We start from the raw sequence: 288,358 nt of genomic DNA on the forward strand, positions 1-288,358 counted from the left end.
AAATCTGCTAATTATTTTTCCACCTTAGACTTAACAAGCGGGTATTGGCAAGTCCCTGTGGCTGAGAGAGATAAAGAAAAAACGGCATTCACCACACCAATGGGTTTAAGCGAATTTAATCGCATGCCGTTCGGACTCTGCAACGCATCCGGTACTTTCCAGCGACTGATGGAATGTTGCCTCGGACACAAGAACTTCGAGACCGTCCTCCTGTACCTAGATGATGTGATCGTCTACTCAAAGACTTACGAACAGCACTTAACAGACCTGGCAGAGGTGTTCGAAGCCTTATCCAAGTATGGTATGAAAATCAAACCATCCAAATGTCACCTTCTCAAGCCAAAAGTACAATACTTAGGGCACATCGTGAGTTCGGAGGGAGTAGCACCGGATCCCGAGAAAATAACTGCCATAAGGGATTGGCCAAGACCTACCAACGCAAAAGAAGTGAGGCAATTCTTGGGATTAGTGGGTTACTATCGTAAATTTATAAAAGGATTTACCAAATTGGCAGCGCCCTTGCAAGATACTTTGATAGGGCAGACGAAGAAACCTTCAAACCGAAACCCTCCTTTTCAGTGGAACGACGAAAGAGAAGACTCCTTTGAACAACTAAAGAAGGCACTAACCGGAGAAGAAGTTCTGGCGTACCCGGATTACCATCAACCTTTCATCCTCTACACCGATGCCAGTAATGTGGGATTGGGAGCGGTGCTGTCACAAAAGCAAGAAGGTCGGGAGAAAGTCATCGCCTTTGCAAGTAGAAAACTCCGGCCTACTGAAAGAAATTTTGAAAATTATAGTTCCTTCAAATTGGAGCTACTGGCAGTAGTTTGGGCTGTGACTGAACGTTTCAAACACTATTTGACCGGTGCAGAATTTATTGTCTATACTGACAACAATCCATTGACCCACCTAGACACGGCTAAATTAGGTGCGTCAGAACAGCGATGGATAGCCCGGTTATCTAATTACAACTTCGTGATCAAGTATCGAGCAGGTCGCAAGAATGGAAATGCCGATGCCCTATCCCGGATGCCACACTCGAGAGATGTAGAAGAAGAAACAGGGGAGCTTGAAGAAATTGAACTACCAGCCTTTCATCAGCCCAAGGCAAAACATCGTCAGTCAAATACCTATCAGAAACAACAAGAAGTGAATTTTAATCCGTTAGCACACCATAGATGGGCTGACACCCAAGATAGCAATCCGGCTGTGAAGATAGTGAAGGAACTATTGATTGAGCAAAGTGCATATCCCGATGAGGATGCCCCAGAAGAGACGCATCAACTCTGGAAAGAGAGAGGCAAAATGTTCCTGTATCAAGGGAAACTCTGTAGAAGATACACCAATCCGAAAACACATGAATTTGTCTGGCAGATTATCGTGCCTAAACAAGATGTGAGGATGGTCCTCGAGGCTTACCACAATGGTGCTGGTCACTTTGGTTGGAAAAAGCTAGAAGTACTTCTGAGAGAGAGATTTTACTGGGTCGGGATGAGAAAATCAATCGAACAGTGGTGTAGAAACTGTGGCCCGTGCAACCTCAGAAGGAACGATCAAAAGAGCCAAAGAGCACCACTGCAGCCCATAATCACCAAACAACCACTCGAACTGGTAGCCATGGACCACGTGAAGTTGACCGAGCCGGTCCGGTTACGTCTATGCCTTGACCATCGTGGACCATTATTCGCGCTTCTTGGTAGTAGTACCTGTAAAAGATCTGACTGCAAAAACGGCAGCCAAAGCGTTCCAAACGTACTTTTGTAGACCCCATGGATATCCGGAACAGGTTCTCACTGACCAGGGTACAGCCTTTGAATCAGAGATCTTCAGAGAATTCTGTAATATGTATGGTTGCAAAAAGATCCGGACGACGGCCTATCATCCGCAAACAAACGGCTTATGTGAGAAGATGAACCATATTGTGATAGACCTACTAAAGACTTTACCTGAAACGGAAAGGAATCAATGGCCAGAGAAATTGCCTGACTTGGTGGATCTGTATAATCATGTCCCGGTGAGCTCTACCAACTGCACCCCAGCTTATCTTATGCGTGCAAGACCCGGCCAATTACCAATCGATCTAGAAATGGGAATACTGAAACCAGACGCAGAAGTTCAAGACTCCAATTGGGATGTCGTACGGCAAAAGCAGTATCGCCAAGTGCAAGAGAGTGTGGAAAGAAGCCTCAAGCAAACCAGAGAAAGACAAGAGCGAACTTTCAACCAGAATGCTCTGGCAACTCCATTAAGACCGGGTGACCAAGTACTCAAGAGGAATCGTCGAACCAATAAACTGGATAATCAATGGGAAGCCATACCCTACAAAGTTTTACCAACAAGAATGGATAATCCTAAAATGTGTCTCATTAGCAAAAACGGAGGTTTAACATCTGTACTAGTGTCAAGAGACAATCTTAAATTATGTCCGGAAACGTTGAAAGAGCCAGAAGTTGTCCAGCCAGAATCAGAAGTTATTCAACCTATACAGGTTCAACCAGTAAAGGAAAAAGAGGAGGAAATGTATCACACCTGTATAGGAGACTTTCCCAAAACCTTACTAACATACCATGGTGCAGTAGTGGTTCCCATGGTGGCCTTTTATCCAACACCGAATCCAATATTAGAAGTCCCAAGACAGGAAAAGGCTGATCCCGTACTACAAGAGGTTCCAGGTCAGAAAGAACAGATTCCTGATCAGAGTGATCCCATTCACGGTGGACTTGCCAACCCCATAGTGGGGGAATTATCTTTAGCAGAGAGGGCAGATACTATATCGCAGTAGACAGTAGTACACCACATAAAGAGACACTGCTATTACGTAGATCCCAGCGTAGTACCCGGGGTCAATTACCGGCCAGGTATGCGGATTACCAACTATAAGACTATAGTCATTGTTATTGTTCTGTAACGTTTAAGCCCAGTACCTACAGAGACTTACCTGTATGAACTTCTTGCATATTCTTGAACTTTTTATCAGCCCGGAAACACTAAATCAAAGCTCCGGAAAGACTGCTTTGTGAACTTTGCTTCCTAGTGCCTTCAAGGATAGAACTGTATTAATGGACGCTATTTGAAGTGACTTTTTACAGAATTCCATTTTTTTTTTGTTTCTTTGAGTGGTTTTTGTAACTTTTCATTTTTAAGACTCTGTATATATCAATTGTTATTTCAAAATGTTATCGTCCCACAGTCCCGGAGTACTGTTCTTAACTAAGGGGGAATGTGGCGCCCCTAGGGGTATTTGCCACAAAAATAGTTATTGACACAAATAAATGTTAAAATAGCAAGACTGCACTACCATCTCCGGCCAGAAGGGGGAGCTCCAGAGATTCCCCTTGATCTATTCTGGTCTGAGAAAAAGATTGGCAGTTGGGTTGAGGAGCTGAAAGTGAGAGGTCGTATAACTGAGCTCCTAACAGCCCTATGACGGATTATAGGCCCGTAATACCGATAGTAAGAAAAGAGGAATAGAGAAAAAGGATATTGTGAGAACCGGGTAGCAATAACCTCTACCCAGAATAGGCGCAGAGACGGATACCGGATTCATGGCTATATTCATTATATATAATACAGCAACCGGAAAGAAGTGAGGTGATATCAGCTTCACCAGAGTAAGACGCAGCAACAGACACAGAGTTCAGCAGTACTCCCAGAGGGGGTAAGCCGACAAAAAGGGACTCGGGTTGTCCGTCGAACCAGAGCACAGAAAGGACAGATTGGGTCGGCAGCCAGTTCACAAACAGCAGCAGGACCATACAGAAACTGTGCATAATAAGAGGTGGAAATCCTGACAGGGTCAAAGTAATTCAGGGTTCTTATACAGACTCCGGTGACAGTATTGGTGGCAAATCCCTTTTTGTTGAAGTAAATTGGTTAAACGTTTCAACGCCTCAGTCTTTCATTTGGACAATAGCCATCGGTCCAGGATCGGGGCCATCACAGCTGAGAAGACCTGCTGCTGACCAAGTAAGTGTCTGTTCCTTCATGATATCCCTTACACTGTGCATCGCCTGAGGCCACAGCACCAGGTCAAGCCACTAGTGACATCCCCCTTAAGAGACGGACTTCATTGATCTGGTGCTGGGTACCTCGGTCTCCCGGGCGTCACACTATTATGAGAAGATGGTGAGATACATCATAAGAAAAATGTATACCTACGATGTGCTAATAGGAATATGGAATAGTACATCATGGAAATCAAATAGACAATGTACAACGCATGGAAAATTTTGGACACCCCTGGACAAAAACCATAATCCAGTTAACAATATGCAGCTACATTTATACTGATGGAATTTCAATTTTTTTAATCTATATGATCAAATGTCCATGTGGTAATCAGTATGTGGGTCGTACAGTACAATCATTACATATAATATTAAAGGGAACCTGTCACCCCCAAAATCGATGGTGAGGTAAGCTCACCATCATCAGGGGCTTATCTACAGCATTCTGTAATGCTGTAGATAAGCCCCTGATGTTACCTAAAAGAGGAGAAAAAGAGGTTAGATTATACTCACTCAGGGGCGGGTCCCGCTGCGGTCCGGTCAAATGGGTATCACAGGTCCGGTCCGGCACCTCCTATCTTTATTCCATGACGTCCTCTTCTGGTCTTCACGCCGCGGCTCAGGCGCAGGCGTACTTTGTCTGCCCTGTTGAGGGCAAAGCAAAGTACTGCAGTGCGCAGGCGCCGGAAAGGTCAGAGAGGCCCGGCGCCTGCGCACTGCAGTACTTTGCAAAAAAGGTGAACGGATGGACTCTACATGCCTGGTTCCCATCGTGAAGCATGGAGGAGAAGGTGTGATGGTGTGGGGGTGCTTTGATGGTGACACTGTTGGGGATTTATTCAAAATTGAAAGCATACTGAACATGTATGGCTACCACAGCATCTTGCAGCGGCATGCTATTCCATCCGGTTTGCGTTTAGTTGGACAATCATTTATTTTTCAACATGACGCGGACCCTAAACACACCTACAGGCTGTGTAAGGGCTATTTGATGGGGTGCTATGCCAGATGACGTGGCCTCCACAGTCACCAGACCCGAATCCAATAGAGATGGTTTGGGGTGAGCTGGACCACAGAGTGAAGGCAAAAGGGCCAACAAGTGCTAAGCATCTCTGGGAACTCCTTCAAGATTGTGGAAGACCATTTTTGGTGACTACCTCTTGAAGCTCATCAAGAGAATGCCAAGTGTGTGCAAAGCAGTCATCAAAGCAAAATGTGGCTACTTTGAAGAACCAAGAATATAAGACATATTTTCAGTTGTTTCTCACTTTTTTGTTAAGCATATAATTTTAACATGTAACATTCATAGTTTTGATGCCTTCAGTGTGAATGTACAATTTGCATAGTCATGAAAATACAGAAAAATCTTTAAATGACAAGGTGTGTCCACACTTTTGGTCTGTACTGTGTATATGTGTGTATATGTATATATATATATATATATATATATATATATATATATATATATATATATTAGCTTTTCTAGCAAGCAAGATAGCAGAAACTTCACTAGCAATTCTGAGAAAAACTAACACCAGCTCTGTCTTATTTAAAGCTTTGTTAAGAGCATGCATTCAAGGGCTGTCATTACTGTAGGAATTGCATCAATATTATAAACTAGATTGTGGCCCGATTCTAACGCATCGGGTATTCTAGAATATGCATTTCCCCGTAGTATATGGACAATGATGATTCCAGAATTCGCGGCAGACTGTGCCCGTCGCTGATTGGTCGAGGCAACCTTTATGACATCATCGTCGCCATGGCAACCATTATGACATCTACGTCGATACTGTGCCCGTCGCTGATTGGTCGAGGCGAATTCGCGGCAGACTGTGCTGACATTATGACATCATCGTCGCCATGCTGTGCCCGTCTCTGATTGGTCGAGGCCTGGCGGCGGCGACCAATCAGAGACGTGGGATTTCCAGGACAGACAGACAGACAGAAAGACAGACAGACAGAAAGACAGACAGACAGACAGACAGACGGAGAAACCCTTAGACAATTATATATATAGATGTTACAAGTAGAAAAGAACTGATATCAGTCAGCAATAAGTTTACATTTCTTTGAACATATGCAAAAACTATGTGAAGTATTAGGGACATTACTCCCTTTACTGAATGTATAGACAAAAAATTCAGTAAGGGATTTAAAAGTAGAATAGGTTACATTTGTAGTATAAAAGTAGAAGAAAACTCCTGACTAGAGATGGGCAAACCCGACCAGTAAAGTTCCAGGTCCGTACCGAACACCTAGTGTGTTCGTGCACAGACCCTGAGCATGGACTTTTCCAAGAAGTCCATGTCACTATTTGGGTTCAGCACACCAAATACTGGTGTCTGTGATCGGCGATAAGATCATTGCAACTGGTCAGAGAGCTGTGGTTCCCACACTGTCAGATGACAGCGTGAGACAGTAGCTGTGATGTTGTGAATTTGGTTTTTGGGCTCCCCCGGTGGTCGCTGGTGGTACTGGACTTGTGTGCTTCACTTTCTCTGTTCACCTGTTTCCATCAGGATGTGGGAGTATCCTATTTAGCCTTGCTGCTCAGTTATTCTAGTGCCGGCCATCAATGTAACCAGAGCCTTTCTGTTGCATGTTCCTGCTTCTAGACTACTATCAGCTAAGTCGGACTCTTAGTCCTAAGTTTGTTTGCATTTTTGTTCCAGTTCACAGTTATGTTATGTTTCTGTAGCTGGAAGCTCTTGTGGGCCGAAATTACCACTCCGGTGTCATGAGTTGACACATGAGTCTTAAAGTAATTTCTGGATGGTATTTTAATAGGGTTTTCAGCTGACCGTGAAGTTCCCTATTGTATCTTCTTACTATCTAGTAAGCGGACCTCGCTTTGCTGAACCTACCTTCATACTGCGTATGTCTTTTCCTCTGAACTCACCGTCAATATATGTGGGGGGCTTCTGTCTCCTTTTTGGGGGAATTTCCCTAGAGGTAAGCCAGGTCTGTTTTTTCCTCTATTAGGGTTAGTTAGTTCTCTGGCTGGCGCTGGGCGTCTAGGGATAAAACGTAGGTACGTCACCTGGCCACTGTTAGTTGTGTGGTAGGTTTAGCTCACGGTCAGCTCGAGATTCCATCACCCAAGAGCTAGTCTGTTATTTAAGTTCTCTGACGTTCCCTTGCCATTGGGAACCATGACACTGTGACCAGCGGTAAAAAGGTTACCTCATGTCACAGGCGGATGATGAGAGAGTACTGCTCCCATCAGCCTACCACTGATGTTGCTGATAACAGCAAGAGCAGGCACCACTGGTGGATGTATTCATCAGCAGGTGCCTGTGCTTTACATAGATTTTATCACAGGAGGGGTGTGGTCTCAAGACTTGGCATGCGTTAGCTAGACACACCAATGATAATGATAATGTCCTAGTGATAAAACAACAGCACACAGCCTATTAAGTGACATAGTTGAAATCTTTGTTTCAGCCCCTCTCCTGCTATCTTCATATTACATAGCAAAAGCCTGCTGGACAGACAAATTTTGATGGCATATATTGTTCCAGCTTATTGTGTTTTTTTTGTTTTGCAACTTGTTAAATAAAAGAAATAAGAAACAACTGCATATGTAGAGTTATTTTTGAGTCACTGTTCCAAGGGAATAATATGCAAACTAACTCACGTCAATCATGCAGTACTGTTTTGCCTCTGTAGACGGTGCTGTTCTGGTGTTTTTGACACTCATCAGTATAGAGTCTCAACCAGAGAGTACGGATCTCTGAAGCATCTAGGCATCTCATTTGCCATTAACTACCCTGATCTGTACTGAAAAAGGGAAAAATCCCCCAGAAAATGGTAATGTTTACTGACGGATCTCTGGTTTCTCTGATATAAATCACTTTTGCTGCACTTTCCTAGAAATGCATGGAAAAACTGCACCTGCTTAGCCAACAATTCACTGTCTGCCGACCGATGCTGGTACCTGCGCCTATCATATATTTATGGAATATCCTTTTGATATTTCATAGTTGTCTGAGATGAGAAATACATTTATGAAGTAATTGACTGTTATCCTTATCTGCAAATTCATTAAGGAAAAAAAAAATAATTTGCAAAGTCTGGTCAGATAAAGTGTTTCTCCTGGGCTTTCTGTGAGGGTATGACTCCACGATCAGGATGGCCGGCGGTATCGCCGCAGCGGCGAAGCCGCTCGGCGCTAAGCCCCGCCCCCTTAATGGGACGCGATCATGCCGGATGTGTTAACTCTTCACATCTGGGATGATCGCTCTGTCCCATAGGACCCTGTGATATGCCTTGCGGGGACGCTGCGTCCCCGCAAGGTGTACGGGCATGCTGCGATCTGAAAAGACGCGCAGCATGTCCGTAGTCGCAGGGCCGCCGCGTGCGGGTTTCCACGCATAGTGGAGATGGGATTTCATCAAATCCCCTCCACTATGCTGGAACATCTGGACGCTGCTTGTTTGACGCTGCAGCGCTGCGCAGCGTCAAACAAGCAGCGTTTCCTGAACGTGGAAACATACCCTAAGAGTCCTGGTAGCATTTAAACAGCTTTTTATATTCAAAATACTAAATCAATAATAGAATATTATAGAACTTAGAGATCAACAATTCCCGCTTTATACTAAGACACATCTGACAGATCCACTTAGGAGGATATGTCTGATCTCCTGACATATCTTTATTAGAAATTCAAATAATCTTCACAGAGTAGCAATTTTGCAGCGTCCTCTCTTATAACTCCATATTGCTCTATTCCTTGGATGTTCCTTGACATGTATGAATAAATTGGCACTGGGCGTTTCCGTTCCCCATGTGATTGGATGACTGTATGACCTCGGTACTCTAGAGTATGTATATGCAAATTAAAGATTCACGAGCAGGATAGAGCGACCCTTAATTATTCACAATGAAGTTTCGGCTCTCCTGGGCCTTCGTCTTCCACAGGCTTTGTAGTAAAATCTCGAGAATAGCAGAAGCCGTAAATGCTTGTGATGTCTGTGGCTGTGAAATAATTAAGTGTTGCTTTGTTCTTCTCTTGAATCATTGAATGATGTCTGTGACAGCAGTAAAATTCTTTAACTTGCATATGTGGAATGCCATGAATTTTTCTATCTTGTGAATTTTGAAACTTTTCAATCAGGCACCTCTCTTGTTGGACTAGTTACTACTTGAGATGAGCGGATATCTTTGGAAAACAATCGCCAAACATATATTCGGCATGAATATGGTACATTCGGAATCGTGATTGGTAACATGAGCATTTTTTTTTAAATCGGAAAAAGTCGGTAACATTCGGTAAAAGATAGAATAAAAGCCGGTAATTTATGTGCGGCGTTCAGTGAAATCACAGAATGAAAGGTTAGAATAGAAAAGATAGAATAGGTATATACACATACAGTAGAATACATATATATAGATGTCAGTGACACACACATATATATATGTATTTACATTACACAAATAGATTGAAGAAAAGCCGGTAATTCAGCAGCCGCGGTAGTGTAAAATCAGAGCATGAGCCGACAGGATAGAAGCGATGGATTACACACAATAAACACAAATAGAATAGGTAGATAAACAGATGTCTGTGACAAATACAATTAGTCCTGTGTGCAGCTTACTGTACATGTATATAATTAATAAAAGATTATTTTTCGAAAAATATGGCGTGGGCTCCATCGTAATTTTTGTAACTAGCAGAGGGAAAGTCAACGGCTGAGGGCTGATGTTTATAGCCTGGGAAAGGGGTAATACCCATGGAGCTTCCCAGGCTATTAATATCATCTCGAAGCTGGATAATTAGCCTTTATTGGCTATTAAAATGGGGGCCTCTAAAAAAATGACTTAGGGTCCCCCAATAATTAATAACCAGCAAAGGCTATGCAGACAGCAGTGGGCTAATAGTAATAGCCTAGGAAGGGTCCATGGATACTGCCATCCCAGACTAAAAACATCAGCTCCAGAAAAAGCGCATCTCTAAGATGTGCCAATTCTGGCACTTAACCTCGCTCTTCCCACTTGCCCTGTAGCAGTGGCAAGTGGGGTAATATTTGGGGGGTTGATGTCACTGTCAGGTGACATCAAGCCCCAAAGTTAGTAATGGAGAGGCATGAATAAGATGCACCCATGATTTGTGCTAAGTAAACTTGGACAATGCACTGGCCAATGGAATTCAATAGAGCTGGGGACTTGAAAAGCCTTTTAATATATTGCAGTCATCATATTATATGGCACTGTGTACTTACAATTGCTCATTTTGCCTTTCTACCCAGCTAATTCTTCTCTTTTCCATTAGGTCTATGACATCATGTAACTAAAAACTAACTTGCTGAATCCTAAGCTCTATGTGAAAACAGGAGATCAGTTTTCCCTCTATGAGTCATAAGTCACTGCAAAAGTCCCTGGTAAGGGGAAGGAGGGAGCAGCTGGGTTAGGAGGCATGCCGCCGAAATGCGCGTAGGGGCAGTGGCACCATCACCTGGGCATCGGTAAGTCATATTTACTTTCACTTTGACTTCTTACTCTTTGGGCAATATCAGTGTATTACTTAGGATTTGTGTTATATACCTATGGGCACGCTACATGATTCAATTGATTTGACATAACATGACGTACAAATAGTGTCTCTTTTTTGTATATTTAGATCTGCTACATTTCCCTGGTTATATGCTGTTTTGCATAATTAGTGTTATATTCATGTATTTGTAGTCTTGCCTGCCCTATGGTGGTGCTACTTTAACTGTTTGGATCATTTGCAAGCACCATTGGCTATTTTTTTAATATCTTTACATTTTTAATGTTATCAATAAAGCTTTTTCTATTTTTGTTCAATATACTCTTTTGTCTATATGTTTGTGGTAATTTAGAGTAGAACAGCTATTCTACATTATCCCATTTGGATGTGACAATTTTCTGAACGTCTCCTCCAGTATTTACTATGAGATTATTGCGTGTCCTTTTGCTGAGGGTACTAATTTGATTCTTGATGTTTTTAATAAAAATACCTTTATTAAACAGAAATGGTAATTGGTAGCACTACAACAAAAATGTGCCTGTACTAGGAATATAGGGTCAATAATAAACAAGGTAATAAAAACATATAGTAAAGGTAGGAACAGCAGACCAAAAACAGGGTAATAATAGTAAGTGCATATAAATTATAGTCACATAGGTAAAGCCTCAGATAACACCAAAAAACATGTCAGAAAAATGTGTAAAAAAGTTGTACAAAAAAATTGGGTAAAATATTTTTTTTGCAAAACAAAAAAAAAGAGATTCTTATATACCGTACATAATAAATACTGGTATAATCCCTACTGTCTGCACAGAAAAGAGAAAAAATATATAACTAAAAAATGATAAGCACCAGGGTGTATTCATACACACTAAAAACAGAGGTACAATAAGGAGTTAATAAGTGTGTGTTGGAAAAGAAAAGGGCAGGGTTATGCCAAAAAGTGACCCTGCAGCAGTACATAGAAAGAAACAATGCAGGGTATAATAAATACTTAGTGAGAGTACAGGCACAAAGTAAGTGCAAATATAGGGTAGTAAAGTGCTAAAGTGCAATAGCAGCAGCTGAAGGGAAATAAAAAGGGCTTATACCTTTAAGGTCCGCTGGTCCAAGTACAGACACCGACGCGCGTTTTGGAACTGAGTCCTTCATCATAAACATTATAGACAATTTTAAATATTCCTCAGCCGTATCATACAGATGGGATTGGCATTATCATGAGTTCAAAACATGAGATATAATGTGGATATGGCAGACAACAGTGAAAAACAGGAGCCAAGAAATGTGAAAAAACAGCTGATGTAAGTAGAGGTGTGTAAATAAAAAATAAATCTAAAAATAAAATGCTGTATTGTGTGAGATAAAGAACACCTGAACTGGGTGCTAATGAGCTCATGTAAATCTTTATGTGAAATATGATAATAAATTATTGTGCTAGTAGGTACATCGAGGAAGAAAAAATATAAGGAAAAATACCATAAGAAAAGAAAGTTGGTAGAAGAGGTCAAAGTCTATCAAAGTGGAATACACAGCGCTCAGCCACCCATATAGTGCGAATGGATGACAGTGATCAGTGCATCTATCTATGAAGATAAAAACCAGGTAAGTATATAATATGGTCATAAAGCCAAGTATACAAATAAAAAAAGACTGTCACTTGAAAACAGGAAGCTAGTGTGTACTGGTGCAAATTAAGGGTAGCCATCTTTATGCATAATAAAGTTGCACTCTGTAGTGCTATATCATGAAAACATGAAATAATTGAATTTGAATTGCATTACTGCTCTAGATAATAAGAAAAAATGGAGATAATAATAATAATAATAATAATTTTTATTTATATAGCGCCAACATATTCCGCAGCGCTTTACAAATTATAGAGGGGACTTGTACAGACAATAGACATTACAGCATAACAGAAATCACAGTTCAAAACAGATACCAGGAGGAATGAGGGCCCTGCTCGCAAGCTTACAATCTATGAGGAAAAGGGGAGACACGAGAGGTGGATGGTAACAATTGCTTTAGTTATTTGGACCAGCCATAGTGTAAGGCTCGGGTGTTCATGTAAAGCTGCATGAACCAGTTAACTGCCTAAGTATGTAGCAGTACAGACACAGAGTGCTATTAACTGCATAAAGTGTATGAGAACATGATGAGAGGAACCTGATTATGTTTTTTTTTTTTTTCGAATGGGCCACACAGGGATGGTTAGGTTAATGCGTTGAGGCGGTAGGCCAGTCTGAACAAATGAGTTTTTAGGGCACGCTTAAAACTGTGGGGATTGGGGATTAATCGTATTAACCTAGGTAGTGCATTCCAAAGAATCGGCGCAGCACGTGTAAAGTCTTGGAGACGGGAGTGGGAGGTTCTGATTATTGAGGATGCTAACCTGAGGTCATTAGCGGAGCAGAGGGCGGTAGGGTGGTAGACTGAGACCAGAGAGGAGATGTAGGGTGGTGCTGAGCCATGATGACAAGACACATAATTTGTCCAAGTCATGCGCTCCCAGCAGCAAATGACAGAGCGATCGCCGGTTGCTGGGAACCTATCTAATGTGAATCCTCTCTTAGGCTGGAGCCTATATTTATGGTTAGGTAGGTTCCCACTGCAATTAAAACCTCCACAGGCTGGTGGGTGACGTGCTTAATCAGGGAGCTTTTATACAAATATCAAAAGACTGACCGGCACATCCAAACAGAAAACCGGTGTGTACAGGTGCAAACTAAGAGTAGACATCTCCATATATAACCAACATATAAATTAGTACTCTGTAGTTCTATATCATGAAAACATAAAATATATGAAATACATTACTGCTCTAGATATTGAGAAAAAGTGGAGATGTTTAGCACACGCGTGAATTGGCAGATTAAACAGTTGATTATTTGAATTGAACCTGTGGCCGTATGCTCATGGTTATTTGGCATTTGGGCCCTTACATGCCCACCTTATCGTAAACTTCACCTTTTGGACCTCAATATGTATTTTAGAATTTTTTTATCTTGTACCAATAAATATTTTCATTTTAATTTATTTTTTGGCTGATTTTGAAGTGAATGTGATGGTGGCACACCTATAGAATGGGTGTTATTGTGCATGTGGTTTAGAATTTATACAATATAAATTAAAATGTTAATTTTCAATGTCAGTTTTTCTCGTTTTCTCTTGTACACAGTCTGTTACCATTTAAATAATTGTTTAAAGAATTTAGAAATGCAAGGAAGTATTTAATATAAATTAGTATAAAGATGAAACTATAAAACATTGAAGATGTAATTGTATTTTACATCTGTTTGATTACATTAAAAAATACAACGAAATGTTACGAGGGCTTCCTACTGAGAAGAAAGATGCTGTTTCAATAATGTATTGCATATATTTTATACATTTTCTTCTCTGTGGTAGAGTCAATGTTTACAAGAGAAGCAACATAAATAAAACGCTAAACTGTGTTTAAAGCCTACAACTTTATTGTCACGGCAATAACTTGCATGCGCTCTGCCTGGCCACAGATGGTATATTAAGCAATGCTGCCCTCCACACCTTTGCCCGAGCATAGGTTCCTGTCAGTCTCAGCAATCAGTCCTGTGTTATTTTATTTTCGTCTTACCTGTTACAGACCCGGCTCGTTTAACCATTCTGTTTGGCCTCTCCGCTGCAGACTTCGGCTTAGTATTCTGAACCCGTGCTGCCTGTCCTGACCCCGGATCATCTGACTATGCTTCTGTCTCGCCCCTCCTGTAACTTGTATGCCTGATCTGCTCTATGAGTCAGCTGCTGCATGTCCGGACAGTGTCCTGGAGTGGCACCCGGTCCAAGCCTATCCTTACCATCAGAGGTGCTAGTGAAGACCAGGAAGTCAGTTAGTCACTACCCTCCAGGGTAAACGCAGCCCGTGGCACAGTGACTCCACACTCACCAGTGTTACATTTTTTCACAATAATCTAGCATGTGTACATTTTAATAAAAACTCTGCCATAAACTGGGTGGCTATCAGCCTACCTATTGCAACTAAGAATGAGATTGTGGATTAAAGTGGGTTACTGAGGCTTGCAAAGGAGTAATTGTGGCAGAAATAATGATCATAGTGAATGACATAAGGTCATAGTCATAGAGTCTGACATGGTGCGTTGTGACTGGCATGAGGTTGTTCTATTTTAAGGCTGTTATGATAGACACATTGTCACCATCATGGTTATCAAAAAGACCTTGTTAGAGTGGATCAGGAGCAGATTATTACAGAAGTTTTACACTTTCAGAAAAGGGGACTTTTAACTCTGTAAAATTCCTAAAATAAAAAACTGATGCAGGTACTCACACTCTATGGATCCAGTATCGGCCCCCGGCTGCTGCTCAAGTCTTGCAGCTGAAATTTGGAAGCTCTCTTTCTTCAACAACAGGGTTCACACAAAGAACATAAAGCAAGCAAATCTTCCTTTGCTAACCGGATCAAGACCAGGAGAGTGTTGATTGCGGTCGCAGAGGGTGCGACTGCAACTGGGTCCGCCTACCTCAGCTGAATATGAGTCCTCAGGTGCAAATTCAGCTGAAATGTATTGCAGCGCCGGGACTCTCCTGCTCCCTGCACTGCAATGCACACCACCGGCCAATCAGAGGCCAGCAGCTAACATCGGCTTGGCAGGCATTGGTGTCTCATGGTAGTGAAGTCATGCGTCGCCATTGCAGGCATGCCGATGTCAGCTGCCATCCTCTGAGGGCCACATCCAGCTGAAGTAGGCAATGTGGCTGGCAGACAATGAAGAGGACAGTGCACATAGAGGGAGCAGAGGAAGGTGAGAAGAATGTTTTTTTTATGCAGAACCAGGATCATATATACCAGAAAGGGGCCCAGGATGGGGAACATATGTATATACCAGGAAGGGGGACACTTATACCTGGATGGGACCAGGATGAGAGACAAATATACCAGGATGGGGGACATATATACCAGGATGAGGACATACACACGTGGTCAAAATTGTTGGTACCCCTCGTTTAATGACAGAAAACCCCACAATGGTCACAGAAATATGATAAACATTTCAGACCTCTCCATTCTTTATAGATGGAAAAACTTGCAAAATCAGCAGTGTAACAAATACTTATTTTTCTCACTGAATATACCAAAATGGGGCCCAGGATTGTGGACATATATACCAGGAAGGTTCCCAGAATGAGGGACATATATACCAAGATGAGAGACATATATACCAGGATGGGGGACATTTACCAGGAAGGGGCCAAGGATGGACTGACATACACAGTGCCTTGTGGAAGTATTGTTTTTCCTTTTATTTAGGGTTTGCATCAGTTCATGTAAAGAACATGCCTACAATTGTGAACATTTGGTTTTCTTTTTTTGTGAAGCAAACAACAAATAGGACAAAATAACTGAAAACTTCAGTGTGCATAACTACTCACCCCCTAATGTCAGTACATTGTAGAGCCTCCTTTTGCTGCACTGCAACTACAGAAGCAAGCCACTTTGGATGAGTTTCTATGAACTTTCCACATCTTGCCACTGGGACTTTTGCCCATTTCTCAAGGCAAAACTGCTTCAGCTTCTTCAAGTTACATGGTTTCTTTTGTTGAACTGCAATCTTCAAGTCTGAGCACAGATTCTAAATTTTATTAAAGTCTGGGCTTTACTAGGCCAGTGCAAAACATTTAGGCTATGTGCACACGTTGCTTTTTTTCGCGTTTGTTCGAGGTGAAAACGCTTAAAAACGCTTAGAAAATGCATCCCATTATTTTTAATGGAATTCCGCATTGTTGTGCCCATGCTGCATTTTTTCCACAAAAAAAACGCATCGCGGAAAAAAAAGCATGTTCATTAATTTTGCATAATTTCGTCGATTTTGCCGCTATATAATTGTATCAGGACGCTCCGGAAAAAAACGCGATAAAAAAGAAAGAAAGACACGCAAAAAACATGAAAAAAAGTGAGCGGATTTCCTCCTAAAGGAGTCCAGATTTGCTCAGGAAAATTCTGCAAAAATTCTGCAACGTGTGCACATAGCCTTACAAAATTCTCCTTCAACCACTTGAGTGTTGATTTAGCAGTATGCGTTAGGTCATTGTCTTGTTGGAAGGTGAACCTTACTCTCCATCTCAAATCCCTTACAGAGTGAAAACTGAATCATGTTTTAGTTAAGAATATCCCTGTATTTCGCACCATCCATCTTACCCTTGACTCAGACCATTTTCCCTGTCCCTCCCTGCTGATGAAAAAGGTCCCCACAGTATACTGCTGCCACAATCATGTTTCACTGTGGGAATGGTGCTCTTGGGGTGATGAGCTGTGTTGGTTTGATGCAAGACATAGTGATTACCTTGGTGGCCATCTTGTCCTGCAAAAAAAAAGCCACCATACAGCTCCATCAGCGGAAAAATTAAAAGGTTATAGCTCTCAGAATAAAGGATGCAAAAATTATTATATTTTCTGTAAAATAGTTTTTATTGTGTAAAAGAGGCAAAAGATAAAAAAAAATATAAATGAGGTATTGCTATAATTGTACTGACCCAAAGAATAAAGCTGCCTTATCAATTTTACCACACAAGGAACAGCCAAAAAAAAAAAATTCATGAATTTCTGTTTTTTGTTAATTCTGCCTCCTAAAAATTGGAATAGGAAGCGATCAAAAAATGTCATATGCTCAAAAATGGTACCAATAAAAACGTTAACTCGTCCAGTAAAAAACCAAACCCTCACCTGACTCTGTCGGCCAAACTATGGAAATGATATAGCTCTCAAAATGTGTTGATACAAAAACTGTTGTTTTGCAATAAAAAGGATCTTTTAGTGTGTGACAGCAGCCAAACATAAAAAACCAATATAAATCTTGTATCGCTGTAATCGAACTGACCCAAAGAATAAAGTCGCCTAATCACTTATACCGCACGAGAAATGGCGTAAAAAATAAATAAAACCAATTCTTCACCTGCTGTTGATTTTTTCAATTCTGCCTCCCAAAGATCGCAGTAAAGCTCAGCGCACATTTAGCATGTGCTCTGCGCTGAGCGCTTGCATCGGAATTTCTGTGTAAATCTCTTAAATACGTGATTCAGATGGAACCTCTGGTGGAAGATTCCCTATAATGAGGCACATAGAGTGTGGTGTCTGTCTTTTTAGGATTGCATAAAAGTGCTGTTGGGCACAGTTTTTTGCAATTCTGAAAAGATGGACACAACTGAACAGAGGCAAGATGGAGTCTAAAGTAACTCTGCTGCCTCATTATAATGAATGGATCCCTCTGGGTTTCATCTGAAACAGGTCTGTCATGTCTTAACGAAAAGATAGGGAGCTCTGGAAAAGCAAAATGGCCCCTCACCCGCCAAAATAAATTCAGCAAATTTTCCGCTCTCAAATCCAAATGCCCCTTCCATTCTGAGCCCCACAGTGTACCTAAACCACATATTGCATCCACGTTTGGCATGTCTGAAGCATTGACAGCCCACTTAACGTACGGGTGCATGCCTCCAAAAGCACGGGCTGGGCAGAACGTACTGGTGACAATAGCGTACTAGTGACTACAGTGTAATGGTGCCTACAACGGCAAACATTCATTACTGCTTGTTTCTGGAAAATACCGATGGATGTAAAATCATTACTACATCTGTAGATAAATTCCCCAAGGGGGATAGTTTTCAAAATGGGGTCACTTGAGGGGGATTCTGCTCTTCTAGCAGTTAGGGGCTCTGTATGTGGAGTCCGCAAACTGTTCTAGGAACATCAGTGCTCCAGGAGGCAAATAGCGCTCCGTTCCTACTGAGTAGTGCTGTACAGCCACATATGGGGTATTGCCATGTTCAGTAGAAATTGTGGGACAAAATTTGGTACCATTTTTACCCACTTCTAGTGTGAAAATGTAAAATCTGGGGCTAAAACAAAATTTTGGTTCTAAAAATGTAGTTATTTTTTCATCACTGCCCAATGGTATAAAATTCTGTGACACACCCATAGTGTCAATATGATTGCTGCACCCCTAGATGAATTCATTAGAGGTGTAGTTTGTAAAATATGGTCACTTATAAGGGTTCTGCTGTTCTGGCACCTCATGGGTTCTCCCAGTAGGACATGGCACCTGCAAACCATAGCAGTAAAATCTGGCGCTCCTTGCCTTCTGAGCTTTGCACTGTGCCTGAAAAATATTTCCTGATTACATGTAGGGCATTGGCACACTCAGAAATTTTTTTATATTAGTTTGTTGTAAAAAAAAATCCTATTAGCCCTTCAAAAATTTAAAAACTTGAGACTAAAACAACATTTTAGTGATAAAAATGTAATTTATTCTTTATTCACTGCTGAGTGGTATAAAATTCTGTGAGGCACATGTGATGTCAATATGATCACTGAACCCATAGATTAATTCATTGGGGAGTGTAGTTTGTTAAATGAGTTCACATATAGGGGTTTCTGTTGCTCTGGCACCTCAGGGGCTCTGCCGATGTGACATAGCACCCTCAAACCATTCCAGCAAAACATAAACTCCAATATGGCACCTCTTCCCTTTTGAGCTTTGCACTGTGCCTCAAAAGTAGTATTCCCCAGCATATGGGGTATTGGCATAATTAGGAGAAATTGCACAACAAATTGTATGGTGCAATTTTTCCTGTTACCCTAATGTAAATGATAAATTTAAGGGCCACAATAATATTTTTTGGGGGAATGTTGTGTATCCGCTTTTTGGGCTCCCCTGGTGGTTGCTGGTGGTATTGGTGACTTGTTTGCACTTTGCTGCTTCTGTTCACCTGCTTCCATCAGCGTTTGGGAGTTTCCTATTTAGCCTTGCTCTCCAGTCATTTCCTTGCCGGTCATCATTGTAACCAGAGCCTTCGGTTGCATGTTCCTGCTACTAGTCTGCTGATCAGCTAAGTGGACTTTGTCCTTTTGTTTTGTATCTTTTGTCCAGTTTGCAGTTTTTGTAATTCTCTGTAGCTGGAAGCTCTTGCGGGCTGAAATTGCCACTCCTGTTTCATGAGTTGACACAGGAGTCTTAAAGTAATTTCAGGATGGTTTTTGAAAGGGTTTTTAGTTGACCGTGAAGTCCTCTTTTGTATCCTTCTGCTGTCTAGTAAGTGGACCTCTCTTTGCTAAATCTACTTTCATACTGTGTATGTCTTTTCCTCTTAATTCACCGTTATTACATGTGGGGGGCTGCTATCATCTTTTGGGGTATTTCCCTAGAGGTAAGCCAGGTCTGTTTCTTCCTCTACCAGGCGTAGTTAGTCCTCCGGCTGGCGCGTGGCATCTAGGAAGCCGTAGGTATGCTCCATGGCTACTATTAGTTGTGTGGTAGATTTAGCTCACGGTCAACTCGAGTTTCCATCACCCGAGAGCTCGTTCGTTATTTATATGTTTCTTACGTTCCCTTGCCATTGGGAACCATGACAGTATGACCGGCCTGTGTTAAACTTATTGGCAGAAGAAAGGAGTGAAAAAAGAAGTCTGTAAATTTATTTATTTTTTTTCCTTTTTCCCTATGCTTGCTCCATAGTTGGATCAGTTGTATTTCAGCTCTAATTACTGCCTTTGCCTTTCTCTCCTTATAATCCTTGAATGGCTCTGAGCTCACCTGTTTAAAGATGGATCCTCAGAGTTTGGCTGCAGGTTTAAATAATCTTGCTACGAAGGTTCAAAATTTACAAGATTTTGTTATGCATACTCCTATTTCTGAACCTAAAATCCCTACACCAGAGGTGTTTTTCGGAGATAGATCTCGGTTTCTGAATTTCAAATATAATTGTAAATTATTCCTTTCTCTCAGACCTCACTCCTCAGGAGATCCTGTCCAGCAGGTTAAGATTGTAATTTCTTTGCTGCGAGGTGACCCTCAAAATTGGGCATTTTCATTGGCACCAGGGGATCCTGCGTTGCTCAATGTGGATGCGTTTTTTCCTGGCTTTAGGGTTGCTTTATGAGGAACCTAATTTGGAGATTCAAGCTGAAAAAGCTTTGATAGCCCTATCTCAAGGGCAAGATGAAGCTGAGATATACTGCCAAAAATTTCGTAAATGGTCTGTGCTTACTCAGTGGAATGAGTGCGCCTTAGCGGCAAATTTCAGAGAGGGCCTTTTTGATGCCGTTAAAGATGTTATGGTCGGGTTCCCTGCGCCTACAGGTCTGAATGAGTCCATGACAATGGCAATTCAGATTGATCGGCGTTTGCGGGAGCGCAAACCCGTGCACCATTTGGCGGTATCTTCTGAAGAGACGCCAGAGAAAATGCAATGTGACAGAATTATGTCCAGAAGCGAGCGGCAGAATTATAGGCGTAAAAATGGGTTATGCTTCTATTGTGGTGATTCTGCTCATGTTATATCGGCATGCTCTAAACGTACTAGGAAGGTTGACAAGTCTATTTCAATTGGCACTTTACAGTCCAAATTTATTTTGTCTGTAACCTTGATTTGTTCATTATCAGTTATTACCGTGGATGCCTATGTGGACTCTGGCGCCGCTCTGAGTCTTATGGACTGGTCCTTTGCCAGGCGCTGTGGGTTTGATTTAGAGCCTCTGGAAGTCCCTATACCTCTGAAGGGTATTGATTCTACACTTTTGGCTTGTAATAAACCACAGTTCTGGACGCAAGTGACTATGCGTATGACTCCAGACCATCAGGAGGTGATTCGCTTCCTTGTGTTGTACAATTTACATGATGTTTTGGTGCTTGGATTACCATGGTTACAGTCTCATAACCCAGTCCTTGACTGGAAAGCTATGTCTGTGTTAAGTTGGGGATGTCGGGGGGCTCATGGGGACACTCCTTTGGTGTCCATTTCGTCATCTATTCCATCTGAGATTCCGGCATTTTTGTCTGATTATCGTGATATTTTTGAAGAGCCTAAAATTGGTTCACTCCCTCCTCACAGGGATTGTGATTGCGCCATAGATCTGATTCCTGGCAGTAAATTTCCAAAGGGTCGTTTGTTTAACCTATCTGTACCTAAACATGCTGCTATGCGCGAGTATATTAAGGAGTCCCTGGAAAAGGGACATATTCGTCCTTCTTCATCACCTTTAGGAGCCGGTTTTTTCTTTGTCTCTAAAAAGGATGGCTCTCTGAGGCCTTGTATTGATTATCGACTCCTGAATAAAATTACAGTCAAATATCAGTATCCGTTGCCTTTGCTGACTGATTTGTTTGCTCGCATAAGGGGGGCTAAGTGGTTCTCTAAGATTGATCTTCGTGGGGCGTATAATTTGGTGCGAATTAAGCAGGGGGATGAGTGGAAAAACGCATTTAATACGCCTGAGGGCCATTTTGAGTATTTGGTAATGCCTTTCGGCCTTTCTAATGCGCCTTCTGTCTTTCAGTCTTTAATGCATGATATTTTCCGTGAATATTTGGATAAATTTATGATAGTGTACTTGGATGATATTTTGATTTTTTCTGATGACTGGGAGTCTCATGTTCAGCAGGTCAGGAGGGTTTTTCAGGTTTTGCGGGAGAATTCTTTGTGTGTAAAGGGTTCAAAGTGTGTTTTTGGGGTTCAAAAAATTTCCTTTTTGGGGTACATTTTTTCCCCTTCTTCTATTGAGATGGACCCTGTCAAGGTTCGGGCTATTTACGACTGGACGCAGCCTACTTCTCTGAAGAGTCTCCAGAAATTCTTGGGCTTTGCTAATTTTTATCGTCGATTTATAGCTGGTTTTTCTGGCGTTGCTAAACCTCTGACGGATTTGACTAAAAGGGGTGCTGATGTTGCCAATTGGTCCCCTGCTGCCGTGGAGGCCTTTCGGGAGCTTAAGCGCCGCTTTTTGTCTGCCCCTGTGTTGCGCCAGCCTGATGTTTCTCTTCCCTTTCAGGTTGAGGTCGATGCTTCCGAGATCGGAGCGGGGGCGGTTTTGTCGCAGAAAAGTTCCGACTGCTCGGTGATGAGACCTTGTGCGTTCTTTTCGCGAAAATTTTCGGCCGCCGAGCGAAACTATGATGTTGGTAATCGGGAGCTTTTGGCCATGAAGTGGGCATTTGAGGAGTGGCGTCATTGGCTTGAGGGTGCCAAACATCAGGTGGTAGTTTTGACTGATCACAAGAATTTAATTTATTTGGAGTCTGCCAGGCGCCTGAATCCTAGACAGGCACGTTGGTCGTTGTTCTTTTCCCGGTTTAATTTTGTGGTCTCGTACTTACCGGGTTCTAGGAATGTGAAGGCAGATGCTCTTTCTAGGAGTTTTGAGCCTGACTCTCCTGGGAATTCTGAGCCTGCTGGTGTCCTTAAGGATGGAGTGGTTTTGTCTGCTGTCTCTCCAGATTTGCGACGTGCTTTGCAAGAATTTCAGGCGGATAGACCTGATCGTTGTCCGTCTGGTAGACTGTTTGTTCCTGACGAGTGGACCACTAGAGTCATCTCGGAAGTTCATTCTTCTACTCTGGCAGGTCATCCGGGAATTTTTGGCACCAGAGATTTGGTGGCTAGATCCTTCTGGTGGCCTTCCCTGTCTCGAGATGTGCGTGTTTTTGTGCAGTCTTGCGATGTGTGTGCTCGGGCCAAGCCTTGTTGTTCTAGGGCTAGTGGGTTGTTGTTGCCCTTGCCTATTCCGGAGAGGCCTTGGATGCACATCTCTATGGACTTTATCTCGGACCTCCCTGTTTCTCAGAAGATGTCTGTCATCTGGGTGGTGTGTGACCGTTTTTCTAAAATGGTTCATTTGGTACCATTGCCTAAGTTGCCTTCCTCATCTGAGTTGGTCCCTCTGTTTTTTCAAAATGTGGTTCGCTTGCATGGTATTCCGGAAAACATCGTTTCTGACAGGGGTACCCAGTTCGTGTCTAGATTTTGGCGGGCAGTCTGTGCCAGGTTGGGCATTGATTTGTCTTTTTCGTCTGCATTCCATCCTCAGACCAATGGCCAGACGGAACGAACTAATCAAACTTTGGAGACTTATTTGAGGTGTTTTGTGTCTGCGGATCAGGATGATTGGGGTGCCTTTCTGCCGTTGGCGGAGTTTGCTCTTAATAATCGGGCTAGTTCTGCCACTTTGGTTTCTCCTTTTTTTTGCAATTCGGGGTTTCATCCGCGTTTTTCATCTGGTCAGGTTGAATCTTCGGATTGTCCTGGAGTGGATGCGGTAGTGGATCGGTTGCATCAGATTTGGGGACAAGTGGTGGATAATTTGGAATTGTCCCAGGAGAGGACTCAGCAGTTTGCTAACCGCCGTCGTCGTGTTGGCTCCCACCTTCGTGTTGGGGACTTGGTGTGGTTGTCTTCCCGTTTTGTCCCTATGAGGGTTTCTTCTCCTAAATTTAAGCCTCGGTTCATCGGTCCTTATAGGATTTTGGAGATTCTTAACCCTGTCTCCTTTCGTTTGGACCTCCCGGCATCTTTCGCTATCCATAATGTGTTCCATCGGTCGCTGTTGCGGAGATATGAGGTACCGGTGGTTCCTTCTACTGAACCTCCTGCTCCTGTGCTGGTGGAGGGTGAATTGGAGTACGTGGTAGAAAAGATCTTGGACTCCCGTATTTCCAGACGGAGACTTCAATATCTGGTTAAATGGAAGGGCTATGGTCAGGAAGATAATTCTTGGGTAACTGCCTCTGATGTTCATGCCTCGGATTTGGTTCGTGCCTTTCATAGGGCTCATCCAGATCGCCCTGGCGGTTCTTGTGAGGGTTCGGTGCCCCCTCCTTAAGGGGAGGGTACTGTTGTGTATCCGCTTTTTGGGCTCCCCTGGTGGTTGCTGGTGGTATTGGTGACTTGTTTGCACTTTGCTGCTTCTGTTCACCTGCTTCCATCAGCATTTGGGAGTTTCCTATTTAGCCTTGCTCTCCAGTCATTTCCTTGCCGGTCATCATTGTAACCAGAGCCTTCGGTTGCATGTTCCTGCTACTAGTCTGCTGATCAGCTAAGTGGACTTTGTCCTTTTGTTTTGTATCTTTTGTCCAGTTTGCAGTTTTTGTAATTCTCTGTAGCTGGAAGCTCTTGCGGGCTGAAATTGCCACTCCTGTGTCATGAGTTGACACAGGAGTCTTAAAGTAATTTCAGGATGGTGTTTGGAAGGGTTTTTAGTTGACCGTGTAGTCCTCTTTTGTATCCTTCTGCTGTCTAGTAAGTGGACCTCTCTTTGCTAAATCTACTTTCATACTGTGTATGTCTTTTCCTCTTAATTCACCGTTATTACATGTGGGGGGCTGCTATCATCTTTTGGGGTATTTCCCTAGAGGTAAGCCAGGGCTGTTTCTTCCTCTACCAGGCGTAGTTAGTCCTCCGGCTGGCGCGTGGCATCTAGGAAGCCATAGGTATGCTCCCTGGCTACTATTAGTTGTGTGGTAGATTTAGCTCACGGTCAACTCGAGTTTCCATCACCCGAGAGCTCGTTCGTTATTTATATGTTTCTTACGTTCCCTTGCCATTGGGAACCATGACAGGGGAAGATGTGGTTTTTTAATTTTCACAGCTCAACGTTATAAGCTGCTATGAAGCACTTGTGTGTTCACGGTGCTCAGCATGCATCTAAATACATTCCTTGATGGGTTTAGTTTCCAAAATGGGGTCCATTTTGTGGGGTTTCCACTGTTTAGGCACATCAGGGGTTCTCCAAATGGGACGTGACCTTCGCTAATGATTCCAGGAAATTTTACATTCAAAAAGTCAATTGATTCTCCTTCCCTTCTGAGCCCTGCTGTCCACACAAACCCTTGTTGGCAAGCACAGCAGTCAGATGTTTTTTGTAGTTGATGATGAGGTTTGCGCACATATCAGGAGGTATTTTGGTCCAGTCCTCTTTGCAGATAATCTCTAAATCATTAAGATTTTGAGGCTGTCACTTGGTAACTCAGAGCTTCAACTCCCTCTGTAAGTTTTCTACTGGATTAAGGTCTGGAGACTCATCTCTGTTATGATCTGGTGGCCTAGGAGCAGCATGAGACGTACTCTGGAGAAGGTGGTACCTGTACTGACCGCAGACCCTGAACACCGCAACTAGAAGAAGCCGTGGAATGTACCTATCACTCCCTAGACATCTCGACACAGCCGGAGGACTAATTACCCCTAGAGATAGAAAAGGGAAAACTATCTTGCCTCAGAGAAAATCCCCAAAGGATAGACAGCCCCCCACAAATATTGACTGTGAGAGGAGAGGGAAATAACATACGCAGACTGAAATCAGAATTTAGCAAAGGAGGCCACTTCTAGCTAAATAGAAAGGATAGGACAGAGTACTATGCGGTCAGTATTAAAACACTAGAAAATATCCACCACAGAAATTACAAAATCTCCACATCTAACTAAAGACATGGAGAGTATATCTGCAGAGATACCAGCTTGGCTGAACAAATACTTATACAGACCAAGCTGGACAAGACAAAACATGGGAAATAACTTGAACGATCAGGCCCACAGCATGTGGACTGCAAAAAAGACAAAGCCAGAACTTATCTTTGTTGAAATGAACAGCAAGCAAGAGAGACCAGGCAGGGAAGTGAATCCTCCAGGAAACAATGGACAACTGGCACTAACTAAAGGGTCAAGCAAGACTAAATAGCCCAGTCAGAATTGCAATAAGTGGACACACCTGATGAATGCTGCGATCCAAAGACAGCAGCGCTACCACTTATAACCACCGGAGGGAGCCCAAGAGCAGAATTCACAACAGTACCCCCCCTTGAGGAGGGGTCACCGAACCCTCACCAGAGCCCCCAGGCCGATCAGGACGAGCCAAATGAAAGGCACGAACCAAATCGTCAGCATGAACATCGGACGCAACAACCCAAGAATTATCCTCCTGGCCATAACCCTTCCATTTGACAAGACACTGAAGCCTCCGCCTTGAAAAACGAGAATCCAAAATCTTCTCAACCACATACTCCAACTCCCCATCAACCAACACCGGGGCAGGAGGATCAACAGAGGGAACAACAGGCACCACATATTTCCGCAACAAAGATCTATGAAAAACATTATGGATGGAAAAAGAGGCTGGAAGGGCCAAACGAAAAGACACCGGATTGACAATCTCAGAAATCCTATAAGGACCAATAAACCGAGGCTTGAACTTAGGGGAAGAAACCTTCATAGGAACATGACGGGAAGACAACCAGACCAAATTCCCAACCCGAAGCCGGGAACCAACACACCGACGACGGTTAGCAAAACGCTGAGCCTCCTCCTGAGACAACACCAAATTGTCCACAACATGAGCCCAAATCTGCTGCAACCTGTCAGCCACAGAGTCCACCCCAGGATAATCAGAAGGCTCAACCTGCCCCGAAGAAAAACGAGGATGAAAACCAGAATTACAAAAGAAGGGTGAAACCAAGGTAGCAGAACTAGCCCGATTATTAAGGGCAAACTCGGCCAATGGCAAGAAAGCCATCCAATTGTCCTGATCAGCAGACACAAAGCATCTCAAATAAGTTTCCAAAGTCTGATTAGTTCGCTCGGTTTGGCCATTTGTCTGAGGATGAAACGCGGAAGAAAATGACAAATCAATGCCCAGCCTAGCACAAAAGGCTCGCCAAAACCTAGAAACAAACTGAGAACCTCTGTCGGACACAATTTTCTCCGGAATGCCATGCAAACGAACCACATGCTGAAAAAACAACGGAACCAAATCAGAAGAGGAGGGCAATTTAGGCAAAGGTACCAAATGAACCATCTTAGAAAACCGGTCACAAACCACCCAGATAACCGACATCCTCTGGGACACCGGAAGATCTGAAATAAAATCCATAGAAATATGCGTCCAAGGCCTCTCAGGGACCGGCAAAGGCAAAAGCAACCCACTAGCAAGGGAACAGCAAGGCTTGGCCCGCGCACAAGTCCCACAGGACTGCACAAAAGAACGCACATCCCGTGACAAAGAAGGCCACCAAAAGGACCTACCAACCAAATCTCTGGTACCAAAAATCCCAGAATGGCCAGCTAACACAGAACAATGAACCTCAGAAATCACTTTACTAGTCCATCTGTCAGGAACAAACAGTTTCCCCACTGGACAGCGATCAGGTTTATCAGCCTGAAACTCCTGAAGAGCCCATCGTAAATCAGGGGAGATGGCAGAAAGAATCACTACTTCCTTCAGAATGCCGACCGGCTCAAGGACCCCAGGAGAATCAGGCAAAAAGCTCCTAGAGAGGGCATCCGCCTTAACATTCTTAGAACCCGGAAGGTACGAGACCACAAGATCAAAACGGGAGAAAAACAGGGACCATCGGACCTGTCTAGGATTCAGTCGTTTGACAGACTCGAGGTAAATCAGATTCTTATGATCAGTCAAGACCACAATACGGTGCTTGGCCCCCTCAAGCCAATGACGCCATTCCTCAAATGCCCACTTCATAGCCAACAACAACTCACGATTGCCGACATCATAATTGCGTTCCGCAGGCGAAAACTTTCGAGAAAAAAAGGCACACGGTTTCAACAAGGAACCATCAGAATTCCTCTGAGACAAAACGGCCCCTGCCCCAATCTCAGAAGCGTCAACCTCAACCTGAAATGGAAGGGAGACATCCGGCTGACGCAACACAGGGGCAGAAGTAAATCGGCGTTTAAGCTCCTGAAAGGCAGAAACAGCCGCAGAGGACCAATTCGCCACATCAGCGCCCTTCTTCGTCAAATCGGTCAGGGGTTTAACCACACTGGAGAAGTTGGCAATGAAACGGCGATAAAAATTAGCAAAGCCCAAAAATTTCTGAAGGCTCTTCACAGAAGTGGGCTGGATCCAATCATGAATGGCCTGAACCTTAACTGGATCCATTTCTATAGATGAGGGAGAAAAAATGAAGCCCAAAAAAGAAACCTTCTGTATTCCAAAGAGGCACTTAGACCCCTTCACGAACAAAGCATTATCACAAAGGATCTGAAATACCATCCTGACTTTTTTCACATGAGACTCCCAATCATCTGAAAAAATCAAAATATCATCCAAATATACAATCATGAATTTATCAAGATAATTCCAAAATATATCATGCATGAAGGACTGAAACACAGATGGGGCATTAGAGAGCCCGAATGGCATCACAAGGTATTCAAAATGGCCTTCGGGCGTATTAAACACAGTTTTCCATTCGTCACCCTGCTTAATACGAACAAGATTATATGCCCCTCGAAGGTCAATCTTAGTAAACCAACTAGCCCCCTTAATCCTAGCAAACAAATCAGAAAGCAAAGGCAAAGGATATTGGAATTTGACCGTGATCTTATTCAAGAGGCGAAAATCAATACAGGGTCTCAAGGAGCCATCCTTCTTGGCAAAAAAAAAAAACCTGCTCCCAATGGTGAAGAAGATGGCCGAATATGCCCCTTCTCCAAAGATTCCTTAACATAACTCCGCATAGCGGCATGTTCTGGCACAGACAGGTTAAAAAGTCAGCCCTTAGGGAACTTACAACCTGGAATCAAGTCGATAGCACAATCACAGTCCCTATGCGGTGGAAGGGAACTGGACTTGGGCTCATCAAATACATCCTGGAAATCTGACAAAAACCCAGGAATTTCAGAAGAGGGGGAGGAGGTAATTGACATCAAAGGAACGTCACCATGAACCCCCTGACAACCCCAACTAGTCACAGACATAGATTTCCAATCTAATACCGGATTATGCACCTGTAACCATGGGAAACCCAGCACAATAGCATCATGCAAATTATGCAACACCAGAAAACGACAATCTTCCTGATGAGCTGGCGCCATACACATGGTCAGCTGTGTCCAAAACTGAGGTTTATTTTTAGCCAGCGGTGTAGCATCAATGCCCCTCAAAGGAATAGGACTCTGCAAAGGCTGCAAAGGGAACCCACAACGTCTGGCAAATTCTAAGTCCATTAAGTTTAAAGCGGCGCCTGAATCCACAAATGCCATGACTGAAAATGACGATAATGAGCAGATCAGGGTCACAGACAACAGAAATTTAGGTTGTACAGTACTGATGGTAACAGAACTAGTGATTCTCTTAGTACGCTTAGGGCAATCAGAAATAACATGAGCAGAATCGCCGCAGTAAAAACACAACCTATTCTGATGTTTGAATCCTTGTCTTTCAGCTCTAGACACAATCCTATCACACTGCATAGGCTCAGGACTCCGCTCGGAAGACAACGCCACAGCGCGCACAACTCTGCGCTTGCGCAAGCACCGATCAATCTGAATAGCCAGAGACATAGAATCACTCATACCAGCAGACGTGGGAAACCCCACCATAACATCTTTAACAGATTCCAAAAGACCCTTTCTGAAAATTGCAGCGAAGGCATCCTCATCCAATCTAGTCAGCACAGACCATTTTCTAAATTTCTGGCAATATAATTCTGCCGCTTCTTGACCCTGAGACAGGGCCAACAAGGTCTTCTCAGCATGATCCACAGAATTAGGTTCATCATACAATAACCCTAGCGCTTGAAAAAAGGTGTCTACATTAAGCAAAGCAGGATTTCCAGCTTCCAGAGAGAACGCCCAATCCTGAGGGTCACCGCGCAGCAGAGAGATGACTATTTTAACCTGCTGGATGGGATCACCAGAGGAACGGGGCTTCAGAGCTAAAAACAGTTTGCAGTTATTTTTAAAGCTCAAAAATTTGGACCTGTCCCCAAAAAACAAATCAGGAGTTGGAATTCTAGGCTCTAAAACCGAAGTCTGAACGATATAATCAGAAATACCCTGTACTCTAGCAGCAAGCTGGTCCACACGAGAAGCCAATCCCTGAACATCCATACCAGCGCCAAACTCCTGAACCACCCAGAGGTAAAGAGGAAAGAAAAGGCACAACAGACTACAGAAAAAAAATGGCTCAGCACTTTCCTTTCCTTCTTCTGAGATGCAATTAACTCATTGTTGGCCAGTTGTACTGTTATGATCTGGTGGCCTAGGAGCAGCATGAGACGTACTCAGGGGAAGGTGGTACCTGTACTGACCGCAGACCCTGAACACCGCAACTAGAAGAAGCCGTGGAATGTACCTATCACTCCCTAGACATCTCGACACAGCCGGAGGACTAATTACCCCTAGAGATAGAAAAGGGAAAACTATCTTGCCTCAGAGAAAATCCCCAAAGGATAGACAGCCCCCCACAAATATTGACTGTGAGAGGAGAGGGAAATAACATACGCAGACTGAAATCAGAATTTAGCAAAGGAGGCCACTTCTAGCTAAATAGAAAGGATAGGACAGAGTACTATGCGGTCAGTATTAAAACACTAGAAAATATCCACCACAGAAAATACAAAATCTCCACATCTAACTAAAGACATGGAGAGTATATCTGCATCTCCAGAGATACCAGCTTGGCTGAACAAATCCTTATACAGACCAAGCTGGACAAGACAAAACATGGAAAATAACTTGAATGATCAGGCCCACAGCATGTGGACTGCAAAAAAAACAAAGCCAGAACTTATCTTTGTTGAAATGAACAACACCTGATGAATGCTGCGATCCAAAGACAGCAGCGCTACCACTTATAACCACCGGAGGGAGCCCAAGAGCAGAATTCACAACACATCTCATCTCATACCCTGATGTACAGTAGTGCATGAGACTGTCAATGTCTCACTGGCTGTGCCTGTGAGAACCAGCTTATTGCTAGATCTCACAGGCCACTGTACCCTGGGGTCATCACATGACTGCAAGGTACTACGGTAACCATTGGGACCAGTGATTCTCATCGCGGGGTTCCGATGATTACAAAGTGGTCTTGTGACCACCTTGTACAAACTTAAATACCGCTGTCGAGACAACCGGTCGGATTCAATACAGCTGACACCCGAGGGAATCATCACTGCTCGGGGAAGCTATTCGTTTATTCCCGATCACCGTTTTAAAATGGTAATGAGGGAATAAGTGCCCTTAACGACCGTTGTTTTAATGCATATCAGTGGTCATTAAGGCATTAAATCTCTTTTTGGCCCACTTCACCTGAGCAAAACAAGCCGCCTAGTAATTCTGCACACCCTGATAAAGTATAATAATATTATTTTTCCTCATCCTCCAGCATTACAAAAATACACATCACCTGATCTGATTAACCCCTTCCTGACATCCGACGTACTATCCCGTCGAGGTGGGGTGGGCCCGTATGACCGCCGACGGGATAGTACGTCATACGCGATCAGCGGCGCTCACGGGGGGAGCGCCGCCGATCGCGGCCGGGTGTCAGCTGATTATCACAGCTGACATCCGGCACTATGTGCCAGGAGTGGTCACGGACCGCCCCCGGCACATTAACCCCCGGCACACCGCGATCAAACATGATCGCGATGTGCCGGCGGTGCAGGGAAGCATCGCGCAGGGAGGGGGCTCCCTGCGGGCTTCCCTGAGCCCCCCGCAGCAACGCGATGTGATCGCGTTGCTGCGAGGGTCTTACCTCCCTCCCTGCAGCTCCCAGACCCGGATCCAAGATGGCCGCGGATCCGGGTCCTGCAGGGAGGGAGGTGGCTTCACAGACGCCTGCTCAGAGCAGGCACTGTGAAGCAGCCTGCACTTTCCTCAGATCGGTGATCTGTCAGAGTGCTATGCAAACTGGCAGATCACCGATCTGTATTGTCCCCCCCTGGGGCAAAGTAAAAAAGTTAAAAAAAAATTTTTCAAATGTGTAAAAAAAAAAAAAAAAAAAAAAATTCCAAAATAATGAAAAAAAAAAAAAAATATTATTCCCATAAATACATTTCTTTATCTAAATAAAATAAAAAAAACAATAAAAGTACACATATTTAGTATCGCCGCGTCCGTAACGACCCAACCTATAAAACTGCCCCACTAGTTAACCCCTTCAGTAAACACCGTAAGAAAAAAAAAAAAAAAACGAGGCAAAAAACAACGCTTTATTACCATACCGCCGAACAAAAAGTGGAATAACACGCGATCAAAAAGACGGATATAAATAACCATGGTACCGCTGAAAACGTCATCTTGTCCCGCAAAAAACGAGCCGCCATACAGCATCATCAGCAAAAAAATAAAAAAGTTATAGTCCTGAGAATAAAGCGATACCAAAATAATTATTTTTTCTATAAAATAGTTTTTATCGTATAAAAGCGCCAAAACATAAAAAAATTATATAAATGAGATATCGCTGTAATCGTACTGACCCGACGAATAAAACTGCTTTATCAATTTTACCAAACGCGGAACGGTATAAACGCCTCTCCCAAAAGAAATTCATGAATAGCTGGTTTTTGGTCATTCTGCCTCACAAAAATCGGAATAAAAAGTGATCAAAAATGGTCACGTGTCCGAAAATGTTACCAATAAAAACGTCAACTCGTCCCACAAAAAACAAGACCTCACATGACTCTGTGGACCAAAATGTGGAAAAATTATAGGTCTCAAAATGTGGAGACGCAAAAACTTTTTTGCTATAAAAAGCGTCTTTTAGGCTGGTTTCACACTTGCGTTTTTATCTGCATGCGTTTTTTTAAAAAACGCATGTGTGAAAAAACGCATGTAAACGTGGTAAAACGCATGCGTTTTTAGACGCATGCGTTTTTATAGAAAAACACAAGAAAACAAACAAAAAAAAAAAACCCTACCCCTAACCCTACCCCTAACCTGAAATACGTGGCACTAAAATATACGTTTATATACGTATATAAGTGCCACGATATTTCAGTGGCCACGTATATAAGTGCCACGTATATAAGTGCCACGTATATAAGTGCCACGTATATAAGTGCCACGTACTTAAGTGCCACGTACTTAAGTGCCACGTACTTAAGTGCCACGTATTTACGTGCCACGTATTTACGTGCCACGTATTTAAGTGCCACGTACTTAAGTGCCACGTACTTAAGTGCCACGTATTTACGTGCCACGTATTTACGTGCCACGTATTTAAGTGCCACGTACTTAAGTGCCACGTACTTAAGTGCCACGTATTTACGTGCCACGATATTTCAGTGCCACGTATAACCACATAGTTATAGTATTTATAGTACGTGGCACTGAAATACGTGGCACTGAAATATCGTGGCACTGAAACACGTGGCACTGAAACACGTGGCACTGAAACACGTGGCACTTAAATACGTGGCACTTAAATATGTGGCACTTAAATACGTGGCACTTAAATACGTGGCACTTATGACTGTCAGAAAATGTTCATTAAACGGTTAGAGGTGAGGTTAGGGGTAGGGTTAGGGTTACCGTTGGGATTAGGGTTAGGGGTGTGTTTGGGTTAGGGTTTCAGGTAGAATTGGGGAGTTTCCACTGTTCAGGCACATCAGGGGCTCTCCAAACGTGACATGGCGTCCGATCTCAATTCCAGCCAATTCTGCGTTGAAAAAGTAAAACAGTGCTCCTTCCCTTCCGAGCTCTCCCGTGCGTCCAAAAAGGGGTTTACCCCAACATATGGGTTATCAGCGTACTCGGGACAAATTGAACAACAACTTCTGCGGTCCAAGTTCTCTTGTTATCCTTGGGAAAATAAAAATTTGGGGGGCTAAAAATCATTTTTGTGGGAAAAAAATATGTTTTATTTTCACGGCTCTGCGTTGTAAACTGTAGTGAAACACTTGGGGGTTCAAAGTTCTCACAACACATCTAGATAAGTTCCTTGGGAGGTCTAGTTTCCAATATGGGGTCACTTGTGGGGGGTTTGTACTGTTTGGGTACATCAGGGGCTCTGCAAATGCAACGTGACGCCTGCAGACCAATCCATTTAAGTCTGCATTCCAAATGGCGCTCCTTCCCTTCCGAGCTCTGTCATGTGCCCAAACAGTGGTTACCCCCCACATAGGGGGTATCAGCGTACTCAGGACAAATTGGACAACAACTTGTAGGGTCCAATTTATTCTGTTACCCTTGTAAAAATACAAAGCTGGGGGCTAAAAAATCATTTTTGTGAAAAAAAAAAGAATTTTTATTTTCACGGCTTTGCGTTACAAACTGTAGTGAAACACTTAGGGGTTCAAAGTTCTCACAACACATCTAGATAAGTTCCTTGGGAGGTCTAGTTTCCAATATGGGGTCACTTGTGGGGGGTTTGTACTGTTTGGGTACATCAGGGGCTCTGCAAATGCAACGTGACGCCTGCAGACCAATCCATTTAAGTCTGCATTCCAAATGGCGCTCCTTCTCTTCCGAGCTCTGTCATGTGCCCAAACAGTGGTTACCCCCCACATAGGGGGTATCAGCGTACTCAGGACAAATTGGACAACAACTTGTAGGGTCCAATTTATTCTGTTACCCTTGTAAAAATACAAAGCTGGGGGCTAAAAAATCATTTTTGTGAAAAAAAAAAGAATTTTTATTTTCACGGCTTTGCGTTACAAACTGTAGTGAAACACTTGGGGGTTCAAAGTTCTCACAACACATCTAGATAAGTTCCTTGGGAGGTCTAGTTTCCAATATGGGGTCACTTGTGGGGGGTTTGTACTGTTTGGGTACATCAGGGGCTCTGCAAATGCAACGTGACGCCTGCAGACCAATCCATTTAAGTCTGCATTCCAAATGGCGCTCCTTCCCTTCCGAGCTCTGTCATGTGCCCAAACAGTGGTTACCCCCCACATAGGGGGTATCAGCGTACTCAGGACAAATTGGACAACAACTTGTAGGGTCCAATTTATTCTGTTACCCTTGTAAAAATACAAAGCTGGGGGCTAAAAAATCATTTTTGTGAAAAAAAAAAGAATTTTTATTTTCACGGCTTTGCGTTACAAACTGTAGTGAAACACTTGGGGGTTCAAAGTTCTCACAACACATCTAGATAAGTTCCTTGGGAGGTCTAGTTTCCAATATGGGGTCACTTGTGGGGGGTTTGTACTGTTTGGGTACATCAGGGGCTCTGCAAATGCAACGTGACGCCTGCAGACCAATCCATTTAAGTCTGCATTCCAAATGGCGCTCCTTCCCTTCCGAGCTCTGTCATGCGCCCAAACAGTGGTTACCCCCCACATAGGGGGTATCAGCGTACTCAGGACAAATTGGACAACAACTTTTGGGGTCCAGTTTATTCTGTTACTCTTGTAAAAATACAAAAGCTGGGGGCTAAAAAATCATTTTTGTGAAAAAAAAAAAGAATTTTTATTTTCACGGCTCTGCGTTATAATCTGTAGTGAAACACTTGGGGGTGCAAAGCTCTCAAAACACATCTAGATAAGTTCCTTAGGGGGTCTAATTTCCAAAATGGTGTCATTTGTGGGGGGTTTCAATGTTTAGGCACATCAGGGGCTCTCCAAACGCAACATGGCGTCCCATCTCAATTCCAGTCAATTTTGCATTGAAAAGTCAAATGGCGCTCCTTCCCTTCCAAGCTCTGCCATGCGCCCAAACAGTGGTTTACCCCAACATATGGGGTATCTGCGTACTCAGGACAAATTGCACAACATTTTTTGGGGACCAATTTCTTCTCTTACCCTTGGGAAAATAAAAAATTGGGGGCGAAAAGATCATTTTTGTGAAAAAATATGATTTTTTATTTTTACGGCTCTGCATTATAAACTTCTGTGAAGCACTTGGTGGGTCAAAGTGCTCACCACACATCTAGATAAGTTCCTTAGGGGGTCTACTTTCCAAAATGGTGTCACTTGTAGGAGGTTTCAATGTTTAGGCACATCAGGGGCTCTCCAAACGCAACATGGCGTCCCATCTCAATTCCAGTCAATTTTGCATTGAAAAGTCAAATGGCGCTCCTTCACTTCCGAGCTCTGCCATGCGCCCAAACAGTGGTTTACCCCAACATATGGGGTATCTGCGTACTCAGGACAAATTGCACAACATTTTTTGGGGACCAATTTCTTCTCTTACCCTTGGGAAAATAAAAAATTGGGGGCGAAAAGATTTTTGTGAAAAAATATGATTTTTTATTTTTACGGCTCTGCATTATAAACTTCTGTGAAGCACTTGGTGGGTCAAAGTGCTCACCACACATCTAGATAAGTTCCTTAGGGGGTCTACTTTCCAAAATGGTGTCACTTGTAGGGGGTTTCAATGTTTAGGCACATCAGGGGCTCTCCAAACGCAACATGGCGTCCCATCTCAATTCCAGTCAATTTTGCATTGAAAAGTCAAATGGCGCTCCTTCCCTTCCAAGCTCTGCCATGCGCCCAAACAGTGGTTTACCCCAACATATGGGGTATCTGCGTACTCAGGACAAATTGCACAACATTTTTTGGGGACCAATTTCTTCTCTTACCCTTGGGAAAATAAAAAATTGGGGGCGAAAAGATCATTTTTGTGAAAAAATATGATTTTTTATTTTTACGGCTCTGCATTATAAACTTCTGTGAAGCACTTGGTGGGTCAAAGTGCTCACCACACATCTAGATAAGTTCCTTAGGGGGTCTACTTTCCAAAATGGTGTCACTTGTAGGGGGTTTCAATGTTTAGGCACATCAGGGGCTCTCCAAACGCAACATGGCGTCCCATCTCAATTCCAGTAAATTTTGCATTGAAAAGTCAAATGGCGCTCCTTCCCTTCCAAGCTCTGCCATGCGCCCAAACAATGGTTTACACCCACATATGGGGTATCAGCGTACTCAGGACAAATTGTACAACAACTTTTGCAGTCTATTTTCTCCTGTTACCCTTGGTAAAATAAAACAAATTGGAGCTGAAATAAATTTTGTGTGAAAAAAAATTAAATGTTCATTTTTATTTAAACATTCCAAAAATTCCTGTGAAACACCTGAAGGGTTAATAAACTTCTTGAGTGTGGTTTTGAGCACCTTGAGGGGTGCAGTTTTTAGAATGGTGTCACACTTGGGTATTTTCTATCATACAGACCCCTCAAAATGACTTCAAATGAGATGTGGTCCCTAAAAAAAAATGGTGTTGTAAAAATGAGAAATTTCTGGTCAACTTTTAACCCTTATAACTCCCTAACAAAAAAAAATTTTGGTTCCAAAATTGTGCTGATGTAAAGTAGACATGTGGGAAATGTTACTTATTAAGTATTTTGCGTGACATATGTCTGTGATTTAAGGGCATAAAAATTCAAAGTTGGAAAATTGCAAAATTTTCAAAATTTTCGCCAAATTTCCGTTTTTTTCACAAATAAACGCAAGTTATATCGAAGAAATTTTACCACTATCATGAAGTACAATATGTCACAAGAAAACAATGTCAGAATCGCCAAGATCCGTTGAAGCGTTCCAGAGTTATAACCTCCTAAAGGGACAGTGGTCAGAATTGTAAAAATTGGCCCGGTCATTAACGTGCAAACCACCCTTGGGGGTGAAGGGGTTAAAATCACTAAACTTTCAAGTTTATACAGCTTACAGTTGGAAAATATTTATAAAAATGATATGGTACAAATAATTGTGAAATAATTGTACACATACTATAGTGCAATAAGGAATATACTATTTGCATCTAAAAACTTCTGTGAATAGAATTTCCTTGATAAATTCTCATGATTTGCCAAATTTGAACCTCTTCAGATTTGGTTATCTCTAGTCATCTGAAAATGAACTATTTTTTATGTCAGGTTTTTGTTAGATTTTATATTTTTTCTTTCATCATTGGTAATGTTTTTTTTTTGTCTTATGTATAAAAGTTCTACCTGTTGTTGCAGTACTCCCTCTGATGATATTGATCCTGCTGAAAACTGTTCCTAAATGAACAGGAATTATGAAAGTTCAAGTGACTAGTATTAAAATTGCAAAATTACTAATTTATTTTTTAGTTCAGTTTCTTATAGTAGTAAGAAAAACATTCCCTTTTTTTCTTTTAAATACATTTAACATAAAAACTGCTTTTATGCAATAGGTCATTTTTTGTTGATACATTCCCTTTAAGCGGTTAAATACTGTATTTTCCTTATTTCACTTAGAATTCTGATACATACATCTCCAGCAGACTTATTCCTCATAGCATGTGTTGCTATATATGAACCATTTTAGAACTTGAGAATTTTCTTTCCTGTGAGATGCAATCACTCTTTCCACAATATCACATTTTGACGGTGATATATAAAAATAAGGTTATCCTGCAATGTGAGACATTGCTAACGAGAAGGATCTATATATAATTATATGATTCATCAACTCAAATTCATCTTGTCCAACTGTACAAGAAAAGCACCATAATAGATCTCCTTAATACTTTAGAGGGACGATAGAGTGTCTCTGGGCTTCAGTTATAGTGGGGGAAGTAAGTATCTGATCCCTTGCTGATTTTCTAAGTTTGCCCACTGACGTAGACATGAACAGTCTATAATTTTAAGGGTAGGTTAATTTTAACATTGAGAGATAGAAGATCAAAAATAAAATCCAGAAAATCACATTGTATAAATTATATACATTTATTTAGATGTTGCAGTGAGAAATAAGTATTTGATCCCTCTGGCAAACAAGACGTAATACTTGGTGGCAAAACCCTTGCTGGAAGCACAGCAGTCAGACGTTTTTTGTAGCTGATGACGAGGTTTGCGCACATGTCAGGAGGAATTTTGGTCCACTCCTCTTTGCAGATCATCTTCAAATCATTAAGAATTTGAGGCTGTTGCTTGGCAACTCGGAGCTTCAACTCCCTCCATAAGTTTTCTATTGGATTAAGGTGTGGAGACTGGCTAGGCCACTTCATGACCTTAATGTGCTTCTTTTTGAGCCACACCTTTGTTGCCTTGGCTGTATGTTTTGGGTCGTTGTCTTGCTGGAAGACACAGCCATGACCCATTTTGCATGTCCTGGTGGAGGGAAGGAGGTTGTAACTCAGAATTTTATTGTACATGGCTTCATCCATTTTCCCATTGATGCTGTGAAGTAGTTCTGTGCCCTTAGCAGAGAAACACCCCCAAAACATAATGTTTCCACCTCTATGCTTGACAGTAGGGACAGTGTTCTTTGTGTCACAGGCAGCATTTCTCTTCCTCCAAACACTGCGAGTTGAGTTTAATGCAAAAGACCTCAATTTTTGTCTTATCTGACCACAGCACCTTCTCCCAATCACTCACAGAATCATCCAGGTGTTCATTGGCAAACTTGATACTGGCCTGCACATGTGCCTTCTTGAGCATGGGGATCTTGCGGGCATTGCAGGATTTTAAACCTTTACGGCGTAATGTGTTACCAATTGTTTTCTTGGTGACTGTGGTCCCAGCTGTCTTGTGATCATTAACAAGTTCCCCCAGTGTAATTTTAGGCTGATCTATCACCTTCCTCGTGATCAAGGATACCACATGAGGTGAGATTTTGCATGGTGCCCTAGATCGATGTCGCTTGACAGTTATTTTGTATTTTTTTCATTTTCTTAGCATTGCAATAACAGTTGTCTCCTCACGCAGCGTCTTACTTATGGTTTTGTAGCCCATTTCAGCTTTGTGCAGTTCTATGATCTTGTCCCTGACATGGTTATAAAGCTCTTTGGTCTTGCCCATGTTGTAGAGGTTAGAGTCTCACTGATTAATTGAGTCTGTGGACAGGAGTCTATTATAAAGTTGACTATGTAATTAATGCAGGTAACGAGTTGATTAGGAACGTCTAACTGGTCTGTTTGGGCCAAAACTATTAATGGTTGGTAGGGGATCAAATACTTATTTCTCACTGAAAAAGGAAAATAAATTTATATAATTTATACAATATGATTTTCTGGATGTTATTTCTGATATTCTGTCTGTCAATGTTAAAATTAACCTACCCTTAAAATTATAGACTTTTCATGTCTTTGCCAGTGGGTAAACTTACAAAGTCAGCCAGTGATCAAATACTCATTTCTATATATATATATATATATATATATATATATATATATATATATATATATATATATATATATATATCTAATATATAATTGCCTAGAATACTACTTCCTGCAATTTGTGCCAACTTCCGTGGCTTTGTCCGGAGCTATTGTCCGGAGCTATTGTCCGGAGCTATTGTCCGGAGCTAATGTTCGTAGCTAATGTCCGGAGCTAATGTCCGGAGATAAGTGACGTCACCAGTGTCCTACACCCAGGCAGAGCACAGTGGCCCCAGGCAGAGCACAGGGGCCCCAGGCAGAACATGGGGCCCCAGGCAGAGCACAGGGGCCCCAGGCAGAGCACAGGGGCCCCAGGCAGCATATGGGGCCCCAGGCAGAGCACAGGGGCCCCAGGCAGCATATGGGGCCCCAGGCAGAGCACAGTGGCCCCAGGCAGAGCACACACCAAATCGGAGGCCGAGGGGCCCCGCCAACCAAATCGGAGGCCGAGGAGCCCCGCCCACCAAATCGAAGGCCGAGCGGCCCCGCCCACCAAAGCGGAGGCCGAGGGGCCCGGCCCCGCCCACCACATCGGAGGCCGAGGGGCCCCGCCCACCACATCGGAGGCCGAGGGGCCCCGCCCACCAAATCGGAGGCCGAAGGTCCCCGCCCACCAAATCGGAGGCCGAGGGTCCCCGCCCACCAAATCGGAGGCCGAGGGGCCCCACCAACCAAATAGGAGGCCGAGGGGCCCCGCCCACCAAATCGGAGGCCGAGGGTCTCTGCCCACCAAATCGGAGGCCGAGGGGCCCCGCCAACCAAATCGGAGGCCGAGGGGCCCCGCCCACCAAATCGGAGGCCGAGGGGCCCCGCCCACCAAATCGGAGGCCGAGGGTCCCCGCCCACAAAATCGGAGGCCGAGGGGCCCCGCTAACCAAATCGGAGGCCGAGGGGCCCCGCCCACCAAATCGGAGGCCGAGGGTCCCCGCCCACCAAATCGGAGGCCGAGAGTCCCCGCCCACCAAATCGGAGGATAAGGGGCCCCGCCAACCAAATCGGAGGCCGAGGGGCCCCGCCAACCAAATCGAAGGCCGAGGAGCCCCGCCCAACAAATCGAAGGCCGAGGGGCCCCGCCCACCAAATCGGAGGCCGGGGGTCCCCGCCCACCAAATCGGAGGCCGAGGTGCCCCGCCCACCACATCGGAGGCCGATGGGCCCCGCCCACCACATCGGAGGCCGATGGGCCCCACCCACCAAATCGGAGGCCGAGGGTCGCCGCCCACCAAATCGGAGGCCGAGGGTCCCCACCCACCAAATCGGAGGCCGAAGGTCCACACCAACCAAATCGGAGGCCGAGGGGCCCCGCCCAACAAATCGAAGGCCGAGGGTCCCCGCCCACCAAATCGGAGGCCGAGGGTCCCCGCCCACCAAATTGGAGGCCGAGGGTCCCCGCCCACCAAATTGGAGGCCGAGGGTCCCCGCCCACCAAATCGGAGGCCGAGGGTCCCCGCCCACCAAATCGGAGGCCGAGGGGCCCCGCCAACCAAATCGGAGGCCGAGGGGCCCCGCCCACCAAATCGGAGGCCGAGGGGCCCCACCAACCAAATCGGAGGCCGAGGAGCCCCGCCCACCAAATCGAAGGCCGAGCGGCCCCGCCCACCAAAGCGGAGGCAGAGGGACCCCGCCCACCAAATCGGAGGCCGTGGGGCCCCGCCAACCAAAGCGGAGGCCGAGGAGCCCCGCCCACCAAATCGAAGGCCGAGCGGCCCCGCCTACCAAAGTGGAGGCAGAGGGACCCCGCCCACCAAATCGGAGGCCGTGGGGCCCCGCCAACCAAAGCGGAGGCCGAGGGTCCCCGCCCACCAAATCGGAGGCAGAGGGACCCCGCCCACCAAATCGGAGGCTGAGGGGCCCCGCCCACCAAAGCGGAGGCCGAGGGTGCCCGCCCACCAAATCGGAGGTCGAGGGTCCCCGCCCACCAAATCGGAGGACGAGGGTCCCCGCCCACCAAATCGGAGGCCGGTCCCCGCCCACCAAATCGGAGGCCGAGGGTCCCCACCCACCAAATCGGTGGACGAGGGGCCCCACCAACCAAATCGGAGGCCGAGGAGCCCCGCCCACCAAAAGTAAGTGCGGCCCCAAAAGTAAGTGCGCCCCCGGGTGCAAAAGTAAGTGCGCCCCCGGGTGCAAAAGTAAGTGCGCCCCCGGGTGCAAAAGTAAGTGCGCCCCCGGGTGCAAAAGTAAGTGCGCCCCCGGGTGCAAAAGTAAGTGCGCCCCCGGGTGCAAAAGTAAGTGCGCCCCCGGGTGCAAAAGTAAGTGTGCCTCCGGGTGCAAAAGTAAGTGCGCCCCCGGGTGCAAAAGTAAGCGCACCCCCCAGTCCCGTGTGTGAAAAGTGCTGCTGTAATGCTGGTAGCGCTGTTCAAGCACCATGTATTTCCTTCAGGAAATGCCCATCTAATATATAATTGCCTAGAATACTACTTCCTGCAATTTGTGCCAACTTCCGTGGCTTTGTCCGGAGCTAATGTCCGGAGATAATGTCCGGAGCTAATGTCCGGAGATAATGTCCGGAGCTAATGTCCGGAGCTAATGTCCGGAGATAAGTGACGTCACCAGTGTCCTACACCCAGACAAAGCACAGGGGCCCCAGGCAGCATATGGGGCCCCAGGCAGAGCATAGTGGCCCCAGGCAGAGCACAGGGACCCCAGGCAGCATATGGGGCCCCAGGCAGAGCACAGTGGTCCCAGGCAGAGCACAGGGGCCCCAGGCAGCCTATGGGGCCCCAGGCAGAGCACAGTGGCCCCAGGCAGAGCACAGGGGCCCCAGGCAGCATATGGGGCCCCAGGCAGAGCACAGGGGCCCCAGGCAGCATATGGGGCCCCAGGCAGAGCACAGGGGCCCCAGGCAGAGCACAGGGGCCCCAGGCAGCATATGGGGCCCCAGGCAGAGCACAGGGGCCCCAGGCAGCATATGGGGCCCCAGGCAGAGCACAGTGGCCCCAGGCAGAGCATGGGGCCCCAGGCAGAGCACAGGGGCCCCAGGCAGAGCACAGGGGCCCCAGGCAGCATATGGGGCCCCAGGCAGAGCACAGGGGCCCCAGGCAGCATATGGGGCCCCAGGCAGAGCACAGTGGCCCCAGGCAGCATATGGGGCCCCAGGCAGAGCACAGTGGCCCCAGGCAGAGCACAGTGGTCCCAGGCAGAGCACAGGGGCCCCAGGAAGCTTATGGGGCCCCAGGCAAAGCACAGTGGCCCCAGGCAGAACATGGGGCCCCAGGCAGAGCACAGTGGCCCCAGGCAGAGCACAGGGGCCCCAGGCAGAACATGGGGCCCCAGGCAGAGCACAGGGGCCCCAGGCAGAGCACAGGGGCCCCAGGCAGAGCACAGGGGCCCCAGGCAGCATATGGGGCCCCAGGCAGAGCACAGGGGCCCCAGGCAGCATATGGGGCCCCAGGCAGAGCACAGTGGTCCCAGGCAGAGCACAGGGGCCCCAGGCAGCCTATGGGGCCCCAGGCAGAGCACAGTGGCCCCAGGTAGAACATGGGGCCCCAGGCAGAGCACAGGGGCCCCAGGCAGAGCACAGGGGCCCCAGGCAGCATATGGGGCCCCAGGCAGAGCACAGTGGTCCCAGGTAGAGCACAGGGGCCCCAGGCAGCCAATAGGGCCCCAGACAGAGCACAGGGGCCCCAGGCAGCATATGGGGCCCCAGGCAGAGCACAGGGGCCCCAGGCAGCATATGGGGCCCCAGGCAGAGCACAGTGGCCCCAGGCAGAGCACAGGGGCCCCAGGCAGAGCACAGGGGCCCCAGGCAGAACATGGGGCCCCAGGCAGAGCACAGGGGCCCCAGGCAGCATATGGGGCCCCAGGCAGAGCACAGGGGCCCCAGGCAGAACATGGGGCCCCAGGCAGAGCACAGTGGCCCCAGGCAGAGCACAGGGGCCCCAGGCAGAACATGGGGCCCCAGGCAGAGCACAGGGGCCCCAGGCAGCATATGGGGCCCCAGGCAGAGCACAGGGGCCCCAGGCAGCATATGGGGCCCCAGGCAGAGCACAGCGATATTTTGGACCACTGTGCGGTGTTTCTGACCCCCTGTGTGATGTCTGGGGCCCTGTTCTTAAGTATATTAAAGATTAAAGTAACGTATATTAAAGTATATTATAGATCAAATTTGACACGTTTATGAGCACCATTGAGTGATATACTCAAGAATGACATAATTTTTCAACATTTTATGGTTTCAAACTGTAAACACTCAGAGTTTTTTTTACTTCAACCAGAAAACCTTAACGGTTCATAAAAAACTTGACTGTTCAGGATATGATAAAAGTCATAGTATTCTGAATCTTTAACTTATAAAGATACCTTTACATGGGGTGATTATTGGTTCCAGAGAGGCTTTCGGCCGATAATCGTACACATGGCTGGTGACAGGACAATACAATATAAACGTTCAAAGGTAAACACTGATAACATTAATATCTAATATATAATTGCCTAGAATACTACTTCCGGCAATTTGTGCCAACTTCCGTGGCTTTGTCCGGAGATAATGTCCGGAGATAAGTGACGTCACCAGCGTCCTACACCCGCTCAGGGTGGACAAAGATATATGCCTTCGTGGTGCGCGGCACTTTTCTGATTGGTTGCCGCCTGCCGCGAGCGACCAATCAGAAATGTGCCGTACTGTCAAGAATTGTCAAGAGCTGGTGAGTGCAGCCATTTTTTGTTCTTTCTTACTATTATTTATTAATTGTATTATTCTTACATTTGAATAAATAAAGTATATATGGATTCTAGACTCCCGATACTTTAGAATTGGGCTGCCATCTAGTATATATATATATATATATATATATATATATATATATATATATACTGTATATACATATACATATGAACCAAAAAGGAGAGGATGTGGAAAACCACAAAATACAACCAAAAAGATCCAAAATTTATTTAATCAAGAAAAGAAAAACTTTATTGGGACAACATTAAGATTACATGGGGAACGTGTGCAAATACAAACAAAAAATGCAAAAAGTGCAAAAGAAGGCCATGACCTGGACTTTTCACATTAGCAATATACATATATATAGCAGCATGTTCTGCTTCAAGAAATGGTGTTGCGATCCAGAGTGCTATGTTAAATAAATAACACTATGGTATTGCGATATGCTAGAAGATACTACAATATTGACATGGCAATCTAAAGTGCTATAATGAATGATGCAGCAAAACTTAATAGCATATATCTGAGGCCTACGTCTGAGCAAGAACTACAATACAAATAGGTATAGCCATGATACCATAGTATTGCCCTAGCTTTCAATGAAGCAAGTTATCGGTAGGGAGTCCATATTGGACATAATTCAGATCACTAGCCCCTTGGCATTATCATTGTGGCCAGTGATGCCGCACATATATCAGCTTCAATCATATCCAGATTGGCAGAGTGCAATGTAATAAGGTTTAACTCAAGGGTGGCGACAACACATGTGAACGTCCAGGTCAGCACGTTTGCCCGACGTGCGTTTTGGAGGGTTACGCCTTCGTCAGGGATAGGTAAGTGGACACAGATGATGAGTTAAAAAGACCGCCGGACCGGAAGTGGGGATGACACGCACCGGAAAGTGATGCGTGCGTAGTCAAGACAACCCAGGATGCCAAGAGGCAGCGGCATCAAGCAGAGGGAGGTGGCCTGGCCAGTCACCTCCCCTACATAGATGCCAAAAACCATCAGGCTCCCCGGGGCAAGACTCGCAAGTGCACATAGCCACGCCATCACCTCCTATCCTCACATGTAAACTGATGGGAATTATAGTTCAAAACATGCAGATCACTTAAGTAATAGTATAAATTATGTACCGCACTATATAATGCCCAGGATATTATAAAACAGCAAACCATTAAAACATCACTACAAAATCCCACTTCATATATAGCCCCCATATATAGACATCATTGCATATAGAAGAAAACCTATATATACCATGACACATCACATGATTTGTGACATGTGATCTCATCAGAGCTAACCATACGTCCCATATATAAAGTCCAAGTGGAAATCATGGCATGCAGGTACACAAAACGCATATTCAATCAGAGTCCATAATACAGGCTCTATAAATATCGTAGGGTGTATCTTCAAATATAGATTCTTCCAAAGGCTGGCTCTTCTTTGCATGTTCTTATTAATGCATGTGGGTAAGAGGGGATCCAAAAAGACGGCCATAATCCAAATATGAATAGGAAAAGATCTAAAATGTATAAAAACCAAATTAAAAACAAAAAATAAAGTACCATCACACAGCTGCACGTAAATGCATCGCCTCCATAGCAAGCCGTGGATCACAGGAATGGCGCATAACTGATACTCTTGTTTAATCCATGAGGATGAACCATGTTTAAAGTCCATATACAGCGCGTTTCTAGCTGTGCCAACCGTTGCGAAATTTTACCGCTGCGAATTCCTACATTTAACTTATCGATTCCTTTCACTCGTAGGCCGGATATATGATCCTCCTTAGCGGCTGCCTGTATGCCTAAAACATGCTCCTTGTCTATAACCTTCCATTGTCTAGTGGTTAGGCCCACATATATTAGTGAACAGGGGCAAGAGTGTTGTGAATTCTGCTCTTGGGCTCCCTCCGGTGGTTGTTGGTGGTAGTGCAGTTGTCTTGGGGTTGTAATCCTGGGCAGGTGTTTCTGCTGATTGCAGCTCTATTAGGTATTTAGTTGTGCAGGATCCATGGGTCCTTGCCAGTTGTCCATTGTTCTTGGAGGGATTGCATCTCTCTCTGGTTCCTCATGCCCAGCTGCCAAATCAGCTAAGATAAGTGTCTGTTTTTTTTGTCTGTGTGCACACATGCAGTGTGCCTTGCAATTCAGTGCAATTCATGGTTGTTTTTGTCCAGCTTAGACTTTGTTTGGATTTTTCAGTCATGCTGGATTCTCAGGAGATGCAGAGATACTTTCTATGTCTTTAGTTAGATGTAGAATATTTGTATTATCTGCTGTGGATATTTTTAGGATTTTAATACTGACCGCTTAGAATTCTGTCCTATCCTTTTCTATTTAGCTAGAAGTGCCTCTTTTGCTAAATCCTGTTTTTCTGCCTGAGTGTGTCTTTCCTCTTATACTCACAGTCAATATTTGTGGGGGGCTGCCTATCCTTTAGGGTTCTGCTCTGAGGCAAGATAGAATTCCCATTTCCATCTATAGGGGTATTTAGTTCTCCGGCTGTGTCGAGGTGTCTAGGACGTGTTAGGTACATCCGACGGCTACTTCTAGTTGCGGTGTTAGTTTAGGGTTTGCAGTCAGTACAGGTACCACCTACTCCTGAGAAAGTCTCTCATGCGGCTCCAAGGTCACCGGATCATAACAGTACAACTGGCCAACAATGAGTTAAATGCATCTCAGAAGAAGGGAAGAAAGAGCCATTTTTTTTTCTGTAGCCTGCTTTGTCTTTTCTTCCCTCTTTTCCTCTGGGTGACTGAGGAGTCTTGTGCTAGCATGGATGTTCAGGGATTAGTTTCTCGTGTAGACCAGCTTGCTGTTAGGGTACAGGGTATTTCTGATTATATTGTTCAGACTCCGCTTTTAGAGCCTAGGATTCCTACTCCTGATTTGTTTTTTGGTAACAGGTCCAAATTTTTGAGTTTTAAAAACAATTGTAAACTGTTTTTTGCTCTGAAGCCTCGTTCCTCTGGTGATCCCATTCAGCAGGTTAAAATTGTCATATCCCTGCTGCATGGTGACCCTCAGGATTGGGCATTTTCCCTGGAATCTGGGAATCAGGCCTTGCTTAATGTAGATGCCTTTTTTCAGGCTCTAGGATTATTATATGATGAACCAAATTCTGTGGATCAAGCGGAGAAGACCTTGTTGGCCCTGTCTCGGGGTCAAGAAGTGGCAGAATTGTACTGTCAGAAATTTAGAAAATGGTCTGTGCTGACTAAATGGAATGAGGATGCTTTGGCGGCAATTTTCAGAAAGGGTCTTTCTGAATCTGTTAAAGATGTTATGGTGGAGTTTCCCACGCCTGTTGGTCTGAGTGATTCTATGTCTCTGGCCATTCAGATTGATCGGCGCTTGCGGGAGCGCAGAACTGTGCTCGCTGTGGCGATGTCCTCAGAGCAGATGCCTGAGCCTATGCAGTGTGATAGGATTCTGTCTAGAACGGAACAACAAGGATTCAGACGTCAGAATAGGTTGTGTTTTTATTGTGGCGATGCTTCTCATGTCATTTCAGTCTGCCCAAAGCGTACAAAGAGAATCGCTAGTTCAGTTACCATCGGAACTGTACAACCTAAACTTCTGATATCTGTGACCTTGATCTGCTCATTGTCGTCATTTTCTGTCATGGAGTTTGTGGATTCAGGCGCCGCTTTGAACTTAATGGACTTTGTATTTGCCAGGCGTTGTGGTTTACCCTTGCAGTCTTTGCAGAACCCTATTCCTTTAAGGGGCATTGATGCTACACCTTTGGCTAAAAATAAACCTCAGTTTTGGATACAGGTGACCATGTGCATGGCGCCAGCCCATCAGGAAGATTGTCGTTTTCTGGTGTTGCATAATTTGCATGATGCTATTGTGCTGGGGTTTCCATGGTTACAGGTACATAATCCGGTGTTGGATTGGAAATCTATGTCTGTGACTAGTTGGGGTTGTCAGGGGGTTCATGATGACGTTCCTCTGATGTCAATTTCCTCCTCCCCCTCTTCTGAAATTCCAGAGTATCTGTCAGATTTCCAGGATGTTTTCAATGAGCCCAAGTCCAGTTCCCTTCCACCGCATAGGGACTGTGATTGTGCTATTAAGGAAAAAGAAGCGTGTGCACTACTGGTAGGAAGGTGCTTAGGTAGGCTCCCACACCTTGATACAATAACGAAAAAAACCTAGCACTCAACTTGATGCTTAAAGTGAAGAATTTATTTGTAGTACCCAACAAACGTTTCGGTCCGTATATGGACCTTCATCAGTAACTACATGTGAAAACAACCAAAATAAACAAAATTACATAAACAAAGTATATACATAGCATAAGCAGAGAAAATCAATGGCATCTGTATAATAACAGGTCAAAAAGTACAGACGGAATGTATGCTGGAGAGAACCATGCAGAATAAAATGGCACATCACTGACAACATGAAAGTGATAGGGGGTGTAAGGCACGTACCGTACTATACTGAAGCTAGAAAAAAGAGACCGTAGTGTCTCAGGGCACCTATAACCGTGTCGCCTATAATTTATGAAAGGGAAAGTAAGGAACCTGCCTGCAGTGCAGTAACCAGGGAGTGTGCTGGTGTGGGCATACCTTAAAAGAGCGCTGGGCCGGTTAGGAGACTGAGGATAGAAGGGAGGAATGCGGTAAGATTACATACCAAGTGGTTATAGGGGTGAAGATGAGCCGTGCAGCAGGGTGGTTACCTGTGGAGGATATATCTTGAAGCGCCACGGACAGACGCGGAGTCCACCGCTAGTCTGTTCAGGGGACATGTAAGCCGCCATTAAATGTGCCAGGGGAGGGGCCAAATCGGCCGTTTTGGCCTATGGTCAGTGAGAGTCCGCAGGGCCGGAAGTGACATCACCGGACCATAGTGATGCTGTGCTGCCGGCGTGCAACTGTATAAACAGTGTGCACATGTGAAAAAAGCCGGCGGAAGTGACGCGTCTGTGTGTCGCGGTCCTCCGGAACATAGTAGCTTACAGATTGGTTCCACCTGCTAACAAACGGCGTTAGTGAATAGTCACAGTACAGCACGAATAGGCGGTGCCAATTTGACCATTATTCTTACCCGCAATTATTTTATGTTCCAGGATGATTTCTACCTACAGATCCGGGGCACCGCGATGGGCTCCAACGTAGCGCCCCCTTATGCTAATTGTTACATGGCCGACTTTGAGGAGAGTCAGATATACTCACACCCCCTTTTCTGTGGTAACGTACTCCTTTGGAGACGTTACATAGACGACGTCTTCTGCATATGGGGGGGCTCGTTGGACGCCCTCGCGTCCTTTTTTGACTGGCTAAACACAGCCTGGCCGGGGATCTCCTTTACCATGTCACATGATCCCACTCGGATCAACTTCCTGGACACTATGGTCATCCTTCAATCAGACGGCTCCATTTCCACTGACCTCTATACAAAAAGCACTGACCGTAACAGTCTGTTACACTTTACGAGCTTCCATCCCCCTGCCACTATGAGATCGGTACCGAAGTCCCAATTCCATCGGGTATCTAAAATTGTGTCTGACACAGATCTACGACCACTCCGTCTACAAGAGATGGTCACCAAATTCACCCAACGTGGCTACCCATCATCCGTTCTTCGACAAGCCGCCTCACCTTCGCCCTCTCGATCCAATAAAGCCTCCAATCGAGTCCCATTTATACATTCATACCATCCGTTTGCTTACATTCTACACAGGTCCATACGCCAAAATTGGCATTTATTGGCAAAGGCACATCCTCACGTTCCTGAATTTCAAAACCCATTCCTTCCGTGCTTCAAGCGTCCACCCAATCTGAAAGATTCCTTGGTAAGGGCGGACCTAGGATCTATTAAATCATCCCCACATCAACGGTTTTTACAAAACCCCCGTACAGGGACTTTCCCATGCCTCAATTGCGCACAGTGCCATAATGTCCTTAAAGGCTCCTCCTTCTACCATCCTCGTTCGGGCAAAACATTTCACATTCCAGATTACTTCACCTGCGCTTCAGCTTGGGTCATATATCTGATCAAATGCCCATGTGGACTCTTATACGTGGGGGAAACCACGCAATCAATACGCGATCGAGTTTCCAAGCACAAGTCCACAGTCCGCTGTAAACACCTTCTTCTACCCATTCCGTCACACTTCAACACCCAAGGCCACAATGTCTCACAGTTACGGTTCCAGGTAATCGAACACATCCCCCCCATGAGACGGGGTGGAGATAGGGTGGCCCGTCTAAAACGTAGGGAGGCATTCTGGATCCACACGTTGGAGACCCTTCACCCATTGGGCCTCAATAGGGACTATGACCTGGCGTCATTTCTGTGAGTATATACTCAGATAGTCTTTGCTTTTATATAATAATTTATTTTCTCTGATAAGTACATTTACACAACAGTCATACTGACTCCTCTGATGTAGCCCCTATGGCTCATTCAATTTTGTGGTGACATGCTCAGTTACTCCATTCCATTATAAGCGATCTAGGTCCCCATATGTGGATATCCAATGTATATCTAGCTTTTTTAATGATCTCATACCAGTTGTATCTGTTATCCCGCAATGTATGCATCCTTGCCATAGGGGGTTATTCATCATGACGATTTATATATATATATATATGTATTTGTGCCAGACGTAACTTTCTCTTTTTCATTATTAGAGCCGCCTGTATTGAGATCACTGTTATGCCTCTATCCACCGGCACAGTCACGGACCGCACTGGATAAAGTCTTCTACTTCCTAACATCCATACGGCTGAACACGGCGCAGAAAGATCACATTCACCACTGCTACCTTCCTCACTCACTGGATCCTTATTAGGCACCGCCCATTCATGCTGTACTGTGACTATTCACTAACGCCGTTTGTTAGCAGGTGGAACCAATCTGTAAGCTACTATGTTCCGGAGGACCGCGACACACAGACGCGTCACTTCCGCCGGCTTTTTTCACATGTGCACACTGTTTATACAGTTGCACGCCGGCAGCACAGCATCACTATGGTCCGGTGATGTCACTTCCGGCCCTGCGGACTCTCACTGACCATAGGCCAAAACGGCCGATTTGGCCCCTCCCCTGGCACATTTAATGGCGGCTTACATGTCCCCTGAACAGACTAGCGGTGGACTCCGCGTCTGTCCGTGGCGCTTCAAGATATATCCTCCACAGGTAACCACCCTGCTGCACGGCTCATCTTCACCCCTATAACCACTTGGTATGTAATCTTACCGCATTCCTCCCTTCTATCCTCAGTCTCCTAACCGGCCCAGTGCTCTTTTAAGGTATGCCCACACCAGCACACTCCCTGGTTACTGCACTGCAGGCAGGTTCCTTACTTTCCCTTTCATAAATTATAGGCGACACGGTTATAGGTGCCCTGAGACACTACGGTCTCTTTTTTCAAGCTTCAGTATAGTACGGTACGTGCCTTACACCCCCTATCACTTTCATGTTGTCAGTGATGTGCCATTTTATTCTGCATGGTTCTCTCCAGCATACATTCCGTCTGTACTTTTTGACCTGTTATTATACAGATGCCATTGATTTTCTCTGCTTATGCTATGTATATACTTTGTTTATGTAATTTTGTTTATTTTGGTTGTTTTCACATGTAGTTACTGATGAAGGTCCATATACAGACCGAAACGTTTGTTGGGTACTACAAATAAATTCTTCACTTTAAGCATCAAGTTGAGTGCTAGGTTTTTTTCGTTATTGTGATTGTGCTATTGACTTGATTCCAGGCTGTAAGTTTCCTAAGGGCCGACTTTTCAACCTGTCTGTGCCTGAACATGCCGCCATGCGAAGCTATGTAAAGGAGTCTTTGGAGAAGGGGCATATTCGACCATCTTCTTCTCCATTGGGAGCAGGTTTTTTTTTTGTTGCCAAGAAGGATGGCTCCTTGAGACCCTGTATTGATTATCGCCTCTTGAATAAGATCACGGTCAAATTCCAATACCCTTTGCCTTTGCTTTCTGATTTGTTTGCCAGGATTAAGGGGGCTAGTTGGTTTACTAAGATTGACCTTCGAGGGGCATATAATCTTGTTCGTATTAAGCAGGGTGACGAATGGAAAACTGCGTTTAATTCGCCCAAGGGCCATTTTGAATATCTTATGATGCCATTCGGACTCTCTAATGCCCCATCTGTGTTTCAGTCCTTCATGCATGATATTTTTCGGAATTATCTTGATAAATTCATGATTGTATATTTGGATGATATTTTGATTTTTTCAGATGATTGGGAGTCTCATGTGAAACAAGTCAGGATGGTATTTCAGGTCCTTCGTGATAATGCCTTGTTTGTGAAGGGGTCTAAGTGCCTCTTTGGAGTGCAGAAGGTTTCTTTTTTGGGCTTCATTGTTTCTCCATCATCTATAGAAATGGATCCGGTTAAGGTTCAGGCCATTCATGATTGGATCCAGCCCACATCCAAGAAGAGCCTTCAGAAATTTTTGGGCTTTGCTAATTTTTATCGCCGTTTCATTGCCAACTTCTCCAGTGTGGTTAAACCCCTGACCGATTTGACGAGGAAGGGCGCTGATGTAGCTAATTGGTCCTCTGCGGCTGTTTCTGCCTTTCAGGAGCTTAAGCGACGATTTACTTCTGCCCCTGTGTTGCGTCAGCCGGATGTTTCTCTTCCTTTCCAGGTTGAGGTCGACGCTTCTGAGATTGGGGCAGGGGCTGTTTTGTCTCAGAGGAATTCTGATGGTTCCTTGATGAAACCGTGTGCCTTCTTTTCTCAAAAGTTTTCGCCTGCGGAACGCAATTATGATGTCGGCAATCGTGAGTTTTTGGCTATGAAGTGGGCATTTGAGGAGTGGCGACATTGGCTTGAGGGGGCCAAGCACCGTATTGTGGTCTTGACCGATCATAAGAATCTGATTTACCTCGAGTCTGCCAAACGGCTGAATCCTAGACAGGCCCGATGGTCCCTGTTTTTCTCCCATTTTGATTTTGTTGTCTCGTATCTTCCGGGTTCTAAGAATGTTAAGGCTTATGCCCTCTCTAGGAGTTTTTTGCCTGATTCCCCTGGGATTCTTGAGCCGGTTGGTATTCTGAAGGAGGGGGTGATTCTTTCTGCCATCTCCCCTGATTTGCGACGGGTTCTTCAGGAGTTTCAGGCTGATAAACCTGATCGCTGTCCAGCGGGGAAACTGTTTGTTCCTGACAGATGGACTAGTAAAGTGATATCTGAGGTTCACTGTTCTGTGTTGGCTGGCCATCCTGGGATTTTTGGTACCAGAGATTTGGTTAGTAGGTCCTTTTGGTGGCCTTCTTTGTCACCGGATGTGCGTTCTTTTGTGCAGTCCTGTGGGACTTGTGCGCGGGCCAAACCTTGCTGCTCCCGCGCCAGTGGGTTGCTTTTGCCTTTGCCGGTCCCTGAGAGGCCTTGGACGCATATTTCTATGGATTTTATTTCGGATCTTCCTGTTTCCCAGAGGATGTCTGTTATCTGGGTGGTCTGTGACCGGTTTTCTAAGATGGTTCATTTGGTACCTTTGCCTAAATTGTCTTCCTCTTCTGAGTTGGTTCCGTTGTTTTTTCAGCATGTGGTTCGTTTGCATGGCATTCCGGAGAATATTGTGTCCGATAGAGGTTCCCAGTTTGTTTCTAGGTTTTGGCGGTCCTTTTGTGCTAAGCTGGGCATTGATTTGTCTTTTTCTTCCGCATTTCATCCTCAGACAAACGGCCAAACCGAGCGAACTAACCAGACTTTGGAAACTTATTTGAGATGCTTTGTGTCTGCCGATCAGGATGATTGGGTGGCTTTCTTGCCATTGGCCGAGTTTGCCCTTAATAATCGGGCTCGGGATAATAGGTTTCGCCCTTCTTTTGTAATTTTGGTTTTCATCCTCGTTTTTCTTCGGGGCAAGTTGAACCTTCTGATTGTCCTGGTGTGGATTCTGTGGTTGACAGGTTGCAGCAGATTTGGGCTCATGTGGTGGACAATTTGGTGTTGTCTCAGGAGGAGGCTCAGCGTTTTGCTAACCGTCGTCGGTGTGTTGGTTCCCGGCTTCGCGTTGGGGATTTGGTCTGGTTGTCTTCCCGTCATGTTCCTATGAAGTTTTCTTCCCCTAAGTTTAAGCCTCGGTTTATTGGTCCTTATAGGATTTCTGAGATTATCAATCCGGTGTCTTTTCGTTTGGCCCTTCCGGCCTCTTTTGCCATCCATAATGTTTTCCATAGATCTTTATTGCGGAAATATGTGGTGCCCATTGTTCCCTCTGTTGATCCTCCTGCTCCTGTGTTGGTTGATGGGGAGTTGGAGTATGTGGTTGAGAAGATTTTGGATTCTCGATTTTCGAGGCGGAGGCTTCAGTACCTTGTCAAATGGAAGGGTTATGGCCAGAAGGATAATTCTTGGGTTTTTGCCTCTGATGTCCATGCTGCTGATTTGGTCCGTGCCTTTCATCTGGCTCGTCCTGATTGGCCTGGGGGCTCTGGTGAGGGTTCGGTGAACCCTCTTCAAGGGGGGGTACTGTTGTGAATTCTGCTCTTGGGCTCCCTCCGGTGATTGTTGGTGGTAGTGCAGTTGTCTTGGGGTTGTAATCCTGGGCAGGTGTTTCTGCTGATTGCAGCTCTATTAGGTATTTAGGTGTGCAGGATCCATGGGTCCTTGCCAGTTGTCCATTGTTCTTGGAGGGATTGCATCTCTCTCTGGTTCCTCATGCCCAGCTGCCAATTCAGCTAAGATAAGTGTCTGTTTTTTTGTCTGTGTGCACACATGCAGTGTACCTTGCAATTCAGTGCAATTCATGGTTGTTTTTGTCCAGCTTAGACTTTGTTTGGATTTTTCAGTCATGCTGGATTCTCAGGAGATGCAGAGATACTTTCTATGTCTTTAGTTAGATGTAGAATATTTATATTATCTGCTGTGGATATTTTTAGGATTTTAATACTGACCGCTTAGAATTCTGTCCTATCCTTTTCTATTTAGCTAGAAGTGCCTCTTTTGCTAAACCCTGTTTTTCTGCCTGCGTGTGTCTTTCCTCTTATACTCACAGTCAATATTTGTGGGGGGCTGCCTATCCTTTGGGGTTCTGCTCTGAGGCAAGATAGAATTCCCATTTCCATCTATAGGGGTATTTAGTTCTCCGGCTGTGTCGAGGTGTCTAGGACGTGTTAGGTACATCCCACGGCTACTTCTAGTTGCGGTGTTAGTTTAGGGTTTGCGGTCAGTACAGGTACCACCTACTCCTGAGAAAGTCTCTCATGCGGCTCCAAGGTCACCGGATCATAACACAAGAGGCATTATAAATGACATTCTTCGACGAGCATGTGATTGTTTTTGTTATTTTAAATTGTTTGGTCCCGGATGAGTCCACAAATGAATCATCCCTAATGATGTTAACACACACCACGCAGTGACCACATACAGTACACCCTCCTCTTTGCCTCCTTCTCATTTCATCCAAAAATGTACGGGGAGGGTTTTCTACATAGTGAGTGCGAACTATATTGTCGCGTAGATTCTTCGCCCTTCGATATGTGATTGCTGGTCTATCCGATATCAATTTAGCAATTATAGGGTCAGTTTTTAGAATTGGCCAGGATTTCTCTAAAGCTCATCGCACCTGTTCGGACCGAGAGTTGAAATTTGTGATCAATCTAACTTCATTTACTCTCTGATCCTCTATGTTTGGCACGGAGATATGCTCGCTTAATCATATGATTACTGTATCCCCGTGCCTTAAAGCGGTTTTTCAGATCTCTTGCTTGAATTTCAAACTCTCCATCCGTCAAGCATATGCGTCGAAGGCGCAAAAACTGGCCAATAGGCACTGACCGTACCATATGCATTGGGTGGGAGGAGGATGCATGAAGTAACATGTTTGTGGATGTAGGTTTTCTAAAAATGGTGGTCTGCACATTGCCCTCCTCATCCCTAGTTAATGTCACATCTAAGAACTCAACCCTATTCCTGTCAATGGTGGCAGTCAGGAATATGTTGCGTTCATTGTTGTTCAAATTTACCATAAACTCTTCCAGTGACTGCTTGTCCAGCTGCCAAATAAGCAGGATGTCATCTATGTAGCGCGTCCACAAGTTTGTATTTGCACATGTTCCCCATGTAATCTCAATGTTGTCCTAATAAGGTTTTTTTTTTTCTCTTGATTAAATAAATTTTGGATCTTTTTGGTCGTATTTTGTGCTTTTCCACATCCTCCCCCCTTTTTGGTTCATGCAAATAGCGACTGATCCATTTAGAGTCCATCACAACTAGCATATATGTTTAAAAAAAACAACCGCTGAATGTGTTAATGATATAATGCTGCTAAGTACTATTCTTGTTTTGATATATACACATATATATATATATATATATATACACACATATATATATATATATATATATATATATATATATATATATATATATATATATATATAAAGGTGGCAGCTGGACAGGTACAGGTAGTGAATAGGAGGTATGTGTTACCAAGGTGCCAGACCTCAGTGATGTACGACCTGGAGAAGCAGCCTGCAGCACATATACAGTAGTGCTGAAGGGTGTTTTTATAAACCCGGATTATCAGTCCGAGTTTTATGAGCAGCTGAAAGAGCTGGGTGGGATTAGCTGCTCACTTACCTCCAGTCGAGGTCTTGGATGATCTGATTTAAGGCAACTGGAGCCTTGCATGTGCTACTCAGACCCTGCTGGAGTCTGACAGGAAAAGACTCACATTTAAATTCCTGAGCTTGTGTATTATATGGACTTGTTATTTTCTATTTTGTTCTGTGATTCATTTGTTTACCTATAAGAAGCTGTTTTACTTTGTAGCCCTGACAGTTTATGAACTTCTTTTAATAAACCTGACATTTGTTGGAACCAGCAAACTAAGTTCTGTGTATGAACCAGCATCTACTGCTGAGATACCTCACAATACACACATACATGTATATATTCCTAAATGTATCGATAATCTTAGAGAATTCTCAGAATTATATGTCCCAAATCCTATGGATTAGGATAATGAAAGAGACTAGAGTAAGGAGAAAAGGGGGAAAAGAAAATAAAATGACACATAAGGACAAGGGAGAAAAAATAGGGAAATTAACAACGAAAAAAAAGGGTAACAGGAAGAATAAAATAACGCAACATGGGGAGATACAAAATAAAATGAGCCCAAGTTAATGAAACAATCTCTGAATGCAGTACCTATGGGGTACTGTATAGTGAATTGCGTCTAATACCTGAAATAATAAGCACAGAGATAAACCACAGATCAAAGTGAAGTGAACAAACCTTAAAGTTGATCCAAAATATAGAGTAGTTGCGATATTAAATCCAAGGGTCATATCTGTTAGGTCATTGTCCAGCTTTGTGAGAGACCGCACCACGATTTGTGGTCTCCCACGAGTCTTATACTGTGAACAATAACCTCGGACATCACTTCCGGTAGTGCGCATAGAAATCATTGCCATGTATAAGTGCGCATGCGTCAGGCACGAAGGCTCATCCAGATGTTAATAGGCCTTTTGTGGTGGAGGTGTACACCTCGCTATTCAGTTAGCTCTGGAGTAGTAGAACCCTTTTTCTGGAGGGGGCTAAACATCTGCTTACTGTACTTACGGACCATAAGAACCTGATTTGTTTACAAAAAGCCAAGAAATTAAATGCTAGGCAAACACGATGGGCCTTATTCTTTACCAGATTTAATTTTTAAATTTCTTACCTCCCTGAGACCAAGAATCTAAGGGCAGATGCTCTCTCTCTCGCAGTCTTTGTCCCATCCAGTCTGAGATCATTGAGCCTGAGGTCATTTTTCTCAAGGGGGTGAGTAGGAAGTGGCTACCTGGACATGACAAGGGAATGCATCACATGATTGTTATTCTCAGATTTTGGCTAACTAAAGTCTCCTTCTAATCTATGGTGAGTGGTTCTTGTTTGGGTTCTGGTTACTTCTAAGTAGCTGCTATCATTCATTACTGGTTCTTCCTTATTAGTGATTGTCCTGAGATTTCCATTTGGTTTTCATTTGGGTTTTATGATGCTAGCTTTGACTTTACTCTTGTACCTGACTCTACATCATCCGCATCACCAGACATTAGCTATTCTGTGACAACAATCTGGGAAGAATGAAACTGATAAGGTAGCAGTCTGTAGCGCTATAGAATGCAAACATCAAATATGAAAATTGGATTGCATTACTGCACTAGAAACAGGACCTAATGCAAATTCTCTCTTAGACAGTCTACATTTTTCTGGGAACCTAATATGAATCCTCTCTGGACTAAAGTCTATATCTCTGTGGAGGGGTAGAATCCTGCTGCAATTAAAAACACGTAAGGCTAAGGGGCAGAGTGCTCATTCAGAAGGCTAATACAAATATCAAAAAAACTGAACATCACATCCAAACATAAATCAGGTCTGAACAGGTGCTTACCTAGAGTCGTCAACTCATACACAAGGAAACAGATAAGGTAGCACTCTGTAGCGCTATAGCATGCAAACATAAAATATGAAAATTGGATTGCATTACTGCACTAGAAATATGAAAAATTGAGAATGTTTAGCTCATGAATTGCCCTATTCATGTGTACCTGGCAGCCACATTAAAGCATTTCTCGTTGCCAGGACCTAATGCCAATCCTCTCTTAGACAGTCTACATTTCTCTTTGAACCTAAAATGAGTCCTCTCTGGACTAAAGTCTATATCTCTGTGGAGGGGTAGAATCCTGCTGAAATTAAAAACACCTATGGCTAAGGTACAGAGTGCTCAGTCAGAAGGCTAATACAAATATATAAAAAAAGCTGACCGTCACATCCAAACAAATCAGGTCTGAACAGGGGTTTACCTAGAGTAGCCAACTCACTCTTTTTTTATATTTTTGATAACAGTCTGGGAAGAGCTTGTAAAGCTCCCATCCCCTTCAAGAGTGGGTGAACAATATTCCGTCCCTTAATGATTTGCATTGCAGTGCTGGCTTGCACAAAGTGCGTCTGTGACTGTGCTATTGCTGGTCTGATGTGAGTTGCTACTGAGTAGCTATTCCTGTGCATAACAACATCGGTCAGTGTATGACCCTATCTACTACACTGTGACTGTCTCAGCTGGGAACTTCAAAAAATAATAACCCCTAAGTGTGTCCCCTTAAAATTATGATGGCACTTTAAAAAGTAAATTGCCCAGGTGCCCCTTTGAACTTATAATGCCTCAACTGTCCCCTAGTAAGTAATAATGCCAACATTTAAGCAAATGAGGTCTCCACAGTATATTGTCACCTACAGTTCCTTATATATAATATGCTGTCTCCCACCACTGTCTATACACAATATGTTAGTCCACACAGCTCCCTCTATGCAATATGATGGCCCCCACTGCTCTCTTTATACAGTATGCTGTCCCGCAATGTATCAATATATCAGATATGCAGTACTATGACCTTCATAGCTCCCTATACACAGTATGATGACTCCAGAGCACCCTTTACACAGCTTGTTAGCCCCCATCTCCCTATGTTCCGCATGGACCCTCTTACATCTCCCTTTAAACAGTATATTGTTCTTGTGGCTCCTTTTATACAGTCTAATGGACCCCACAGCTTCTATATACAGTATAATGTCATTACAGCTTCCTATGTAGTACAGTATGATGAACTATAGGTCTCTACATATTGTATAGTGGCCACACAGCTCATTATATAAAAAATGATGGCCTCACAATTCTCTACATAAAGCGTTATTGCTACAGAATATGTTGTCCCACAGCTCCCTATACATAATCTGATGTCCCTTGATCTTTGATGCTAGTTATGTCCCTTCATGACTGTCCAAAACACCCATTTTTCAGCATAAGACACATCAAGAAAGTCCCCCCTTTCAGGTGTCTTCTCTGTTTTGAAAGCCTGAGTGTTCTTGTTAGTTTATTTATCCAGTTCCTGAAATGTTTTTGTTGAAGTTTTTCTATCGGTAGGTGTTTTAGCTAACGGGTTGTCCACTACTAGGACAACCCCTTCTTGATCTAAATGATTGGCCCTGTAAAATAAAAAAACTTATACTCACCTCCCGTGCGGTGCTGTTCCAGCGGTGTCAGCACTCGTGGTCCCAGGGCTCTGATTGGTTGTTCTGACATGTGGTGCCCGGCGTCCAATCAGCTCTGGCGTCACTGTCCCCACCTTTGGACATTTTGAACATGATGAGGAAGTCCGAGCTGCAGCTGATTTCTGACTTCCTCATCATGTTCAAAATGTCTGGAGGCAGAGACAGTGACTCCAGTGCTGATTGGGCGCCGGGCACTACATGTCCAAACAGCAACACAAATGTCCTGGGACTGTGAGTGCTCACATCGCTGGAATGGCGACTGCATGAGACTTGAGTATAGGCTTTTTATTTTATTGGGGCTGAACATTTAGATCAATAGGGGGTTGTCCTATTAGTGGACAACCCTTTTAAGGGTTTTACTGTGGTTGTTGGGCATGTTTTTATTGTCATTTTCCTGACATTTTTTGCAATCCATTAAATAAATTCTCTCAATATTTGAAGGGATAATGCTTGCAAAATGCTCAAAAAGACACACAGGCATCTTCTGAGTATCTTTATAGCCTTCTATTCACTTGTATTGCAAGTATGCAGTGTCTTCCTGACAGAAAATACCTGAAGAATGGTCATACCACTTGTTTTAATTATTTGGACATATGGACAGCAAGTCTTTTTGCAAATTAATCAATTAGGACTATTTTTTTTAAGAATTTTTGAGCGCTTTTTCTAGCATAATTATTAGCAGAGCTGCTCAAAAAATGCTAAAAAATTGAGCAGTGTGAACATACACTAAGGCTATGTGTACACTTTGCGGCGTCCTCTGCGGGTTCTCCCGCAGAGGAATTGATAAATCTGCAGGGCAAAACCGCTGCGGTTATCCCTGCAGATTTATCGCGGTTTGTTTTGCGGTTTCCGCTGCGGGTTTACTCCTATACTATTGATGCTGCATATGCAGCAATATGCAGCATCAATAGTAATGGTAAAAATAATAAAACATGGTTTATACTCACCCTCTGACGTCCCGATCTCCTCGGCGCTGCACGCGGCGCTCCGGTTCCAAAGATGCTGTGCCGAGAAGGACCTTCATGACATCACGGTCATGTGACCGCGACGTCATCTCAGGCCCTGCTCGCACACGCACAGCAACCCAGACCGGACGGCCGCGTGCAGCGCTGAGAGGTGAGTATATCATTATTTTTTATTTTAATTATTTTTTTTACACACAAATATGGTTCCCAGGGCCTGGAGGAGAGTCTCCATCTGCACATTATCTGCTTACTTCCCGCATCGTGGGCACAGCCCCATGTGGGAAGTAAGTGGTTCAATGCATTCCTATGTGTGCAGAATCGCAGCAGAAGTGACATGCTGCAGGTTGTAAACCGCTGCGTTTCTGCGCGGTTTTTCCCGCAGCATGTGCACAGCGGTTTGCGGTTTCCATAGGGTTTACATGTAACTGTAAATGCAATGGAAACTGCTGCGGACCCGCAGCATCAAAACCGCCGCGGATCCGTGGTAAAACCTGCAAAGTGTGAACATGGCCTAAGAGTTACGTCTTTTCTTTCAGTGTAACATAAGAACATGTCTTGGACTGCACCATTTAGGCCTGTTGGCATTCTCTGATATTTTGCTTCCATGTGCTTGACCTGGAGTTCCACATATTACCCAAGAGGGGGCTGATTTTTCACCTTTTCTTATTATGTTTATAATGTTCGCCATACAATTACAGAATAATGTCTCCATGTACAGGACCTGTTCTTTTAATCATGTAGTTATTTTACACAAGACTTTTTTTCATTATTTCACTCATATCTTATTACATTTGCAGTGAATAAAATAAATTACATTTGATCAGCACGATTCGAAAGTGACGTTATCAAATTAATGTTATCTCACATTCTAGTTGTGACATGAATGTATTCCTTTTTCTAATGAGACCTCAATATTCATAGTGATTTGCTGAAAAGACAAGTTTTCAAATGTACATCATTATGTGCTATGAAACTTGTAATATTCTTTAGATAAACTAGATAAAATGACAGGACACCTAGAATATAAACATGTTACAATTTTCTTTTATCTTTATACTTTTACCTTTTTTAAAAGCAGAACATTCAGAAAAACTTCTGTTCAGGCTGAGATTGAATTGTTTCGGGCTGTTATTGAAATGGACAACTGTGGTCATCTTACTTTATCTCCTATATAATAGATCAACATGTTTCTGCTGATTTCGAGGCCACAAATCCTAAAATGACATTTTCATAACACAGTACATAAAGATGTTACAAGCTCAGTGACAGAAAGTTATTCAACTCCAGACTATAGTCTGTGTCATATCTATCTTCATGCTACTTTCAGAGTACATTTTTTCATGTCTTGTTGGCAAAGTGTTATCAAATATGCTTTCCAATTTACTTTAAGAAATATTTTTTTAAGCATGCCGTATAGTCCAATCCACAAATATTCATTGTGTCATTGTGACTTTTGGTTTTTCTGCTTGGAACACCATCAATAGACCAACATTTTGTATGTATGGAAACTACTTAGCTCTATCCTTATAGTTATAAGAAGCATCAGGGCTTAAATAGTCATGTGAACAAACTGTGCATAAATCAACGGGAGAAGGTAATTTAAGTAAATTTGTATTATATCTTATTGGAGACTTTTGATTCTTCTTCCACTTTTGAAAAACTTCTTCCCCCATCTTGGTTAAAGCAAGCCAGACTGCCAGCACAGTAAGGTTTTAGGTTACATCTTCTACTATATTGTGTGGAGAGTGGATAAGGGGGCAACAGTGAGCAGCACATTGACTAAACAAGTAGAGTCAGACAAACCAGGTAGATCATGGTGAAATTAATGATTGATTCAGCTTATATCATACCTGGATTTACAGTCATATAGCTCAGCACTGTTGTATATTTTTATCCATGCTTTTAAACATGTACTAAATAAAGATGCATGGATTGATCTGTGGAGAATCGAGTTTGAGTCAACTTTCCTGAAATTCATGGTTTCATGCAAATTCGAATACATTGAGATTCGATCTGCGGTTCACCATTTTCCACCCTGCTGAAGAATCAAAAGCAAGGAATGTTTGTGTGTCCGCGCAAGCCTCCCCATAATGCCATGCAGCTATGACATCTTACCGATAATCATACCTTGTACAATTCTGGTCAGTACCTGGCACATCAGAGATCAGAGGTTCCCAGCAGAGCACAGTTTGTATGGCAGAGTCATTTCCATCTCCAGAATCACTGGATAAGTCTTTCTCTTCTGTAGGGTGTAAGCTCTTATAGTCAGCAGGGTCTTCTCTTTCTCTCTCACTCTCTCATTTTCTCATATAGAATGTAAGTTCTTATGGTCAATTTGGTTCACTCTTTTTTGGCCTTTTTCACCTGTAGAGTGTAAGCTCTTAGTGTTTTTGCAGGATCCTTGCTGTCTCTCTCCTGTAGAGTGTAAGTTCATATGGTTAGCGAGGTTCACTCTCTCTCTCGCCTGTAGAGTGTAAGCTGTTATGGTCAACAAGGTCCTCGCTTTCTATCTCCCGTAGATTGTAAGCTCTTATGGTCAGCATGGTCCTTCTCTCCTGTATAGTGTAAGCTCTTATGGTCAACAAGGTCCTCACTTTCTCTCCTGTAGAGTATAAGCTATAAGTATAAGTAATGTTCTCTCTCCTCTCTCCCACGTGTATTTTCCGAGTAATTACATGCTTTCCAGTTTTGAGAACAGCACATATTTATTTGCATTAAATTTAATTTTTTGGAAAAATTTGGTGAAGTTGAAGAATTTCAATTTCAATAGATCGGCTCATCTCTAGTGCTAAACAGAGAAAGAAGTAGGTATCCCTCATGTTTCTATATTCTGTGTATGGGAGATGTCATAGCAGCTAGTCTCCTCCCTATAGTTAAGAAAGAACTGAAAATTAGGGATACAGAGTAGAAAACTGGTGACGAATGCAGGATACAATAATATAATGCCTGGAAAAAGTTTTATTCATAATAAACTTATACGTGACAGCTTACAGTGGAAGCCTACCTGAAATGACATGTACACTTAATAAGTATCTTTCACCAATCTGTTGATGACCTTTAAATCTAACAAAACAATGGGTAGCCATAGATTAGTGATTTTAGTAATTAACTCCTCTGTGACCTCAGACGTTCTATTCTGTCCATGTGACCTGGGACTTAATTCTCATAGTTACATAGTTACATAGTTATTAAGGTTGAAGGAAGACTTTAAATCCATCTAGTTCAACCCATAGCCTAACCTAACATGCCCTAACATGTTGATCCAGGGGAAGGCAAAAAAACCCCATGTGGCAAACAGTAAGCTCCACCATGGGGAAAAAAAATCCTTCCCGACCCTACATACGGCAATCAGACTAGTTCCCTGGATCAACGCCTTATCAAGAAATCTAATATATATACCCTGTAACATTATACTTTTCCAGAAACGTATCCAGTCCCCTCTTAAATTTAAGTAATGAATCACTCATTACAACATCATACGGCAGAGAGTTCCATAGTCTCACTGCTCTTACAGTAAAGAATCTGCGTCTGTTATTATGCTTAAACCTTTTTTCCTCCAGACGTAGAGGATGCCCCCTTGTCCCTGTCACCGGTCTATGATTAAAAAGATCATCAGAAAGGTCTTTGTACTGTCCCCTCATATATTTATACATTAACATAAGATCACCCCTTAGCCTTCGTTTTTCCAAACTAAATAGCCCCAAGTGTAATAACTAGTGTTGAGCGATACCGTCCGATACTTGAAAGTATCGGTATCGGAAAGTATCGGCCGATACCGGCAAAGTATCGGATCCAATCCGATACCCGATACCAATACAAGTCAATGGGACTCAAGTATCGGACGGTATTCCTGATGGTTCCCAGGGTCTGAAGGAGAGGAAACTCTCCTTCAGACCCTGGGATCCATATAAATGTGTAAAATAAAGAATTAAAATAAAAAATATTGCTATACTCACCTGTCCGACGCAGCCTGGACCTCAGCGAGGGAACCGGCAGCGTTGTTTGTTTAAAATTCGCGCTTTTACTTGGTTACGTGAAGTCCCGGCTTGTGATTGGTCAGGGCGGCCATGTTGCCGGGACGCGGACCAATCACAGCAAGCCGTGACGAAATTACGTCACGGCTTGCTGTGATTGGTCCGCGTCCTGGCAACATGGCCGCCATTAACCAATCACAAGCCGTGACATCACGGGAGGCTGGACACGCGCGCTTTTTAAAATACGCGCATGTCCAGCCTCCCGTGACGTCACGGCTTGTGATTGGTTAATGGCGGCCATGTTGCCGGGACGCGGACCAATCACAGCAAGCCGTGACGTAATTTCATCACGGCTTGCTGTGATTGGTCCGCGTCCCGGCAACATGGCGTCGTGACCAATCATAAGCCGGGACGTCACTGGAGGCTGGACACGCGCGCTTTTTAAAATACGCGCATGTCCAGCCTCCCGTGACGTCACGGCTTGTGATTGGTTAATGGCGGCCATGTTGCCGGGACGCGGACCAATCACAGCAAGCCGTGACGTAATTTCGTCACGGCTTGCTGTGATTGGTCCGCGTCCCGGCAACATGGCGTCGTGACCAATCATAAGCCGGGACGTCACTGGAGGCTGGACACGCGCGCTTTTTAAAATACGCGCATGTCCAGCCTCCCGTGACGTCACGGCTTGTGATTGGTTAATGGCGGCCATGTTGCCGGGACGCGGACCAATCACAGCAAGCCGTGACGTAATTTCGTCACGGCTTGCTGTGATTGGTCCGCGTCCCGGCAACATGGCCGCCCTGACCAATCACAAGCCGGGACTTCACGTAACCAAGTAAAAGCGCGAAATTTAAACAAACAACGCTGCCGGTTCCCTCGCTGAGGTCCAGGCTGCGTCGGAGAGGTGAGTATAGCAATATTTTTTATTTTAATTCTCTCTTTTACACATTATTACATTAATGTTGTTGCGATACCCGATACCCGATACCACAAAAGTATCGGATCTCGGTATCAGAAATTCCGATACAGCAAATATCGGCCGATACCCGATACTTGCAGTATCGGAATGCTCAACACTAGTAATAACCTATCTTGGTATTGCAGACCCCTCAGTCCTCTAATAACCTTGGTCGCTCTTCTCTGCACCCGCTCCAGTTCAGCTATGTCTTTCTTATACACCGGAGACCAGAACTGTGCACAGTATTCTAAGTGTGGTCGAACTAGTGACTTGTATAGAGGTAAAATTATGTTCTCCTCATGAGCATCTATGCCTTTTTTAATGCATCCCATTATTTTATTTGCCTTAGAAGCAGCTGCCTGACACTGGCCACTGAATATGAGTTTGTCATCCACCCATACACCCAGGTCTTTTTCATTGACGGTTTTGCCCAGAATTTTAGAATTAAGCACATAGTTATACATCATGTTACTTCTACCCAAATGCATGACCTTACATTTATCCCCATTAAAGCTCATTTGCCATTTATCAGCCCAAGCTTCTAGTTTACACAAATCATCCTGTAATATAAAATTGTCCTCCTCTGTATTGATTACCCTGCAGAGTTTAGTGTCATCTGCAAATATTGAAATTCTACTCTGAATGCCCCCTACAAGGTCATTAATAAATATGTTAAAAAGAAGAGGGCCCAATACTGACCCCTGTGGTACCCCACTACTAACCGCGACCCAGTCCGAGTGTACGCCATTAATAACCACCCTTTGTTTCCTATCCCTGAGCCAGCTCTCAACCCACTTGCACATATTTTCCCCTATCCCCATTATTCTCATTTTATGTATCAACCTTTTGTGTGGCACCATATCAAAAGCTTTTGAAAAGTCCATATACACTACATCTACTGGGTTCCCTTGGTCCAGTCCGGAACTTACCTCTTCATAGAAGCTGATCAAATTAGTCTGACATGATCGGTCCCTAGTAAACCCGTGCTGATACTGGGTCATGAGGTTATTCCTCTTCAGATACTCCAGTATAGCATCCCTTAGAATGCCCTCCAGGATAGTACCCACAGTAGAGGTTAAGCTTACTGGCCTATAATTTCCGAGTTCAGTTTTTGTCCCCTTTTTGAATATTGGCACCACATTTGCTATACGCCAGTCCTGTGGTACAGACCCTGTTATTATGGACTCTTTAAAGATTAAAAATAATGGTCTATCAATAACTGTACTTAATTCCTGCAGTACTCGGGGGTGTATCCCATCCGGGCCCGGAGATTTGTCAATTTTTGTGATTTTTAGACGCCGCCGTACTTCCTGCTGGGTTAAGCAGGTAACATTTAATTGGGAATTTTTACTAGTCATATTGGCTGCCATGGGATTTTCTTTTGTAAATACTGATGAAAAAAAGTCATTTAGCATATTGGCTTTTTCCTCATCCTCATCCACCATTTCACCCAGACTATTTTTAAGGGGGCCAACACTATCATTTTTTAGTTTCTTACTATTTATGTAGTTAAAGAATATTTTGGGGTTATTTTTGCTCTCTCTAGCAATGAGTCTCTCTGTCTCAATCTTTGCTGCCTTGATTTGCTTTTTACAGAATTTATTTAATTTTTTGTATTTATTTAATGCCTCCTCACTACCTACTTCCTTTAATTCCCTAAATGCTTTCTTTTTGTCACTTATTGCTCCCCTTACAGCTCTATTTAGCCATATTGGTTTCCTCCTATTTCTAGTATGTTTATTTTCATACGGTATATACTGTGCACAGGTCCTATCCAGGATGCTAATAAACGTCTCCCATTTTCTTTGTGTACTTTTATGTCTCAGGATATCATCCCAGTTAATTGCACCAAGATCCTCTCTCATCCATTGAAAATTTGCCCTCCTGAAGTTTAGTGTCCTTGTCCCCCTCTACTACACATCTTATTAAAGGATACATGAAAACGTATTATTTTGTGATCACTATTCCCCAAGTGACCCCCAACCCTTATATTTCATATGCAGTCTGGCCTGTTGGTTAATATTAGGTCTAGCAGTCCATGGACGGAATAATACATCATTAGCGATTGCCCACGCACACGGGGGGTGTGCGGATGATCATGGCCGGGTGTCAGCTGATTCTCACAGCTGATACCCAGCACTATGTGCCAGGAGCGGTCACGGACAGCCACTCTGCCTTTGGATCGGAGACCCCGCGGCATGACCTGGGGTCCCGATCACTCCCATGGTAACCTGATGTCATCATGACGACATCCGGGTTACCAGAGCTGAGAAACTTTTTGTCATGCGTAGTGCATGTCAAGAAGTCTCTCAGGTCAGTGTGCACAGAATGCAGCGCTGATAGCTTCTGCAGCATGCAGATGCTGCTTCATCTGCATGCTATAAAAGCGATCAGCCTGCAAAAATGAGTGTCCCATAGTGGGAAAAAGTGTAAAAATTAGAACGAAGTAAAAAAAAAAAATTAAATGTAAAAATATTACAAAAAAATAAAAAAATAAATATTTATTATATCATTAAAGCAATATTTGAATTAAAAACATCTAAACAATAAAAGTACACTTATTAGTTATCGCCGCGTCTGTAATGACCCGACCTATAAAACTCTCCAACTAGTTAACCCCTTTAGTGAACACCATAACAAAAAAAAACACAAGGCAAAAAAGAATGCTTTATCATCATGCCGCCGAACAAAAAGTGGAATAACATGCGATCAAAAAGACACATATAAATAACCATGGTACCACTGAAAATGTCATTTTGTCCAGCAAAAAACGAGCTGCAATACAGCATCATCAACGAAAAAATAAAAAAGTTATAGCTGTCAGAATAGTGATGCAAAAACAATTATTTTTTCTATAAAATAGTTTTTATTATATAAAAGCGCCAAAACATAAAAGAAGATATAAATGAGGCATCGCTGTAATTGTACTGACCCGAAGAATAAAACTGCATTATCAATTTTACCACATGCGGAACGGTGTAAACGCCTCCCCCAAAAGAAATTCATGAATTGCTGTTTTTTGCTCATTCTGTCTCCCAAAAATCAGAATAAAAAGCGATCAAAAAATTATACCAATAAAAATGTCAACTCCCCCTGCAAAAACAAGACCTCACATGACTCTGTCAGCCGAAATATGGGAAAATTATAGTTCTCAAATTGTGGCAATGCAAAAATAATTTTTTGCAATAAAAAGCATCTTTTAGCGTGTGACAGCTGCCAAACATAAAAACCCACTATAAGGCCTCTTTCACACATCCTGATATTTCCGGTACCAGAGATGTCAGTGTCCGTGTGTGTAATACTTGCGGCACACGTGTGGCATGTGTGTGCCGCATCAGTACCACACAGATAGGCGCCAGGGAAAAAGCGTTGCAGAAAGCGCTGTTTCCCGATGCCGGGTACTGAACATGGCTCTCATCATTCTCCCCTGCTCTGCTACCCCGGGCAACCGAGACCCCAGAGAACATGATTCGGGTTGATTTTTACCAACCCCGGTGTTGCGATTGCCGTTATTAACAGTATAACGGTGACCGCAAAAAAAGTATGATTTTCCATTTAATTTCTCTCTCCTTTGATGTGATCGCACATCAGATGAGAGAGAAATAGGTGTTCCCTAATCACCCCCCTGAAGTCTCACGGGCCGCTGGCTTCTTCTTCTAGGAGAAAATGGTGGGCGCATGCGTAGTGCGCCTACCAAGATCTTTCGGCTGGCACCTAGCAACAATAGATTTTTTCCTATTGGTTCATTTTGATCACTGTGATAGACCCTATCATAGTGATCAAAATTTAAAAAATAGTCAATCAAATACCCCTCTATCACCCCCTTAGTTAGAAAAAATAATACAAAAATAATAAAAAAAATGTATTTATTTCCATTTTCCCATTAGGGTTAGAGTTGAGCTAAAGTGAGTTGGGCATAAGTTAGGGTTAGGGTTGGGGCTAAAGTTTGGGTTAGGGTTGGGGTTAGAGTTAGGGTAAGGGTTAGGGCTAAAGTTAGGGTTCAGGTTATGGTTGGGGCTAAAGTTAGGGTTAGGGTTGGGGCTAAAGTTAGGATTAGGGTTATGGTTAGGGCTAGAGTTGGGGTTAGGGTTTGGATTAGGGTTGGGGCTAGGGTTGGGATTAGGGTTAGGGTTGGGATTAGGGTTAGGGTTGGGATTAGGGTAAGGGTTGGGTTTAAGGTTAGGGGCGTGCTAGGGTTAGGTTTTTGGTAAGGGTTATAATTAGGATTGCGATTAGGGTTAGGGGTGTGTTGGGGTTCGGGTTGGAGTTAAAATTGGGGCGTTTCCACTGTTTAGGCACATCAGGGGCTCTCCAAATGTGACATGGGATCGGATCTCAATTCCAGCCAATTCTGCGTTGAAAAAGTCAAACGATGCTCCTTCCATTCCGAGCTCTGCTGTGCGCCTAAACAGTGATTTACCTTCATATATCGGGTAGCAACGTACTCAGGACAAATTGAACAACAACGTTTGCAGCCCAATTTCTCCTGTTACCCTTGGTAAAATTAAAAAAATTGGATCTGAAGTAATTTTTGTGTGAAAAAAAGTAAAATTTTCATTTTTTAAAAACATTCCAAAAATTTATGTGAAGCACCTGAAGCGTTAATAAACTTCTTGAATGTGATTTTGAGCACCGTCAGGGGTGCAGTTTTTAGAATGGTGTCACTTTTGGGTATTTTCTATTATATAGACCCCTCAAAGTGACTTCAAATGTGATGTGGTCCCCACAAAAAAAGTAGTGTTGTAAAAATGAGAAATCACTGTTTAAATTTTAACCCTTTTAATTTCTTAACACATAAAAATTTTGGTTCCAAAATTGTGCTTATGTAAAGTAGACATATGAGAAGTGTTACTTATTAAGTATTTTGTGTGATATATATGTGTGACTTAAGGGCATGAGAATTCGAAGTTGGTAAATTGCGAAATTTTCAACATTTTCACCAAATTTCTGCTTTTTTCACAAATAAACGCAAGTCATATCAAACAAACTTTACCACTAACATGAAGTACCATATGTCATGAGAAAACAGTGTCAGAGTCACCGGGATCCATGAAAGCATTCCAGAGTTATTACCTCATAAAGCGACAGTGGTCAGAATTGTAAAAATTCATTATCATTAGTGTTGAGCATTCCATTACCACAAGTATCGGGTATCGGCCGATATTTGCGGTATCGGAATTCCGATACCGAGTTCCGATATTTTTGTGATATCGGAAATCGGAATCGGAAGTTCCCAGTGTATGGTTCCCTGGGTCTGGTGGAGAGGAGACTCTCCTTCCGGCCCTGGGATCCATATTCATGTAAAAAATAAAGAATAAAAATAAAAAATATGGATATACTCACCCCTCCGGCCGAGCCTGGACCTTAGCGATGTAACCGGCAGCCTCCGTTCCTAAGAATGAAGTGAGTTTAGGACCTGCGATGACGTCGCGGCTTGTGATTGGTCGCGTGAGCGGTCACATGAGCGGTCACGCGACCAATCACAAGCCGCGACATCATCGAAGGTCCTTTACTCAGCATTCTTAGGAACGGATGCAGACGCTTGGACCGGTGAGGGGCAGGGGCCGTCCGAGGGGTGAGTATATCAATATTTTTTATTTTTATTCTTTATTTTATACATGAATATGGATCCCAGGGCCTGTAGGAGAGTTTCCTCTCCTTCAGACCCTGGGAACCATTCCGATATTTTGTGTCCCATTGATATGCATTGGTATCGGGTATCGGTATCGGCGATATCCGATACTTTTTGGGTATCGGCCGATCCAATCCGATACCGATACCTTTGCATATTGGAAGGTATCGCTCAACACTAATTATCATGCAAACCACCCTTGGGGGTAAAAGGGGTTTATATTTATTTTAAAAAATGCTGACAGGTGTTCTTAATGCATTCTTAGAGGACCTGATTTTCTAGCAAAAGTCATATCTAAACTTTTTGTGCAGTGCAATACCATAACGCTCGGCAGCTCCACTCTCAATGAAAGTGCCAGATCTCACATTATATCTCAAAATCTTATATTTTAAGAGCATGCGAGCATGCTTCAATGTATTTGTTTGGTCAAATTATGTTTAAGAAGAAAAATCTCCCTTTGCTGTTGAAATTGAATGCACAGTATGCGCTGTAGACCTCCATTGGTGCTATATTATTGCTTTCTAGTACATGAAGAGTGTACCTCCAATATGTCCATGTAGTATTACCTTACCATCAGCTGCATTATAATTTTTTTCTTGCATGATGCAACATTTTTTTTTAAATCATTAACATAATTGCCCTTTCTTCGGCAGGTAATTCAGTTGCCATGTAGATATATTTGAAAGGGAGCATTATACTGTCAATGTGTTTGTGTTTATTGTGATTTCTTTACTGCATTTATATTATATGTGAAGTGTTTCTCTTGTATGAATATATTACATATATATTAACAGCATACAAGTTTCATTTTGTAAAGGATTAATTCAGTTTGCGGTTGTCTGGTTGCCAAAGATAAAGAGTCTCTGAGCTTTCTATCCTTGATAAACTGAAAGGTCATGCCAATGTGTTTGCCTTCAAACAGAAAAATTGGATTCATTTTCTGCAAAAAAGAACATATGGATTTGTAGGATGTGAAGTGAACAAGTCAGGAACAAGCTGTATCTAATTAGAACATTACAGAATGAAGCACACATAGATATCAGGAATTCCGACTTGAGATTTCAATGTTTGGAATTGAGAGGAGAATTAGGGTCAATAGCTTAATGGACCTGATAATAATAGTTGGACAGCTTCCAGAGTTTATTTTGCAAATGTTAATTGGGCACTTATTTTAACAGTGAGCAAATGTTCAAAACACTTTATTATATTATGGTTTATTTAAGTATAAAAGTGCTTGTTTGTATGTAGTATGTGAAATAACACAGAATAAAAATGCAAGTGCACAAAAAAGTGCAAACATAAGTTTATTATAAGAAATGATCGAATCGTTTGAAATTCAAACTTGTCAACTTTGATTCTAAATTGCAAGTACTCTAATTGCTCTGAAAAGACAAGTATAACATTGTAAAGTTTCATAAGACAGTGTTGAACACATTTTGATCTCTTTAATGCAAGTAATTCAATATTTCTGACTAAAGTAAAGTTAACGGTATTCTTCGGCATAGTTAAACAGTTCAACGTTCCATAATTTTTGTTTTTTTGGAGGCACATGCTTCTCTTGCTGATATTTTTATTCAACACAAATCTATGACTTCTTTTCACATGCAGCAGTACAAAAATTATCACTCTGGGGAATATCAAGAACTTTATTTTTTGCTGTATGAAGAGGCAATATTTTTTTTCCTAAGCTGACCAAAAAATATCCATTTATTTACAATTCAAAAACAGGTGTGTTGTTTGAAAACACATGTTTGAAAACAATGGTTTCTCAACTAGGGGTGAAAAATAGGTTTGCTATTCTCAAAATGAAGTAAATAATTAAAATGGAATTTTATCAAGCCATCCAAAAATTATCCCTATAGTTAGACAACCGGAGCAAGTTAGCTGTTTTCAAATTGAAGAAGCAATGGCTTTTCATCAAACCAGTAACAAAATTATCCCTATTTTAGGAGCCTTTTCATGTTTGTTTACCCTGAGGAGTGAACACTTCCCAACAGTATTACAGTATAGCTAAATAACATGTGTAATATTCTATTTGGTGGCGCTAAGTCACATTGTACTATATAACCCTGCTGCAGCACCAACAAACCTCCACCACATGTTTGAAAACAATATAGCCTTAGATATAGAAATAGTATACACTTAATATGTATACTGGTGCGTGCTGGGTTATAATATAGGAGTAGGGGTAGTAATAAATAGCCGCTGCGATAAAAACAATTCTAAGTCCCACCAAATATATTTGTAATATTCTTACAAGTGAAAAAAAATAAGGGAGGCTAGGTAAGGAGTGGAAACAGTTCTGCCTACCTCCCCAGTTAGATCGTTCCAAGCTGAAGACGTGCTGCTGTAGTACACAATGTCCTCCTGATGAAATGAAGAAGTCCAAAAAGGTGGCTGCTCCGGCTGGTAGCAACCACCTGCAGTAACTAACCTCCGGGTAGGGTCAGGATCCTGTGATCGGACGCCGCGTGCGGAAGAGCGGTGAGTCCGTACTGTGAATAGGACCTGCGTTACGTCACAGGTCACGTGACCGCCCGAGAGTGAGATGAGTATGGAGTGCAGTGAGGATCATTCAACCTACACGTTTCGGAGACGCCTTCCTGAGGAAGGAGACAGGCATCTCCGAAATGCGTAGGTTAGGGTCCGATCACAGGATCCTGACCCTACCCGGAGGTTAGTTACTGCAGGTGGTTGCTACCGGCCGGAGCAGCCACCTTTTTAGACTTCTTCATTTCATCAGGAGGACATGGTGAACTACAGCAGCACGTCTTCAGCTTGGAACGATCTAACTGGGGAGGTAGGCAGAACTGTTTCCACTCCTTACCTAGCCTCCCTTACTTTTTTTCACTTGTAAGAAGCTTACAAATATATTTGGTGGGACTTAGAGTTGTTTTTATCGCAGCGGCTATTTATTACTAACCCTACTCATATATTATAACCCAGCGCGCACCAGTATACATATTAAGTGTATACTATTTCTATATCTATAGCTAAATAACACACTGGACAAGCCCATGAGTAAACAAAAGAGTATTGTTTACAATTAGAATTAGCTGGATTCACTTAATTTTTTCAAATAATTTGATTTGTGATGAATAAACTCACAAGAAAACATAGCTGTTTTGAGCTCTGTAATGAAAATATAGCCAAATTAATGTCCAACTAACCTCAATCTATCTGGCTAGGGAAACATATGGTAACCAGAGGTAAAGAGCAGCCTAATAAATAACACAGTGCAGTTTCTGACATTTTAGGCTATTACATATATATAAAATTGCAGTTGTGATGTTTACATGCAGGCGGTTGATGTAAACAAAAAAGTTGTGGCTTTTTCACAAAGGGAATACATAAATGATCTCTGTTTGGAGAGTATCAAGAGCATTAGTCTTGCTGAATGAAGCAGCAATAGCTTTTTCACAAGTCATCCAAAAATGATTCCTTTATTTAGGGAATTCCTTTATTCATTCCTTTGTTTACTGTTCTGAATATGCAAAATTAATGGCTTCTGAACTAATCAAAAACATATTTTTTTGAGGATCCACAATAAGTTCTCAATTCACAAAATGATTAAGCAATTACAGAGGTTTTTTTTATCAAGCTGTCCAAAAATTATCATTTTTTAGGGAACATGAACCGGCGAGCTGTGCAGAAGTAATGTCTTGTCACCAAACATTTTCAAACATTTGCCCTATTTTGTGAACACTGTTATCTTTATGCATCCTCAAGGTAATATACAGAGGAGATAATAAATATTTATCACACTGCCGATTTTGCAAGTTTTCCAACCTGCAAAGAATGGAGAGGTCTTTAATTTTTATCGTAGGAACACTTCAACTGTGAGAGACAGAATCTAAAAATAAAAACCAGAAAAGCACATTGTATGATTTTTAAATAATTAAATTGAAATTTTATTGCATAAAATAAGTATTTGATCACCCATCACCCAGCAAGAATTCTGGCTGTCACAGACCTGTTAGGTTTTCTTCAAGAAGCCCTCCTACTCTGCACTCATTGCCTGTGTTATATGCACCTGTTTGAACTCATTACCTGTATAAAAAACACTTGTCCACATACTCAATCAATCACTCTCTAACTTCTCCACCATGGCTGTGGCACTCCAGGAGTCCAGTTTCCACAGTGGCATTGCCTCCCTCACAGGGGGTGATGTTATGACTGGAAGCAAGGAGGGATCCCTTTTCCACGTACATCAGCATGCAACACCTTTCCTACTCCAGACCAGAAGAGGGAACTCTAACACATGATTTCAGGGTAGCTTCCCTATAAGTTTTGCTTGGAGGTGGGGTTAGTGTGTTTTTAGTCAGAATCTGAGACAGTGAAGGAGGACGAGGCAAGTGAGGAGAACCTGGGGGATTGAAGCTGCGACTGAGCTCATCCCAGGACTGAAAACCAAAGACCGGACACCGGAGTCCGTGGTTGTGTGGAAACTGCAGGCCCAGCAACTAAAACAAGAGGACAGGTGATTGCAGGTCTCCTGGACCCAGCTGACATCCTGTGGTACATCAGCATGCAAGAGCCTGGAGTCACCACGAGGGAGTGACACCTGGAACAGTCTCAAGCTGCCTGCCATGTGGGTAGTATTCCATTTAATGAGCAGACTGAGAGGAACTTGAGTAGAGCATAAAGCATCAAGAATCCAGAGAACAGCACAGTAGGGAGGCCTCCAACCTCACCTGGATAGGTGGATTTTAATTGCTTCCAGGCTGCCCGGATCTCCATTACCACCTGTTACCTGTGCTCCAGACTGCACCTTCAACCAGGAATTAAAGGTAAAGAAAACTGCAGCCCTTGTGTCCTCTAGTCCTTCCCCACACCCTCAGTCCTGCATCCCAACATCCACTATCCCTGATAGACTGTACTTGTAGCCCTGGGACCTTGCTCCACCTGTGGGGAACAGAATTATCTCAGCTGCAACACCATCGGCTCCAGCGGTCCCCTTAAGAAGTGTCGGCTACCTATTGCTGAACACCGCAAGTGGCATCATGTGAAATCCCCTACAAACATTCCCTTATACTTTTATTGCATGCCTAGGGCCACAAACCGGGTCACCGCTGCCATGACCACCCCTTTAGGAATCATCCAACCTGGTTCCGAGCAGGGCCGTATTTGCCACTAGGCACTTGAGGGCACGTGCCTAGGGCGGGGCCATGCTGGGGGGCGGCACCTGAGCAGGTGTGTGTGCTTTTTTTTTTTTTTATGCAAAGTCCGGTCCGGCCGGGGTCACCTAAAGGCTTAAGCCCCTCCCCCCTCCCCCCTCGCCGCCACCGCCGCCCCCCCGCCGTCATGACCTTAAATCAGCGGTACCACCTGACCGCTCATGCAGGACGACGAGGGTGCTGCGCCGGGACACAGCACAGAGGTGGAGGATCCCGTTCTTCTGCGCGCCGTGAGGTGACACAGCCAGGTGAGTATGATGACAGGCAGGGACGGGGGGAGCCGGGGAGGATGAAGGAGGAGGATCTGGGAGCCCAGCAGGCGGCAGCCACAAGATAGATGGGGAGCGGCGGGGCAGGCTGCCGATGAGCCACGCATGGGGGATGGGAGATGACGAGCCAGAGCCACCAATGCCACCATGCATGCATACAGGGGGGGGGGATGGGAGATGAGCCACACATACAGGGGGGGATGGGAGATGAGCCACACATACAGGGGGGGATGGGAGATGATGAGCCAGAGCCACCAATGCCACCATGCATGCATGCATGCATACAGGGGGGGGATGGGAGATGAGCCACACATACAGGGGGGATGGGAGATGAGCCACACATACAGGGGGGGATGGGAGATGACGAGCCAGAGCCACCAATGCCACCATGCATGCATACAGGGGGGGGGATGGGAGATGAGCCACACATACATGGGGGGATGGGAGATGACGAGCCAGAGCCACCAATGCCACCATGCATGCATGCATGCATACAGGGGGGGGGGAGATGAGCCACACATACAGGGGGGGATGGGAGATGAAGAGCCAGAGCCACCAATGCCACCATGCATGCATACAGGGGGGTGGGGATGGGAGATGAGCCACACATACAGGGGGGGATGGGAGATGAGCCACACATACAGGGGGGGATGGGAGATAAGCCAGAGCCACCAATGCCACCATGCATGCATGCATACAGGGAGGGAGGGGGAGATGAGCTATGCATACAGGGGGGGGGTGTATATGAGCCATGCATACAGGGGGGGGTGTATATGAGCCATGCATACAGGGGGGGGTGTATATGAGCATGTATACGGGGGGTGGGGGTGAATATGAGCCATGTATACGGGGGGGTGAATATGAGCCATGCATACGGGGGGGTAGTGTGAGCCATGCATATAGGGGGGGAATATGAGCCATGCATACAGGAGGGGGGGTCATTATACAGTATCATGGAGAACTGTGTGGCCATTATACAGTATTGAGCATCATGTGTGGCCATTGTACAGTATTGAGCATCATACAATATGGAGCATCATGTGTGGCCGTTATACAGTATGGAGCATCATGTGTGGCCGTTATACAGTATGGAGCATCATGTGTGGCCGTTATACAGTATGGAGCATCATGTGTGGCCGTTATACAGTATGGAACATCATGTGTGGCCGTTATACAGTATGGAACATCATGTGTGGCCGTTATACAGTATGGAGCATCATGTGTGGCCGTTATACAGTATGGAGCACTGGGGCCATATTGTTTCGTTTATAATTATTGTATATAAAACAGTGTGATCAGCAGTGCTAAATGGCTGTGGTTGGGACATGGATATGGGTGTGACTAGTTGTGAAATGGGTGTGGTCAGAGGCGTGGCCTAAAATTTGCCGTGGCGCGCTATGCGTGCCACACACTTTGTCTCCTTCCCTTCTTCAAAAGTTGGGAGGTATGGTACCACATTTGCCAGATCATAAGTGCCGCAAATCCCATAGGGAATGAATGAGGCCGAACGCAGTGTTGCCGTAAGTGATCCGTTACGCGGCACATGCAGAAAAACTGCCGGATTTGCTGCAAAAGGCGACTTTCACATCAGCGATTCTTGCTAAAGTCACTGCCGATAGTGTCATACTCACCAAAGGGGTGGGGGGGGGGGCAGCACTAAAAGTGCCTAGGGCAGCAGAAACCCTAAATACGGCCCTGGTTCCGAGTATCCCACAGCCCTAGCAGGTGTCGCATGACAAAAGCTAAAGAGCTGTCCAAGGACATCAGGAACAAAATTATAGAATTGCACAAGGCTGGGATGGGCTACAGGACAATAGGCAAGCAGCTTGGTGAGAAGGCAACAACTGTTGGTGCAATTATTAGAAAAACAAAGAAACACAAGATATCTGTCAATCTCCCTTGGTTTGGGGCTCCATGCAAGATCTCACCTTGTGGGGAAGGATGATTCTGAGAAAGATCAGGAATCAGCCCAGAACTACACAGGAGGTCCTGATCAATGCCCAGAAGAGAACTGGGACCACAGTCTCAAACATTACTGTTAGCAACACTCTATGCTATCATGGATCAAATCCTGCAGGGCACACAAGGTCCCCCTGCTCATGCCAGCACATGTCCAAGCCCATTTGTGGTTCGATAACCATCAGGATGATCCAGAGAAGGCATCAGAAAAGGTCATATGGTCAGATGAGAACAAAACGGAACTTTTTCAACTACACTCGCCGTGTTTGGAGGAAGAAAAAGGATGAGTACAACTCCAAGAATACTGTCCAAACCATTAAGCATGGTGGGGGAGATATCATACTTTGGGGGTGCTTTAACCCCTTAATGACCTGAGGTATTTTTGGTTTTGCATTTTCATTTTTTTGCTCCCCTTGTTCCCAGAGCCATAACTTTTTTATTTTTTGGTCAAAATGGCCATGTGAGGGCTTATTCTCCAGGTCATTATGAGTTCATAGACACCAAACATGTCTAGGTTCTTTTTTATCTAAGTAATGAAAAAACATTTCAAACTTTGTTTAAAAAAATGCGCCATTTTCTGATACCCGTAGCATCTCCATTTTTCATGATCTCAGGATAGGTGAGGGCTTATTTTTTGTGCACTGAGCTGATGTTTTTAATGATTCCATTTTGGTGCAGATACGATCTTTTGATCGCCCGTTATCGCATTTTAATGCAATGTTGTGGCGTCCAAAAAATGTAATTCTGGCGTTGTGACTTTTTTATCATGATGCCATTTAACGATCAGGTTAATCCTTTTTTTATCGATAGATCGGATGATTCTGAATGCAGCGATACCAAGTATGTGTATGTTTGATTTTTTTTAATTGTTTTATTTTGAACGGGGTGAAAGGGGGGTGATTTGAACATTTTTTTTTTTTTTTTTAAACATTTTTTTTTCATTTTTGGCATACTTCTATAGTCTTCATGGGAAACTAGAAGCTGCCATAACTCGATCGGCTCTGATACACACAGGCGATGATTAAATCATCTGTATATGGCAGAATTACTCACTTGCTATAAGCGCCGACCACCGGGTGGCACTCATAGCAAGGCGGCAGTGACAACCATAGAGGTCCCCAAGAGACATCTGGTTGTCATGCCAACCCATCGGTGGCCCACGATCACGTGACGGGGGTCACCGGTGGGCAGATTTCCGGCACGATTGCTGGAAAAGCAGGGTAAATGCTGCTGTCAGCATTTGACAGCAGCACTTAACGGGTTAAAAGCCACGGGTGGATCGCGATTCCACCCGCGGCTGTTCTGAGCACATGTCAGCTGTTCAAAACAGCTGACATGTACCAGGAAAGATGTGGGCATTGCCGTCAGCGGTTCGGACTGGAGCATTCAGCTGCCTACAAATACATGCAGCTGCACACTGCAGTCCCAGCTGCAAGTGGGACACCAGCCTAAGGATAAGTCCTGCTGATTTTGCGTGCACAGGTGCTGTGCATATGTGACCGTCGCCAGGTGATCAGTAAATCTGACAGCTGATATCTGGCTCCCTCTCTTCTTCAGTTCGCACACCGCGACATCATCCCTTAGACCCGATTATTGCTATGGTGACCTGACATTGTCATGATGGCATCAGACTCACCAGTCTAGCAAGCTTGTTAGACCATGCTCAGAGCACAGTATAACAAGGTTGCATGGTCTAACAAGCTTGTGTCATTGCAACACTGACAGTTTATAAAGCATAGCAATGCTTGTGCATTGCAATTCTTTATAACAGCAATCAAAGTGAAATAAAAAATAAAAATCACAGAATAGTAATGAAAACAAAATATATTTTGTACCCATAAATAAGTATTTTTATGTACAAAAACAAAAAAGTAAAGATATTTGGTATTGCCACGTCCTGACCGACGTATAAAACTGTCACACTAATTAACCCCCTGCAGTGAACAACGCAAAAAAAAAAAAAAACAAGGCAAAAAAATGCTTTTTCTTCCAAAAAGTGGAATGAAATGCAATAAAAAAGATGAATGCAAGTAAAAATGATATCAATGAAAATGACATCTTGTCTGCAAACCACAAACAACCAGACAGTTCCATCAGAAATTACATCTTGTCTGCAAACAACAGGCGACCAGACAGCTCCATCAGCGGAAAAATGAGAAAAAATGTATAGCTCTCAGAATACAGCAATGCAATTTTTTTTTCCATGAAATTGTTTTATTGTGTAAAAGCACTAAAACATAAAAAATAACAATGTTGTAACTCAGGAGGAAAAAGAGAGCAACCAGTTTTTTATAAAAGTATGAAAAAAGTTTTATTGATAAATTTAAACATCACAATAATCAGTTATATATAATAAATAGCAGGGGAAGACCCCAAGAGAGAAAACACAGGACCCCTCAACGTAGATACCCGACTCCTAGATGCTAAACACATCACAGTTTTCAAAATGTGGCATAAAGTGCACATTACTGAATCTAGGCTGCATGTCAATGTGCAGCCCCATACGTCACCGCAAAGTGCTATATTAATCAATGACCCCTTGGGGTGACATGCTTACCGGGCAATCAAAGTGAGGAAGTCCTGGGTCAGGTGTGCGGACCCCGACGCGCGTTTCGCGGGTACCGAGCCCCTCTTGAGAAAGCGGGGCTCGGTACCCGCGAAACGCGCGTCGGGGTCCGCACACCTGACCCAGGACTTCCTCACTTTGATTGCCCGGTAAGCATGTCACCCCAAGGGGTCATTGATTAATATAGCACTTTGCGGCGACGTATGGGGCTGCACATTGACATGCAGCCTAGATTCAGTAATGTGCACTTTATGCCACATTTTGAAAACTGTGATGTGTTTAGCATCTAGGAGTCGGGTATCTACGTTGAGGGGTCCTGTGTTTTCTCTCTTGGGGTCTTCCCCTGCTATTTATTATATATAACTAGTGTTGAGCGATACCGTCCGATATTTGAAAGTATCGGTATCGGAAAGTATCGGCCGATACCGGCAAATTATCGGATCCAATCCGATACCGATACCCGATACCAATACAAGTCAATGGGACTCAAGTATCGGACGGTATCCCTGATGGTTCCCAGGGTCTGAAGGAGAGGAAACTCTCCTTCAGGCCCTGGGAACCATATTAATGTGTAAAATAAAGAATTAAAATAAAAAATATTGCTATACTCACCTCTCCGACGCAGCCTGGACCTCACCGAGGGAACCGGCAGCGTTGTTTGCTTAAAATGCGCGCTTTTCCTTCCTTCCGTGACGTCACGGCTTCTGATTGGTCGCGTGCCGCCCATGTGGCCGCGACGCGACCAATCACAGCAAGCCGTGACGTAATTTTCAGGTCCTTCTAGGCATTCAGTATTTTAAAATTACGTTCCGGCTTTGTGATTGGTCGCGTCGCGGTCAACATGGCGACACGACCAATCACAAGCCGTGACGTCACGGGAGGCTGGACACGCGTGCATTTTAAAATGCGCGCGTCTCCTGCCTCCCGTGACGTCACGGCTTGTGATTGGTCGCGTCGCCCATGTGACCGCGACGCGACCAATCACAAAGCCGGAACGTAATTTTAAAATACTGAATGCCTAGAAGGACCTGAAAATTACGTGACGGCTTGCTGTGATTGGTCGCGTCGCGGCCACATGGGCGGCACGCGACCAATCAGAAGCCGTGACGTCACGGAAGGAAGGAAAAGCGCGCATTTTAAGCAAACAACGCTGCCGGTTCCCTCGGTGAGGTCCAGGCTGCGTCGGAGAGGTGAGTATAGCAATATTTTTTATTTTAATTCTTTATTTTACACATTAATGTTGTTTCGATACCGATACCCGATACCACAAAAGTATCGGATCTCGGTATCGGAATTCCGATACAGCAAATATCGGCCGATACCCGATACTTGCGGTATCGGAATGCTCAACACTATATACACTCACTGGCCACTTTATTAGGTACACCTGTCCAACTTCTTGTTAACACTTAATTTCTAATCAGCCAATCACATGGCGGCAACTCAGTGCATTTAGGCATGTAGACATGGTCAAGACAATCTCCTGCAGTTCAAACCGAGCATCAGTATGGGGAAGAAAGGTGATTTGAGTGCCTTTGAACGTGGCATGGTTGTTGGTGCCAGAAGGGCTGGTCTGAGTATTTCAGAAACTGCTGATCTACTGGGATTTTCACGCACAACCATCTCTAGGGTTTACAGAGAATGGTCCGAAAAAGAAAAAAAATCCAGTGAGCGGCAGTTCTGTGGGCGGAAATGCCTTGTTGATGCCAGAGGTCAGAGGAGAATGGGCAGACTGGTTCGAGCTGATAGAAAGGCAACAGGGACTCAAATCGCCACCCGTTACAACGAAGGTAGGCCTAAGAGCATCTCTGAACGCACAGTGCGTCGAACTTTGAGGCAGATGGGCTACAGCAGCAGAAGACCACACCGGGTACCACTCCTTTCAGCTAAGAACAGGAAACTGAGGCTACAATTTGCACAAGCTCATCGAAATTGGACAGTAGAAGATTGGAAAAACGTTGCTTGGTCTGATGAGTCTCGATTTCTGCTGCGACATTCGGATGGTAGGGTCAGAATTTGGCGTAAACAACATGAAATCTTTGGGATGTGGTGGAACGGGAGATTCGCATCAGGGATGTGCAGCCGACAAATCTGCGGCAACTGTGTGATGCCATCATGTCAATATGGACCAAAATCTCTGAGGAATGCTTCCAGCACCTTGTTGAATCTATGCCACGAAGAATTGAGGCAGTTCTGAAGGCAAAAGGGGGTCCAACCCTTTACTAGCATGGTGTACCTAATAAAGTGGCCAGTGAGTGTATAACTGATTATTGTGATGTTTAAATTTATCAATAAAACTTTTTTCATACTTTTATAAAAAACTGGTTGCTCTCTTTTTCCTCCTGAGTTACAACATGCAATATTGAGTGGTTTGCTTTTTGCTTTCTTGTTGCTCTGTCATATTTTTTTAATGACATGTGTGGCACTAACATTATGCCATTAAGGTTTTGTTATTTATAAAAAATAACAATGTGGCATTGCTGTAATTGAATAAAGCTGCTTTTTTAATTTTACCACACTCAGACCTGCTGTAGGTCACATCTGACAGCCCACATTTATTCTGCACTTTACACTGAACGCTTATACTGGGAATTCCATGTGAATCGTTAAAGAAGAATTCAGATGGAACCCCCGGTGGAAGATCCCCTCTAATGACTCGGGCAGATGGAGGCACTATGGAAGCTGTCTGGCCTGTGATCCAATGGTGTCTGTCTTTTTAGGCAGTCATAAAATCATGGTCCACCACAGTTTTGACACCATTGAACAAAGGACAGCCAGAGTCCAGATTAACTCTGCTGCCTCATTATAATGAATGGCTCCCTCGGAGGTTTCATCAGAATTATGTCTTTAGAAGATTTAGAAGGAAACCACAATGTAAGTGCTCAGCGTAGAACGCAGGATAATCATGATCAAATACTTTTTGTAAAATGTTCCCAATAAAAGCTTCAACTCAATCCACAAAAAACACAAGTCCCCACCCAGGTCCATCACCTGTCAATGGAAATATAGGAGACTTCCACGTTACTGGTAGCACAAAAATTTTGGAAAAGTTTATTGACTCCTCAGCCCCCAAAAGAAAGCCAGCAAACTCTGCACTCCTAAATCTATATACCCCTCTACTTTGTGAACCCCACAGTGTGTCTAAGCCACATTTTGTGTCCATATGTTTGGAATTTCTGTAGCGATGAGATCTTGCTTAATTAACGGGTGCATGTTTCGAGAAGTACGAGCTGGGCATAATGCACTGGGGACTACAATGTACTGGGCACGACAATGTACGGGCACTACAATAGCAGATTTGCAATTTTCACTCAGGAACATCCACAACTGCTTGTTTCTGGAAAACACCCATGGAGTCAAATCATCACTATATCTATAGATAAATTTACAAAGCAGTATAATTTCCAAAACGGGGTCATTTGTGGGGGTATTCTGCTTTCCTAGCACTTTTCTAGGAAAATGTGAGCTCTACGATGCAAATAACATTCCATCTATCCTGAGTCTCGCCATGTAGCAAATAAGTACTCTACAGCTACAGATGGGGCATTGCCACCTTCAGCAGAAATTGTGTGACAAATTTTTTGTGCCATTTTTCCCATTTCCCCTTGTGAACATGTAAAATCCGGGGCTAAAACAAAATTTTTGTGATGAACATCTAATTTTTTTTTTCACTGCTCAATGGTCTAAAATTCTGAGACACACCCGTGGTGTTGATAAGATCACTGCACCCTTAGATGAATTCACTGAAATGTGTAGTTTGGAAAATGAGGTCACTTATAAGGTGTTCTGCACCTCAGGAGCTCATCCTGTGGGTCATGACATCTGCATACTATTACAGTAAAATTTGTCCTATAATGTGGTGCTCCTTCCCTTCTGAGCTTTGCACAGTTCCTCAAAAGTAGTTTTCGATTACATATAGGGTATTGACAAACTCAGGAGAAATTGCACAACAAACTGATTGGGGCATTTTTTCTAATTAGCCCTGACAAAAATTTGGGGCTAAAACAACATTTTAGCAGTAAAAATGTAATTATTCTTTCTTTACCGCCCAATGGCGGTTTCTGTGAGAAACATATGGTATCAACATAATCACTGCACCCCTAGATGAATTAATTGGGGGGTTTAGTTTGTAAAATGATGTCACATATGGTGGTTACTGCTGTTCTGGCACTTGATAGACTATGCCGATGTGACATGGCACCCTCAAACCCTTCCAGAAAAATATGAACTCCAATATGGCGCTTATTCCCTTCTGAGCTTTGCACTGTGCCTCAAAAGTAGTTTTTGACCACATATGGGATATTAGAGTACTCAGGAGAAATTGCACAAAAAATTGAATTTTCTCTTGCTACCCTTATGAATATGAAAAATTTGGAGCAAAACCAACATTTTTGTGAGAAAAACATATTTTTTCAATTTCACAGTTCAACGGTATAAACTTCTGTGAAGCACCTGAGGGTTTAAAGTGCTTACTACAAGTCTAGATAAATTCCTTGAGGGGTCTAGTTTCCAAAATAGCATAATTTGTGTTTGGGCACATTAGGGGTTCTTCAAACGCGACATGGCATCCGCCAATGATTCCAGTCAATTTTGGATTCAAGAAGTCAAACGGTGCTCCTTCCCTTTCAAGCACTGCTATTTGCCCAAACAGTAGTTTTCCACCACATATGGGGTATCGACATGTTCACAGGAGAAATTGCATACAATATAGTGCAATTTCTTGTGTTACCCTTGTAAAAATAAAAAAATTGGGGCTAAAATAACATTTTGTGTGACAAATCTGATTTTTTAAAATTTTCACAGCGCAACAATATAAAATTTTGTGAAGCACTTGAGGTTTAAATTGTTCACCACACATCTATATGAATTCCTTTATGGGTGTTATTTCCAAAATGGGATCATTTGTGGGAGGGTTCCACTATTTCGGCACATCAGGAACTTTCCAAATGCGACATGGCGTCCACTATTGATTCCAGCCAATTTTGAGTTAAAAAAGTCAAATAGCTTTCCTTCCCTTCTGAGCCCTGCTGTGTAGGGTTGAGCGAAACGGATCGGTCTAATTCAAAAATTGCCGACTTTCGGCAAAGTCGGGTTTCATGAAACCCGACCTGATCCCGCTGTGGGATCGGCCATGAGGTCGGCGATCTTCGCGCCAAAGTCGCGTTTTGTATGACGCTTTCAGCACCATTTTTCAGCCAATGAAGGAGGATGCAGAGTGTGGGCAGAGTGATGACATAGGTCTCGGTCCCCACCATCTTAGAGAAGGGCATGACAGTGATTGGCTTGCTTTCTGCCGCGTCACAGGAGCTATAAAGGGGCGAGCACGCCGACCGCCATCTTACTTCTGCCGATCTGAGCATAGGGAGAGGTTGCTGCAGCTTCATCAGAAGAAGGGATATCATTAGGGAGGGAAGATTAACCCCCAAACCGTTTGTTCTGTAGCAATTTCCACTGTCTAACACCACCTTTTCTTTGCAGGGACAGTGGAGGCTAGATTTTTGTGCATCAGCTCTGTAGCTTATTAGGCTGCCTTATAAGGCTCCCTGATAGCTGCATTGCTGTTTGTACGCCGCTGTGCAAACCAACTGCTTTTTTAAAAGCAAAAATCCTGTTACTCCTTTTTGCACAGTTATCTTGTTTATTTGCCCACACTTTTGTGTGCAGCAGTCCTTTATATTGCTGGCTGCCATACTTGTCCTGAGATCATTGTAGGGAGATTGAAATTGTAGTACAGTCCTTGTATTTTTTTATATATCTTCCAGCCACGTTCTGCCACTTACACTGTATAGTCTAATACACAGGGCGTGTTTTTTGCTGCAGTCTCCCCCCCCAAAAAAAAAGGGAGATTTAAATTGCCAACAAGTTTATATACATGAGTTCTGTTTGTCGTATATCTGCCAGCCATGTTCTGCCACTTACATTGTATAATCTAATACACAGGACCTGTTTTTTGCTGCAGTCTCCCCCCCAAAATAGGGAGATTTAAAATTGCCTCTAAGTGGATCTACGTCAGTTCTGTTTGTCGTATATCTGCCAGCTACGTTCTGCCACTTACACTGTATAGTCTAATACACAGGGCCTGTTTTTTGCTGCAGTCTCCCCCCCAAAAAAAAAGGAGATTTAAATTGCCAACAAGTTTATATACATGAGTTCTGTTTGTCGTATATCTGCCAGCCATGTTCTGCCACTTACATTGTATAATCTAATACACAGGACCTGTTTTTTGCTGCAGTCTCCCCCCCAAAATAGGGAGATTTAAAATTGCCTCTAAGTGGATCTACGTCAGTTCTGTTTGTCGTATATCTGCCAGCCACGTTCTGCCACTTACATTGTATAGTCTAATACACAGGGCCTGTTTTATGCTGCAGTCTCCCCCCCAAAAAAGGGAGATTTAAATTGCCATTAAGTGGATCTACGTCAGTTCTGTTTGTCGTATATCTGCCAGCCACGTTCTGCCTTTTACATTGTGTAGTGTAATACATAGGGCCTCTTTTTTGCTGCAGTCTCCCCCCCAAAAAAGGGAGATTTAAATTGCCAACAAGTATATATACGTCAGTTCTGTTTGTCGTATGTCTGCCAGCCAAGTTCTGCCACTTACATTGTATAGTGTAATACACAGGGCCTGTTTTTTGCTGCAGTCTCCCCCCAAAAAATGGAGATTTAAATTCTCAACAAGTTTATATACACCTTCTACGTTGTTTTAGAGTACCATATAACGGTTGTTAGTTTGGTTACATTTTCCCAAAAATGAGGAAGTCTGGTGAAAGAGGCTGTGGGCGGTCGTTGCCAGCTGCTAATGATGGTGGTGGTGGTGGTGGAGCATCTGGTGGTAGAGGGGATAGCAAAATAGCACCTAAGGCTCGAGTTGTTGAGCCAGCGGCATCGACTGGCTACACAAGGCATTGAAGGCTCCCTTATTTGGGAGTAGGAAAACCGCTTTTAAAGCCGGAGCAGCAGGAAAAAGTTTTGGCTTTCCTTGCTGACTCAGCCTCTAGCTCTTTCGCCTCCTCTTCAGAAAGTTTGAAATATAAAAGCAGCGAGTCGTCAGTGGATGCTCCCGGTCAGGAACAAGTTGCTTCCTTGTGTCCTTCACCCAAAGCAAAAGTGAAGGATGCATCAGGCGACACTACAGTTTACTCCATGGAGCTCTTTACACAGACCGTGCCAGGGTTAGAAAGGGAAATAGTTAACAGCCCATTACAAGATGAATCGGACATGGAGTGCACTGATGCACAGCCACAGCTAGATTATTATGCTGTTCCATTGACTCAGATCACTACATTGCCCTCGCAGTGTACTGAGCCAGAATCTGACCCTGATGAGACTATGGTGCCCTGTCCCGAACGCTATAGCACCTTACACGGTGACACAGAGGAAGGTGCACATGACATTGAAGAGGAGGTGATAGATGACCCAGTTGTTGACCCAGATTGGCAGCCATTGGGGGAATAGGGTGTCGCTGGCAGTAGCTCTGAAGCAGAGGAGGATGATCCGCAGCAGGCATCTACATCACAATAGCTTTCATCTGGCAGGCCCGTATCTGGCCAAAAACGTTTGACAAAACCAAAAACACTTTTAGGACAGCGTGGCCATCCGGTGAAAGTAGCACAGCATGCAATGCCTGAAAAGGTATTCGATAGTAGGAAGAGTGCAGTGTGGAAATTTTTTAATCAAGATCCGAATGATCAGTGCAAAGTTATCTGTAAGAAATGCTCAAAGACCTTTAGCAGAGGGAAGAATGTCCAAAATTTAAATATAACGTGCATGCATAGACATTTAACCAGCATGCACTTGCAGGCCTGGACTAACTACCAAACGTCCTGTACCGTTGGTGCACCCGCTCAGAATGAAGGTAGTCAGCAACGCTACATTGCTTCCCTCACTGTAAGCCCACCCCTTAGGACATTACCAGCAGCAAATGTGGAGGTATCGTGGCAAGGCCAAAGCAGTCAGGGAATCACAAGGTTCTTGGTAGGAAACACTGTATGTAGGCCAACATCAAGAATGCCATCAACAACCCTCTCTCAATCTGCCATGTCCACCACCACCCCCGCTAGTTCCACCATATGCAGCTCTCCAGTCCAGCTCACCCTACAAGAGACTCTCGTTAGGAAAAGGAAGTACTCATCCTCTCACCCGTGTACACATGGTTTGAACACCCACATTGCTAGACTAATCTCGTTAGAGATGATGCCCTACCGGTTGGTTGAAAGCGAAGCTTTCAAAGCCCTGATGGCCTATGCAGTATCACGCTATGACCTACCCAGTCGACACTTCTTTATGAGAAATGCCATCTCAGCCCTCCCCCAACATGTCAAAGACCGCATTGTCCATGCACTGAGGCAATCAGTCAGTAGAAAGGTGCACCTCACAACAGATGCATGGACCAGTAGGCATGGCCAGGGACGTTACGTGTCCATCACGGCACACTGGGTTAATGTGGTGGATGCAGGGTCCACAGGGGACAGCCATAGTGGGACAGTTCTGCCTAGCCCACGGTCTAGGAAACCGTTGGCTGTAGGCGTTCACCACCCCTCCTCCTCCTCCACAAGCAAAAGCTCGTCCACAGAGCGCAGTCGCACGAGCACTCCATCCCCAGCTGCCAGTGTTGCACATGAGGTGTCCCATTATGGAACAGCTAGTGGTAAGAGTCAGCAGGCTGTGTTGGTAATGAGGTGTTTGGGTGACAACAGACACACCGCGGAAGTACTGGCCGAGTACTTGCAGCAAGAAACACAGTCATGGCTGGGCAGTGTACATCTTGAGGCAGGCAAGGTAGTCAGTGATAACGGAAGGAATTTTATGGCTGCCATAGCCCTTTCAGAACTGAAACACATACCTTGCCTGGCTCACACCTTGAACCTGGTGGTGCAGTGCTTCCTCAAAAATTATCCGGGGTTACCAGCCCAGCTCCTGAAGGTGCAAAGACTTTTCTCGCACATCCGCCGGTTGCCCGTACACTCCAGCCATATGCTGAACCATCAGCGATCGATGAAGCTTCCCCAGCACCGCCTAATAATCGACGTTGCAACAAGGTGGAACTGCACACTGCAAATGCTTCAGAGGCTGTGCAAACAGAGGCGTGCTGTAATGTATTTGTGGGAGGCTACACATACACGGTCAGGCAGTTGGATGGCAGACATGGAGTTGTCTGGTGTGCAGTGGCCGAAGCTACAAGACCTCTGTCAAGTCCTTCAGTGTTTTGAGGAATGCACACGGCTGGTAAGTGCAGACGATGCCATCATAAGAATGAGCATCTCACTAATGCGTCTGCTGATGCAAAGTTTGATGCACATTAAGGAACAGGCATCTGCGCCAAGGAGGAGGGAAGCCTTGATGACCGTCAGCCATTGTCTGCTCAGGGAACTCTCCTGGATGAGGTGGCGATCGAAGAGGAGGAGGAGGAGAAGGATGATGGGGATGAATATTTATGGGAGGAGGATGCTTCTCAGGGGGCAATAGAAACTGGTGGCGTTGCAAGGTCAGGTACAGGGTTTTTGCGGGAGACAAGTGATGTTGATTTGAAAGAAAGTGCTCCTCAACCCAGCACAAGCAGTGAATTGACACCTGGAACATTGGCCCACATGGCTGATTATGCCTTGCGTATCCTAAAAAGGGACCCCCGCATTATAAAAATGATGACCGATGACTAGGGTTGAGCGACTTTCATTTTTTTAAAATCGAGTAGGGTTTTGGGAAACCCGATTTTGTCCAGAGTCGAGTCGAGTGCAGTCGGCCGATTATCGCTAAAAGTCGGGGATCGACCGAAACACGAAACCCAATGCAAGTCAATGGGGAAGCATAGTCGGCAGTGAGTGGAGGCCAGGAAAACACCTACAGTGCCCATTTTAATGCCAAAAACATCCATTCTTGTTTCTGAAGCTTGCCAATCTTAATTAACTGTATAATAATAGTTGGGCATAGGGAATTGGGGGAAAGTTGTGGGGGGAGTAGGGCTGGCTCAAGTTTTTCGTGGGCCCAGGAAATGCGGACTACGTCACGGCGGTGTTGCAGGGAAAGGTAAGTATTTAAAAGTTGCAAGTGCTGTGATCCTGAGCAAGCAGGGGGGGGGGGCCCACTCGTTCGCATTGCCACTGGCACAGGGCCCCTCAAAGTACGGCGGTGTGTTTGCATGGCGGGGGCGCCTCCCACCAGCAGCGACACTTTTGCGTACTCTGAGGGGCCCTGTGCCAGTGACGTCGCCAACGAGTATGCCCCCCCACCTGATGAAGGAACCTGCACTTTCATCTGCACCTTCCTCTTTGTCCCTGTGTAAGGTGGTATAACATGCGGGAAGGGGAACCTTACTTTCAGCAGGGACAGATTCTGGCTGTGTAGAGTACAAGGGGAATGTAGTGGTCTAGGTCAATGTACCAGCAGACTCATTTAGCAGTGGCTGGGCAATGGGCAGGATGAGGAGGAAACAGATATAGGGCCAAAGAATAAAGTAGGCTACATGCAGTTCAAAATTGGTAACAGGACTAAACAGGCGGCATTGCTTTGTTCAGTGGAGTAGCAAACCCAAGAGCAGCAGACACTGTTTCAAGGGCCTAACCACACTAGTAGGCCAAATGCAGTTTAATATCTGATAGTATAGGGCGAAAGCCAGAATGTGGAAGCTCAGCTTTGTTCAGTTGAGGACAACACCAGGGAGGGGCAGACACCTTTAGTAGGCCGGAAAAGCCTATTGCATTTTTTAAAATGGTAATTTGGAGCAGAAGGTTGAAGCTCAGCTTTATTTAGTTGAGGGCAACACCAGGCAGGGGCACACAGACAGACACCTTTAGTAGGCCGGAAAAGCCTATTGCATTTTTCAAAATGGTAATTTGGAGCAGAAGGTTGAAGCTCAGCTTTATTTAGTTGAGGGCAACACCAGGGAGGGGCAGAAGCCGTTAGTAGGCCCTAACCACCATTTTTTTTTTAAAACCACTTAATGAGAGCCAGAAGGTTGAAGCTCAGCTTTATTTAGTTGAGGACAACACCAGGGAGGGGCACACAGACAGACACCTTTAGTAGGCCTGAAAAGCCTATTGCATTTTTCAAAATGGTAATTTGGAGCAGAAGGTTGAAGCTCAGCTTTATTTAGTTGAGGGCAACACCAGGGAGGGGCAGAAGCCGTTAGTAGGCCCTAACCACCATTTTTTTTTTTAAAACCACATAATGAGAGCCGGAAGGTTGAAGCTCAGCTTTATTTAGTTGAGGGCAACACCAGGGAGGGGCAGAAGCCGTTAGTAGGCCCTAACCACCATTTTTTTTTTTAAAACCACATAATGAGAGCCGGAAGGTTGAAGCTCAGCTTTATTTAGTTGAGGACAACACCAGGGAGGGGCACACAGACAGACACCTTTTGTAGGCCTGAAAAGCCTATTGCATTTTTCAAAATGGTAATTTGGAGCAGAAGGTTGAAGCTCAGCTTTATTTAGTTGAGGGCAACACCAGGGAGGGGCAGAAGCCGTTAGTAGGCCCTAACCACCATTTTTTTTTTTAAAACCACATAATGAGAGCCGGAAGGTTGAAGCTCAGCTTTATTTAGTTGAGGACAACACCAGGGAGGGGCAGAAGCCGTTAGTAGGCCCTAACCACCATTTTTTTTTTTAAAACCACATAATGAGAGCCGGAAGGTTGAAGCTCAGCTTTATTTAGTTGAGGACAACACCAGGGAGGGGCAGAAGCCGTTAGTAGGCCCTAACCACCATTTTTTTTTTTAAAACCACATAATGAGAGCCGGAAGGTTGAAGCTCAGCTTTATTTAGTTGAGGACAACACCAGGGAGGGGCAGAAGCCGTTAGTAGGCCCTAACCACCATTTTTTTTTTTAAAACCACATAATGAGAGCCGGAAGGTTGAAGCTCAGCTTTATTTAGTTGAGGACAACACCAGGGAGGGGCACACAGACAGACACCTTTTGTAGGCCTGAAAAGCCTATTGCATTTTTCAAAATGGTAATTTGGAGCAGAAGGTTGAAGCTCAGCTTTATTTAGTTGAGGGCAACACCAGGGAGGGGCAGAAGCCGTTAGTAGGCCCTAACCACCATTTTTTTTTTTTAAAACCACATAATGAGAGCCGGAAGGTTGAAGCTCAGCTTTATTTAGTTGAGGACAACACCAGGGAGGGGCAGAAGCCGTTAGTAGGCCCTAACCACCATTTTTTTTTTTAAAACCACATAATGAGAGCCGGAAGGTTGAAGCTCAGCTTTATTTAGTTGAGGACAACACCAGGGAGGGGCAGAAGCCGTTAGTAGGCCCTAACCACCATTTTTTTTTTTAAAACCACTTAATGAGAGCCGGAAGGTTGAAGCTCAGCTTTATTTAGTTGAGGACAACACCAGGGAGGGGCACACAGACAGACACCTTTTGTAGGCCTGAAAAGCCTATTGCATTTTTCAAAATGGTAATTTGGAGCAGAAGGTTGAAGCTCAGCTTTATTTAGTTGAGGGCAACACCAGGGAGGGGCAGAAGCCGTTAGTAGGCCCTAACCACCATTTTTTTTTTTAAAACCACATAATGAGAGCCGGAAGGTTGAAGCTCAGCTTTATTTAGTTGAGGACAACACCAGGGAGGGGCAGAAGCCGTTAGTAGGCCCTAACCACCATTTTTTTTTTTAAAACCACATAATGAGAGCCGGAAGGTTGAAGCTCAGCTTTATTTAGTTGAGGACAACACCAGGGAGGGGCACACAGACAGACACCTTTAGTAGGCCTGAAAAGCCTATTGCATTTTTCAAAATGGTAATTTGGAGCAGAAGGTTGAAGCTCAGCTTTATTTAGTTGAGGGCAACACCAGGGAGGGGCACACAGACAGACACCTTTTGTAGGCCTGAAAAGCCTATTGCATTTTTCAAAATGGTAATTTGGAGCAGAAGGTTGAAGCTCAGCTTTATTTAGTTGAGGGCAACACCAGGGAGGGGCAGAAGCCGTTAGTAGGCCCTAACCACCATTTTTTTTTTTTAAAACCACATAATGAGAGCCGGAAGGTTGAAGCTCAGCTTTATTTAGTTGAGGACAACACCAGGGAGGGGCAGAAGCCGTTAGTAGGCCCTAACCACCATTTTTTTTTTTTAAAACCACATAATGAGAGCCGGAAGGTTGAAGCTCAGCTTTATTTAGTTGAGGACAACACCAGGGAGGGGCAGAAGCCGTTAGTAGGCCCTAACCACCATTTTTTTTTTTAAAACCACTTAATGAGAGCCGGAAGGTTGAAGCTCAGCTTTATTTAGTTGAGGACAACACCAGGGAGGGGCACACAGACAGACACCTTTTGTAGGCCTGAAAAGCCTATTGCATTTTTCAAAATGGTAATTTGGAGCAGAAGGTTGAAGCTCAGCTTTATTTAGTTGAGGGCAACACCAGGGAGGGGCAGAAGCCGTTAGTAGGCCCTAACCACCATTTTTTTTTTTAAAACCACATAATGAGAGCCGGAAGGTTGAAGCTCAGCTTTATTTAGTTGAGGACAACACCAGGGAGGGGCAGAAGCCGTTAGTAGGCCCTAACCACCATTTTTTTTTTTTAAAACCACATAATGAGAGCCGGAAGGTTGAAGCTCAGCTTTATTTAGTTGAGGACAACACCAGGGAGGGGCACACAGACAGACACCTTTAGTAGGCCTGAAAAGCCTATTGCATTTTTCAAAATGGTAATTTGGAGCAGAAGGTTGAAGCTCAGCTTTATTTAGTTGAGGGCAACACCAGGGAGGGGCACACAGACAGACACCTTTTGTAGGCCTGAAAAGCCTATTGCATTTTTCAAAATGGTAATTTGGAGCAGAAGGTTGAAGCTCAGCTTTATTTAGTTGAGGGCAACACCAGGGAGGGGCAGAAGCCGTTAGTAGGCCCTAACCACCATTTTTTTTTTTTAAAACCACATAATGAGAGCCGGAAGGTTGAAGCTCAGCTTTATTTAGTTGAGGACAACACCAGGGAGGGGCAGAAGCCGTTAGTAGGCCCTAACCACCATTTTTTTTTTTAAAACCACTTAATGAGAGCCGGAAGGTTGAAGCTCAGCTTTATTTAGTTGAGGACAACACCAGGCAGGGGCACACAGACAGACACCTTTAGTAGGCCTGAAAAGCCTATTGCATTTTTCAAAATGGTAATTTGGAGCAGAAGGTTGAAGCTCAGCTTTATTTAGTTGAGGGCAACACCAGGGAGGGGCAGAAGCCGTTAGTAGGCCCTAACCAAAGTTGAAGGCCAAATGCAGTTTAATTTCTGATACTATAGGCCGAAAGCCAGAAGGTGGAAGTTCCGATTTAGACAGTGGAGGACAATTTGAATTAGGGACTGCAGACAGACTTAGTAGGCTGTCCCCTGTGGACCATGCATCCACCACATTAACCCATTGCGCCGTAATGGACACGTAATCTTCCGTGGCCATGCCTACAGGTCCATGCGTCTGTTGTCAGGTGCACCTTTGTACTCACAGATTGCCAGAGTGCATGGACAATGCGGTCTTCTACATGCTGGTGGAGGGTTGGGATGGCTTTTCTCGCAAAAGAAGTGTCGACTGGTTAGCTTGTAGCGTGGTACAGCGTAGTCCATCATGGCCTTATTAATAGTAAATAAAATATATAACTAGGCTCTATGAACTTTTAAATAGGTTCCAGGGGTACACGGGCAGCATTGGTGTGGTCAGTGGAGGAGTATTGCAAGTAGGGGCTGCAGACAGGCTATCAAAGGCCTAAAATAACAAACAGTAGGCAGTCATGGCAGTTTTACATCGGTTACATGGATACACAGGCAGGCACTCCAGGCAGCATTGTGGTCAGTGGAGGAGTATTGCAAGTAGGGGCCGCAGACAGGCTATCAAAGGCCTAAAATAACAAACAATAGGCTCATGGCAGTTTCACAGCGGTTACATGGATACACGGGCAGGCAGCTTGGTGGTGGTGAGTGGAGGAGTATTTAAAGTAGGGACCGCAGACAGGCTTCAAAGGCCTAACATAAGAAAATGGGCTGGCTGTAGGCACTTTATAATTGGTTCCAGGGGTACACGGGCAGCAGTGGTCTGGTCAGTGGAGGAGTATTTAAAGTAGGGACCGCAGACAGGCTATCAAAGGCCTAAAATAACAAACAATAGGCTCATGGCAGTTTTACAGCGGTTACATGGATACACGGGCAGGCAGCTTGGTGGTCAGTGGAGGAGTATTTAAAGTAGGGACCGCAGACAGGCTATCAAAGGCCTAAAATAACAAACAATAGGCTCATGGCAGTTTTACAGCGGTTACATGGATACACGGGCAGGCAGCTTGGTGGTCAGTGGAGGAGTATTTAAAGTAGGGACCGCAGACAGGCTATCAAAGGCCTAAAATAACAAACAATAGGCTCATGGCAGTTTCACAGCGGTTACATGGATACACGGGCAGGCAGCTTGGTGGTCAGTGGAGGAGTATTTAAAGTAGGGACCGCAGACAGGCTATCAAAGGCCTAAAATAACAAACAATAGGCTCATGGCAGTTTTACAGCGGTTACATGGATACACGGGCAGGCAGCTTGGTGGTCAGTGGAGGAGTATTTAAAGTAGGGACCGCAGACAGGCTATCAAAGGCCTAAAATAACAAACAGTAGGCAGTCATGGCAGTTTTACATCGGTTACATGGATACACAGGCAGCTTGGTGGTGAGTGGAGGAGTAGTGCAAGGAGTGTCTGTCCCAGTACTCCCAAAATATAAATAGATGTTAATGTCTCGCAAAACAACCAAAACAAAAAAAAAAGGTGGCATACTTAGGTACAGGGGTGGGCTCATCTACTGAGTTTCTGACATAGTAATTTGGCAGTAACTATTTAATGGTGCCAATATAGGACACAGACACAGACTACTTTAAGTTGCATCATAGATGTCTACAAATTTGTATTGTCAGTGCCAGACATTGAATGATGTCAGCGAATAGACTAAAGATTGGTGGAGCTGTGCGACATAATTTTGCACGTGGTAGAGCACATTTTGAGCTGGGGTAGGGGGGAACTCTCTTGAGGCCGGCGGGACCGCCCCAGGGCCCCTCATGTTACAACGGTGTGTCTGACGTTGGGTGCGCACCACCACCGCCAGAGACACTACATTGTACTATGAGGGACCCAGTAGCAATGCCGTCAACCAAAAGCGAGCACACCCACCTCTTCAGACAAACAGCAGTCTCACGGGTGCTTGCGCCAAGTCGCGATACCACGGCCCCGTGTGGGGAGTTTTGCCATTTAGGGAGGTGTAAACATGTCGTATGCTGTACAATCAGCTGCAGCAAATTAGACATTAGAAAAGTAATTCACAGGCAAGAGCTTTTCATAGGAAAGCTAGGTGTCGGCCGGGCAAGGTGGGGCAAAAGATTTCGAAATCCAGTTGTGGTTCATTTTAATGAATGTTAGATCGTCAACATTTTGGGTAGCCAGACGAGTCCTTTTTTCGGTTAATATTGAACCTGCAGCACTGAATACTCTTTCTGATAGGACACTTGCTGCCGGGCAAGCAAGCTCCTGCAATGCATATTCTGCCAATTCTGGCCAGGTGTCTAATTTGGAGGCCCAGTAATCAAATGGGAATGACGGTTGAGGGAGAACATCGATAAGGGATGAAAAATAGTTAGTAACCATACTGGACAAATGTTGTCTCCTGTCACTTTCAATTGATGCAGCAGTACCTGTCCTGTCTGCGGTCATAGCAAAATCACTCCACAACCTGGTCAGAAAACCCCTCTGTCCAACGCCACTTCTGATGTGTGCACCCCTAACACTCCTAGTCTGCTGCCCCCTGGAGCTCGTGTGAGAACGATCACGTGCGCTGTGTGCTGGGAATGCCTGAAGCAAACGGTCAACAAGAGTTGATTGTTTGGTTGCTAATATTAGTTCCAAGTTCTCATGTGGCATAATATTTTGCAATTTGCCTTTATAGCGTGGATCAAGGAGGCAGGCCAACCAGTAATCGTCATCGTTCATCATTTTCGTAATGCGTGTGTCCCTTTTTAGGATACGTAAGGCATAATCCGCCATGTGGGCCAAAGTTCCAGTTGTCAAATCTCCGGTTGTGATTGGTTGAGGGGCAGTTGCAGGCAAATCTACGTCACTTGTGTCCCTCAAAAAACCAGAACCCGGCCGTGACACGCAACCAAATTCCTGTGCCCCCGGGAAAGGTTCGGCATTAAAAATATACTCATCCCCATCATCCTCCTCGTCCTCCACCTCCTCTTCGCCCGCTACCTCGTCCTGTACACTGCCCTGACCAGACAATGGCTGACTGTCATCAAGGCTTTCCTCTTCCTCTGGTGCAGACGCCTGCTCCTTTATGTGCGTCAAACTTTGCATCAGCAGACGCATTAGGGGGATGCTCATGCTTATTACGGCGTTGTCTGCACTAACCAGCCGTGTGCATTCCTCAAAGCACTGAAGGACTTGACACATGTCTTGTATCTTAGACCACTGCACACCTGACAACTCCATGTCTGCCATCCTACTGCCTGCCCGTGTATCCTCCCACAAATAAATAACAGCACGCCTCTGTTCGCACAGTCTCTGAAGCATGTGCAGTGTTGAGTTCCACCTTGTTGCAACGTCTATGATTAGGCGATGCTGGGGAAGGTTCAAAGACCGCTGATAGGTCTGCATACGGCTGGCGTGTACAGGCGAACGTCGGATATGTGAGCAAAGTGCACGCACTTTGAGGAGCAGGTCGGAGAACCCAGGATAAGTTTTCAATAAGCACTGCACCACCAGGTTTAAGGTGTGAGCCAGGCAAGGAATGTGTTTCAGTTGGGAAAGGGAGATGGCAGCCATGAAATTCCTTCCGTTATCACTCACTACCTTGCCTGCCTCAAGATCTACTGTGCCCAGCCACGACTGCGTTTCTTGTTGCAAGAACTCGGACAGAACTTCCGCGGTGTGTCTATTGTCGCCCAAGCACTTCATAGCCAATACAGCCTGCTGACGCTTGGCAGTAGCTGGCCCATAATGGGACAACTGGTGTGCAACAGTGTCATCTGCCGATGGAGTGGTTGGCAGACTGCGTTCTGTGGAAGAGCTGTAGCTTCTGCAGGAGGACGAGGAGGAGGAGGAGGAGGGGGTGCGAACGCCTACAGCCAACTGTTTCCTAGACCGTGGGCTAGGCACAACTGTCCCTAAATTGATGTCGCCTGTGGACCCTGCATCCACCACATTCACCCAGTGTGCCGTGATGGACACATAACGTCCCTGGCCATGCCTACTGGTCCATGCATCTGTAGTCAGGTGCACCTTTGTACTCACAGATTGCCTGAGTGCATGGACGATGCGCTGTTTAACATGCTGGTGCAGGGCTGGGATGGCTTTTCTGGAAAAAAAGTGTCGACTGGGTAGCTCGTATCGTGGTTCAGCGTACTCCATCAGGGCTTTGAAAGCTTCGCTTTCAACTAACCGGTAGGGCATCATCTCTAACGAGATTAGTCTAGCTATGTGGGCGTTAAAACCCTGTGTACGCGGATGCGAGGATAAGTACTTCCTTTTTCTAACCAGAGTCTCATGTAGGGTGAGCTGGACTGGAGAGCTGGAGATCGTGGAACTTTCGGGTGTGCCGGTGTACATGGCAGACTGAGAGACGGTTGGAGACGGTATTGTTTCCGCCGGTGCCCTAGATGCAATATTTCCTCCTACAAAACTGGTGATTCCCTGACCCTGACTGCTTTTGGCTGGCAAAGAAACCTGCACAGATACTGCCGGTGGTGCGGAAAATGGTGGCCTTACAGTGACGGAAGGGATGTTGCGTTGCTGACTAGCTTCATTGGCCGAGGGTGCTACAACCTTGAGGGACGTTTGGTAGTTAGTCCAGGCTTGAAAATGCATGGTGGTTAAGTGTCTATGCATGCAACTAGTATTTAGACTTTTCAGATTCTGACCTCTGCTTAAGCTAGTTGAACATTTTTGACAGATGACTTTGCGCTGATCAGTTGGATGTTGTTTAAAAAAATGCCAGACTGCACTCTTCCTAGACTCGGATCCCTTTTCAGGGATTGCAGACTGAGCTTTAACCGGATGGCAACGCTGTGCTCCAACAGGTTTTGGCTTTGACACGCGTTTTGGTCCAGATACGGGCCCGGCAGATGGAACCTGTTGCGATGTTGATGCCTGCTGCGGCCCCTCCTCCACCTCCGCTTCTGAACTACTGCCGCCTGCACCCTGTTCCCCCAATGGCTGCCAATCGGGGTCAATAACTGGGTCATCTATTACCTCCTCTTCGAGCTCGTGTGCAACTTCGTCTGTGTCACTGTGTCGGTCGGTGGTATAGCGTTCGTGGCGGGGCAACATAGTCTCATCAGGGTCTGATTGTGGATCTGTGCCCTGAGAGGGCAATGTGGTGGTCTGAGTCAAAGGAGCAGCATAGTACTCTGGCTGTGGCTGTGCATCAGTGCACTCCATGTCAGAATATACTTGTAATGGGCATGGCCTGTTAAATGTTTCACTTTCTAAGCCAGGGACGGTATGTGTAAAGAGCTCCATGGAGTGACCCGTTGTGTCGCCTGCTGCATCCTTCTCTCTTGTTGTAGTTTTTGCTGAGGAGGACAAGGAAGCGACTTGTCCCTGACCGTGAACATCCACAAGCGACGCGCTGCTTTTACATTTACCAGTTTCGGAAGAGGAGGCAAAAGAGCTAGAGGCTGAGTCTGCAATGTAAGCCAAAACTTGCTGTTGCTGCTCCGCCTTTAAAAGCGGTTTTCCTACTCCCAGAAAAGAGAGCGTTCGAGGCCTTGTGTAGCCTGACGACGAAACTGGCTCCACAGCTCCAGACTTAGGTGGAATATTTTTATCCCCACGACCACCTGATGCTCCACTACCACTAGAGAGGTGGCACACCCAGGAGTCAAGACTGGCACACAAGCTGAAAGGGCAATATTATTCTCCCACTGTTTTTTTAGGTTTTTTTTTTTTTTTCAGGGAGAATTAGAAACCAAATAATATTAAAAAAAAAAAATAAATAGGCTTTCTATGGCCCACTGAATGAGAGGGAGAGAGGTGGCACACCCAGGAGTCAAGACTGGCACACAAGCTGAAAGGGCAATATTACTCTCCCACTGTTTTTTTAGGTTTTTTTTTTTTTTTCAGGGAGACTTTAGAAACCAAATAATATTAAAAAAAAAAAAAAAAAAAAAAATAGGCTTGCTATAGCCCACTGAATGAGAGATAGCACACACAGCAGTGGCACACAAGCCCTGACTGAGGCCAATATTTTTCTCCCACTGATTGATGTAGTGTTTTTGTGTTGAGGTAGAATTTAGAACACAAATCACGGAAAAAATAAATAGGCTTTCTATGGCCCACTGAATGAAAGGGAGAGAGGTGGCACACCCAGGAGTCAAGACTGGCACACAAGCTGAAAGGGCAATATTACTCTCCCACTGTTTTTTTATGTATTTTTTGTTTTTTCAGGGAGACTTTAGAAACCCAATAATATTTAAAAAAAAAAATAAATAGGCTTTCTATGGCCCACTGAATGAGAGGGAGAGAGGTGGCACACCCAGGAGTCAAGACTGGCACACAAGCTGAAAGGGCAATATTATTCTCCCACTGTTTTTTTAGGTTTTTTTTTTTTTTTCAGGGAGAATTAGAAACCAAATAATATTAAAAAAAAAAAATAAATAGGCTTTCTATGGCCCACTGAATGAGAGGGAGAGAGGTGGCACACCCAGGAGTCAAGACTGGCACACAAGCTGAAAGGGCAATATTATTCTCCCACTGTTTTTTTAGGTTTTTTTTTTTTTTTTCAGGGAGAATTAGAAACCAAATAATATTAAAAAAAAAAAATAAATAGGCTTTCTATGGCCCACTGAATGAGAGGGAGAGAGGTGGCACACCCAGGAGTCAAGACTGGCACACAAGCTGAAAGGGCAATATTACTCTCCCACTGTTTTTTTAGGTTTTTTTTTTTTTTTCAGGGAGACTTTAGAAACCAAATAATATTAAAAAAAAAAAAAAAAAAATAGGCTTGCTATAGCCCACTGAATGAGAGATAGCACACACAGCAGTGGCACACAAGCCCTGACTGAGGCCAATATTTTTCTCCCACTGATTGATGTAGTGTTTTTGTGTTGAGGTAGAATTTAGAACACAAATCACGGAAAAAATAAATAGGCTTTCTATGGCCCACTGAATGAAAGGGAGAGAGGTGGCACACCCAGGAGTCAAGACTGGCACACAAGCTGAAAGGGCAATATTACTCTCCCACTGTTTTTTTAGGTTTTTTTTTTTTTTTTCAGGGAGAATTAGAAACCAAATAATATTAAAAAAAATAAATAAATAGGCTTTCTATGGCCCACTGAATGAGAGGGAGAGAGGTGGCACACCCAGGAGTCAAGACTGGCACACAAGCTGAAAGGGCAATATTACTCTCCCACTGTTTTTTTAGGTTTTTTTTTTTTTTTCAGGGAGACTTTAGAAACCAAATAATATTAAAAAAAAAAAAAAAAAAAAAAAAAAAATAGGCTTGCTATAGCCCACTGAATGAGAGATAGCACACACAGCAGTGGCACACAAGCCCTGACTGAGGCCAATATTTTTCTCCCACTGATTGATGTAGTGTTTTTGTGTTGAGGTAGATTTTAGAACACAAATCACGGAAAAAATAAATAGGCTTTCTATGGCCCACTCAGTGAGAGATGGCACACACAGGGATGGCACTGTAGCAGAAATGCCAATCTTAATCTCCCACAAAAAAAAAACAAAAAAAAAAAAAAAACTGTCCTACAATTACTATCTCCCTGCAGTAATGTAAGCCAGGTATGGCAGGCAGCAATAGGAGTGGACTGATGCACAAATTAAATAAAAAGTGTGGACAAACAAAAAAGATAGCTGTGCAGAAAGGAAGGAACAAGAGGATATGTGCTTTGAAAAAAGCAGTTGGTTTCCACAGTGGCGTACACACAGCAATACAGCTATCACGGAGCCTTCTAGGGCAGCCCAATGAGCTACAGCGCTGAGGGGAAAAAAAAAAAAAAATAGCTTCCACAGTCCCTGCACACCGAAGGTGGTGTTGGACAGTGGAAATCGCTGCAGCACAAGCGGTTTGGTGGTTAGTGGACCCTGCCTAACGCTCTCCCTGCTTCTGACGAAGCGGCAGCAACCTGTCCCTAAGCTCAGATCAGCAGCAGTAAGATGGCGGTCGGCGGGAACGCCCCTTTATAGCCCCTGTGACGCCGCAGACAGCAAGCCAATCACTGCAATGCCCTTCTCTAAGATGGTGGGGACCAGGATCTATGTCATCACGCTGCCCACACTCTGCGTTCACCTTCATTGGCTGAGAAATGGCGCTTTTCGCGTAATTGAAACGCGACTTTGGCGCGAAAGTCGCGTACCGCATGGCCGACAAGCACAGGGGTCGGATCGGGTTTCATGAGACGCCGACTTAGCCAAAAGTCGGCGACTTTTGAAAATGATCGACCCGTTTCGCTCAACCCTACCGATGACGATTACTGGTTGGCCTGCCTCCTGGATCCACAATATAAAGGGAAATTACAAAATATCATGCCACATGAGAACCTTGAGCAAATATTGGCTACCAAACAAGCAACTCTTGTAGACCGCTCGGTTCAGGCATTCCCAGCACACAGCGGCGGTGATGGTTCTCACACGAGCTGCAGGGGGCAACATGGCAGAGGTGTTAGAGGTGCACAAATCAGAAGTGGCGTTGGACAGAGGGGTTTTATGACCAGGTTGTGGAGTGATTTCGCAATGACCGCAGACACGACAGGTACTGCTGCATCAATTCAAAGTGACAGGAGACAGCATTTGTCCAGTATGGTTACAAACTATTTTTCCTCCCTTATCGATGTTCTCCCTCACACGTCATTCCCCTTTTATTACTGGGCATCTAAAATAGACACCTGGCCTGAATTGGCAGAATACGCGTTACAGGAGCTCGCTTGCCCAGCTGCTAGTGTGCTATCAGAAAGAGTATTCAGTGCTGCTGGTTCAATACTGACCGAAAAAAGGACTCGTCTGGCTACCCGAAATGTTGATGATCTAACCTTCATTAAAATGAACCAATCATGGATTTCAAATTATTTTGCCCCACCTTCCCCTGCTGACACGTAGCTTGCCTGAAAAATGTCTTGCTTTTGGCCTTCTCTTACTGACTGCTCCAATTCCTCCATTTGCAGCTGCTGAATGTCCACCATAGGCCATTTTTATACCTCCCTAAATGGTCTGACTCCCCCCACACGGCCGTGGTCATCACTTGGCGCAAGCACCCGTGCGAGTGCCGTTTGCCTGGACAGGTGGGTATGCCCACTTTTGGGTGACAGCACTGGCACAGGGTCCCTCGTAGTAGAATGAAGTGTCTCTGATGGTGGCGGTGCACACCCAATGTCAGACACACCATCGTAATGTGAGGGGCCCTGTGCCAGTACTGCCGCCCATGAGAGAGTGTTCCCCCCCAGCTCAAACAGTACTCTACCACTTGCAAAACTTACCTCTCACTGCTCCACCACTGTTTAGTCTGTGCTGTTAAATCCTTCAATGGCACTGCAAATACAAATTTGTTGAAATGATAGATGATAGTAAAAATATAAAGGGGCCCTGCCCTCCATTTAGACCAGTTAATACTGTGCGCAAACTACCACTGTCTGCTACTCAGCAGAGGAGCCCACCCCTGTACCTAGCTACGCCACCTGTTTATTTAGGAACATTGTTTTGGCAGACATTTAGCCAACTTTTCTATTTTGGCCTACTAACTGTGTCAGCCATTCCTTCCAGTTGTCCTCCACTGAACAAAGCAATGCCGCCTGTGTACTCCAGTTACCAATTTTGAACTGCATTTAGCCTATTTTATCATTTGAACCTATTACCTGTGTCTGTCTGTGCCACTCCTTACAGTTGTCCTCCACTGCACAAAACTATGCCGCCTGTGTACTCCTGCTACAAATTTAGAACTGCATTTAGCCTGCTTTTTTAATGTGGGCCTACAAACTGTGTCTGTGCCACTCATTACAGTTGTCCTCCATTGAACAAAGCGATGCTGCCAGTTAACTCCTGTTACCAGTTTTGAACTGGATTTAGCCTACTTACTTTTTTGGGCCTACTAACTGTGTCAGCCCCTCCTTACAATTGTCTTCCGCTGAACATAGCAATGCCGCCTGTTGAGTCCTGTTACCAATTTTAAACTGCAATTAGCCTACTTTTTTATTTTAGGCCTACTAAGTCTGTCTGCGCCACTCATTACAGCTGTCCTCCATTGAACAAAGCTATGCCGCCTGTGTACTCCAGTTACCAATTTTGAACTGCATTTAGCCTACTTTTTTATTTTAGGCCTACTACATGTCTGTCTGTGCCACTCATTGCAGCTGTCCTCCATTGAACAAAGCTATGCCGCCTGTGTACTCCAGTTACCAATTTTGAACTGCATTTAGCCTACTTACTTATTTAGGCCTACTAACTATGTCTGCCTCCCATTACAGTTGTCCTCCACTGAACAAATCTGAGCCTCAATTTTCATCCTGTTTCGAATATTAAACTGCATTTGGCCTACTTGTTTGGTTGGGCCTACTAATGGTATCTGCCACTGCTTGGTGTTCTCCTCCACTGAACAAAGCTGAGCCTCAATTTTCATCCTGTTTCAAATACTAAACTGCATTTGGCCTACATGTTTGGTTGGGGCTACTAACGGTGTCTGCCGCTGCTTGTTGTTCTCCTCCACTGAACAAAGCTGAGCCTCAATTTTCATCCTGTTTTGGATATTAAACTGCATTTGGCCTTCTTGTTTGGTTGGGCCTACTAATGGTATCTGCCACTGCTTGTTGTTCTCCTCCACTGAACAAAGCTGAGCCTCAATTTTCATCCTGTTTCAAATACTAAACTGCATTTGGCCTACATGTTTGGTTGGGGCTACTAACGGTGTCTGCCGCTGCTTGTTGTTCTCCTCCACTGAACAAAGCTGAGCCTCAATTTTCATCCTGTGTCGAATATTTAACTGCATTTGGCCTACTTGTTTGGTTGGGCCTACTAACGGTGTCTGCCGCTGCTTGTTGTTCTCCACTGAACAAAGCTGAGCCTCAATTTTCATCCTGTTTTGGATATTAAACTGCATTTGGCCTACTTGTTTGGTTGGGCCTACTAACCGTGTCTGCTGCTCCTTGCTTTTCTCCTCCACTGAACAAAGCTGAGCCTCAATTTTCATCCTGTTTTCGATATTAAACTGCATTTGGCCTACTTGTTTGGTAGGGCCTACTAACGGTGTCTGCTGCTCCTTGCGTTTCTCATCCACTGAACAAAGCTGAGCCTCAATTTTCATCCTGTTTCGGATATTAAACTGCATTTGGCCTACTTGTTTGGTTGGGCCTACTAACAGTGTCTGCCGCTCTTTGCTTTTCTCCTCCACTGAACAAAGCTGAGCCTCAATTTTCATCCTGTTTCAGACATTAAACTGCATTTGGCCTACTTTGTTTGGTTGGGCCTACTAACGGTGTCTGCCTCTGCTTGTTGTTCTCCTCCACTGAACAAAGCTGAGCCTCAATTTTCATCCTGTTTCAGATATTAAACTGCATTTGGCCTACTTTGTTTGGTTGGGCCTACTAATGGTGTCTGCCACTGCTTGTTGTTCTCCTCCACTGAACAAAGATGAGCCTCAATTTTCATCCTGCTTCGGATATTAAACTGCATTTGGCCTACTTGTTTGGTTGGGCCTACTAACGGTGTCTGCTGCTGCTTGTTGTTCTCCACTGAACAAAGCAGTGCTGCCTGTTTACTCCTGTTACCAATTTTGAACTGCATTTGGCCCACTTTATTACTTGGGCCTACTAACTGTGTCTGCCACTCATTACAGTTGTCCTCCACTGAACAAAGCAATGCTGCCTGTTTAGTCCTGTTACCACATATGAACTGCATTTAGCCTACTTTATTATTTGGGCCTACTAACTGTGTTTCCTTCTCATCCTGCCCATTGCCCAGCCACTGCTAGATGAGTCTGCTGGTACATTGACCCAGACCACTACATTCCCCTTGCACTCTACACAGCCAGAATTTGACCCTGCTGAAAGTCAGGTTCCCCTTCCCGCACACTATACCACCTTACACGGGGACAAAGAGGAAGGTGCAGATGAAATTGCAGGTTCCTTCATCAGGTGGGGGGCATACTCGTTGGCGACATCACTGGCACAGGGCCCCTTATAGTACGCAAAAGTGTCTCTGCCGGTGTGAGGCGCCCCCGCCGTCAAACACACCGCTGTACTTTGAGGGGCCCTGTGCCAGTGCCAATGCGAACGAGTGGCTCCCCCGCTTGCTCAGGATCACAGCACTTGCAAAGTTTAAATACTTACCTCTCCCTGCTCTACCGCCGTGACATAGTCCGCGTTTCCTGGGCCCACAAAAAACTTGATCCAGCCCTACCCCCCCACAACTTTAGCCAAATGACTCCCAATTTTCAATGACTAACTATTATTATAAGGTAAATTAAGATTGACAAGCTTAAGTAACAAGAATTGATGTTTTTGGCATTAAAATGGGCACTGTAGGTGTTTTCCTGTCCTCCACTCACTGCCAACTTTGATTCCCCATTGACTTGCATTGGGTTTCGTGTTTCAGTCGACCCCCGACTTTACGCAGTAGTCGGCCGAATTCACCCGACCTGACTTTTGAGAAAGTCAGGTTTTGCGAAACCCGACTCGATCCTAAAAAATTAAAAGTCGCTCAACTCTACTGCTGTGCACTCAAACAGCAGTTTTCCTCCTCAAATAGGCTATAAGCATACTCAGGAGGAATTGCATAACAAATTTTATAGTGCATGGTCTCCTGTTACCCTTATGAATATGCAAACAGGCCTTCCCTTTTGAGCATTGCCAATGCGCCCAAACAGTAGTTTTCCTCCAAATGTTGGATATTAGTGTACTCAGGAGACATTGCTCAAGAAATTTTGATTTCCTTTCTCTCCTGTTACCATTGTGAAAATAAACAAATTTGGGGTTAAAGGAACATTTTTGTGAAAAAAAAGTAAAATGTCCATTTTTTTATTCCACATTGCATTAATTTCTGTGAAGCACCTGAAGGGTTAATAAAGTTTATGACTGTGGTTTTGAGGGCTTTGAGGAATTCAGTTTTTAGAATTGTGTCACGTTTGAGTATTTTCTGTCATATAGGCTCACTAAAGTCACTTTAAGTGTGATGTGGTCCCTAAATAAAATGGTCTTGTAAATTTTGTTGGAAAATGAGAAATTGTTGATTAACTTTTAACTCCTTTACCTTCCTAAGAAAAAATATTGCTTGAAATATAATGCAAATGTTAAGTGTACGTGTGGTAAAGGTTATTCATTAACTGTTTTGTGTGACATAACTCTCTGGTTTAAGGGGATAAGAAATAAGAGTTTGAACATTTCTAAATTGTATTCTATTGTAACATTACAGAGTTATTCATAAAGTGACACTGGTCAAAATTGTGAAATTTGGCCTGGTCATGATGGTAAAATTAGCTTGGGAGGTGATAGGGTTAATAGCATTGTTAAAAACAACAAATATGTCCCAGACAAAAAGTGGTAAGTGGCCCAAAGGGTCACAATCAATATTTAGTTTGTTGTACAAGACAGCATGTAAGAGGTATAAGGGGAAATTAGTACACTCTCCTTCAACAATATACCCTTTAAATAACCCTGCTTGATTGGAGAGTTTATCACCCTATACAAGAATGCAAGAATGGTGCCCCCTGATCAATGTTATCTTGCCCTAGCAGACCCTAGGAAGCTCTATACATTAAAAGTAATACCAAAGCTCTTTTATGAACAGAAATCCCTTATATAGGGAGGACAGAAGTAGTATCCATACAAACAAATTAATTCTAAATAAAGGTAACAGATAAAACATTACAATCAGCTTGTCATTGTATACCGACTCTCTGTATCTACAGTATAGTGCTTGTGCAAAATACATACCCAGGTGTGGGAAAAAAAGGGTTTGTAATCCAGAAAAGGTAGGAAGAATAAAGGGGACCCTCACCCTTGCCTAACACATGCGTATTTACTTAGCTCCAAGTTACTAATGAACAGTCACATGCTGATTAGGTCCTCCTCTTGCGGGGGCTGTCAGTATAAGAGCTGGCATTTAGATCAACGTCAGCTCAGCTTTGTGCACCCACGGCAACTTTTGATGAGTCGGCCGCATCCAATGTCGCGGCAATAGCATAGTGACAAGAGATCACGCTCCTGTATCGGATGTGACCTATGATTGGCTGATCTTGGCCATTTTTCTCACGCTTGGGGACATACTGCTCAGTCACTAGTAGTGGAGACATTGGTTTCTGTCTCAAGGATTCTACATGTTGCCATGACATGTCTCTAAAACTTTTTATCATAAATTCAGACATGGTCTGCTGGGTCTCTTTACTCTCTCTGTCTCTCTGTCATTCATCTACCACTGAGCATCTATGTATAGGCACCCATATTGTTGACAAATGCGCCGACATCCATGCATTACAACCCAAATAAGCTTTGTGGGATGGCACATTTACTACATACAGTTGTGTGAAAAAGTGGAAAAAGCGTTTGCCCCCTTCCTGGTTTCCTATTTTGTTGCATGTTTATCACACTTAAATGTTTCAGATCACCAAAGAAATTTAAATATTAGACAAAAATAACACAAGTGAACACTTGTTACCATAAATCCACACATTCACTAGTCCTCCAGCAATCTACTGGAAATGGCCTCAGGAAAAGTTTATTAGCAATGAAACAGTAGATTACGCTAAGCATGCCCTCCAGTATCACTAATGACCTAGTATATTCTCAATTCCTGGCACGTCTGACCTTCATAACTCATAGGATAGTTATACCATAAATATATTAACGAGCATCTCACATGAAAGAACAGTACCCTGTCATAAAGTGTTAGGGCCTCGACTTGCCTACAGTGCCCTTGATATAATAGAGCATCCATATTATATTCATTATATATATATACATTATATATATACTGTATATATATACATTTTAAAGTTCTTAAAGTGAAGCAACCATGCACTAACTTCTGTAAAAACACAAAAGCTATTACATCACAACGTGAAAAGAAAGGTATATACTGTAATTCAAAGAGTGTATCCATTAGAAGTTAAAAAGTCATAAAAATAGATTTTACACTTTTCGTCTCACTTTTTAATTTTCAGAAATACTAATTAATTAAAATTATAATGCAAAATGCAAAACTGACTATTAAGAATGAAGGCAAAGCAACAAATGCTCTGTCAGAGTAAATCCACATATTTTATTGTTCCAGCGATCCTCCAACTACACTGTTTGCATAGCAAACGGTAGAATTTGCAAAGAATATTCCATCCCAATATTCCAGATGGAAATTCTCCTGCAAATATTATTAACACCAAGAAAGTTATGCATAGTTATTGGTAAAATAGACTTATTCGTGATGGTTACAATCAAAATTCGGCTAGGTGGAAGGGGATTGTTAAGAATAGAGTTTTTTTTTGTTAAAATGAACTTTTAAGAATTTTATTGCATTTCAAAAAGATTTCACCTAAAGTTAGAAAGTTTAGAATCACATTATTTATCGATTCACAAAGTTCTCATGATTTGAAATTTTGTGCCCTAATTTTCCCATAAGTCAGACTTATCACACAAATTATTTTTTATGGTCATCTTTGAATATAAAAGGAAAAACGTTGACTGTATAACTCATGGTAGCTAATTGTGACTGGCAATGAAAGTGATTAACCCCTTACCTCTACGTAGGCTGCTAAGCAGCAGAGATTTTTTGATCGCCAGTCATTTGAGTTCACATCATTTTTTATGGATGAACAGAAAAGTGGAGCCGACAGCTCAGCCTCTCAAAGTCACACGTTAACTTTATTTTGGCTCTCCGATGTTGCACTGTTGCCAGAAATACACAGGTGTCACTGACAGCTATACTGAGATGTTGATTTCATTTCTCCACCCACAGATGTTAACTTTTGCACTTGACTCTTGAGAATTTGGCCAGAGAACTAGCAAACATAAGGTGTAATTGAATATGACTGACCCATGTACAATACATCAATTAGAATCGTAAATACATTCCTCAAGGAAACATCAGGAGCCTTCTTCATGGGTTGAGCCACAAATATAAAATCATGTGGTTAACGTAACAGATTGGTTATCTAAGTAAGGGCAGTGTAATCTTGAAAAAAGAAACATTTGGTCAATTAGTTCAGGCAATATACAGTGTATTTGCTTTCTCTGTGAATGTCATGTTCTTGTAATATATTGTTCTTGCGTACTAGAAAAAATTGTTCTGAGATATTTTTCAGATCATCTGTTATTGTAGTTCTGTAACACAAAATGTGATTTTAGAAAAAGAACGATTTGTAATGTAAATGTAAAATTTAGAATTGCATTTATCAATTAAGAATCAAAAATAACTACCTTTAGTATTACCCATGCAGGAAAGTAGCTGTCTATTACATTTAATGCAATGGCACCTCAACAAAATTTCACAATTTAAATTTGCGTTGAAAAGTAGCTTGTATGGTGCTGGTCTATTCTAAAGAAGATGGTCATGATGCCTAATATCATATGGTGGGACTGACATCGGTCAAGGAAAATCTGGTCTGGATAAGAATGTGGTCTTACCAAAGTGGTCTTTTGGAGGGGTTTTACTGTAATTGGTTCAACCTTCAGAAACTTCAAGCAAATACATTGACTATTTAATATTGATTTTTAAGCCAAAGTTGAAAAATTTTAACTCATACTTAAACCCCTTTCAAACATATGATGTATTTGCACATTTTAAAGTATTTTGGGAGCTATTGCTCCTGAGCTATCTCCAAACAGAGCAGGTGGCAGCTGTGTTGTACAGCCAGCACTTGCCACCAGTGCTTGCTCTGATCTCTACTCCTTAACATTTAAAATGCAACTGTCAATCTCTGACAACAGCATTTATATGGTGGGACTGCATGGCGCAGTGTTTCTCAACTCCAGTCCCCAAGACCCAACAACAGGTCATGTTTTCAGGATTTCCTTAGTGTTGCACAGTTGATAATTTTATCACCTGCTCAAGCATTAATTCCATCGCCTATGCAATACTAAGGAAATCCTGAAAACATGACCTGTTGTGGGGTCTTGAGGACTGGAGTTGAGAATCACTGGCATGGCACAATCATTATGATAAGATCATGGTGAGCTATTGCGAGGCCATAGTAGTCCAGTGTCTACTGAATGCCCCATTTGCCCTCATCTTGGTGCTACTATGAAGCTCAGCCTCCACAGTAAATAAGTAATTGTACCAAAATGTTGCACTGTATAGTGCAAGAAGTCAAATAATCACAGGTTCATGTCCCCAATGGGAACTAAAAAACAGAGTAAAAATGTATTTAAAGCACCACTCCAGCATTTTTTTTTAATTTTACTATTACAGTGGTGCAACTATTGTACAGTACGTTCCCTGCCCCTAGTCTTCTTCTTATCAGCTGTTGTCTTCATCTGTTCTGGGCATTGCTCTGGTCGAGTTTATGACCTGCTGGGTTGCTCTAGTGTTTGCTAGGTGATCCAGCAGTCACAACTCAATATAGGTCTGAGAGCCAAAAGAAGGCAAGAATGATGCTCTCATAGACTTACGTTGAGAGCTTGTGACCTTTACCTGTGACTTCCAGCTGTCAGAAGCTGCAGTTACAAGATGGTGGACTGGAGCAGTGCCATGAAGATCTGAAGCCAGTGCCTGATGACTATAATAATATGCTCAGGAAAATTGATTAGTAACCACACTACAGCACCAAAATAAAAATGAATGCTGTAACGGTGCTTTAATATTATTAGTACAGAATAGGACAAATCTAAAATGTCAGGAACCCACCTTTTCCCAATTAAAAAGTAAAGAAATGTAAATATACAAAATTAACATATTTGGTATCATTGTGTCCATAGAAGTCTGATCTCTCAAAATATTAAATTACTTAACCCACATAATTAAACCCCAAACAAGAAAAAGAAATCAGTCATCAAACCAAAAACTGTCACTATACCTAAAAATGGTATCAGTATCCCTTTAAAAATTGCAAATATGACTTTAACGGCAGTCATTAAGTGCTACTTTTTAACGGTGCTGAGGAAAAAGTGGATAGCGCCCCACGGGGGCACAATTCCCATGGTTAACACCTGTATGTGATGCCTGACACACTGCGACATCAGCCATGAACAGTTTTGTAACCGATCAGAGCCACTTAACTCTTTAAATACTGCTGTCAACTGTGACAGTGGTATCTAAGTGGTTAAAAAGGGGTTAAAAGAACCCTGCAATCATAATCATGACTACTGATCATTGCCATGGTATCCTTTGCCATCTGATGATCCCAGAATAGGGTGACCTGTTAGATCCTGCTATAAGCAGGGTCTAACAGGCTCTGTCAGTGAGTCACTGACAGGTCTTCAGCACTGCAGTATACAGTAGTATTCAAAATAACAGCAGTCCAATATGACTAAACAGATTAATCACTGTTTTTGTTATAAATTATATTACCACATGTCAAACAATTTACTAGTTGAAGCAGTAGATTGCAAGAAAAACAACTCAGCATTCATGATCTGCATTTTGAGTTTCTTAAATTCATGCCTCTGGGATATTTACTATCTAATTTTAATATCCAAAAGGCTTCACGTATTTTCAAACGTTTTTGTCTATTGCCATCTCAAATAGGATTGTGTACCTTCTCGAATGCAGAAAATGCAAGTTGGGAAGTATCCCCTTTATGAACATTGACAAAATGTTTAGAGACACCAGAATATGCCGCATTCCTATTGTGAATATTAGCCAACTGTTCTGCAATTCTTTTTTTTATTTTGTGTGTGGTCCACCCAATATTTTGATCTTTACATGACATGCAGCAGATGCAATATATGACATATTGGATATCACAATTAATAAAAGAAGTGATGTCATAAGATTTATCAGAAGAGGGCTGAAACATCTTAATTTTGCCCAAAGCATAAATGCAAACATTGCATCTGCTGCCTGCACATTTATAAAAAACATTAACAGACAGCCAAGAGCTGGATGTGGACGGTTGTTTTAGAAGACTAGGGAAAAGAGCATTGGCTAAACTAACACCTTTTCTAGCAACATATCTACATCCTGCATTAATGATTTTCTGTAATTTGTCATCTTGATTGACCACAGGTAAGGTATACTGCACTGCCCATAGGCAAACTCTATAGTATATTGCACCCCCATAGACAGACTCTAAATAGTATAATGCACCCCCCATATGCAGACTCTATAGTATAATGCACTCCCCATAGGCAGACCCTTTTCTATACTGCACTCACCATAGGCAGACTTTTTGGTATACTGCAGTCCCCATAGGCAGACTCTATACTATAATGCACTCCCGATAGTGAGACTCTATATCGTATAATGCACTCCCATATGCAGACTCTATAGTATACCATAGGCAGATTCTATATTGTATACTGCACTTCCCATAGGCAGACTATATAGTATACTGCACTCCCAATAGACAGACTCTACGGTATACTGCACTCCCCATAGGCAGACTCAATATAGTATACTGCACTCCCTATAGGCAGACTCAATAGTATATTGCATTTCCCATAGGCAGATTCTATATAGTACACTGTACTCCCCATATGCATCCTGTATATAGTATAATGTGCCCCCATATGCAGACTCTATAGTATACTGCACGTCCCATAGGCAGCCTGTATGTAGCATAATGCATCCCCATATGCAGACTCTATAGTATAATGCACCCCCATAGGCAGACTCTATAGTATAATGCATCCCCCCTCATAGGCAGACGCTATAGTACAGTGGGGCAAAAAAGTATTTAGTCAGTCAGCAATAGTGCAAGTTCCACCACTTAAAAAGATGAGAGGCATCTGTAATTTACATCATGGGTAGACCTCAACTATGAGAGACAAACTGAGAAAAAAAAAATCCAGAAAATCACATTGTCTATTTTTTTAACAATTAATTTGCATATTATGGTGGAAAATAAGTATTTGGTCAGAAACAAAATTTCATCTCAATACTTTGTAATATTTCCTTTGTTGGCAATGACAGAGGTCAAACGTTTTCTGTAAGTCTTCACAAGGTTGAACACACTGTTGTTGGAATTTTGGCCCATTCCTCCATGCAGATCTCCTCTAGAGCAGTAATGTTTTTGGCTTTTCGCTTGGCAACACGAACTTTCAACTCCCTCCAAAGGTTTTCTATAGGGTTGAGATCTGGAGACTGGCTAGGCCACTCCAGGACCTTGAAATGCTTCTTACGAAGCCACTCCTTCGTTGCCCTGGCGGTGTGCTTTGGATCATTGTCATGTTGAAAGACCCAGCCACGTTTCATCTTCAATGCCCTTGCTGATGGAAGGAGGTTTGCACTCAAAATCTCACGATACATGGCCCCATTCATTCTTTCATGTACCCGGATCAGTCGTCCTGGCCCCTTTGCAGAGAAACAGCCCCAAAGCATGATGTTTCCACCACCATGCTTTACAGTAGGTATGGTGTTTGATGGATGCAACTCAGTATTCTTTTTCCTCCAAACACGACAAGTTGTGTTTCTACCAAACAGTTCCAGTTTGGTTTCATCAGACCATAGGACATTCTCCCAAAACTCCTCTGGATCATCCAAATGCTCTCTAGCAAACTTCAGACGGGCCCAGTCATGTACTGGCTTAAGCAGTGGGACAGGTCTGGCACTGCAGGATCTGAGTCCATGGTGGCTGTTATGATTTTCCCAATGGCAGGGAAATCAAAATAACAACGGACTAGCTCTCGGGTGATGGGAACTAAAGTGACCGTGACCTGAACCTGACACGACACTGGAAGTAGCCGGGGAGTGTTTCCTACGATGCCCTAGACACCACGCGCCAGCCGGAGATCTAACTACCCCTATCAGAGGAATATACAGGCCTGCCTTACCTCCAGAGATGAACCCCAAAAGGAGATAGCAGCCCCCCACAGATATTGACGGTGAGTCAAGAGGAAAAGACATACGTAGGATGAACAGCAGATTTAGCACAGTGAGGTCCGCTTACCAGATAGCAGAAGTACAGGAAAGAGTCACTTCACGGTCAACTTCAAAACACTACTCAAAAACACCATCCTGAAATTACTTTAAAACTCCAGTGACAACTCATGCCACTGGAGTGGCAATTCCAGTCCACGAGAGCTTCCAGCTACAGAGAGTCACATTGCAAATAGCTGGACAAAAATAGAATAAACTAGAAACAAAATTCAACTTAGCTGAACAGGATCTTGAGGCAGGAGAATGCAACAGAATGCTACTGATACATTGTTGGCCGGCATCAGACCAGCAGCCAAGCAGCCTTAAGTAGGAAACTCCCCTAATGGGTGTCAACAGGTGATCAAGGATAGAAGAAGGCAAATAAGTGGCACTACCATAAAACACCACCGGGGGAGCCCACAAACAGAATTCACAACAGGTGGCGTAGTGTGTTACTTATGGTAGGCCTTGTTACATTGGTCCCAGCTCTCTGCAGTTCATTCACGAGGTCCCCCCGCGTGGTTCTGGGATTTTTGCTCACCGTTCTTGTGATCATTCTGACCCCACGGGGTGGGATTTTGCGTGGAACCCCAGATCGAGGGAGATTATCAGTGGTCTTGTATGTCTTCCATTTTCTAATTATTGCTCCCACTGTTGATTTCTTCACTCCAAGCTGGTTGGCTATTGCAGATTCAGTCTTCCCAGCCTGGTGCAGGGCTACAATTTTGTTTCTGGTGTCCTTTGACAGCTCTTTGGTCTTCACCATAGTGGATTTGGAGTCAGACTGTTTGAGGGTGTGCACAGGTGTCTTTTTATACTGATAACAAGTTTAAACAGGTGCCATTACTACAGGTAATGAGTGGAGGAAAGAGGAGACTCTTAAAGAAGAAGTTACAGGTCTGTGAGAGCCAGAAATCTTGATTGTTTGTTTCTGACCAAATACTTATTTTCCACCATAAAATGCAAATAAAATGATAAAAAAACAGTCAATGTGATTTTCTGGATTTTTTTTTCTCAGTTTGTCTCCCATAGTTGAGGTCTACCTATGATGTAAATTACAGACGCCTCTCATCTTTTTAAGTGGTGGAACTTGCACTATTGCTGACTGACTAAATACTTTTTTGCCCCACTGTATAATGCATTACCCATAGGCAGACTCTAAAGTATAATGCATCCCATAAAAACAGTAAATAAATACTCCCCTCTTCCTCATTCTTCCATTGCTCTGAGTGCCCTCACATCTCCGAACAGTGGGCGCCGAGTAGTGACATCATTGCGACCCACTGTCAGTGTCTGCGTTAGTGATGTCAGATGCTGAGAGGAGGATGATGGGAGTGGGAGTGTAACACTCTGTCTCTCATCAATGCGATCAGCTGTATCAGCATCTAGCCGATACACTTGAACTTGCGATGATGGGGGGCAGTACTAGTACTGAGGTTGTACTAGAGGTTGTGATGGTGTGATATGCTATGTGGGTATCATTCTTGTGTATATTTCTATTTTACTTATTTTCATAGTGCTCTCTTGTAGAAGGAGTTATTTGCTAATTGATCAATGGCTGTTGATGCCATCTGATATCAGCCCCCACAGTACTGTATTGTTTGCTAATATGCTAATGACAATATGCTAATGACATGTTGACCTAGCTTGTTGAAACAATGAGCCCCTGAGACCTTCTCCCTCCTGACCTGTGAATGAGGAGGGAGACTTTTAAAATATCAGGGAGGTGAGACACAGATCAGTCCTGTGTGGAATGATGATGTGTTCACAGCATCTCAGAGAGAAAGAAGAGTATATGGACTATGTTATCCTCTGTCTACTGGATTGTTGGACTTTTATCCTGTTACTTAACTGCACTAGTGTTCTGGACTATCTTATCCTTTGTGTGGTGGCTCCTATATGGACCTTTCGTATTTTTGCCTAAATAAAGGTCTTGGGATTGTTCACTCTTCGGTGGCTCTGTTGATTGTGTGGTACTGGAGGAGGACCCCTTGACAGTTATAACTCAGCAAGAGATCAGAAATCGATATTTTGTGGAATAACTATGATTTTTACTCACAGCTTTCATGCGTCTTGGCATGCTTGCCACCTGTCTTTCACACTGCTTCTGGCACAAAAATGTAAGCAGTTCTTCTTTGTTTGATGGCTTGTGACTATCCATCATCCTCTTGATTACATTCCAGAGGTTTTCAATGGGCTTCAGGTCTGGAGATTGGGCTGCCCATGAGAGGGTTTTGATGTGGTGGTCTCTTAATTTTTGCCAGAGCTGTATGACTAAGTGCATTAATCTGTGAGGGAGGAGGACCAGAGCATTGTTATGGCGCTGACGCAGCCATTTGGACTGAGCTGCTCAATCAGTCAGTCTCTGTATAGTTACAGTGATTGCAGTGAACATGCTTGGTGGTCCATCCTCCTTACCGCTGCTTGGGTAGCTGTAACCCAATCAGCAGCTCACATAGATGGAGGGAGTGGCCAGAGCCATTCCTGCTGGAGACTGGGTGGAACCTTCAGTTGTGACATCACCAACCAGTCTCCAGACAGGAAAACTCTATGCGGGTTTTGACCAGCTCCTCCAGAATCAGGAGTGAGGCTGGTCACATGACATGTTTCTATCTAGGCAACAACACAGAATGCCGATAGGGAGTAAATTACTAACCATCAGCATTCTGCAGCCTAGGTACACACGCAAATTATACAGAAAGCCCAGGCAACCCCTTTAAGTTTAAAATTGGCTTGGTCACTAAGGGGATAAAGACTAGATTGGCATGCAAAAATAAGCCTTACACAGGTCCTTTAACAAAACATTAGAAAAGATACATTTCTCAGTAAAAGGCAACATTAACCCCTGTCTGGTCGCTGCTCATAGCAAGTGAGTATTTCTGCTACACACAGGTGATCTGATTATTGCCTGTGTGTAGCAGAGGTGATCAGACAACTACAGTTTCTAGTCTCCCATAGAGACTATTGAAGCAAGCAAAAATGTAAAAAAAATGTTTTTAAAAATATAAAAAAAATATAAAAGTTCAAATCACCCGCCTTTCACCCTTTTCAAAATTACACAATAAAAAAATCAAATACACATATTTAGCTTTCAGAATTGCCCGATCTATCAATATGAAAAAATAATTAATCCAATCGCTAAACAGCGTAACGAGAAAAAAAATTCGAAACCTAGAATTATGTTTTTTTTTGGTTGTCACAACATTGCAATAAAATGTAATAACAGGCGATCAAAAGATTGTATCTACATCAAAATGGTATCAATAAAAATGTCAGGACGATACGCAAAAAATAAGCCCTCACCCAGCCCAAGATCACAAAAAATGGAGACGCTATAGGTCTCGTAAAATGGCACCATTTTTCTTTTTGTACCAAAGTTTGAATTTTTTTTCACCACTTAAATAAAAAAGAACCTATATATGTTTGTTGTCCATTAACCCATAATCACCTTGAGAATCATAATGGCAGGCTGGATTTAGCATTTAGTGAATATGGTAAAAAAACAAAAACAAAAAACAACTGTGGAATTGCACTTTCTTGCATTTTCAATGCACTTGAAAATTTTTTATACGTTTTCCAGTACATGTTATTTTAAAACCAATGGTGTTGTTCAAAAGTACAAATTTTCCCACAAAAAACAAGCCCTCACATGGCCATTTTGGGCAAAAATAAAAAAAAAGTTTTGGCTCTTGAAAGGGGGGGGGAGCAAAAAACAAAAATACCTCTGGTCATGAAGGGGCTAACAAAATCTTTTTTTTTTTTTTTTTTTTAGAAAATTATTGTTTTTTTCAACCACTATAATATTAAGGGTGATTAAGGGTGGGTAGCCACCTGAAATACGTCAGTGTCGCATATCATGTAACTGTCAACACTGATGTTTTACCCTCTGCTGAACATTTTTTGGTGAATAAAGAAGAAGTTTGTTCACAAGTTCGTTGAGCTGGATTTCTCATGTTTTGATCATAAAAACACGCCTCACCCCCCAAAAAACTGTGTTTTCTACCTTTCTGCTATCTCATGTGAAATCATGAACATTGTATCTGAAATTAGATTGGCCTGTACACTCCCTGACAGAAGTTATGTAGCTTATCCATGTTATGTAAATAAAAGCTTATAACCTGAGGTTAAATTCATCCATTGGTTGTATAAATTATTCTTTTGAAAGCTGAAACCCTCTGAAATGTGGTTTAGGTTAAGAACATAAATTGTCATCAAGGCAGAAATATTGATCAGTTAATGGACACAGAATTGTCAGATTTTGGCAAGACAAAAGTTTTGTCGCCCACAAAAAATAATGTGATTTCCAAACAAATAATTAACTTAAAATACAAATATATGTTGCATAACATTGGTGAATGAATTTGTGGTGCTATTAGAGTCATATTTAATATTTTGTGTGACTTCCATGAGCTTGAAGGACTGCATCCATGCGGTTCAACAATGATTCATACAATTTAATAATGAAGTCATCAGGAATAGCAAAGAATGCAGTTTTACATGCCTCCCAGAGTTCACCTAGATTCTTTGGTTTTGTCTTTCAAGCTTCCTCTTTCATCCTACCCCAAACATGCTCAATGATGTTCATGTCTGGTGACTGGGCTGGCCAGTTATTGAGCACCTTGATCTTTTTTGCCTTGAGGAACTTTGTTGTAGAGATGGATATATGAGATGGAGCACCATCCTGCTGCAGAATTTGACCCCTTTTATGAATTGGAATATAAGAGGTAGCTAATACTTCTTGATATTTTAGGCTATTGATATTGCCTCCCACCTTGCAAATGTTTCGCACACCCCAATACTGAATCTATCCCCAGAACATGATCTTTCCACAACCAAATTTAGCTGTTTTCTGGGTGTATTTTGGATCCACACGGGCTCCAGTAGGTCTCCTGCAGTATTTGCGGCGGCTGTGGTATACCTCTACTGAAGATTCATCAGAGAAATCCACCTTCTGCCACTTTTCCAGCGTCCATCTGTTTAGCAGGCGGTGGGACTTTGTAAATACCACATGGTTTTTTATTTGCCTTGTTTAGTGCTGGCTTCTGGGCACTGATTTGGCCATGGAGGCCATTTCAAGACAGAATCCTACAAACTGTTCAAGTTAACACAGGGACTTGAGGTGACCATGCCTGTTGGAGCTCTGCTGCAGTGAAAGAGGGGCTTGCTTTGGATTTTCTAACCAACAAATGCTCCTCCTGAGCAGTTGTCTTGCGGGTTCTGCCGGACCTGGGCTTGTCAAACACATCTCCAGTCTCTTCAAATCTTTATTTTAATTATTTGTACTCGACTCTGAGACACATTAAAGGTGCCAGCCACCTCTGCAGTGGTTCTGATCTTCAGCCTCTTGATAATCCAGGCTTTGGTCGCAAGGTGGATTTTTGGCATTTTGTCAGAGCTCAATTTGCAGTTCAAGTGAAGGTCTGGGGTGCTGGGTTTCCTTTTATACACACACTAATTAACCGATCATTTACTGAGCACAGGTGAGGATGTAAACTAGGATTGGGTGCATTATATGACCTGGCGACAAAACTTTTGTCTTGCCAAAATCTGACCATTCTGTGTTCATTAACTGATCAATATTTCTGCATTGATGTCAATTTATTTTCTTAACCTAAACCACATTTCGGAGGGTTTCAGCTTTCAAAATAATAATCTATGCAACAACCAATGGATGAATTTAACTTCAGGTTATAAGCTTTTATTGACATAACATGGATAAGCGACATAATTTCTGTCAGGGAGTGTAAGTAGTCAAATATGTTTATGTTCTAATCAGTTCAGATGGAGTTGTATCTTTGCCAGTTATTTTGCCAAGGTTTTATTTTTTAAAAACTGAGACCGTGTACAGTGCCATGGACATTTGGGCACAATCAAGAAAATATTTACCTTGTGCAATTAGGGGTGATAAGGATGTAACATTGTGCCGGTTGTCACACACTGTACAAAATAAGGCATACATAGAAAACCAGATAACATGTATCAATAGCCTTTGGAATTTTACAAAGTTGTTGGTGACAATTTCAGACAGAAATGAGCACCAGGGCAAAAGTGACTGTAAGAATCAAAGACTAATTGAAAGCAGTTGGGATTCTAAATGAAGCCATTAATTTAATACAAAAAAGCAGTGAAGTTGTTGGGTGATAATTAAACTTTATCTCTTACGCTATAAGTAGCCTTTGATCTATGTCTCCTACGAGTATCTTCATCTTTGAAAAAGGATGCTTAAGATAAATTGATTTCAACTTTAGATCATATGTTCTGAGCTTATTCCATAGAGCATTGACTTCCAAGACATCTACCTATATTTTAGCAGTTTTTCATGCTAACTGAAAACAAAATGTGCAATGCCAGCAATATTAGAAACCAATTACTAGTCTTAGTCACATCAGGGTGACGATCAATAGTGAACTGCATAATTCTTTTGAGACTTTCAAAAAAGTTGCTGAGTAAAAAGAAAATATTTTTAGGAAACTTAGATGTTTCTCTCTGTTCTAAACCTCCTAATATTTTCTGGTTTCAGAAATGTGCTATTTCCATGGGGAAAATAGTAAAATTCTCTGTTAATGCTGTTTTGATGCTATAGGCATTAACTCGTACTAAGGGTATCAGCTTTAATGTTTTCAGAACTTAATTGATAAACTTCAATATAAAATCTTTTCATTTTTCAAACACTGACCTCGAGTCATAGCTCCATGTCCTCTGCTCCAAACGCACATTCAGGCGGTCTTTCTGCGAAAAAATGCATTTAGTTGTTCAATTGGGATCTGAACTTTATTCTTGTAAGGTAAGTCTAATTTAACTTTTCTGGTAACATAAGTACCATAGAAAATGTAGCGGATTAAAACATTACCAATTTATCTGTTTGCTTGCCTTATACTGTCCCATGACAAGTGTTCTGCTTGGCTTGGTACAATGTAAGTACTGTATGCCTTTTACATGTAGAGGATCACTATTTATTTTACTTACTGCAGTGTTTCTACACATTGCTTTTATTATAGGTTATTTGGTATTAGTTAGGGTACCCCCAGTTTTATTCCCTGAAGAATATGGACTAACAGGAAGATTTGAATTGATATGACTTGATTTGAATAATGTTATAAAATGAAGCCTTTATTAACACTAGAAATAAGCGGATTGATAAAAAAAAACTTTCCCAACACCATTTCCCTTACTACTGAAGCATCAGAGAGCAGGTTGATGTCATTTTGCGTTGCAGTCCAGGCCTCCCATAATGCCCTTCAGTTATGACATTTTAGGGATTTTCATACCTTACATAGAGGGGTCAGTATCAGGGTCATCACTGATCAGCGGTTGCCAGTGGAGCACAGTTTATATAGCAGAGTCCTTTTCCATCTCCAGAGTCACTGAGTAAGTCTCTCTCTTCTATAGAGTGTAAACTGCTATGGTCAGTGGGATCCTCTCTTTCTTTCTCCTGTAGAGTGTCAGCTTTTATGGTCAGTGGGATTCTCACTTTTTTCCTGTAGACTGTAAGCTCCTATGGTCAGTAGGGTGCACTCTTTCTTTTTCCTGCAGAGTGTAAGCTCCGAAAGTCAATACGGTCCTCTCTTTCTTTCTCCAGTAGAGTGTAAGCTTCTATGGTTAGTGGGATTCTCATTTTATTTTTCCTGTAGAGTGTAAGCTTCTATGGTCTGTGCGGGTCCACTCTTTTATTTTCTCCTGTAGAGTATAAGCTCTTATGGTCAATGCGGTCCTTTCTTTCATTCTTCTGTAGAGTGTTATCTCCTATGGTCAGTGGGGTCCTTTCTTTCTTTCTTTCTCCTGTAGAGTATAAGCTCCTATGGTCAGTGGGGTCCACTCTTTATTTCTCCTGTAGAGTGTAAGCTCCTATGGTCAGTGGGGTCCTTTCTTTCATTCTTCTGTAGAGTGTTATCTCCTATGGTCAGTGGTGTCCTTTCTTTCTTTCTCCTGTAGAGTATAAGCTCCTATGGTCAGTGGGTTCCACTCTTGCTTTCTCCTGTAGAGTGTAAGCTCCTATGGTCAGTGGGGTCCATTCTTTTATTTTCTCCTGTAGAGTATAAGCTCTTATGGTCAGTGCGGTCCTTTCTTTCATTCTTCTGTAGAATGTTATCTCCTATGGTTAGTGGGGTCCTTTCTTTCTTTCTTTCTTTCTCCTGTAGAGTATAAGCTCCTATGGTCAGTGGGGTCCACTCTTTCTTTCTCCTGTAGGGTGTAAGCTCCTATGGTCAGTGGGGTCCTTTCTTTCATTCTTCTGTAGAGTGTTATCTCCTATGGTCAGTGGGGTCCTTTCTTTCTTTCTCCTGTAGAGTATAAGCTCCTATGGTCAGTGGGTTCCACTCTTTATTTCTCCTGTAGAGTGTAAGCTCCTATGGTCAGTGGGGTCCTTTCTTTCATTCTTCTGTAGAGTGTTATCTCCTATGGTCAGTGGGGTCCTTTCTTTCTTTCTCCTGTAGAGTGTAAGCTCCTATGGTCAGTGGGGTCCACTCTTTCTTTCTCCTGTAGAGTGTAAGCTCCTATGGTCAGTGGGGTCCTTTCTTTCATTCTTCTGTAGAGTGTTATCTCCTATGGTCAGTGGGGTCCTTTCTTTCTTTCTCCTGTAGAGTATAAGCTCCTATGGTCAGTTGGGTCCACTCTTTCTTTCTCCTGTAGAGTGTAAGGTCCTATTGTCAACAGGGTTCTCTCTCTCGCATGTAAAGTGTAAGCTCTTATGATTAGCAGGGTTCTCTCTCTTTCCTTTCCCCATATATTTATTGAACAATTACAAGCTTTCCAGTATTGAGATTTGTTCAAATATGTTTGCAGCATATTAAAATATTTAGGGAAAACTTAGCGAAGATGGCTAATTCAACTTTCAAAAGATCCGCTCATCTCTAATTAACACTCCCAAGTTACTCAAAATGTATTTTCTTTAAAATAGATGACCTATTATTAATTCTGACCAAAAATTGTCCACAACAGTATTTGAGGCCGAGAAAAGGAGAGGTAAATCTAATCTAGCATCCACTATATGTTTTTCGTTAACCAGTCAAGCCATACATGGCAGTCCGAAATTATTAGGTTCTCTTGGGATATTCAGACAGAAATATAAGTGCTTAATTTCAATCAGTAAACTAGTATGTGTCATATATAATTATTGTACTATAGGACAATGAGATATTCAGTTGTTATTGAGTTATTATAATTGTCCCTGCAAAATGGAAAAGCTGTTTCTTGAATTGACACTATGACAGCATTGGTCTAAATCTGGATACACTATGTGCCACTATTAACCCCTTCATGACCGGAGGTATTTTTGGTTTTGCGCTTTCGTTTTTTGCTCCCCTTCTTCCCAGAGCCATAACTTTTTATTTTTCCATCAATGTGGCCATGTGAGGGCTTATTTTTTTGCAAAACGAGTTGTACTTTTGAACAACACTATTGGTTTTACCATGTCACGTACTAGAAAACAAGAAAAAAATTCCAAGTGTGGTGAAATTGCAAAGAGAGTGCAATCCCACACTTCTTTTTTGCTTGGCTTTTTTAGTAGGTTCACTAAATGCTAAAACTAACCTGCCATTATGATTCTCCAGGTAATTATGAGTTCATAGACACCAAACATCAGCATTTGACAGCAGCATTTAGCGGGTTAATAGCTGTGGGTGGATCACAATTCCACCCGCAGCTGTTCCAGGCACATGTCAGCTGTTGAAAACTATTAAGCAATCAGCAAGAGAGAGTAACACCAAAATGAACACACTCTTTTTCGAAGAAGGATTTAACCCCTTAGTGACAGAGCCAATTTGGTACTTAATGACCGGGCCAATTTTTACAATTCTGACCACTGTCACTTTATGAGGTTATAACTCTGGAACGCTTTAACGGATCCAGCTGATTCTGAGATTGTTTTTTCATGACATATTGTACTTCATATTAGTGGTAACATTTCTTCGATATTAGTTACAATTATTTATGAAAAGAATGGAAATATGGCAAAAAAATTTAAAATTTTGCAATTTTCAAATTTTGTATTTTTATGCCCTTAAATCAGAGAGATATGTCACACAAAATAGTTAATAAATAACATTTCCCACATGTGTACTTTACATCAGCACAATTTTGGAAACAATTTTATTTTTTGTTAGGGAGTTATAAGGGTTAAAAGTTGACCAGCAATTTCTCATTTTTACAACACCATTTTTTTTTAGGGACCACATCATATTTGAAGTCATTTTGAGGGGTCTATATGATAGAAAATAACCAAGTGTGACACCATTCTAAAAACTGCACCCCTCAAGGTGCTCAAAACCACATTCAAGAAGTTTATTAACCCTTTACGTGCTTCACAGGAACTGAAACAATGTGGAAGGAAAAAATGAACATTTAACTTTTTTTGCAAACATTTTAATTCAGAACCATATTTTTAAATTTTTACAAGTGTAAAAACAGAAATTTAACCATACATTTTGTTGTGCAATTTCTCCTGAGTATGCCGATACCCCATATGTGGGGATAAACCACTGTTTGGGCACACCGCAGAGTTTGGAAGAGAAGGAGCGCCATTTGACTTTTTCAATGCAGAATTAGCTGGAATTGAGATTGGATGCCATGTTATGTTTAGAGAGCCCCTGATGTGCCTAAACAGTGGAAACGCTCCACAAATGACACCATTTTGGAAACTAGACCCCTTAAGGAACTTAACTAGATGTGTGGTGAGCACTTTAAACCCCAAAGTGCTTCACAGAAATTTATAAATCAATAAATATAAACCCAGACTCATAATGTCAAGTGTCCAAATACCATATCCTGGACACCACCAATTCCTGCTCCAAATAGCAATCTGATTAATCAGGAGAAAGAAGGAGTATTCAAAGAACAATTTAAAAATGTACAAACTTTATTGAAACACTGAAAAAACATACAAAACATATACTAAAATTAAGGACACAAAGACACATCCCTTTAACCTGCATACCATTGCAAGAAAATTACATGGTGGTAAAAGGGGTTATGTCATATCCGGAAGCCACCTCAGAGTCTATAAATATACAAAATCACACATGTGTTCGTTTTTTACAGCATATAGGTAGTGCTGTAAAAAACGAACACATGTGTGATTTTGTATATTTATAGACTCTGAGGTGGCTTCCGGATATGACATAACCCCTTTTACCACCATGTAATTTTCTTGCAATGGTATGCAGGTTAAAGGGATGGGTCTTTGTGTCCTTAATTTTAGTATATGTTTTGTATGTGTTTTTTCAGTGTTTCAATAAAGTTTGTACATTTTTAAATTGTTCTTTGAATGCTCCTTCTTTCTCCTGATTAAACAGAAGTTTATAAAGTAGAGCCGTGAAAATAAAAAATCGCATTTGTTTACACAAAAATGATTTTTCGCCCACAAATTCTTATTTTCACAAGGGTAACAGGAGAAATTAGACCACAAAAGTTGTTGTGCAATTTCTCCTGAGTGCGTCGATACCCCATATGTGGGGGTAAACCACTGTTTGGGCGCATGGCAGAGCTTGGAAGAGAAGGAGTGCCGTTTTACTTTTTCAATGTAGAATTGGCTGGAATTGAGATCGGACACCATGTCGCGTTTGGAGAGCCCCTGATGTGCCTAAACAGTGGAAACCCCCCACAAGTGACACCATTTTGGAAACTAGACCCCAAAAGGAACTTAACTAGATGTGTGGTGAGCACTTTAAACCCCCAGGTGCTTCACAGAAGTTTATAACGTAGAGCCATGAAAATAAAACATCGATTTTTTCTACAAAAATGATCTTTTTGCCCCCAAATTTTTATTTTCACAAGGGTAACAGGAGAAATTAGACCACAAAAGTTGTTGTGCAATTTCTCCTGAGTACGTTGATACCCCATATGTGGGGGTAAACCACTGTTTGGGTGCACCGCAGAGCTTGGAAGAGAAGGAGTGCCGTTTTACTTTTTCAATGTAGAATTGGCTGGAATTGAGATCGGACACCATGTCGCGTTTGGAGAGCCCCTGATGTGCCTAAACAGTGGAATCCCCCCACAAGTGATAACATTTTTGAAACTAGACCCCTTAAGGAACTTATCTACATGTGTGGTGAGCACTTTAAACCCCAAAGTGCTTCACAGAAATTTATAACGTAGAGCCGTGAAAATAAAAAATCCTTTTTTCCCTCAAAAATGATTTTTTAGCCTGCAATTTTTAATTTTCTCAAGGGTAACAGGAGACATTGGACCCCAAAATCTGTTGACCAGTTTGTCCTGAGTATGCTGATACCCCATATGTGGGGGGGGGGGCACTGTTTGGGTACCCAAAGGGAAGGGAAGGAGCGCCGCTTGGATTGCAGACTTTAATGGGATGGTCTGCGGGTGTCATGTTGCATTTGCAGAGCTCCTGATGTACCTAAACAGTAGAAACCCCCCACAAGTGACCCCATTTTGGAAACTAGACCCCCCAAAGAGCTTATCTAGATGTGTGGTGAGCACTGTGAACCCCCAACTGCTTCACAAAAGTTTGTAGTGTAGAGCCATGAAAATAAAAAAAATCATATTTTTTCCACAAAAATGATCTTTTCACCACCAAATTTTTACTTTCACAAGGGTAACAGGAGAAATTGGACCCCAAAATTTATTGTGCAATTTATGCTGAGTAGGCTGATACCCCATACGTGGGGGATAAACCACTGTTTTGGCGTATGGCAGAGCTCGGAAGGGAAGGACCGCCATTTTGGAATGCAGACTTTGATAGAATGGTCTGCGGGCATTATGTTGCATTTGCAGAGCCCCTGATGTGCCTAAACAGTGGAATGCAGAGTCATGAAAATAATAAAAAAAAAAAATTTCCACAAAAGATTTTTTTAGCCCCCAAATTTTTATTTTCACAAGGGTAACAAGAGAAATTGGACCCCAAAAGTTGTTGTCCAATTTGTCCTGAGTACATTGATACCCCATATGTGGGGGGGGGACCACTGTTTGGGCGCATGGCTGAGCTCGGAAGGGAAGGAGTGCCGTTTTGGAATGCAGACTTTGATAGAATGGTCTGCGGGCATTATGTTGCATTTGCAGAGCCCCTGATGTACCTAAACAGTAGAAACCCCCCACAAGTGACCCCATTTTGGAAACTAGACCCCCCAAGGAACTTATCTAGATGTGTGGTGAGAACTTTTAATGCCCCAGTGCTTCACAGAAGTTTATAATGCAGAGTCGTGAAAATAAAAAATATTTTTTTTTTCACAAAAAAGATTTTTAGCCCCCAAGTTTTTATTTTCACAAGGGTAACAGGAGAAATTGGACCCCAAAAGTTGTTTTCCAATTTATCCTGAGTATGCTGATGCCCCATATGTGGGGGTAAACCACTGTTTGGGCGCACGGCAGAGTTCAGAAGGGAGGGAGCACCATTTGACTTTTTGAGCGCAAAATTGGCTGTGACGTTTAGAGACCCCCTGATGTACCTAAACAGTGGAAACCCCCCAATTCTCACTCCAACCCTAACCCAAACACACCCCTAACCCTAATCCCAACCAGATCCATAATCCTAATCACAACCCTAACACACAAAACACCCCTAACCCTAATCCCAAAGCTAACCATAACCCTAATCAAAACCCTAAACCCAACACACCCCTAATCCTAATCTCCATCCTAACCTCAAAACCTAACCCTAATCCCAATACACCCCTATCCCTAATCCCAACCCTAGCTGGGTCATCTTTTGCAATGCTCCTCTTACCATCATCACCTGGATTTGGGGTTAGGGTGGTTTCTTTGCAACGGATCGCCTCGGCTAGGAGTTCCATCTGCTGCCTGTGCTGCTGCTGCATCTGCTGCTGCTGATGTTGCTGCTGCCATATCTGTTGCTGCTGGAAATTAGCCTGCACAGGTTGCATTATCAATTCCTCGATATTGTCAGAATTCGCTCCTGGAGCAGCTTTCACCCAGGACATGAGGTATCTGTGCGGCAGTCACACTGCCCCATGGGATTTGTGCCCGCATTCTCCATCAATTGAAGAGGTTTGTACTTACTCGGCTGTGATTAAGGTAGGCACAGGAGGCGGTATTGCTGTAATGTCCAGGCAAGTTTATTCAAAGTTCAAAGACTGGATGGCAAAACAAAAACAGAGCCTTTTCTGACACAAAGTGAAAACAGAGAAAAGTCCATACAACATACAGCGGGTCCACCGGCTCAGGATAGTGTCTGGTTCTTTAGGCCTTAGCACAGACCAACGCAAAGGAGTTCCACTCATCTCCAGCTCCAGACACTGAATGAGATACCCGACCTCCATTTTATCTGCCAAACCATGCCCCTGGGGTTGTGATATGTGAGCAGTCATTCCCACCTATCTCTTATGACTGCTGGAATGGCCTGATAGCTCTCTCAGCGCAATATTTGCTGAAGCATGCTTCTGAGCTCACATCACCGCAGCTAACAGCCGTGTTGACACATATATCCCCTCAAGAACTCATTTGGCGGCCATCTCACAATTAGTGTTGAGCGATACCGTCCGATACTTGAAAGTATCGGTATCGGAAAGTATCGGCCGATACCGGCAAAGTATCGGATCTAATCCAATACCGATACCCGATACCAATACAAGTCAATGGGACTCAAGTATTGGACGGTATTCCTGATGGTTCCCAGGGTCTGAAGGAGAGGAAACTCTCCTTCAGGCCCTGGGATCCATATTAATGTGTAAAATAAAGAATTAAAATAAAAAATATTGCTAAACTCACCTCTCCGACGCAGCCTGGACCTCACCGAGGGAACCGGCAGCGTTGTTTGCTTAAAATGCGCGCTTTTACTTCCTTCCGTGACGTCACGGCTTGTGATTGGTCGCGTGCCGCCCATGTGGCCGCGACGCGACCAATCACAGCAAGCCGTGACGTAATTTTCAGGTCCTCAATGCCTAATTCTAGGCATTCATGATTTTAAAATTACGTTCCGGCTTGTGATTGGTCACGTCGCGGTCACATGGGCGACGCGACCAATCACAAGCCGTGACGTCACGGGAGGCAGGAGACGCACGCATTTTTAAAATTACGTCACGGCTTGTGATTGGTTGCGTGCCGCCCATGTGACCGCGACGCGACCAATCACAGCAAGCCGTGACGTAATTTCAGGTCCTGAATGCAGAAATAGGCATCAGGACTAGTGTTGAGCGATACCTTCCGATATCGGAAAGTATCGGTATCGGAAAGTATCGGCCGATACCGTCAAAGTGTCGGATCTAATCCGATACCGATACCCGATCCCAATGCAAGTCAATGGGACGAAAATATCGGAATTAAAATAAACCCTTTCTTTCCTTGTAGGTTAATTCTACATGAAGGAAAACAACTAAGAATAATGTAGGATGTATTGGGGGAGGTGGTGGAGACATTAAAGGCACAGAGGTTTAGCCCAAACAAATAGAATAGCAGGTTTTTTTTGTTTTTTTTTATGACGTTCGGCGTTAGAAAGATTTTGACTATGTTATTTTTTTTTATTTTGTCAGATATTGATGTTTCACTACTTCCACGCCCTTCACCTTCTTTTTTACTTCTCCCACACTTAACTCCTTCATTATCCTCATCATCAGCTTCTTTGACATCAACTATCTTCACCTTATTCATCTTCTTCTTCTTCTACCTCTAATTTTTTTTTTTACATTGTTCATATTCTTTTTATTTAACTATCATCTTCTTCATATTCAACTTCTTCATCATATTCTTATTTGTGACAGGCATTCCCGTAGTTGTTATCTATAAAAGTTTGAAGATTACACCTTCCGTTCTGCCTGTCACAAAAGAGTTACATTTGTCCGCGTTCAGTTTGGCCTGCAGCATCAGGCTTTATCCAGGGGCACCACGAGGAGGAACGGACTCACCCCCATACACTGCTTAGTCTTCTTCTGCTTATAATTTAGATAATATCTTTTGCTCTGATATTTAGTGTTATGCTTAATGTTCTTCTGCTCTTTGTTCTGCAGCCTCTTGTTCTTCTGCTTCTCGGTCTCCCATGTCGTCGTCGTCTCCAGGGTCGTCGTCTCCAGGGTCGTCGTCTCCGGGGTCGTCGTCATCGGGGTGGTCTTCAGGGTCATCGTCTCCAGGGTCGTCGTCATCTCAGTGGTCGTCGTCTCTGGTGTCGTCGTCATCTTAGGGGTGGTCTTCCGGGTCGTCGTCTTTAGGGTCTTGAACTTGGAAATGTAGCAGAAGGTACAAGAAGGCTGAGAAAATGCCGAGAAACAGCTGATGGAACTGGAACTCGGATGGCTACCCGAAGGTCCAAGAGCCAATGGAACTACCGAGGACCAGCTGACGTTACTGGAACCCGGTTACTAAGCAGGAGGTACCCGTGCCTGAAAGCACTACCAAGGACCACCTGACGTTGGTGGAACTCAGATATCCAGAAGGAGGCACCTAAGCCAAAGGCTCTGCCCGGAACCAGCTGACGGTACTGGAACCAGGATGGGGAGCAGAAGGTACAAGAGCAAAAGACACTGCCGAGAACCAGCTGACGGTACTGGAACCCGGATGGGTAGCCGAAGGTCCAAGAGCCAATGGAACTACCGAGGACCAGCTGACGTTACTGGAACCCGGTTACTAAGCAGGAGGTACCCGTGCCTGAAAGCACTACCAAGGACCACCTGACGTTGGTGGAACTCAGATACCCAGAAGGAGGCACCTAAGCCAAAGGCTCTGCCCGGAACCAGCTGACGGTACTGGAACCAGGATGGGGAGCAGAAGGTACAAGAGCAAAAGACACTGCCGAGAACCAGCTGACGGTACTGGAACCCGGATGGGTAGCCGAAGGTCCAAGAGCCAATGGAACTACCGAGGACCAGCTGACATTACTGGAACCCGGTTACTAAGCAGGAGGTACCCGTGCCTGAAAGCACTACCAAGGACCACCTGACATTGGTGGAACTCGGATACCCAGAGGGAGGCACCTAAGCCAAAGGCTCTGCCCGGAAACAGCTGACGGTGCTGGAACCAGGATGGGGAGTAGAAGGTACAAGAGCAAAAGACACTGCCGAGAACCAGCTGACGGTGCTGGAACCAGGATGGGGACCTATTCAAGCTTATCTTCCTAGAGCCCCAACTAGCGGTGTTGGAGCAAAGGGTCAGCAGGGGGAGCAGAGTGTAGGCCGAAGCCTGTAATGGCGGCAGCTTTGTGTCTGCGTGGCTGTTGCAGGACACGTTGCCGGCTACACAGCAGGGGAACAGCTGGCGGTGCTGAACCCCACTGACACATTGGCGAGGTGTTTTTCTCTGTGCAGCCAGCACTTCGGGGCACCAACTGGCGGTGTTGGAGCCCAGGGACAGGAGGGGGAGCAGAGTGTAGGCCGAAGCCTAATTGAACCAATTTTAAAGGTAACCTTTAACCCCCCCTCAGGTGTTACAAACTAGAAGAGCCACGCCTTATGCAGCAGTAGTGCTGCACAAGTCAAAGGTTGCTCTTTTAATTTTGTTCCTTGCACAAGCTGAAGGAAACACGTACAACATTTTGGCCCTTATACAGTCAATCTGTCTTGGAGGCGGGAGTTCCCTTCGTAATGAGACGCAGCACAGCTGGCAAAAATACCACCTTGGTGCGGCCTCCTGAGCATCGCATTTTGAAGTACAGGAGTCTGCGTTGTTGCGTTATCCCTAGGCCATGCGCTGCCCGTCTTCTGACATCATTTCATGTCGGCTGGTGTGGTTCGCGATGCCCATGAATCCCAGCCCCGCAGTGTCTTTACAGTGTTTCACACTGCGGGGCTGGGATTCATGGCCTGGCGCAGTACATATGTTCGCCTCTCGCTCGTGTCCTTACACCTGCTACAGACTGTGCGGCGTCAGCTGATCCCTTATCGCATGCCACGGCCATGAAGCCGCACAGTCTGAAGAAGGCGGAAGGAGATGAGTGACAGCCTGGCGAAGATATGCACTGCTCATGCCCGTCAATCACACCCTCGCAGTCAAAATAAATAAGACACCGAGGGGCGTTGTGTCGGGCAGGGCGGCCGCAGAGGCGCAGCCAGCCAAACAATGATGTCAGAAGAAGGACTGTGCTACCAAGGGGGTCGTTGCGTGTCATTACAAAGGAAAGTCACACCTCAGGGACGTTTTAATGGTCTCAGGGGACACATTGCAGATGTGTTCTGTTCCACGTGTGCAAGGAGAATAAGTTTATGAGCCACCTTGCACACATGCAGCATTACTGCTGTACAAGGTGGCAGTAAAACATACAAACACCTGGGGGTGGGGTGACAGGATCCCTTCAATTTCAGTTCTTGTGTCTGCGTGGCTTTTGCAGGACACGATGCCGGCTACACAGCAGGGGAACAGCTGGCGGTGCTGAACCCCACTGACACATTGGCTGGTGTTTTTCTCTGTGCAGCTAGCACATCTGGGACCCAACTGGCGGTGTTAGAGCCCAGGGTCAGCAGGAGGAGGAGAGGGAGCAGAGTGTAGGCCGAAGCCTGCACTGGCGGCAGCTTTGGGTCTGTTGTGCCTGCGTGGCTGTTGCAGGACACGTTGCCGGCTGCACAGCAGGGGAACAGCTGGCGGTGCTGAACCCCACTGACACTTTGGCTGGTGTTTTTCTCTGTGCAGCTAGGACATCTGGGCCCCAACTGGCGGTGTTAGAGCCCAGGGTCAGCAGGAGGAGGACAGGGGGAGCGGAGTGTAGGCCGAAGCCTAATTGAACCAATTTCAAAGGTAACCTTTAACCCCCCCTCAGGTGTTCCAAACTAGAAGAGCCACAGCTTATGCAGCAGTAGTGCTGCACAAGTCAAAGGTTGCTCTTTTAATTTTGCTCCTTGCACACGCTGAAAGGAACACGTATAACATTTAGGCCCTTACACAGTCAAACTGATTTTGAGGCGTGAGTTCCCTTCGTAAAGAGACGCAGTACAGCTGGCAAAAATGCCACCTTGGTGCTTTGCGTGGCCTCCTGAACATCGTTATTTGTTGCACAGGAGTCTGCGCTTTCGTGTTATCCCTTGGCCTTGCGCTGTTAGCGCTGCCCATCTTCTAACATCATTTAATGTCGGCCGTTGCAGTTTGCGATGACCATGAATCCCAGCCCCGCAGTGTCTTAACATTGTTAAAACACTGCGGGGCTGGGATTCATGGCCTGGCGCAGTACATATGTTCGCCTCTCTCTTGGGTTCTTACACCCGCTTCAGACTATGCGGCGTCAGCTGATCCCTTATCGCATGCCACGGCCATGAAGACGCACAGTCCGAAGAAGGCGGAAGGCGATGAGGGACAGGCGAAGAAATGCACGGTTCATGCCCGTCAATCACACCCTCGCAGTCCAAATAAATAAGACACCGAGGGGCGTTGTGTGGGTCAGGGCGGCCGCAGAGGCGCAGGCAGCCAAACAATGATGCCAGAAGACGGGCAGCGCTACCAAGGAGCTTGTTGCGTGTCAATACAAAGGAAAATCACACCTGAGGGACATTTTAATGGTCGCAGAGGACTCATTTTAGACGTGTTCAGTTCAACATGGGCAAGGAGAATAAGTTTCTGAGCCACCTTGCACACATGCAGCATTACTGTCGTACAAGGTGGCTGTAAAACGTAGAAACACCTGGGGGAGGGGGGACAGGTTCCCTTCAATTTCAGTTCTTGTGTCTGCGTGGCTGTTGCAGGACACGTTGCCGGCTGCACAGCAGGGGAACAGCTGGCGGTGCTGAACCCCACTGACACATTGGCTGGTGTTTTTCTCTGTGCAGCTAGCACATCTGGGCCCCAACTGGTGGTGTTAGAGCCCAGGGTCAGCAGGAGGAGAGGGAGCAGAGTGTAGGCCGAAGCCTGCACTGGCGGCAGCTTTAGGTCTGTTGTGTCTGCGTGGCTGTTGCAGGACACGTTGCCGGCTACACAGCAGGGGAACAGCTGGCGTTGCTGAACCCCACTGACACATTGGCGAGGTGTTTTTCTCTGTGCAGCCAGCACTTCCGGACAGCAACTAGTGGTGTTGGAGCCCGGGCTCTGCAGGGGGAGCAGAGTGTAGGCCGAAGCCTAATTGAACCGATTTCAAAGGTAACCTTTAACACCCCCTCAGGGGTTACAAACTACAAGAGCCACAGCTTGGGCAGCAGTAATGCTGCACAAGTCTAAGGTTGCTCTTTTAATTATGCTCCTTTCACACGCAGAAAGAAACACGTATAACATTTAGGCCCTTAAGCAGTCAAACTGTTTTGGAGGCGTGAGTTCCCTTCGTAATGAGACGCAGCACAGCTGGCAAAAATCCCACCTTGGTGCTTGGCGCGGCCTCCTGAGCGTCGTTATTTGCTGTACAGGAGTCTGCGCTGTCGTGTTATCCCTTGGCCTTGCGCTGTTAGCGCTGCCCGTCTTCTGACATTATTTCATGTCGGCCGGTGCGGTTCGCGTTGACCATGAATCCCAGCCCCGCAGTGTCTTAACATTGTTAAAACACTGTGGGGCTGGGATTCCTGGCCTGGCGCAGTACATATGTTCGTCTCTCACACTCGGGTCCTTACACCGTCTTCAGACTGTGTGGCGTCAGCTGATCCGTTGTCGCACGCCACAGCCATGAAGCCGCACAGTCTGAAGAAGGCGGAAGGAGATGAGGGACAGGCGAACATATGCACTGCTGATGCCCATCAATCACATGCTCGCAGTCCAAATAAATAAGACACCGAGGGGCGTTGTGTGGGTCAGGGCGGCCGCAGAGGCGCAGGCAGCCAAACAATGATGCCAGAAGATGGTCAGCGCTACCAAGGGGGTTGCAGCGTGTCATTACAAAGGAAAGTCACACCTCAGGGACGGTTTAATGGTCACAGAGGACACATTTTAGACGTGTTCAGTTCCACGTGTGCAAGGGGAGTAAGTTTATGAGCCACCTTGCACACATGCAGCATTACTGCTGTACAAGGTGGCTGTGAAACATACAAACGCCTGGGGGAGGGGGGACAGGTTCCCTTCAATTTCAGTTCTTGTATCTGCGTGACTGTTGCAGGACACGTTGCCGGCTACACAGCAGGGGAACAGCTGGCGGTGCTGAACCCCACTGACACTTTGGCTGGTGTTTTTCTCTGTGCAGCCAGCACATCTGGGCCCCAACTAGCGGTGTCAGAGCCCAGGTTCAGCAGGAGGAGGAGAGGGAGCAGAGTGTAGGCTGAAGCCTGCACTGGAGCAAGTTGAAAGGGAACCTTTAACCCCCCCAGGCGTTTGTAGCTGAAAGAGCCATCGTGTACAGAACTAATGCTGGAAAAGGTAAACTTAGCTCTTTTAATTATGGTCCTTGCACATGGTGAACCTAACACTTATGAAATGTGTCCCCTCCTACCGTGATACCGTCCGGTAGGTGGAACTTTCCTTTGTGATGTGAAGCAGCACAGCCGTCATTCTTACCCCCTTGGCGCCGTGCGCCGCCTCCTCAGCGTTGTTTGAGTCAGTCCCGGAGCCTGCACTGTTAGGTTAGCCCTTGGCCATGCACACATTTTGCGCTGCCCGTCTTCTGACATCATTTGGTGTCAGACTGGCTGCGCCTGTGCGGGTGCGCTGGCCGAGATCCCGCCTCGCAGTGTCGTCTAATGTAATCCCACCGCGGGCCTGGGATCCATGGCCATGCGCAGTGCATATCCTCGCCTCTCACTCCCCTCCCTACGGCTTCTTCAGACTGTGCGGTGTCACGGCCGTGGCATGCTATTAGGGACCAGCTGACACCGCACAGTCTGAAGAAGCCGTTGGGAGATGAGTGAGAGGTGGAGGTTCAGATATGCACTGCGCATGTCCATGGATCTCAGGCCCCCAGTGGGATTAAATCAGAAGACACTACGAGGCGGGATCTCGTCCAGCGTGGCCGCACAGGCTCAGCCAGCCTGACACCAAATGATGTCAGAAGACGGGCAGCGCAAAATGTGTGCATGGCCAAGGGCTAACCTAACAGCGCAGGCTCCGGGACTGACTCAAACAACGCTGAGGAGGCGGCGCACGGCGCCAAGGGGGTAAGAATGACGGCTGTGCTGCTTCACATCACAAAGGAAAGTTCCACCTACCGGACGGTATCACGGTAGGAGGGGACACATTTCATAAGTGTTAGGTTCAGCATGTGCAAGGAGCACCACGAAAAGAGGCACTTTTTCCCTTTGCATCATTACCGCTGCAAAAGGTGGCTCCTTCAGTAACAAACGCCTGGGGGGGGGACAGGTTCCCTTAAATTTAACTTGTTGTGCCTGCGTGGCGGTCGCAGTACACGTTGCCGTATACACAGCAGGGGAACAACTGGCGGTGCTGAACCCAACTAACAAATTGGCGAGGTGTTTGGCTCTGTGCGGACAGCACTTCTGGACAGCAACTAGCGGTGTTGGAGCCCAGGGACAGGAGGAGGAGGTGGGGGAGATAGGAGGGATTGCCACACACACAGCTGGGGAACAGCTGACGTTACTGAACCCCAATAACAGAGGAGGGACTGTTGGGACTGTGCGTACAGCACTACCAGGCAACAACTAGCGGTGTTGGAGCCCAGGGAAAGGAGGAGGAGGTGGAGGAGATAGGAGGGATTGCCACACACACAGCTGGGGAACAGCTGACGTTACTGAACCCCAATAACAGAGGAGGGACTGTTGGGACTGTGCGTACAGCACTACCAGGCAGCAACTAGCGGTGTTGGAGCCCAGGGACAGGAGGAGGAGGAGGAGGTGGAGGAGATAGGAGGGATTGCCACACACACAGCTGGGGAACAGCTGACGTTACTGAACCCCAATAACAGAGGAGGGACTGTTGGGACTGTGTGTACAGCACTACCAGGCAGCAACTAGCGGTGTTGGAGCCAAGGGACAGGAGGAGGAGGAGGAGGTGGAGGAGATAGGAGGGATTGCCACACACACAGCTGGGGAACAGCTGACGTTACTGAACCCCAATAACAGAGGAGGGACTGTTGGGACTGTGCGTACAGCACTTCTGGACAGCAACTAGCGGTGTTGGAGCCCAGCGACAGGAGGAGGAGGTGGAGGAGATAGGAGGGATTGCCACACACACAGCTGGGGAACAGCTGACGTTACTGAACCCCAATAACAGAGGAGGGACTGTTGGGACTGTGCGTACAGCACTACCAGGCAGCAACTAGCGGTGTTGGAGCCCAGGGAAAGGAGGAGGAGGAGGAGGTGGAGGAGATAGGAGGGATTGCCACACACACAGCTGGGGAACAGCTGACGTTACTGAACCCCAATAACAGAGGAGGGACTGTTGGGACTGTGCGTACAGCACTTCTGGACAGCAACTAGCGGTGTTGGAGCCCAGCGACAGGAGGAGGAGGTGGAGGAGATAGGAGGGATTGCCACACACACAGCTGGGGAACAGCTGACGTTACTGAACCCCAATAACAGAGGAGGGACTGTTGGGACTGTGCGTACAGCACTACCAGGCAGCAACTAGCGGTGTTGGAGCCCAGGGAAAGGAGGAGGAGGAGGAGGTGGAGGAGATAGGAGGGATTGCCACACACACAGCTGGGGAACAGCTGACGTTACTGAACCCCAATAACAGAGGAGGGACTGTTGGGACTGTGCGTACAGCACAACCAGGCAGCAACTAGCGGTGTTGGAGCCCAGGGACAGGAGGAGGAGGAGGAGGTGGGGGAGATAGGAGGGATTGCCACACACACAGCTGGGGAACAGCTGACATTACTGAACCCCAAAAACAGAGGAGGGACTGTTGACTGTGCGTACAGCACTTCTGGACAGCAACTAGCGGTGTTGGAGCCCAGGGACAGGAGTAGGAGGAGGAGGTGGAGGAGATAGGAGGGATTGCCACACACACAGCTGGGGAACAGCTGACGTTACTGAACCCCAATAACAGAGGAGGGACTGTTGGGACTGTGCGTACAGCACTTCTGGACAGCAACTAGCGGTGTTGGAGCCCAGGGACAGGAGGAGGAGGAGGAGGTGGAGGAGATAGGAGGGATTGCCACACACACAGCTGGGGAACAGCTGACGTTACTGAACCCCAATAACAGAGGACGGACTGTTGGGACTGTGCGTACAGCACTACCAGGCAGCAACTAGCGGTGTTGGAGCCCAGGGACAGGAGGAGGAGGAGGAGGTGGGGGAGATAGGAGGGATTGCCACACACACAGCAGGGGAACAGCTGACATTACTGAACCCCAATAACAGAGGAGGGACTGTTGACTGTGCGTACAGCACTTCTGGACAGCAACTAGCGGTGTTGGAGCCCAGGGACAGGAGGAGGAGGAGGAGGTGGAGGAGATAGGAGGGATTGCCACACACACAGCTGGGGAACAGCTGATGTTACTGAACCCCAATAACAGAGGAGGGACTGTTGGGACTGTGCGTACAGCACTACCAGGCAGCAACTAGCGGTGTTGGAGCCCAGGGACAGGAGAAGGAGGAGGAGGTGGGGGAGATAGGAGGGATTGCCACACACACAGCAGGGGAACAGCTGACATTACTGAACCCCAATAACAGAGGAGGGACTGTTGACTGTGCGTACAGCACTTCTGGACAGCAACTAGCGGTGTTGGAGCCCAGGGACAGGAGGAGGAGGAGGAGGTGGAGGAGATAGGAGGGATTGCCACACACACAGCTGGGGAACAGCTGACGTTACTGAACCCCAATAACAGAGGAGGGACTGTTGGGACTGTGCGTACAGCACTACCAGGCAACAACTAGCGGTGTTGGAGCCCAGGGACAGCAGGAGAAGCAAAGGAACACAATGTAGGCCGAAGCCTGATTGGAGAAAGTCGAAAGGGAACCTTTAACCCCCCCCCAAGGCGTTTGTAGCTGAAAGAGCCAGCTTGTGCAGAACAAAAGATGCAAAAGGAAAAGGTGGCTCTTTTCATTATGCTCCTTGCAAACACAGAACTAAACACTTATAAAATGTGTCCCCTGAAACCGTGAGACCGTCCCGGAGGTGGGACTTTCCTTCGTAATATGACGCAGCACAGCTGTCATTCCTACCCCCCTGGCGCCGTGCCCCGGCTCCTCAGCGTTGTTTGAATCTGTCATGGAGCCTTCGCTGTTATGTTATCCCTTGGCCAGGCACACTTAGCGCTGCCCATCTTCTGACATCATTTGGTGTCAGGCTGGCTGCGCCTGTGCGGCCGCGCTGGACGAGATCCCGCCTCGCAGTGTCGTCTAATGTAATCCCACCACGGGCCTGGGATCCGTGGCCATGCGCAGTGCATATCCTCGCCTTTCACTCCCCTCCCTACGGCTTCTTCAGACTGTGCGGCGTCACGGCCGTGGCATGCTACTAGGGATCAGCGGACGGCGCACAGTCTGAAGAAGGCATAGGGAGATGAGTGAGAGGCGGAGGTTCAGATATGCACTGCGCATGTCCATGGATCTCAGGCCCCCAGTGGGATGAAATCAGAAGACAATGCGAGGCGGGCTCTCGGCCAGCGCGGCCGCACAGGCGCAGCCAGCCTGACACCAAATGATGTCAGAAGATGGGCAGCGCTAAGTGTGCCTGGCCAAGGGATAACATAACAGCGCAGGCTCCGGGACAGATTTAAACAACGCTGAGGAGCCGGGGCACGGCGCCAAGGGGGTAGGAATGACAGCTGTGCTGCGTCATATTACGAAGGAAAGTCCCACCTCCGGGACGGTTTTACGGTATCAGTGGACACATTTTATAAGTGTTAAGTTCTGCGTGTGCAAGGAGCTAAACAAAAATAGCTACCTTTTCCTTGTGCAGCATTACTGCTGTACAAGGTGGCTCTTTCAGTAACAAACGCCTTGGGGGGGGGGGACAGGTTCCCTTACATTTCAGTTGTTGTGTCAGCGTGGCGGTCGCAGGACACATTGCCGGCTGCACAGCTGGGGATCAGCTGACGTTACTGAAACCCAATAACACTGGGTCGTATGTTTTGACTGTGCAGACGGCACTTCTGAGCCTCAACTGGCGGTGTTGGAGCCCAGGAATTTAAGTTCAGGTGGTAGAAAGATGAACAAAACAGGAGACCTGGATAACGTAGACAGTCACCTAATTATTTAATCAGGAAGAGGAGTGGCAAATTCCTGCGAGATCCAGGCCTTGTTCATTTTCAGGAAAGTAAGCCGGTCAACGTTATCGGAGGATAGTTGCATGCGACGGTCAGTTAGTACACCACCTGCAGCACTAAAGACGCGTTCCGATAATACACTAGCCGCAGGGCAAGCCAGCACCTCCAATGCATACTGGCTTAGCTCTGGCCATGTATCCAGCTTTGAGACCCAAAACTTGAAAGGTGAAGAGCCATCTGGGAGTACAGCAAGAGGGCAAGACATGTAGTCTGTCACCATCTGACGGAACCGTTGCCTCCTGCTGACTGGAGCCGTCTGTGATGGTGTTGACTTTTGTGGCGGGCACAGAAAACTGTGCCACAGTTGGGCCATACTGCTCTTGCCTTGGGCAGAGGCACTGCTTCTGCTCCCTCTTTGTGCAGAGCCTCCACCACTGCCTGGACGCACTGAGCTGCTTTGTAATGCACTATCAGCACTTCTCTCACTTGGAAGGGAGAAGATGATGGAATTCACCAGTGTGTCTTGGTACTCCCGCATTTTTCGCTCCCGGTTCAACGGTGTGATGAGGCTTTCTACGTTGTCCCGGTAGCGAGGATCGAGGAGGGTGAACACCCAATATTCAGACATGTTGAGAATGTGGGCGATGCGGCGGTCGTTTCTCAGGCACTGCAGCATGTAATCCACCATGTGCTGCAGACTGCCAACTGCCCAAGAAACGCTGTCCCCTGCTGGAGGCGTGATCTCTGCCCGCTCGTCATCACCCCACCCTCGCTGTACACACTAAGTACTGGACAATTGTGTAACTCCCTCCTCTGGACGGATGTCTTCCTCCTCCATTGACTCCTCCTCATCCTCCTCACAAACTGTCCCCTGCCTACGCGTTTGTGAGGAACCACGTGGCGCTGACTGTCCAGAAGATGATGGAAATGTTGAATCCTCATCCTCCACCTCATCCACAACATCATCCCTTAGCGCTTGCAGTGATTTTTCAAGCAGGCAGATAAGGGGGACAGTCATGCTGAATAGTGCATCATCTGCACTCGCCATCCGCGTGGAATAATCGAAGGGATGCAAAACCTGGCAGACGTCATTCATAGTGTCCCACTCTGTGGTTGTGAAGTCTGAACGGCGCGGAGTGCGACTTCTTTGCGCCTGATGCAGCTGGTACTCCATTACAGCTTGCTGCTGCTCACACAACCTCTCCAACATATGTAACGTGGAATTCCACCTGGTAGGTAGGTCACATATGATGCGATGTTCCGGCAGGTGGTGTCGGCGCTGCAGAGCCGCAATGCGCGCTTTTGCCGTGCTGGAACGCCGCAAATGAGCACACTCTAGGCGGACCTTGTGCAGCAGTGCATCAAGATCCGGATAGTCCCTCAAAAAACTCTGCATGACCAAATTGAGCACATGTGCCAGACATGGGATGTGAGTGAGGTTGCCGAGGCCCAGAGCTGCCACCAGATTTCGGCAATTATCACACACTACCATGCCTGGCTGGAGATTCGCTGGCACAAACCACACATCGCTCTCCTGCTTGATGGCATTCCAGAGCTCCTGCGCTGTGTGGCTTCGATACCCCAAAGAAATTAATTTCAAGACGGCCTGTTGACGTTTGGCCACGGCTGTGCTCATGTCGGTCGTAACAGGTAAACGTTCATCACGGGTCCATGTGGAGGTGGACTGTGACGGCTCCTGCAGCGATGATTCTGAGGAACTGGTGTAAGAGGAGGAGTCAATGCATACAGAATGGATTCCTGCAATCCTTGGAGTGGGCAGGACATGTCCTGCGCCACTCGCACGATCTGTACCCGGCTCAACGACATTAACCCAATGGGCAGTGAGGGAAAGGTATCGCCCCTGTCCATGTTGACTGGTCCACGCATCGGTGGTGAGGTGGACCTTGCTATTGACGGCATTCAGTAGCGTGTGTTTTATGTGTCCCTCCACATGCTTGTGCAGGGCAGGGACGGCTTGCCTGCTGAAGTAAAAGCGGCTGGGCACATTGTACTGTGGGACTGCCAATGACATCAATAAATAAAGAACCGTATGCACTATCTAGTGAGGGTGCTCGGGTAGGGTCCCACACCATTAACAGTAAAAATAAACCCGGCACTCAACTTAGGGTGAATTTCATAGGATTTAATAAAGAAACGTTTCGGCCTATCTGGCCTTCTTCAGTCAACTATGTACAAAATTAAGACAGAAATCATGAGTTTACATCACTCAAAAAAGAACAAAACTAAAGTATATACAAAGAACAAAGTAACAAGGGTCATGAAAGGAACATTATGTAAATATAGCGAGAGACATCACATTATTGCACAGTGTAAAGTTATCTAAATATAGGCAGACATTATTGGCAGTGCTGAGTATGTTATAAACTGCGCTATAGTGATTAATTGTGGGTGATATGACGTACCGTGTAGCCTAGAAGGCTAGAAGAGAATGGGGCAATAAGTATTGCCACTGGTATAAATCTAAAGGGAGGAAGAGAAGTGCCAAAGATTATGAGGCAGTGTGGTACAGGGGTGTCCGTTCGTATAGTGAAGAGAATGCATACCCTGTACTGTCACTACAAGCGAACTTGCTGCATCCGGCTCAATAGTGTGAAGTTTGAGTAACCTGAGTGAGAAGAGCATATTTAAACTGATGCAGTTGGTAGCAAGATTATTAGGAAGTGAAGGGGTTACAAACCTTAGAAGGAGAGAGCGGTGTGTGAGCAGGTCCAGGCGACACGGTATCCACCGCTTGTCAGCCCAGACTGCAGGCATGCAGAGTCTATTGTAAGGCAGTGGGCGTGGTTTGCGCCTAAACTAAAGTGAATGGGAGAAGGGGAAGCTGGGCGTGCACACTGTGTGCGTTCCAGTGACTAAATGGTGCATTCCACGGCGTACGGTGGCTGCTGGAGGACAAAAAGGTCCCGCTGGTGCAGAAAGGGGCCGTGAATGATAGAAATAGCTCCTATTCAGTGTGGATCAATAGCGGTGGCTCTGTAAAAGGAGAGACAGAGTTAGTACATAATATTGGATCAATACAGAATATCATACATAGAATACAATAACATTTTTTCAAGAGGAATCACTGGCATATAGATAAGGTTATGCTTATACCAGGTATATGTTGAAACAAGTAACTAGGACGAAGTATCTGAACAAACTTGGTTTCATAGAACGGAAAGCAGATCATATTCTCTGTTGAGGCCCTTGGGATACAGGGTCCCCAACGTGTGTATCCAGTACGACTCCCGTTGTTTGAGTCTTTGGATACGGTTGCCGCCTCTCCTGGATTCTGGTACATGCTCAATGACCTGAAATTTTATTTGTGAGACATTATGGTTATGTGTATTGTAGTGATCAGGTACAGGGAGAAGGAGATTCTTGCACCGTACTGTGGACTTGTGTTTGCTGATACGGTCCCGTATTGGCTGTGTTGTTTCCCCGATATATAACAAGCCACAGGGACATTTGAGTAGATAAACGACAAATGATGTGTCACAAGTAAAGTAGCCCCTGATGTTGAAGCGTTTGCCAGAGTGCGGATGGTGAAAAAAATCACCCCTAATGACATTGCTGCACTGGTTGCAGTGAAGGCAGGGGAATGTGCCAAATTTAGGGTTTTGTAAAAACCGTTGTTGTGGGGTAATTTTCGAGGGAGGCATGTCTGCTTTGACAAGTTTGTCCCTAATGTTAAGTGCTCTCTTGAAGCATGGAAGGAATGGTGTACGGAACTCTGGAACCTTGGGATACGCCTCATGAAGGAGATGCCAGTGTCTACGAATAGTTTTATGGAGTATATAGGCATAAGGATGGTATGTGTGGACGAATGGGATCCTGTTGGATCCTCTATCTTTGTTGGAGCAATGGGATGGAACTGTGTTGGGAAGGACAGAGTTTGGGTAGCCGCGTTGTCTAAATTTAGCGTGGAGTTCTTCGATCCTGGTGGAGCGTGTGGTGTCGTTAGATACGATGCGGTTGATCCTTTGGACCTGCGATTTAGGTATAGAATGTTTCATGGATTTGGGGTGGAAGCTGTCGAAGTGGAGAAGGCTGTTTCTGTCCGTCTCTTTGGTGAAGAGGTCTGTGGAGAGCAAGCCATCGTCGCCTTTAATAATGAAAGTGTCCAGGAAACTCAATTTGACCAGATCATAGGCCATGGTGAAAGATAGACCAGGCCAGGATGTGTTGAGAAATTGATGAAAAGTCAGTAGAGATTCAAGTGGGCCTACCCAGATGCAGAATATGTCGTCAATAAAGCGTTTCCATGACCGTATGTGATTACAGAAAAGTGGATGGGTATATATGAGTGTTGCCTCAAAATCCGCCATGTAACAGTTTGCATACGGGGGCGCGACGTTCGACCCCATCGCGGTCCCCCGTATCTGTAGATAGTGTTTATCTTGAAACATGAAGTAGTTCCGTGTAAGAACAATGTGTAGAAGATCAACACAAAGATTGATCTGTTCAATTGCCATTTGGGTGGAGCTGAGGAGACGATGTATAGAGCCTATACCTTCGTTGTGTGGGATTGAAGTGTATAGGTCTTTAACATCGAAAGACACTAGAAAGGCTTCATTGGGTATACTGCCTATTTGTTTGATATGTGATAAAAAATCACCAGTGTCTAGGATGAAAGAGGGTGCCTTTTTTGTTAGTGGTGTGATTATTTTCTCAAGGTAAATCGCCAGGGGTGATAGGACAGATTCCGTGGAGGCAACTATGGGTCTCCCCGGTGGACTTTGTAAATTTTTATGAATTTTGGGGAGAGTATAAAAAACCGGGGTGATTGGATGTTGCTGGGTGAGGAATTCGCATGTCTTGGGATCCAAGACTCCCAAGTCGGAATACTTGTGTAGAGTTTCTGCTATGAGAGTTCTAGTCTCACTGGTGGGGTCCCTAGATAACACCTTGTATATAGTGGCATCCCTTAGTTGTCTTAAAATCTCATTTAGGTAGTCTATTTTATTCATGACAACTATGGCACCCCCCTTGTCCGCAGGTTTTATGACAAGGTTGGGGTCCTCTTGTAGGGATCTTAGTGCCTGTTGGTCAAGGGCTGTGAGGTTGGGGGCAAAGTGTAATCGGCCACCATTGATGTTGGAGCATAGCTCCTGAAAGGATTTGTGGACTAAATCAATAAAAGATTCCAGTGTATGGGAACCCCTTGGAGGTCTGAACGAACTTTGGGTTCTGAGGCCCAAGCTAGCTGCAGTTAATAATTTGGAGTCCGACCCTATGGGTGCGGGTGGTGTAGTTTGAGGGGGTAGTTCAGAAAAGTAAGCTTTTAATCTAAGTCGACGGAAAAATTTTAATAAGTCCATTTCAAGTTCGAAAGTCCTGCATCTGTAAGATGGACAGTATGATAGGCCTTTTTGTAGGACGTTATGTTCGGCTATCCCTAAAGTCCTGGAAGAAATATTGACAACTAGTGGCCAATTACCTGTGAACGAGTCACGCGTTGTTGGGTGTTGTCTCTGCCTGTGTCCCTGGCCTCGCCTCGTCCTCTTCGCCGGGGTTGTCTGCGGCCTCTCGATAAAAAATGGCTCATAGGTGCTGGTTCTCTCCTCTCTAGATCTGACCCCGAAGTGGAGAAATCTGCTGAAGATCTGGAGACATTTCTGTTTGAGGCCCACCTGGAAGACGGTTTGTTGCGCCATTTGTAGACCCGGTCCAAGTCGTAGTCCTCTGTGTCGCGTGCGAACTTATTCCTTTTCTTCTGTTCCGTATCTTTGCGATGTAAGTCCAGGACTGTCTGTATTTGGGTTTTCAGGGCACTCAGTTCTTCAGCGGTGCTAGCCGCGGCAAGTTGTGTCTCGATGCTGTGGATTCGGGTTGTGCTGGCTTCAATTTCTTTGTGGAGATGTGCTATGGTTAGGGTAATCAAATCGAAAGAGCACTTATTGAGGATTTTTTCAAATTTATCACAATACTCGGAAGAGTCGCTAAAGAGGGTGGGGCGTAGAGGGACTCGCAATCCGCGTGGTATCCGTTGGACCCGTGAATATTCTGTTAGTGTTGCGCAATGCAATTCTATATTGATTAAGTGGCGCTTTTCTCTTTCTAAGTCTCTACCCCTCGTCTCCCTTGGGGGAATTTTGAGAAAATCACTAGAGATGGTGGATTGTGAAATAATATGAGAGGTCTCTTCTTCGTTATATGAGAAGACTATGGAAGTCATGACCGTGAGATGTGCTATACGTACGGGTAAACGTGTTAAATAAAGAACCGTATGCACTATCTAGTGAGGGTGCTCGGGTAGGGTCCCACACCATTAACAGTAAAAATAAACCCGGCACTCAACTTAGGGTGAATTTCATAGGATTTAATAAAGAAACGTTTCGGCCTATCTGGCCTTCTTCAGTCAACTATGTACAAAATTAAGACAGAAATCATGAGTTTACATCACTCAAAAAAGAACAAAACTAAAGTATATACAAAGAACAAAGTAACAAGGGTCATGAAAGGAACATTATGTAAATATAGCGAGACATCACATTATTGCACAGTGTAAAGTTATCTAAATATAGGCAGACATTATTGGCAGTGCTGAGTATGTTATAAACTGCGCTATAGTGATTAATTGTGGGTGATATGACGTACCGTGTAGCCTAGAAGGCTAGAAGAGAATGGGGCAATAAGTATTGCCACTGGTATAAATCTAAAGGGAGGAAGAGAAGTGCCAAAGATTATGAGGCAGTGTGGTACAGGGGTGTCCGTTCGTATAGTGAAGAGAATGCATACCCTGTACTGTCACTACAAGCGAACTTGCTGCATCCGGCTCAATAGTGTGAAGTTTGAGTAACCTGAGTGAGAAGAGCATATTTAAACTGATGCAGTTGGTAGCAAGATTATTAGGAAGTGAAGGGGTTACAAACCTTAGAAGGAGAGAGCGGTGTGTGAGCAGGTCCAGGCGACGCGGTATCCACCGCTTGTCAGCCCAGACTGCAGGCATGCAGAGTCTATTGTAAGGCAGTGGGCGTGGTTTGCGCCTAAACTAAAGTGAATGGGAGAAGGGGAAGCTGGGCGTGCGCACTGTGTGCGTTCCAGTGACTAAATGGTGCATTCCACGGCGTACGGTGGCTGCTGGAGGACAAAAAGGTCCCGCTGGTGCAGAAAGGGGCCGTGAATGATAGAAATAGCTCCTATTCAGTGTGGATCAATAGCGGTGGCTCTGTAAAAGGAGAGACAGAGTTAGTACATAATATTGGATCAATACAGAATATCATACATAGAATACAATAACATTTTTTCAAGAGGAATCACTGGCATATAGATAAGGTTATGCTTATACCAGGTATATGTTGAAACAAGTAACTAGGACGAAGTATCTGAACAAACTTGGTTTCATAGAACGGAAAGCAGATCATATTCTCTGTTGAGGCCCTTGGGATACAGGGTCCCCAACGTGTGTATCCAGTACGACTCCCGTTGTTTGAGTCTTTGGATACGGTTGCCGCCTCTCCTGGATTCTGGTACATGCTCAATGACCTGAAATTTTATTTGTGAGACATTATGGTTATGTGTATTGTAGTGATCAGGTACAGGGAGAAGGAGATTCTTGCACCCAACACAGTTCCATCCCATTGCTCCAACAAAGATAGAGGATCCAACAGGATCCCATTCGTCCACACATACCATCCTTATGCCTATATACTCCATAAAACTATTCGTAGACACTGGCATCTCCTTCATGAGGCGTATCCCAAGGTTCCAGAGTTCCGTACACCATTCCTTCCATGCTTCAAGAGAGCACCTAACATTAGGGACAAACTTGTCAAAGCAGACATGCCTCCCTCGAAAATTACCCCACAACAACGGTTTTTACAAAACCCTAAATTTGGCACATTCCCCTGCCTTCACTGCAACCAGTGCAGCAATGTCATTAGGGGTGATTTTTTTCACCATCCGCACTCTGGCAAACGCTTCAACATCAGGGGCTACTTTACTTGTGACACATCATTTGTCGTTTATCTACTCAAATGTCCCTGTGGCTTGTTATATATCGGGGAAACAACACAGCCAATACGGGACCGTATCAGCAAACACAAGTCCACAGTACGGTGCAAGAATCTCCTTCTCCCTGTACCTGATCACTACAATACACATAACCATAATGTCTCACAAATAAAATTTCAGGTCATTGAGCATGTACCAGAATCCAGGAGAGGCGGCAACCGTATCCAAAGACTCAAACAACGGGAGTCGTACTGGATACACACGTTGGGGACCCTGTATCCCAAGGGCCTCAACAGAGAATATGATCTGCTTTCCGTTCTATGAAACCAAGTTTGTTCAGATACTTCGTCCTAGTTACTTGTTTCAACATATACCTGGTATAAGCATAACCTTATCTATATGCCAGTGATTCCTCTTGAAAAAATGTTATTGTATTCTATGTATGATATTCTGTATTGATCCAATATTATGTACTAACTCTGTCTCTCCTTTTACAGAGCCACCGCTATTGATCCACACTGAATAGGAGCTATTTCTATCATTCACGGCCCCTTTCTGCACCAGCGGGACCTTTTTGTCCTCCAGCAGCCACCGTACGCCGTGGAATGCACCATTTAGTCACTGGAACGCACACAGTGCGCACGCCCAGCTTCCCCTTCTCCCATTCACTTTAGTTTAGGCGCAAACCACGCCCACTGCCTTACAATAGACTCTGCATGCCTGCAGTCTGGGCTGACAAGCGGTGGATACCGCGTCGCCTGGACCTGCTCACACACCGCTCTCTCCTTCTAAGGTTTGTAACCCCTTCACTTCCTAATAATCTTGCTACCAACTGCATCAGTTTAAATATGCTCTTCTCACTCAGGTTACTCAAACTTCACACTATTGAGCCGGATGCAGCAAGTTCGCTTGTAGTGACAGTACAGGGTATGCATTCTCTTCACTATACGAACGGACACCCCTGTACCACACTGCCTCATAATCTTTGGCACTTCTCTTCCTCCCTTTAGATTTATACCAGTGGCAATACTTATTGCCCCATTCTCTTCTAGCCTTCTAGGCTACACGGTACGTCATATCACCCACAATTAATCACTATAGCGCAGTTTATAACATACTCAGCACTGCCAATAATGTCTGCCTATATTTAGATAACTTTACACTGTGCAATAATGTGATGTCTCTCGCTATATTTACATAATGTTCCTTTCATGACCCTTGTTACTTTGTTCTTTGTATATACTTTAGTTTTGTTCTTTTTTGAGTGATGTAAACTCATGATTTCTGTCTTAATTTTGTACATAGTTGACTGAAGAAGGCCAGATAGGCCGAAACGTTTCTTTATTAAATCCTATGAAATTCACCCTAAGTTGAGTGCCGGGTTTATTTTTACTGCCAATGACATCAAGTCACGGAAGCTGTCAGTCTCCACCAGCCTGAATGACAGCATTTCCAGTGACAGAAGTTTGGCAATGCCTGCAGTCAGAGCCTGTGCTCGTGGGTGGTTTGACGAGAAAGGCCGCCTTTTCTCCCATGCCTGTACTACCGATGGCTGTAGACTGAGCTGGGAGTGTGTGGATGACTGGGAAAGTGGTGCTGCGGGTGGAATTACAGCGGGTCTCTGGACAACAGGGCCAGAGGTTCTTCCACGGCGATCCTGGGAGGAAGCCGAACCAGCTGCGTGTGAGCTGGAGGAAGAGGCAACACGAGCTGAAGAGGTGGTAGCTGCCGCAGTTGGTTGGCCTAGCTCTTCAGTGTGTTTTTCTAACAACGCCGCGTGCCTGGTCCGCACATGTTTCCACATGTTGGAGGTATTGAGGCTGCTGACATTTCGACCTCTTTGACTTTGTGATGACACACCTTGCATTTGACATAGCAAATGTCATCTGCAACTGTGTCAAAAAAGGCCCCGGGACTGCAAGTCTTGGGAGCGCCCTTTTTGGCTTTTGGAAGAGACATGCTCCTAACGGGTGCCAAAGCGGAGGCTGCAGGATCCGCAGTCTTCCCCTTCCCTCTCCCTCTTTGGGCCGTACGGGGAATCTCTTCCTCAGAGCTGCTCCCACCACCTTCCTGTCCCTCACGCCAAGATGGGTCAAGGACCTCATCATCTACACTACCCTCTGCCCCCAACTGCTCCTCCTGGGTAGTCTCAGCAGCAGAGCACGCACCAGAAAGTGGCACCTGAGTGTCATCATCAGCGGATGCGGCCTGCGATGTGGTGACCGGAAGCACTGGCCCACCCGCCTCTTCAGAGGAAGAGAGAAAAAGCTGTTGGGCATCACTGCACCCTGCCTCTTCTTCCATTTCTCCAATACTGCTTGGCTGGCCCCCTGTTTCCAAGCCAAGAGATTCAGAGAACAGAAGTAGAGACGGCTCCTGTCCTGTGCTCTCTGTCTGCCTGGGCAATTTGGCAGGTGGTGAAGAGACAGATGGCTGCTCTCCAGTGCTCTGTGTCTGAGAGGATGTGGCACTAATTGAAGTTGATGCATTAGCTGCCATCCATCCGACAACGGCTTCAATTTGGTCTTCACGCAGCAGCGGTGTACGGCGCTCTGACACAAAGCTGCGCATGAAGGACTGTTCCCTGGTGAAAGTGGGTGCTGATGAGTCACCGGTGCCCGCAGCAGGCACAGAATCCCCACGTCCTCTCCCTGCTCCGCGCCCACGCCCACGTGCCTTACTCACTGCCTTCTTCATCTTGGTTGACTGATAAAGATAAGCAGAAAAGTACTAACGGCTTTGTGTGCTTATTCCTGAACAACTCCTAACAGGTATAAGAAACACTAATTTTATAAAGTGTGGACTAGACTTTAATATGAGCTAATGTGGCCTACACAAATGTTAAGTGGTGTCACTGGTGTGTTTGGTGAACTTTATTATTTATTTATTTTTTGGGGACTGAACTGACAACAGAGAGAGCTGCAGTCACACGGAGACCGTGCAGACAGCCGTAAACGGCGCTGCAAGGCCCAAAAACCCTCCTCTACGTTATCCTATGTAGTGTTTTTCCACAAGTTAGCTGAAGACGGGTGGAAAGACACTAATAGGAATTTTTTGAAAAAATGTGCAGCAGCCTGCACTACTTAAAACAAAAGGAAAATTGATTTTACGGTATGACTCAGTGAAGAACCCTGAGCTGGAGACAACCAGGCTATGGCTGCTCACAGACTACAGGGCGAGCTGCAGTCACACGGAGACCGTGCAGACAGCCGTAAACGGCGCTGCAAGGCCCAAAAACCCTCCTCTACTTTATCCTATGTAGTGTTTTTCCACAAGTTAGCTGGAGACGGGTGGAAAGACACTAATAGGAATTTTTGGAAAAAATGAGCAGCAGACTACACTACTTGAAAAAAAAAAAAAAAAAAAAACAGTATGAGGCAACGAACCACCCTCCCTGAACTGAATACAACCAGCTATGGATGGCCTATGGCTGCACTCAGACTAGAGAGTGGGCTGCACTCACACACACACACACAGACCTTGCAGATCGCTGTGAAAACAGCGCTACAAGGCAAAAGCAAGGTGAATAGTAGGTGAACACAGCGGTTGCTAAATTAGCCTTTGAAAAGCACAAAGAAGCAAATCGCTATCTCTAAACTGGCCCTCAGTCAGCAAACAGCGTCCTGTCACTAACTGAATTCACAGCAGAGTGATCGCAAAATGGCGCCAGCGACTTTTAAACTGCATCATGACATCATTTCAGCAGCCAATCACAGCCATGCCAGTAGTTTCATGCCCTCCATGCTGAACAGGATGTGCCCACACTTGGAATCATTCTCATTGGCTGAATTTGTGCAGTTTGAATCTGGGAACTTCCGATTCCGGTATCCGATACGCGGCAAGTATCGGATCTCGGTATCGGAATTCCGATACCGCTAAGTATCGGCCGATACCCGATACTTGCGGTATCGGAATGCTCAACACTAATCAGGACCTGAAATTACGTCACGGCTTGCTGTGATTGGTCGCGTCGCGGTCACATGGGCGGCACGCGACCAATCACAAGCCGTGACGTCACGGAAGGAAGTAAAAGCGCGCATTTTAAGCAAACAACGCTGCCGGTTCCCTCGGTGAGGTCCAGGCTGCGTCGGAGAGGTGAGTATAGCAATATTTTTTGTTTTAATTCTTTATTTTACACATTAATGTTGTTTCGATACCGATACCCGATACCACAAAAGTATCGGATCTCGGATACTTGCGGTATCGGAATGCTCAACACTACTCACAATATATACAGTGGGTACGGAAAGTATTCAGACCACTTTAAATTTTTCACTGTTCATTTCAGTGCAGCCATTTGTAAATTCAAAAAGTTAATTTTTTTCTCATTAATGTACACTCTACACCCCATCTTGACTGAAACCCCCAGTAATGTAGAAATTTTTGCAAATGTATTAAAAAAGAAAAACTTCACCTTCAGCATCTTTTACATATGGTGTTATGCTTGGATCAAGAATTAGTTGAAATTGAATTGAATCCATTATTTCCTCTACCCATGTTATGCTTCCCATGCCATTGGCTGCAACACAACTCCAGAGCATGATTGATCCACTCCCATGCTTAATGGTTGGCGATATGTTCTTTTCCTGAAATTCTTTGCCCTTTTTTCTCCCCACATACCTTTGATTGAAGTGGCCAAAGAGCTCTATTTTAACATCATCGGTCCACAGGACTTGTTTCCAAAATGCATCAGACTTGTTTAGATGTTCTTTTGAAAATTTCTGACTCTGAATTTTATGGAGATATTTTCTTCTGATGACACATTCATAAAGGTCATATTTGATCAGGTGTCTTTGTAGAGCAATATACCACAACTCCAGTATCAGCTAAACCTTTCTGCAGGTATTTTGCAATCAACGTGGGTTCTGATATTGTTAGGGCTAGTGGAACGCACCAAATAATAAAGAGATTGATACGAGGTGCGTTCGCAGCCCAGGGATCCACCATGCAGAGATGGTACCTGCTGCTTTGTAATGGCGGATGGACACTTAGCTCACACGTGGGTTAGACTTCACCCCGTGTGAAATGGTAGCGAGCTCTGTTGCTTCACAGAGTCGCACAATATGCTGCACCTTGTTAGCAGTCACAAGGTGCAGCTGCAAAGCACTAGTGGGATCCCTAAGAATCACCGCCACTAATCTGGTGATTGAACTGGCTCTGACCCTCGGTGGCTTTTGAGCCCACGCCTGAGGACGCCCTGAGTCAGATGCACAGACCAAGCTGGAATTCCCACCCTATACTGACGGTTGTCAGGAAAGCACACTGATGGCGCACGGTGCCGTAGAGATGGGCACTGCAACATGTGCTTAATGTGCAGATAGCACTGTCGGGCGCTAGATAGCTTCCACCATTCGCGAGCAGTCAACAACATGAGGAATGGGAATGATTAAGGAGCTTTCATCCATCGACAGTCATTCATCTACACACACACATTGTCAAGGTTTACACTAGCGCATGGCTGAGTGGCCATGCAAACCTTTTATAGCAGTAGCGCTCCAGGACCTTCCTGATGGTCCAATAGGAGCTGCAACAGGACCTGAGCATATGACCCCTAACCTCCAATGGGAGGTCGCCCTGTGGGCATGCTCAGTGTGGAAAAAACAGGACTTAGTCCCTGAAATGCCTGCTTGCCGCTGAACAGTGCTGGCTACAAAGGCAGAGCCTGGTAAGCTAGCAGTACTCAAGCACACAGTATCAGCTTGAGCCGGATCCTGGGATCGACGTCTCTGCTGAGCAGGTTCCACTGTGGCTGGAGAAGAATGGGAGACCGCAGTGGACATGGTTTGAGATTCCCCCTGTGCAGCGGCGGGAATTTGACACTAACAGATATGCCTCTCTGCTTGTAAAGCAGCTCTCATTGAAATTTTGCTTGGTCTTCCAGACCTTATCTTGACCTCCACTGTTCCTATTAAGTGTCATTTCTTAATTAAATTTCCATTTGAGGAAAGGGCAACCTGAAAACACTTTGCTATCTTTTCATAACACTCTCCTGTTTTGTGTGCCTCCAACATTTTCAGAGTGCTAAGCAGCTGCCAAGAAGAGCCAAAGGCTACTGTTTTTTGACACAAGGTTAGAGGAGATTGGGTTTTTATAAAGCTGGGAAATTTGCACCACTCGTCCATTCCAAATGATAACTAGAGATGAGCAGACATCTGGATGTTTGATTCCGGTGGGTTCGGCCGAACAGTTAAAAAAAAGTTTGGGTTCAGGTACCAGAACAGTACCTGGACCTAAACCCGGACTCCACTCACTTGAATGAGTGGCCCAAACATCCAGTATTTGTCACACTGTCATGTGCATGATAGCGCGGCAAACACTGCTTCTGATTGTTGTCAAAAGAGAGCATGAGCATGCAGCTGTGATCGGAGGTATAAAGTTTACCTCTGACCATTGTATTCAGCAGATGAGACTGCTGCGCCCACCAGCCAACGCCTGCTGCCCCTAAAAACAGTGAGAGCAGAAGCGGCCGATGGGAGTATTCATCAGCTGGCGCTTGAGCTGTAAATAAATATTTTTTTTAAAAATGGCTTGGGTTCAGCTGTATTTTGATAACCAGCCAGGCAAAACTGACAGCTGGGGCTGGGATTCAATGGGATTCAATTGAATGGGTGTTAGGTGAATACAACTGTGTTTGTTATTTTTTCATTTCAAATAAAAGACTATTCTTATAGATACCTCTCCATTACTAAGCCATGGGCTTGATGTCACCTGACAATAGAAAGGTGACATCAATCTCACAAACGTAAATCCCACTTGCCACCACTACAGGGAAGTAGAGAAAAGCCAGGCAAAGCACCAGAGTTGATGCATCTAATAGATGTGCATTTTCTGGGTGGCTGAAGGCTGCTATTTTTAGGCTGGGGGTTAATGTCCTTTTCCCCTTACCAGCCTGAGAATACCAGCCTCCAACTGTCTACTTAAGCTTGTCTGGTTCGCCCATCTCTAGCCATAAGCCTTACAGGTTAATTAAGGTCTGAAACCTTAGTCAATGTTATGTGAACACACAAATCTCCAGGAGCAGCCAAACTTTTGCATCGGCCCACATTCCTTTTTGCAATTTTTAAAATGTAAAAAATGGCAATATACCTGTATATATTTTTGCCTAAAGTACAAATAATGTTAGGCCTTTTAGGGATCATTTAATTTTCATCTTACTTAACTGTTCACAATAATAGTAATTTTGACCAGGGGTGCCCAAACTTTTACATGCTACTGTATCTACAGTGGGAAAATAAGCATTTAATACACTGCCAATTAAGTTGTTGCTTTCTCACCAAGCTGCTTGCCTATTGTCCTGTAGACCATTCCATCCTTGTGCAGGTCTACAATTTTGTTCGTGGTGTCCTTAGACAGCTCTTTGGTCTTGGCCATTGTGGAGAGGTTGTAGTGTGATTGATTGTGTGGACAGGAGTCTTTTATAAAGGTAATGAGTTCAAACAGGTGCAATTAATACAGGAAAAGAGTGCAGAGTAGGAGGTATTCCTAAAGAAAAACTAACAGCCAAGGTAAAGCAGACAGCTGTGAGCTTATATTATCAGTATGGGAAGATTGGATCCTGTCTTTTTAGACAAGCCAGCAGTTTCCCCAGAAGTAGTGCATCACATAAGAGGCCCCAGTTCGGGTGATTTGCCTAGCTCTTCCCAATTGCCCTGGTGCGGTGGCAGTGAGGGTAATGGTATTTGGGTTGATGACAACTGTGATTTGTCAGAAACATGTGTCTCCATTTCAGCTGCTTTTGATCTGGTCGTTAACACTTGTGATAAAACTTGGCCAGACTCTCTGTCCTGCCAGTGAAAGCTCTGCTTCCATGTTCTTAGGAGGCGTTGTGCTAAATAGGCGTTGGCTCTTGCTATTGTAGATTTGTCTTCCTGTGCTGTGTGCTAAAGCTAAGTAGCTGAACTTTGGAGTTGGAGGTGTGGTATTCTGTAGTTGCTGTTGTACATGTGTGTTTATCTCCAGGTCCCTTAGTTACCATCCCAGCTCCAGGGACAGTTGGAGGTCCCTCTTTCTTACTGAAGACTGTCATAGCATGACACTCGTTCACCAATTTAGTGAAAAAAATTTAAGAAATTTTATGCGGGTCCGAAGTAATCCAACAAATCCGAAGTAGTAGAAAAGGATACCTGAAAGACATAAAAGGATGTTCACCAATTTATTACCCAAAATGGTGCCACGCAGGTCCAGTGTAGTCCACGTTCCTCAATTCTGTCTCTGGCTTCTATGAATAGCAGTAAAGTTCCTGCTCCAGGTAGTGACTAAAATTACTATCAGAGACACTGAGTCTTGCTGTGGACTAGGGTTGAGCGACTTTTACTTTTTTGGGGTCGAGTCGGGTTTTGCGAAACCCGACTTTGTCAAAAGTCAAGTCGAGTGAAGTCGGCCGATTATCGCGAAAAGTCGGGGATCGACCGAAACATGAAACCCAATGCAAGTCAATGGGGAAGCATAGTCGGCAGTGAGTGGAGGCCAGGAAAACACCTACAGTGCCCATTTTAATGGCAAAAACATCCATTCTTGTTACTGAAGCTTGTCAATATTAATTTACTTTATAATAATAGTTAGGCATTGGAAATTGGGAGTCATTTGGCTAAAGTTATGGGGGGTAGGGCTGGTTAAAGTTTTTAGTGGGCCCAGGAAACGTGGACTACATCACGGCGGTGGAGCAGGGAGAGGTAAGTATTTCAACGTTGCAAGTGCTGTGATCCTCAGCAAGCAGGGGGGGCCCACTCGTTCGCATTGGCACTGGCACAGGGCCCCTCACAGTACGGCGGTGTGTTTGCGCGGCGGGGGCGCCTCCCACCGGCAGCGACACTGCGTACTATGAGGGGCCCTGTGCCAGTGACGTCGCCAACGAGTATGCCCCCCACCTGATGAAGGAACCTGCACTTTCACCTGCACCTTCCTCTTTGTCCCCGTGTAAGGTGGTATAGTAAGCGGGAAGAGGAACCTGACTTTCAGCAGGGTCAGATTCTGGCTGTGTAGAGTGCAAGGGGAACGTAGTGGTCTGGGTCAACGTACCAGCGGACTCATCTAGCAGTGGCTGGGCAATGGGCAGGATGAGGAGGAAACACAGATCTAGGCCCAAATAATAAAGTGGGCTAAATGCAGTTCAAAATTGGTAACAGGACTAACCAGGCGGCATTGCTTTGTTCAGTGGAGGACAACTGTAATGAGAGGCTGACACAGTGAGTAGGGCCAAATAAGTAACTAGGCTAAATGCAGTTCTAAATTGGTAACAGTAGGAAACAGGCGGCACTGCTTTGTTAAGTGGAGGAGAACACCAAGCAGCGGCAGACACCGTTACTAGGCCCCAACCAAACTAGTAGGCCAACTGCAGTGTTACATTAACAACTACCTAATGAGAGCCTGAAGGTTGAAGCTCAAGAAAAACAAACAGGAGGAAACCCAGGAGCGGCAGACACCATTAGAAGGCCCCAACCAAACTAGTAGGCCTGATGCAGTGTTATCTAAACAACTACTTAATGAGAGCCTGAAGGTTGAAGCTCAGACAAGGAAACCTGGAGGAGAACACCAAGGAGCGGCAGACACCGTTACTAGACCCCAACCAAAGTAGTAGGGCAACTGCACTGTTACATTAAAAACTACTTAATGAGAGCCTGAAGGTTGAAGCTCAGACAAGGAAACCTGGAGGAGAACACCAAGGAGGAGGAGAACACCAAGGAGCGGCAGACACCGTTACTAGGCCCCAACCAAAGTAGTAGGGCAACTGCAGTGTTACATTAAAAACTACTTAATGAGAGCCTGAAGGTTGAAGCTCAGGCAAGGAAACCTGGAGGAGAACACCAAGGAGAAGGAGAACACCAAGGAGCGGCAGACACCGTTACTAGGCCCCAACCAAAGTAGTAGGGCAACTGCAGTGTTACATTAAAAACTACTTAATGAGAGCCTGAAGGTTGAAGCTCAGACAAGGAAACCTGGAGGAGAACACCAAGGAGGAGGAGAACACCAAGGAGCGGCAGACACCGTTACTAGGCCCCAACCAAAGTAGTAGGGCAACTGCTGTCTTATATAAAGAACTACTTAAAGAGAGCCTGAAGGTTGAAGCTCAGACAAGGAAACCTGGAGGAGAACACCAAGGAGCGGCAGACACCGTTACTAGGCCCCAACCAAAGTAGTAGGGCAACTGCAGTGTTACATTAAAAACTACTTAATGAGAGCCTGAAGGTTGAAGCTCAGACAAGGAAACCTGGAGGAGAACACCAAGGAGCGGCAGACACCGTTACTAGGCCCCAACCAAAGTAGTAGGGCAACTGCAGTGTTACATTAAAAACTACTTAATGAGAGCCTGAAGGTTGAAGCTCAGACAAGGAAACCTGGAGGAGAACACCAAGGAGGAGAACACCAAGGAGCGTCAGACACCGTTACTAGGCCCCAACCAAAGTAGTAGGGCAACTGCAGTGTTAAATTAAAAACTACTTAATGAGAGCCTGAAGGTTGAAGCTCAGACAAGGAAACCTGGAGGAGAACACCAAGGAGCGGCAGACACCGTTACTAGGCCCCAACCAAAGTAGTAGGGCAACTGCAGTGTTACATTAAAAACTACTTAATGAGAGCCTGAAGGTTGAAGCTCAGACAAGGAAACCTGGAGGAGAACACCAAGGAGCGGCAGACACCGTTACTAGGCCCCAACCAAAGTAGTAGGGCAACTGCAGTGTTACATTAAAAACTACTTAATGAGAGCCTGAAGGTTGAAGCTCAGGCAAGGAAACCTGGAGGAGAACACCAAGGAGAAGGAGAACACCAAGGAGCGGCAGACACCATTACTAGGCCCCAACCAAAGTAGTAGGGCAACTGCAGTGTTACATTAAAAACTACTTAATGAGAGCCTGAAGGTTGAAGCTCAGACAAGGAAACCTGGAGGAGAACACCAAGGAGGAGGAGAACACCAAGGAGCGGCAGACACCGTTACTAGGCCCCAACCAAAGTAGTAGGGCAACTGCTGTCTTATATAAAGAACTACTTAAAGAGAGCCTGAAGGTTGAAGCTCAGACAAGGAAACCTGGAGGAGAACACCAAGGAGCGGCAGACACCGTTACTAGGCCCCAACCAAAGTAGTAGGGCAACTGCAGTGTTACATTAAAAACTACTTAATGAGAGCCTGAAGGTTGAAGCTCAGACAAGGAAACCTGGAGGAGAACACCAAGGAGCGGCAGACACCGTTACTAGGCCCCAACCAAAGTAGTAGGGCAACTGCAGTGTTACATTAAAAACTACTTAATGAGAGCCTGAAGGTTGAAGCTCAGACAAGGAAACCTGGAGGAGAACACCAAGGAGGAGAACACCAAGGAGCGTCAGACACCGTTACTAGGCCCCAACCAAAGTAGTAGGGCAACTGCAGTGTTAAATTAAAAACTACTTAATGAGAGCCTGAAGGTTGAAGCTCAGACAAGGAAACCTGGAGGAGAACACCAAGGAGCGGCAGACACCGTTACTAGGCCCCAACCAAAGTAGTAGGGCAACTGCAGTGTTACATTAAAAACTACTTAATGAGAGCCTGAAGGTTGAAGCTCAGACAAGGAAACCTGGAGGAGAACACCAAGGAGGAGAACACCAAGGAGCGTCAGACACCGTTACTAGGCCCCAACCAAAGTAGTAGGGCAACTGCAGTGTTAAATTAAAAACTACTTAATGAGAGCCTGAAGGTTGAAGCTCAGACAAGGAAACCTGGAGGAGAACACCAAGGAGCGGCAGACACCGTTACTAGGCCCCAACCAAAGTAGTAGGGCAACTGCAGTGTTACATTAAAAACTACTTAATGAGAGCCTGAAGGTTGAAGCTCAGACAAGGAAACCTGGAGGAGAACACCAAGGAGCGGCAGACACCGTTACTAGGCCCCAACCAAAGTAGTAGGGCAACTGCAGTGTTACATTAAAAACTACTTAATGAGAGCCTGAAGGTTGAAGCTCAGGCAAGGAAACCTGGAGGAGAACACCAAGGAGAAGGAGAACACCAAGGAGCGGCAGACACCGTTACTAGGCCCCAACCAAAGTAGTAGGGCAACTGCAGTGTTACATTAAAAACTACTTAATGAGAGCCTGAAGGTTGAAGCTCAGACAAGGAAACCTGGAGGAGAACACCAAGGAGGAGGAGAACACCAAGGAGCGGCAGACACCGTTACTAGGCCCCAACCAAAGTAGTAGGGCAACTGCTGTCTTATATAAAGAACTACTTAAAGAGAGCCTGAAGGTTGAAGCTCAGACAAGGAAACCTGGAGGAGAACACCAAGGAGCGGCAGACACCGTTACTAGGCCCCAACCAAAGTAGTAGGGCAACTGCAGTGTTACATTAAAAACTACTTAATGAGAGCCTGAAGGTTGAAGCTCAGACAAGGAAACCTGGAGGAGAACACCAAGGAGCGGCAGACACCGTTACTAGGCCCCAACCAAAGTAGTAGGGCAACTGCAGTGTTACATTAAAAACTACTTAATGAGAGCCTGAAGGTTGAAGCTCAGACAAGGAAACCTGGAGGAGAACACCAAGGAGGAGAACACCAAGGAGCGTCAGACACCGTTACTAGGCCCCAACCAAAGTAGTAGGGCAACTGCAGTGTTAAATTAAAAACTACTTAATGAGAGCCTGAAGGTTGAAGCTCAGACAAGGAAACCTGGAGGAGAACACCAAGGAGCGGCAGACACCGTTACTAGGCCCCAACCAAAGTAGTAGGGCAACTGCAGTGTTACATTAAAAACTACTTAATGAGAGCCTGAAGGTTGAAGCTCAGACAAGGAAACCTGGAGGAGAACACCAAGGAGCGGCAGACACCGTTACTAGGCCCCAACCAAAGTAGTAGGGCAACTGCAGTGTTAAATTAAAAACTACTTAATGAGAGCCTGAAGGTTGAAGCTCAGACAAGGAAACCTGGAGGAGAACACCAAGGAGCGGCAGACACCGTTACTAGGCCCCAACCAAAGTAGTAGGGCAACTGCAGTGTTACATTAAAAACTACTTAATGAGAGCCTGAAGGTTGAAGCTCAGACAAGGAAACCTGGAGGAGAACACCAAGGAGCGGCAGACACCACTACTAGGCCCCAACCAAAGTAGTAGGGCAACTGCAGTGCTACATTAAAAACTACCGTATTTTTCGGACTATAAGACGCACCGGACTATAAGGCGCACCCAGGTTTTAGAGGTGGAAAATAGGGAGAAAAAATATTTGAAGCAAAAAAAGTGGTAAAATATTTAATAACATAAATAACATACTATTGTATGTGGTGTTATTACATATAATAGTATGTTATTAAGTTGGAAGCTGCGGGACCAGTGTGGTGTCTGTACAGTACTATAAGAAGATGCAGGAGGGTGAGTATAAGAATGGGGGCACAGGGCTGATATTGAAAGCACCACTTCAGCACTGCAAAATAGCACTGGAGTGCTGCTTTAAAATCCCATGGGAGAACTATAACTCCCAGCATGTCCTGCAGATCCTATGACATGCTGGGAGTTATAGTTCACCACAGGAGTGGCAGAGTGCTTTATTGTGTATTGTAAAGACTAACCTCTTAATTGTGGCAGTCAGCCACGCTGTGGTGAGGTAAAAGCATCCCATGACTGCACACACAGAGCCCTCCCTCTTGTTGCCTTTCCACAGCACTGGTTATAGGAGGAAGCCTGCAGAGTCTAGTGGAGAGCCTGAAGGACCTGTGATGATGTAAAGAAGAGGGAGGGCTCTGAACTGCCATGTGATGCTCCATCCCGCCCACTCCTGACATCACACAGGTCCTGTTTGTGCACAGCACTCGGCATCCAGGCATGGCAGGCAGATATACAGCGATCTCCTCTCCGCTCTGGCCCCTGCTGCTGCTGCCTCCTCCTCCCCCGGACACACAGAGCTCAGCTGCTGCAGCAATCAGCGCTGAGGAAGCCATGCGTGTCCCTGCTTAAGTGCAGTATTCATTTACTGCTCCCAGCTCACCGCTCAGCTGATCGGTGGGCGGGGAGCCGCTAATGAATATTCACTGCACTTAATCATCGGGACCACATGGTTTTCCCAGCGCTGATTCCGGGCAGCAGGGACATCCTGAAGTGGGATAACAGTGCGATCCCACTCACTGCTGCCCCCCTCCCCACATGCTACATCCGTACCATAAGACGCACCCACACTTTCCTCCCAAATTTGGAGGAAAAAAAGTGCGTCTTATGGTCGGAAAAATACGGTACTTAATGAGAGCCTGAAGGTTGAAGCTCAGACAAGGAAACCTGGAGGAGAACACCAAGGAGGAGGAGAACACCAAGGAGTGGCAGACACCGTTACTAGGCCCCAACCAAAGTAGTAGGGCAACTGCAGTGTTACATTAACAACTATTTAATGAGAGCCTAAAGGTTGAAGCTCAGCTTTTTCAGTGGAGGACAGCGTGATTGAGTGGCGCAGACAGACAAAGGTAGTATGTGTTAACTAAAAAAGTTGGCTCTATGCAGTTTTAAATTGGTTACAGGGGTACACAGGCAACATTGGTGTGGTCAGCGGAGGACAATTGGAAGGAGGGACCGCAGACAGACTTCATAGGCCTAAAATAATAAAATAGGCTCTATGCAGCTTCCATTATGTGGCAGGGGTACACAGGCAGCATTGGTGTGGTCAGCGGAGGACAATTGGAAGGAGGGGCCGCAGACAGACTTCCTAGGCCCAAAATTATAAAATAGGCTCTATGCAGCTTAAATTTGGCTACAGGGGTACACAGGCAGCATTGGTGTGGTCAGCGGAGGACAATTGGAAGGAGGGACCGCAGACAGACTTCCTAGGCCCAAAATAATAAAATAGGCTCTATGCAGCTTAAATTTGGCTACAGGGGTACACAGGCAGCATTGGTGTGGTCAGCGGAGGACAATTGGAAGGAGGGACCGCAGACAGACTTCCTAGGCCTAAAATAATAAAATAGGCTATATGCAGCTTAAATTTGGCTACAGGGGTACACAGGCAGCATTGGTGTGGTCAGCGGAGGACAATTGGAAGGAGGGACCGCAGACAGACTTCCTAGGCCCAAAATAATAAAATAGGCTCTATGCAGCTTAAATTTGGCTACAGGGGTACACAGGCAGCATTGGTGTGGTCAGCGGAGGACAATTGGAAGGAGGGACCGCAGACAGACTTCCTAGGCCTAAAATAATAAAATAGGCTATATGCAGCTTCCATTATGTGGCAGGGGTACACAGGCAGCATTGGTGTGGTCAGCGGAGGACAATTGGAAGGAGGGACCGCAGACAGACTTCCTAGGCCTAAAATAATAAAATAGGCTCTATGCAGCATCCATTATGTGGCAGGGTACACAGGCAGCATTGGTGTGGTCAGCGGAGGACAATTGGAAGGAGGGACCGCAGACAGACTTCCTAGGCCTAAAATAATAAAATAGGCTATATGCAGCTTCCATTATGTGGCAGGGGTACACAGGCAGCATTGGTGTGGTCAGCGCAGGACAATTGGAAGGAGTGTCTGACACAGTAAGTACTCCCAAAAACTAAATTGATGTTAATGTATCCCAAAAAATAACAAAACCAAAAAAAAAAAAAAAGGGTGGCATACTTAGGTACAGGGGTGTTCTCCTATGCTGACTTCCAGACATTGTAATTTTGCGCAAAGTATTTACTGGTGTAAATGTAGGACAGGGCCCCTGACTATTTTGACTAGCATCATACATGTCAACAAATTGTTATTGTCAGTGCCAGCCATTGAAGGATTTCAGCGCATAGACTAAACAGTGGTGGAGCAGCGACAGATAATTTTGCAAGTGGTAGAGCACTGTTTGACCTGGGGGGGACACTCTCTCCTGGCCGGCGGTACAAGCCCAGGGCCCCTCATGTTACAACGGTGTGTCTGACGTTGGGTGCGCGCCACTACCGCCAGAGACACTTCATTGTAATATGAGGGACCCAGTGCCAGTGCCGTCGACCAAAAGTGGGCACACCCACCTCTTCAGACAAACGGCACTCTGACGGGTGCTTGCGCCAAGTGGCGAGACCACGGCCCCGTGGGGGGAGTTAGGCCATTTAGGGAGGTGCAAACATGTCGTATGCTGGACAAACAGCAGCTGCAAATTAAGAGATTGGAACAGTCAGTAACACCAGTCCCAAAGCAAGACCTTTTTACAGGAAAGCTAGGAGTCAGCCGGGAAAGGTGGGGCAAAATAATTTGAAATCCATGAGTGGTTCATTTTAATGAAGGTTAGATCACCAACATTTTGGGTAGCCAGACGAGTCCTTTTTTCGGTCAGTATTGAACCAGCAGCACTGAATATTCTTTCTGATAGCACACTAGCTGCTGGGCAAGCAAGCTTCTGCAATGCATATTCGGCCAATTCAGGCCAGGTGTCTATTTTGGACGCCCAGTAATCAAAGGGGAATGACGGTTGAGGGAGAACATCGGTAATGGAGGAAAAATAGTTAGTAACCATACTGGACAAATGTTGTCTCCTGTCACTTTGAATTGATGCTGCTGTACCTGTCTTGTCTGCGGTCATTGCGAAATCACTCCACAACCTGGTCAGAAAACCCCTCTGTCCAACGCCACTTCTGATTTGTGCACCTCTAACACCTCTGCCCTGTTGCCCCCTGCAGCTCGTGTGAGAACCATCACGGGCGCTGTGTGCTGGGAATGCCTGAATCAAATGGTCTACAAGAGTAGCTTGTTTGGTTGCCAATATTTGTTTGAGGTTCTCATGTGGCATGATATTTTGCAATTTGCCTTTATAGCGAGGATCAAGGAGGCAGGCCAACCAGTAATCGTCATCGGTCATAATTTTTATAATGCGTGGGTCCCTTTTGAGGATACGCAAGGCATAATCCGCCATGTGGGCCAATGTTCCAGTTGTCAAGTCAGTGTATATGCTGGGTTGAGGAGCACTTTCTGGCAAATAAACGTCACTTGTCTCCCTCAAAAAACCTGAACCCGGCCTTGCACCGCCAGCAGTTTCTATTGCCCCCTGAGAAGCTTCCTCATCCAAAAAATACTCATCCCCATCATCCTCCTCGTCCTCCTCCTCTTCGCCCGCCACTTCGTCCAGGAGACTTCCCTGAGCAGACAATGGCTGACTGTCATCAAGGCTTCCCTCGTCCTCGGCTGCAGATGCCTGCTCCTTTATGTGCATCAAACTTTGCATCAGCAGACGCATTAGGGGGATGCTCATGCTTATTATGGCGTTGTCTGCACTAACCAGCCGTGTGCATTCCTCAAAACACTGAAGGACTTGACACAGGTCTTGGAGCTTCGACCACTGCACAGCTCACAACTCCATGTCTGCCATCCAACTGCCTGCCCGTGTATGTGTATCCTCCCACAAATACATAACAGCACACCTCTGTTCACACAGTCTATGAAGCATGTGCAGTGTGGAGTTCCACCTTGTGGCAACATTGATGATTAGGCGATGCTGGGGAAGGTTCGAAGACCGCTGATGGTTCTGCATACGGCTGGAGTGTACGGGCGAACGGCGGATGTGAAAGCAAAGTCTGCGCACTTTCAGAAGTAGGTCGGGTAACCCCGGATAACTTTTCAGGAAGCACTGCACCACCAGGTTTAAGATGTGAGCCAGGCAAGGAATGTGTTTCAGTTGTGAAAGGGCTATGGCAGCCATAAAATTCCTTCCGTTATCACTCACTACCTTGCCTGCCTCAAGATGTACAGTGCCCAGCCATGACTGAGTTTCTTGCTGCAAGAACTCGGACAGAACTTCCGCGGTGTGTCTGTTGTCGCCCAAACACTTCATTGCCAATACAGCCTGCTGACGCTTGCCACTAGCTGTTCCATAATTGGACACCTCGTGTGCAACAGTGGCAACTGCGGTCTTTGGACGAGCTCTCGCTTCTGCTGGAGGATGAGGAGGAGGAGGGGTGACGAACGCCTACAGCCAACTGTTTCCTAGACCGTGGGCTAGGCAGAACTGTCCCAATATTACTGTCCCCTGTGGACCCTGCATCCACCACATTAACCCAGTGTGCCGTGATGGAGATGTAACGCCCCTGGCCATGCCTACTGGTCCACGCCCCCTGAGGAAGCGACGAGATTTGCACGCGAAACGCGCGTTGGGGTCTGCGATCCAGGATCCACACAGGACGCCTGCACACATATGGGTAAATAAATTTATCTAACTACGTTAGTTGGTTTCCACTGCCTTATGATATGTGGGGAATTGACTTGACAACGTTCTTAGAAGTATACTGCTTGGTTCTATCACCACTTGCCACTGTTAGCAGGTCCCATGTGTGTGAGAGTACTCATTGACATGCACATGTTTGGGAAGCAGTGTTTATTGAATTCACTTGTGCTCTGTGGTCCCCTGGATCGCCTTTTTGATGTACCTAGGATATAGTTGCTACTTACTACCGTATGATATAGTTTTATGTATGTGATTTTCTGAAATAAAATTTAACCTTTTGTAAATTTATATTGGCTAGTTTTGACTCTCGGTTCTCCTTAGTATCATGGTCCATGCATCTGTTGTCAGGTGCACATTTCTACTCACAGGTTGCCTGAGCGCATGGACAATGCGGTCTTTTACATGCTGGTGGAGGGCTGGGATGGCTTTTCTGGAAAAAAGTGTCGACTGGGTAGCTCGTAGCGTGGTGCAGCGTAGTCCATCAGGGCTTTGAAAGCTTTGCTTTCAACTAACCGGTAAGGCATCATCTCTAACGAGATTAGTCTAGCAATGTGGGAGTTTAAACCCTGTGTACGTGGATGCGAGGATGAGTACTTCCTTTTCCTAACGAGAGTCTCATGTAGGGTGAGCTGGACTGGAGAGCTGCATAGGGTGGAACTAGCGGGGGTGCCAGTGGACATGGGTGACTGAGAGAGGGTTGGTGATGGTATTCTTGCTGTTGCCCTGCATACAGTTTTTCCTACACGAACCTGGTGATTCCCTGACTGCTTTGGCCTTGCGACGAAACCGCCACATTACCTGCAGGTGGTGTGGTAAACGGTGGGCTTTCAGTGAGGGAAGGGATGTCGCGTTGCTGACTAGCTTCATTGTGAGAGGGTGCTACAATGTTAAGGGACGTTTGGTAGTTTGTCCAGGCTTGCAAGTGCATAGTGGTTAAATGTCTATGCATGCAACTTGTATTTAGATTTTTAACATTCTGACCTCTGCTGAAGGTCCTTGAGCATTTCTTACAGATAACTTTGCACTGATCATTGGGATCTTGGTTAAAAAAATTCCAGACTGCACTTTTCCTACTAACGGATACCTTTTCAGGCATTGCATACTGAGCTACTTTAACTGGATGGCCATGCTGTCCTACAACTGGTTTTGGTTTTGCCACACGTTTTTGGCCAGATACAGGCCTGCCAGATGGAACCTGTTGCGATGTTGATGCCTGCTGTGGCTCCTCCTCCTCCGTTTCAGAGCTACTGCTGCCTTCACCCTGTTCCCCCAATGGCTGCCAATCGGGGTCAACAACTGGGTCATCTATGACCTCCTCTTCTATGTCCTGTGCACCTTCCTCTGGGTCACCGTGTAAGCCGGTGCTATAGCGTTGGTGACGGGGCTCCATAGTCTCATCGGGGTCAGATTCTGGATCAGTACACTGCGAGGGCAATGTTCTGATCTGAGTCAAAGGAACAGCATAATAATCTGGCTGTGGCTGTGCATCTGTGCACTCCATGTCCGATTCATCTTGTAATGGGCATGGCCTGTTAACAATTTCCCTTTCTAACCCAGGCACGGTATGTGTAAAGAGCTCCATGGAGTAACCTGTTGTGTCGCCTGACGCATCCTTCACTGTTGTTCTGGGTGAAGGACACAAGGATGCGACTTGTTCCTGACCGGGAGCATCCACTGACGACGCACTGCTCTGACATTTGGCACTTTCTGAGGAGGAGGCGAAAGAGCTAGAGGCAGAGTCAGCAATGAAAGCGGTTTTCCTACTCCCAGAAAAAGGAGCCTTCGAAGCCTTGTGTAGCCAGACGATGATGCTGGCTCAGCAAGTCGAGACTTAGGGGCTATATTGCTTTTCCCACGACCACCTGATGCTCCACGACCACCACCACTACCATCATTACCAGCTGGCAATGAATGCCCCCGGCCACGACCTCTTCCACCAGACTTCCTCATTCTTGGAAAAATGTAATCAAACTAACAACCGTTATGTGGTCCTGTAAAACCAGGTAGAAGGTGTACGTGAACTTGTTGTGAATTTAAATCTCCCTTTTTTATGTGTGGGAGAATGCAGGAAAAAATCAGGCCCATTGTATTACACTACACTGTTTGATTGGCAGAAAGAGGCTGGCAGATATGGCACTAACAGGACTGACGCAGATGCACACACTGGCAATAGAAATGTCCCTCTTTGTGTGGGAGAATGCAGGGAAAAATCAGGCCCACTGTATTACACTACACAGTTTGATTGGCAGAAAGAGGCTGGCAGATATGACACTAACAGGACTGACGCAGATGCACACACTGGCAATAGAAATGTCCCTCTTTATGTGTGGGAGAATGCAGGGAAAAATCAGGCCCACTGTATTACACTACACAGTTTGATTGGCAGAAAGAGGCTGGCAGATATGGCACTAACAGGACTGACGCAGATGCACACACTGGCAATAGAAATGTCCCTCTTTGTGTGGGAGAATGCAGGGAAAAATCAGGCCCACTGTATTACACTACACAGTTTGATTGGCAGAAAGAGGCTGGCAGATATGACACTAACAGGACTGACGCAGATGCACACACTGGCAATAGAAATGTCCCTCTTTATGTGTGGGAGAATGCAGGGAAAAATCAGGCCCACTGTATTACACTACACTGTTTGATTGGCAGAAAGAGGCTGGCAGATATGACACTAACAGGACTGACGCAGATGCACACACTGGCAATAGAAATGTCCCTCTTTTTTATATGGGAGACAAGGGATTTAATCAGGCCCACTATATCACAATCAGCAGGTCTTTGAAATAATGAAGACGTTAAAACGTAACTTTTACTTTGTTACTGCGTTAAAACTGTACTACAAACAAACAGTGTCACAGAAAGTGCTGGTGCTGACTTACAATATACACAAAACAGACCGACAAACCATTTAAAATTTCACTGTCTCTATTCACCTCTATGGGCCAAATTGGGTCCCTCTGAGGGTAGCAATATACAGTCCACCTGCATTGGTGACTACCGTACTGAGATAGATGCAACTCCCCCTCTTAGCATACTCTTATAGTTCTTAGTGGTAGTGTGCTCCTCCGTAAAAACGGAGGCTATAAACTCCCACGAGTGTGACTTGGGATACCTCTCACGGCGCTCCTCCAGGGGAAATTTAGAGTACAGTGGTAATAGATCCTCTGGTATCAGTGCGCAGATTATATCACTGAATGCACATACATACGGTATATAGGACCTTCACTGCTTTATATTCTGGATGGGCTGAACATCCCTTACACCAGTGGCTATACTGACAATTACACCGTTTTCCCCTCAGGGAAACCTTCTCTAGGTGTATGTCCAACTGAGGCCACTTATCAGGATTACATGTCACGTCCACCCTTAACCAGTATACTCATCTGCTTGTACTGCTGATCATCATAGTCACAGTCCTCCTGCAGAATGAGTTTTTTCAGGACTCCCTAGCGGTTTTCACATATGTCCGCCCTGTGGTTTCCTGTTGCTGCTATGCCTCCCGACGCGTTTCTTCCTGAAAGGGTTCATCAGGGGATTGTGGCATGATACTGGGCAATCGCTGGTCTACTCACATGCAGCCAGTCTTTATAGCAGGATAGTCACCGGTGATCATGGTGGCGTGCTTCCGGACGCCAATACCATTTCCGGTCTAGGTAGGCGCGCACACCTCTCGGTATCGCGCATTCATGTTACCGGCCTTGTGTAATTCATGGATCCACACTGGGGTCCTGATGTGTCAAGGCGCATGCACCATGTTGTGACGCGCATAGTATCCCTGACAACCGGGACGCTTTTACCTCTGGCGTGGCGTCATTTCCGGTTTCTTCAATCTTCGTACTGTGGATATCTATGCATACCATACTAGTTAAGGAGGAGAGGCACATTCATGGTCATTCTCTTCAGATTCCACAATCTCCCGCACTACTCTCCTCCATTATGTTACGGGTAAAACAAATACCCTCAAGCCAAAAAAATTATTAAGTATGTACGGGTAAGTTATAATACACAGCCCTTTAATACCTCCATGGACCACGGCCTCTCTAAAAATATACAAATCGGTCATAAACTCTAAACCCAAAAAGAAGCTCAATTAATAAATTGGACAAAAATCATGAATTACAGAATACCATACATCTATAGATGCTCTACATGGAATGACACGTCAGACCTTTCGTGTTGGAAATGATAGACAAAGGGTGAAAACTATCCAGACCCTACTTAGCCCTCCCTATATTGATCCCTACCTCACGCGGAGGTTGGCACCTAAACCTGCGCATTGGCACCCCCACTCGACGGCGGCTCTCCCTACAGCATAACTGCCCTGGTGCGCCCTGCTTTTACAGGAAGGAAGAAAAGCTGAGTTGGTCATTGAGACCCTGCGGTGTTGTAGTTTGTAATCGAAATATCCATTTGCTCTCCCTGATAAACCTGATAAACCTGACATCTGAGGGCTGCAGCCAGTAGCTGTCAGTTTTGCCTGCCCTGGATATCAAAAATAGAAGAGGCCCCACGTAATTTTTTTATTTATGTATTTATAGCACAGGCGCTGGTTGATGAATACTTCCATCAGCGGCGCCTGCTCTTGCTGTTATCAGCAACAGCTGGTGTACGCTGATGAAAGTAGTACTCTCTCATCATCTGATGCCTATGACTGTTGATAACCTTTTCACTGCCGGTCACAGCTGCTGGCTCATGCTGTCATCTGACAGTGTGGGAACCGCAGCTCTCTGACAGACGGTAACTAACTTACTGCTGATAAGAGCTGCCGGTGTTTCTCACATCGTCACACAGAAGACAGTGTGGGAAGCAGCTGATAATTGGGGTGCTGAACCCAAAAAGTAACACGACTTCCTGGAGAACTCCGTGTTCTGGGTCCGTGCCCAGACACAAGGTGCTTGGTATAGACCCCAAACTTTACTGTTTGGGTTCACCCATCTCTAGTTATGAGCTTCAATTAGCTGCCAATCCTGATCTCTGATCAGGCCACTGATCTTCCTTGGTGATTATCAGCCCAGGATGGCTGTTTTGAAATCTCAGGGACATATCGGTTTTCCTGGCTTGGTGGCATCAGCAGAGACACCAGCAATATGCCCAGGAACAAACAGCGATAGCTGGTGCAGCTGGCAGGACGTATATGTTTGTTAAAGAGTTATAGATAATAGCATAGTTGTACTTGACAGATGTATAGGTACAAAGCTGGAAGGTGGATATACTGTATAACCAAATTTTGGTGAAATATTAAAAAGAACACTATTCAATGTCCTTGTATGAAAAGAGACAAAGTAAGAGAATTGTGTGATAATTTTGCGGAAACCAATAGAGTGGGTATTGAGATACATATCAAAATAAGATTATCCTATATTTATTCTAAATAAATGTATCTGCCATTTTTCTTTCATATGTGAAAGCACTGGTAAGATTACTGCGCCTCCTGGCTTGTATTTTTTGTCTTTAGGCTATTTCTTTCATTTAAGTTATTTTCTTGATCATGTAGCAAGGATGTTTTTACACTTACTAGCCTTAAAATATGTTCATGAATGTAGTCCTTTTAGTGCCACCTACTAAGATAATGAACATTCCAACAGCTACAAGAGAAATACCTATTTAGAGCTGCTGCGAGGTATAATTTTATCTTCAAGCAGAAATGGTTGACAGATAAATTGATATTTTTTAAAATACAGTCCCAATTCTTATATATATATATATATGCATGTAAAAAGTTCTTAAAATACACACTTGGGTGAACATATCATAGATGCCTGTAAGTATAATATTAAAAAAAATTGACATACACCCTGTGTAATATATGTCTGTTAATTCATAATGTCTGTTATTAAATATCTACATATCAATTACACATGTATTACGTAGTTAAAATCCAAATACATTTTTCTTGGAGTAATTTTAGAACAAATAGACTGTAACACACAGATATTGTCAGACACTAAATCATTATACATGAGCAATTTCATCCATGGGTTCTCAAAGTTTTACAAAATAAACCAATGCTTGAAGTTTTTGGAAGCTTCAAGTGACTGACATCCTAAAAAGATCTTGTCCTCAAGAGTAATTTTTATCCATTTCTGGACCCTACCCGAGAGCTATTCAGCTTTGACCATTTTGACCAATCATTTCCAACATCTCCAGCTTTCTGTTTCATCTTCAGCATCATTTCTGACAATTGCTGCTGAGGTTTTGCATGAATTTCATATCTGTGGCTCCTTAAATATTATTGTTAATGATAGCCTATTTCCTTTTTTAACCTTTTTACTAACTACTCCAAATTTATGATCTTCTGATAACAATTTGTCTTTTATAACAACATGCCTTTCTTAGAAGTCCTCCTAAATAGAATATGCCTAGAAACAACCACATTATTTCTAATTTACAGGATCAGGGGATGCTGGTGGTTAAAATAGTTATAAAGAATTATGTTTTAATAGTTGCCTTAAGCTATCAAAAGAGATACTTGTCTATAAAATGTAACCTTTTAAGGATGTGTATAATTCTGACCTTTAGGATGCTTTATATTCAGCCTCAAGGAGCTGTAGTAGGTAGGGATGGGAGATACCAAACTGTTAAGTTCTGGACCTGTACCGAACACATAGTGACTCATAGTGTCACAAGGTCCCTAACAAGGGTTTCCTTGGGAAACCAGTGTTAGAGTCCGTGTTTATGGTCCGGAATGTCAGCGCTTTGGACGGAGCCGAAAACCCGCTCCACACAAAGCGCTGCCCCCTTCTGTATGCGTGGTGATTCCGGATGTGTTCATTGCACACATCCGGAATCGCCGTACCCTATGCATAAGACCCTGTTATTTACCTTGCGGTGACGGAGCATCGCCGCAAGGTAAACAGACAAGCTTTGCTCTAAAAAGACGTGCCGCATGTCCGTAAATGCAGCTCCGCCGGATGCGTATTCGCATTCATAGTGGAGACGGGATTTCATAAAATCCCCTCCACTGTGCTGTAACATCTGGACGCTGTGGGTTGAGTGTTGCGGTTGTACGCAGCGTTCAATCCGCAGCTAATCCGGATGTAATCTGGCCCGTGGACACATGCCCTTTCAGTTCGGGTCCAGTTCGGGTCCAGGGCCTGTAAAAGAAAGCATAACATTAATAATAAACAATATAGTTATACTTACCTGTCCAGCAATGCACCCGTCCGGGGCCCCTCATTAACTTCCGGCGGCATTCACTGCACTCGGCAGTCTTCAGCCTTTTCTGGCAGTGTTCTTGCAGTGACGTCACTGCACGAACAAGGCGAAGACTGCCGAGTGCAGTGAATACCGCTGGAAGTAAATGAGCGGCCCTAGAAGTAGATGCGACCGGGAGACAGCGGGACCCGAGTACGCGTCGCTGGACAGGTAAGTATAATTATAATGTTTACTATTAATTTTATGCTTTCTTTTACAGCCCCCCTGCCCCATCCCATATCTGTAAAGTCCAAGCTCAGGGTTCGGACGCAAGTTTGGGTCATCTTCGACCCCGAGCTCGAACTTTACAAAAAAACTTGGGCGAACCCTCTGATCCTGATCATCAGGGGTTCACCCATCACTAGTAGTAGGCCTTGTTTTTTCATGTATTTCAAAGATTTTTTTTTCAGTGCATAACTAAGGATGAGTAAATCAATTTTCAAATTGATCAAATTTGTTAAGAATTTTCCAAAATGCCACGTGCCATGTTACTGGATTCACATACGCTAAGGAGGAGTTAAAAAAATACAAACAATGATAGTCAATAAAACAATAATAATCATCAGTCAAAAAGAGGAAAAAATCAGCTCACCCCAAGTAAGGGAATTGTGAATACACTGAAAACCTTGTTGTATGGCAAGTCTTTTGGTAGGAAAATATAGTAAATTCAGCAAATGGATCCTTAAAAATTGTAATTATTGAAAACCATTAGAATCCAGTCCATCACCATATGAAAATCGCAGACATGTTTCAGTCTAGGTCTTTACTCAATGCATAAAAACAAATGAACTTGGTAAACTGTATACCACATATCCTGTGTTGCATAAAAACAAATGAACTTGGTAAACTGTATGCCACATATCCTGTGTGATTCAGCCAATAGTATAACCATTCAATTAACTCTTTACAGGACTAATACATGCACTGTATCTCAGATATTGCCATTAAAAAGAAAACAAAAAATACATACATAGAAAAATATACAGAAATACAAGAAAAAAACATACATGTATTAAAGATGCCTGTACAGGTTAATTAATTATGGTAATTGATAATATATTGCTGAATATGCATTCCTGTTGTAAATCTAATCTATAGTACAAAAATCCAACAGGTCTCCCTAATAATCAGTTTTCTTCTGTAATCTCTTCCTCATTTTGGTTTGTTAACCTTTTTAAATCAGTACTTCCTCCATAATGATCTATAAAATGTTCAGAAGCTGCTGAATTTTTAACTCTAAGTTTATTATTTGCATTGGATACATCTCCTAGTATGGATTTTTTGCGGTCCCTTTGGGGCATCCTGTGCATTGTAAATTGCAAATAGTGCAAACAATTAAACACACCACAATTGTGCTATTATAATTAATGTGACTTTTAATTTTATATTGTTTGTTAGTAACTATATAGGTGACAGCATTGGACCTTGTCAGATAACTAGAGCATGTGCATCTAGAGTGGCCACATTTACAAAACCGCTATTTTGTAACCATGTGCCACGAGTAGTGTTGAGCGATACCTTCCGATACTTGAAAGTATCGGTATCGGATAGTATCGGCCGATACCCGAAAAATATCGGATATCGCCGATACCGATACCCGATACCAATACAAGTCAATGGGACTCAAGTATCGGAAGGTATCCTGGATGGTTCCCAGGGTCTGAAGGAGAGGAAACTCTCCTTCAGGCCCTGGGATCCATATTCATGTAAAAAATAAAGAATTAAAATAAAAAATATGGATATACTCACCCGTCCAGGGGCCCCTGGACCTTACCGATTGTAACCGGCAGCCTCCGTTCCTAAGAATGAGCAGTTTAAGACATTCGATGACGTCGCGGCTTGTGATTGGTCGCGTGAGCGGTCACATGAGCGGCACGCGACCAATCACAAGCCGCGACGTCATCGAAGGTCTTAAACTAATCATTCTTAGGAACGGAGGCTGCCGGTTACAATCGGTAAGGTCCAGGGGCCCCCGGACGGGTGAGTATATTTTTTATTTTAATTCTTTATTTTTTACATGAATATGGATCCCAGGGCCTGAAGGAGAGTCTCCTGTCCTCCAGACCCTGGGAACCATACACTGGGAACTTCCGATTCCGATTTCCGATACCACAAAAGTATCGGAACTCGGTATCGGAATTCCGATACCGCAAGTATCGGCCGATACCCGATACTTGCGGTATCGGAATGCTCAACACTAGCCACAAGGCTTGCTACCAGCAGTCGATTTAAAAATTTCACCCACAGACTATGGATCAGAGTACTCCCACAGAATCAGCTTACAAATTTCACCCACAAAGAATGGGACACAGTACCCTCACAGAAGATGATTACAGATTTCACCCACAGGGCATGTTTTCACATTTCCCCATAATAGCTAAACTTTTATCTTCAGTAGCATACTGTAGAGTAGCCACAGATAAAATGCTCATAGTTTGATTCTGGATACAACTGATGGTTAGCCGCGAGGCTTCTTACTGGCAGTGCCAGCCCCTTTACCTTTGGACTCCTCCCCAGTGCTGTTGCCTTAAGGTCCATGGGGCCCAAACTGTTTCCCTTGAAAAAAGTATTGTTCAAAGCAGACAATCAAGCCTGAATACTTCAGCAATGGATAATGAAATACTACTCAGTTTCTATTTTCTTGTTTGTTCGAACTGGGATCATGATTAGGAGGGGACTTGGTGTTACTGAAAACGCAGGAACTGGAGGAACTCTCAGCCATCCAATCTCAAACCACTTCTACTTGCACTGCCCCTCACCATTATTACAGTGGAACTTGGGCCTACAAAATTACGCAAAACGTAAACATTGCTTAGTGCACAACATTGCTTTTTCCACAACATTACCATAGGCCAAAGTAACCCCACAGAAGCTGATTAAAAATGTCCCCCCCAAACAATGAGTCACAGCACCACCACAGGTGGATTGCAGAATACACACAGCGGCTTCTGGTAGAGCACCCCCACAGGCAGGCTTGCATAGTACACTTGGCTGTTAAAGGCACAACACTCCCACAGGCTGAAGCAGAGTACACACAGAGGCTTTTGGCATTATACTCCCACAGATATGGGTGCAGAGTACACACAGTGGATTTTTGCATTATACCCCCACAGATATGGGCGCAGAGTATGGATCGCCCCCTAGGGCCGTGGGATACACGGGTCGGGTCTGACGGTTCTTAAGGGGGTGGTCATAGCAGCAGTGACCTGGTCCGTGGCCCTGGGCATCCAATAATATTAATGAAATGAAGGAGAAATAGAGTCTATAGGGAGTTAGTTTGTGACGCCACCTGTGGTGTTCAGCAATGGATGGCTGACGCTGCCTAAGGGGACCACTGGGGCTGATGGTGACGCAGCTGGGATGATTCTGCTCCCCACAGGTGGAGCGGGGCCCCAGGGCTACCAGTATAGTTGGTAAGGGATCATAGACGATGGGGCGCAGGACTGAGAGTGCGGGAAATGACTGGAAGACACAAGGATTGCAGTTTCCTTTACCTTTACTTGTTAATTGCAGGTGCAGTCTGGGGCACAAGTAACAGGTGATGATGGGGTCCGGGCAGCCTGTAAGCAACTTGGGATCCACCTAGCCAGGTGGTTTTGGAGGCCTTCCTTCTGCGCTATTCTCTTAGGTCCTTGATGTTTTAAGCTCTGCTCAAGTTCCTCTCCTGCGTGTTGCTTCTAACCTGTATGGCAGACAGTGCCAGCCTATCATGGGCACTGCCTTTTCACTGGCAGCCCCGGCTCTTGGTCTTCTGCGGTGACTCCAGGAGTTCAGTGTGACCAGCGAGCTTGCAGTTCCCTGCCCTCCAGATTCAGCTGCCGGGGCATACAGTACCCACACAGCCAAGGACTCTGGCGTCCTCTTTGTCAGCGCTCTCCTCTGGGGTGAGCCTGGCTACAGCTCCACTCCCCAGGTTCTCCTCGACTTGCCAGCTCTCCTCTCCCTCTCAGACTCTGACTAACCTCACCTCCAGGCCAGAACTTATAGGGAAGCTCCGCTGAAACTGGGTTTTAGAGCTCCCTCTTCTGGTCTGGAGTCAGGAAGGTGTTGGATGCTGGTATTATCTGGTAAGGGGACCCCTCCTTGCTTCTAGGCATGACATCACCCCCTGTGAGGGAGGCAATGCCGCTGTGGCAACCGGACTCCTGGGGTGCCACAAGTACACACAGTGGATTTTTGGTACAGTACTATCAGAGACATGAGGGCATAAAATTTGAAAAATTTGTTTGTATGCACAGTTTTATTACAGACATGGGTAAATAATAGTAGAAAAAATTGTTTTGATTCACAGTACTATCAGAAACATGGGTGCTTAAAAGAAGAAAATTTTGTTTAAATGCGCATGACTCCCACAGACATAGTTGCAAATTAGAACAACTTTAGGGTATGCACAGTACTATCACAGACACGAGTTCAGGGAACACATAGAGTGTTTTTGGAAAACTGTGTACACACAATACCAAATACTAACACTTACTATAGCTGCATCCTGTCACTACATTTAGTAGAGCAGAAATAAAAAAATAATAATCTTGAACCAGGGGAAGATGGAAGAGGAGGAGGTGGAGAAGGTGGAAGAGATGGAGGTGGAAGTGGTGAGGTAGGTGTAAAAGGCAAGGGAGGAATAATCCCAAACTCTTTTTTTTAAAATATTTTGTAACCTCTTAATGACCGCCGATACACCTTTTAACGACGGCAGTTAAGGGTACTTATTCCTCAGTGCCGCTTTTTAACGGAAAAGTAGTGGCGGCTGGGAACAACGTACTGTGGGACAGCCACCATCATCAGTTATTTTTTATACTATCTGCCTCCACCAGCCAGAATGGCAGCATTTCAAATGCCAGTTATTTGGAAATGCTGTTAATAAGGACCATGGCTTGTGTGTGGCTAGGGAGTACCTCCTCTTTGTTTCCACAGTTTGGTGGATGGAAAGCTGAACACTTCCATGGGACGGTGTGGAGATGCTTGATGACACTGGTGGTGCTGTCACATCCTTTTGCGGGGAGGCAGCTGGCATGGTGGGCAGTAGCAGCTGACGTACTGGCTAGGGACTACCCACTGTGCATTTTCACCCTGCTATCTCTTTTGCTATGCTGCTGGGGCAGAGTGGCCACCATCTCTTCTTCAGAACTGCATGCATAACTAGGATGAGCTCCTCTCCATGTGGAATCTAGAACCTCATAATCCCCCACATCATGTTCCACTGACTCCTCAACCTTTTCCGCTTTGCCGGTCTGGACAGAGCAGAAAGACACTGCAGTTGGCAACTGAGTATTGTCAACATCTGACCGTGTACACTAGCCCTCCCATATACACATCCTCCAACATAACAGGTGGTTGGACATCAGTGCACTCAGTTTCTTTTACTTTTGTGGCAGGGCCAGGTGGATGGGCCACAGAACCCAAGTGTTATGACCCCAATGGCGAGGGTCTCAGAGGAACGTGGAAGTCTGCAGAATACAAAAATCCAGCTCATAGGGCAGTGGTAACTGGGTTGACCATATATCTACTCCTAACGCCAACACTAGAAGTAGCCGGGGATCATTCCTACGTTGATTCTAGATGACACGCGCCAGCCGGAGAATCTAGCTACCCCTAGTAGAGGAAAACAAAGACCTTTCTTGCCTCCAGAGAAGGGGACCCCAAAGCTGGATAGAAGCCCCCCACAAATAATGACGGTGAGGTAAGAGGAAATGACAAACACAGAAATTAACCAGGTTTAGCACAGAGAGGCCCGCTTACTGATAGCAGAATAAAGAAAGGTAACTTATATGGTCAACAAAAACCCTATCAAAATCCACACTGGAAATTCAAGAACCCCCGAACCGTCTAACGGTCCGGGGGGAGAACACCAGCCCCCTAGAGCTTCCAGCAAAGGTCAGGATATAGATTTGGAACAAGCTGGACAAAAATACAAAACCAAAACAAATAGCAAAAAGCAAAAGGCAGACTTAGCTGATATAACTGGAACCAGGATCAGTAGACAAGAGCACAGCAGACTAGCTCTGATAACTACGTTGCCAGGCATTGAACTGAAGGTCCAGGGAGCTTATATAGCAACACCCCTAACTAACGACCCAGGTGCGGATAAAAGGAATGACAGAAAAACCAGAGTCAAAAAACTAGTAACCACTAGAGGGAGCAAAAAGCAAATTCACAACAGTACCCCCCCCTTAGTGAGGGGTCACCGAACCCTCACCACGACCACCAGGGCGATCAGGATGAGCGGCATGAAAGGCACGAACTAAATCGGCCGCATGAACATCAGAGGCGACCACCCAGGAATTATCCTCCTGACCATAGCCCTTCCACTTGACCAGGTACTGAAGCCTCCGCCTGGAGAGGCGAGAATCCAAGATCTTCTCCACCACGTACTCCAACTCGCCCTCAACCAACACCGGAGCAGGAGGCTCAGCAGAAGGAACTACAGGCACAATGTACCGCCGCAACAAGGACCTATGAAATACATTGTGAATAGCAAACGACACAGGAAGATCCAGACGAAAAGATACAGGATTAAGGATTTCCAATATCTTGTAAGGCCCAATAAAACGAGGTTTAAATTTGGGAGAGGAGACCTTCATAGGAACAAAGCGGGAAGAAAGCCACACCAAATCCCCAACGCGTAGTCGGGGACCCACACCGCGGCGGCGGTTGGCAAAGCGCTGAGCCTTCTCCTGTGACAACTTCAAGTTGTCCACCACATGATTCCAGATCTGCTGCAACCTATCCACCACAGAATCCACCCCAGGACAGTCAGAAGGCTCCACATGACCCGAAGAAAAGCGAGGATGGAAACCAGAGTTGCAGAAAAAAGGCGAAACCAAGGTGGCGGAACTAGCCCGATTATTAAGGGCAAACTCAGCCAACGGCAAGAATGTCACCCAATCGTCCTGATCAGCAGAGACAAAACACCTCAAATAAGCCTCCAAAGTCTGATTGGTTCGCTCCGTCTGTCCATTAGTCTGAGGATGGAAAGCAGACGAAAACGACAAATCAATGCCCATCCTACTACAAAAGGATCGCCAGAACCTGGAAACGAACTGGGATCCTCTGTCTGACACAATATTCTCAGGGATGCCGTGCAAACGAACCACGTTCTGGAAAAACACAGGAACCAGATCGGAAGAGGAAGGCAGCTTAGGCAAAGGAACCAAATGGACCATCTTGGAGAAGCGATCACATATCACCCAGATAACGGACATGCCCTGAGATAGCGGAAGATCAGAAATGAAATCCATGGAGATATGTGTCCAAGGTCTCTTCGGGACAGGCAAGGGCAAGAGCAAACCGCTGGCACGAGAACAGCAAGGCTTAGCTCGAGCACAAGTCCCACAGGACTGCACAAATGACCGCACATCCCTTGACAAGGAAGGCCACCAAAAGGACCTGGCCACCAGATCTCTGGTGCCAAAAATTCCCGGGTGACCTGCCAACACCGAGGAATGAACCTCGGAAATGACTCTGCTGGTCCACTTATCCGGGACAAACAGTCTGTCAGGTGGACAAGACTCAGGCCTATCAGCCTGAAATCTCTGCAACACACGTCGCAGATCCGGAGAAATAGCTGACAAGATAACTCCATCTTTAAGAATACCAACAGGATCAGCGACTCCAGGAGCATCAGGCACAAAGCTCCTAGAAAGAGCATCGGCCTTCACATTCTTTGAACCTGGTAAATACGAGACAACAAAATCAAAGCGGGAGAAAAACAATGACCAGCGGGCCTGTCTCGGATTAAGGCGTTTAGCAGACTCGAGATACATCAGATTTTTGTGATCAGTCAAGACCACCACACGATGCTTAGCACCCTCGAGCCAATGACGCCACTCCTCAAATGCCCATTTCATGGCCAACAACTCCCGATTGCCCACATCATAATTTCGCTCGGCAGGCGAAAATTTCCTAGAGAAAAAGGCACAAGGCTTCATAACAGAGCAACCAGGGCCTCTCTGCGACAAAACGGCCCCTGCCCCAATCTCCGAAGCATCCACCTCAACCTGAAAGGGAAGTGAGACGTCAGGCTGGCACAAAACAGGCGCCGAAGTAAACCGGCGTTTCAACTCCTGGAAAGCCTCCACGGCAGCAGGAGCCCAGTTAGCTACATCGGAGCCCTTCTTGGTCATATCCGTCAAAGGTTTCACAATGCTAGAAAAATTAGCGATAAAACGACGGTAGAAGTTAGCGAAGCCCAAGAACTTCTGAAGACTCTTAACTGACGAGGGCTGAGTCCAATCAAGAATAGCTCGGACCTTGACTGGGTCCATCTCCACAGCAGAAGGGGAAAAAATGAACCCCAAAAAGGGAACCTTCTGTACACCAAAGAGACACTTTGAGCCCTTGACAAACAAAGAATTTTCACGCAAAATTTTAAAGACCAACCTGACCTGCTCCACATGCGAATCCCAATTATCAGAAAAAACCAAAATATCATCCAGATAAACAATCAAAAATTTATCCAGATACTTCCGGAAAATGTCATGCATAAAGGACTGAAAAACTGAAGGCGCATTGGAGAGCCCAAAAGGCATCACCAAGTACTCAAAATGACCTTCGGGCGTATTGAATGCGGTTTTCCATTCATCACCTTGCTTAATGCGCACAAGGTTGTACGCACCACGAAGGTCTATCTTGGTGAACCACTTGGCACCCTTAATCCGGGCAAACAAGTCAGACAACAGCGGTAAAGGATACTGAAATTTGACAGTGATCTTATTTAAAAGCCGATAATCAATACAAGGTCTCAAAGATCCGTCCTTTTTTGCCACAAAAAAGAATCCCGCACCAAGAGGGGAAGAAGACGGACGAATATGTCCTTTTTCCAGAGACTCCTTGATATATGAACGCATAGCGGTATGTTCAGGTACCGACAGATTAAACAGTCTTCCCTTAGGAAATTTACTGCCTGGGATCAAATCTATAGCACAGTCACAGTCCCTATGAGGAGGCAGTGCACTGGACTCAGACTCACTGAAGACATCCTGATAATCAGACAAATACTCCGGAACTTCCGAAGGCGTAGAAGAAGCAATAGACACAGGCAGGGAATCCTCATGAATACCACGACAGCCCCAACTTGAGACTGACATAGCCTTCCAGTCCAGGACTGGATTATGGGTCTGTAACCATGGCAGCCCTAAAACGACCTAATCATGCATTTTATGTAAAACCAGGAAACGTATCACCTCGCGGTGTTCAGGAGTCATGCACATGGTAACCTGAGTCCAATACTGCGGTTTATTTGCTGCCAATGGTGTAGCATCAATACCCCTAAGAGGAATAGGATTTTCTAATGGTTCAAGAGTAAACCTACAGCGCTTAGCAAATGAGAGATCCATGAGACTCAGGGCAGCACCTGAATCTACAAACGCCATGACAGGATAAGATGACAGTGAGCAAATCAAAGTTACAGACAGAATAAATTTAGGTTGCAAATTACCAACGGTGACAGGACTAACAACCTTAGCTATACGTTTAGAGCATGCTGAGATAACATGTGTAGAATCACCACAGTAGTAGCACAAGCCATTCCGGCGTCTATGAATTTTCCGCTCATTTCTAGTCAGGATTCTATCACATTGCATTAAATCAGGTGTCTGTTCAGACAACACCATGAGGGAATTTGCGGTTTTTCTATCACATTGCACCGAATTAGGTGTCTGTTCAGACAACACCATGAGGGAATTTGCGGTTTTGCGCTCCCGCAACCGCCGGTCAATTTGAATAGCCAGTGCCATAGTATCATTCAGACCTGTGGGAATGGGAAAACCCACCATAACATTCTTAATGGCTTCAGAAAGGCCATTTCTAAAATTAGCGGCCAGTGCACACTCGTTCCAATGTGTCAGCACGGACCATTTCCGAAATTTTTGGCAATACACTTCAGCCTCGTCCTGCCCCTGAGACATAGACAGCAAGGCCTTTTCTGCCTGAATCTCAAGATTGGGTTCCTCATAAAGTAAACTGAGCGCCAGAAAAAACGCATCAAGATCAGCCAATGCCGGATCTCCTGGCGCCAGCGAAAAAGCCCAATCCTGAGGGTCGCCCCGTAAGAACGAAATAACAATTTTTACTTGCTGAGCAGAATCTCCTGATGAACAGGGTCTCAGGGACAAAAACAATTTACAATTATTCACGAAATTCCTAAACTTAAACCTGTCTCCGGAAAACAGTTCAGGAATCGGTATTTTAGGTTCTGACCTAGGATTTCTGATAACATAGTCTTGTATGCCCTGCACACGAGTAGCCAGCTGGTCCACACTTGTAATCAAGGTCTGGACATTCATGTCTGCAGCAAGCATAGCCACTCTGAGGTAAAGGGGAAGGAGAAAAAAAAAACTCAGAATCTTCTTTCTTATAATCCCTCTTCTGCAATGCATTAAACATTTAATACTGGCCTGGCAAACTGTTATGACCCCAATGGCGAGGGTCTCAGAGGAACGTGGAAGTCTGCAGAATACAAAAATCCAGCTCATAGGGCAGTGGTAACTGGGTTGACCATATATCTACTCCTAACGCCAACACTAGAAGTAGCCGGGGATCATTCCTACGTTGATTCTAGATGACACGCGCCAGCCGGAGAATCTAGCTACCCCTAGTAGAGGAAAACAAAGACCTTTCTTGCCTCCAGAGAAGGGGACCCCAAAGCTGGATAGAAGCCCCCCACAAATAATGACGGTGAGGTAAGAGGAAATGACAAACACAGAAATGAACCAGGTTTAGCACAGAGAGGCCCGCTTACTGATAGCAGAATAAAGAAAGGTAACTTATATGGTCAACAAAAACCCTATCAAAATCCACACTGGAAATTCAAGAACCCCCGAACCGTCTAACGGTCCGGGGGGAGAACACCAGCCCCCTAGAGCTTCCAGCAAAGGTCAGGATATAGATTTGGAACAAGCTGGACAAAAATACAAAACCAAAACAAATAGCAAAAAGCAAAAGGCAGACTTAGCTGATATAACTGGAACCAGGATCAGTAGACAAGAGCACAGCAGACTAGCTCTGATAACTACGTTGCCAGGCATTGAACTGAAGGTCCAGGGAGCTTATATAGCAACACCCCTAACTAACGACCCAGGTGCGGATAAAAGGAATGACAGAAAAACCAGAGTCAAAAAACTAGTAACCACTAGAGGGAGCAAAAAGCAAATTCACAACACCAAGCCAGTGGAGTTATCTAAAAGCAGAGGAGACTGCTGCATGACTTGGTACTCAGACTGATTGGCTGATTTGCAAGGGGGTGAGGTGGAAGCTGGGTGCCAACTCTGAACTTTTTGCAGTGGACCAGGTGGAAGATAATGCAAAAGAACTAGAGGAACTCTCAGCCATCCAATCTAACACCTTTTCAACATATTGTGGTCTCATAAGAGACCTGCCACAGGCTGCCCTGAAACACAAACATGTTCTTCATCATAGACACAGAGAGAAAGACAGACTGTTTGTGTTTCGGGGCAGCCTGTTGGCAGGCCTATTCTTCATTTCTCCGGCTTACAGCAGGATGATAAGACTCTGCCTACAGTCCCGCACAGGAGCTCAGGCATATCATTAACTAAAGACTTCTAATGCTGATTGCACATGAACCACTGATAGGTTCACTTTAAATAAAGGTTTGTGGGATAACTAAACTGTCTAAACTGCATTTTTTTTCCACTACGAAGTTTGAGGAAAATATACTTGCTAATAAGGAGGTGGAAAAATAAAAGCTCTCAACTAGAATCCTCCCACTGAGAACTCACTACATAGAAAGGTTCACTATATTTTTAATCTGGAAAAATTCCCAGCTATAAGTTGTCACAAAAGCTAGTTTTTTGGATCTACTTTTTTCCTTGTGCTTAAATTGGATGAGTCTCTGCTTTTGTTTTGCATAATTCTTTTGGCTCTGCAAAAAATCCAAATTGGATATTCCCGTTTATTCAGCGTATAAAATATATAAAATATAACCACTGATTTTCGATTGTAGGTTATATTATTTGCACACTTACAATTAGCTAGTGTCAATTATCCTACTGGCATACCTTTAATAGAAGAATTCAGTCATCTTTCCCTCATTTCTTCTTTGTTAGATCTAGCTGAAGAAGATGAGAAAGAACAGCTAACTTCACAGTGAAAACCTACATCAGGGAACACAGCACTGGGGATGTCAGGACCTGGGATGTGACGGTATAGTAAGTATGAAACTTCTTTTTCTTAAAAACATTTTTGATAATTTTTTTTTACTATATTTTGTTATTTTTCAGGTTTCTTTATTTAGGCTACATTGGATTCTGTGGACTTTATCATGTAGCAGCTGTAGCACACCATATAATGAACAAATGCATTGCCTTCAAGAAAAATACTTTTTATCCCCACCATTGATATTGGGAAATGGTATTCAGAATTCTGTACGTATTGTTTTACCGTTTAACTGCACAAAGTACTCACTATTGAATATAAGAAATTATAGCTTAAAAAAAAATATTGCAAAATCACGACATTAAACATTTTCAAATACTGATTATACATTGTGTATTTGTCAAAGAACTCAGGAACCTCAGTAATGCTGTAAGTGTGTGGGATGTAAGTATATAATGATACTATATCACAGGTGATCCAAGAATAACTGTCATCCCACATGATCTTGTCAATCACTTGAAGAACATATTGTGTATCTTTAAGATAACCAGGGCACTTTTTCAATAAGGGCTAAGTAATGAATTTAACTTCTTACTTAAATGCTCACTTAAAGAATCTATTCCCACCACTATAGGTATTATGGCTGGAGGCAATTATTCCTTATGTAACTTTAGCAAGGGGTGAAGAAATTACATAATTAGCCCCTTACTGACATGGGACGGTATAGTACGTCCGATGTCAGCTCCCCTGCTTTGATGCAGGGCTCCGCGGTGAGCCCGCATCAAAGCCGGGACATGTCAGCTGTTTTGAACAGCTGACATGTGCCCGCAATAGCGGCAGGTGAAATCGCAATTCACCCGCCGCTATTAACTAGTTAAATGCCGCTGTCAAACGCAGACAGCGGCATTTAACTACCGCATCCGGCCGGGCGGCCGGAAATGACGTCATCGCCGACCCGCGTCACATGATCGGGGGTCGGCGATGTGTCATGACAGTAACCATAGAGGTCCTTGAGACCTCTATGGTAACTGATCGCCGATAGCTGTGAGCGCCACCCTGTGGTCGGCGCTCACAGCACACCTCATTTTCTGCTACATAGCAGCGAACAGCAGATCGCTGCTATGTAGCAGAGGCGATCGTGCTGTGCCTGCTTCTAGCCTCCCATGGAGGCTATTGAAGCATGGCAAAAGTAAAAAAAAAAAAGTTTAAAAAAATGTGAAAAAAATAAAAAAAATATAAAAGTTTAAATCACCCCCCTTTCGCCCCAATCAAAAAAAATCAATAAAAAAAAAATCAAATCTACACATATTTGGTATCGCCACGTTCAGAATCGCTCGATCTATCAATAAAAAAAAGCATTAACCTGATCGCTAAACGGCGTAATGAGAAAAAAAATCGAAATGCCAGAATTAAGTTTTTTTGGTTGCCGCGACATTGCATTAAAATGCAATAATGGGTGATCAAAAGTATGTATCTGCACCAAAATGGTATAATTAAATACGCCAGCTCTGAATGCAAAAAATAAGCCCTCAACCGACCCCAGATCATGAAAAATGGAGACGCTATGAGTATCGGAAAATGGCGCAATTTTTTATTTTTTTTAGCAAAGTTTGGAATATTTTTTCACCACTTAGGTAAAAAATAACCTAGTCATATTAGGTGTCTATGAACTCGTAATGACCTGGAGAATCATAATGGCAGGTTAGTTTTAGCATTTAGTGAACCTAGCAAAAAAGCCAAGCAAAAAACAAGTGTGGGATTGCACTTTTTTTGCAATTTCACCGCACTTGGAATTTGTTTCCAATTTTCTAATACACGACATGGTAAAACCAATGATGTGGTTCAAAAGTACAACTTGTCCCGCAAAAAATAAGCCCTAATATGGCCAAATTGACGGAAAAATAAAAAAGTTATGGCTCTGGGAAGAGGGGAGTATAAAACAAACACGGAAAAACGAAAAATCCCACGGTCATGAAGGGGTTAGATTTTGAACATAAATATATTCAAACTGCTTTGATGCTAACACTCTTAGATTTCACTGTCCTTCAATAAGGATCTTATTGTGTCTTGATAGTTTTTGTAAAGTAAGCATTCCATTTTTAGTAAGTAGTTGTTTCATCTCCTTTCTTTCAGCATGCGATGTCTTCATCTTCTCTACCTCTTCATTGGGGCTTCAAACACCAAGCACGTTTCTGATGTCATGATGTGTAAGATGCCCAATATTGTTGTTTTTTTTTTTTGTCTTATTACAGGAGATGAGAGATTCAGTGAAATTAGGCGTTAGGAGAGTATAACCATGTTTGTTATTTTTAAATAAAAATGTAAAAGTGTGTTTTGTTTTATTTCTAATGAAGGACTTTATTCTTGCTGTGTCTTTACCATATAACTACAAGATTAGTAATGGAGAGGTGTCTCATAGACACCTCTCCATTAATAACCCGTGGGCTTGATGTCACCTGACAATACAAAGGTGACATCAACCCCAGAAATATTAACCCCACTTGCCACCGCTACGGGGCAAGTGGGAAGAGCCAGTCATAGCATCAGAATTGGCGCATCTAACAGATGTGCCTTTTCTGGGCGGCTGTGGACTGCTATTTTTAGGCTGGGGGAGCAAAATGTCCATGTCCTCTTACCAGCTTGAGAGTACCAGCCCCCAGTTGTCTGCTTCAACAAGGCTGGGTGTCAAAAATGGGGGGACCCCAAGCCATTTTTTTTTAAATTATTTATGTAAATAATTAACCCTAGTATGCGTGACATCAGAAATCTTCATAGTAACGTATTGGGGCCTTTTAGGCCCCCATGCAAATCATATTGAAAAACACACTTATATAACTTTTACAAGTTTATTTTAAAACTGCTAAATAAAATATGATTAGTAAACAAAATTTTAATTAGAATTTTTCACCGAAAAGACAAACATATGAAAAAACGCACAAAAACACATAGCAATCTATACCAAACTAGCTGCAGCTACATTTCTATTATGTTTCTTTTCTATTATATTAGTCTTCCAAACAATTTTGGCAAGTTATTTTTTTGGAAGAATGTTCTTTGCAGACATTTTCCTTACAAATTGAACTAAATCTCTCAGTTTTCCTTTCTGTCATTGCTGTCAATACTGCAATTGTGATGAATGGTACTGAGTAAAATCACTGATTTCTCCTTCTTCGCTTTGTAAGATACCAAAGTCGCTTTGTTATTGAATCCAAAGACACTCTCATAAAGTGCTCGCTGACGATTGTGTTTCAGTGCTTCTGGAATTTCTTGTCGGTTTGTCTTGATGTAATATCTTTTTGAAGCAGAAAATTGCCTAGTTCAACATTGGTGAAATAATTGTCCATGGTAATGTTTCTACCTGAATTGGATATTGAAACAGCAAGAGTTTTGACTATTACAGACCCCAGATCCTTCTGTACTGGTGCACCAACCTCTTTGTCACAGTAGATTACACCATGTATGCCCTAATAATTTGCAGAATCACACATCCAGAAGATTTTGATTCCATATTTGGCTGGCTTGCTGGGCATGTATTGTATGAACTTGCAGCGTCCTCTGAACGGTACAAGTTGCTCATCTACTGTAACATTAGTATTAGGATTGTAAAGTTTGGTGCAATTTTTGATAAATATGTTCCAGATATAACTGATAGGGGCTAATTTGTCTGTTTCAAACCTCAATGCACGTTTTCGCTAATCATCAAATCTAATGTGTCTTCTAATTTTCTCATATCTGTCCACTGACATTGTCGCATTATTGTGTGGATCAGAAAGTGGGTCCAGAAATAATTCTCGTATTGGAACATCATACGATTTTTGACGATTTTTGACTCCCTGCCAGCAGTAAAAGTCCAATGTATGCATAAAGTTCCTCTTTTGAGATATTTTTCCAGGACTTATTTTTGCAAAAGCAATATGTCTTCCTTGTAGGTTTGAACATAAAAGGACCTCTTCTGCAATATTGTCAGAAAAAAAGTACAGAATACGTCTTTAGGGTAAAAGTATCTGGGACTTCCCACAGCTCCTTGAGCCTGTCTCACAATATTATGGATTGCAGTATGTCCGACTAATGTAGGATTACTGTCCCAAAAAACATTCGTTTTGGATGTTCTACTTATCACTTCTAGAGGATCCACTGTATTCACTTCTTCATCATCAGAAGAAGAATCACTTGATGTTTGATTCTCTGGTGGCAGGTACTCGTTATCGGACAAAGATAGTTCACTTTCATCATCACTTTGAAACACAATTGCTTCAATCTCTTGGTCACTCAGACGCTTGGAGGAAGACTGTGCCATTGCTGACTAGATGTTAGCAATCTAAAAGAAAAAACAATGAACACAATCAGGGTTGTCCACTCTTTGTTTGTGCGTGACACACTGTAAGTGTAAAGTGCCCCCTCCCTCCTCTCAACCTCAGCACCTCTTACCTTTTATCCTTTCTTTAAGGTGTTGTACAATTCTCTGGATGTCTATAGCTCAATAGCTTTACCCTTTGCAGGCTTTTTTATTTTCATAAGGGTAACAGGAGAAATTTGACCCAAATTGTTGTTGTGTAATTTCTCTTCAGTACACCAATACCCAATATGTGGAGGAAAACTACTATTTGGGTGCACGACAGGACTCTGAAGGGAAGGAGCACCATTTTACTTTTTTCAACTTAAAATTGGCTGGAATTGAGAGTGAGCACCATGTCACGTTTGGAGAGCGCCTGATGTTCATAAACAGTGGAAACCCCCAACCAGTGACCCCATTTTGGATACTATACCCATCATGAAACTTATCTAGATGTGTGGTGATCACTTTGAACCCCCAACTGATTCATAGTAGTTTATAACGTAGAGCGGTGAAAATAAAAAGATCACATTTTTTCCACATTTTTTTTATTTACACAAGGGTAACAGAAGAAATTGGACCCAAAAACTTATTATGCAATTTCTCCTTAGTATGCTGATACCCAATATGTGAGGGAAAACCACTGTTTGAGCACATAGCAGGGCTCGGCATGGAAGGAGCACCGTTTGACTTTATTAACGCAAAATTGGCTGGAATTGAGAGCTGATGCCATGTCGCGTTAGGAGAGACACTGATGTGCCTGAACAGTGGAAACCCCCCACAAATGACCCATTTTGGAAACTAAACCCATCAAGGAACTTATCTATATGTGTTGTGAGCACTAGTGATGAGCGAGCACTTAAGTGCTCTGGTACTCGTTACTAGAGTCAAGCAAATGATAATGCTCGGGTGTTTGACCCAAGTAACAAGTATAATTGATGTCAATGGGAAACTTGAGAATTTTTCCAGTGGTCCCCATGGAGGTTGTCTAAAAATTGCTGAGGTAGATGGAAACAGCACTGAAATGACATGGGTACAGCATAGGGAAGACCCCTGGAAGCATCTTTGAATCCCAGGTTGCTGCTGGGAACAATGTTTTCAGAGTATTATGCCACTTTTAAGGACTGACAATAAAACATTCAAAACCACATTTAGAATAGATTTGACTGTAAATTTTTTTAAGAAACATTCTTTCCAGGATAACAACTTGTATATAAGGCAAAGCAAATAAGAGAAAGAATGCTCCTGCACACCTCGGGTTATGTTCACACACACACACATAGTGTTTTTGCATGTTTGCTATGTTTTCAATGGTGAAAAAAAATTCCAGGAAATGCAACTGTCCATAAGGTGTGTGAGACATGATCAAACACATCCTGTTTAATTTATGAATCATGGACTCTGAAAGTCTCAATTTTTTAAGGGCCATTAGGCGACCATCACTCTTTGTACAGGGCCATCAGGCGGCCCTTACTATTGTTAGTGGGCCAGCAGGTCTCCCTTACTATTGTCAGAGGGCCATCAGTTGGCCCTCACTCTAATTTTACAGTGCCAGTATCCAGCCCTCACTAAGCAGTTTTGGAGGGCCAGCAGACAGCTATGCTTTGCATAGCCATATATTGCTACTGCAATATAATGTATCCATCTGAGGCAGGCAAATTTTCTTTTCATATTAATACTGTAAAATTTGGAACTTGGAGGGCAAGCAGGTGGCCCTCTCAATTTATAGAGGGATAGCAGGTGTCTTATGGACAGATATAGTTTTTTTGGTAAAACACATCATTCTACTGTTTACTGTAAATGGAATGCAGCCTAAAAATAAAGAAAAACTGTATTTATAGTAAAATATTGTGGAGGAACAAAGAAATTTAGGTGTTTTGCTGCCTGTAGCCCTGGATGCCTTGACTGTGTGCAAGGCATCATGGAATGTGAAGATTCCCCCAAAAAGTTGGGTTGCAATGTAGTGCCCGAGGTCTGAAAGCTGGGCTTGCATCCTAGGTCATGTGTCTTCAAAGAGGACAATGACCCCAAACATATTTTTAGAAGCACCCATAAATAGATGAAAACAAAGCGCTGGAGAGTTCAGAAGTGGTAATATATTCTTCAGAAGCATAAAGTATCCAATTATTACTTCTTACATACAGATGCTACAAAGAAACTGAGAATGGACATATTAAATCAGTTAATTTTGTCTTCTTTGATGAATTTCTGAGTACAGAACACCGTAAAAAACATGAATTGATCAATAAGTCCAAGGAAGAAAGCAGCATCAGGAAGGCTAAGAATTTATTAGGTTATAATCCCTGACTGTCTTATGCTATAAGTACTGCTACACCTCACTCTACATGAATTGCAGAAAAGAGAGGGTATTTTTGTAGAATATAGAAGAAATTTGAACTGGCCCTGAAAAGATTTTTTGTGTGTGGCAGCAACAAAGTTTGTAAGAATTTAAGTAACACTGGCAGCATTGATGAATTTCTGAATTCAGATCACAGTAAAATACAGGAATCGGCCAATGAATCCATGGAAGACAGCATAAGCGAGGCTACGAATTTATAAGGCAATGAACCCTGACTAAGTGCCTGTCATACGCTATACCTACTGCAGCACCTCACAGTAGATGAATTTCAGATAAGAGCAGTATTCTTATAGTAGAACTAGATGGTGGCCCGATTCTAACGCATCGGGTATTCTAGAATATGTATGTTCACGTAGTATATTGCCCAGCTACGTAGTATATAGCACAGAGCCACGTAGTATATTGCCCAGCGACTTAGTATACTGCCCAGTGACTTAGTATATTGCCCAGTGACTTAGTATATTGCCCAGCGACTTAGTATATTGCCCAGCGACTTAGTATATTGCCCAGCGACTTAGTATATTGCCCAGCAACTTAGTATATTGCCCAGCGACTTAGTATATTGCCCAGCGACTTAGTATATTGCCCAGCGACTTAGTATATTGCCCAGCAACTTAGTATATTGCCCAGCGACTTAGTATACTGCCCAGCGACTTCATATATTGCCCAGCGACTTAGTATATTGGCCAGTTCCATTGTATATTGCCCAGTGACGTAGTATACAGCACAGAGCCATGTAGTATATTGCCCAGCTATGTAGTATATTGCCCAGTCATGTATGACACAGGTTACAAAAAATAAAAAATTAACATACCTTCCGCTGGCGCGTTGTAGCTGTGTCGCCTGTGTCGGGTGCAGCCGGCCTCCTCCGTTCCCAGGCTGTAATGACGTCGCAGTCACGTGACCGTGTCGCGGTCACATGACCGTGACGTCACAGCAGGTCCTTTTAGCGCAGGCGCGCAGGACTTGTGATGACGTCGCGGTCACATGACCGTGACGTCATGGCAGGTCCTTTTGCCAGACTATCCGTGAACCGGAATGTGCCGGTTGCATCGCGAGGAGCGGGAAAGGCGGCGTAGGTGAGTATATTATCATTTTTTATTTTTTTTATTATTTTTACCATTAGATGTTTTTACTATTGGTGCTGCATAGGCTGCGTCAATAGTAAAAAACTTGGTCACACAGGGTTAATAGCGGCGGTAACGGAGTGCGTTACCCACGGCATAACGCGGTCCGTTACCGCCGGCATTAACCCTGTGTGAGCGGTGTATGAGTGCGGGGAGTAAGCGGCCATTTTTTTCTGGACTGTGCGTGTCGCTGATTGGTCACGGCAGCCATGACAGGCAGCTGCTGAGACCAATCAGCGAACGAATAACGGTGACAGACAGAAGGACAGACGGAAGTACCCTTAGACAATTATATAGTAGATATAATCTACCGTAAATACTCGAGTATAAGCCGACCCGAGTATGAGCTGATCCCCCTAATTTTGCCACAAAAAACTGGAAAAACTTAATGACTCGAGTATAAGCCTAGGGTGGGAAATGCAGCAGCTACCGGTAAATGTCAAAAGTAAAAATAGATACCAATAAAAGTAAAATTAATTGAGACATCAGTAGGTTAAGTGTTTTTCAATATCCATATTGAATCAGGAGCCCCATATAATGCTCCATAAAGTTTATGATGGCCCCATAAGATACTCCTTTACCACTATGGGAGGTGGAGTAGCATATTCATTACTGTAATGAGCGGTACCTTGTGACCGCTCAGTACAGGAAGAAGCTGGAGCGCTGGGGAGCCAGGGACCTGTAGGGACCGCACCAGGAGCAGGTGAGTATAATTAGACAGCCCCCCCTCCCCCTCCCCTGCCGACCCCTGTGTATGACTCGAGTATAAGCCTAGAGGGGGACTTTCAGCCCCCAAAAAATGAGCTGAAAATCTCTGCTTATACTCGAGTATACAGTGGGGCAAAAAAGTATTTAGTCAGTCAGCAATAGTGCAAGTTCCACCACTTAAAAAGATGAGAGGCGTCTGTAATTTACATCATAGGTAGACCTCAACTATGGGAGACAAACTGAGAAAAAAAAATCCAGAAAATCACATTGTCTGTTTTTTTATCATTTTATTTGCATTTTATGGTGGAAAATAAGTATTTGGTCAGAAACAAAATTTCATCTCAATACTTTGTAATCTATCCTTTGTTGGCAATGACAGAGGACAAACGTTTTCTGTAAGTCTTCACAAGGTTGCCACACACTGTTGTTGGTATGTTGGCCCATTCCTCCATGCAGATCTCCTCTAGAGCAGTGATGTTTTTGGCTTTTCGCTTGGCAACACGGACTTTCAACTCCCTCCAAAGGTTTTCTATAGGGTTGAGATCTGGAGACTGGCTAGGCCACTCCAGGACCTTGAAATGCTTCTTACGAAGCCACTCCTTCGTTGCCCTGGCGGTGTGCTTTGGATCATTGTCATGTTGAAAGACCCAGCCACGTTTCATCTTCAATGCCCTTGCTGATGGAAGGAGGTTTGCACTCAAAATCTCACGAAACATGGCCCCATTCATTCTTTCATGTACCCAGATCAGTCGTCCTGGCCCCTTTGCAGAGAAACAGCCCCAAAGCATGATGTTTCCACCACCATGCTTTACAGTAGGTATGGTGTTTGATGGATGCAACTCAGTATTCTTTTTCCTCCAAACACGACAAGTTGTGTTTCTACCAAACAGTTCCAGTTTGGTTTCATCAGACCATAGGACATTCTCCCAAAACTCCTCTGGATCATCCAAATGCTCTCTAGCAAACTTCAGACGGGCCCGGACATGTACTGGCTTAAGCAGTGGGACACGTCTGGCACTGCAGGATCTGAGTCCATGGTGGTGTAGTGTGTTACTTATGGTAGGCCTTGTTACATTGGTCCCAGCTCTCTCCAGTTCATTCACTAGGTCCCCCCGCGTGGTTCTGGGATTTCTGCTCACCGTTCTTGTGATCATTCTGACCCCACGGGGTGGGATTTTGCGTGGAGCCCCAGATTGAGGGAGATTATCAGTGGTCTTGTGTGTCTTCCATTTTCTAATTATTGCTCCCACTGTTGATTTCTTCACTCCAAGCTGGTTGGCTATTGCAGATTCAGTCTTCCCAGCCTGGTGCAGGGCTACAATTTTGTTTCTGGTGTCCTTTGACAGCTCTTTGGTCTTCACCATAGTGGAGTTTGGAGTCAGACTGTTTGAGGGTGTGCACAGGTGTCTTTTTATACTGATAACCAGTTTAAACAGGTGCCATTTCTACAGGTAATGAGTGGAGGAAAGAGGAGACTCTTAAAGAAGAAGTTAAAGGTCTGTGAGAGCCAGAAATCTTGATTGTTTGTTTCTGACCAAATACTTATTTTCCACCATAAAATGCAAATAAAATGATAAAAAAACAGACAATGTGATTTTCTGGATTTTTTTTTCTCAGTTTGTCTCCCATAGTTGAGGTCTACCTATGATGTAAATTACAGACGCCTCTCATCTTTTTAAGTGGTGGAACTTGCACTATTGCTGACTGACTAAAAACTTTTTTGCCCCACTGTATATGGTATATATATGATTTAGCCCTGAATAAGTGATTAGTTTAATGTAGCAGCATTAAGGACTGTTGTTTTATCAACCCAGCTGGGGAATATAATTGAGAATTTTGCATCTACTCAGCCTGATATGGAGGATATATAGAAAGTAAAAATGCGCCCACATAACACATGTATACTTAAATCAGGAAATTTTTATTTGGACAAATATATAATAAAAAAATCACTCAATAAAAACATTTACAGTAAAAGGAGATAAACTGCAGAATATGAAGGATGAAATTTCACAACATGTTCAACTGATTATAATACAATTATATTACTCCATGTGGAGAGAGAATATATGTATGTACACACTCTCAAAAACCTTCTATAGATGTAGTTAAATTATACATTGTCTTCACCAAGTGGTGTCAAAAGGTATTGTTCCAGAATATATTAAAGGATTAAAGGCTATGTCTGCATGTTAGGGAAAGTGCCAGTGCTCACATAACAAGAAATTATAAAGTGCAAATTGTCACAACACAGCTGTTGATAGATCTTGGACCAGGCGCTCCTTTCCTGGCCCTAACACTAGGGGTGCCATAGCTTGCCCTTTTTCCCTGGATACTTCAGATGGCGAAAATGTCGGGGTCTAACTTATATCCTAAGATAGCCTCCTGTCTGTTCCCTTCCCTCACAGCAGTACACCAACCCTACAAACAGGGCAACAAAGACAAAGGGAAACTGAGAACTCCATACACACAAAAGAGAATGATAAGGAATTATCAAGCCTACAAACCAAACAACAGTCACTTATAACTCCTCCAGCGCTCCTTCTCATACCAACTTCTCTCCCTCCTTTTGTCATGCAGCAAGAGCTAACTCTGACAAAGACTAGGTAATAGAGCCCAGATTTTATAGGGGAAGGAGTGGCTAACAGAGCACAGCTGAACTCAGGCATTTCCAACATGGCCGATTAACCTCTGTTCTGTAGGAAGAAATAAACCAATTTAATAAACTGGAGAACTGCATCTTCTCAATGGCAGAATAGGAGCAACCAGATGCTGCGGCCTTCTGCCTCCTCTCCGCTGCGGCCTCCCAGTGATACAAATGCACATCAATGAGCTTCCACTAACGGTACAAAGGCATCTCCCAGACACAAGACAACCAAATATTTCAGAGAAAGTAATGCTTTCTCAAATATAGTTACCAGGCTAGGTAACCAGAAGATAAATTGACAGGGAAAGACCTGTCACTCAAGAAGAAAAGGTGGGGTCTCACCTTTCCAGCCAATAACCCATGCGACTTGGTCTCCTTTTAAAATTGTTTTGTATCAGGTTGAAATCATAAATGTGTCTTATATTTGATACTCATGGATTGGGCAGCATTTATCTGCTGTCAGGTTCTATTTCATGTACAGTGGGTACAGAAAGTATTCAGACTCCTTTACATTTTTCACTCTTTGCTTCATTGAAGCCAATTGGTAAATTCAAAAAAAGTTCATTTTTTCACATTAATGTACACACTGCACCCCATCTTGACTGAAAAAAAAACCCAGAAGTGTAGACATTTTAGCAAATTTAATAAAAAAGAAAAACTGAAATATCACATGGTCATAGGTTTTCAGACTCTTTTCTCAGACACTCATATTTAAGTCACATGCTGTCCATTTCCATGTGATCCTCCTTGAGATGGTTCTACTCCTTCATTGGAGTCCACTTGTGTTTAATTAAACTGATAGGACTTGATTTGAAAAGGCACACACTGTTAGGCCGGTTTCACACGTCAGTGGCTCCGGTACGTGAGGTGACAGTTTCCTCACGTACCGGAGCCACTGACACACGTAGACACATTAAAATCAATGCATCTGTGCAGATGTCATTGATTTTTTGCGGACCGTGTCTTCATGTGCCAAACACGGAGACATGTCAGTGTTCGTGGGAGCGCATGTATTACACGGACCCATTAAAGTCAATGGGTCCGTGTAAAACACGTACCGCACACGGACATTCTCCGTGTGCCGTGCAGGGGACAGCGCTCCAGTAAGCGCTGTCCCCCCCACATGGTGCTGAAGCCGCGATTCATATCTTCTGTGCAGCAGCGTTTGCTGTAAAGAAGATATGAATAATCAATTTTTTTAGTGGTATTTCGTGTTTAAAATAAAGCTCCATGTCCCCACCCCCTGTGCGCCCCACCGCTGTTCTGAAAATACTCACCCGGCTCCCTCGTTGGCTGTCGCTGCTTCCTGTCCTGGCCGCACCTTCTACTGTATGCGGTCACGTGGGGCCACCGATTACAGTCATGAATATGCAGCTCCACCTCCCATAAGGGTGGAGCCGCACATTCATTACTGTAAATGAGTGGCCCCACATGACCGCATACAGTAGATGGTGCGGCCAGGACAGGACACTGCGAGGGAGGCGGGTGAGTATTTTCAGAACAGCGGGGGGGCGCACAGGGGGTGGGGACATGGAGCTTTATTTTAAACACGAAATACCACTAAAAAAATGGATTATTCATATCTTCTTTACAGCAAACGCTGCTGCACAGAAGATATGAATCGCGGCTTCAGCACGATGCAGGGGACAGCGCTAAACTTTAGCGCTGTCTTCTGCATGGTGCATGTGGTACCCAGTGGGCACACGGGAGGCACATGTGTGCCACACTGATGTGCCACAGAAACGCAGGGGCACACGGACACGGATAATTCCGGTACCGTTTTTTTCCGGTGCCGGAATTATCTGGACATGTGAGACTGGCCTTAGGGCTGGCGGAATGCACCGAGTAAATATAATGATAGTAAAGGTGCATTCTAAGTCCGGGGTCCACCGTGCAGGAGTGGAACCTGCTGCTAGGTAATGACGGCACTATATGGCAGTATTACACAAAAATAGACATGGGTTCCATCACCCGGTCTGTACAGGAGCGAACTCTGTTGCTTCACAGAGTCGCAGGGAATCAAGGAAACGCTGTGCCCGGTTAGCTGTCACAGGCACAGGGAGCAGCAAATGAATACTAGTGGAATCCCTGCAATTCACCCCCACTATGCCGGTGCTTGATTCCGCTCTGACCCTCGGTGGCTTTTGAGCCCGCCCCTGGGGACACCCTGAGTCAGATGCAGAGATCGAGCGGGAGTTCCCACCCTACACTGACCAATTGTCAGGAGTAAATGAAGATAGCAGCACAGAGTGCGTACAGCACCACACTGGCGGTCACTGCTGGTTAGACGCATTACAGACCGTGCTCTGGTGTATAGATTAGCCCTGTCACGTGCTAGTTAACTCCAACATTCACGAGCATTCAACATCACTAGGAATGTGAATGGTTAAAAAGTAGTGTTGAGCGATACCGTCCGATACTTGAAAGTATCGATATCGGAAAGTATCGGCCGATTCCGGCAAAGTATCGGATCTAATCCGATACCGATACCCGATATCAATACAAGTCAATGGGACACCAAGTATCGGACGGTATACTGTATGGTTCCCAGGGTCTGAAGGAAAGCAAACTCTCCTTCAGGCCCTGGGATCCATATCAATGTGTAAAAGAAAGAATTAAAATAAAAAATAGGGATATACTCACCCTCTGACGCGCCCTGGACTTTACCGCCATAACCGGGAGCCGTTGTACCTAAGAATGCGCGCTTGAAGGGCCTTAGATGACGTCACGGTGCTCTGATTGGTCTGTAGCGGTCGCATGACCGCTACGCGACCAATCACAAAGCCGTGACGTCACCTAAGGTATTTCAAGCGCTTGAAAGACCTTAGGTGACGTTACGGCTTTGTGATTGGTCGCGTAGCGGTCACGCGACCGCTACGGACCAATCAGAGCGCCGTGACGTCATCTAAGGCCCTTCAAGCGCGCATTCTTAGGTACAACGGCTCCCAGTTACGGCGGTAAAGTCCAGGGGCCGCCGGAGAGGTACACGACTGGGCAGCCTTTCTGGCAACTAATTATCCTAGGTGCAGTTCCCTGACTGACCTGAGGGTAAACCGGAACTGGGAAGTGGGACATAAATAAATCACTGAAGAAAGAACTGGGGCAACCAAACACCCCTCAGTTCATGACAGGAGCTGAGAGTGGGGTATGAGAAGGGGTTGTCCTAGTAGTGGATAATTTATTTAAGTTAGTGTAAATTCTGTTGGAATATTGCGGTGTTAGTGCTTTTAATACAGAAATTTGCAGAACTCATAGACTTAATCAACATTATTTCCGTAAATTTCAGCATTTCTCATTTTCCCTGTAATATTTCAACTTCCCGTTGAGCTGACAATACAATAACTAGGTGAAAATTAATATTGTACTTTGGGAAATGCTATTTATTCTATTGTGTAATGGTAAAATAATGAAGCTCATAGAGAGTTTCAATTATTTCATCTTTTTAGCTTAAAGCAAAATCTTTGATTGCTCGATACCATAGCATGTAGACACATTTATGTCATATAAGGCACAATGTTTGAAGTTTTTATTTTAGACCCACTGACAATTGACTCCTGTGATTTTAATACAGTGTTTTCTTAACCCTAGAGCAGTCCTTCTCATTCAGAGAAAAGAACAAATAACTATTGACTTGTTAATTCCCAGAAACCACCACAGATAGTTCATTAATAGAAAAAAGAATTACTATGAACATCACAGTATAATCACAGAAAAAACCCCAAGGTGTTTGCTGAATAAAAAAATAATACCTTTTATTGATTCAATTTAAAATTCTTAATCAGTGCACTACTCAAACCATTACCATACAAAATCATACAATAGAAAAAGCCAGGGCGGTGCCTAGCCCTGCACTCCACTGTATGCACCCTACCTACCAGCGGAGGTTGGCACCCTATTACCTACACAAGTGGCGCCCCCTGCTCACTGTCGGCTATCCCTTCTACCCCTGTTAGGCCCTAAGGAATGGGATATAACAGTAATTATCATGCATACTGTGTGCCAAATGATGTGTTTGGGGTCTTAATTTTAGTAAACAAGGGGCGATCAATAGGCTATCCCTGTTCGGACCCTACTTATCAGCAGTGGTTGGCACCCTATTTCCACATTTAGCGCAAGTGGCGCCCCCGCTCCTCGACGGCTGTCCCCTACTCTGTCCCTTATTGGACAAGAAACAAGAAGATTAAGTAAGATGCCTTAGTGCTTTAAAGTGCCAATAATTAGAAATGTTGCCGGAGTTTTCTATAACCCTAACCCTAACCCAAACCCTAAGGTTAGGATCCCTAGTAACCCTAGGGATCCTAACCCTAACCCTAACTCTAGGGATCCTAACCCTAAGCCTAACCCTTAGGGTTAGGGTTAGGATCCTAACCCTTAGGGTTAGGGTTAGGGTTAGGATCCCTAGGGTAACAGTTAGGGTTAGGGTTAGGATCCCTAGGGTTATGGTTAGGGTTAGGGGTAGGGTTAGGGTTAGGATCCCAAGGGTTATGGTTAGGGTTAGGGCTAGGGTTAGGGTTAGGATCCCAAGGGTTATGGTTAGGGGTAGGGTTAGGGTTAGGGGTAGTGTTAGGGTTAGGGTTAGGGTTAGGATCCCAAGGGTTATGGTTAGGGTTAGGGTTAGGGGTAGTGTTAGGGTTAGGGTTAGGATCCCAAGGGTTATGGTTAGGGTTAGGGTTTGGATCCCTTTATCACCTTGATGGTGGGGGGGTGGCTTATCAGTGACCTGGTGGCCAGGACATTCTAATAAAAAGCTACCCTTAACCCTAATCCTAGGGATCCTAACCCTAACCCTAACCCTAGCTAATTCTATTAATAGTGTGTTTTCTAGTTGATTTTGATGATTGGCAGCTGTCACACACTTCTCAGCATGCGTTTCAAAAACGCAAACGCGGGAAAAAACGCATGTAAATGCTGGAAAACGCCGCGTTTTGCCGCAATTTTTTTTTGCCGCAAAAACGCATGCGTCAAAAAAACGCGGCGTTTTGCCGCGTTTACATGCGTTTTTTCCCGCATTTGCGTTTTTTCACCACATGCGTTTTTTTTAAAAACGCTGCAGATCAAAACGCAAGTGTGAAACCAGCCTTAGCCAGAAAAATATGATGAATACTTTTCTTCCCAATGATGATAAAAGTATTCTAGGAGTGATACCTTTATTGGCTAACCAGAAAATAATAGGTTTGCAAGCTTTCAGAGCACAGTGGCTCCTTCTTCAGGAAAGATTACAATTAGGTTAATAAGAAAAAGGCACAACAGTACACTACACTACAGTAGGACATTTGTTCAGGGGGGTGGGAAGTGTGATGTCTCCTAAATACCCGATACCAATGCAAGTCAATGGGACACAAATATCGGAATGTAAATAAGCCCTTTCTGTTCTTCTACATCCTTTTCCGGAGGGGGGAAGAGTGTGGGCGGTGCATGGGTGGACACTGTGCGTGTCTGTGTGTGCGGGGTCTGTGCGGCCTGCCGGGGATCTGAACGGGTGTCTCGGGAGTCTGTGCGTGCCTGCTGGGGCTCTGTGCGTGCCTGCCGGGGCTCTGCGCGGGCTGCCGGGGCTCTGTGCGGTGTGTCGGGGCTCTGGGTGGGGCTCTTTGTGGCGTGTCGGGGCTCTGTGCGGTGTGCCGGGGCTCTATGCAGCATGGCAGGGCTCTGTGCGGCATGCCGGGGCTCTGTGCAGGGCTCTGTGTGGCGTGTCGGGGCTCTGTGCGGCGTGCCGGGGCTCTGCGCGGTGTGCCGGGGCTCTGTGTGGCATGCCGGGGCTCTGTGCAGGGCTCTGTGCGGCATGCCAGGGCTCTGTACGGTGCTCTGTGCAGCGTGCCGGGGCTCTGTGAGCGTGCCGGGACTCTGTCCAGGCTGCTGGGCTCTGTGCGTATATGCAGGCATTGTCTCATCGGATGATGCCTGCAACAGTGACAGTGATTGACACATTAGCCAATGATAGGACAGTAGTAGTCCCATCATCCGGCTAATGTGTTGAATGTAAAAAAAACAAAAAAAAACAAAACATACATACTACATACATACTACATACAATACATTCATACATTACATACAATACATACATATAGACACATGTATGTATGTAGTATGTATGTATGTATGTAGTATGCATGTAACATGTATGTATGTAGTATGTATGTAGTATGTAGTATGTATGTAGTATGTATGCAGGATGTATGTATATAGTATGTATGTAGTATGTATGTATGTATGCATATAGTATGTATGTAGTATGTATGTATGTATGTATGCATATAGTATGTATGTAGTATGTATGTATGTATGTATGTAGTATGTATGTATGTAGTATGTAGGATTTATGTAGTATGTATGTTGTATGTATGTAGTTTTTTTTACATTCAACACATTAGCCGGATGATGAGACTACTACTGTCCCATCATTGGCTAATGTCTCAATCACTGTCACTGTGCACAGACCCCCGGCAGCCCGCACAGATCCCCGGCACGCCACACAGAGCCCCGGCACACCATACAGAGCCCCGCACAGACCCCCGACATGCTGTACAGAGCCCCGGCACGCCACACAGAGCCCCGGAACGCTGCACAGAGCCCCGGCACACTGCACAGAGCCCCGGCAGGCCACACTGAGCCCCGGCAGGCCACACAGAGCCCCGGCAGGCCGCACAGAGCCCTGGCAGGCATGCACAGACCCCGCCCGCACACACACACCCGCAGTCTCCGCCCACGCACCGCTTACACTCCAATATAGTGCATAATTGCACTATGGGAACTTCCGATTCCGGCATCCGATATCGCAAAAATATCGGAGCTCAGTATCGGAATTCCGATACAGTGAATATCATCCGATACCCGATATTTGCAGTATCGGAATGCTCAACACTACTCCTAAAGATAAGCCAAGGAAGTCAAATTAGGTATTTCCTTACAAATGGTGAGGCAGTGGGAATAATGTTCTTAGTTATCTGGAGTCCGTCTTTTGGAGGTGTGAATTGTATCCATGTAGTGACTCATAAATGCAGGTGTTAAATTGAGTCCTAGTGTCAAATAATTGAACATCTTCATTAGTTTGAATTTTTCTTTCTCTGTCATCCTTAAAATGACCTTTTAGTATTATGACTTTTAACCCTTGTCAGGCTGCATAATTTTACAACCTTAACAGGCTGCATAGGTACAATTGTACCTTCACATATACCTCCACTGTGGGAAGACTTTACTTGGTTTCAGAAACTAAAGTTCATTCAGCTACAAATGTTATGCTGATATCTATTGTTCAGTGTTGTTACTGGTCACTTATGTTGCTGTCAATTAAGTTAATTCAAACTGGGAGTGGCTTCTACTTGTCTTCCTGCCTCCCTCCTCTCATTAGCCATTTTGCTGTTCATCTCATTGCTGTGAGCACACATTTCTAGGCTTGTGAAGTCTTCAATTTCTTGGAAACGAAGGTAGGAAAGTCTCACAGCATCTAACAGCCAGTTATACCTTTATTCTCATTATGTGGGGACAGAACAGTCAAATTGTCTTTCAGCCTGGACTTGGCTTACATATATTTTGTATGAAACTTATCACTATAGGTATAATTTTTATACGAAAAATGGATAATAATTAGTATCTACATATTGTTTTACGATGTTTTATTTATATTCAGCACAAAATATGAAGCCAAAATTCATCTAGCAAGTCATCATGAGTGATAGTAATGCTGGATCTAGTTTCCGCCATAATCCAAGAAAACGTGTTTGCAGGTTAGTATAATTTTGTGAAAAGCCAATAATGTAGTATTTCGGAAAATTATTTATTTTACATTTTTTCATATTTGCAGATTTACGTCTGACGAAATAATGCGAATGCTAGAAGAATCTGATTCTGAGCATGAGGATGAACCATATGTTGCATCTGATGATGAAAACTATGTACCACAAGTGGATGTTACTGAAGAAGATTCAGACATTGAACAAGAAATGGTCATAGAGCATGAAAATGAATACGAATCAGACGAAAGTGTTGAGGATGATTCTGTGCCTCAAAGTGCAGGCGACATTTGGACTGCTAAGGATGAAACTCAATGGTGCAGTAATCCACTGCCAAATGCACAAACAAAATCTCGTAATGTCCTACGACAAAGAGGTGGCCCTGCAGCAATCAGCAACCTATATACAGCAAAAGAGCTATTCAAGTCCATCATGACTCCCGAGATGTGTGACATCATATTACGGGAAACGAATCGAAAGGCCAAGAGAGTTTGTGATGCTTACAACAACGAACTGGTACAACGTTTTCCTGATTCTTCCAAACGGCCACCACAAAAAACATTCAAGCAATTTACTGAAACTGAACTTCATGCATTTTTGGGCATACTGATTGCTGCTGGTGTGCACAGAGCCAACAAAGAGAATCTGGAGGAAATGTGGAATGTTGCTGCTCTGCCTCTTATACGTGCAGCCATGTCTCGTGACCGCTTCAAGATGATACTCAGATTTATCAGGTTTGACAACGAAAATACACGTGCAGAACGTGTGCAAACAGATAAAGCTGCACCAATACGGGACATCTGGACAATGCTGAACAGTAATCTGGAGAGAGCCTACAAGCCATATCATTGTATCACCGTCGACGAGCAATTATTTCCATTTAGAGGTCATACTAAATTTACCCAGTATATACCTTCAAAACCAGCTAAATATGGCATAAAGATTTTCTGGGCTTGTGACTCATCAAATGCCTACCCTTTACAAGGTCAGCTCTACACTGGGAAACCAACTGATGGTCCTCGACAAGTAAACATTGGAGAACGAACAGTATTGGACCTAGTGAGCTCGTATAAAGGCTCTGGAAGAAATGTCACCACCGATAACTTCTTTACAACCATGGAACTAGCTAAGGTATTGAACTCCTGGAACATGACACTAGTTGGTACAGTGAGAAAAAACAGAAGGTTCCTACCTAACAACATGCAGCCTGCCAAAGAAAGGCCTGTAAACTCGACAAATTTTGCCTACAATCATGATGCAACAGTCTGTTCATATGTACCAAAGAAGAACAAATCAGTCGTGCTTCTATCATCTATGCACATGACGGGAGAAGTTGAAGAGACACTAGCAGCCAAGCCAGAGATAATAAAATACTACAACATAACAAAAGGTGGCGTTGATGTTATGGATAAAATGTTGGGAGAGTACACTGTGAAACGACGAACATCACGTTGGACTTTGGCATTTTTCTACAATATGATTGATGTCAGTGGGTTAGCATCCTACATCATCTACAGAGAACACAATCCAAGCTTCAGGGCAAAGGATCAACGAAGAAAGTTCCTGAAAGATCTCGCAAATCAGCTGTGTATGATTGCAATTGAAGATCGTAGTACAAACAAAATGATAATGAGAAACCATTTTCTTCGAGGTGCAGTAGAAATGGTGCTTGGACGATGCATTGTGGTAGCATCGCAGCCAGCAGCTGGCCCCAACATACCTCATGGTAGTCGTGGACCCTCCCCTGTTGTTGGTAGTTGCTATGTCTGCAGAGACCTGAGGCGAAAACAACGCAAGACTAGAAAGTCTTGTGTGGTTTGTGTGAAACCCATTTGCGATGAACACTCTGTAGCAAAGCCAACATGCATTACTTGCAAAGAAAATCAATAAAAAAAAGTTTCTTACATTTTCTTTTATAATGTAAATGAACAGTTTTTTACTTGTTTATAATAGTTAAATAGCATTATCATTAAAAAAAAATTTATGCTTTTTCCCTTGCATTATCTTCATTCAAAATATATGAGGTACATTTGTACCTATGCAGCTTGTTATGGATGCAAAAAGATCTCGACCCCTTATCTCGGAAGCGGGTGGAGATATTTTATTGAAATTTGGCCAATATATTCTGGACCAAAAATGTAGAGATGTCACGAAATTTCAGCCCTCTACGTCTTTTCAAAAAAAAGTTATTGCAATTTTAAAACGGAATAGTTACAATTGTACCTATTCAGCCGGATAAGGGTTAAATCTGTCATACTCTCTCCAGGTTCAGAGAAATGTTTTTCCACAGGCGTGTCCATTTCATTTCTGATTGTATGTCTGTGTAGATTTATCCTAGCTTGTAGTTTTTGCATGATTTCCCCAATATAGATACTACCAGGGCACCTCGTACATTGTATCATGTAAAAAAAGTGTCCATGACCTTATAGTCATGATTTGTGTTATGTGGACTATATCTGTTGGTAATATGTGGGTACACGATTTGCATTTTTTATTGTTACAAGGGAATGTGCCAGTCACTGATGGTGATGAGAGGACACTTCTGACAAGGAGATTCCTTAAGTTAGGGGGCTGTTTATAGGAGAGAAGTGGTAGTTTTGGGAATATGTCTTTCAATTTGTGGTCTCTGTGGAATATGGGTTGAAGATCAGCACCAATTTTCCTTAGGATGCTCATGTGGGGGTTGTATGTGACCACAACAGGCACCCTGTTGTTATCCCCTCTCAGTTTGTAATCCAGGAGGCTGTTTCTTGGGATCCTTGTAGCCCTATGGATCTGTTCATCTATTACCAGTGGATGGTATCCTTGTTGTACGAATGTATTCCTCAGTGATTGCAGCTGTACTTCCCTGTCTTTACTGTCTGAACAGATCCGAATATACCTGAGAGCTTGTCTGTAGATGATGTATTTCTTTGTGTGTCTTGGATGAAAGCTGTTCCGTCTAAGATAAGCTGGACGTCCTGTGGGCTTATGGTAAATTGATGATTGTATGGTGTTGTCCTTGATGTATATGGTCATGCCCAGAAAATGCATTTGAGCCTTTGAAAAGTTGAGGATAAGCTTGATGGTTGGGTGGTACTTGTTCAAGTTATTGTGGAAAGTGAGTAGATCATCTTTTGAGCCTGTCCCTATTATTAACAGATAATCAATGTAGTGGAAGTATGCAAGAGGTTTAACAGAGCAAGATATCAAAAATTCTTCCTCCAGTTTCGCCATAAATAAGTTAGCATATTGTGGGGACATTTTGCTTCCCACGGTGCTGCCCATACACTGTTAGTATAAATTGTTCCCAAAAGAAAAATAGTTGTGATGGAGCATAAACCTGATAAATTGCAGTATTGGTTCTGTGGCTAAATTGTTCTTTTGAAGGAAATATTTGCATGCTGCAATTCCATCGTCATGAGGAATGTTGGAATAGAGAGACTCTGCATCCATGGTGGCTAGTATTGTGTCCTCTGTAAGTGGGCCCATCGCTGACAATTTGCAACGAATATCCGTGGTGTCCTGGATGTAGCTAGGTGTGCACCTCACCAAGGGTTTCAGAATGTTCTACACCCAACCTGAGATATTCTCAGTTCAAGTCCCAATACCAGAGATGATAGGTCTCCCAGGATTACCTTCTTTATGTATTTTGGGCAACATGTAGAAGGTGCCTGTTTGGGGATTGTCTGGTATAAGCTCCAGCATTGAGGATGAAGTGGAATCAAATCCAAACCCCTTAACTTAAGGAATCTCCTTGTCAGAAGTGTCCTCTCATCACCATCAGTGGCTGTCACATTCCCTTGTAATAATAAAAATGCAAAATGTGTACCCACATATTACCAAGAGATATAGTCCACATACCAAACACAAATCAGGACTATAAGGTCATGGACTCTTTTTTTCTTTTTAATCTATTTGTAATCTAGCCTGAAGAAGGAGCCACTGTTCTCTGAAAGCTTGCAAACACATTATTTTATGGTTAGCCAATAAAGGCATCACTCCTAGAATACTTTTGTCATCATTGGGAAAAAAGTATTCACATCTACTTAGCTAGAAAGTGGAATACATATACCTTATCACTTTGTATTACCACCTAAAACATGCCCAATTGAATTGTGGGCTTCGCCCACCACCACCACCACATCCACCGCCATGTAATTATGCGGCCCCGCTTGACATTTTCAGAGAGCCGTGAAACCTGAGTTTGGGAAGGACCCTCAGGTGGCCCTGTATCAAACATTTGTATAAGCTCTGACTCCTACAGTTGGGAGGTCCCTCCCTCACTCAAAATTGTTTACAATTAAATTCTGAATACAGTGTATGCAAGCAAGGGCCTGTATTTTGGTCAGTCTGTCAGACCTGAAACCCAAGTCAGGAACATGTAAAAGCCACATTTTACTTGGACCCAGCCTCCTCAAGGGAAAGAGACAGGAGTTCTATTGACCAATTGGCACAAGCGAATGAGAACCCCCACAAATATAGACGGAAAAACTAAAGCAAAAACACTACGAGTGAACATATGCTAAAGGGGAGGCATAATTATTTTTTTATGGAAACTGAGTTTGGGAAGGGCCCTCAAGTGGCCCTGTATTATACATTTGGATGGGTTTTTACTTTTACATTTGGGAGGTCCATCCCTCATTCAAAATAGTTAGCTAGATAGTGGAATACATATTCCCCATCACTTTACATTGCCAGCTAAAACATGCTCATTTGAAATTTGGACTTTCAGCACCACCACGTCCACTGCCATGTCACTATGCGGCCCTCACTTCACATTTTCAGAGGGCCAGCAAATGTGAGCTCCACAGTTGATTTTAGTCATCGGATTCCAATGAAGCCACTGCCATAGTGGGTGAAACTGCTATAAGGTGAATATAATACACATATGAACCTCACATATGTCAGTGATCCACACCCTCTCGGCAGTTGTTATGTGTGGGGGCTGAGTGTTACTCTGATGGGAATTGAGACCTGGAATTCAGTCACTGCCCTCTGCTACTCACTAAGCTTTGCCAACATATCCCAGCATGTGGGCAGGCCACAAATCAGTCAGTGATGAGCCAATTAAACGCTGCTGCAGCGCAGCCAGAAAGGTGAAAGCCAGAAATGACCTTTGTAAATGGGCACTTACAGGGCAAGTAGGTGCGGCAAGTTAGGGTTTGTTTTAAAAAAAACGCTGTACAGCCAAGTTCAGCACGTGGGCCATGTATAGAATGTGTAGCAGCTTGCCAATCTTTAAAGCTGCCACTAAGTTAAGCCCATTATCACACAAAACCAGACCTGGTTGGAAGTTTGTACATAGAGCTACTGATCTGTCTGGTCTTTTATCCCTTTCAACAGCTCTGCTGCATTGTGTGCTCATCTAAACACATGAGCTTCCGCGGGGCATGCTACTGCTTCACCAAGGCAATGCTGCAGAGCTCCCAGCTGAGGAGTGATTGGATAGGCTAGTTCAGCAGAGGATGTGGAAGAGGAGGGGACAGGAATTGGAATATGAGGAGACTCAAACACTGATGGAAGTTTGGCCCACTATACCTGGCATGGGTAAGATGTGTGATGTCCCAGCCTCTAACTCTGTCCCAGACTCCACCAGGTTCACCTAGTGTGCCATGAGGGAAATGTAGCTTCCCTGTCCAAAAGAACTAGTTCACGTGTCTGTGGTTAGGTGGACCTTCCCTGTGACTGTATTGGCCACAGCATGACTGATATTGTGTAGTACGTGCTTCTGTAATGAGTGGATGGCACACCAGGAAAAATAGTGGTGGCTGGGAAGCGAGTAGCATGGGGATGCAACCAAAAAAATTTCTCAGAAAGACTCAGTTCCCACAAGCAGAAATGGCAACATTTCCAGAGTTAGCAATCTGCAAGGTGGGTGTGTTTGGGCCTGTGGGTGGATATATCTGCTTCCTGTTAAATGTCTGGGGTAGGGAAAACTGAACACTGTGCTAGGACAATGAACTGGATGTGGTTGTTGACTTATGTGTCTGTGCAACCGCAGGTTGTGGGCAGGAGGCATCAGTGTCTGCCTCCTGGACAGCATATTGGGAAGGCCATGACACAGGGGAAATGGCAATGGTTACACTTTCAGACACAGATTTTGTACCCAGGAATTCTGCCAACCTACTGGGATGTTTGACTACCATGCGTGTTGTGAACTCTATTTTTGGGCTCCCTCTAGTGGTCACTAGCGGTACTGTGTAGTGTTGTCTTTCTGCAGGTTGGCTGCATCAGCTGGTTCGTTATCCTTGGTTGGTTTCCTATTTAACTCACCTGGATACTCAGTTCCTTGCCTGCTATCAATGTATTCAGTGCTCTTCAGATTCCTTGTGACTACCTTGCTCCCAGTCTCTCCAAGACAAGCTAAGTTCTTGTTTGTTTATTTTCTGATTATCAGCGTTCATCATGTTTTTTGTCCAGCTTGCTAAAATGTGAATTATTACTTGCTGGTTTGTTGTGAATTTACCTTTTGGCTCCCTCTAGTGGCTACTAGTGATTTTACTCTGGGTATGTCTATCATCCCTTGTATGCTCACCTGGGTCGTTAGGTCAGGGGTGTTGCTATATAAGCTCCCTGGACCTTCAGTTCAATGCCTGGCAACGTTGATATCAGAGCTAATCTGTAGTGCTCTTGTCTACTGATCCTGGTTCCTGCGTGATTAAGCTAAGTCCGCTTTCTTGCTTTTTGCTATTTGTTTTTGTTTGCATTTTTGTCCAGCTTGTTCATTATCTGTATCCTTTCCTTGCTGGAAGCTCTAGGGAGGCTGGAGTTCTCCCCCCGGGCCGTTAGACGGTTTGGGGGTTCTTGAATCTCCAGTGTGGAATTTTGTTAGGGTTTTTGTTGACCATATAAGTTATCTTACTACATTCTGCTATTAGTAAGCGGGCCTCTCTTTGCTAAACCTAGTTCATCTCTGTGTTTGTCATTTCCTCTTACCTCACCGTTATTATTTGTGGGGGGCTTGTATCCTACTTTTGGGGTCTATTCTCTGGAGGCAAGAGAGGTCTTTGTTTTCCTCTTCTAGGGGTAGTTAGTCCTCCGGCTGGCGCGAGACATCTAGCGACCAACGTAGGCATGTTCCCCGGCTACTTCTAGTGTTGGCGTTAGGAGTAGATATATGGTCAACCCAGTTACCACTCCCCTATGAGCTGGATTTTTGTACTTCGCAGACTTGCTGATATCTCTGAGACCCTCGCCATTGGGGTCATAACACTGGTTGCTCTAGGGGACTGAGTTTCTTCCCCCCACACCGTTAGTTGGTGCGGGGGTTCTGGAAATCTCAGTGTGGATATTTTGTAAGGGTTTTTTACTGACTGCATAGATCCCTTTTCTATTTTCTGCTATCTAGAATTAGTGGGCCTCATTTGCTGAATCTGCTTTCACTCCTATGTATGTGCCTTCCTCTTACCTCACCGTCATTATCTGTTGGGGGCTTCTATATCTTTGGGGATTATTTCTCTGGAGGCAAGAGAGGTCTTTCTTTCTCTCTAGGGGTAGTTAGTTCCTCAGGCTGGCTCGAGACGTCTAGGAATTTTAGGCACGTTCACCGGCTACCTCTAGTGTGTTTGGATAGGTTCAGTTTTGCGGTCAGTCCAGTTTACCACCTCCCTAGAGCTTGTCCTATGTTTAGTCACCTTGCTGGAGTAATTTGTGATCCTCAACCACTAAGGATCATAACAGTATAGCAGGCCAACAAGTGTTTTATGCATCACAGAAGTGGGATTAAAAGAAGACCTGAGTACATTTTTTTTTTTTCTCCCGCTTTTCCTTTGCTGCAGTCTGTTCAGCTTCTTTCATCCCCTTGAACTCTGGGTGGTTTTGAGCTCAGCTGCAGACATGAATATTCAGACTCTGACTTCTAGTGTGGATCATCTTACTGCACGGGTGCAAAGTATTCAGGATTTTGTTATTCATAGCCCTATGTCAGAACCAAATATACCCATTCCTGAGTTGTTTTCTGGAGATAGATCTAGGTTTCTAAATTTTAAGAACAATTGTAAGTTATTTCTATCTCTGAAACCTCGTTCCTCTGGTGATTCCGCTCAGCAAGTTAAAATTGTTATTTCCTTGTTGCGTGGCGACCCTCAGGATTGGGCTTTCTCTCTGGCGCCAGGAGATCCTGCATTGCTTAATGTAGATGCATTTTTTTCTGGCTCTTGGAATGCTTTATGAGGAGCCTAATCTTGAGAATCAGGCAGAAAAAGCCTTGCTGGTCCTCTCTCAAGGTCAGGATGAAGCAGAGGTGTATTGTCAAAAACTTCGGAAATGGTCAGTGCTTACTCAATGGAATGAGTGTGCCCTGGCTGCAAATTTCAGAGGTCTTTCTGAAGCCATTAAGAATGTTATGGTGGGGTTTCCCACCCCTACAAGTCTGAGTGATTCTATGGCTTTAGCCATTCAGGTTGATCGGCAATTGCGGGAGCGCAAATCTGCTCATCCTTTGGCGGTATTTTCTGAACAGAGACCTGAGTCTATGCAATGTGACCGAACTCTGACCAGAATTGAGCGACAAAGTCATAGACGTCAAAATGGGTTGTGCTTTTACTGTGGTGATTCTACTCATGTTATCTCAGCATGCTCTAAACGCTTAAAAAAGTTCGCTAAACCTGTCACCATTGGTACTATACAGCCTAAATTTATTTTGTCTGTTACTTTGATTTGTTCTTTGTCGTCCTACTCGGTTATGGCTTTTGTGGATTCAGGTGCTGCCCTGAATCTGATGGATTTGTCGTTTGCCAAGCGCTGTGGTTTTGTCCTGGAGCCTTTGGAATTTCCTATTCCTCTGAGGGGAATTGATGCTACGCCATTGGCTGAGAATAAGCCTCAGTATTGGACGCAAATGACCATGTGCATGACTCCCGTACATCAGGAGGTGATTCGCTTTCTTGTTCTGCATAATTTGCATGATGTTGTCGTTTTGGGTCTGCCATGGCTGCAGGCTCATAATCCAGTTTTAGATTGGAAAGCTATGTCTGTGTCAAGTTGGGGTTGTCAGGGAATTCATGGCGATACTCCGTTGGTGTCTATTGCTTCTTCCATTCCCTCTGAGGTCCCTGAGTTTTTGTCTGACTACCAGGATGTTTTTGATGAGCCCAGGTCCAGTGCCCTGCCCCCTCATAGGGATTGTGACTGTGCTATAAATTTAATTCCTGGTAGTAAATTCCCTAAGGGACGACTTTTTAATTTGTCTATACCAGAGCATGCCGCGATGCGAAGTTATATAAAGGAGTCTTTGGAGAAGGGACATATTCGCCCATCCTCTTCCCCTCTTGGTGCAGGATTCTTTTTTGTGGCCAAGAAGGACGGTTCTTTGAGACCTTGTATAGATTATCGTCTTCTGAATAAAATCACAGTCAAATTTCAGTATCCTTTGCCACTATTGTCTGATTTGTTTGCTCGGAATTAAGGGTGCCATTTGGTTCACCAAGATAGATCTCCGTGGTGCGTATAACCTTGTGCGCATTAAAAAGGGAGATGAATGGAAAACAGCATTTAATACGCCCGAAGGCCATTTTGAGTACTTGGTGATGCCTTTTGGACTCTCTAATGCTCCTTCTGTGTTTCAGTCCTTCATGCATGACATTTTCCAAGAATATCTGGATAAATTTATGATTGTTTATCTGGATGACATTTTGGTCTTTTCTGATGATTGGGAGTCCCATGTGAAGCAGGTCAGGATGGTGTTTCAGGTCCTGCGTGCTAATGCTTTATTTGTGAAGGGCTCAAAATGCCTCTTCGGAGTACAGAAGGTCTCCTTTTTGGGTTTTATTTTTTCTCCTTCTACTGTGGAGATGGACCCAGTCAAGGTCCAGGCTATTCATGACTGGACTCAGCCCACGTCTGTTAAGAGCCTTCAGAAGTTCTTGGGTTTTGCTAATTTTTACCGTCGTTTCATCGCTAATTTTTCTAGCGTGGTTAAACCTTTGACGGATTTGACCAAGAAGGGTTCTGATGTGACTAATTGGTCTCCTGCGGCCGTGGAGGCCTTTCGGGAGCTGAAGTACCGGTTTTCTTCAGCTCCAGTCTTATGTCAGCCAGATGTCTCTCTCCCCTTCCAGGTCGAGGTTGAGGCTTCTGAGATTGGAGCAGGGGCTGTTTTGTCGCAGAGAAGCTCTGATGGCTCTGTGATGAAGCCATGTGCTTTCTTTTCTAGAAAATTTTCGCCTGCCGAGCGAAATTATGATGTTGGTAATCGGGAGTTGTTGGCTATGAAGTGGGCATTTGAGGAGTGGCGACATTGGCTCGAAGGAGCTAAACATCGTGTGGTGGTCCTGACTGATCACAAAAATCTGATTTACCTCGAATCTGCCAAGCGCCTGAATCCTAGGCAGGCTCGTTGGTCGTTGTTTTTCTCCCGTTTCAACTTCGTGGTCTCATACCTGCCTGGTTCGAAGAACGTGAAGGCTGATGCACTTTCTAGGAGCTTTGTGCCTGACTCTCCGGGAGTTTCTGAGCCGGCTGGTATTCTCAGAGAGGGAGTGATTTTGTCTGCCATTTCTCCAGATTTGCGACGAGTGCTGCAGAAATTTCAGGCGGATAGACTTGACCGTTGTCCACCAGAGAGACTGTTTGTCCCGGATAGATGGACCAGCAGAGTTATTTCCGAGGTTCATTCTTCGGTGTTGGCGGGTCATCCTGGGATTTTTGGTACCAGAGATTTGGTGGCTAGGTCCTTTTGGTGGCCTTCCTTGTCGCGGGATGTGCGTTCCTTTGTGCAGTCTTGTGAGATTTGTGCTCGAGCTAAGCCTTGCTGTTCTCGTGCCAGCGGTTTGCTTTTGCCTTTGCCTGTCCCGAAAAGGCCTTGGATGCACATTTCCATGGATTTTATTTCGGATCTTCCAGTATCTCAGAAAATGTCTGTCATCTGGGTAGTGTGTGATCGTTTTTCCAAGATGGTCCATTTGGTGCCCTTGCCTAAGTTGCCTTCCTCCTCCGATTTGGTTCCTCTATTTTTTCAGAATGTGGTTCGCTTGCACGGCATTCCTGAGAATATTGTGTCTGATAGAGGATCCCAGTTTGTGTCCAGGTTTTGGCGAACTTTTTGTGCTAAGATGGGCATTGATTTGTCTTTTTCGTCGGCCTTCCATCCTCAGACTAATGGCCAAACCGAGCGAACTAATCAGACGTTGGAAAATTATTTGAGATGTTTTGTTTCTGCTGATCAGGATGATTGGGTGACTTTTTTGCCATTGGCCGAGTTTGCCCTTAATAGTCGGGCTAGTTCTGCTACCTTGGTTTTGCCTTTTTTCTGCAATTCTGGTTTCCATCCTCATTTTTCCTCAGGTCAGGTTGAGTCTTCTGACTGTCCGGGGGTGGATTCTGGGGTGGATAGGTTGCAGCAGATTTGGAACCATGTGGTGGACAATCTGAAGTTGTCACAGGAGAAGGTTCAGCGCTTTGCCAACCGCCGCCGCGGTGTGGGTCCCTGACTTCTTGTTGGGGATTTGGTGTGGCTGTCTTCTCGGTATGTTCCTATGAAGGTCTCCTCTCCTAAATTCAAGCCTCGCTTCATCGGTCCTTATAAGATCTTGGAAATCCTTAACCCGGTGTCTTTTCGTTTGGATCTCCCAGCATCGTTTGCCATCCATAATGTGTTCCATAGGTCTTTGTTGCGGAGGTATGTGGTACCTGTGGTTCCTTCTGTTGAGCCTCCTGCTCCGGTGCTGGTCGAGGGCGAATTGGAGTACGTGGTGGAGAAGATTTTGCATTCTCGTATCTCTAGACGGAGACTTCAGTATTTGTTAAAGTGGAAGGGCTATGGTCAGGAGGATAACTCCTGGGTTGTCGCCTCTGATGTTCATGCGGCCGATTTGGTTCATGCCTTCCACGCAGCTCATCCTGATCGCCCTGGGGGTTTTGATGAGGGTTCGGTGACCCCTCCTCAAGGGGGAGTACTGTTGTGAACTCTATTTTTGGGCTCCCTCTAGTGGTCACTAGCGGTACTGTGTAGTGTTGTCTTTCTGCAGGTTGGCTGCATCAGCTGGTTCGTTATCCTTGGTTGGTTTCCTATTTAACTCACCTGGATACTCAGTTCCTTGCCTGCTATCAATGTATTCAGTGCTCTTCAGATTCCTTGTGACTACCTTGCTCCCAGTCTCTCCAAGACAAGCTAAGTTCTTGTTTGTTTATTTTCTGATTATCAGCGTTCATCATGTTTTTTGTCCAACTTGCTAAAATGTGAATTATTACTTGCTGGTTGCTCTAGGGGACTGAGTTTCTTCCCCCCACACCGTTAGTTGGTGCGGGGGTTCTGGAAATCTCAGTGTGGATATTTTGTAAGGGTTTTTTACTGACCGCATAGATCCCTTTTCTATTTTCTGCTATCTAGAATTAGTGGGCCTCATTTGCTGAATCTGCTTTCACTCCTATGTATGTGCCTTCCTCTTACCTCACCGTCATTATCTGTTGGGGGCTTCTATATCTTTGGGGATTATTTCTCTGGAGGCAAGAGAGGTCTTTCTTTCTCTCTAGGGGTAGTTAGTTCCTCAGGCTAGCTCGAGACGTCTAGGAATTTTAGGCACGTTCACCGGCTACCTGTAGTGTGTTTGGATAGGTTCAGTTTTGCGGTCAGTCCAGTTTACCACCTCCCTAGAGCTTGTCCTATGTTTAGTCACCTTGCTGGAGTAATTTGTGATCCTCAACCACTAAGGATCATAACACATGCGATCCTGCATGCTGGTGGTGCTCAGGTTGGCAGTGTTCTTGCCTTTTCTCAGCTTGGTATGGCAGATGTTGCAAATTACAGTTGCTTTGTCTGAAGGACTTTCACAAAAAACTGCCATACAGGGGAACAACACATCCTTGTCCTGTTATTTATCCAAGTGGGGGGTTCTGTGGAACAGTTGACCTTGTTCTCCCTCTGGACAAACCACTACCTCTTGTTCTCTGTTTTTGTGCTACTGATCCATCACTCTCTGCAATGCTGTGTTCACTTTGTGTGCCACCCTGCCAGGTTGAATCAGTAGCCTCATTATCAACCAGGTTGTCTTCCAATTCATCAATCTGATCCTCCTTCTGAGTTGCGATTTGAGGCTGACCTAATGACAACTGTGTAAAGATTATCCTCCAGCTCTTTAGATATGAATTGACGTTCCCCAACGTGGCTTTATTCTTGCCGTAGGTGCTCAAATGTTTGTGCATTACTGCACTTCACCTCCTCATAATCCTCTTTAATGATACACATTGACAGGCCAGAATAATTACAAGGAAATGTAAACAGTTCCTCAGAGTGGCCAGCTTTGGGACTCTTGATGGGGGGAGGAAGAAAGACCAGGTTGAGAATTGTTAGGCCCAGCCTCTTGGCTACTGAGATTGGACCGTGTGGAAGACTTGGTGGTTCTGCTTGTCAACACACTGGAGCCTTTGTCTGCCATCCAACCCCAAACATTCTCGCACTTGTCTGGGTTTGACACTGGTGTAGCACTCAGAGCGAATTTTGACAGGAAGATGGAATGAGATAAAGTCACCTTCTGATCTGTAACATGGTCTTAGCAGGCACCATCACATCCACATGAATGCATTATGGCAAAAAAGTCCTGGCTTTATTTGTCACAAGTACCCTCACAGATTTGTTCTGTACACATTCCCTGTATCTAGCAATGTGTTGGCAATTTTTTTTTTAGCTATTAGCTTTATTACACACAGCAACAGGAGACTCAAGTACATTTATGGTTTGCGTATGCCAGCAGGCTTTTGGCCAGTCGCACAATTAATAGATAAATGTACGTCATTTTAGCAATAGCACAGTAATTTTTTTGGATATCGGCAGATACAGGTAAATTACTGATAAATAGTGATGTTTGTATATGTCGGCATGCTTTACGTCAGTCTTCCAACTGCTAGATAAATATACGCTATTTCAGCAATGGAATCAATAGGGGTGATCCAAATTAAATGGTGCTATCAATATATATATAGAAACGTCCGAGACACCTTGTCATTCATGGTAGGGAGTGATATGATGTCACCAGAAAAAGCACAACACTAGCAAAAACCTAGAAAGTTTATTAACAATCTTTACGATAATAATAATAATAATAACATACAGAAGATATTTTTAATTGAAAGGATGCCTCAGATATGAGGGACACTTATGGCTAGGGACTCTGTTATACATCAATAGCCAGGGCAGTGATGATACAAAAACAATTGCTACAGGTCATCCTAAGGTGTATAAGATGCTCACATTCATAAAACGCCAAATTATAAATTGTAAAGTGCATGTTCAAAAAAGGGTATATTGACTGAATGAAAGCCAAAACAATAATGCTAGAAAATAAGGAGCCCAGTTCACAATCCCCCTTGTAAAATACTAAGCTTCAGTTATGATGTAGGATATGTGAACCTTAAGCCTCACGCTTAAATGTAGCATAAGGTGACCTTTTATCTTAGTGTTGGGCCAATGGCTTGTGCATTGTGTGTGTCATGTGGGAGGGTTCAGCTGCAGGAAGTCTATTGCAGCACGCTAAGTCATCGAACCACCCTCCCGGAAGTGGACTCATCACCTCCAGCAGATGGAATGCAAGTCCACATGCAGCCATGGTAATGGCCGCTATGTGTACCAGCTAATCAGAGGTTTTACTGGGGCACATCAAGTCTGAGGGCAGTCAGAACCACCGCAACATGATCTCAGAACAATGCATATGTCAGTATCAAGGAAAGCTATGATAAGTGGCAGAAAGAAGAAGGGAGAAAGTGGAAAAATGTGCGGTGACATGATAATCAGTGTGGAATAAGTAAAAATATATACTTATATATAAAATGTGCACAGTAAAAATGAATTTAGTGTAGTCCTACAAAATAAGTAATAATAAAATAAGGTAAAACAAAGGGAAATCCATTTCTAGCCACCAATGATGAACATCTTTTTCCTAGGAACATTATCTTGAAACACTTCACTCTAGATCATATTCACAGAACTGATACTGCTGACGAGCAGGAGGCTCTGCTCGTATTTTGGATTCACTTGCTGACAATAATGTTGATCTCACTGAGGTAAGTAGCTTTCCCTTGAGACTTTATGACAAATCCAAAAAGCTCCCTGTTATGATCTGGTGGCCTAGGAGCAGCATGAGACGTACTCTGGAGAAGGTGGTACCTGTACTGACCGCAGACCCTGAACTTAACTCCGCAACTAGAAGTAGCCGTGGGATGTACCTGACACTCCCTAGACACCTCGTCACAGCCGGAGGACTAAATACCCCTAGAGATAGAAACGGAAAACTATCTTGCCTCAGAGAAAATCCCCAAAGGATAGACAGCCCCCCACAAATATTGACTGTGAGAGGAGAGGGAAAAAACTTACGCAGACTGAAATCAGGATTTAGCAAAGGAGGCCGGTCTAGCTAAATAGAAAGGATAGGACAGAGTACTATGCGGTCAGTATTAAAACACTAGAAAATATCCACCACAGAAAATACAAAATCTCCACATCTAACTAAAGATATGGAGGGTATATCTGCATCTCCAGAGATACCAGCTTGGCTGAACAAATCCTTATACAGACCAAGCTGGACAAGACAAAACATGGAAATGTACTGAACTATAGGCCCACAGCATGTGGACTGCAGAAAACAAAACCAGAACTTATCTTTGTTGAAATGAACAGCAAGCAGGAGAGACCAAGCAGGGATGTGAATCCTCCAGGAACAATGGACAACTGGCACTGACTAAAGGGTCAAGCAAGACTAAATAGCCCAGTCAGAATTGCAATAAGTGAACACACCTGATGATCCAAAGACAGCAGCGCTACCACTTATAACCACCGGAGGGAGCCCAAGAGCAGAATTCACAACAGTACCCCCCCCTTGAGGAGGGGTCACCGAATCCTCACCAGAGCCCCCAGGCCGATCAGGATGAGCCAAATGAAAGGCACGAACCAAATCGTCAGCATGAACATCGGCGGCAACAACCCAAGAATTATCCTCCTGGCCATAACCTTTCCACTTGACAAGATACTGAAGCTTCTGCCTCGAAAAACGAGAATCCAAAATCTTCTCAACCACATACTCCAACTCCCCCATCAATCAACACCAGGGCAGGAGGATCAACAGAGGGAACAACAGGCACCACATATTTCCGCAACAAAGATCTATGAAAAAGATTATGGATGGAAAAAGAGGCTGGAAGGGCCAAACGAAAAGACACTGGATTGATAATCTCAGAAATCCTATAAGGACCAATAAACCGAGGCTTGAACTTAGAGGAAGAAACCTTCATAGGAACAAGACGGGAAGACAACCAGACCAAATCCCCAACCCGAAGCCGAGAACCAACACACCGACGACGGTTAGCAAAACGCTGAGCCTCCTCCTGAGACAACACCAAATTGTCCACCACATGAGCCCAAATTTGCTGCAACCTGTCAACCACAGAATCCACCCCAGGACAATCAGAAGGCTCAACCTGCCCTGAAGAAAAACGAGGATGAAAACCAGAATTACAAAAGAAGGGCGAAACCAAAGTAGCAGAACTAGCCCGATTATTAAGGGCAAACTCGGCCAATGGCAAGAAAGCCACCCAATCATCGTGATCAGCAGACACAAAGCATCTCAAATAAGTTTCCAAAGTCTGATTAGTTCGCTCGGTTTGGCCATTTGTCTGAGGATGAAATGCGGAAGAAAAAGACAAATCAATGCCCAGCCTAGCACAAAAGGCCCGCCAAAACCTAGAAACAAACTGGGAACCTCTATTGGACACAATATTCTCCGGAATGCCATGCAAACGAACCAGATGCTGAAAAAACAACGGAACCAAATCAGAAGAGGAAGGCAATTTCGGCAAAGGTACCAAATGAACCATCTTAGAAAACCGGTCACAAACCACCCAGATAACCGACATCCTCTGGGAAACCGGAAGATCTGAAATAAAATCCATAGAAATATGCGTCCAAGGCCTCTCAGGGACCGGCAAAGGCAAAAGCAAAAGCAACCCACTAGCGCGGGAACAGCAAGGCTTGGCCCGCGCACAAGTCCCACAGGACTGCACAAAAGAATGCACATCCCGTGACAAAGAAGGCCACCAAAAGGACCTACCAACCAAATCTCTGGTACCAAAAATCCCAGGATGGCCCGCCAACACAGAACAATGAACCTCAGAAATCACTTTACTAGTCCATCTATCAGGAACAAACAGTTTCCCCACTGGACAGCGGTCAGGATTATCATCCTGAAATTCCTGAAGAACCCGTCGTAAATCAGGGGAGATGGCAGAAAGAATCACCCCTTCCTTCAGAATGCCAACCGGCTCAAGGACCCCAGGAGAATCAGGCAAAAAGCTCTTCTTCTTAGAACCCGGAAGATACGAGACCACAAAATCAAACGGGAGAAAAACAGGGACCATCGAGCCTGTCTAGGATTCAGCCGTTTGGCAGACTCGAGGTAAATCAGATTCTTATGATCAGTCAAGACCACAATACGGTGCTTGGCCCCCTCAAGCCAATGTCGCCACTCCTCAAATGCCCACTTCATAGCCAACAACTCTCGATTGCCGACATCATAATTGCGTTCCGCAGGTGAAAACTTTCGAGAAAAGAAGGCACACGGTTTCATAAAGGAACCATCAGAATTCCTCTGAGACAAAACGACCCCTGCCCCAATCTTAGAAGCGTCAACCTCAACCTGAAATGGAAGAGAAACATCCGGCTGACGCAACACAGGGGCAGAAGTAAATCGGCGTTTAAGCTCCTGAAAGGCAGAAACAGCGGCCGAGGACCAATTCGTCACATCAGCACCTTTCTTCGTCAAATCGGTCAGGGATTTAACCACACTGGAGAAGTTGGCAATGAAACGGCGATAAAAATTAACAAAGCCCAAAAATTTCTGAAGGCTCTTCACGGATGTGGGCTGAATCCAATCATGTATGGCCTGAACCTTAACCGGATCCATTTCTATAGATGAGGGAGAAAAAATGAAACCCAAAAAAGAAACCTTCTGCACTCCAAAGAGGCACTTAGACCCCTTCACAAATAGAGCATTATCACGAAGGATTTGAAATACCATCCTGACCTGTTTCACATGAGACTCCCAAACATTGGAAAAAATCAAAATATCATCCAAATATACAATCATGAATTTATCAAGATAATTCCGAAAGATATCATGCATGAAGGACTGAAACACAGATGGAGCATTAGAGAGCCCGAATGGCATCACAAGGTATTCAAAATGGCCTTCGGGCGTATTAAACGCAGTTTTCCATTCGTCACCCTGCTTAATACGAACAAGATTATATGCCCCTCGAAGGTCAATCTTAGTAAACCAACTAGCCCCCTTAATCCTGGCAAACAAATCAGAAAGCAAAGGCAAAGGGTATTGGAACTTGACCATGATCTTATTCAAGAGGCGATAATCAATACAGGGTCTCAAGGAGCCATCCTTCTTGGCAACAAAAAAAAAACCTGCTCCCAATGGTGAAGAAGATGGCCAAATATGCCCCTTCTCCAAAGACTCCTTAACATAACTCCGCATGGCGGCATGTTCTGGCACAGACAGGTTGAAAAGTCGGCCTTTAGGGAACTTACAGCCTTGAATCAAGTCAATAGCACAATCACAGTCCCTATGCGGTGGAAGGGAACTGGATTTGGGCTCATCGAATACATCCTGGAAATCTGACAAAAACTCAGGAATTTCAGAAGAGGGAGAAGAGGAAATTGACATCAAAGGAATGTCACCATGAAACCCCTGACAACCCCAACTAGTCACAGACATAGATTTCCAATCTAAAACTGGATTATGTACCTGTAACCATGGGAACCCCAGCACTATAGCATCATGCAAATTATGCAACACCAGAAAACGACAATCTTCCTGATGGGCTGGCGCCATGCACATGGACAGCTGTGTCCAAAACTGAGGTTTATTTTTAGCCAACGGTGTAGCATCAATGCCCCTCAAAGGAATAGGGTCCTGCAAAGGCTGCAAGGGGAAACCACAACATCTGGCAAATTCTAAGTCCATTAAGTTCAAAGCGGCGCCTGAATCCACAAATGCCATGACAGAAAATGACGATAATGAGCAGATCAGGGTAACAGATAACAGAAATTTAGGTTGTACAGTACTGATGGTAACGGAACTAGCGATTCCATTGTACGCTTAGGGCAATCAGAAATAACATGAGCAGAATCGCCGCAGTAAAAACACAACCTATTCTGATGTCTGAATCCTTGTCGTTCAGCTCTAGACAAAATCCTATCACACTGCATAGGCTCAGGACACCGCTCGGAGGACAACTGTTGTGAATTCCGTTCTTGGGCTCCCTCCTGTGGTTATGAATGATACTTTTGTGAGTTCTGCCCTTGGGCTCCCTCTGGTGGTTTCAAGTGGAACTGCTGCTCCTTGAGTTTGGCCCTAGCAACTGCTTTCACTAATCGGCTCCCCTGGCCTTGCTATTTAAATTGGCTCTGGTCTGTAATTCATGCCAGCTGTCAATATTCTCTGGGTTGGATTGAGACCTCTCCTTGGATTTCTCTGATGGCCTGTCCGTTTCAGCATAAGATACGTTCTTGCTAGTCCTTTGGTTGTTCCTTTGCTTGGACTTACTGCTCGTTTTAAAGTTACGTTTCTTTTTGTCCAGCTTGTCATTATGAAATATTCAGGCTAGCTGGAAGCTTTGGGGAAGCAGATTTGCCCCTCCACACCGTGAGTCGGTGTGGAGACCATTTTTTGTAAACTCTGCGTGGATTTTTAGTTTTTAACCCCTTCATGACCTTGGGATTTTTCGTTTTTCCGTTTTCGTTTTTCGCTCCCCTCCTTCACAGAGCCATAACTTTTTTATTTTTCCATCAATTTGGCCATGTGAGGGCTTATTTTTTGCGGGACGAGTTGTACTTTTGAACGACATCAATGGTTTTACCATGTCGTGTACTAGAAAACGGGAAAAAAATTCCAAGTGCAGTGAAATTGCAAAAAAAGTGCAATCCCACACTTGTTTTTTGCTTGCCTATTTTGCTAGGTTCACTAAATGCTAAAACTGACCTGCCATTATGATTCTCCAGGTCAGTACGAGTTCATAGACACCTCACATATCTAGGTCATGTTTTACCTAAGTGGTGAAAAAAAATTCCAAACTTTGCAAAAAAAAAAAAAAAAAAATTGCGCCATTTTCCGATACTCGTAGCGTCTCCATTTTTCGTGATCTGGGGTCAGGTGAGGGCTTATTTTTTGTGTGCTGAGCTGGCATTTTTAATTATAGCATTTTGGTGCAGATACGTTCTTTTGATCGCCCGTTATTGCATTTTAATGCAATGTCGCGGCAACCAAAAAAACGTATTTCTGGCGTTTCGATTTTTTTTCTCATTACGCCATTTAGCGATCAGGTTAATGCTTTTTTTATTGATAGATCGGGCGATTCTGAACGCGGCGATACCAAATATGTGTAGGTTTGATTTTTTTTTTATTGATTTATTTTGATTGGGGCGAAAGATTTAAACTTTTATGTTTTTTTTATTTTTTTCACATTTTTAAAAACTTTTTTTTTTCACTTTTGCCATGCTTCAATAGCCTCCATGGGAGGCTAGAAGCAGGCAGAACTCGATCGGCTCTGCTACATAACAGCGATCATCAGATCGCTGTTATGTAGGAGAACTGCAGGTGTGCTGTGAGCGCCGACCACAGGGTGGCGCTCACAGCCACCGGCGATCAGTAACCATAGAGGTCTCAAGGACCTCTATGGTTACCATTCAGAAGCATCGCCGACCCCCGATCATGTGACGGGGGTGGGCGATGACGTCATATCCGGCCGCCCGGCCGGATGCGGTAGTTAAATGCCGCTGTCTGCGTTTGACAGCAGCATTTAACTAGTTAATAGGCGCGGGCAGATCGCGATTCTGCCCGCGCCTATTGCGGGCACATGTCATCTGTTCATAACAGCTGACATGTCCCGACTTTGATGCGGGCTCACCACGGAGCCCTGCATCAAAGCAGGGGAGCTGACCTCGGACGGTATAGTACGTCCGAGGTCAGTAAGGGATTAATACTGACCGCACAGTATCCTTTTCTATTTCTGTCTATCTAGATTAGAATTGGCCTCCTTTGCTAAAATCTGTTTTCATTTCTGTGTGTATCATTTCCCTCTCCACTCACAGTCAATATTTGTGGGGGGCTATCTTTTCTTTTGGGAATTTCTCTGAGGCAAGATAGTTTTCTGTTTCCATCTTTAGGGGTAGTTAGTAGGGTGGAGCGACCCTTACTTTTATAAGATCGGGTCGGGTTTCACGAAACCCGACTTTTTCAAAAGTCGGGTCGAGTGAAATCGGCCGATCCTATAAAAAAGTCGGGGTCGGGGTCGGCCGAAACTCGAAACCCAATGCAGTGCATTGGGTTTCCAATGGTTCCCAGGGTCTGAAGGAGCGGAAACTCTCCTTCAGGCCCTGGGATCCATATTTAAGTGTAAAATAAAGAATTAAAATAAAAAATATCGCTATGCTTACCCTCTGACGGGCCCTGGTACTAACCGGGAACCTTCCTTCCTTAGAATCAGCCTTCCAGAACCTAGCGGTGACGTCGCGGTGACGTCGCGGCTTGTGATTGGTCGCGCGGCCGCCCATGTGACCGCTGCGCGACCAATCACAAGCCGCGACATCACCGTGACGTCACCGAAGGTCCTGGAAGGGCTGATTCTTAGGAAGGAAGGCTGTCAGAAAGAAGCAGGGCGTGTCCGAGGGTGAGTATATACCTAATAGGAATATACTCACCCTCGGCTTCGTTCCGGCAGCCTTCCTTCCTAAGAATCAGCCCTTCCAGGACCTACGGTGACGTCATGGTGACGTCGCGGCTTGTGATTGGTCGCGCGAGCGGTCACATGGGCGGCCGCGTGACCAATCACAAGCCGCGACGTCACCACGACGTCACCGAAGGTCCTGGAAGGGCTGATTCTTAGGAAGGAAGGCTGCCGGAAAGAAGCAGGGCGTGTCCGAGGGTGAGTATATACCTAATAGGAATATACTCACCCTCGGCTTCGTTCCGGCAGCCTTCCTTTCTAAGAATCAGCCCTTCCAGGACCTACGGTGACGTCACGGTGACGTCGCGGCTTGTGATTGGTCGCGCAGCGGTCACATGGGCGGCCGCGCGACCAATCACAAGCAGCGACGTCACCGCGACGTCACCGCAAGGTCCTGGAAGGCTGATTCTAAGGAAGGAAGGTTCCCGGTTAGTACCAGGGCCCGTCAGAGGGTAAGTATAGTGATATTTTTTATTTTAATTCTTTATTTTACACTTAAATCTGAATTCCGATACCAATTCCCGATATCTTAAACATATCGGGAATCGGTATCGGAATTCCGATTCCAGATTCAGAAGATCGCCGACTTCATGGCCGACCCCACACAGGGGTCGGGTCGGGTTTCATGAAACCCGACTTTGCCAAAAGTCGGCGACTTCTGAAAATTGCCGACCCGTTTCGCTCAACCCTAGTAGTTAGTTCTTAGGCTGTGACGAGGTGTCTATGGAGAGTCAGGAACACTCCACGGCTATTTCTAGTGTTTGTGTTAGGAGTAGGAACTGCAGTCAGTAAAGCTACCACCTCCTCAGAGCTTGTCCCATGATTCAGTTTACCCACCAGGTTATATCAGTGCTGCTCCATAACCACCAGGTCATAACAGTACAGCTGGCCCACAATGTTTTAAATTCATCTCAAAAGAGGGAAAAGAAAGTTCTGAGTCATTTTTTTTTCCTTTGTAGCTTGTTTTGTCTTTTTTTTCCCCTTAATCTTTGGGTGGTTCAGGATTCTGGTGCTGATATGGAGGTTCAGGGTCTGTCTTCGCGTGTCGATCATCTCGCTGCAATGGTACAGAGTATCCAAGATTATGTTGCTCAGACTCCAGTTTCTGAGCCTAGAATTCCTATTCCTGATTTGTTTTCTGGGGATAGATCTAAATTTTTGAACTTTAAAAATAATTGCACATTGTTTTTTGCTCTGAGACCCCGTTCCTCTGGTGACTCCATTCAGCAGGTGAAGATTGTTATTTCTCTGCTACGTGGAGACCCGTAGGACTGGGCATTCTCCCTTGAGCCAGGGAATCCTGCATTGCTCAATGTAGATGCATTTTTTCAAGCACTCGGACTGCTTTATGATGAACCTAATTCTGTGGATCAGGCAGAAAAAATCTTGCTGGCTCTGTGTCAGGGTCAGGAAGCAGCAGAAATATACTGCCAGAAATTTAGAAAGTGGTCTGTGCTTACGAAATGGAATGAGGATGCCCTGGCAGCAATTTTCAGAAAGGGTCTTTCTGAAGCCCTTAAAGATGTTATGGTGGGGTTCCCCACACCTGCTGGTTTGAACGAATCAATGTCTCTGGCCATTCAGATTGATCGGCGCCTGCGCAAGCGTAAGGTGGTGCACCATATGGCGGTGTCCTCTGGGCAGAGTCCTGAGCCTATGCAATGTGATAGGATTTTGACTAGAGCAGAACGGCAGGAATTCAGACGTCAGAATGGGCTGTGTTTTTACTGTGGTGACGCTACTCATGTTATTTCTGATTGCCCGAAGCGTACTAAGAGGGTCGCTAGGTCTGTTACCATTAGTACTGTACAGCCTAAATTTCTCTTGTCTGTTACCCTGATTTGCTCATTGTCATCCTTTTCTGTTATGGCATTTGTGGATTCTGGCGCTGCCCTGAACTTAATGGACTTAGAATTTGCCAAACGCTGTAGTTTTTCCTTGGAGCCTTTGCAGAGCCCTATTCCCTTGAGGGGGATTGATGCTACGCCATTGGCCAAGAATAAACCTCAGTACTGGACACATTTGACCATGTACATGGCTCCAGCACATCAGGAAAATATTCACTTTTTGGTGTTGCATAATTTGCATGATGTTGTTGTGCTGGGTTTTCCATGGTTACAGGTACATAATCCAGTGCTGGATTGGAAATCTATGTCTGTGACTAGTTGGGGTTGCCAAGGGATGCATTGTGATATTCCTTTGATGTCAATTTCCTCTTCCCCCTCTTCTGAAGTTCCTGAGTTTTTGTCGGATTTCCAGGATATATTTGATGAGCCCAAGTCCAGTTCCTTACCTCCTCATAGGGACTGTGATTGTGCTATTAATTTGATTCCTGGCTGTAAGTTCCCTAAGGGTCGACTTTTCAATCTGTCTGTGCCAGAGCATGCCGCTATGCAGAGCTATGTAAAGGAGTCCTTAGAGAAGGGGCATATTCGCCCATCTTCGTCACCGTTGGGAGCGGGGTTCTTTTTTGTTGCCAAGAAGGATGGCTCCTTGAGGCCCTGTATAGATTATCGCCTTCTCAATAAGATCACGGTCAAATTACAGTACCCTTTGCCTTTGCTTTCTGATTTGTTTGCTCGGATTAAAGGGGCTAGCTGGTTTACCAAGATCGACCTTCGAGGGGCATATATTAAACAGGGTGTTCGTATTAATCAGGGTGATGAATGAAAAACAGCATTTAATACGCCCGAAGGCCATTTTGAATATCTTGTGATGCCTTTCGGGCTTTCTAATGCTCCATCTGTGTTTCAGTCCTTTATGCATGATATTTTCCGGGAGTATCTGGATAAATTAATGATTGTATATTTGGATGATATTTTGGTTTTTTCCGATGATTGGGAGTCTCATGTGAAGCAGGTCAGGATGGTATTTCAGATCCTTCGTGCTAATGCATTGTTTGTGAATGGGTCTAAGTGCCTTTTTGGAGTTCAGAAGGTTTCTTTTTTGGGTTTCATTTTTTCTCCCTCGGCTATTGAAATGGACCCTGTTAAGGTCCAGGCCATTCATGATTGGACTCAACCCACATCTGTGAAGAGCCTTGAGAAATTTTTGGGCTTTGCTAATTTTTATCGCCGCTTCATTGGAAATTTTTCTACTGTGGTTAAACCTCTGACCGATTTGACAAAGAAAGGTGCTGATGTGGTGAATTGGTCCTCTGCGGCTGTGAAGGCCTTTCAGGAGCTTAAGCGTCATTTTACTTCTGCCCCTGTGTTGCGTCAGCCAGATGTTTCTCTCCCTTTTCAGGTTGAGGTTGACACTTCTGAGATTGGGGCAGGAGCCGTTTTGTCTCAGAGAAGTTCTGATGGCTCTTTGATGAAACCGTGTGCTTTCTTCTCCAGAAAGTTTTCGCCTGCTGAGCGTAATTATGATGTCGGCAATCAGGAGTTGTTGGCTATGAAGTGGGCATTTGAGGAGTGGCAACATTGGCTTGAGGGAGCTAAGCATTGCGTTGTGGTCTTGACCGATCATAAGAATCTGATTTACCTCGAGTCTGCCAAGCGGTTGAATCATAGACAGGCTCGATGGTCTTTGTTTTTCTCCCATTTTGATTTTGTGGTCTCGTATCTTCCGGGAGCTAAGAATGTGATGGCTGTTGCCCTTTCTAGGAGTTTTTTGCCTGATTCTCCGGGAGTCCTTGAGCCGGCTGGTATTCTCAAGGAGGGGGTGATTCTTTCTGCCATCTCCCCTGATTTGCGGCGGGTGCTTCAGGAGTTTCAGGCTGATAGACCTGACCGCTGTCCTGTGGGGAAACTGTTTGTTCCTGATAGATGGACTAGTAGGGTAATTTCTGAGATTCATTGTACTGTATTGGCTGGTCATCCTGGGATTTTTGGTACCAGAGATTTGGTTGCCAGGTCCTTTTGGTGGCCTTCCTTGTCACGGGATGTGCGTTCTTTCATGCAGTCCTGTGGGACCTGTGCCCGGGCCAAGCCCTGCTGTTCCCGTGCTAGTGGGTTGCTTTTGCCTTTGCTGCTCCCTGGGAGGCCCTGGACGCATATTTCCATGGATTTTATTTCTGATCTTCCTGTCTCTCAGAAGATTTCTGTCATCTGGGTGGTTTGTGACCGGTTTTCTAAGATGGTCCATTTGGTACCTTTGCCTAAGTTGCCTTCCTCCTCTGATTTGGTTCCATTATTTTTTCAGCATGTGGTTCGTTTGCATGGCATTCCGGAGAATATTGTGTCTGACAGAGGTTCCCAGTTTGTTTCTAGGTTTTGGCGGTCCTTTTGTGCTAGAATGGGCATTGATTTGTCTTTTTCTTCAGCATTTCATCCTCAGACAAATGGCCAAACGGAGCGAACCAATCAGACCTTGGAAACCTATTTGAGATGCTTTGTGTCTGCTGATCAGGATGATTGGGTGACCTTCTTGCCGTTGGCCGAGTTTGCCCTTAATAATCGGGCTAGTTCGGCTACCTTGGTTTCGCCTTTTTTTTGTAACTTCGGTTTTCATCCACTTTTTTCTTCGGGGCAAGTTGAGCCTTCGGACTGTCCTGGTGTGGATTCTGTGGTGGACAGGTTGCAGCGGATTTGGACTCATGTGGTGGACAATTTAACGTTGTCTCAGGAAAAGGCTCAACGTTTTGCTAACCGCCGTCGGTGCGTTGGTCCCCGGCTTCGTGTTGGGGATTTGGTCTGGTTGTCTTCTCGTCATGTTCCTATGAAGGTTTATTCCCCTCAGTTCATGCCTCTCTTTTATTGGTCCTTATAAGATTTCTGAAATTATCAATCCGGTGTCTTTTCGTTTGGCCCTTCCAGCTTCTTTTTCCATTCATAATGTGTTCCATAGATCTTTGTTGCCTAGATATGTGGTGCCCATGGTCACCTCCATTGACCCTCCTGCTCCGGTGTTGGTTGAGGGGGAGTTGGAATATGTGGTGGAGAAGATTTTTGATTTTCGTCTTTCGAGGCGGAAACCTCAGTATCTGGTCAAGTGGAAGGGTTATGGCCAGGAGGATAATTCTTGGGTTTTTGACTCCGATGTCCATGCTGCCGATTTGGTTCGTGCTTTTCATCTGGCTTGTCCTGATCGGCCTGGGGGCTCTGGTGAGGGTTCGGTGACCCCTCCTCAAGGGGGGGTACTGTTGTGAATTCCGTTCTTGGGCTCCCTCCTGTGGTTATGAATGGTACTTTTGTGAGTTCTGCCCTTGGGCTCCCTCTGGTGGTTTCAAGTGGAACTGCTGCTCCTTGAGTTTGGCCCTAGCAGCTGCTTTCACTAATCGGCTCCCCTGGCCTTGCTATTTAACTTGGCTCTGGTCAGTAATTCATGCCAGCTGTCAATGTTCTCTGGGTTGGATTCAGACCTCTCCTTGGATTTCTCTGATGGCCTGTCCGTTTCAGCATAAGATAAGTTCTTGCTAGTTCTTTGGTTGTTCCTTTGCTTGGACTTACTGCTTGGTTTAAAGTTACGTTTCTTTTTGTCCAGCTTGTCATTATGAAATATTCAGGCTAGCTGGAAGCTCTGGGGAAGCAGATTTGCCCCTCCACACCGTGAGTCGGTGTGGAGACCATTTTTTGTAAACTCTGCGTGGATTTTTAGTTTTTAATACTGACCGCACAGTATCCTTTTCTATTTCTGTCTATCTAGATTAGAATTTGCCTCCTTTGCTAAAATCTGTTTTCATTTCTGTGTGTGTCATTTCCCTCTCCACTCACAGTCAATATTTGTGGGGGGCTATCTTTCCTTTTGGGAATTTCTCTGAGGCAAGATAGTTTTCTGTTTCCATCTTTAGGGGTAGTTAGTTCTTAGGCTGTGACGAGGTGTCTAGGGAGAGTCAGGAACACTCCACGACTATTTCTAGTGTTTGTGTTAGGAGTAGGAACTGCGGTCAGTAAAGCTACCACCTCCTCAGAGCTTGTCCCATGATTCAGTTTACCCACCAGGTTATATCAGTGCTGCTCCGTAACCACCTGGTCATAACAGATAATGCCATATTGTGCACAACTCTGCGCTCACGCAAGCGCCGATCAATCAGAGCCAGAGACATAGAATCATTCAGACCAGCAGGCGTGGGGAACCCCACCATAACATCCTTAACGGATTCAGAAAGACCCTTTCTGAAAATTGTCACATAGACCATTTTCTAAATTTCTGGCAATACAATTCTGCCGCTTCTTGACCCTGACACAGGGCCAACAAGGTCTTCTCAGCATGATCCACTGAATTAGGTTCATCATACAATAACCCTAGCGCCTGAAAAAAGGTGTCTACATTAAGCAAAGCAGGAATCCCAGATTCCAGGGAAAATGCCCAATCCTGAGGATCACCACGCAGCAGAGAGATGACAATTTTAACCTGCTGAATGGGATCACCAGAGGAACGGGGTTTCAGAGCAAAAAACAGTTTACAGTTATTTTTAAAGCTCAAAAATTTGGACCTGTCCCCAAAAAACAAATCAGGAGTTGGAATTCTAGGCTCCAAAACCAGAGTCTGAACGATATAATCGGAAATACCCTGTACTCTAGCAGCAAGTTGATCCACACGAGAAGCCAATCCCCGAACATCCATGCCAGCACCAAACTCCTGAGCCACCCAGAGGAAAAGAGGGAAGAAAAGACACAACAGACTACAGAAAAAAAATGGCTCAGCACTTTCCTTCCCTTCTTCTGAGATGCGATTAACTCATTGCTGGCCAGTTGTACCGTTATGATCTGGTGGCCTAGGAGCAGCATGAGACGTACTCTGGAGAAGGTGGTACCTGTACTGACCGTAGACCCTGAACTTAACTCCGCAACTAGAAGTAGCTGTGGGATGTACCTGACTCTCCCTAGACACCTTGTCACAGCCGGAGGACTAAATACCCCTAGAGATAGAAACGGAAAACTATCTTGCCTCAGAGTAAATCCCCAAAGGATAGACAGCTCCCCACAAATATTGACTGTGAGAGGAGAGGGAAAAAACATACGCAGACTGAAATCAGGATTTAGCAAAGGAGGCCGGTCTAGCTAAATAGAAAGGATAGGACAGAGTACTATGCGGTCAGTATTAAAACACTAGAAAATATCCACCACAGAAAATACAAAATCTCCACATCTAACTAAAGATATGGAGGGTATATCTGCATCTCCAGAGATACCAGCTTGGCTGAACAAATCCTTATACAGACCAAGCTGGACAAGACAAAACATGGAAATGTACTGAACTATAGGCCCACAGCATGTGGACTGCAGAAAACAAAGCCAGAACTTATCTTTGTTGAAATGAACAGCAAGCAGGAGAGACCAAGCAGGGATGTGAATCCTCCAGGAAGAATGGACAACTGGCACTGACTAAAGGGTCAAGCAAGACTAAATAGCCCAGTCAGAATTGCAATAAGTGGACACACCTGATGATCCAAAGACAGCAGCGCTACCACTTATAACCACCGGAGGGAGCCCAAGAGCAGAATTCACAACAGTTCCCTACACTGAGCATTTACTCAGCAGTGGATATTTTTACAAGGCTGGTCAGTGGTCACTAGTGACGTTGAAAAATTGGCATTAGCCAAACATACAACACACTCTCACTAGTGACTAGCAAAAGGCTTTCAAGGAAATGCAAGGATGGTAAGATGCTGGGGTTAAGGTGACAAGGGGAGCAACCTGGTTATATGGCCTAACGAGATGTATATGTCTGAGGCAAAAAACTATTGAATGACATCACTTGCTATTATAGGCTGCCTTCCAAATCCCCTTCCCACCTTTCAAAGTGAACTGATCTATCTTAGAATAATGACTGTTGGAAGGGATTTCCCACAAACCATTACTAGAGACTGTTCGTAAACCTAAGCTTCCTACTCTTTACCTCATACCCAAAATCCATAAGGTTCCTGATAATCCTCTCAGGAGGCCTATTGTGGCTGGCAACAAAGGCCTTTGTGAGATCATTTGTGACTCCTTAGATCAGTTCTTAAAACCATTAGTGGTCAGCCTACCTTCTTTTATTAAAGATACCACGGCAGCACTGCATAGACGGGACAATATGTATCTGTCCAAGGATATGCTGATGGTAACCGCCAACATAGAATCACTTTACACATCAATCAAGCATAAAGATGGACTGGTAGCCCCCACATGGTTTTTAAGAACAAGCAATTTGGATCCACAGTTAATCGACTTTTTACTGACACTTCTTGAATTCATACTTACGCATTACAGCTTCATTTTTAACAAACCAATTTAGATCCAGGGGCAAGGCACTGCCAAGGGGGCATCTTGTGCCCCATCGTACACCAACCTCTTCTTAGGGGCGTGGAAAAGAGACATTTTTAAAGGTAATCCAGTCTTGGGCACCAAGAACACACATCATTAGATGTGATATATTGATGATGTGTGGTTCATTTGGAGCAGCCCAAGACAGAATCTGGATTTTCTTATGGACAGAATTAATGACAGCAATCTAAATATTAAATTAACATACAAAATCGGGAAAAAAATTGACTTTCTTGATATACAGATTGACACCTTACCTAGTGATAATCTTTCCACAAAGATTTACAGAAAACCAACGGCAACCAATACTCTACTCCACGCCACTTCCTGTCACCCTATTTCTACTATTAGAGTAAATTACTACTGGACAATTCTCAAGAGCCAAACAAATTTGTTCTGATTCACAATCATTCGAAGAACAATTTTGAGACTTAAGATTTTATAACAGGGGCTACAGTCACAAAATGTTTAGTAATAGTTACCAAAGGACTAAACATACCCCCAAAAATATACTCTTATGTGGCAGCAAAGCCAAGAACAAAGAGGACTCTGGTAATCAAATTTGTCTTATTGCTACACATAATAGTCAGTGGCTACAATTTCGCCAGATTTTTAATAAATATTGGCCAATTCTCCTGGCAGATCCTTCTCTGAAAAATGCTTACCAGGGGTTCCCTCAATCACGTCAAGAAGGTCTAAGATCCTGAAGTACACAACCATTAAAAGCCTTCAAAAAATGTAAGACATGGCTTGATATGAAAGGATTTTATCACTGCGGGCATAGCAAAGCATGTGAGGACATGGTTAAAAATAAAACTGTTCTCAATACCACTGGACACTGGATCTACTCCATCTGGCAGTTCATCTCTTGCTCCTCAAAAGGGCTGATTTATTGTGCTCAATGTCACTGTGGAAAACTATAGATTGGTCTTACTACTCTGGAATTCAGAATTCGCACAAGAGTGTATAGACAGGATATTGAAAAAGTTCTCAACGCCGAGGATCTATCTGTGCTTAAAACAATACTCAGACATTTCTTTCTGTACCACAATAGTGATTTCAGCTTACTAAAAGTCAATGTCATCAATGTTGTTTCTATTCGGTCTAGAGGAGGAAATTCGGCAAAGAATGGCGAAAGTAGAAAGTAAGTGGATTTACAGGTCCGGAAGCATAGCTCCTTATGGGCTTAATGAAAATGTTGCTTTTAGTGCTTTTTTATAAAGTGGTGTTTTTTTCTATTTAGCTTTCTATATATATTTTTAAAATGTATGCCATTAATTTTTAATTATCTATTTATTTATAGTTACATTTGTCTCTGTCTTACCGGACTTGCTTTTGCCATTTTCTTTGGGCCCTTTCTGATGTCCTGATATGCAGTCGAGGAGTGCATGGTCTTGGCTTCCCTCCTTCAGATCCGTTTGCAGTGGAACTGTATCTAGGACTTGACAGAGGGGATGGACTATTTCATCTTGGGATGACAACAGTCACTTTCCTTCCCTTTTTTATGTATTCATTATGTGATATACTGTATAATGACTATTGCACCATAGCACTTTTCACTTTAATAACTTTATGAAATGTACTCATTCTTTGCACTTTATCATGATTTAGTACCTTAATATGCACTATTCACCTCGTAAGTAGTGTTGAGCATTCCGATGCTGCAAGTATCGGGTATCGGCCGATACTTGCTGTATCGGAATTCCGATACCGGGATTCCGATACTCTTGTGGTATCGGGTATCGGGTATCGCAACAACATTAATGTTAAAATGTGTAAAAGAGAGAATTAAAATAAAAAATATCGCTATACTCACCTGTCCGACGCAGCCGGGACTTCAGCGAGGGAACCGGCAGCGTTGTTTGTTTAAAATTCGCGCTATTACTTGGTTACGTGAATTCCCGGCTTGTGATTGGTCAGGTCGGCCACGTTGCCGGGACGCGGACCAATCACAGCAAGCCGTGACGTAATTTCGTCACGGCTTGCTGTGATTGGTCCGCGTCCCGGCAATATGGCCGCCCTGACCAATCACAAGCCGTGACGTCACGGGAGGCTGGACACGCGCCCATTTTAAAATGAGCGCGTCCAGCCTCCCGGCTTGTGATTGGTTGACCGCGGCGCAACCAATCACAAGCCGTGACGTCACGGGAGGCTGGACACGCGCCCATTTTAAAATGAGCGCGTCCAACCTCCCGGCTTGTGATTGGTTGACCGCGGCGCAACCAATCACAAGCCGTGACGTCACGGGAGGCTGGACACGCGCCCATTTTAAAATAAGCGCGTCCAGCCTCCCGGCTTGTGATTGGTTGACCGCGGCGCAACCAATCACAAGCCGTGACGTCACGGGAGGCTGGACACGCGCCCATTTTAAAATGAGCGCGTGTCCTGCCTCCCGTGACGTCACGGCTTGTGATTGGTCAGGGCGGCCATATTGCCGGGACGCGGACCAATCACAGCAAGCCGTGACGTAATTTCGTCACGGCTTGCTGTGATTGGTCCGCGTCCCGGCAACATGGCCGACCTGACCAATCACAAGCCGGGAATTCACGTAACCAAGTAATAGCGCGAATTTTAAACAAACAACGCTGCCGGTTCCCTCGCTGAAGTCCCGGCTGCGTCGGACAGGTGAGTATAGCGATATTTTTTATTTTAATTCTTTCTTTTACACATTTATATGGTTCCCAGGGCCTGAAGGAGAGTTTCCTCTCCTTCAGACCCTGGGAACCATCAGGAATACCGTCCGATACATGAGTCCCATTGACTTGTATTGGTATCGGGTATCGGTATCGGATTGGATCCGATATTTTGCCGGTATCGGCCGATACTTTCCGATACCGATACTTTCAAGTATCGGACGGTATCGCTCAACACTACTCGTAAGTAGTGTTGAGCGATACCGTCCGATACTTGAAAGTATCGGTATCGGAAAGTATCGGCCGATACCGGCAAAGTATCGGATCCAATCCGATACCGATACCCAATACCAATACAAGTCAATGGGACTCAAGTATCGGACGGTATCCCTGATGGTTCCCAGGGTCTGAAGGAGAGGAAACTCTCCTTCAGGCCCTGGGATCCATATAAATGTGTAAAAGAAAGAATTAAAATAAAAAATATTGCTATACTCACCTCACCGAGGGAACCGGCAGCGTTCTTTGCTTAAAATTCGCGCGTTTACTTCCTTCCGTGAAGTCCAGTCTTGTGATTGGTCGCGTGCCGCCCATGTGGCCGCGACGCGACCAATCACAGCAAGCCGTGACGTAATTTCAGGTCCTTCAGTGATTTTAAAATTACGTTCTGGCTTGTGATTGGTCGCGTCGCGGTCACATGGGCGACGCGACCAATCACAAGCCGTGACGTCATGGGAGGCAGGACATGCGCTCATTTTAAAATGTGCGCGTGTCCTGCCTCCCGTGACGTCACGGCTTGTGATTGGTCGCGTCGCCCATGTGGCCGCGACGCGACCAATCACAGCAAGCCGTGACGTAATTTCAGGTCCTTCAGTGATTTTAAAATTACGTTCTGGCTTGTGATTGGTCGCGTCGCGGTCACATGGGCGACGCGACCAATCACAAGCCGTGACGTCATGGGAGGCAGGACACGCGCGCATTTTAAAATGCGCGCGTGTCCTGCCTCCCATGACGTCACGGCTTGTGATTGGTCGCGTCGCCCATGTGACCGCGACGCGACCAATCACAAGCCAGAACGTAATTTTAAAATCACTGAAGGACCTGAAATTACGTCACGGCTTGCTGTGATTGGTCGCGTCGCGGCCACATGGGCGGCACGCGACCAATCACAAGCCGGGACTTCACGGAAGGAAGTAAACGCGCAAATTTTAAGCAAAGAACGCTGCCGGTTCCCTCCGTGAGGTCCAGGCTGCGTCGGAGAGGTGAGTATAGCAATATTTTTTATTTTAATTCTTTCTTTTACACATTATTACATTAATGTTGTCTCGATACCGATACCCGATACCACAAAAGTATCGGATCTCGGTATCGGAATTCCGATACCCGCAAGTATTGGCCGATACCCGATACTTGCGGTATCGGAATGCTCAACACTACTCATAAGCATGCTAATTAACACCTCTGTTTTGAACAGTTTCCCATAGTGATTATTGATGGGTTTTCAATCCTTCCCTCTCCCCTTGTTTTCCCTTATTTCATTAATTACTCATTTTATTGGACTACACTTTATTCATTTTTACTGTGCACATTTTATAAATAATTATATATTTTTATTTGAAGTATCCCTGGCAACCTCTGATCAGCTGGCATGCATAGAGGCCATTACCATGGCCATATGCGGGTTTGCATGGCATCTGCTGGAGGTGATGAGTCCACTTCCGGGAGGGCAGTCCGATGACGCAGTGCGCGATAGACTTCCAGTAGCTGAAGCCTCCGACATGACACGCAATACACAAGCCATTGGCCCAATGCTAAGATAAAAGGTCCGGTATCCCTCTTCCCCGACACGCCCCTTGAAGAAGTGTGGACGAAATGCGCATGGGGTAGAGGGACATGCCACTGATCCTGCATCTCACCCAGTAAGGCAGGGCCATCGTACCGAAGGAACCTGTGAAACAACTGCAAGACGTGGGCAGCAGATGCAGTTTTACAACACATCCGCTGCCTATTCTGCAGTCCGGGGAGAAGGTGGAGTTTCTGCCGCGCATGCGCGGTCGAAAATGGCGGACGCGACGCACAAACAAAGTTATATGAAACTTTTTTGTGCTGATGGTCTGCCAAAACATGACGCATCTGTCGCACAACGGATGCGACGTGTGGCAATCCGTCGCAATGCATCGCTAATGCAAGTCTATGGAGAAAAAACGCATCCTGCGAGCAACTTTGCAGGATGCGTTTTTTCTCCAAAACGATGCATTGCGACGTACGTCACACGACGCAAATGTGAAAGTAGCCTAAGTTACTTTCTTAGCACTTTTTGATCATGCTTATCTTGCTACAACTGCCGGTGTTGATGATAATTATTTTACTCCTGCCACTAAGTTCATCTTATGCTACTTTTAAGCGTGAAGCTTAAGGTTCACAGATCCTACATCGTAACTTAAGCTTAGTATTTTACAAGGGGGATTGTAAACTGGGCTCCTTATTTTCTAGCATTATTGTTTTTGCTTTCATTCAGTCGATATACACTTTTTTGCTCATGTACAGGTCCTTCTCAAAAAATTAGCATATAGTGTTAAATTTCATTATTTACCATAATGTAATGATTACAATTAAACTTTCATATATTATAGATTCATTATCCACCAACTGAAATTTGTCAGGTCTTTTATTGTTTTAATACTGATGATTTTGGCATACAACTCCTGATAACCCAAAAACCTGTCTCAATAAATTAGCATATCAAGAAAAGGTTCTCTAAAAGACCTATTACCCTAATCTTCTGAATCAACTAATTAACTCTAAACACATGCAAAAGATACCTGAGGCATTTAAAAACTCCCTGCCTGGTTCATTACTCAAAACCCCCATCATGGGTAAGACTAGCGACCTGACAGATGTCAAGAAGGCCATCATTGACACCCTCAAGCAAGAGGGTAAGACCCAGAAAGAAATTTCTCAACAAATAGGCTGTTCCCAGAGTGCTGTATCAAGGCACCTCAATGGTAAGTCTGTTGGAAGGAAACAATGTGGCAGAAAACGCTGTACAACAAGAAGAGGTGACCGGACCCTGAGGAAGCAGTGGACTGAGTCTGGTGTGGAAACATCCAGAGCCACCGTGCACAGGCGTGTGCAGGAAATGGGCTACAGGTACCGCATTCCCCAGGTCAAGCCACTTTTGAACCATAAACAGCGGCAGAAGCGCCTGACCTGGGCTACAGAGAAGCAGCAATGGACTGTTGCTAAGTGGTCCCAAGTACTTTTTTCTGATGAAAGCAAATTTTGCATGTCATTCGGAAATCAAGGTGCCAGAGTCTGGAGGAAGACTGGGGAGAAGGAAATGCCAAAATGCCTGAAGTCCAGTGTCAAGTACCCACAGTCAGTGATGGTGTGGGGTGCCATGTCAGCTGCTGGTGTTGGTCCACTGTGTTTCATCAAGGGCAGGGTCAATGCAGCTAGCTATCAGGAGATTTTGGAGCACTTCATGCTTCCATCGGCTGAAATGCTTTATGGAGATGAAGATTTCATTTTTCAGCCCGACCTGGCACCTGCTCACAGTGCCAAAACCACTGGTAAATGGTTTACTGACCATGGTATTACTGTGCTCAATTGGCCTGCCAACTCTCCTGACCTGAACCCCATAGAGAATCTGTGGGATATTGTGAAGAGAAAGTTGAGAGACGCAAGACCCAACACTCTGGATGAGCTTAAGGCTGCTATTGAAGCATCCTGGGCCTCCATAACATCTCAGCAGTGTCACAGGCTGATTGCCTCCATGCCACGCCGCATTGAAGCAGTCATTTCTGCCAAAGGATTCCCGACCAAGTATTGAGTGCATAACTGAACATTATTATTTGATGGTTTTTTTGTTTGTTATTAAAAAACACTTTTATTTGATTGGACGGTTGAAATATGCTAATTTATTGAGACAGGTTTTTTGGGTTATCAGGAGTTGTATGCCAAAATCATCAGTATTAAAACAATAAAAGACCTGACAAATTTCAGTTGGTGGATAATGAATCTATAATATATGAAAGTTTAATTGTAATCATTACATTATGGTAAATAATGAAATTTAACACTATATGCTAATTTTTTGAGAAGGACCTGTACTTTGCAATTTATAATTTGGCGTTTTATGAATGTGAGCATCTTATACATCTTACGGTGACATGTAGCAATTCTTCTTATATCATCACCCTGGTTATTGGTGTGTAACAGGGTCCCTAGCCATAAGCGTCCCTCTTTTTTGAGGCATCCTTTTAATTAGAAATATCTTCCGTATGTTATTATTATTATAATAAAGATTGTTATTTAGCTTTCTAGAGTTTTGTTAGTGTTGTGCTTTTTCTGGTCACCTTATATCACTTCTTACCGGGAATGACTAGGTGTCTCGGAAGGGGTTATAGCTATTTAACCCCTTTCTGACATTAGACGTACTATCCTGTCGAGGTGGGGTGGGCCCATATGACCACCGATGGGATAGTACATCATATGCGATTGGACGCGCTCACGGGGGGAGCGCGGCCGACCGTGGCCGGATGTCAGCTGACTATCGCAGCTGACATCCGGCACTATGTGCCAGGAGCAGTCACGGACCGCCCCCGGCACATTAACCCCCGGCACACTGTGATCAAACATGATCGCAGTGTTCCGGCTGTATAGGGAAGCATTGCGCAGGGAGGGGGCTCCCTGCGTGCTTCCCTGAGACCCCCGGAGCAACGAGATGTGATCGCGTTGCTCCAAGGGTCTCTTACCTCCTCCTCGCTGCAGCAGGCCAAAATGGCCATGGCATCCAGGTCCTGCAAGGATGTGGCTTTACAGCGCCTGCTCAGAGCAGGCGCCGGGAAGCCTGGATCTGTGCACGTCAGATCGCCGATCTGACACAGTGCACAGCAAAGTGTCAGATCAGCGATCTTACACTATAACATGATGCCCCCCTGGGGCTATGTTATGATGTAAAAAAATATTCACATGTGTAAAAGAAATAAAAAAAATTCCCCAAAAAATATATTGTTCCTATAAATACATTTATTTATCTAAATAAAAAAAAAACAATAAAAGTACACATATTTAGTATTGCTGTGTCCATAACAACCCGACCTATAAAATTGTCCCACTAGTTAACCCCTTCATTGAACACCGCAAAAAAACAGAGGCAAAAAACAACGCTTTATTATCATATTGCCAAACAAAAAGTGGATCAAAAAGTCGGATATAATATATATATAAATAACCATGGTACCGCTGAAAACATCATCTTGTCCCGCAAAAAACGAGCTGCCATACAGCATCATCAAAGAAAAAATAAAAACGTTATAGTCCTCAGAATAAAGCGATGCAAAAATAATTATTTTTCCTAAAAAATAGTTTTTATCGTATAAGAGCGCCAAAACATAAAAAAGATATAAATGAGGTGTCGCTGTAATCATACTGACCCAAAGAATAAAACCGCTTTATCCATTTTACCAAACGCAGAACGGTATAAACGCCTCCCCAAAAGAAATTCATGAATAGCTGGTTTTTGGTCATTCTGCCTCACAAAAATTGGAATAAAAAGCGATCAAAAAATGTCACATGACTGAAAATATTATAAATAAAAATGTCAACTCGTCCCGCAAAAAACAAGACCTCACATGACTCTGTGGACCAAAATATGGAAAAATTATAGCTCTCAAAATGTGGTAATGCAAAAAATATTTTTTGCAATAAAAAGCGTCTTTCAGTGTGTGACGGCTGCCAATCATAAAAATCCGCTAAAAAACCTGCTATAAAAGTAAATCAAACCCCCCTTCATCACCACCTTAGTTAGCGAAAAATTAAAAAATTAAAAAAATGTATTTATTTCTATTTTCCCATTAGGGTTAGGGTTAGGGCTAGGGTTAGGGTTGAGGCTAGGGTTAGGGCTAGGGTTAGGGCTAGAGTTAGGGCTAGGGTTAGTGTTAGGGTTAGGGCTAGGGTTAGGGCTAGGGTTAGGGCTAGGGTTAGGGATGGGGCTAGGGTTAAGGCTACAGTTATGGTTGGGGCTAAAGTTAGGGTTGAGGCTAAAATTAGGGTTAGCGTTTGGATTACATTTATGGTTGGGAATAGGATTGGGATTAGGGTTAAGGTGTGTCAGGGTAAGGGGTGTGGTTAGGGTTACCGTTGGGATTAGGGTTAAGTGTGTGTTTGGATTAGCGTTTCAGTTATAATTGGGGGATTTCCACTGTTTAGGCACATCAGGGGCTCTCCAAACGCGACATGGCGTCTGATCTCAATTCCAGTCAATTCTGCGTTGAAAAAGTAAAACAGTGCTCCTTCCCTCCCGAGCTTTCCCGTGCGCCCATACAGGGGTTTACCCCAACATATGGGGTAACAGCGTACTCAGGACACATTGGCCAACAAGTTTGGGGTCCAATTTTTCCTGTTACCCTTGGGAAAATACAAAACTGGGGGCTAAAAATAAGTTTTGTAGAAAAAAAAGATTTTTATTTTCACAGTTCTGCATTATAAACTTTAGTGAAACACTTGGGGGTTCAAAGTTCTCACAACACATCTAGATAAGTTCCTTGGGGGGTCTAGTTTCCAATATGGGGTCACTTGTGGGGGTTTCTACTATTGAGGTACATAGATACATTAGGGGCTTTGCAAATGTAATGTGACGCCTGCAGACCAATCCATCTGCATTCCAAATGACGCTCCTTCCCTTCCGAGCTCTGCCATGCGCTCAAACGGTGGTTCCCCCCACATATGGGGTATCAGCGTACTCAGGACAAATTGGACAACAACTTTTGTGGTCTAATTTCAACTGTTACCCTTGAAAAAATACAAAACTGGGGGCTAAAAAATAATTTTTGTGGAAAAAAAAGAATTTTTATTTTCACGGCTCTGAGTTATAAACTGTAGTGAAACACTTGGGGGTTTCAAAGCTCTCACAACACATCTAGATGAGTTCCTTAGGGGGTCTACTTTCCAAAATGGGGTCACTTGTGGGGTGTTTCAATGTTTAGTCACACCAGTGGCTCTCCAAATGCAACATGGCATCATATCTCAATTCCAGTCAATTTTGCATTGAAAAGTCGAATGGTGCTCCTTCGCTTCCGAGCTCTGCCATGCACCCAAACAGTGGTTTACCCCCACATATCAGGTATCGGCATACTCAGGACAAATTGTACAACTTTTGGGGTCCATTTTCTCCTGTTATCCTTGGTAAAATAAAACAAATTGGAGCTGAAGTAAATTTTTTGTGAAAAAAAAGTTAAATGTTCATTTTTATTTAAACATTCCAAAAATTCCTTTGAAACACCTGAAGGGTTAATAAACTTCTTGAATGTGGTTTTGAGCACCTTGAGGGGTGCAGTTTTTATAATGTTGTCACATTTGGTTATTTTCTATCATATAGACCCCTCAAAATGACTTCAAATGAGATGTGGTCCCTAAAAAAAAATGGTGTTGTAAAAATGAGAAATTGCTGGTCAACTTTTAACCCCTATATCTCCCTAAATAAAACAGTTTTGGTTCCATAATTGTGCTGATGTAAAGTAGACATGTGGGAAACGTTATTTATTAAGTCAGTGCAGGAAGCGGACGCCAGGGGACGCGGAGGTGAGTATGTACTGTTTGGTTTTTTTTACTTTTACGCTGGTAACCAGGGTAAACATCGGGTTACTAAGCGCGGCCCTGCACTTAGTAACCCGATATTTACCCTGGTTACCATTGTAAAACATCGCTGGTATCGTTTCTTTTGCTGTCAAACACAACGATACACGGCGATCTGACGACCAAATAAAGTTCTGAACTTTCCTAAACGACCAGCGATATCACAGCAGGATCCTGATCGCTGCTGCCTGTCACACACAACGATATCGCTAGCCAGGATGCTGCAACGTCACGGATCGCTAGCGATATCGTTTAGTGTGAAGGTACCTTAAGCTCTCACTATGCTGTTTATTAGTGATGAACGAATATACTCATTACTCGAGATTTCCCGAGCATGCTTGGGAGTTCTCCGAGTATTTTTTAGTGCTCAGAGATTTAGTTTTCTTCGTCACAGCTGAATGATTTACATCTGTTAGCCAGCTTAATTACATGTGGAGATTCTCTAGCAACCTGGCAACACCCACATGTACTTTTGCTGCCTAACAGATGAAAATCATTCAGCTGTGGCGAAGAAAACTAAATCTCTGAGCACTAAAAAATACTCAGAGGATACCCAAGCATGCTCGGGAAATCTCGAGTAACGAGTATATTCGCTCATCACTACTGTTTATGCATGCAATACACGCAATATGGTGCCGGCAGGGCTTAAATATCTCCTATGATGCTGTAAGACCAGCCAATCACAGTAATGCCACAACAAAGATGGCTATGGCATTGCTGTGATTGACAAGCAAGCCCAGCATGTTAATTGGCTTCAAATAAAGCACCAAACATACTGGCCAGGTCACTCAAAAATACCGAAGTGAGTAGCTAGTTACTCGCCAAATAATGAATAGCCCAAATAGCATACTATGCACGTAACAAATAGTGACAAATGTATTCCTTCATCACTAATTATAATTATTGCTATAAAACCTTGCCTCTAGATACAATTTTTAAGGGATGTAGTTTCCAAAATTGGATCACTTGTTTGGGATTTCCACTGTTTAGGCACATAAAGGGCTCTCCAAATGTGATATGGCGCTCACAGACCATTCCAATAAAGTCTATGTTCCAAACCGTCTCCCCTTCACTTCGGAGCCCTGACGAGCTCCAAGACAGTAGTTTTCCACCACACATGGGGTGGCAGTGTACTCAGGAGAAATTGCACAGTAATTTTCAAGGTCCATTATTTCCTGTTTCCACTGTGAAAATTAAACAATTGGGATTAAAAAACATTTTGTGGAAAAAATTAGATTTTTTTTATTTTTATAGCTCAACATTACAAATTTTTGTGAAGCACCTGGTGGTCCTAAGTGTTCACCGCACATCTAGACAAAATCATTGGGTGTGTCTAGTTTCCAAAATAAAGTTACATGTAGGGGTTTTCTACTGTTTAGGCATATTAGGGGCTCTCAAACGCGACATTATGCCCACTCTCGATTCCAGACAATTTCACTTTCAAAAAGTCGAACGGTGCAACTTTCCTTCCAAGCCTTGTGGTTTTCCCCCACATATAGGGTATCAGTGTACTCAGGAGAATCTGCACAACAATGTTTTGGGCCGATTATCTCCTGTTATCCTTGTGAAAATAAAATATTTGGGCTAAAAGATAATTTTTTTGGAAAAAAATTGATTTTTTTTATTTTCATAGTCTCTTTACAAACTTCTGTGAAGCACCTGGGGGTTCAAGGTGTCCCCACATATCTAGATAAGTTCTTAAAGGGGTCTATTTTAAAAGATTAGGTTACTTGTGCCGCTTTTCCATTGTCTAGACACATCAAGAGTTCTCCAAACGTGACATGGCATCTGCTCTCGATTCCAGCTAATTTTGTGTTCAAAAAGTCAAACGATGCTCCTTCCCTTCTGATCCCTGCCGTACACCCAAACAGTGGTTGTCTCCCACATATGGGTTATCAGAGTACTCAGGAAAAATTGCCTAACAATTTTTGTGCTCTTATCTCCTGTTACCCTTGTGAAAATAAAACAATTGTGGGTAAAATAACATTATTGGGAAAAAAATATTTTTTATTTTTATGGCTCTACATAATAAACGTCTGTGAAGCACCTGAGGTTTCAAGGTGCTCACTACACATCTTGATAAGTTCCTTGAGGGCTTTAGTTTCCATAAAAGGGTCACTGGTTGAGAGTTTCCACTGTTTAGTCACATCAAGGGCTCTCCAAAATGTGACATGGTGTCATTTTCTCCTGTCGCCTTGTAAAAATAAAAAAATGGATTTAAAGTAATTTTTTTGTGGGAAAAAAGTAAAATGTTCATTTTTTTCATTCCATGTTGCTTCAGTTCCTGTGAAGCACCTGAAGGGTTAACTTCCTGAATGTGGTTTTGAGGACTTTAGAGGCGTAGTTTTTATAATGGTATCACTTGTGAGTATTTTCTGTCATATAGATCCCTCAAAGTCACTTCAAATATGATGTAGTCCCAAACAAAATCGATTTTTGTAAATTTTGTTGACAAAATGTGAAATCCCTGTTCAAATTTTAACCTTTCTCACTTACTAACAAAAAAGTTATGTTTCAAAAATTGTTCTAATGTAAAGTAGACATGAGGGAAATGTTATTTAGCAACTTTTTGTGTGACATAACTCTCTGGTTTAACCTTTGTCCGGCTGAGTAGGTACAATTGTAACTATTCCGTTTTTAAATTGCAATATCTTTTTTTTCGAAAAGCCATAGAGGGCTGAAATTTCGTGACATCACTGAAGTTTTGGTCCAGAATATATTGGCCAAATTTCAATAAAATATCTCCACCCCCTTCTGAGATAAGGGGTTGAGATATTTTTACAAAATTATGCAGCCTGACGAAGGTTAAGGACATATAAATGAAAAATTTGAAAATTGCAAATTTGATGTCAAATTTCTGATATTTTCACAAATAAATGCAAATTGTATCGAACAAATTTTACCACTGTCATGAAGTACATTATGTCACCAGTAAACAGTCTCAGAATCGGTGTGATCTGTTGAAGTGTTCCAGTTGAAAATATTGGCCTTGTCAGGTAGGTGAGAACTGGCTTCGAGGTGAAGAGGTTAAATATTACTTAATGGTTTAGTGAAAAATTCCACAGGTCAGCTATACACACTCAAAAAGTGCTAAGTCCACAGGAAGCACTTTATTAACTGCCAAGACAATTGAAATAAATCAAAATATAACTGCAGTGAATTCTTTTAAGTTTTTATAATTTATTTCTTTTAGTATGTTTATTTTTCAACCTGTAAAATCAGATATTAAAGTTTAAAATGATATCTAACATTTAAATGGTTAGTCAATGGACTTCTCCTAGTCTTTATCAGCGAGCAAACAGTAGGTGTCTTAATAAAGCTTTACAAAACTTTGGTAAAACAACGTAAAGAACAATGCTGCTTCCGCTCTCACATTACTTTCATCCCTCAAACTAAATTAATTTGTTGCAAACAGCTTTTATGTTCAGTAATAAGATAAGTCTAATCAAATCTCCTAGCGGTATATTTTATATACGGCGTATCAAAGTCCGATAGAACCAGTGTTTGAATTACAGTGAATACAATTATACACCGAGCACATAGGAATGCACAGAATAAAGAATAGATGAGAGGCTTGAATATTAGTAGCTGAACTGCAAATGATGAGAAAATTAATTTACTGGAAGTGAATATAGTATGGAAGAAATAGCCTGGCAGACAGAGATAATTTAAACAAACCAAATTTCTATGAACTATAGAGCTGAATCATCGAAACAGAAATAGCTATGGACTCACTTTTTTAATTGTCAGGAAAATTGAATCTGCCATATTAACAAGACAGTGACTTTCCACTATATATATATATATATAATAGAGATGAAATATAACAATGAAGTTGATACTTCACTTCAAATACAAATAAATCTGAGATGACCATGTAAAGTTATTGTGAAGCTAAAATTAAATGTCTCTTGATGCATGCTGGTGGTGCCGTGAAATTGGTAGTGGCTTTTTAGAAGCCAAAACTGGTAGGTGACCAAGTAAAGTGCCTCAAACTATTATTACCACACTTTAAGAAATCATGTAACATGTCATAAATTTACACATGTGGCAGTACATTGAGCCTGTCTTCAGTCTTAAAGAACAATGCTGAACCCTTCTGCTAATTTAAGCATTAAATGAAGGTCTCAGCATCCAGAGCCCACCACTAAAAATGTCTGATATTGTGATATGACTAGTGTTGAGCGATACCGTCCGATACTTGAAAGTATCGGTATCGGATAGTATCGGCCGATACCCGAAAAGTATCGGATATCGCCAATACCGATACCCGATACCCATACAAGTCAATGGGACACCAAGTATCGCAAGGTATCCTGATGGTTCCCAGGGTCTGAAGGAGAGGAAACTCTCCTTCAGGCCCTGGGATCCATATCAATGTGTAAAAGAAAGAATTAAAATAAAAAATAGGGATATACTCACCTCTCCGGCGGCCCCTGGACTTTACCGGGAGCCGTTATTCCTAAGAATGCGCGCTTGAAGGGTCTTAGATGACGTCACGGCTTCTGATTGGTCGCGTAGCGGTCACGTGACCGCTGCGCGACCAATCACAAAGCCGTGACGTCACCTAAGGTCTTTCAAGCGCTTGAAATACCTTAGATGACGTCGCGGCTTCTGATTGGTCGCGTAGCGGTCATCAGAACTGATAGACTTTATGATAAGCTGACTTGTTGACTCGGATACTTTGCCTGGACATCCACCTCTTGACTTTTGAATGGATTGATTTAATTTTGAATTCTTCCAACTGTCATGACACTCACATGATGCAGTTTGTTAACTTTCTTGGCCAACACACTTCTTCTGATGAGGGGGATGAGGCATTTTTTCTTTTCTTGGGAAATCTTATTCAAGGCTGTGTCTTGAGTCAAATCAGTGACATTTTTCTTGAAAATGAATGTAATACAGTAACACACTGAGCTATTAGGGAATGTGAGATCAGGTTGTATTTTGCTGTATACAGGAAGAAAAAGATTTTTCCACCACCAGGAGCAAAACAGTGCAGTGACATGACAAGTATCTGCATAACTAATCATATTCTAAATAGTTGCAAATCAAATTTATGTATGAGATGGTCAAGATGATTGTCTACAAAATGATCGTAGTCTCAAATTTAAAGCGGTAGTGGATGATGAGATATGGAGCCTGAAAGTCAAAAGTTAAAAATATTGTTACCCTTTTGCTCATCAGTGTATATGTTACAGCTGTTCTCTTTACAATGTCTAAGTATAGTATAGTCTCTCTATGAGCACTATTGTACCGAGTTCAGCAATGGTACACTGAAGTTCTTTGGAATGATGCATCTCCCAGTTGCCAGTTCCGCAAAGTTCTGAAGAACACTCTTGCTCATCATACTCCATCTTGTTCTCTGGCGTAGAAAATGACCTAGGCCATGCGAATGAATAGCAGAATTTGGGAGAGAAGTGGTGAGCGGTAAGGCTCTTCGGTCATTCACCGTGAGCCCGTCCATTTACATGAGGTGGAACTGATTAAATTTGTAGCTGCAAGCTCTCTTGCTATTGAGAGGAAATGTCAGCACAATCTCGTACTCTGCCTCTATTGTGGAGTTGCTGGGTATTTTCTTAAGGACTGCTTGATCCACTCAGGCAAACAAGTTGTTAGGAAATAACAAAGTTCTGCTTAATGTTTTCAAGAACCAGTTGTTATCAGAGTTAGCTTAGCTTTCATTGACTGTGGGTCTGCAGCTAACTTTATTGGTTCAGCACTGGTTCTTAGGATTAGGGATAGTTAGTTTAGAAATACTGATTCAAATATTTGCCATTGACAGAATACTATTACTTCAAAATCTTGTCTAGCAAGTAATGGTGGACTTTATACTTCAATGGAAACACTTAACTCAGAATCCAGAATCCATTTACTGCTTTGTTTTAGATAATTTACTTGGTTGGTTAGTATTGGGGTTTCCATGGCCACGTCTGCAAAATCCTCTCATTGATTACAGTCAGAAGAATATTGTTAAGCGGAGACTCAATTGTTTAAAAATGTAGTAGTTCAGTACAAATTTGCTCCTTTAATCTATTGGGTCGACTGATGTACCTGAAAGACTTCAGAGATATGTTTTTCGGGAAAAGAGACGAAGATATTACCTCCCATCATCCTTATGATTGTGCTATTGACCTTATGTTAGGGGTCGAGTTCCCGCCTCTGCACAGGAGGAATCTCAGGCCATCTCCGCTGCGGTCTCCCATTCTTCTCCTTCCGCAGTGGAGCCTGCTCAGCGGAGATGTTGGTCCCAGCATCTCGCTCAGTCTGACTCTGTGCAAAGGGTTACTGCTGCTTTTCCAACTTCTGCCATTGAAGCCAGTGCTGGGCAGCGGCGAGCAGACACTTTTGGGACTAAGTCCTGCTTTTCCCCTTCTGAGCATGCCCAGGGTAAGATCTCTCATTGGAGATCGAGGGTCACATGCTTAGATACTGCAGCAAAACCCATTTGTTCTCCAGGAAGGTCCTGAAGGTGCTCAGGCTCTGTGGCAGCCTCTCATTGGTCCTTCTAGGAAGGTTCTGTACTTGCTGCAGCTATAAAAGGTTTGCATGGCCGCACGGCCATGCGCTAGTATCAATCCAAGTATGTACTTTGCGCCAGTGTGGTTATGTGTGAATGTATTCAGGGACCTGGCTGAAATAAGCCCCTAGAATACCGGCATCTCCGGTGAGGAGATTGTATGAGTGTATTCAGGGACCTGGCTGAAATAAGCCTCTAGAATGAATACTGGCACCTCCGGTGAGGAGATTGCGTGTTTGCATAACCACTGACTGCTATCAGTTCGGCAGTAAGCTTCTGCACCTGTGAGGGTAACAGGGCGCAGTGCTTCCTTTCACGGCTACTCTGTGAAGTAACAGAGCTAGTCTATACTGCCAAACAGTGCCACCATTCATTAGCAGCAGGTTCCTTCTGCACGGTAGACCCCGGTGTCATGATCTCTGCAGGCAGAGATCATAGCAAGCCTATAGAGGGACAAGCTCTCGGAAGATGTAACTATACTGACCATGAACTAAGCCTGCCGCGCAACTAGAAATAGCCAGGTAGCATTTCCTATTTATCGCTAGATGCCCAGCTCTGGCCTAAGACCTAAATAGCTAGCAGAGGGAAATATAAGACCTGGCTCACCTCTAGAGAAATATTCCAAAGAAGACAGTAGCCCCCCACATATAATGACGGTGAGTTCAGATGAAACAACAAACGCAGCAGGAAAATAGTCTTAGCAAATTTGAGGTCCGCTTACTAGATAGCAGAAGACAGATAGTATACTTTCATGGTCAGCAGAAAAACACTAACAAAACACCATCCAGAGATTACCTTAAACTCTGGCATTAACTCATAACGCCAGAGTAGCAATCCCTGATCAACGAGAGCTTTCCAGACACAGTAACAAAACTTCAGCTGTGAACTGGAACAAATAGGCAAAACAAAACATGGACAAAAGTCCAACTTATCTAGTAGTAGTCTAGAAGCAGGAACAAGCACTGAGAGGCATCAGATAACATTGTTGACCGGCAAGAAACCACCAGAGAAATGAGCTTAAATAGCGACACCCACTACTGATGGAACCAGGTGAAACAGGAAAGAGGATGACAAGTCCAATTCCACAAGCGGCCACCGGGGGAGCCCAGAATCCAAATTCACAACAGTACCCCCCCCTCAAGGAGGGGGCACCGAACCCTCACCAGATCCACCAGGGCGACCAGGATGAGCCCTATGGAAGGCACGAACAAGATCAGAAGCATGAACATCAGATGCATTGACCCAAGAATTATCCTCCTGGCCGTAACCCTTCCAGTTGACCAGATACTGGAGTCTCCGTCTGGAAACACGAGAGTCCAAAATTTTCTCCACAACGTACTCCAACTCACCCTCAACCAACACCGGAGCAGGAGGCTCAACTGAAGGTACCACAGGTACCTCATACCTGCGCAATAACGACCGATGAAAAACGTTATGAATGGAAAAGGACGCAGGGAGGTCCAAACGGAAAGAAACAGGATTAAGAATCTCCAATATTCTATAAGGGCCGATGAACCGAGGTTTAAACTTAGGAGAAGAGACCCTCATAGGGACAAAACGAGAAGACAACCACACCAAATCTCCAACACAAAGCCGAGAACCAACACGACGATGACGGTTGGCAAAACGCTGAGTCTTCTCCTGGGACAACTTCAAATTGTCCATAACCTGCCCCCAGATGTGATGCAATCTCTCCACCACCGCATCCACTCCAGGACAATCCGAGGATTCCACCTGACCGGAGGAAAATCGAGGGTGAAACCCCGAATTACAGAAAAACGGGGACACCAAGGTGGAAGAGCTGGCCCGATTATTGAGGGCGAACTCTGCCAATGGCAAAAAAGCAACCCAATCATCCTGGTCAGCAGAGACAAAACACCTCAGATATGTCTCCAGGGTCTGATTAGTCCGCTCGGTCTGGCCATTAGTCTGAGGGTGAAAAGCAGATGAAAAAGACAAATCTATGCCCATCCTAGCACAGAATGCCCGCCAAAATCTAGACACAAATTGGGTACCTCTGTCAGAAACAATATTCTCAGGAATACCGTGCAATCGGACAACATTCTGAAAAAACAGAGGAACCAACTCAGAAGAAGAAGGCAACTTGGGCAGAGGAACCAAATGGACCATTTTAGAGAAACGGTCACAGACCACCCAGATGACAGACATCTTCTGGGAAACAGGCAGATCTGAAATAAAATCCATCGAGATGTGTGTCCAAGGCCTCTTAGGAATAGGCAAGGGCAACAGCAGTCCGCTAGCCCGAGAACTACAAGACTTGGCCCGAGCACAAACGTCACATGACTGCACAAAGACTCGCACATCTCGTGACAGGGAAGGCCACCAGAAGGATCTTGCCACCAAATCCCTGGTACCAAAAATTCCGGGATGACCTGCCAATGCAGAAGAATGTACCTCAGAGATGACTCTGCTGGTCCAATCATCCGGAACAAACAGTCTATCAGGCGGACAACGATCCGGTCTATCCGCCTGAAACTCTTGCAAGGACCGCCGCAGATCAGGAGAAACGGCCGACAAAATTACTCCCTCCCTAAGGATACCTGTGGGTTCAGAATTACCAGGAGAGTCCGGGTCAAAACTCCTAGAAAGGGCATCTGCCTTAACATTCTTAGAACCCGGTAGGTATGACACCACAAAATTAAAGCGAGAAAAAAATAAAGACCAGCGCGCCTGTCTAGGATTCAGGCGTCTGGCAGTCTCAAGATAAATCAAATTTTTGTGGTCAGTCAATACCACCACCTGATGCCTAGCCCCCTCGAGCCAATGGCGCCACTCCTCAAACGCCCACTTCATGGCCAAAAGCTCCCGATTCCCAACATCATAATTCCGCTCTGCGGGCGAAAATTTGCGAGAAAAGAAGGCACAAGGCCTAATGACGGAGCAGTCGGAACCTTTCTGCGACAACACTGCCCCAGCTCCGATCTCCGAAGCGTCAACCTCAACCTGAAAAGGCAGATTCACATCAGGCTGACGCAACACAGGGGCAGAGGCAAAACGGCGCTTAAGCTCCTGAAAGGCCTCTACAGCATGAGGGGACCAATTAGCAACATCAGCGCCTTGTCTGGTCAAATCAGTCAGTGGTTTAACGACATCCGAAAAACCAGCAATAAATCGGCGGTAAAAGTTGGCAAAGCCCAAAAATCTCTGAAGACCCTTAAGAGAGGAGGGCTGAGTCCAGTCACAAATAGCTTGCACCTTGACGGGATCCATCTCAATGGAAGAGGGAGAAAAAATATACCCCAAAAAGGAAATTTTCTGGACCCCAAAAACGCACTTAGACCCCTTCACACATAAAGAATTAGACCGCAGAACCTGAAAAACTCTCCTGACCTGCTGGACATGAGAGTCCCAGTCATCAGAAAAAATCAGAATATCATCCAGATATATTATCATAAATTTATCCAGAAAATCGCGGAAAATATCATGCATAAAAGACTGGAAAACTGAAGGGGCATTAGAAAGACCAAAAGGCATGACCAAATACTCAAAGTGGCCCTCGGGCGTATTAAATGCGGTCTTCCACTCATCCCCCTGCCTGATCCGCACCAAATTATACGCCCCACGAAGATCAATTTTAGAGAACCACTTAGCACCCTCTATACGAGCAAACAAATCAGTAAGCAATGGCAATGGGTATTGATACTTAACAGTGATCTTATTCAGAAGCCGATAATCAATACATGGTCTCAAAGAGCCGTCTTTTTTTGAGACAAAGAAAAACCCAGCTCCCAAGGGAGAAGAAGATGGACGAATATGTCCCTTTTCCAAAGACTCCTTTATATATTCCCGCATAGCAGCATGTTCCGGCACAGACAGATTAAACAAACGACCCTTGGGATATTTACAACCCGGTATCAAATCTATGGCACAATCGCACTCACGGTGCGGAGGTAACGACCCAAGCTTGGGTTCGTCAAAGACATCTTGATAATCAGAGAGGAACTCAGGGACTTCAGAGGGAATGGACGACGAAATAGAAACCAAAGGTAAGTCCCCATGAATACCCTTACATCCCCAGCTCAACACAGACATTGCTCTCCAGTCCAAGACTGGGTTGTGAGACTGCAACCATGGCAATCCCAGTACCAAATCGTCATGTAAATTATACAGCACCAGGAAACGAATAATCTCCTGGTGATCCGGATTGATACGCATGGTTACTTGTGTCCAGTATTGTGGTTTATTATTAGCCAATGGGGTGGAGTCAATCCCCTTCAGAGGAATAAGAGTCTCCAAAGGCTCTAAATCAAAACCACAACGATTGGCAAAGGACCAATCCATAAGACTCAGAGCGGCGCCAGAGTCAACATAGGCGTCCGTGGCAATGGATGACAAAGAGCAAATCAGGGTTACAGACAAAATAAACTTAGACTGAATGGTGCCAATGGAAACAGACTTATCAAGCTTCTTTGTACGCCTAGAGCATGCTGATATAACATGAGTAGAATCCCCACAATAGAAACACAATCCATTCTTCCGTCTAAAATTCTGTCGCTCGCTCCTGGACAGAATTCTATCACACTGTATACTTTCTGGCGTCTTTTCCATAGACACCGCCAGATGGTGCACCGGTTTGCGCTCCCGCAGACGCCTATCAATCTGAATAGCCATTGTCATGGACTCATTCAGACCTGCAGGCACAGGGAACCCCACCATAACATCCTTAACGGCATCAGAGAGACCTTCTCTGAAAGTTGCCGCCAAGGCGCACTCATTCCACTGAGTAAGCACAGACCATTTACGGAATTTTTGGCAGAAAACTTCAGCTTCGTCTTGCCCCTGAGATAGTGCCATCAAAGTTTTTTCTGCCTGAAGTTCCAAATGAGGTTCCTCATAAAGCAAGCCCAAGGCCAGAAAAAACGCATCCACATCGCGTAACGCAGGATCCCCTGCTGGCAATGAGAAGGCCCAATCTTGAGGGTCACCCCTGAGCAAGGAAATCACAATCCTAACCTGCTGAGCAGGGTCTCCAGCTGAACGAGACTTCAGGGACAAATAAAGCTTACAATTATTTCGGAAATTCTGGAAGCTAGCTCTATTCCCTGTGAAGAACTCCGGCAAAGGAATTCTCGGCTCAGATACCGGAGCATGTACCACAAAATCTTGTAAATTTTTTACTTTCGTGATGAGATTATTCAAACCCGCAGTTACACTCTGGAGATCCATTATTGTCAGGTGCACACAGAGCCATACTGAGATTAGGAGGAGAGAGAGAAAAAAGACTGCAGCAAGGCAGACTGGAGGAAAAAAAAAAAAAAAAAAATTCCAGCAGACTTCTTATAACTCTCCTTTCTCAACCTGGGTCTTTAACACTTTATTGGCCGGTCAAACTGTCATGATCTCTGCAGGCAGAGATCATAGCAAGCCTATAGAGGGACAAGCTCTCGGAAGATGTAACTATACTGACCATGAACTAAGCCTGCCGCGCAACTAGAAATAGCCAGGTAGCATTTCCTATTTATCGCTAGATGCCCAGCTCTGGCCTAAGACCTAAATAGCTAGCAGAGGGAAATATAAGACCTGGCTCACCTCTAGAGAAATATTCCAAAGAAGACAGTAGCCCCCCACATATAATGACGGTGAGTTCAGATGAAACAACAAACGCAGCAGGAAAATAGTCTTAGCAAATTTGAGGTCCGCTTACTAGATAGCAGAAGACAGATAGTATACTTTCATGGTCAGCAGAAAAACACTAACAAAACACCATCCAGAGATTACCTTAAACTCTGGCATTAACTCATAACGCCAGAGTAGCAATCCCTGATCAACGAGAGCTTTCCAGACACAGTAACAAAACTTCAGCTGTGAACTGGAACAAATAGGCAAAACAAAACATGGACAAAAGTCCAACTTATCTAGTAGTAGTCTAGAAGCAGGAACAAGCACTGAGAGGCATCAGATAACATTGTTGACCGGCAAGAAACCACCAGAGAAATGAGCTTAAATAGCGACACCCACTACTGATGGAACCAGGTGAAACAGGAAAGAGGATGACAAGTCCAATTCCACAAGCGGCCACCGGGGGAGCCCAGAATCCAAATTCACAACACCCCGGGCTGCGAACGTACCAATTATAATAAATGTCTATATTTACTCGGTGCGTTCCGCTAGCCCCAACACCTTATCCATAATGCCAAATTATCTAATGCTCACCTGTACAATTTATCTGGACATGAACATACCACCATGAAGAATTATGTGAATGAAAGTTTTCAGAAAGGTCTCATAATATATCCATCACTCCTTCTCACCAGTAGCGGCTGGGTTTTCCTTTGTTAAAAAGAAACGTGGTGGTGTCTGTCCTTTCTTCAACTTACAGGAACAAAATAAAATCACGGTTAAAAATACATACTCATTATTACCCATTCCTTGAGAAAGCAGATTAAAAATGTTTCAGAAGCATTTGTTATAAATGCTGCCTATGAAATGCTGCTTGCTGAAACACTGATGTCAGAATGCCAGGAACTCCTTCCCTGTCCCTAATACTAGGTGCACCCTAGCTGTCCCTGCTCCCCGGATTACTTCTGATTGTGAAGACATCAGGTCCACATACTTTGGTGAACTCATGAATCAGCCCTATATCTGTCACCTTTCCCCACCAAGGGAAGTGCGGAGTAATAGTGTTTGCATATAGTATATACAAACCAGACTAACAAGAGAGGACGTAAAAGGATAAATAAAAATACCAAACATACAAATATGAACTGACAGACAACAGATAGGAAAACTGGAGATATATGTTAGACTCTGAAACGCAGCGGCATTTCAGAGAAAAACACACTTTACAATCACAGGGACCGCGCTGTAGATTAGACAGACAGGTGAGTACCACCATGCACTTAGGCAGATACCTGTCAATCCAGGCCAGTGGGTAGGGAGAAGCAACCATGGACCCACCTGTAGGACAAGTATGCTTTTTTCTGATACAGAGCAGCATTTCAGAGTCCAACATACTTTGCTGAGTTCATACGGCCAGTTTTTGATATTTGCAACCCACGAATTAGGTTTTACTTAGCCATTGTTTGTAAAGTTATTAATTATTCCCTATTTGATTCTACTCTAAAATATTTTCAGAGATGTACTTTATTCTATCAGCCACAATTGGAAAAGCAGAAGCTTGAGAGTCACATAGGGTGGCACTATTGCCCATCCACAAAAAATGAACAGATTCTATCAGCCACAATTGGAAAAGCAGAAGCTTGAGAGTCACATAGGGTGGCACTATTGCCCATCCACAAAAAATGAACAGAGTTTTGGTGCAGACGAGTGAGTAAATAAGCTAAGATAAATTAAAAATTATTTTAAAAGTGGAGTTTTTAGCACAATTGGTGTTGCATTCATTAATTACGCTACTGCACTTATTTTTCCATTGAGATAATCCATTTGATGCATGCTTTACAGAAATTCTGCTGTAATCTTGGCATTATTTACTTACCTCATCACCAAAGTTTAGCAACATCATGTTTTTGTATGTGTAATATATAATTATATATAATTAAAGTAGTTAGGATGGTAGCAGCGCTAATGTAAATATATATGAAGACAGCTGCAGGTAGAGCCCTGAACCACACAGGGGAATAAATGACTACAGAGAAATAAATATGTGGACCTGCGCTATGGGGTGTACTGCATTAGATAAACACTAACAGTATTGTTTACCTGTTTGGTAAAGTTTCTATAAGTGACAGGGGTAATTTCTCAATACCTGTAATGGAGGTAATGGCATAGACTGAAAATTGTCCGTAAGTGCCCAGCGATAGTAGAGTAGAGCTACTTAGCTTAGTGATTGTAGTAGCTGTTTTTGCTTGTCGGCTTCCAGGCAGCTTGTGCGAGTGCCATCCTGGCCGGTGACAGATGCTCGCGCGCCCTGTGTTTAGAGATCCTTGCGCGGTGCTCGGCAGGACCTTCGTGACGTTCGGGTCATGTGATCGGCAGTCATGTGGTGCCCCTGTCACTAATAGAATCCCTTATGCGAGTGAATCCGCATTCTTACAGAGCACCGGGGTTTTTTTTTCTGGGGGACTTATCTAGAGGATTTTTTTAAAGGACTCTGTTTTAAAGGAATCTTATATTCATGTTCACCGGACATTTTATTAATTGAATAATATATATGGTGTTTTAAAAAAAGTGCACAATAGCAATTTGGATACAATTCGGACATAGTAGTGTTCTGATTAAATATTCTTTTTCTCCTTACCACAGTTTTGACCCTACATAACCTCTGACTTGAGTACGCTGATACCCCATATGTGGGGGTAAACTACTGATTGGGCGCATGGCAGAGCTCGGAAGGAAAGGAGCGCCATTTTACTTTTCAATGCAAAATTGACTGGAATTGAGATGGGACGCCATGTTGCGTTAGTGTTTATCTAATGCAGTACACCCCATAGTGCAGGTACACATATTTATTTCATTATATATAATTACTTTTACAATCAAGCTGATTGTGTGCGATCAATTTTTCATAATTTCAAACAAAAAGATTCCCCTTAAAACAATATTTTTCTCCAAATTAATTGTTCTGTAGTCCCCAAAATATGGTTTATAAACATAACTATGAAGGAACTTTTCTTTTTTAAAATGATGTTTTGAAAACGCATTTTAAGTTAAATTCACTTTTCCTTGATCTTTAGAAAAAAAAAGAATTTTATTAACCAGAATAAATAACCCATCTGGCCTAGTCATGTTAATATGTTTAGGTGAACATCGCACTCATGAAAATCAACGATTCTAACCCAATTATATGGCTAGAACAGACACTCCACACAAGGATGCAACTGCCACTTAGAATGAAATTCATTCATTTTTTTAAGTTGCTCTGCCCTTCTGTTCCTTATGCAAGTAGAACGTAGTGATATAATGGAAGTAAAGATTATGTTAACACCATTAGTGTAAAATTGGTAAGGAGGAGCAGCTTTTGGCAGCTGCATTGGATTTGCAGCCAATACTGCATAACATGCTTAAAACAATATATTAGGAAGCAACACAAATTCTGTTCTTAGATTTGTGTGCATAGCAAATTGCTTATGGTAGGGAAATGCTCCAATGAATCATGTGTGACCACTAGACATCAGCAGTGTAATGCGTGAAATTCATGTCCAATTAATATGACAGGCTTTATAATAATACAAGGACAGCACATTATTAACAGTTTGTAAATGAGCAATTGCGAAAGACTTTAAAACATTTGTGATTTTTCCAACTAGGTGAGTATCTTAGTTGAATATGATTTTATTTCCGACTAAGCGATGTGTTAGATTTGAAAGTATGGAATAAATAATTTTATAATGTGGACACAAATTTTTTAAAAATAGTTTCAATAAAAATGACCTGTCAAATGTTTCTTTTACAAATAGTTAAAATGTGTTGGCTATATTTCTCTCTTCCCTTGCTTTTTAAAGGCACATCTTATCAAGTTGGAAAGATCATGAACAAATTCTGTTCGCAACACATATTCAGACTTGATTTCGCATTTGGCATGATAGGAACATGTCTGAAGGGCACCGGCTGACATAGTCGAGTACTGATCCTGCTGGGTAGGTTAGCACATCCCAGCTGTCAGATAATGACAGCCGCTGAGCACTTGTCCTCCATCCATCACTGTTATGCTGGCATCATGCTGTGTTTTTGCTCTCCATTTAGAGTGTATGCCGAGAAACCTTCCGTTCTATACACTAAATGTGTCCATTGGGTTACATTAGCCAGATGGAAGCCAAAAAAGTGTGTTGGCAGTTATATAGCCATATACTGCAGATAATATTTTGGTATAGTGTAGCAAACTATGCTATTCCATACAATGGTATCCAGTTACAAAATGTATTTATTTAACCTAGGCCGTTACTATCTATGAGTGATGCATGCCACTGTATGGCATTTGTCTCTGGCCTTCGTCAACCATATGTTTCGGGAAACTCCAATGGCTTCCATATATAAACAGAGACCTTCATTTGAGAGCTGCTCATTATAGCAACAGACAAACTACAGCTCATATGGGGGGGTCCTCACTGCCTCCATCATGGTTGGCTAAACTAGAAATCAGAGTGACTAGGGCAGGACAAGCTGCAGCTTTTCAAGGCATAAAGTCTTGGCAAAAATATCTATTTTCTTTGGAAGTTTGTGGCTGAGGGGGAAGGTGCTCTTTGAGTGTGGATGGTGCAGTAGGGGGTTGTTAAATAAACTTCAGATGCAGTTTCCTCCAGTGCACCATCCACAGAAGTGTTTTGTGCTTTAGAGCAGCTGCACCAGCCAGTGGATGGATTATCTACTCAAACTTACATTGATGCACCACTAAAGCTGGCTTACTGCAGCACTACACATGGGAGGACAGGTAGTGAGTGATATACCCCACAATACACAAGGAGGACAGCTAGAGAGTGACAAATTACATCCTTTGGTGGAGTAGAAGGGACTAAATAACTGCTATTCTGATTTCTCAATTTTATTTTTTATAGCATTTAGGGATTTGGTTAATTAATTTTATATTTTGATTAAATAGAGTTTTAAGGATTCAGAAATAACCCATATATATTTAATTTTAATTGTATTGTATTTTTATTGGGGACAATGAGAGAATGATTATATTGTTAGTATTTTTAAATTTTTATATTTTATAAAATCTTTTTATCCAATCTGGAACAGCAAGGTAGAGACACATCTAGAGGTTGGGGGCAGCCAGGGCATGTGCCTCGGGTGCAGTTGAACTGCCTAACGCGGCAGTCCGAAGTGTCTCCCCTGGTGGCTGCTTTCTTCTGCCCTCCCCCAAGAATGGGAGTCAGCAGTTCTCTGAGCTGGCTGTCAATCTGACAGCTGGCTTAGAGAATCTGCAGAGCACCGGCTCCCAGAGATCAATTGTACTTGCACCTTAAAGAAACAAGTACAAATGAAGCCCCAACCTGGCAACACCAGCAGCGTCATCAGGTCCCGTGATCACGCTGCTAATGTCACTTGCCGGCACTGCAGGTACGCACATTGTTGGAATGTGCTCCAGAGGAGCTGAAGACACTGAAGATTAAGTGCATGGATGGAGATTTGTTGTGCGGGAATTTAATGTATGTGGGGATGAGGGTATTTATTGTCGGTGGTCAGATTTGGTGTGTGGGGGTAGGGGTATTTAATGTGTGTGGGGAGATTTAGTGTGTGGATCAGGGTATTTAATGTGTGTAGGGGTATTTAGTGTGTGGGGGAGATTGTTAGGGCTAGCGGAAGTCACTGAGTAATGAGAGATAGATACGAGGTGCGTTCGCAGCCCGGGGTCCACCGTGCAGAGATACCTGCTGCTAAGTAATTGCGGATGGACACTGAGCTCACACGTGGATTAACCTCACCCCGTGTGGAATGTAAGCGATGTCCGCTGCTTCACAGAGTCGCGCTGTACACAGAAAACTATTACCCTAACTAGGGTTGTGCTTGCTCTGGAACTCTTCTGTGCTAACCGCACACATGAAGGAAACAGATGTTAAGCCAAGGCTAATTGCCTCCACTGATGCTAGCTGCCTGCCTGAGTGTACAGCCCCAGAGCTAAACAGACTCTCCACATATGACTGAGAGGTAGAGTATCCACTGGCAACAGCCAAACACAATTGATACTAGCTCATGGCCATGTGGCCATGCAAACCTTTTATAGTTGTAGCTTCTTCAGGACCTTCCTAGTGGACCAATAGGAGCTGCAACAGGACCTGAGCATCTGACCCCTGGCCTCCAACGAGAGGTCCTCCCTTGGGCATGCTCAGAAGGAGAAAAGCAGGACTTAGTCACCGAAGCACAAAAAACAAAGAGACAGTGCCACAATGGATGGTGAAAAAATAGGAGCTTACATTTATTCTGCCTCCTGTAGTGACGTTTCGGTCAACAGACCTTTATCAAGCAGGCTCCACTGCGGCAGGAGAAGAGTGGCACTATTGCCTTGATTTAATTTAAATCTGTCAGTTTTGCCTTGGATGTGTGAGTGTTGGAGTTTGCAAGCTGCAGAGCAGATGACTCTGCAACCCAGGTCTGTGTGGAGCTAGCACAGAGCCAGGGATTTCCAGGCGGCTGACGCACCCAAAAGGCACGGCGGTGCCATTATCCAAGGCAAAGGGTTTTTGAGTTCTGGACTGTGTTTATGGAAACCCGGCTGCTATCCGGAGGACATCATTCCTATGTGTGAGTTCTGAAAAATAAAAACTCCATTTACTGTATATTGAACTTTCTGTGGTCCCTGCCTATCTGTTGCACTGCACCAACCCTGCTGCATTACAGGAGTTACCAGGATGTAGGCAGGTTGTGGAGCAAGTAATCCTGACTGAACCACATGTAAGGGTGAACCAAAAGCCATATTGGATTCCCAAAGCCCGCCGAGAGGTGATCTCCAAGGAAGTAAGGAGAATTATGGTGTGTCATCGAGGAGACAAAGAGCGACTGATTCAGCCCCATTGTCCTTGTGCTACAGCCAGACGTAGAATGGAAGTTCTGTAATGACTACAGGTACCTAAATAAGGTGTCCAAATTTGGCTCATACCAGATGCCCCAGGTTGATGAGCTCTTTAAGAGGCTAGGATCAGCCAGATATGTCATCACCCTGGACCTAACAAAAAGGTACTGGAAGATTCTCCTTTCTCCAAGTGCCAAGTAGAAAAAGGCATTCTCTACGCCTGACGAATGCTTTCAATATAACAGGATGCTGTTCAGTCTGCAGGGAGCCCCAGCTACATTCCAAAGGGCCATGGACCGGATCCTAGTCTCTCACAAAAAGTACACTGATGCTTATCTGGACGACATCTTGACAAAATCACTGTCAAGGTGTTGGTCAATACTATTCGCTGAAGTTAATGGCTTCAGTGATGTGAAACCCAGGAGTTTTTCCTTCACCACATCAAGTGTGCAACAAAGATTTTTCATTTACATTTTTAATAAAACTGTTTTTATATAAAACAAAATAAGCAAAATCTATAGTACCAGAATGATTTTTATAAAGGTGTAAGTCCCTTATATGAATATATAAATAGTTCAATTTGAGTTTTGAGGGTGCCTGATTCCCTTTGAAAAATGGATTGAAGCACAGCTCATGCTAATTAGTGAGGATTATTGAGGGTTATATTTAATCTAGGAATGAGACTTGCATTATTAGTCAATCATGGATGAATTTGATGGACCTGTGTCTTTTTTCAGTCTACTGCATGTAATTATGTGGTAAACACTATGGCAATAGTTTCAGTGAAACTCAGTTTATACTTCTGCTGTAGCAAGTTCAAGGTTAGATTCCCTTGAATTTCTGTCACCTTCCTATTTCCTTTGACCAGCATCTTTCAAAAAAAGTTGCAAAAAATCAAATATTAGCTTCTGATTGATAAAAAAGGTTATGCTGAGGAAGTATTTTAAAGGCCATGCCCTACTACAGGAGGTAATAATGGCAGACACAATGTTAGGGGTCGAGATCCCGCCACTGCACAGGGGGAATCTCGAGCCATCTCCGCTGCAGTCTCCCATCCTTCTGCAGCCGCAGTGGAGCCTGCTCAGCGGAGATGTCGGTCCCAGTGTCTTGCTCAGTCTGACTCTGTCCAAAGAGTTACTGCTGCTTTTCCAGCTTCTGCCATTAAAGCCAGTACTGGGCAGCGGCGAGCAGACGCTTCTGGGACTAAGCCCTGCTTTTCTCGTTCTGAGCATGCCCAGGGTAAGATCTCTCAGTGGAGATCGAGGGTCACATGTTCAGATACTGCAGCTAAATCCATTGGTCCTCCAGGAAGGTCCTGAAGGTGCTCAGGCTCTGTAGCAGCCTCTCATTGGTCCTTCTAGGAAGGTCCTGTTCTTGCTGCAGCTATTTAAGGTTCTCATGACCGCACGGCCATGCGCTAGTATTGAATCAGTTTTGTGCATGCGCCAGTGTGGTCACATTGTCACATTTATGTGTGTGTTCAGGGACCCGGCTGAAATAAGCCCCTAGAATGCCAGCACCTCCGGCGAGGAGATTGTGTGTGTGGATCTAGGGCCCCGGCTGAAATAAGCCCCTAGAATACCGCCTTCTCCGGTGAGGAGATTGTATGTGTGTGTGACCACAGACTGCCTTCAGCTCGGCAGTTAGCTGTGAACTCCTGTGGGGTTAACAGGGCACAGCATCTTGTTTCCGTGCGACTCTGTGAAGTAACAGAGGTCGCTTAAACCGCCATATAGTGCCGTCATTTGCTAGCAGCAGGTTCCCCCTGCACGGTGGACCCTGGGCTGCCAACGCACCAATAATAACATCTATATTTACTCGGTGCGTTCCGCTAGCCTTTGTTTTCAACCTACATAACTATATAACTATGTAACATGGAATAAGATATTTGTCAGGACTTTTTCTGCACTTTTTGTAGAATTATATTAATGCATTAATTGTCTTTTTTTCTTTAACTTCAATACATTCTATTCTCATTAAATGCAAAAAAAACCACGCAGATTTAAAGGAAAAATGCCAGCCTATACCTTCATAATATCACCATTTATGTAATAGAGTGTTTAATGTAATTTAAATCTATAAAAGATTACATGTAGCTTTAGCTACAATGCACATGATAGATAATGCATGAACCATTGTTCCCAAAGCTGTCTAAGGACACACTCTGATGTATTATTAAAACCTTTTTCGTGTGTCTTTCTCATATATAAAAGAAATGAAATCTGTCAAGATTGAAAAGTGCGATATTGCTTAGTTAACAATGGAGGATTTCAGGACTCTGATGTAAGTTATTGTTCCAATGCTTCCATCTTTTCTAATATGCACAGAACATAAATACTTTGAAACATAAGTATATCACTAAGTAGACATTTTGGGTTACCAAAATCAACCTGTATAGTAGAATAAAAGAATTTAAAAAGACTAATTGCCTTGTGATCACTGGTCTGACCCTGGCTGGTCAGTAGGCATTTTGCTGGTGGGTATTTTATGATTTACTTGAAGTGAAGCTTTCAACATGTACAAATATAAAATCTAATACTTAATTTTCATAAAATAATATTTATCCTCTTTTTTAGTTTGTGTTTACTTGGATAATAATCTCACTATCTAGAAAATCCACTTTTTACAGTCCTAAAAGAAACTCTTAACCCCTTCATGACCCAGCCTATTTTGACCTTAATGACCTGGCCTTTTTTTGCAATTCTGACCAGTGTCCCTTATGAGGTAATAACTCAGGAAAGATTAAACGGATCCTAGCGATTCTGAGATTGTTTTTTGTGACATATTGGGCTTCATGTTAGTAGCAAATTTAGGTCAATAATTTTTGCGTTTATTTGTGAAAAAAATCAGAAATTTGGCGAAAATTTAGAAAATTTTGCAATTTTCAAATTTTTAATTTTTATTCTGTTAAACCAGAGAGTTATGTGACACAAAATAGTTAATAAATAACATTACCCACATGTCTACTTTACAACAGCACTATTTTGGAAACAACATTTTTTTTGCTAGGAAGTTATAAGGGTTAAAATTTGACCAGCGATTTCTCATTTTTACAACAAAATGTACAAAACCATTTTTTTAGGGACCACCTCACATTTGAAGTTAGTTTGAGGGGTCTATATGGCTGAAAATACCCAAAAGTGACACCATTCTAAAAACTGCACCCCCCAACGTGCTCAAAACGACATACAAGAAGTTTATTAACCCTTCAGGTGCTTCACAGCAGCAGAAGCAACATGGAAGGAAAAACTGAACATTTCACTTTTTAGTCACAAAAAAGATTTTTAGCAACAATTTTTTTATTTTCCCAAGGGTAAAAGGAGAAACTGAACCCCAAAAGTTATTGTACAATTTGTCCTGAGTACGCCAATACCCCATATGTGGGGGGGAACCACTGTTTGGGCGCACGACAGGGCTCGGAAGGAAAGAGCGCTATTTGACTTTTGAATGAAAAATTGGCTCCAATCTTTAGCGGACACCATGTCGCGTTTGGAGAGCCCCTGTGTGCCTAAATATTGGAGCTCCCCCACAAGTGACCTCATTTTGGAAACTAGACCCCCCAAGGAACTTACTTAGATGCATAGTGAGCACTTTTAACCCACAGGTGCTTCACAAATTGATCTGTAAAAATGAAAAAGTACTTTTTTTCACAAAAAATTTCTTTTAGCCTCAATTTTTTCATTTTTACATAGGCAACAGGATAAAATGGATCCTACAATGTGTTGGACAATTTCTCCTGAGTTCAGCGATACCTTACATGTGGGGGTAAACCATTGTTTGGGCACACGGCAGGGCTCGGAAGGAAAGGAGTGCCATTTGACTTTTTGAATGAAGAATTAGCTCCAATCGTTAGCCTTCACCATGTCGCATTTGGAGAGCCCCTGTGTGCCTAAACATTGGATCTCCCCCACAATTGACCCCATTTTGGAAACTAGACCCCCGAAGGAACTTATTTAGATGCATAGTGAGCACTTTGAACCCACAGGTGCTTCACAAATTGATCTGTAAAAATGAAAAAGTACTTTTTTTCACAAAAAAAGTTACTTTTAGCCTCAAATTTTTCATTTTTACATGGGTAACAGGATAATATGGATCCTACAATTTGTTGGACAATTTCTCCTGAGAACAGTGATACCTCACATGTGGGGTAAATCACTGTTTGGGCACACGGCAGGGCTCGGAAGGAAAGGAGTGCCATTTGACTTTTTGAATGAAAAATTAGCTCCAATCGTTAGCGGTCACCATGTCGCATTTGGAGAGCCCCTGTGTACCTAAACATTGGAGCTCCCCCACAAGTGACCCCATTTTGGAAACTAGACCTCCCAGGGAACTAATCTAGATGTGCAATGAGCACTTTGAACCCCCAAGTGCTTCACAGAAGTTTATAACGCAGAGCCGTGCAGATAAAAAATAATTTTTCTTTCTTCAAAAATTAGTTTTAAGTCCGCAATTTTTAATTTTCACAAAGGTAACAGGAGAAATTGGAACCCAAAAGTTGTTGTCCAGTTTGTTCTGAGTATGCTGACACCCCTGTTGTGAATTCTGCTCTTGGGTTCCCTCCGGTGGCTGTTGGTGGTAATATAGTTGTCCCTGGGTTGCAATCCTGGGCAAGTGTCCCTGCTGATTGCAGTGCTGACTGGGGTATTTAAGGTTGCAGTATTCATTAGTCCTTGCCAGTTGTCCATTGTTCTTGGAAGGTTTGGATCTCAGTCTGGTTCCTCCTGCCCTGCTGCCAATTCAGCAAAGATAAGTGTCTGGTTTTTGTTTCTGTGGCACACATGCTGTGTGCTTTACAGATCAGTGCTATTCATTGTTTTTTCTTGTCTAGCTTAGACTGTGCCAGGATTTTTCCAGTCAAGTTGGATTCTCAGGAGATGCAGATATACGTTCCATGTCTTTAGTTAGATGGTGGAATTTTTGTATTATCTGCTGTGGATATTTTCAGAGTTTTATTACTGACCGCTTAGCATTCTGTCCTATCCTTTCCTGTTTAGCTAGAGTGGCCTCTTTTGCTAAACCCTGTTTTCTGCCTGCGTGTGTCTTTCCTCTAATACTCACAGTCAATATTTGTGGGGGGCTGTCTATCCTTTGGGGTTCTGCTCTGAGGCAAGATAGGATTCCCATTTCCATCTATAGGGGTATTTAGTCCTCCGGCTGTGTCGAGGTGTCTAGGATTGTTAGGTACATCCCACGGCTACTTCTAGTTGCGGTGTCAGTTTAGGGATCGCGGTCAGTATAGTTTCCACCTACTCCTGAGAAAGTCTCATGCGGCTCCAAGGTCACCGGATCATAACACACCCCATATACATAGTTACATAGTTATATAGTTATTGAGGTTGAAGGAAGACTTTAAGTCCATCTAGTTCAACCCATAGCCTAACCTAACATGCCCTAACATGTTGATCCAGAGGAAGGCAAAAAAAACCCATGTGGCAAAGAGTAACTCCACCATGGGGAAAAAAATTCCTTCCCGACTCCACATACGGCAATCAGACTAGTTCCCTGGATCAACGCCTTATCAAGGAATCTAGTGTATATACCCTGTAATATTATACTTTTCCAGAAAGGTATCCAGTCCCCTCTTAAATTTAATTAATGAATCACTCATTACAACATCATACGGCAGAGAGTTCCATAGTCTCACTGCTCTTACAGTAAAGAATCCGCGTCTGTTATTATGCTTAAACCTTCTTTCCTCCAGACGTAGAGGATGCCCCCTTGTCCCTGTCTCAGGTCTATGATTAAAAGATCATCAGAAAGGTCTTTGTACTGTCCCCTCATATATTTATACATTAAAATAAGATCACCCCTTAGTCTTCGTTTTTCCAAACTAAATAGCCCCAAGTGTAATAACCTATCTTGGTATTGCAGACCCCCCAGTCCTCTAATAACCTTGGTCGCTCTTCTCTGCACCCGCTCTAGTTCAGCTATGTCTTTCTTATACACCGGAGACCAGAACTGTGCACAGTATTCTAAGTGTGGTCGAACTAGTGACTTGTATAGAGGTAAAATTATGTTCTCCTCATGAGCATCTATGCCTCTTTTAATACATCCCATTATTTTATTTGCCTTTGTAGCAGCTGCCTGACACTGGCCACTGAATATGAGTCTGTCATCCACCCATACACCCAGGTCTTTTTCATTGATGGTTTTGCCCAGAGTTTTAGAATGTATGTGGGGATAAACCACTATTTGGGCACACGTCAGGGCTCGGAAGGGAAGTAGTGATGTTTTGAAATGCAAACTTTGATGGAATGGTCTGCGGGCATCACGTTGCATTTGCACAGCCCCTGATGTGCCTAAACAGTAAAAAAAACACAAGTTACCCCATATTGGAAACTAGACCCCCCCAGGGAACTTATCTAGATGTGTGGTAAGCACTTTGAATCCCCAAGAGCTTCCGAGAAATTTATAACGCAGAGCAGTGAAAATAAAAAATCATTTATTTCACACAAAAATAGGTTTTCGGCCCCCATTTTGTTATTTTCCCAAGGGTAACAGGAGAAATTAGACTCCCAAAGTTGTTGAGCAATTTTTCCTGAGTATGCTTATGCCCCATATGTTTGAATAAACCACTGTTTGGGCACACGTCGGGGCTCAGAAGGGAGGGAGCACCATTTGACTTTTTGAACGCAAGATTAGCTGCAATCAATGGTGGCACCATGTCGCATTTGGAGACCCCTGATGTGCCTAATCAGTGGAAACCTCTCAATTCTAACTCAAACACTAAACCCAACACACCCCTACCCTAATCCCAACTTTAGCCATTACCCTAATCACATCCCTAACCCCAACTCACCCCTTACCACAACCCTAACCCCAACACACCCCCAACCCTAACCCCAACACACCCCTAACCCTAACCCCAACACACCCCTAACCCTAATCCCAGCCCTAACCATAACCCTAACCATAAGCCTAACCCTAACCCCAACACACCACTAACCCTTATCTTAACCCTATTTCCAACCCTAACCCTAATTCCAACCCTGACTCTAATTCCAGCCCTAACCCTAAGGCTATGTTCCCCCACTGCAGACTCATGTGAGGATTTTTCCGCACAGTTTTTGAAACATCCGCAGGTAAAATGCACTGCGTTTTACCAGCATATTTACTATGGATTTCCAGTGTTTTTTTTGTCAGGATTTCACCTGCGGATTCCTATTTGAGGAACAGGTGTAAAACGCTGCGGAATCCACAGAAAGAATTGACATGCTGCGGAAAATACAACGCAGTGTTTCCGCGTGGTATTTTCCGCACCATGGGCACAGCAGATTTGGTGTTTCATACGTTTACATGGTACTGTAAACATGGTGGAAAACTGCTATGAATCCGCAGCGGCTAATCCACTGCGGATCCTCAGCCAAATCTGCACCGTGTACACATAGCCTAATTCTAACCCTAATTATAACCCTAACCCTAGTTCTAACCCTAACCCTAGTTCTAACCCTAAACCTAGTTCTAACCCTAACCCTAGTTCTAACCCTAAACCTAGTTCTAACCCTGGAATGAATGTGCCGGCCATTTTGGAAGATGGCGGTGCCCATGCAGAAGACGGACGGACACCGGGAAGGACACCGGAGGTCAGTTAGTATGCGGGGATGGGATCGGACAGCGGGGGGATGATATCAGACTGTGGGGGGAGCGGAGAGGAGGACGGAGGGGAGTGGAGCACAGGACGGAGGATGGTGCAGTGGACCGCTGGCGGTGGCGGGGGCAGATCACGGTTTCCAGCCATGGCCGATGATAATGCAGCATCGGCCATGGCTGGATTGTAATATTTCACCAATTTTCATTGGTGAAATATTACGATTTCTCTGATTGAAAGTGAAAGTGAAACGTCGCTTTTAACAGCCAATCAGAGCGATCGTAGCCTTGGGGGGGGCAAACCACCCCCCTGGCTGAAGTACCACTCCCCCTGTCCCTGCAGATTGGGTGAAATTGGATTTAACCCTTTCACCCGATCTGCAGGGACGCGATCATTCTGTGACACAGCATATGCGTCACAGGTCAGATTGGCACCGACTTCCATGAGGCAAACACTGTGTCACAGGTCGGGCAGGGGTTAAAGGGAATCCTCACCAGGTTTTTTCTGCCTCATCTTATAGCAGTTTTATATGGGCAGGAGACCCTGAATCCAACGATGTATCATTTAGTTTACTGGGTGCAGCAGTTGTGACACAATGACAGTTTTTATATTAAAGGGAACCTGTCACCCCGTTTTTTGAAGATGAGCTAAAAATACCGTTAAATAGGGGCAGAGCTGGGCGTTACATTAGTGTCTTTTGTGTGCCTTTATAACCTACCTAAGCTGCCGAAATACCTTTGTAAAGTCGCCGTTTTCTGCTGTCACTCATGCTGGTCTGGTCATATGGGTGTGGTGACAGCGCTGTTTCTCCCCCAGAAACCTGCTCATCATTACGTTGGTGGCGTAGTGGTGTGCGCATGTCCAAAGCGAAGATCCACTGCCCAGGAGATTCAAAACAGCGCGGTCTTCGCTATTCGCAGTTTACCGGTGGGCGCGGCCATCTTTCCTGTGGCCGCGCGTGCGCAGATGGAGCGCTCTGCTGCCCGGGGGTTCAGGAAAATGGCCGCCGCGATCTCCATCTGCGCATGTGTGGAATCCCGCGGCCATTTTCCTGAAGCCCCGGGCAGCAGAGTGCTCCATCTGCGCACGCGCGGCCACAGGAAAGATGGCCGCGCCCACCGGTAAACGGCGAATAGCGAAGACCGCGCTGTTTTGAATCTCCTGGGCAGTGGATCTTTGCTTTGGACATGCGCACACCACTACGCCACCAACGTAATGATGAGCAGGTTTCTGGGGGAGAAACAGCGCTGTCACCACACCCATATGACCAGACCAGCGTGAGTGACAGCAGAAAACGGCGACTTTACAAAGGTATTTCGGCAGCTTAGGTAGGTTATAAAGGCACACAAAGACACTAATGTAACGCCCAGCTCTGCCCCTATTTAACGGTATTTTTAGCTCATCTTCAAAAAACGGGGTGACAGGTTCCCTTTAAGCTATGAAGCAGTGCTTAGAGAGCTAACCCCACCCACACTAGTCTATTTGTGTACATTGTCTATTGACAGTGTGCTGTTTATCAAAGGTGGGGAGGAGTCAGACTAGCAATCTTGCGCTATTGTAGTATTGTATTGCAATCACTGGGAGATAAAATTTTCATTGTAAGTAAACAGCAGCACACAGCCTGACATTTCACATATTGTTGAAATCTGAGTTTAACTCCTACCTCATGCTGTCCTCAGACTACATAGCAAAACCTGCTGACAGATTCAAGTGTAAAAAGGCTGCTAATCTCAGGATGAACATACAAAACACTCACTTCCAGGGGCGTAACTACCGCGGTCGCAGCGGTCGCCATTGCGACCGGGCCCCGCAGGTCAGGGGCCCCGGGCCGGCAGGTCTGAGCAGGGCCAGGCTGGCCATCGGGCACTTCTGGCAAATGCCAGAAGAGCCGATGCCAGTAGTGGGCCGCTGCACTGTTCCTCCCCCGGAACCCCCCCCAGTGCCGCCGCCGCCGCCGCATTTAACTATACCGGCGTCTATGACACCGGTATAGTTCAATGCAATGATGGGAGGAGAGAGCGTCACCTGACGCTTCCTCTCCCATCATTCCCCGCTCTGCCTCTGACAGTACACTGCGGGTGCGCGATGACGTCATATCATCGCGCACCTGCAGTGTCCTGGGCAGACTGCAGCCGCCAGGAGCAGCGCGGGCAAAAGGAAAGGTGAGGAGAGTTTTTTTTTTTTTTTCGTTTTAACCGGACTGTGGGGCCATTATCGGGGGGGGGGGATGAGATGTGGGCTGTGCTCTATATATCCCTGTGCGGGCTCTGCTGTATATACCCCTGTGGGGGCTGTGCTGTATATATCCCTGTGCGGGCTCTGCTGTATATATCCCTGTGCGGGCTCTGCTGTATATACCCCTGTGCGGGCTCTGCTGTATATACCCCTGTGGGGGCTGTGCTCTATATACCACTGTGCGGGCTCTGCTGTATATATCCCTGTGCGGGCTCTGCTGTATATACCACTGTGCGGGCTCTGCTGTATATACCACTGTGCGGGCTCTGCTGTATATAACACTGTGCGGGCTGTGCTGGATATACCACTGTGCGGGCTGTGCTGGATATACCACTGTGCGGGCTCTGCTGTATATAACACTGTGTGGGCTGTGCTGTATATACCACTGTGCGGGCTGTGCTCTATATACCCCTGTGCGGGCTCTGCTGTATATAACACTGTGCGGGCTGTGCTCTATATACCACTGTGCGGGCTCTGCTGTATATAACACTGTGCGGGCTGTGCTGTATATACCACTGTGCGGGCTGTGCTCTATATACCACTGTGCGGGCTCTGCTGTATATAACACTGTGCGGGCTGTGCTCTATATACCACTGTGCGGGCTGTGCTCTATATACCACTGTGCGGGCTGTGCTCTATATACCACTGCGGGCTGTGCTGTATATACCACTGTGCGGGCTGTGCTGTATATACCACTGTGCGGGCTCTGCTGTATATACCACTGTGCGGGCTGTGCTGTATATACCACTGTGCGGGCTGTGCTGTATATACCACTGTGCGGGCTCTGCTGGATATACCACTGTGCGGGCTGTGCTCTATATATCCCTGTGCGGGCTCTGCTGTATATACCACTGTGCGGGCTGTGCTGGATATACCACTGTGCGGGCTGTGCTGTATATACCACTGTGCGGGCTGTGCTGTATATACCACTGTGCGGGCTGTGCTGTATATACCACTGTGCGGGCTCTGCTGTATATACCACTGTGCGGGCTGTGCTGGATATACCACTGTGAGGGCTGTGCTGTATATACCCCCTGTGCTGGCTGTGCTGTATATACCCCTGTGCGGGCTGTGCTGTATATACCCCTGTGCGGGCTGTGCTGTATATACCCCTGTGCGGGCTGTGCTGTATATACCACTGTGCGGGCTGTGCTGGATATACCACTGTGCGGTCTGTGCTGGATATACCACTGTGCGGTCTGTGCTGGATATACCACTGTGCGGTCTGTGCTGGATATACCACTGTGCGGTCTGTGCTGGATATACCACTGTGCGGTCTGTGCTGGATATACCACTGTGCGGTCTGTGCTGGATATACCACTGTGAGGGCTGTGCTGGATATACCACTGTGCGGTCTGTGCTGGATGTACCACTGTGCGGTCTGTGCTGGATATACCACTGTGCGGTCTGTGCTGGATATACCACTGTGAGGGCTGTGCTCTATATACCCCCTGTGCTGGCTGTGCTGTATATACCCCTGTGCGGGCTGTGCTGTATATACCCCTGTGCGGGCTGTGCTGTATATACCCCTGTGCGGGCTGTGCTGTATATACCCCTGTGCGGGCTGTGCTGGATATACCACTGTGAGGGCTGTGCTGGATATACCACTGTGCGGTCTGTGCTGGATATACCACTGTGAGGGCTGTGCTGGATATACCACTGTGCGGGCTGTGCTGGATATACCACTGTGCGGGCTGTGCTGGATATACCACTGTGCGGGCTGTGCTGGATATACCACTGTGAGGGCTGTGCTCTATATACCCCCTGTGCTGGCTGTGCTGTATATACCCCTGTGCGGGCTGTGCTGTATATACCCCTGTGCGGGCTGTGCTGTATATACCCCTGTGCGGGCTGTGCTGGATATACCACTGTGAGGGCTGTGCTGGATATACCACTGTGCGGTCTGTGCTGGATATACCACTGTGCGGTCTGTGCTGGATATACCACTGTGCGGGCTGTGCTGGATATACCACTGTGCGGGCTGTGCTGGATATACCACTGTGCGGGCTGTGCTGGCACCCAACACCATGTTGCAGTGCAGGAGATTCCTGCAACAGTCCGAGGCGTATCTAGGGGAAGCGGGGCAGGGGAAGGTGGGGGGGTTGTGGGGGCGGGGGAAGGTGGGGGGGGGGGTAGGGGGGGGGCCCCATTTGGAAGTTCGCACCGGGGCCCATAACTTTGTAGTTACGCCACTGCTCACTTCTATGGTAAAGTGATCTTTTGTGCAGCACTAAAGGTACCTTCACACTGAACAACTTAACAATGATAACGATAGCGATCCGCGACTTGCAGCATCCTGGATAGCGATATCGTTGTGTTTGACACGCAGCAGCGATCTGGATCCTGCTGTGACATCGTTGGTCGGAGCTAGAAGGCCAGCACCTTATTTCGTCGCTGGATCACCCGCTGACATCGCTGAGTCGGCGTGTGTGACACCGATTCAGCGATGTCTTCACTGGTAGCCAGGGTAAACATCGGGTTACTAAGTGCAGGGCCGCGCTTAGTAACCCGATATTTACCCTGGTTACCATTGTAAATGTAAAAAAAACCAAACACTACATACTTACATTCCGGTGTCTGTCGCGTCCCCCGGCGTCCGCTTCCCTGCACTGTGTCAGCGCCGGCCAGCCGTAAAGCAGAGCACAGCGGTGACGTCACCGCTCTGATTTACGGCCGGCGCTTACACAGTGCACTGAAGCGGACGCCGGGGAACGCGACAGACACCGGAATGTAAGTATGTAGTGTTTGTTTTTTTTACATTTACACTGGTAACCAGGGTAAAAATCGGGTTACTAAGCGCGGCCCTGCGCTTAGTAACCCGATGTTTACCCTGGTTACCCGGGGACTTCGGCATCGTTGGTCGCTGGAGAGCTGTCTGTGTGACAGCTCTCCAGTGACCACACAACGACTAAACAGCGACGCTGCAGCGATCGGCATCGTTGTCTATATCGCTGCAGCGTCGCTTAATGTGACGGTACCCTAAGTACAAAAGTTTATTGTTCTTAGTGGTATATCGTTCTATGTAAACAGGAGAAGAACAAAGGGCAGTGAGCACAGCAACAATGTGAATAGGTTACTACTAGAGTTGAGCGACTTTAACTTTTTTAGGATCGAGTCGGGTTTCGCGAAACCCGACTTTGTCAAAAGTCGGGTTGGGTGAAATCGGCCAATTATTGCGAAAAGTTGGGGGCCGACTGAAACACGAAACCCAATGCAAGTCAATGGGGAATCAAAGTCGGCAGAGAGTGGAGGACAGGGAAACACCTACAGTGCCCATTTTAATGCCAAAAACATCAATTCTTATTACTGAAGCTTGTCAATCTTAATTTACTTTATAATAATAGTTAGGCATTGAAAACTGGGGGTCATTTGGCTAAAGTTGTGGGGGGGTAGGGCTGGCTCAAGTTTTTCGTGGGCCAAGGAAACATGGAACATGTGACGGCGGTGGAGCAGAGAAAGAGATAAGTATTTCAACTTTGGAAGTGCTGTGCTGAGCAAGCAGTGGGGGCCCACTCGTTGGCACTGGCACTGGCACAGGGCCCCTCATAGTACGGTGGTGTGTTTGAAGGCGGGTGGCGCCTCCCACCGGCAGATACACTTTTGTGTACTATGAGGGGCCCTGTGCCAGTGACGTCGCCAACGAGTATACCCCCCCACCTGATGAAGGAACCTGCACTTTCATCTGCACCTTCCTCTTTGTCCCCGTGTAAGGTGGTATAGTATGCGGGAAGGGGAACCTGACTTTCAGCAGGGTCAGATTCTGGCTGTGTAGAGTGCAAGGGGAATGTAGTGGTCTGGGTCAATGTACCAGCAGACTCATCTAGCAGTGGCTGGGCAATGGGCAGGATGAGGAGGAAACACAGATATAGGCAAAAATAATAAAGTGGGCTAAATGCAGTTCAAAATTGGTAACAGGACTAACCAGGCGGCATTACTTTGTTCAGCGGAGGACAACTGTAATGAGAGTCTGACACAGTGAGTAGGCCCAAATAAGTAAGTAGGCTAAATGCAGTTCAAAATTGGTAACAGGACTCACCAGGCGGCATTGCTTTGTTCAGCGGAGGACAATTGTAAGGAGTGGCTGACACAGTGAGTATGCCTTAATAATAAAGTAGACTAAATGTCTGCCAACATTTTTTTCATAAATAACCAGGTGGCATAGCTAGGTACAGGGGTGGGCTCCTCTGCTGAGTAGCAGACAGTGGTAGTAGGTGCAAAGAATTAACTGGTATAAATGGAGGCCAGGGCCCCTGTATATTTTAACTATCATCTATCATTTCAACAAATTTGTATTGGCAGTGCCATTGAAGGATTTAACAGCACAGACTACACAGTGGTTGAGCAGGGAGAGGTAAGTATTGCAAGTGGTAGAGCACTGTTCGAGCGGGGGGAACACTCTCTCATGGGCGGCGGTACTGGCACAGGGACCCTCATATTACGACGGTGTGTCTGACATTGGTTGTGCACCACCACCGTCAGAGACACTTCATTGTACTATGAGGGACCCTGTGCCAGTGCCGTCGCCCAAGAGTGGGCACACCCACCTGTCCAGGCAAACGGCACTCGCACGGGTGCTTGCGCCAGGTGGTGACCACGGCCCTGTGGGGGGAGTCAGCCCATTTAGGGAGGTATACAAAAATGGCCTATGGTGGACATTCAGCAGCTGCAAATGGAGGAATTGGAGAAGTCAGTAAGAGGAGGCCAAAAGCAAGACATTTTTCAGGCAAGCTACGTGTCAGCAGGGGAAGGTGGGGCCAAATAATTTGAAATCCATGATTGGTTCTTTTTAATGAAGGTTAGATCATCAACATTTCGGGTAGCCAGACGTGTCTTTTTTTCGGTCAGTATTGAACCAGCAGCACTGAATACTCTTTCGGATAGCACACTAGCAGCAGGGCAAGCGAGCTCCTGTAATTCATATTCTGCCAATTCAGGCCAGGTGTCTATTTAAGATGCCCAGTAATCAAAGGGGAATGACCTGTGAGGGAGAACATCGATAAGGGTGGAAAAGTAGTTCGTAACCATACTGGAAAAATGCTGTCTCCTGTCACTTTGAATCGATGCAGCAGTACCTGTCGTGTCAGCAGTCATTGCGAAATCACTCCACAACCTGGCCATAAAACCCCTCTGTCCAACGCCACTTTGGATTTGTGCACCTCTAGCACCTCTGCCATGTTGCCCACTACGGCTCGTTTGAGAACCATCACTGCCGCTGTGTGCTGGAAATACCTGAACCAAACGGTCTACAAGAGTTGCTTGTTTGGTAGCCAATATTTGCTCAAAGTTCTCATGTGGCATGATATTTTGTAATTTTCCTTTATATAGTGGATCCTGGAGGCACGCCAACCAGTAATCGTCATCGGTCATCATTTTGATAATGCGGGGGTCCCTTTTTAGGATACGCAAGGCATACTCAGCCATGTGGGCCAATGTTCCAGGTGTCAATTCACTGCTTGTGCTGGGTTGAGGAGCACTTTCTTGCAAATCAACATCACTTGTGTCCCGCAAAAACCCTGTACCTGACCTTGCAACGCCACCAGTTTCTATTGCCCCCTGAGAAGCATCCTCCTCCTCTTCGTCCGCCACCTCGTCCAGGAGAGTTCCCTGAGCAGACAATGGCTGACTGTCATCAAGGCTTCCCTCCTCCTCGGCTGCAGATGCCTGCTCCTTAATGTGCGTCAAACTTCGCATCAGCGGACGCATTAGTGGGATGCTCATGCTTAAGATGGCGTCATCTGCACTTACCAGCTGTGTGAATTCCTCAAAACACTGAAGGACTTGACAGAGGTCTTGCAGCTTTGACGACTGAACACCTGACAACTCCATGTCTGCCATCCAAGTGCCTGCCCGTGTATGTGTATCCTCCCACAAATAAATTACAGCACGCCTCTGTTCGCACAGCCTCTGAAGCATGTGCAGTGTGGCATTCCACCTTGTTGCAACGTCGATTATTAGGCGGTGCTGGGGAAGATTCAGCGATCGCTGATGGTTCAGCATACGGCTGGAGTGTACGGGCAACCGGCGGATGTGTGAGCAAAGTCTATGCACCTTCAGGAGCAGGGCTGGTAACCCCGGATAATTTTTCAGGAAGCACTGCACCACCAGGTTCAAGGTGTGAGCCAGGCAAGGTATGTGTTTCAGTTCTGAAAGGGCTATGGCAGCCATAAAATTCCTTCCATTATCACTGACTACCTTGCCTGCCTCAAGATGTACACTGCCCAGCCATGACTGAGTTTCTTGCTGCAAGTACTTGGCCAGTACTTCCGCGGTGTGTCTGTTGTCGCCCAAACACTTCATTTGTAACACAGCCTGCTGACCCTTACCACTAGCTGTTCGATAATGGGACACCTTGTGTGGAACACTGGCAGCTGTGGATGGAGTGGTCATGCGACTGCGCTCTGTGGACGAGCTTTCGCTTCTGGAGGAGGAGGAGGAGGGGTGGCGAATGCCTACAGCCAATTGTTTCCTAGACCGTGGGCTAGGCAGAACTGTCCCACTATGGCTGTCCCCTGTGGACCCTGCATCCACCACATTAACCCAGTGTGCCGTGATGGACACGTAACATCCCTGGCCATGCCTACTGGTCCATGCATCTGTTGTGAGGTGCACCTTTCCACTGACTGATTGCCTCAGTGCATGGATATTGCGGTCTTTGACATGCTGGTAGAGGGCTGGGATGGCTTTTCTCGCAAAGAAGTGCCGACTTGGTAGGTCATAGCGTGGTACTGCATAGGCCATCAGGTCTTTGAAAGCTTCACTTTCAACCAACCGGTAGGGCATCATTTCTAATGAGATTAGTCTAGCTATGTGGGCATTCAAACCCTGTGTACGCGGATGATAGGATGAGTACTTTCTTTTCCTAGCGAGAGTCTCTTGTAGAGTGAGCTGGACTGGAGAGCTGCATAAGGTGGAACTAGCGGTGTTGGTGGTGGACATGGCGGATTGAGAGAGGGTTGGTGATGGTATTCTTGATGTTGGCCTACATACAGTGTTTCCTACCAATAACCTTGTGATTCCTTGACTGCTTTGGCCTTGCGACGATACCTCCACATTTGCTGCTGGTGGTGTCCTAACTGGTGGGCTTACAGTGAGGGAAGCAATGTAGCATTGCTGACTACCTTCATTCTGAGCTGGTGCACCAACGGTACGTGGTGCTTGGTAGTTAGTCCAAGTAGTTGCAAGTGCATGCTGGTTAAATGTCTACGCATGCACATTGTATTAAAATTTTGAAGATTCTTCCCTCTGCTAAAGGTCTTTGAGCATTTCTTACAGATCATTTTTGACTGATCTTACAGATCTTGGTTAAAAAATTGCCACACTGCACTCTTCCTACTATCGAATACCTTTTCAGGCATTGCACGCTGTGCTACTTTCACCGGATGGCCACGCTGTCCTAAAACTGTTTTTACTTTTGACATACGTTTTTGGCCTGATACGGGCCTGCCAGATGACAGCTGTTGCGATGTAGATGGCTGCTGCTGATCATCCTCCTCCGCTTCTGAGCTACTGGCAGCGGCACCCTCTTCCCCCAATGGCTGCCAATCTGGGTCAACAACTGGGTCATCTATCACCTCCTCTTCATTGTCATGTGCACCTTCCTCTGTGTCACCGTGTAAGGTGCTATAGCGTTTCGGACGGGGCACCATAGTCTCATCAGGGTCAGATTCTTGCTCAGTACACAGCGAGGGCAATGTAGTGATCTGAGTCAATGGAAAAGCATAATCATCTAGCTGTGGCTGTGCATCAGTGCACTCCATGTCCGATTCATCTTGTAATGGGCAGTTAACAATTTCCCTTTCTAACCCAGGCACGGTATGTGTAAAGAGCTCCATGGAGTAACCTGTGGCGTCGCCTGACGCACCCTTCACTGTTGGTTTGGGTGAAGGACACAAGGAAATGTCTTGTTCCTGACCGGGAGCATCCACTGACGACTCGCTGCTTTTATATTTTGAACTTTCTGAAGAGGAGGTGAAAGAGCTAGAGGCTGAGTCAGCAAGGAAAGCCAATACTTTTTCCTGCTGCTCCAGCTTTAAAAGCTGTTTTCCTACTCCCAGATAAGGGAGCCTTCGAGGCCTTGTGTAGCCAGACGATGACGCAGGCTCAACACCTCCAGCCTTAGGTGCTATTTTGTTTTTCCCACTACCACCAGATGCTCCACCACCACCACCATCAGTGCCAGCTGGCAACGACCGCCCACGGCCTCTTCCACCAGACTTCCTCATTTTTGGGATAACAACCGTTATATGGTACAGTAAAACAAGGTAGAAGGTGTATATAAACTTTATTTAAATTTAAATCTCCCTTTTTATTTTGGGGAGACAGCACCACAACTCAGGCCCAGTGAATAACACAACACAATGTAAGTGGCAGAACGTGGCTGGCTGATATAAGACAAACTAACAGAACTGACGTATATCCACTTTGTACAATTTGAATCTCCCTTTTTTTTGGGGGGGAGACTGCACCACAACTCAGGCCCAGTGTATAACACAACACAATGTAAGTGGCAGAACGTGGCTGGCTGATATACGACAAACTAACAGAACTGACATATATCCACTTTGCGACAATTTGAAAATTGGAGGATCAATAGGGAGGGGAAATTAGAGAGATTAACTAGCTGGCCATGCCCTACAAATGGATAGACCCACTCATGTAGATTTAGTGATTAACTGTAAAAATAAAAACAGCCAACATGTTAAAGCTTTGGTAGATACAAGGGTGGAGGCCAGTTTGATTTATGTAAATCCAAAACAGTTCAGTGGGCGCAAGGTTATAATTACAAAATTTATTAGAGACCCATGAGCTTGTGCCTACTACCACTGAATGGAACAATCCTGTAGTGTGGGGAAAGCTGTGGCAAGATTTCTGGGTAATTGTACAAAGAATTAAAGTGACTGTGTTTAATGTTGATGATTATTGTGCTTCTGGTACACTGGAAAGACTTTTCAACTCAGTAGCAGATGAACATTCCAAAATATCAATCGCTGAATCCAGTTCAAAGACTGACACCACTGAGGTACTGCTCAGATTGACTCAGTGGGCACACCAGAAATATGGACACCTGGGAGAAAAAGCTACTTACCAATGGGCACAGACCAGAGGGGTGTCCATCAGGTTAGATTTGCTAAAGGATTTGTATTCTCACATCCTATCAATGATGGTGTAAAAATCTGGGGGACAAAGGTCCTCCAGAACATACAGAAGTAATTGCTCATGGAGCAAATAATGTGCTGATAGTTATGAAACCCGGGCAAGAAATTGGGAACACGTCCCAACAGACAGGTGTTATCTCAGAGAATAATATATATTTTCCCTTTAGATCAAAACCTGGAAATGGTGCATCGTTGCAGCCACCGTGTGCATGGTCCTTTCAAGTTCCGTCACTACTAAGAGCTTTTCAGACCGAACACCAAGAGACCAACCATGGAAAGTGGAGCTTAATGAAGACCAAACAGAATCTATGGACTTACTTGGCTCAGCTGATGAACACTAGCCATTTTTATATGACAAAGACTACTACTGCTACCAATATATTAGAAACGTGTCTGGTGGCAGTATGGACCCCTTTACAGTTATGGACAAAGCTGATAGGGGTTTTAACTCAAGATGAAGACATAGAAGCATATGTGACTTAAAACTTCACATATAATAGTAATCTTGCTATAATGTGTGCATGCATTGCTTGGTGCTGTTGTATACAGTGCACACTTCCATTATCCTTATGCCAATCATCCACTAAAACAATCCCCTTAGAATATGGTACCTTGTATAAATAATGTTTGGCTCAAAATAGCCAAGGGTGGATTGTAATGTGAATATAAAAATGGCTATTTTGAGTCCATTTTGAAATATACTGAACGCATTCAGACTATTACAGAGCAGCATTTCTTGTCATACATTTAGGCCATGTGCACACGTTAAGTATTTTTCGCGTTTTTTTCACGTTTTTTCGCTATAAAAACGTGATAAAAACGCGAAAAAAACGCTTACATATGCCTCCCATTATTTTAAGTGTATTCCGCATTTTTTGTGCAAATGTAGCCTTTTTTTCCGCGAAAAAATCGCATCGCGGAAAAAAAAGCAACATGTTCATTAAAATGCGGAATTGCAGGGGATTCCGCACACCTAGGGGTCCATTGATCTGCTTACTTCCCGCACGGGGCTGTGCACACCATGCGGGAAGTAAGCAGATTATGTGCGGTTGGTACCCAGGGTGGAGGAGAGGAGACTCTCCTCCACGGACTGGGCACCATATAAGTGGTCAAAAAATAAGAATTAAAATAAAAAATAGTCCTATACTCACCCTCGATGTCTTCCCGCCTCCACTGCATGCTGCCGCTTCGGTTCCTGTAGCTGATGTGCGGCGAAGGACCTTGCCGATGACATCACTGTCCTGTGATTGGTCGTGAGCGGTCATGTGACCGTGACGTCACGGAAGGTCCTGCGCGCACACACCAGCTATAGGAAGACGAACGGACGCCGCTGAGGAGATGTCTGGGTGAGTATAAGCATTTTTTTATTTTTTTTATTATTTTTAAACATTCTCTCTTTTACTATAGATGCTGCATAGGCTGCATCTATAGTAAAAAGTTGGTCACACTTGTCAAACAGTATGTTTGACAAGTGTGACCAACTTGTCAGTCAGTTTTCCAAGCGATGCTACAGATCACTTGGAAAACTTTAGCATTCTGCAAGCTAATTACGCTTGCAGAATGCTAAAAAAACGCAAAAAAAACGGAAAAAAAACGCAAAAAAAAAAATGCGGATTTCTTGCAGAAAATTTCCGGTTTTCTTCAGGAAATTTCTGAAAGAAATACGCAACGTGTGCACATACCCTTACAGACAGACAATGCTCATTGTGACACGATCTTGAGAGCTGTTTATTTATTGTCTGAAGCCCTTGTACCTCACAAACAGTTCTATGTTTCTGTTTGTTATTGTAAAACAGTAAGGTTTATTTAACCTCTGTCTATGGTAGTTTTATCTAACTCCTGTGGGCTTTTATGTATCTATGGGTTTATGGCCCATTGTCTGATGATTCCATGGTATCTCAGTCTCATCCCACCTTGAAAGCTGGCCACTTGAAGGGCGGGATGAAACCAGAGTAAAGGCCCCGTCTCACACAGCGACGCTGCAGCGATACAGACAACGATGCTGATCGCTGCAGCGTCGCTGTTTTGTCGCTGTGTGGTCGCTGGGGAGCTGTCACACAGACAGCTCTCTCCAGCGACCAACGATCAGGGGAACGACTTCGGCATTGTTGAAACTGTCATCAACGATGCCGAAGTCCCCCTGCAGCACCCGGTAACCAGGGTAAACATCGGGTTACTAAGCGCAGGGCCGCGCTTAGTAACCCGATGTTTACCCTGGTTACCAAAAAAAACAAACAGTACATACTCGCCTTTCGGTGTCCAGGTCCCTTGCCGTCTGCTTCCTGCTCTGACAGTGCCGCTGTACACTGAGAGCAGAGCGCAGCGGTGACGTCACTGCTGTGATCTGCTCTCACTGTACGGCCGGCAGTCAGAGCAGGAAGCGGACGGCAAGGGACCTGGACACCGAAAGGCGAGTATGTACTGTTTGTTTTTTTGGTAACCAGGGTAAACATCGGGTTACTAAGCGCGGCCCTGCGCTTAGTAACCCGATGTTTACCCTGGTTACCAGTGAAGACATCGCTGGATCGGTGTCACACACACCGATTCAGCGATGTCAGCGGGACCTCAACGACCAAAAAAAGGTCCAGGCCATTCCGACACGACCAGCGATCTCACAGCAGGGGCCTGATCGCTGGTACGTGTCACACATAGCGAGATCGCTACTGAGATCGCTGTTGCATCACAAAACTTGTGACTCAGCAGCGATCTCGCTAGCGATCTCGCTATGTGAGACGGGGCCTTTACACATAGTGCAAATCACTATATAAGACCAGAAAAACATGACTAAGACAGAAGCATAAACTGGTGTACCTGTACTTAC

At 44.6% G+C, this 288,358-nt stretch overlaps 2 long non-coding RNA genes across 3 annotated transcripts; one reads left to right on the forward strand and one right to left on the reverse strand.

Moving 5' to 3' along the window:
• Positions 1 to 11,707: 11,707 nt before the first annotated feature.
• Positions 11,708 to 188,812, forward strand: LOC143773889 (uncharacterized). The gene is made up of 3 exons (XR_013215430.1): positions 11,708 to 12,108; positions 188,501 to 188,597; positions 188,675 to 188,812. It is a non-coding gene; the product is annotated as an uncharacterized LOC143773889 (long non-coding RNA).
• Positions 146,029 to 150,335, reverse strand: LOC143773888 (uncharacterized). Of its 2 annotated transcripts, none has more exons than XR_013215429.1 (3): positions 150,045 to 150,335; positions 148,610 to 149,034; positions 146,029 to 146,163 (listed from the first exon to the last, which is right to left on the reverse strand). It is a non-coding gene; the product is annotated as an uncharacterized LOC143773888 (long non-coding RNA). The 2 variants fall into 2 exon arrangements; XR_013215428.1 differs by lacking the exon at positions 150,045 to 150,335 and adding an exon at positions 149,770 to 149,908.
• Positions 188,813 to 288,358: the final 99,546 nt, after the last annotated feature.

The sequence above is a fragment of the Ranitomeya variabilis genome, chromosome 5 (assembly GCF_051348905.1).
Source record: "Ranitomeya variabilis isolate aRanVar5 chromosome 5, aRanVar5.hap1, whole genome shotgun sequence".
NCBI lineage: Eukaryota > Metazoa > Chordata > Amphibia > Anura > Dendrobatidae > Ranitomeya > Ranitomeya variabilis.